Source organism: Cryptomeria japonica, chromosome 11 (genome assembly GCF_030272615.1).
Source record: "Cryptomeria japonica chromosome 11, Sugi_1.0, whole genome shotgun sequence".
NCBI classification, from domain to species: domain Eukaryota; kingdom Viridiplantae; phylum Streptophyta; class Pinopsida; order Cupressales; family Cupressaceae; genus Cryptomeria; species Cryptomeria japonica.
Genome location: NC_081415.1, coordinates 283746996 through 284035353, shown reverse-complemented (window position 1 = coordinate 284035353; position 288358 = coordinate 283746996). Strand labels below are relative to the sequence as shown.

The 288358-nt window shown below is 38.4% G+C and overlaps 2 protein-coding genes across 3 annotated transcripts; one reads left to right on the top strand and one right to left on the bottom strand.

Moving 5' to 3' along the window:
* Nucleotides 1–54748: 54748 nt before the first annotated feature.
* Nucleotides 54749–56223, top strand: LOC131051700 (uncharacterized). The gene has a single exon (XM_057986306.2). The coding sequence runs from the start codon at nucleotides 55030–55032 to the stop codon at nucleotides 55807–55809; it is 780 nt and encodes a 259-aa protein (XP_057842289.2). The 5' UTR covers nucleotides 54749–55029; the 3' UTR covers nucleotides 55810–56223.
* Nucleotides 56224–67234: 11011 nt separating this feature from the next.
* On the bottom strand, nucleotides 67235–279663 carry LOC131051695 (magnesium-chelatase subunit ChlD, chloroplastic). 2 transcript variants are annotated; one of them, XM_059213926.1, is made up of 15 exons: nucleotides 279347–279663; nucleotides 260925–261103; nucleotides 259786–259870; nucleotides 259375–259691; nucleotides 258941–259064; nucleotides 219679–219771; nucleotides 158663–158758; nucleotides 132376–132513; nucleotides 131926–132129; nucleotides 130812–130973; nucleotides 73864–73971; nucleotides 73421–73555; nucleotides 73108–73269; nucleotides 67773–67893; nucleotides 67235–67637 (listed from the first exon to the last, which is right to left on the bottom strand). In XM_059213926.1, exons 1-15 carry the CDS (start codon nucleotides 279572–279574, stop codon nucleotides 67552–67554), a joined length of 2238 nt encoding a protein of 745 aa, XP_059069909.1. In that variant the 5' UTR covers nucleotides 279575–279663; the 3' UTR covers nucleotides 67235–67551. The 2 variants fall into 2 exon arrangements, with proteins under 2 accessions (XP_059069909.1, XP_059069910.1); XM_059213927.1 differs by having other exon boundaries at nucleotides 258941–259006; nucleotides 259416–259691.
* Between the last annotated feature and the right edge of the window lie 8695 nt (nucleotides 279664–288358).

Genomic DNA, 288358 nt, shown 5'->3' with positions numbered 1-288358 from the left:
CTCACTAACTACATAGAAATCCAAACTACAATCTGGAGAAGTGTTGAACTGCAAAAGCTAGCATCTCCTATGCCTAAGTACAATTCTGATTTAAGTTCAATACCAGAGGACTAAATCCTCTTACATAAACCTAATTCGATCTACAATGATCAACCAACTCCTCTTCCTAAATGATATTACATTATTCGCACATTACATTCCTTGACCATGACCTCTAACAATAACCATGATGATCTACAATGACATCTTACATCTATATATATAAACCCTCAACCATAAATAATTAGGTCGGCCACCAGAAAATAAACATATTACATAATTACAAACCATGTTGGCCTAAGACCAAACAAATAATATTCAACACATAAGATATCTCAGAAATACATCGATAGGTCCAATCCACATGTTACATTAATGTCAGTCCATAACCTAGATCAATTGGGGCCTAGTATAGGTCCACACGCTATAGCAATGATCTCCATCTGCCAAGTCTCGAACATGATCACCAACAGCATCCAGAAACTTCACTAGAAGTTGCACCAACACCACTTATGCAATTCATCAAAGATCTCCACCAAAAGCTCTATTGATGAAACCCTTGTCGGAACCAGAAACCAAACTTCTAGGCAAGCAGGATAGCATCCGATCACTAGACCAAAACCAACTGATCAAATATGAGTATGAGTATCATGAACAAGCCAATTCCATTGCCAAACTATATTGGAGCCTACCAGATCATGTCGGACCCAAGTTAACCAAAAACCACTCGACCTACTGGGACCAGAAGGGTGTCGGTAAAGCATCCAAATAGCTAATGTTGGCATTAATGAGAAAACATCAATGCAATACATAATCAATTCCATCAAATGGCCAACAGTCTCCCCCTTTGGCATTGATGGCAACACTAGATGTGAAAAACATCCAAGTAGCAAGAAATGTCAAACAAGTCTCTCCCAATGGAAGACAGTCAACAATCTCCCACACACAGCTCTAAAAAATAAAGACCAAACTCCCCCTATGAATAATATCTCTGTAAAGCTCTCAATTTCTCCCTTTTCAATATCTCTCCCCCTTTCTTTTCTTTTTCACTTTCTTTTTCTTTTTCACATCAACATCACTCCCCCTTTGACATCAATGCCAAAAATCTCACAAAAAATATCAAAGAAAAGACATAAACCATTGAATAAAAAAGCTAACTACTCCCCCTGAGCTATAGCATCCCACATCAGTGTCAAAATGAATAGTATCTTTGATAGTGCATGTCATAGTGATGCCAAACCGCATCAATCAAGTCTCTACCATAGGGGTAGAAACTCCCAATCTCTCTTAGGTACTCAAATGATTCATTGGGCAAAGACTTAGTGAAAATATCTACAATCTACTCTTTAGTGTTCACATAAACCAGTCTAACTTCATTTGCTTCCACCTTTTCTTTCAAAAAGTTATACTTGACACATGTGCTTTGACTTAGAATGAAATATCAGATATTCTCTGATATATCAATAGCAATAGAGTTATCACAATGAATAACTACTAGTGCATCATAATCTGCCTTTACATCCTTCAACATTTGCTTCATCCATAACTCTTGTGTACAATTAGTAGCAGCAACAACATACTTAGCTTCAACAGTAGATAAAGAAGTAAATGACTACTTCTTGTTGATCCATGAAAACAACTTCTTTATAAGAAAGAAAGCTCCACCAGAAGTGTTTTTTCCAGTCATCAACATCTCCAGCCCAATCAACATCTGTATATGCACATAAAGTAAAGTTATCATCCTTAGGGTACCACAAACCATGTTCTGATGTACCTTGCAAGTATCTAAAAATCCTTTTCACTGTCATCTCATGATTTTCTCGAGGATCAATCTGAAATATTGAAACAATACAAATAACATTCATAATGTCAAGCTTAGTTTGAGTCAAATAAAGTAGCCCTCCAATCATAGATTTGTATCTTGTAGGATTTATCAGTGCAGAAACATCTTTTCTTGTCAATTTCTCACTTGTAACCATAGGAGTACTTACTGGTTTAGAATCTCCCATACCAAATTTCTTCAACAATTCCTTAGCATATTTAGTTTGACATATGAAGATACCTTTGTCAGTCTAAGTAATCTACAAACTTAAGATAATTTTCATCTCACCAATCATAGACATCTCAAATTCTTTCTCCATATTCTTAGAAAATTCTATGCATAACTTATCTTCACCTCCAAAAATAATGTCATCAAAAAATACTTCAATAATTAGTATATCATCATCAGTGATCTTATAATATAAATTACTGTCAGCATTGCCCTTAGTAAACCCAAACTTCAAAAGATATTTATCCAACCTTGCATACCAAGCTCTAGGTTCTTGTTTCAATCCATATAAAGATTTCCTTAACCTACAAACCATATCTGTATCATCTGATAGTGAAAAACCATCAGTTTGTTCAATATAAACTTCCTCATCAAGATCCCCATTAAAAAATGCACATTTAACATTTATCTGATAAACCTTGTAGTTTTTATAAGCAACATAGGCAAGAAATAATCTTACAGCTTCAATCCTAGCTATAGGTGCAAAAGTCTCTCCATAATCAATTCCTTCCTTCTGAGAATATCCTTTACAAACCGATCTAGCCTTATTCCTTATGACTTGGCCATCCTCATTCAGTTTATTCCTAAAAACCCATTTAGTTTCAATAATATTTTTATTTTTAGGTCGGGGAACCAAGGTCCATGTGTTATTTTTCTCAATCTAATCTAATTCTTCTTCCATAGATTTCAACCAATATTCATCTTTACATGCCTCAATTACTGATACCAGTTCAACTTATGAAATTAAACATACCTCATTAGTTGCTAGTCTTCTTCTTGTCATCACTCCATTGCTTTTATCCCCAATGATCTGATCTTCTAAATGATTCAATCTCACATACCTAAGAGTCTTTTGTCTTTCTATTCCTCTTCCCTATTCTTCAGTTATTGTACAGTTCTCTGATATTGTCGGAGTAACTGGTTCAACTCTTTGTTCCAGTAAAGGTGTTACTAGTTCAGATATAATCATTTCCACTATCATTTCCTTCTCATAAACTTTGATTTGACTTATGTTTAGCTCATCTACTTTGACACTAGCACTCTCCACAATTCTCTGCAATCTCTTGTTATAACATCTATATGCTTTGCTTTCATTAGAATAACCAAGAAATATGCCTTCATCACATCTATGATCAAATTTCCCAATAATATCATCTCTCCTAATATAACATTTACTACCAAAAATTCTGAAATACTTAATTATAGGTGTATTGTCAAACCATAATTCATAAGGGGTGTAAAGCGGAAAATCGCAATCGAACCCTAGTTGCTCTCCCCTCTTCCAACTCCAAGGAGAGAGAAGGGAGGTTGCTAGGGTTGATGGTTTTCACTTAGGGGAGACTTTACATTCAAATGAGGGGTTGAAACTCACAAGATCCAATCCCACACAATGCAAGATTGGATGCTAAATGAGTTTCAAGGGTCAAGACAACAAGGCTACCCTCTTTTGTAAAGAATGTTGATAGAAGAATTAAGCTAGGTATGCATAGAAAGTGAGAAAGATTCGCTTATAAACTGAGATAGGGATATAGGATGAAGCTGCGGACCTGGAATTAGTAGTAAAATGTCGATACGGCGCTGTCCTGCAAATTTGAGCAAAAGTTGACGGGACGATGGCGCCCGGCGTGCACACGGTCCTCCGAAAAATCCGCGAAACGAAGGGGGATCTGTTCGTCTCTGCACAAGGATTCCAGATCTTCAATTTCAGCCGCATACCTGCAACCTACACACAGAAAAGCAAAGACGATTGGGGGGTTAGGGATTAGGGGTTTGCCTTTAGGTCAAACCTCGGTTTTGGAATTAACCAAGAAATGAGAAATGCTGTAAATGTAAATGTCTGTAATGTAAAACAAGTACTAATACCTTGTTGTAAGGATGTTTGTATCCTTATGTGCGAAGGTATAGATGTTGTTGTTTGTTGTATGTTGTATGTGGCATGTAGTAAGTGATCTCCTCTTCAATGGTTGAATCCTTGTCTTGAATGCAACACTTAGCCTTGAATGGAGACTTGGAATGATCAATTGCTTGAATGCTTGAATGCTTGAGTATAGTTTCCACGTTTTTTTTCATCCTCTCAAATGAGAGAGAAAAATGTAGTTTATATACTTGTCAGTTAGGGTTAAAAGACTGATTTTCCTGACCTTAGGCCGACCAGGAAAGAATAATTTCCAAATTGCAAACAAAAAGACCCGAGACCCCATAGGAGACTGGGCCCAAAATAGGGCTAGGGACCAGGGTGCTAGGCGCCATGGTCCTGGGGGACCAGGGTGCTAGGCGCTCTGGTCCCACCTCCCGAGCCAGCAGGGTGCAAAGGAGGTTCAGGCCAAGGTGCTTGAAAAATGCAGTTTTTGATGTCGTGGACAAGTTTCGGGGTCTCCATTCAGGTTGCGTGTTGCGTCGCCATCGTGAAGACCGAAATGTAGTCGAAATTGCAAGTGTCACAATTTTAGGACGCTACATTTAGCCCCCACTTTAGCGGGAGTATGTATGCTCATACTTTCGGTAAAGTACAAGGAACAACATTGAAAGACTTTCACCACGTCAAGGAGGCGAGATACACCAAGCCCCCAGTGGACTAAGGATCTTACGACTTCGATTGACAAAGTAAAAGGGAAGATCACGAGGGAGAACCATGACTGTCAGTAGTAAGGTTCCCTCACTATGAGTCATGCAAGAGAAATACCAAAAATTTTAAGGGCAAAGCTACGTTCGCCAAGAAATTTTCAAGTATCTTGAAAGGATAGACAGGTTGTATGCCCCCCTACGTTAAAGCGATCGCACATGCCTCAATGGGGGTGATTGTTTTAACGTAGTGATACACATAAGAAATGAGAAGGGAAAGGAGCATGTTATCACAAAGATTTAGCCCCCAAGTGTGAGATAAACCCAAGGATAATAGACACAAAACACAAAGCACGAGGTGACTTCGCTTTCCTCGGGGTCAGTATGCTGTATGATAAGTCATGTATATATATCATATGTATGTATGCATAATTGTTCTTCATTCCCCAATCAAGGAAGGTCACCTAGAAGAAGGGAACACATGTGTCTTTTGAGTCAACATGAGAGAGACCAAAAGAGATCTCAATGCTTTGCATCGTCCTCAAGTAGACAACACTAAGGACAACAAATAGAAGAATGAGAATAACATATAGAAGAAGTAACAAAAGAGAGGAGGGGAGAATCTGCTATGCTAATGTAACTAGTCTAGCACGTCATCTACCCCCCGATCTTGCTGATCAATGTTTCGGGAAGGCAGGCAACACGCTAGAGGAGGAACATCCAACACAGTAGATGGAGCTATCACAAGATCCAAACAAGGGCTATGTTCATGTTCCAAGCCACGTTGTTCTTGTCTAGGAGCTAGGATAAGTGCTTTAGAAAATTCATTAGATAAATGGTTATCAACATCAACAAGTTCATATTCACTATCAGAAGCAAGAGGAGTAACATGTTCATCATGAATAACATTTTTATCTATATCATCATCAAGATTTATAAAAATAGGATCTTTAACTCGCACAGGATCAAGATCATCATGCATCTTATGTTTAGGAGATTTTGGAGAAAATGGAATAATGCTTGTTGAAGGTGTTTTTGGAGATTGTAAAGTTTGAGAAGCAGCTGCTTGAGCTCTAAGACGACGCTTTCGTTGGCGTTCACATGCAGAATGATTTTGTCTAGTCTTAGTAGGAAGTGGAGAAGATTGAGGAGGAGGAATGATCTCATCCTTATCACTTGGGTGTTTAGGTTGTGGTCTCTTAGGCTGGATAATAGGAGAAGAGGAAGGTCTCTTTTCTCTATAAAAGGCAGGAGGAGGAACTGCTCCATATAAAGGAGGAATTTTTGGTTTAGGAAGAAGACCAAGTCCATCATGACGAGGAGGTATAGGTCTACTTTTAGAAGGTTTATTCGGCATAGACATAGTCACATCCATAGGGATGGGTTGGGAATCTTCTTGAGGAAAGACATTAGTTTTATCTTTCAAAGGAAGAACTTCCTTCTCAAGAATGATAGGAATATCAAGTTTAGGTGTTCTAGGTTCACTCAGAGATAGGATCATATCTGTTTTCCACTTTTGATAAGATTTGAAAAGATGATCACTTCACGGAGGAAGAGACTGGAATTGTTTAGGCCAAAAGTAGTCAATAGGAACGCTAGAAGTTCTTTCAGCTGGTTTAAAGGGACTATGATTGACAGTAACAACTTCACCATTATGGGGAAATTTCAAACACTTATGAATAGGAGAAGCAATAGCTTTCATGGAAGATAGCCAAGGATAGCCAAGCTTCACACAAAATTGTTCGGATGAGGGAATAATAGCAAAGTTCACATCAAGGGATTTGTTATGGACTTCAATAGGTAATGTAATAGAACCAATTGCAGGAGAAGAAAATGCATCAAATAATTTCACAACCACATCTGTTTTGTCATAGATCACTTGATTCAATTGCAAAGTAAAAAGAAATTCTTCAATAATAACATTAACCATGCACGAAGGATCAATAAGCACTCCATGGCAAGGTGTATTCTTGACTTTTGCAACTATGTATAAAGGACCATCGGGTGCCCTAATAGTTTCACTAGAATCAAATGTGATGGAAGGTTCTTTAGGGATTTCTTGCTGCTCTACAAAGTTAATCACATTCGGAGTCATAGACACCAGACCATCAGATGTGAGAGAGGAATCATTAGTCTCAATCGCATTAGAGGTATGGGAAGGTAATGGATCAGTAAAAATCTGAAGATTTTGATTAGGAGGAGCTACAGATGTGTTGCCTTTATCATTCACTCCAGAAACAGAGATAGTATTATTATCAATCAAATCTTGAATTTTACCCTTTAAAGAAAAACATTTTTCAGTATCATGTCTAGGCTGACGATGAAATTGACAAAAAGCTTTGTTATCAAAATAAGGTGAAGTAATCTTTGCAGGATCTATTTGCCCTATAGGAGGAAGAGTAAGCACATTTTGTTCCAATAACTTATTCATAATACTATGCAATGATTCATTCAAAGGAGTATACTTTCTTTCTTTCTTGAAAAACTTAGAAATAGGAGGCACACCTGATGCTGCATTCACATTGTTGTTGATGATGTTTTCATTGAATTTGATAGAATCTCTGTTCGGTTTAAACTTTCCAAATGGTTGCTGATTGCTATCACCCTTATCACTCGGAGCCATAGGATGTGATTGTTCCATTTGACTCACAGTCAGTTGATAATTGTGAAGAGTTGCACACAACTGTTGGAAAGAAGTAAACTCAGAAAACAGAAGTTTGTCTCGAATATCTTTTTGTAAATTAGAAATAAAGATTCTTTGAATATCATTTTCAGGCACTGGAAAAGAAATTTGAGCATACAAATGCTTATATCTACCAATGAAATCAGTCACTTTTTCTTTAACACCTTGTTTACAATGCATTAAATCAATCAAAGTAACTTTAGGACTTATATTGTTTTGAAATTGTTGAATGAAAGCATTTGCAAGTTGTTCGAAAGAAGTAATAGAATAAGAAGGCAACGAGCAATACCATTGTAGGGCTTTATCTCTTAATGTTCTAGTAAACAGTTTTGCAAGCAACCTTGGTCATAAGCAAAATCGGTACATATTGTTTGAAAAGTCTTAACATGTGTTAGAGGATCTCCTTTACCATTATAAAGTTCCAAATGCGGGATTTCAACATGTTTAGGAGGGATAGCTCGAACAATGTCAAGAGAAAGTGGGCTTGCAACATCAAATGTGGGCACACTAAACTTAGATTGATTCATAGAGGCAATTTGTTGCTGTAAAGAAGAGACAGTTTGTGCAAGATTGTTAATGGTCGCTTCAATTGAAGAGTTCATATTAGATGTGTTAGATTGAGATGGAGGTGTTATGTTATTGAAAGAAGGTAGAGAGTAAGGTGGTGGGACCCTATGATAGTTAATCATAGGAGATGATTGGACAAGAGGAACACTACAAGGAGGAATGGAATGATTAAATGAATTGCCCCCTTGCGTCATGTTCATTTGTGGAGATGTAATAGGAACACTCATTGAAGGAATGAATGAAGAAGTCGGATTAAATGAAGGAAAAGGGTTAATTGAAGAAGGGAGATTGCCCACATGACTAGTGATCATAGGGGGAATGTCTTGTATAGAAGTAGTCATTATGTTTGATGTAAAGGTAGGTATGCTAGCAATAGAAGTTGTCAAAGGAATAGAATGATTAACCTGAGTAGGAGGTTGTGTATAACCTAAAGATTCGGCACAACTCTTTATAGGCATCACATTCGAATCCACAATGTGTGCAATACCACGCAAAATATCAATTCCATTCTTATCACTTTGAAGCATATGTTTTAGACCCTCAATTAAAGGAAGAGCTTGACTATCGGGATACTCATGAGACATCCATTGGTGAAAATCATCAAATTGATTATCCAATTTCAAAAGTTGTTCTACAGAAACCTCATGGAGAGCTTCTTCATCATTAGGAGGATTAGAGGAATTACCCATGTCCTCGTTAAAAAGGCTATTCAAATTAGGTTCCATCTCCTCGGTAATTAAACCTCGGAAAGACTTAATTCTACGGCTTCGTCTAACGGGAATAGTGTAAGTAGGGCTTATTGTTGTAAAACTCATGCACTAGAGAGGGAGAGAAGATTTTGAATTTAGAGGTAGCAATTTTCAGTAAAATCAGCCAATCTTCTAGATTTAAGCTGTTAAATGCAATCATGACAGTCTCCCGAAATTTCGAAAAAAATGTCCGGGACCATGGCGCTCGGAGTGCACACGGTCCCTGCAACTTTTTTCGAAATTTGCAGGGATGAAAGTTATGATGATTTTCGAGCTAATCTGAAAAAATTGAGTGATTTTACGATCTGTAGATAGGCCAAATTAAAGTTGCAATCTCAAAATTGAACCCTACCAAGATTGTCGAAAAACGCAAAATTTGAATTTTGAAAAAGAGAGGGAAACTGAAATTTTGAATTTTATGATTTTAGAGGGAATTTTAAGAGAAATGCAAATTTTGAAATTTAAAAATTGACTCAATTTCACGCAAAGTTCAATTTTGAAAGCAGAAATCAAAGTTGTTGTAATTAAGCACTTAATTTCAAAAGTCACAAATTGCAAGAATTTGAATAAAGCACTGAAATTTCGAATGAATGCAAACACACTTTTCAAATTTAGGGCAGTAAGAACACAATTTTGACACAAAATTTCAATTTCAACAATTTTTGAATGATTAGAAGCCTTAAACCAAACAATCACAAGACCAACTTTGACTGTAATTTTGAAAGTGTTATAATTGATAAAATCAGCCAAAATTATGGATTTTAGCAGGAAAATACAGTAAGATCTTGCTCCCGAAATTTTGGAAAAAATGTCGGGGATGATGGCGCTCGGAGTGCACACGGTCCTCGCAACTTTTTTCCAAATTTTCAGGGATGAAAGATATTGTGATTTTATCGCGGAATCCAAAATTACAGCTGATTTAGAGATGTTTTGATCAGTGAAATTGTCGGACAAAGGTTGAATCAAGAGGGTTTCAAAAATTAGGGTTTTGACACTTAACCACTTAATTTTCAAAATTAAAGCACAAATATGAATTGATAATTTGTAATAGAAGGGCAGATCTGAAACAAGCATTAACAATTAAACATTTCGCAAGTTCAATTTTCAAAAAAAAAATTTAGGGTTTTTATGCAATCAACCTCTAAAATTTGCAAAAGATCAAACATGGAAATGTAATCAAGGAATCAATTTTCAGATCTAATCATGAATAATCAGAAAGGATGTTCACGTCGGGTTCACCAAAATGTAAAGCAAAAAATCGCAATCGAACCCTAGTTGCTCTCCCCTCTTCCAACTCCAAGGAGAGAGAAGGGAGGTTGCTAGGGTTGATGGTTTTCACTTAGGGGAGACTTTACATTCAAAAGAGGGGTTGAAACCCACAAGAACCAATCCCACACAATGCAAGATTGGATGCTAAATGAGTTTCAAGGGTCAAGACAGCAAGGCTACCCTCTTTTGTAAAGAATGTTGATAGAAGAATTAAGCTAGGTATGCATAGAAAGTGAGAAAGATTCGCTTATAAACTGAGATAGGGATATAGGATGAAGCTGCGGACCTGGAATTAGTAGTAAAATGTCGATACGGCGCTGTCCTGCAAATTTGAGCAAAAGTTGACGGGACGATGGCGCCTGGCGTGCACACGGTCCTCCGAAAAATCCGCGAAACGAAGGGGGATCTGTTCGTCTCTGCACAAGGATTCCAGATCTTCAATTTTAGCTACGTACCTGCAACCTACACACAGAAAAGCGAAGACGATTGGGGGGTTAGGGATTAGGGGTTTGCCTTTAGGTCAAACCCCAGTTTTGGAATTAACCAAGAAATGAGAAATGCTGTAAATGTAAATGTCTGTAATGTAAAACAAGTACTAATACCTTGTTGTAAGGATGTTTGTATCCTTATGTGCGAAGGTATAGATGTTGTTGTTTGTTGTATGTTGTATGTGGCATGTAGTAAGTGATCTCCTCTTCAATGGTTGAATCCTTGTCTTGAATGCAACACTTAGCCTTGAATGGAGACTTGGAATGATCAATTGCTTGAAGGAATGCTTGAATGCGTGAATGCTTGAGTATAGTTTCCACGCTTTTTTTCATCCTCTCAAATGAGAGAGAAAAATGTAGTTTATATACTTGTCAGTTAGGGTTAAAAGACTGATTTTCCCGACCTTAGGCCGACCAGGAAAGAATAATTTCCAAATTGCAAACAAAAAGACCCGAGACCCCATAGGAGACCGGGCCCAAAATAGGGCCAGGGACCAGGGCGCTGGGCGCCATAGTCCTGGGGGACCAGGGCACTGGGCGCCCTGGTCCTGAAGGAGCAGGGCGCTAGGCGCTCTGGTCCCACCTCCCGGGACAGCAGGGTGCAAAGGAGGTTCAGGCCAGGGTGCTTGAAAAATGCAGTTTTTGATGGCGTGGACAAGTTTTGGGGTCTCCATTCAGGTTGCGTGTTGCGTCGCCATCGTGAAGACTGAAATGCAGTCGAAATTGCAAGTGTCACAATTTTAGGACGCTGCAAGGGGTATGTGCACAAAGATGGTGGTCAGAAAAGTGGACACCACCCAAAAAAAACATAGAAAAACAAGCAGCGCGTATGCGCTGCTTTTAGGGAAAGTAGCACGTACACGTTACCTCTAGGAAAATGAGTGCGTACACGCTACTTACTATAAAATGAGCACGTACGTGGTACCTATCAACAAAAGTTTTTAAAAAAAAACCTGGGTCTTATTTTCCTGTGAATAGCGCATAGTGCATTTTAGTTTGTTTTTTCTTCATTTTCTCTCCTAAACCGTGAATGGGGTCCTAGATTTCTCCCCCAGACACTATGGATCAAGGTTATTTTTTGTTTATTTTTGTCTTTCTTTCCCGTTTGTTCAATTTGTTTTACATTTTGAATTTAATTTCATTAATTTTGATTAGGTTTTTTCATTTTTTATTTCAAAAATCAGATTCTTCTAATCCACAACAAGAACAACCAAATGCACCTCCTAAAAACCTACAAGATACACCCCCAATTCCTCCTTTTGATCACACATCTAAAACACAAGAGCAATTAATTAATCAGTTAGGACAAAATATGTCTAAAATCAATAGACTGATTGTTAAATTGAAAACATCCAAACTTGAGCATCATCAATCCCTCACCACTAGCTTAGAAACATTAGCTAGTGGTGTCATATTTGTTTCCACACAAATTACCAAATGGGAAATCTTTAGGGATATGTGTCGTCAATTCTATGCCGATGGGCTATCATACGAGGGAGTTAAAAACAAAAATATTAGTAAGCAACAAATATGTGCCATTTTTTATTGATCCCAAAACTGGTCAGTCATTACCTCTTAATGCGAAGAGGTTTCCCATACATTGATGTACCAATGTACACATGAAGAATATTTTTTGGTAAAGGTGGTGGATGGTCTTTGATGATCCACCTTGTAATATTTATGAGGTGTCATTGTATTTTTTGACAAAACTATATTGTGAGTTTGTTCTCAATGTGTGCCCAAACTATTTTGACATGAGAGAGTTCCATGGTAGAGGTGGTGGCTCTGTCCAAGATAAACTTGGAGCCTATAGGTGATTACCCGCGAAGAGTCACCGCCCCCTAGCACCCAAACCCCAGGTGCATCAGGTTGTCCTAGTAGAGTTGAAAAAGTCGATGGAGCTACAGACTCTTCAAGCGGCCACAACATTGAATGGTGCCATCATCCAACATGGGACGTCATTATCACACCCTATTGTATTGGATGATGAGCCATTATTTGCTCTAGGTGGCGACAAAGAGCCCATCCAACATATGTGTGTCAGTTGCTCAGGGATAGATGATGCAGCCGGTGCAGATGGATCCACATCTCATCCGTGCATGATTTGTGGGAGTAGATGTCAGGCTCGTCTGGCTGAGGATTTCGCATTGACAGATGAGTTGATGGACATGGTGTTTGCCCATGAGCGACAGACACAAGTGTGTTGATTTGAATTCATAGAATTTAATTTACTAGTCACTTTAAATTTGTAATTACATAAATGAATTTTTATTTATACATCGATTTAAATTGAGACAAATAATATGCATTTTAGGATGCAACAGCAGTATCCCATACTCCTCCCCCAGTTACTAGAGCTACAACTTCGATGCCTGAGGTATAAATTTTGTAACATGTTAAAATAGAATAGTACACTTTGAATTCAAAAAATACAAGATATACTAACTATCTTTAATGCTTGGTCCAATTTTTGGTTTGTAGGTGTTGATAGGGGACCAAATGTCCCAGATTGATGACATCATGCTCTCAGCGATCGATTTTGGCCTACAAGGCTATACGATGTCATATTTTGTACAACCCTTTTTATGTATTGTTTTGATGGAATATGCAAGTCATTTCATTTTAGATTTTTAAAATTATGTTTAATTTATTATTTGTACTAATATCTCATGTTAATTTTGTTTGTTTAGGGCACCCCTCTGCATCCTGGGATCGTCCTAAGAAAAAGAATTCTTCAAAGACGCCAAAATGTCAGAAGAAGGTAATTGAACACATTTTTAGTTGTACAATTGTTTGAAAATGTTGAAATCAAGTATTAGTTGGGGTTTGTAGATTGATTAGTGTTTTTTGTCTATTTTACATGTACAGTGACCATTGAGCTATGTAGATTTGTTGAATGCACTTGATTCACCTGTGGAACAAGAGAGGGCAAAGGTATGTATCTCTACTATATTTTCTTGATTTCATGATTATATGCACGCGTACATGTGAACTTGTGATATATTATAATCTTATAATTTTTTCATACAGGAAATATCCATACCTATTTCATCAATGACGCACCCTCCTCTGTGCACTGGAGAAGCATCTCAGGATCTGGTACACTTTTATTTGATATGTAAAATTAGTTTTGTTTAACCTACAATACTTATCATTATATTAATTGTATTTAATCTTTGAACATTTTTTGTATAGGTAATAGTGACAATTTCTCCATCTATGGTGAGCCATCCTTAGTCCATTGGAGAAGCATCTCAGGCACATGTACGTCATTGTTCTCTATATTATAGCTTTTAAGTATTTTTGATATATTTATGTTATTACATTGTATTAATTGTATATTTAATCTACAATAGACCCCTTCGTGGTACGGCCATAACGTGGATCCATTTAAGTATGTCTTCAAGAAAACTCCTAAGAGTGACAAGGAGAGGAGAGCAAAGACATTAGCTCCTAGATCAGCCGGTGAGGTAATCTACATTTCAATTGCAAAGGAATTATAGTTAAATGCATAGTTGTGTTGTTAATTGTGAACTATTTTCTACAAAATAATTTTAACTTGGCTTTTGAATTGTGGTTTTGCAGCCATCTATAGAGTCGTGTACTACATCGAAGAGGCTTTATTTTGATGATCCACCACAAGTTTATGATCATATAGTGTTATTTTTGGTCATAGAATGACCAATACATGTAGATATATTCTATATTTTTATTGTATATCAATTTGGACATGGCATATGCCACATTTTTGTAATACTTGTATTGACTTACCAAACATGTCTTTTTATATATATATAAATGTCAATATTCGATCCAATAAATGTGTATTGAGTTCATTATTTTGTATTCGTTATATTTTGTGGTTGTCCTTTTATAAATTTAATTGATCATTTGCCTATGTAATAAACAATATGAATATAAACAACAAAAACATATGATATAAAACATTGCAATCGTGGAATATGATTTGATAAAATTTCTAAAATGTTGAATTAACCCTACAAAACTCCTTGTATTCAGTTCATTATTGTGTATTCGTTGTATTTGTTGGCTGCCCTTTTATAAATTTAAATGAATATTTGCATATGTAATCAACAATATGAATATAAACAACAAAAATCGACAATATGAATATAAACAATAATATGTGTTTGGTGCGAGAGCACCCTCACGCTCATAATGGTCAAATTTTGTTTGTCATGTGCACAAACCCATGTCGCGAGTGCGTCCGGGCGGGGAATTTTACACTAGGAATGCCCCTAATGTGCATCTCAAAGCGTCAGAATGTCGAGAGTCATACCATATCGGTGCGATCTCTTAAGTGCCCTGAGTCCAAAAAATTATCAAAATTTGATGAACTATTTCTTCAAATCCAAGACACATATGGTCGATCCACTTGAACCCATGGGGTTGTGTGAGGCTCCTCTACAATGGCCTATCTCGGGTTTTGATGACTCAGATCCATTTTCAATTGGTAGCATTTTTTTGCCTGCTGCAAAAACCGTCAGTTGCATGCAATGCAAAGTTGTAGGATTTGCTATAATTGATTCGGCTCGTCGTGTGCACAAACCGATATCGTGAGTGCATCTGGGTGGGCAATTTTATGTTAGGCATTCCCCTTTCATGCATCCCAAAGTGTCAAAACATCGAGAATCATACCATACCGAGGTGATCTCTCAAGTGCCATGAGTCTAAAAAAATGTTAAAATTTGATGGACTATTTCTTCAAATCCAGGACACATATGGTCAATTCGTTTGAACCTGTGGGGTCATGTGAGGCTCCTCTACAATGTCTTATCTTGGTTTTTGATGACTCGAAGCCATTTTCAATTGGTAGCATTTTTTTGCCTGCTGCAAAAACCGTCAGTTGCATGCAATGCAAAGTTGCAGGATTGGTTAGAATTCATTCGGTTTGTCATGTGCACAAACTGACGTCACGAGTGTGTCTGGGTGGGCAGGTTTATGCTAGGAATTCTCCTCTCATGCATCCCAAAGCGTTGAAATGTCAAGAGTTGTACCGTACCGAGGTGATCTCTCAAGTACCATGCATCCGAAAAATTGTCAAAATTTGACGGACTGTTTCTTCAAATCCAGCACACATATGGTCGATCCATTTGAACTTGTGGGGTCGCATGAGGCTCCTCTAAAATTTCCTATCTCATTTTTTGACGACTCAGAGCAATTTTCAATTGGTAGCATTTTTTTGCCTACTGCAAAAATCGTCAATTGCATGTAATGCAAAGTTAAAGGATTGGCTAGAATTGATTCAGTTCGTTGTGTGCACAAACCGACATCATGATCACCTCTGGGTGGGCAATTTTATGCTAGACATGCCCCTGGCATGTATCCCAAAGTGTCGGAACGTCGAGAGTCATACCCTACCGATGCAATGTAGAAGTTGCTTGACAACTTTTTTGACAATTGTTTTGACAACAATGACAATTTTTGCTCAAATTATATCTAGTCTCAATCTATGACCCGATAATGACTAAAATAATTCTCCATGATTATACAAGAATCAATAATGCTCATGATTGACTAAGGACACATCACATATACTCAAAACATAGTCACAAAACATAGTCACAAATCAGCTTATTGCCATTTAAATATACAGAATTATGCCCCTAAACATGTAAAAATCAGCTCATGGGCATTTATATATACAAAAAATGAATATAGAACAATTCGTCAACAATTTATACAAAATTCTCAAAATCATTCTACTCTAAACCGTAGAATCAATCAAGTGAGCCTTCAGGATCGGCTCTAACCCGTATTGTGTCAAGTATTGCCTCGTGGTCAGATTCACGAACTTTCCATAAAATCTTGTTATGAGGTCTACCATGATACTTCAGAAAATGAATATTTGTTGCAACAACAATGTTAGAGAAATGAAGAATATGTCAGTGTGTTTCAAAGTCCTCGAACAACCAAACATCAGAATTCTTGATAGTGTATCTTCAAAGCTATGTTCCTATCATGACAATAGACCCTATTGGGTACTCAATACCCTCTCTGTCAATGATTGTGGTTGTCAATTTTCTTTTTGGCTCAACACAACGACACAAATAGTAATTTGTTCCTTCTTCATTATTCTCTTCTACAACAACTACATACACATGACCTGCATTTTATAGTGTTAATTAATACCAAAAATAAAGTATGATGTACAAAAAATGAACCAAAAAGAATACTTGCAAAAAAATTAACTCAAAAAATCACCTGAATCCACTAGGTTGGATACATGGTCAAAATACACTGATGTCTCCATCTGGCTCAATTGTAGTTCTTTGGGAATTTGATATGAATCAATGGGAACCAACGGTCTACAAGACCATTTGTCAACCCACTCTTGTGATTCACATTCTTCCCACAAACCTTTCATGCATGAAGAGCAAAAACATACCATCTATCTCATATAAATTACTAGTGAACTTGAATTTGAACTCATAAATAAGTGCATGTCACTCGATCCTGCAATTGTACAACAATCTAGATAGTTTTCAATGTTAGATTCAGTGATCAACCAAAAATATCTATGAACCATTGATGTACCTAGATTACTTGAACCCATCATAGACTTGCACCATCGCACAATTGTTTCTGCATCTATCAACTCATCACCACCTTTGTACTTCAATTCTTCTCTAGCTATGGCTCTTTTCACACATGCTCCTCCACCATCGTGCTCTCCCTTACCATGTCCAGCCTCAGTGAAATTCCCAAAATATTGTACACCACTTGTCATATGCATCCTTGTCAACCAATAAAACATCCTTGCATTATTGAATTATGTAGTGCAATTATCTGACAATATTAAGTGTCGGTTGTATCATATATTCCTTTCCCTTAAACTATCATAGAAAACTTTAAAGCATCCTTGTACAAACTCTGATGAATGAGTATGATAATCACTTATGTAGAAGTTATACTCTCTTACAAACTTTCTATTCTCCTCTGTGCTATCATCTGCATGCATGAATGCTATGTGTACAAAAATAGAAACTTGTGTAGAGTGATAATACATAGATTGCACTTTATTTTAAGGTTGTAGTTTATAATTTTCAGCGAAATCAATGATAGAGACAATGGTACCAAGAGGAAATGTGTCCTTACATAACTTGAATTGCTCATCTAACCATCGAGCTCTATGTGTATGCATTATATACTCATAAAATAGTTTCTCTTTAAACATTTTTCATAAATTCAGCTACACATATATCATTTTTCACTAGCTTAGATCTCTTCAAATATTTTCCATCTTGAACTCCATATGTGATTGTCTTGTATTTTCCGAAAGAAACTAGTTTTGTATCAATTTCATGTTTTCTCTCCAAATGTACGCATCTTGGTAAACATTGCAAACCACCACATACAGCACAATAACCTTCCAAACAAGGCATCTTATAATAAATGTAACCATCATGTCTATTACATAGCACACTTGAAATAAATTCTCTTACCGACTTAGGAGGTGCTTGTACATTGTGTTCTTGCAAAACATCATTAGTGTGCAAAGTAAAAAAAATATGAGGAAAAATATCATAGTCTATGGAAAATTCAATATGCATCCAACAACAACACGTGGTGCGTACATGATTAATCTTAATATAAAAAGGTTTTGCCATTTCAAAAAATCTTTGAGAAATTCTTATTTGAGGAAACTTTTGAAGGAATATTTCATAAAATTTAGTTTGAGTCATACCCAAATAGTGTTTGGCACGTGGCTCATTATTTGTAGACCCAATTCGCCTTCTAACAACATCTCTTTGGTTGGGTGAAACTCTTGTGTTGTCATGCCAAAAATTTTCAATTAATGTTCTTAGTGCATCAACAATAACCTTGTCTTTGTGTGGTATTCTACTCGAGAATGCTCAAAGAGAATTATTGTTAGGTTCCTCTATTTTTTCCCACATCTTTAATGCTTTACTAAATGTTGTTCTACTAATGTTTAATGACTTACTTGTTTTGCTTATCAAATGATCTTTTTTTATTTTCTTGCTCATTATGGTTGATGTAATGACACGTCGAGTAGCATTAGAATCTTTAGTAAGTTATTTTGAACCAATAGCTTGATATGCATCAAATAGATTTCTCACAATAGTTCTTTCATTGTTACTTTCAAATGATCTTAGGCCTATAATTTTCATTGTCTCTCTAAAATTCAAATTTTTAATCATTTGAACAATTAATTGACATCTTGCAGTTTGATTTAAGTTTTCAAAATAGTTTTGTCATATTCTTTTAACCATTCTCTTAAAATTTTGTTCATTCATTTTATTGGGCATTGGCTTCAATATATTCTCATCAATGTCAATTAGATACTTTGGTTTCCTACGAATGATTCTAGGAGGTGTTAACATTAGTGCATTATGTACATTCAATTCATCAAATAGAGAAGGTGTATATTCATCATTTAATTGATTATTCAATGTGGTATCTTCTTCAATTGTATTAGGTTCATACGGTAAATCAAATGTCTCTTCTTCAATTGCATTAGGTGCATTATGTTCATTTGGTAAATCGAATTGATATGTTGAGGATGACATACCTTCTTCTCCTATTGTTCTTATGTCACACAATTTCTTCATACGCTACCTTTGTCTTTCCTTTTCAACCTCTCATTGTTCCATTGTTCCTCGCTTGTTCTCTCCCATGGTTGATATCAATTGTCCTAAATAGAATCATATTACATATATATGTAAACAAAAGTTCATAAACAAACAAATAACCATAAATATGCATCTTATCACTATTTTTTGGAGTCAAACTATTTAAAAATCACAATACTACTGACAAAACTAATAAGAACAAAAATTCAATTATTTGAAATCATGTAAAAACAAAAAATTCACTTACTTCTATGTATAAAACAGTGATAGAAGTGAATCTATGTATAAAACAGTGATAGAAGTGAAGACACGGTTCTAGTGGGGCCTTCAATGACCTCAAAAACTTCTTTTGAGGCCTTTGAGGCTCTCGGGAAACTAAAACTATGTCTATGTACTATGTACGTGCTAAATTAATAACAGTGTGTGCACTGTTAGTCTGTAAAATGTTGGCAATCCCAACGGTATTTTTTCCCATTTTATACTAGTAAGGAGTGCATATGTGGTCCTATGCCTTAAAAAAGATATGGCAAGGTAGTGAACTAATAGGTTCAGCACCCCGTACGCACTATTGGTAGTAGAAAAAATGTGAATGAAAAGGGAGGGAGGGAGAGAGAGAGAAGGAGAGGGGGGAGGGAGAGAGGAGGGGGGTGGAAGGGAAGGAGGGAGAGAGGGAGAGAAGGAGGGGGGAGTGAGAGAAGAGGGGGGAGGGAGAGGAAGAGAGAGAGAGGGAAGGAGGGAGAGGGAGAGAGAAAGGAGGGGAGGAGGGAGAGCGAGAGAGAGAGAGAAAGGAGGGGAGGAGGGAGAGCGAGAGAGAGAGAGAGAGAGAGAGAGAGAGAGAGAGAGAGAGAGAAGAGGGGGGCGGGAGGGAGAGAAGAAGGGGTATGGAGGAAGGGAGATGAGGAAGGGAGATGAGGAAGGGAGAGGGAGAGTAGGGGAGAGAGAGAGAGAGAGAGAGGGGGGGGAGGGAGAGGGAGAGGGAGAGGGAGAGGGGGGAGAGAGGGAGAGAAGAGTGGGGAAGGAGGGAGAGAAGGAGTATGGAGGAAGGGAGAGGGAGAGTAGGGGGAGGGAGAGAGAAGGGAAGGAGGGATAGGAGAGGGAGAGAGAGAGGGGGAGGGAGGGAGGGGTAGAGAGAGAGAGAGGAAGAAGGGGTATGGAGGAGGGGAGATGAGGAGAGTAGGGGGAGTGAGAGAGAAGGAGGGGGAGTGAGAGAGAAGGAGGGGGAGAGAGAGAGAGAGAGAGAGAGAGAGAGAGAGAGAGAGAGAAGAAGAAGAAGGAGGGGGAGGGAGAGGAAGAGAGATTGAATCCAGGACACAATATGACCCTTAGAGCACAATATGACCCCTAACAACATCTAAGTGGTCATAGGGTATCCTAAGGGGTCATATGACACTATATTATCCCTTAGCACACCATAGGACCTATAACGACACCAAATAGTGTCCTAAGGGGTCATAGAACACCATATGACCCTTTAGAACACCATATGATGTTGTTATGGGTCATTGGTGTCTTGAGGGGTCATATGGTATCCTATAACCCCTTAGGACACCATATGGTGATGTTATGGATCGTATGGTGTCTTAAGGGGTCATATGGTGTCCTAAGGGGTCACAGGACACCATACGACCTCTTAGGAAACAATACGACCTCTAATGACACCTAAGGGGTCATATGGTAGGCTAATAAAATGATATATTAAATTTAACATTATGAATAGAACATCATACAATTGAACATCAGTAGTTTAGTTTTGATATAGCTAAGTTAGACCATTGTCAGCATAAGAGAGACTCCAAGCAAACAAACAATGAGGCTTCACTAAAAGAAAGTGTAAGAGATTGACCTAACCCTAAGAGTACTGCCTAAGTTCTAAAACATATGATGCTATTAAATTTGCAAGGTTATAGGACTGATCTCGATTGTGACTATAGGAATTACAAAAGAAGAGAAAGAGGGAGGGAGAGAAGAAGAGAAAGAGGGGTGGGGTATGGAGGAAGGGAGAAGGGGAGAGAGCGAGAGAGAGGGATGGGGTGTGGAGGAAGGGGGAGAGAGAGAGAGAGAGAGGGAGAGAAGAAGGAGGGGGGACAGAGAGGAAGAGAGATCGAATCCAGAACACAATATGACCCTTAGAACACAATATGACCCCTAACAATATCTAATGGGTCATAGGGTGTCCTAAGGGGTCATATGAGACTATATTATCCCTTAGCACAACCTAGGACCTATAACGACACCAAATAGTGTCATAAGGGGTCATAGAACACCATATGACCCTTTAGAACACCATATGGTGTTGTTATGGGTCATTGGTGTCCCGAGGGGTCATATGGTGTCCTAAGAGATCACAGGACACCATATGACCTCTTAAGAAACAATATGACCTCTAATGACACCTAAGGGGTCATATGGTGGGCTAATAAAATGATATATTAAATTTAAAGTTATGAATAGAACATCATACAATAGAACATCAATGGTTTAGTTTTGATATAGCTAAGTTAGACCATTGTCAACATAAGAGAGACTCCAAGCGAACAAACAATGAGGCTTTGCTAGAAAGCAAGTGTAAGAGCTTGACCTAACCCTAAGAGTACTGCCTAAGTTGTAAAACATGTGATGCTATTAAATTTGCAAGGTTATAGGACTGATCTTGATTGTGACTATAGGAGTTACACACTTGATTTCTTTCATGGGTATGTACCATTCGAAGCCTTTTGACAAGTGATGATCATCATATACTACCACTGCCATGCATACACCAAACTTTAATTTCTTTAGGTGACAGGTGTTGTGTAACAACATGGGAACTCTCACATACCCACCACTATCATTCTCGAGGACATCATTTGTGTTACTCTCCCTATTTCTCTTCCTACCGGTTGTTTCCTTCTGAAAAACATATTGCAGGTACTCTGACTCATCATGTTTCTTTGTTGACACTATTTTCCATATCTGCTCTTCTCATTAAAAACACATTCAAGAAGAATATTATTGTAGGTTTCCTTGTTTGTCACGGTAATGCACCTATGGTTCAATTTCAAACCCTATTCCTCCTATTCAATATACACACACAAATCCATCAGTCAATTTTGTTAGGAGAGTGTACATGATAAAAATCAAAGAGGAAGTTGCAGACAAGAAATAAATTCACTTACTTCTATAGAAGTGCAAAAATAGTTTCAGTGGGGTATTGAGGGAGGGAGGGAGAGTACAAGAGAAAGAGGGATGGGGTATGGAGGAAAGGAGGAAGGAAGAAGGGGAGAGAGGGAGGGATGGGCTATGGAGGAAGGGAGAAGGGGAGATAGGTAGGGAGAGAGAGAAAGGGATGGGGTATGGAGGAAGGGAGAAGGGGAGAGAGGGATAGGGAGAGAGAGAGAGAGAGAGAGAGAGAGAGAGAGAGAGGAGAGAGAGAGAGAGAGAGAGAGAGAAATAGACAGAGACAGAGACAGAGACAGAGATAAAGACAGAGAGGAACCTTGTATGCATTTGAGAGGGGGAGACAATACACTTATATGTGTATATATATACCAAATATATTATATATTATTATATACATACATACATATATATATATACAAAATCATATTATACATACACCCAAAATTTAAACAATAGCGCATATGCGCTCTTTATAGTAAAAAGAGTGCATACGCATTGTTTATAGTAAAATGAACGCGTACACGCTTCTTACACCATAAGTACCCTGTATGTGCTTTTTATACCATAAGTACCTCGTACGTGCTTTTGACTGTTTGGGCTTGGAAATAGGCCTGGATGACAAAGCTATGGTTTTGAAGTTTGATCTCCCTCCATTTCTCTCATTTTTGACATGTTTCATTTTATCAACTTGGTTTATCGACTTTGTCATCATCAGGTTTATACTTCGTCAAGTGGGTATTTCTAAAATTGCGACCATATTTTCACCCATCTTTTGAGCTTTCTAACCATATAAGTTTTTTTAATTTGAACAACAATAACATATTATTATTGAATTTCTTTTACCAGTGTCTCCATAGTTTTCACAGACATAAGTACACCATTTTTTCTAATAACGTTTGATATACTTATCCAAATTTAAAAAACTTTATTTATTATTGTAGTGCACTTGATTCTTTACAAAAAAATTTTAAAAATTGTATTTTCGATTTGTTTAGTGCAACTTATGCTTCATGCACGAACATGTGCCTAATTTTTTGGATGTGCTTGATTGGAAAAATCATTAAGAAAAAAAAAACTCAACAAAAAATTATAAAAAAATACAAATCTTCTAGTGCTCACTCTTAACTATCTTTCTGCCAAAGTAATTGTCAAAATACTAAATCTAACTATGACTTTTTTGATGCACACGTCAGACACTATGTTATGTTTTTCAGAAAAAATGAGGGTCTATTTTTCGTGCGCGAAGGATTTGACCCTCTTGATCTTATCCAATTTTGAAAAAGTTTAGTAGTTTGGAAACTAGATTCAGAGTACTACAATATTTGATCTTTTATTATCTTCATATCTTGAGTGGATGACTTTCAATTTTTTCCTCCAAGTTCAGGTTCACCTGATTTCAGAAAAAAAAAAAAAGTGTCCACTTATACCCCCCATTTTGACCACCATCTTTGTGCACTTACCCATAAGGTTGAGGGTATTTCCCATATTGATATATTCCTCTCTCTCTTCTCTCTCACCTCTCTCCCCTCTCTAGGTCTCTCCTTCCCTCTCTATCTCCCCCTTATTACCCTCATATATATCTCCCTCCCCCCTACTCTCTCTTATACTCCCTCCCTTTCTGTTCCCTCTCTCCATTGTCTAGGTCATCACCTATCCCTCCTACCCTCTCTCTCTCCCCCCCTCTCCCCTTTCTAGGTTTCTCCATTCTTCCCTCTCCATCTCTATACCTCTCAATCCATGTCTCATTAGACACCTCTCTCTATGCCCTTCAATCTATCTCTCCCATCTAGGTATCTTACCTCTCTCTCACCCTCTTGGTATCTCACCTCTCTATTACCCCTTACCCCTATCCTTTTATGGACTCTCCCCTTCGCTTCTCTCTCCCTTCACCTCTTTATCTCCCCTAAAATCTATACCTATTACTCTCAGTCTCTTCTCTTTCTCCTCTCTCTCTCTCCTCTCTAGGTCTCTCCTATACTCTCTCCCTCTCTCTCACCTTCCCTCCTTTTCTCCATATCTATCCTTCCCTCCCTCCATCTCTCTTCTCCTATTATTGTTTTTCTCCACTCTCTTTTGGTTGTCATTATCACTACCTCTCCATCCCAACCTCTCTCTCAACATCACTATGTATATCCTTCTCCCTATCTTTACCTCTACCTCTTTGTCTCATTACCCACATCTCTCCCCCCTCTATCTATCTCACCTTTATCTCTTCACCCTAGGTCTCTCACCTCTCTCTTACTAGGCTCTACATATCTCACCTCTATATCTCTCTCCTCTCTAATTATTTCCTTTGTACCTCCTTACCCCTCTTTCTCTCTTTGTGAACTTATCTCTCTTATTTTATTCTCTCTCTCCCTCACCTCTCTACCTCTTCCCTCTCTAGGTCTCTCAATCACTCCCTTCCCACCTCTCCCTCTCTCTTTGTCTCTTTATTCTTCCTTCTTTCCTCCTCTCCCTCCCTCCTTTGTATAAGATTTAGATAATAGGTTGTTGGATATAAATTTTAGGGTACATGGGTTGAGGGTAATGGTCATACTGATACTTCCCTATATCTCTCCATCTTCCTCTATCTCTCTCTCTTCTCTCTAACCTCTCTCTTCCCTCTCTATGTCTCTCCCTTAATTTCTTCGTCTCTCCCTCTCCATCCCCTCTCCCTCCTTATCCTCATATCTATTTCCCTACCCACTCTCTCTCTCTCTCTCTCTCTCTCTCTCTCTCTCTCTCCATTTTCTAGGTCATCACCTCTCCCTTCCAACCAAACCCTGCCAACCTCTTTATATTTCTCCCTTCCTCTGTCTCTACCTCCCTCTCTAATTCTCCATCCTTGTATTTATATACAGTAAAAATATAATTTTAAACTATTGTAAAACCAACTAAGATCCAACCACATAAAAGCCTATTTTTAGAATTAAAAATCCACCATACACCAATGAAGAACCTAAAACATGAAAATCACAACAAAATAGAAAGATTATACCATTAACATGCTTAGTAGGGTTTGATCTCCATTGTTTCCCATCTCCAGTGATCTTTCTTTGATACAATTTCTCTCGGGTGTTGTATTGTGCACAAGAGCTCAACAAAGAACAAATTATGATTGTGTAGAAGCTTGATTACTTGATTGCTTGAAAGATTGATTTTCTTGGTGTCATTAGAACTCATAATGGGGCCCTGGTTGCGGCCTATATGGGGAACCTGAATGGTCACTCTAATAATCAAGCCAAAGCCATGGCCTTGGCTTGGGGGGTCCGTTTCGCCCTCTCCATGGGCATAAGGAATATGGACATTGAGGGGGACTAAGCTTATAATTGATGTTGCCACAGGGAAGAACAGACTCAACTGGTCGATTGAAGGAATTGTCAAAGATATTCTTCGACTCATTTTAAGGCTTGACTCCTTCCACATCATGCATATCTATAGAGAAGGAAATGGGGTTGTTGACACTCTTGTAGTACTTGGATTAATGGATTCAGACCTAAAATGCTAGAGGAATCCTCACTCTTTTCCTCCTAATGTTAACTCCCTCTTGAAGGGAGAGTGCACTAAGCTTAGTCCTCATGATTAAGCTCTCCTTTGGTTTCTACTGCATTCTCTTATTGCTCTTCTAGGGCCTTTATAGGAATTATTTTTCAAATTTGAATAAGTGCAACACTTTGATGACTAACACCAACCGTCTACTGAGGTGGACTGCCAGCACAGCTAGAAAGACTAAGGTGTAAGCCACTATTATTTTTTGGTACACTTTCCTTCAATTTTTCCTTATGATGGATCTGAAGTGTGATTGCACGCAAATCAACCGGCTTGGTTGGATGGATTTGATTGGTTGTTGCAGGCAAGTTGTGCCATGTGCTCCTTGAATTCATGATAGTAGATTTTGTATCGATTTTATGATGGTTTTATGCATGCCCAAGGTCATTTTGCAAGAAGTGATTAATGGCTCTCACAAACTTCCTACTCCCAAGGAAAATTATGATAATAATTTTGCTACAAGGATCCTTGATCACCAAATCATTATTAAAATCTCTGACTCATGTGAAAAACTTGTTTATATTTTCATTAAGGGCTCTACTCTTGAAACTTCATGTGTATCATTGCTCATGTCTACTGCTGAAAACACTCTTTTTGCTAATACTATAGGAGGAGATAGAGTGTGTTATGAACCAAATAGCCTAGAGGATTTCAAAAAGGATGTTGTTGTGTGGAACTACTTTGTTGAAGGTGGGGTGGTAGATTTCATGGAAAGCCTTGCCAGCCATGATGAATAGCTCTTGACCCAATTTGTAGCCTCATGGTCTGGTAGAAGGGTACTGTTGGGGGGGTCTCTTTTCATGTCTCTGACCAAACTATTGCTCAAGTGATAGACATTTCCTTGGATGGGAGAAGATGGAAGAGAACTAGTCATGTCACCAATAGTGAGGGACTGAAAAGATTTTTCAAGGGCAAGAAAAAACCGGTGAAAATGCAAGGTGGGTTCGTCAGAGAAGAGTTAAAACATCATTGGAACTAGATTTGTATGATGATTATAAGTATTTCACGCTAGAAGGTCATTACAGGGTATGTGCAGGATCATGGTGTGCCAAAACAGGCCCTTAAGTGGTAATGAAATTTCATAAAATCAGAGTTATGCAACTTGACATGAAAATTTGAATAAGTTGTGAACATTATTTTTAAAATATGTAAGAAGAGAATATATATAAAATTGAATTTAGCTTCTAAGCTACTAGTTTTTTTTTGGAAAAAAAAAATCCTAGTTGATTTCAAATTTCAAATTTCAATGCAGTGGTACTAAAATTTCAGGAAAAAAATAAGAAGTAGACGTATGTCTGACCACCTTAATCACAATCAAATCATAATATTTTTTATAATATTTATAATATAAGTATTAGACTCATGTCTAGATGTGACACATATTTTTTTTAATTTTTTATAAAGTAAATAATTATATATAAATTTTTTACTACAGCTTTTCAGAAATTCAAAAACTCCTACGTCTTACCACCTTAACTTGGTCAAAACCTTATGAAATTTAATTTTTTTTAATTTTTCCCTATAGTAGACAAAGCATAGGATGTGATGCATGTTTTGGATTCAAAAATGTTATACCGTTTGAAAGTTATGAGTGTTTTTCAATCAGTATATCAATCAGGACTATTGTCAGAATTCAATTAGAAAATAAATAATAATTATTTATTAAAGTAGAAATAAGACAAGCCTTATATTGTTGGAAAGCTGGGAACGTCCTTAAAAAACCTTTTTCGTTTTATCAATTTTGGCTACCAAAAAAGTCGTCAGCCACCAGTGTGTAGTCTAGAAAATCAAGGAATACTGAAAAACACGTTTTTTCAGTTGACTTTCCAAGCTTGTCACTTCCAAGCCAAATACCAAAGCATTCCCGAGCCGAAATTTGAAATTTAAAAAATTTGACTACAAAAATCGGATATTCGATTTTAATTAGTAAATTCTCTAACTAGATTTGCCTATAATTAATCTATTGTTTATTAATATATTAATTTATAAATAAATTAGTATATGATATTAGGGAGAGGGAGAGGGAGAGAGAGAGAGAGATAGAGAGAGAGAGAGGGAGAGAGAGAGAGATGGAGAGGGAGGGAGGGGAGGGAAGGGGTAGAGAGAGAGGGGGGGAGGGAAGGGAGAGAGAGATGGAGAGAGAGGGAGGGAGGGGAGGGAAGGGAGAGAGAGATAAAGAGATTAGTAGAGAGAGAGAGATTAGGGGAGACAAACAGATAGACAGAGATAGAGAGAGAGAGATTAGGGGAGACAGACAGACAGATAGAGATAGAGAGACAGAGAGAGAGATGGGGAGGGAGAAGGGAGAGAGATAGATAGAGAGAGATTAGGGGAGAGAGAGATAGATGGGGAGATTAGGGGAGAAGGATAGAGAGAGATTAGGGGAGAGAGAGATAGAAGGAGAGGGAGAGAGAGACTAGTGGGGGGGGAGAGAGAGAGAAGAGATTAAGACACCATAGGACCCAAAGCGACCTAATATGGTGTCATAACAGGTCGTATGGTGTCCTAAGACACCATATGACCCCTATGGACAGCATAGGACCCCTTAAGACACCAAATTGTGTTGTTAGGGCTCATATGGTGTTATAAGGGGTCATATGGTGTCCCATGAACCCTTATGACCTCTTAGGACACCATATGACCCAAAGCAACCCAATATGGTGTCATTAGGGATCATATGGTGTCCTAAGGGGTCATATGATGTGTTAAAGGGGTCATATGACACAATATGACCCACTAGGACACAATATGACCCATAACGACCAAATATGGTGTCTTAAGGGGTCATATGGTGTCCTAAGGGGTAGTAGGACACCATATGACCCCTATGCACACCATACCATATGGTTTCATAAGGGGTAATATGGTGTCTTAAGGGGTCATATGGTGTTATAAGGGGTCTTAGGACATAATATGACCCCTTAGGACATAATATGACACAAAGCAACCCAATATGGTGTCATAACGAGTTGTATGGTGTCCCAAGACACCATATAACCTCTTTGGACACCATAGGACCCCTTAAGACACCAAATTCTTTTGTTAGGGGTCATATGGTGTCCTAAGGGATCATATGGTGTCTCATGAACCCTTATGACCTCTTAGGACACCATATGACCCCTAATGACACCATATTGGGTCGCTTTGGGTCAAATTATGTCGTAAGAGATCATATTGTGTCCTACGACCCCTTAGGACACCATATGACCCTTAAACATGATTTGGTGTCTTAAGGGGTCCTATGGTGTCTTTAGGGGTCATATGGTGTCCATAGGGGGTCATATGGTGTCTTGGGACACCATATGACCCCTAATGACACCATATTGTATCGCTTTGGGTCATATTGTGTTCTAAGGGGTTGTAAGACACAATATGACCCAAAGCGACCCAATATGGTGTCATTAGGGGTCATATGGTGTCCCAAGACACCATAGGAGCCCTATGGACACCATAGGACCCCTAACGACACCATAGGACCCCTTAAGATACCAAATTATGTCGTTAGGGGTCATATGGTGTTCTAAGGGGTCGCAGGACACAATATGACCCAATATGGTGTCATTAGGGGTTATTTGGTGTCCTAAGAGGTCATAAGGGCTCATGGGACACCATATGACCCCTTAAGACACCAAATTGTGTCGTTATGGGTCATATGTTATCCGAAGGGGTCGTAAGACACAATATGACCCAAAGAGACCCAATATGGTGTCATTAGGGATCATATGGTGTCCTAAGGGGTCATATGATGTCTTAAAGGGGTCATATGACACAATATGACCCACTAGGACACAATATGACCCATAACAACCATATATGGTGTCTTAAGGGGTCATATGGTGTCCTAAGGGGTCGTAGGATACCATATGACCCCTATGGACACCATAGGACCCCTTAAGACACCAAATTGTGTCGTTAGGGGTCATATGGTGTCCCATGAACCCTTATGACCTCTTAGGACACCATATGACCCCTAATGACACCATATTGGGTCGCTTTGGGTCATATTATGTCCTAAGGGGTCATATTGTGTCTTACGACCCCTTAGGACAACATATGACCCATAACGACACAATTTGGTGTCTTAAGGGGTTATATGGTGTCCTAAGGGGTCGTAGGACACCATATGACCCCTATGAACACCATAGGACCCCTTAAGACACCAAATTGTGTCGTTAGGGATCATATGGTGTCCTAAGGGGTCATATGGTGTCACATGAACCCTTATGACCTCTTAGGACACCATATGACCCCTAATGACACCATATTGGGTTGCTTTGGGTCATATTGTGTCCTAAGGGGTCATATTGTGTCCTACGACCCCTTAGGACACCATATGACCCCTAACAACACGATTTGGTGTCTTAAGGGGTCCTATGAAGTTGTTAGGGGTCATATGGTTTGGGACACCATATGACCCCTTAAGACACCAAATTGTGTCGTTATGGGTCATATGTTGTCCTAAGGGGTCGTAGGACACAATATGACCCCTTACCACACAATATGACCCAAAGTGACCCAATATGGTGTCATTATGGGTCATATGGTGTCCTAAGGGATCACAAGGGTTCATGGGACACCTATGACCCCTTAGGACACCATATGACCCCTAATGACACAATTTGGTGTCTTAAGGGGTCCTATGGTGTCCATAGGGGTCATATGGTGCCCTACGACCCCTTAGGACACCATATGACCCCTTAAGACACCAAATTGTGTCGTTATGGGTCATATGTTGTCCTAAGGGGTTGTAAGACACAATATGACCCCTTAGGACATAATATGACCCAAAGAAACCCAATATGGTGTCATTAGGGGTCATATGGTGTCCTAAGAGGTCATAAGGGTTCATGGGACACCATATGACCCCTTATGACACCATATGATCCCTAACGACATAATTCGGTGTCTTAAGGGGTCATATAGTGTCCATAGGGGTCATATGGTGTCCTACGACCCCTTAGGACACCATATGACCCCTTAAGACACCAAATTGTGTCATTATGGGTCATATGTTGTCCTAAGGGGTCGTAAGACACAATATGACCCCTTAGGACACAATATGACCCAAAGTGACTCAATATGGTCTCATTAGGGGTCATATGGTGTTCTAAGAGGTCATAAGGGTTAATGGGACACCATATGACCCCTTAGGACACCATATGACCCCTAATGACACCATATTGGGTCGCTTTGGGTCATATTGTGTCCTAAGGGGTCATATTATGTCCTACGACCCCTTAGGACACCATATGACCCCTAACAACATGATTTGGTGTCTTAAGGGGTCCTATGGTGTCGTTAGGGGTCATATGGTGTCCATAGGGGTCATATGGTGTCTTGGGACACCATTTGATCCCTTAAAACACCAAATTGTGTCGTTATGGGTCATATGTTGTCCTAAGGGGTTGTAGGACACAATATGACCCCTTAGGACACAATATGACCCAAAGTGACCCAATATGGTGTCATTAGGTCATATGGTGTCCTAAGAGGTCATAAGGGTTCATGGGACACCATATGACCCCTAACGACATAATTTGGTGTCTTAAAGGGTCCTATGGTGTCCATAGGGGTCCTATGGTATCCATAGGGGTCATATGGTGTCCATAGGGGTCATATGACGTCTTGGGACACCATACAACCTGTTATGACACCATATTGGGTTGCTTTGGATCATATTGTGTTGTACGACCCCTTAGGACAACATATGACCCATAACGACACAATTTGGTGTCTTAAGGGGTCATATGGTATCCCAAGACACCATATGACCCCTAACAAAACCATAGGACCCCTTAAGACACCAAATCATGTTGTTAGGGGTCATATAGTGTCCTAAGGGGTCATAGGACACAATATGACCCCTTAGAACACAATATGACCCAAAGTGACCCAATATGGTGTCATTAGGGGTCATATTGTGTCCTAAGAGGTCATAAGGGTTCATGGGACACCATATGACCCCTAATGGCACAATTTGGTGTCTTAAGGGGTCCTGTGGTGTCCATAGGGGTCATATAGTGTCTTACGACCCCTTAGGACACCATATGACCCCTTAAGACACCAAATTGTGTCGTTATGGGTCATATGTTGTCCTAAGGGGTGGTAAGACACAATATGACCCCTTAGGACATAATATGACCCAAAGCGACCCAATATGGTGTCATTAGGGGTCATATTGTGTCCTAGTGGATCATATTGTGTTATATGGCCCCTTTAAGACATCATATGACCCCTTAGGACACCATATGACCCCTAATGACACCATATTGGGTCGCTTTGGGTCATATTGTGTCCTAAGGGGTCATATTGTGTCTTACAACCCCTTAGGACAACATATGACCCATAACTACACAATTTGGTGTCTTAAGGGGTCATATGACCTATCCCAGAATACCATATGATGCCTATGGACACCATATGACCCCTAACGACACCATATGACACCTATAGACACAAATATGGTGTGTTAAGGGGTCATATGGTGTCCTAAGCGGTCGTAGGATACCATATGACCCCTAATCTCTCTCCCTCTCCCTCTCTCTCTCTCTCTCTCTCTCTCTCTCTCTCTCTCTCTCTCTCCCTTTCCCTCCCTCCCTCTCTCTCTCTCTATCTCTCTCTCTCTAAAATATGACTAATAAAATCCAATATCGGATTTAATCGGATATCAGATTTTTGCCATCGCCATTAATGTGGCAGTACAGTAAATAAAAGGCGGCAACTGGAAAATTTTTGGGGACCACAAATTTATACATTAAAATCGGATATCTGATTTTTGTACGAAAAAAAAGAAAAAAAGCCTTGTGGGCCATTTTGTGGATTCCAACGGCCCACAATCTGCATATTCTATTTTATATCGAGGATCATGGGTTTTCATATAGGTTGAGACAAATTTGTGCTTTTGGGAGATTCTTAAAGTCAAAACTTACATTGTCAATCACGTAGGAGCATATGTGTGGAGGGAAATGGGGAGTAGTAGTCATCAGAAGTCTAAACGCAAAAGAAAACTTTCAAATGACCAAATTCAAGTGTATAGAGAAAGAGATAGAGAATGTCATAGGAGAAGACAAGGTATGTTAAATATTGCTAATGTTACTTCAAGTGAAGAGGAAATTGAATTTGAAAATGTGGCACAAGTTATTGAAAATGAAAATGTAGATTTTGAAAGTGAAAATATTGAAAATTTTGAAAATGTTGTAAGTGATAATGAAAATGCTCAACATGTGGAAAATTTTGACATAGGAGGTGAAAATGTGGAAAACTTTAACATTGAAGGTGGAATTGCTCAACCAAGTGAACCATATGTAACACCTAATTACTTTACAAATGAAGACCCTCTCATGGATGAAAGACAAATTCCAAATCCAAGACCTTCAAGAACCCCAAAATGGTTATTTGAAATCGATGAGAACATTATTGTAAATCTTGAAGGCAAGAGGTCAACAAGAACCGTTTAGTTGTGGGCTACACAGCTTTTCAACCAAAATTTTAGCAATAAGACATTGACTGAGCAATGCCAACTCTTTGTTCAATTGCTAAAGATGATAAAGATGAGACCATTACTAAACAAATTGAAGATTCGTATGAACAAGAAGATGGAGAGAAATTCTATTATTGCAAAAAATCTATTTGACGCTCTCAATTCTATTGGAAATAATACCAAAGAAAGAGATAAGAGAGCCGCTCGAAGAGTGATTACAACCTCCTTAGTAAGCCAACAACTGAGGAAGGCTCATCAAATGAGACAAACTTGTGTTGATTTTAACATAAATCGTAAAACTTTGGATAGAGAACTTGCATGAAGACAAAGACTTGATGATCCACTTCAACAAGATACAATGACTTTATTCTTTTGGCTGGTTGAGGAGGAAATAGTGGGAGATAGATTGGATTGTCAAACAATTAAAGATTCTTCAAAGATGCATTCATTTCTCAGCTCATATGCAAGTACAAGGACCATTTGGACACAAGCATTGGCTTGTTTTTGTCAGAGTTGTGTTCAGTGTGATTGGGATCAGTGTGAGTCAAGTGAGTGGGTTGATACGTGGGTTCCCCACTATCTAACTCCTTTATCTCAAACAAAATCCTTGTCAAACGATGACAAGGAAAGTTCACTTGAGTATGATCATCTATCAGATCTTGTATAGCCAGAACATGTTTTTGCAGTTGTCGCACCGCAAGGGAATGAAGAGAGATTAGAATATTGGTTGGCATGATGTGTATAGGGAAAACAAAAGCTAACACAACCAGTGACAGATGATGACAGGTTCACATATCCTACAGGTTTAGTTGTTGTTGTGGGAACTTGGTTGCGAACATACATGATTGGAAAGAATGGCATACCTGCATTTGAATACTATGAGAGACACAAAACCATTAAAATATATTCACACCTTATTATAGCTACAAATGTCAAGTTTTTGAAGCATCAAGCAAAACCGAAGACCAAAGAGCTATGGACAGTGGCTACTGCTAATCATAAAGCAATACTGGATACTCTTAAGCAAAGAGATGACCCTTCAAGCACACTTGAATAGTAGGTCTTTAATGCCTTATTTTTTTTATCATGCATTTCATTTCAAACAATGATCATTAAACCTTAATGTTCAAGTTTGTTACGTGTATATTAAGGATGTGTTGAAAATGTAGGTTTATTGATGAATGTTTTTTTTGGCAACACAGTTTTTGCATGCACATAGCGGGTACACATGATATAATCAGAAGGGACATATTTTTACAACACGACTTATTATCATGCATTTGATGAGATTTATAATTTTTGTTATTAGAGAACACTATTTGACATTTTTTTATGATATAATTATCGCAAAACCTTTATGCTCATGCAGGTCTTTTTTGATGATATACAATAGTATCACATTATGATTTTTGTGTCAACATGGTGGGTTCTATTGATATAATTTGAAGGGACGTATTTTTGTGGTATATAATCCCACCTTTTCATTTATTATCATGCATTTCAGTTGAAGTGATTATCATGAAGCCTTTATGTTCATCCATACATTTTATGTGTAGACTAACAATTCTTAAAAATACAGGTTCATGCTAGATCATTTGTCATTGACAAGACCCTCTCTTGGTGATGGTACATATTCCTTTGTGTATTAATGAGATAAAATTTTGTGTATAAACATTAAGTCAAGTGAATGTATTGCTATTTAGAAATGACCATATCTACCATCGTCTTCAACCATGTAGAGAAATGTTGTGAGAAAGGCTTTAATCAACATGCGTCTTTCTTCAAAGTTATGCTTGTATACTTTGCAGAGAAACTGGTAAGTTTCATAATTATATAATCTTGTGCGTCTTAAAAATGTTTCAAATGATCTATTTATAATTTACCAAACTAATTTGTATTAAGTGTTATAATTTGTTTCTTGTAGCACATTCATTCCGCATAAAAAGCTTACTTATTTTGGTCTTCATTTATATGCAGGCATTGTTGTACGTAAGCTTTTCTCTTAGGACATGAGGATGTCTGATGCAGATGAAGTGGGATGTTGTATTTGTATATGGATGTGAATCGATGTAACATTGTTATGATGATATACAATGTCCATGAGCAAATTGGTTTAGTTATATTGATGATAATGTTCATGTATCTGTACACAACTACATTGGTGTAGTTGTATTGATAATGAAAAAAAACTCATGTTTACATATCCCTTCATGGATGTCACATGCAAGTGTAATGGTAATTATGTGTATACAATACATGGAAATATTGATGATCATTATGTGTCTACAGTGTAATGCTTGTTTATATATAATTTTAGGACTTAGGGCGCTCAAGGTACGACGCCGGTAGGGTATGAGATTATGTGTTTGATCGAGTGGGGGGTAAAATAGGAGCATGCATAGGGTAATAATGCCTAATTGGACATGTCGGAGCTGATGGTTCATCATCACGATGAGCAGAACGAGAAATTGGTCATGTGACAACATTCGATTGAGTGAGGCTGACGATTTTTTCGCCAACCGAAAAATTGCTACCCTAATAAAACCGTAGGGCAACTTGAAAAACCGAGATAGGATTTTGTAGGGATCCCTCTCATGGCCCTATAGGTTCAAATGGAAAGTTCCTAGATGCCACGGATTTCAAGTTAGGGCCCGTCAGATTTTGATAATTTTGAGCACTTAGGGCGCTAAAGGGACGACGTCGGTAGGGTATGACCCCGAGCGTTCGACCAAGTGAGGGGGAAAAATAGGAGCATGTATAGGGTAATAATTCCTAACTGGACATGTGGAGCCAACGGTTCGTCATCGCGACAAGCTAAATGAGAAATTGGCCATGCGACAACATTCGATTGAGTGAGATTGCCAATTTTTTCGCCAATAGAAAAATTGTTGCCCTAATAAAACCATAGGGTAGCTTGAAAAACTGAGATAGGATTTTGTAGGGACCCCTCTCGTGGCCCTGTAGGTTCAAATGGATCATTTGCAAGTGCCACAGATTCTGAGTTAGGGCTCATCAAAGTTTGATAATTTTGAGCACTTAGGGCGCTCAAGGGACGACGTCGGTAGGGTATGACCCCAAGCATTTGACCGAGTGTGGGGGGGAAATAGGAGCATGCATAGGGTAATGATGCCTAACTAGACATGTTGGAGCCAACAGTTCATCATTGCGACAAGATGAACGAGAAATTGGCCACGCGAAAACATTCGATTGAGTGAGACTGACGATTTTTTCGTCAACCAAAAAATTACTGCCCTAATAAAATCGTAGGGCAACTTGAAAAACCGAGATAGGCTTTTGTAGGAACCCCTCTCATGGCCTCATAAGTTCAAACAGATCGTTTGTAGGTGGTGCAGAAGCACCCTTCCAAACTCCTTCTCTTTCTTTGTTTTGTTGGTGTTATGCTTCTTTAGAAGCCACTGTACATAAAATAATGAGCCATGTGCTCATAGGTCCTAGGTAGGGTCCTAGAGGAGGTCTTAGGGGTCATAAGTCAAGATTGTGATTTTCTTGAAGATGGAAGGTATGTGTGTCCTGGAGGTATTTAGGGGTCCTTCATATCATGGTGGTGTCCTTAGGTTGGCCCATTGTGGGTCTAGGAGTCATGAAGAGCAACATTGGGAAAGTTGCTCAAAAGTTGCAAAAGTTGCATGACAACTTTTCCACCATGATGTCAAAATCCTTAGGTTGGCATGGAAAACCCTAAGTGTGGCACACTGACCAAGGTATAGGTAGTATAAGTACTTGCAAACCCTAAAAACAATGGGTTGGATGTCAGACTTTGTATGGCCCTAATAGAAAGATTAGACTGAGACTGTAAAACTATTACCAGTCAGTTTGAATGAGAAAAACAAGCAAATTAATGGATTGAGATACGTCCAAAAATATGTGGTTTGTCTTTCATGGTGTAAATACTTTCATTTCAAGTAGTTAGTTTAGGTTTCTACTTGTAGATCGAGTAAGTTTGTAAATAGTTTGAAAATTGTCTTCTTACTGTCCAGTTTTGGACAGGATTGTGTAAATGAAGTCTTAACTCTATTCCCCGTTGTGGAACTACCATGAAACCATGGGGAATGGATGTGAAGACCTTGTACTATAGTCCCAAGCAAGCAAGGCCCTTGAAAATGCAGGAAGGCCAAGCAAAGACCCATTCCTAGGCAAGACTGGACAGTGCCCGGTTAGGAATGGTTGTTGGTGCAGAGGTCTTGAAGAGCAAGGTTGGTTAGTGGAGAGAGAATCCTTTGGAGGAAGTGTAGAGGAGTGTTTTAAGAATCATTAATGTGAAGGAGGAGCATCCACCAATCCAAAAAAGGTGGCTAAAACTCAAAGTACTCACTGTGACCCAGGTAGACCCTAGAAACCCTCACAAAACCCTTAAAAACCCCAAAATTCGCCCTAGGCACTATACGACCACTTGGAGGCCCAAAACCTAGAAAATCCTTGAGCCCTTGCCAATTGAATGGTAGTCCATTTTGGGAGTTAGGGTTGTTTGTACATCATTTGTGAGAGGGAGCCCTAGAAGACCGGTTAGGAGGCCTAATTGGTCCTAATCCTTGTAGCCCTATTTGAAGGCAAAAACACAAATTTGTGAAATTGGTAAGGGGTTAGAGTCTTGAAACCTCTTGGGGGCTCATGAATGGGTGGATAGACCATGAAATAGACCTAAAACAACCTTGCTAAGAGCTTGGAAGGTGTGGAACAAGATTAGCCCTTGTTAGCCATAGTAAGGGTTTTTGAGTCTCATGAGTAGGTGAGACCTTAGGAGCAGCATAGCAACTCATTAGTGGGTGGATTGGGCAAGGTTAGGGGATTCCTCAAGCAAAGGAAGACCTAGAGACCCTAGGGTGTGAGGAGAACACTAGGAGATCCAAGGAAATGATCCAAGAGCATAGACTAGGCTAGTCTATCCCAAACCCCATCCCATCAAATTGGTATCAGAGCAATTTAAAGACTTGTTGGATTGTGTATGTCTCTATATACTAGTGAATCAGTAGGGGAGAGAAGAATGGTTACTAATGTAGAGCTGGCTAGAGAGGTGGAAGAATAGAAAGAGAAGAATAGACTCCTCGAAGAAGCTATGAATGAGATAAGGGACAAGCTGCAAGAAGTGGTGGACCAGAGGACATCAGGACCTTGGGGTGAAGACACCAAAGATAAAGGCAAGAAAACTATAGCCTTAGATGACATTATACCTGAACCAGATCCCTTGCTTAATGAAGAACCTTTTGTGAAAGTTATCAAGGCTTTGAACACCAAAGCTTTTGAAGGATTGCCACATTTGAGTGGAAGAATGGACATAAACACTGTTATGGAATGGATTGAGGGCATGGAAAACCACTTTGAGTGTGAAGGAGTGACAGAGGCTCACAAGGTTAAAGTTGCCAAATCAAGATTAAGGGGAGCAACTTTGACATGGTGGAAGTACCTGCAAGAAGAAAGGATTAGCATGGGAAAGCTACCAATTGCAAATTGGAAAGCTATGGTGATTAAGATTAAGGAGAACTACTTACCAGAGGATTATGAAGTCCAACTTCATAAAAAGAGACAAGGATTGAAGCAAAAAGATCTTGATGTAACCTCCTACACCGAAGAATTTCAAAAGCTATGTCTTAGATCTAAAGTTCAAGAAGATGAATCTATTAAGGTGGCCAAGTATCTAAGCGGCCTAAAGTGGAACATTCAGAAGGAGATAAGCCTATTGACTCCTACTACTATTCAGAAATGTCATCAGCTTGCTGTCAAGGTAGAAGAGAGGAAAAAAAGGAAAGGAGACTCCAATAACAGGGGTAGAGGTAGAGGTAGAGATCAAGTGAATCACCGAGGTGGTTACCAAAGCAAGACAAATGAGCAGAGGAACCAAGGAGAAGCCAAGTTGACTGAGCATGGTAGTGAAGACAATCTCAAAGGAGGGCATTCCAAAGAAAGAGGTGCACAAGGTGGTCCAAATAGGGGTAGAGGTACCGGTAGAGGTAACTCCTATTTTGCAACAATGAAGTGTTACAATTGTGGACAATTGGGACACCCGACATATAGATGCCCTGACAAGCCTACCGCATCAAATAATGGAAAGAGGGTTGTTTATGCACAAGAACTCTCTTCAAGTAGCAAGACACCGGATGTGGACCAGATTGAATAAGAATTTGGTGAGAATTTGATGTTCAATAGGATTTTGATCAGACAGTCAGTTAAGGAGGAACCCAAACATAGGAGAGCATTGTTTAGGGTGAGATGCAAAGTTCTTGGTAAAGTGTGCAAGGTGATAGTTGATACAGGCTCAACTGACAACATCATCTCAGAAGAGGCAGTGAGGAAGTTGAAACTCACAAGAATACCCCACACCAACCCTTAAAAGGTGACTTGGTTGAACAAAGGACAGAGTGTGCTAGTCAATGAGCAGACTTGGTTAGAGTTTTCTATTGGAGGATACAAGGATAAGATCCTTTGTGATGTGTTGCCTATGGATGCATGTCACTTATTGCTAGGAAGACCCTGGCAATTTGATAGGAAGGTGATCTATGATGGAGAGGAGAACTCCATATCCTTTAAGAAGGACAGCAAGACCTTCAAGATTCAGTCTTTGACAGAGGATGAAGAGGGCACTTCAAAAACACCTAGTGTCTTAATGGCTACTGGTAAAGAGTTCTTAAATTTGATACATGAGGAGGAGATAGTGAAGTGTGCCATCTTTTTGAAACCAAAAGAGAAAGCAGACAAGTTGTAGGAAGAAATACCCAAGGAGGTGAAGCACATGTTGCAAGAGTATAAGGATATAGTGAGTGATGGAGCACCTGCAACATTCCCACCAAGAAGGTATATAAGTCATCAAATAGACTTTGTTCCTAGTGCATCCTTATCTAACAAGGCTACATATAAGCTCACACCTGATCAGAATAAGGAAGTAGCAAGGCAAGTGCAGGAGTTATTGGAACAAGGACTGATTAAGAAGAGTATCGGCCCATGTGCAGTCCTAGTAGTGCTAGCATCAAAAAAAGGAGGTAAGTGGAGACTATGCACTGACTCAAGAGCAATAAATAGGATTACCATAAGGTATAGGTTTCCTATTCCTAGAATAGAGGATCTAATGGATTGTTTAGGAGGGGCTATGTATTTTACCAAGCTAGACCTTAAAAGTGGTTATCACCAGATAAGAATCAAGGAGGGTGATGAGTGGAAGACTGCTTTTAAAACCACAGATGGATTGTATGAATGCCTTGTGATGCCATTTGGGCTTACTAATGCTCCAAGCACCTTCATGAGGTTGATGAATGAGGTGTTGAAAGACTTCACAAGTAGATTTGTGGTAGTGTACCTAGATGACATTCTCATCTATAGCAGAACCAAGGAAGAGCACCTTGAGCATTTGAGGTTAGTTTTAGAAAGGTTGCATGAGGAGAAGCTATCCATAAACCTTGAGAAGTGTCACTTCTTGAAGCAAGAGCTGGTTTTCTTAGGATTTGTGGTGTCCAAAGGAACCTTGAAGATGGATCCAAGCAAAGTGGAGGCAATCTTGAATTGGCCTGCACCTAAAACAAGGACTGAGGTAAGGAGTTTCCATGGATTAGCTCAATTCTATAGGAAATTTGTGAGGAATTTCAGTCGTATATGTGCACCAGTCCTTGACACCATTAAGGGAGGACTTAAAACTAAGTTTAAATGGACTGAACAGGCAGACAAAGCATTTCAATTGTTGAAACAAGAAGTAGCCACAAAACCCATCCTTCTCCTACCTATGTTTGATAAGCTATTCACCTTGGAGTGTGATGCAAGTGGAGTTGCAGTAGGTGGTGTATTGAGTCAAGAGGGAAGACCTGTGGCATTTTTCAGTGAGAAGCTTAATGAAGCAAAGAAGAAGTACTCAACTTATGACCTAGAGTTATATGCATTAGTGCAGTCTCTAAAAAAATGGAGGCATTACCTACTTCCAAAAGAATTTGTAGTGTTCATAGACAACCAGGCATTGAGTTACATAAAAACTCAAGAGAAGCTAAGAAATAGGCATCTGAAATGGATGGAATACCTCCAATCCTTCACCTTCACCATTAAGCATAAGAAGGGGCAACTTAACAGGGTGGCAGATGCATTGAGCAAGAAGTTGTTGACTGTTCAAGAGTTACAGTTGCAGAGCATAGGAATAGAAGGTTTCAAAGACCTCTATGAAGGAGATGAAGACTTCTCAAAAACTTACAAGGTTTGCAAAGAGTTTGAGAACCATTTCCATGGTGAGTATGCAGATTACACTCTCCAAAATGGTCTCTTGTTCAAAGGTAACCAGTTATGTGTACCTAGAGGATCTATGAGGGAGAACCTCATCCAAGAAAAACATAATGGCAGTTTGAGTGGACACTTTGGGATTAATAAGACCCTAGATTTAGTACAGAGGTACTACTATTGGCCAAAGTTTCCAAGGGATGTGAAAAGATATGTAGAACAATGTGGCGTATGCCAAAGAGCCAAAGGTGGATCAAGCAATGCCAGTTTATATCAACCATTACTGGTCCCCAACAAACCTTGGGAATGTATAAGCATGGACTTTGTAGTAGGACTTCCCAAGACAGAAACAGGTATGGACAACATCTATGTGGTAGTAGATAGATTTTCCAAGATGAGTCATTTTATCCCATGTAAGACCACACATGATGCAAGCTATGTTGCACATCTCTTCTTCAAAGAGATTTTTTGGATTCATGGACTCCCTTTAAGCATTGTTTCAGACAGGGACAATGAATTCATGGGTCATTTTTGGCAAACATTATGGAGGAGACTAGGAACCAACTTGTCATTTAGCTCAGCTTACCATCCACAAACAGATGGTCAGACTAAAGTCATCAATAGGGTGTTAGGTAACTTGTTGAGGTGTTTAACTAAGGAGTATGGCCAAACATGGGACCTAATCATTTCTCAAGTAGAGTATGCATATAATGATAGTGTGAATAGAACCACTGGTAGAAGTCCTTTTGAGGTTGTCTATGGCAGACATCCAAGAGGAGTATGTGAGTTGAGAGACCTTGGTAGTTTGGAAATGAAGAGTGGGAAAGCAGAAGACTTCACTCAAGCCATCAAGGAAATCCAAGAGTAGGTTAAGAAGGCCATCCTTGAATCCACTCAAAAACTAAAAGCCAAAGTGGATGAGAAAAGGAGAGAAGTTTAGTTCAAGGTGGGTGACTATGTGATGGTACATTTGAGCAAAGCTAGGATGCAAGGAGGTAAGCCTACCAAACTATAGATGAGAAGGGTAGGACCTTGTAGAATCTTGTCGCAATATGGTAAGAATTCCTACAAAGTTGAATTGCCTTCAGATTTAGCTATATCACTAGTCTTTAATGTAGCTGACCTGATCATGTACAAGGGTGAGATAGCAAGGCAGACTAAGAACCAAGCCAAGGTACTACAGGACCTTGATGTTAATGTCTTACCACAGGTGAAGAAGCCTAAAGCAAAGGAGATCTTAGAATCAAGGGTGAAGAAGTCAACTAGACATCAGGTCTACATGGATAACTTAGTGAAATGGGCAGATCAACCAGTATCTAAAGCTACATGGGTGCAGGAGAGCAGGTTCAAAGCACTTGGAATAGACCTGGCTCTCATCTCTTCTTCTATTTCTTAACTGTGTGCAGAGGGGGAGTATGGTGCAGGAGCACCCTTCCAAACTCCTTCTCTTTCTTTTTTTTTTTGGTGTTATGCTTCTTTAGAAGCCATTGTACATAAAATAATGAGCCATGTGCTCATAGGTCCTAGGTAGGGTCCTAGAGGAGGTCTTAGGGGTCATAAGTCAAGATTGTGATTTTCTTGAAGATGGAAGGTATGTGTGTCCTAGAGGTGTTTAGGGGTCCTTCATATCATGGTGGTGTCCTTAAGTTGGCCCATTGTGGGTCTAGGAGTCATGAAGAGCAACATTGGGAAAGTTGCTCAAAAGTTGCAAAAGTTGCATGACAACTTTTAAAAGTTGTCAAGCAACTTTTCCACCATGATGTCAAAATTCTTAGGTTGACATGGAAAAACCTAAGTGTGGCACACAAACCAAGGTATAGGTAGTATACATACTTAAAAACCCTAAAAACAATGGGTTGGATGTCAGACTTTGTACGACCCTAGCAGAAAGATCAGACTGAGACTGTAAAACTGTTACCAGTCAGTTTGAATGAGGAAAACAAGCAAATTAATGGATTGAGATACATCCAAAACTATGTGGTTTTTCTTTCATGGTGTAAATACTTTCATTTCAAGCAGTTATTTTAGGTTTTTACTTATAGATTGAGTAAGTTTGTAAATAGTTTGAAAACTGTCTTCTTACTGTCCAGTTTTGGACAAGATTGTGCAAATGAAGTCTTAACTCCATTCCCTATTGTGGAACTACCATGAAACCATGGGGAATGGATGTGAAGACCCTGTACTATAGTCCCAAGCAAGCAGAGCCCTTGAAAATGCAGGAAGGCCAAGCAAAGACCCATTCCTAGGCAAGACTGGACAGTGCCCGGTTAGGAATGGTTGTTGGTGCAGAGGTCTTGAAGAGCAAGGTTGGTTAGTGGAGAGAGAATCCTTTGGAGGAAGTGTAGAGGAGTGTTTGAAGCATAATTGGTGTGAAGGAGGAGCCTCCACCAATCCAAACAAGGTGGCTAAAACTCAAAGTACTCACTGTGACCCAGGTAGACCCTAGAAACCCTCACAAAACCCTTAAAAACCCCAAAATTCACCCTAGGAACTATATAGCCACTTGGAGGCCCAAAACCTAGAAAATCCTTGAGCCCTTGCCAATTGAATGGCAGTCCATTTTGGGAGTTAGGGTTGTTTGTACATCATTTGTGAGAGGGAGCCCTAGAAGACCGGTTAGTAGGCCTAATTGGTCCTAATCCTTTTAGCCCTATTTGAAGGCAAAAACACAAATTTGTGAAATCGGTAAGGGGTTAGAGTCTTGAAACCTCTTGGGGGCTCATGAATGGGTGGATAGACCATGAAATAGACCTAAAACAACCTTGCTAAGAGCTTGGAAGGTGTGGAACAAGATTAGCCCTTGTTAGCCATAGTAAGGGTTTTTGAGTCTCATGAGTAGGTGAGACCTTAGGAGCAACATAGCAACTCATTGGTGGGTGGATTGGGCAAGGTCAGGGGATTCCTCAAGCAAAGGAAGACCTAGAGACCCTAGGGTGTGAGGAGAACACCAGGAGATCTAAGGAAAGGATCCAAGAGCATAGACTAGGCTAGTCTATCCCAAACCCCATCCCATCAGTAGGTGCCATGGATTCTGAGTTAGGGCCCATCAAATTTTGACAATTTTGAGCATTTAGGGTTCTCAAGGGACTACGTCAGTAGGGTATGACCCCGAGCATTCGATTGAGTGGGGGTGGGGGGGACAGGAGAATGCATAGGGTAATAATGCCTAACTGGACATGTCAGAGCCAACGGTTCGTCATCGCGACGAGCTGAACAAGAAATTGGCCATGCGACAACATTTGATTGAGTGAGACTGACGATTTTTTCGCCAACTGAAAAATTTCTGCCCTAATAAAACTGTAGGGCAACTTGAAAAACTAAGATAGGCTTTTGTAGGGACCCCTCTCACGGCCCCATAGGTTCAAATGGATCGTTCATAGGTGCCATAGATTCTGAGTTATAGCCCATCAAATTTTGACAATTTTGAGCACTTAGGGCGCTCAAGGGACGATGTCGGTAGGGTATGAACCCGAGCATTTGACCGAGTGGGGGGGGGGGGGGGAATAAGAGCATGCATAGGGTAATAATTCCTAACTAGACATGTCAAAGCCGACAGTTCGTCATCACGACGAACTGAATGAGAAATTGGCCACATGACAACATTCGATTGAGTGAGACTGACGATTTTTTTGCCAACCGAAAAATTGTTGCCCTAATAAAACCGTAGGGAAACTTGAAAAACCGAGATAGGACTTTGTAGGGACCCCTCTTGTGGCCTCATAGGTTCAAACATATTGTTCACAGGTGCCACAGATTCCGAGTTAGGGTCTGTCAAAGTTTGACAATTTTGAGCACTTAGGGCGCTCAAGGGACGACGACGGTAGGGTATGACCCCGAGCGTTCGACCGAGTGGGAGGGGGGGGGGGGAATAGGAGCATTCATAGGGTAATAATGCCTAACTAGACATGTTGGAGGTGACGGTTCGTCATCATGATGAGATGAACGAGAAATTGGCCACGCAACAACATTCGATTGAGTAAGACTGACGATTTTTTCGCTAATCGAAAAATTGCCAACCTAATAAAACCCCAAGTGTTCGACCAAGGTGGGGGGAAAAATAGGACCATGGATAGGGTAATAATGATTTGCATCAAGTATTGTTCATTAAATGAATTGTATTGTATTGTTGATTAAATGAATTGTATTGTTCATTAAATGAATTATATTGTTCATTATACAAACAACACTTACAATGAAATGAAATGAATTGTATTGTTCATTAAATAACCATTATTAAATATTGGAATGAAGATTAAACATTTCCATGATAACACCATGCACAGATGAGCAACAATTTATATTATCGAATATCAAATTCTGTATATATAAAAATGTTAAATAATTACAAATGTATGTCCATACACAAATATGGCATAAACACCATCTGAAATAAAATGTATGTCTAAATACGTGAATGTATGTCCATATACAAAATATGCATGCCAACTAGACATGTAAGAATCCCAAAACTATCTATAACATCCTAAGCTACTGATGGATCATCAAAATCGATCCTCTTCGCTGCACTGCTCGGCTCTGAAGGATCCTGCACAAGAAAAACAAACCATGATTAATATTAGTTATATTATATAATTCACATTCGAAAAGTTAACATAAAAATGAACTATAATTGAACTATTCATGTTTACCTCGTCTCCATGTTATCTCTTCAGCTTTGCAAGACTCTTGATGTATGTCTTCGGTAGAGGAGGTATGTTTTGAATATTTTCATACACAACCTACATATGTTTAGAAACATGACATTGATACAATTTAGCATATAATTGTCACTAATAATAACAAATTATATCTACTAATCAAAAAATAAAATAAACACACATCTACTCGAGGCATCTCTTCTTCTTCTTCTTCTTCAGGTATACTAGGTGTAGTCATCAAGGATGTGAAGCCAAGAATTCTCTGTATATATACACAACAAGTATACGAAACTATCAATCTATGTCTAGACATGTATAATCATTATAAGTTATTTAAACTATTCATTCAATCATATTTGCATTCAATTACCTTTCCCTTGTCTCCAACTGCACTACAAGATCCTAAATCACACTGCCCCGCACTCGTGTTTCTTGTACCCTACAAGAGTAAAATAAGATATACATGCAAGTTACTACATAATCTAATTAATACCAATATAAATGATGAGCATGTACGTGCAATAAAATACAAAGGACTGGGTGCAATAATATATACCATCAAGCTATCAAGGCGAAATGAAATGGCCGACAAGGTGCCCTCCTGAATCTGTCTCAACTCCTCCTCGGTCATCAACTGTTAAGTAGACCATGTAAATAAAAATTAGTACTTAATATTATCTAGATTATAAATATTTTATTAAAATATAACATGAACTATGAAAATACAAATCTTACCACTACATCATCAATGTATGATGACGGTGCCTCCTCTCCTCTAGCATGTGAGGACTCCCCAGGGTATCCTCCAGTCTATGTAATAATATCTGGTGCATCATGCATCTCATGCACCTCATAATTTGCACTGTCCACAGGAGGATCAATAGGTTGTCCAATTGGACCCAAGCATATGTGCCCACACATGACACAACTATGGGGCACACATATGTGTGGAGCCAAGGATGACGTGTCAATGCCACCGGATGCACCGCTACCATCAGGAGTAGGCTGAGCTACTGACCTAGCTTGAGAAAATAAAAGACTACTCAAAGAGTGAATAGCCAATATGGTCCATGAAGTCGCCTCACAAATGATATCAGGATGTTGCACTGTAGGTGGAGGATCAACAGAAGGAGGGGGGACATATGGGCCCTTGACTACTCTGACTGCCCCAGGTCTATTTTTGGGCATACCTAAACCTACACCTTGGAAAGGTTGGATGTCAAAGTAGTTCACATGTTTGCGTAAAACAAACTCAACATACAATTTTTTTATGAAATAAAAGGGGATGTCAAGATTGTTGTTGGGTGGTTTGTCGAAAACCATCCACCAACGATCCCAAAAGTTTTTCACAATACCATCATTTGTGCACCATTTAATAGAAAGTTTTTTTGGGGGGGGATCTACGGGTTGACCAGTGCAGGGATTGACAAACAATGAGGCGATAGCAACTTTGGATATCTCGAGATCCTTGATATCCTTATATGACAAGCCATCTGCATATTTTTCCCTCATAGAATCTTGCCACAAAAGGGCGGCATTGTGCTTCTCAATCATGGTTTCCATACTCTTTATGATCGACATGAGAGGATCAAACATTGGGTTTAGATGAGGGATCCTACGATATACTTTTGCAGTCCCCCTCAATTCATTCAAATTTTGTGCAATCAAATCCCGAATTGAGGGAGTTTTGGCAAATGAGGGTTTGGTTGTTGCTGTTGTGGTTGGTCAGTGTTTTCATTGTTATCCCCCATTTTTAACCTAATTGAATGTAAACAATTAAATTTAGTTAACAAATTTAAACAATTAGGTATTTGATTTTTAAAAACCTAGTTTTCATGAAAATAACCATATTTTCAATGAAAAATCAAATAAACATTAACAAAAAATACGAAAAAGAATGAAAATGATTGAAAACAATAAAATTCTTACATTTCAATCTATTTTTTAGCAATTTTTTGCCAAAACACCGGATATCGGGTGCACCGGATATCGGATTTTTATACTTAAATTATTTTAAAATAACATATATAATATAATAATATATTATATAATATGTATTGTATTATATTATAAAATATAATTATAATACGTATTATATAATATATAATATAATATTATATTATATATTATATAATATATAATTATAAAACATAATTATATATTATGTAATATATAATATAATATAATATTGTATTATATTATATAATACGTATTATATAATATATAATATTATATTATATTATATTATATATTATATAATATATATAATATAATACATATTATATAATATATTATTATATTATAATAGAATAGAATAGAATAATATATTATATAATACGTATTATATAATATATTATTATATTATAATATAATATTATATAATATATATAATATATTATATAATTATATAATATAATTATATAATATATTTTTATATTATATAATTATATAATATATTATTATATTATTATATTATATAATATATTATTATATTATATAATATATTATTATATTATATAATATATTATTACATTATATATATTATATAATATGTAATATATAATATATTTTTTAAATTAAAATTGCAAATAAAAATCGAATATCCAATTTTCTTGGGTAATAATCAAGCCAAGGTGTATTGACACCCAGGCCAAGCAAAAAGTCAACACGGATTTTTGTGTTTTTAGGTGAGTGAAGAAGGCTATTTTTTTCACATCGCCACTTTTTGGCCCCCCTTGATCTTGCACTAACCCTACAAGGTATTTTATTACTATCACTTGCCCCTTCTTAACCATTTTCACAATAATGATCTACTTAGCTTGTTGTTTTTTCTCCTGCATTCTTTGGAGGTTTCGATTAAGGAAGCCATTGACTCTAAAAATGGGGATAAGTCGCTCATCCCTTTGCATCAGGGCCTCATATACAGGTTATACAACTTTCACCTGTCCCTCTGCCCTCCCAAGAACCTCATGATTTACCAACACTCGTTGGTTGCTTCACACCCTCTTACAGCCTTCTCTAGTGGCCTTACTCTCCCCATAATTTTTCAATTTATGAATGAAGCCTTTTCTTCCCCTCAGTTCCTCTCCTTTGTTTCTATCATAGAGATTTCCTCGCACTTTGTTCCCTCTTCCTTGGCTAGGAAATTTAAAAGCCACACTCCTACCAAGGGCAAAGGGAAATCCCCTTCAAAACGTAAGCGAATTGTCATCAACAATTCTTCCTCTAAAGATTTGGAGGATGAAAACCCTACCCCAGACACTAAAGGAAGGAGGAGGTCCCAGAGACTTTCTTCCAAGGGCTCCTCGGAGAAGAAGATGAAATCCAAAAATGTCTCTTACTTTGAGGAGGATGAATTTCATGGCAAGGAGGGGGGTGTTCTGTATGGGTTGGTGGGTGGTGAGGATAATAAGGTGTCTAGGCATGGAATTAAGGAAGGGATTTTTGGGGGCCCTCCTAGTGCTAGGAATGTTACGTTTGTTGAGGAACCTATGGACTAAATTAACCTTGTGGACCTTGATGAGGTTATGAAGACGGTGGACCTAGACACTAACACTATTGCAGCCTAGACTGTTATTGTCCCTAGGGATGATGTGGCTAAGGTAGTGGTGACTATCGAGGATGACAAGGAGAATTTGGGTGTTGGTAGTTTGATCAATCAAGAGGAGAATAAGGAGAATAATTGGGAGGAGGAAGAGATTCCCGAGGGGATCCCTACCATTGAGCAACTCCAGAACATTAGCAGTGAGGTAAGTGACCTTCTGAAGCGTATTGATAGCTTGGGCCACTCCTGGATGCTAAGGCCATCAAAGATGAGATAAAGGAGATCAAACACATGATGGATGTTTGTTATAATCAAATTGTAAGCATTAACAATTTTTGTTTGTAGGTGCTACATAGCTTGACGTTGACTCTCTCCCTCTTGTGGGAGCGCATTGTTGCTGATGATGCAGATAAGGAGGAGGTCAATTTCTATACAATGATTGGAATAGGGTCATTGAGATAACTGAGATCCGTAATTTGGCCCCTTAGTTCTTTTCTTTCTGGTCTTTGTTTTGGTTGAGGTCCCTCTTGTTTTTTTGTTTCAAACTCTTCGTATGTTTTTTAATCTTTGGATGACTGTTGTTTTAGTGTTGCTAAAGTGTTGTTTTAGTGCTATTATGGTGCTACTTCTATTTCTTGCTATATAAAGGGTCAATGCCCTGGTTAATGTTTCTTTCTTAATAAAAAACATTAGAAGATAAAACATATTGTGTTTGTAAAAATTGAAGACATACAATTACTAGCAATAAACATCTCATGACATACAATTTCATGCATAAAAATTGTATATAAAATTTAGTGTAAATGGTTTGCAACATTCTCACACATGCAAAATTTATGGATATATAACTAAATGGATATAAATTTTCAAACATGCACTTACATAAATGAGTGAAGTTTTGAGATACGATATTGAATTATTGAGATTGATCTAATAAGAATTAGAGTTTATAAATATAAGTGAAAGTCCTGCATATTGTATTTTATACCACCATTATTATAATAAAATCCACTAATGCTAAAATCTACCCTAGTGAAAGTGTATCAAATAAGGAAACATTGTAGTTGTTTAGTCATGTATATAGCTAATGTTTTTAGATAAAATAAGTAAGTGCTAGGAAAATTTATAAAAAAAAGTTTTGCATGTATAGAAAATTTTGTAGACATGTAGTCATATCCATTAAAAAAGTGTACACACACTTGTAGATAAGAGAAACCTATAGACATGAAGCTTGACGTAGGAAAAATGTATGGAAAACTTTCATACATGCACTTGAATGTGTACAATAGTTTAGACATACAATTATGGAAGTGCAAAACTTTAACCAAGCAAATAAGTGTTGAATAATTTTTTAAAGAAAATAAGTGATAACTAAGAACTCTATTTACACATGGATTTAATAAAAAAAAATTAGATATATAGTTTGATATATGCTTTTGCTAATTTGTACATTACAATTCCTGGAAAAAAATATGTCTGCAACATTTTAAGGATACAAGGAGTAAGATTTTAGCATAATCATGCATACAATACATGAACATAAACTTTGTCATAAGAATTTATATGTCACATGCTAAAAATTTAGATTAAGTACATGTATACAAAAAAATAGTAAATTATAAAACTTGATCTATATGCATTAGGTTAATCATACATTTTCTAAAAAAATAATTTTATAACTTAAGAACCATAAAATTGAAACCCTTTGTGAATGATCATAACCAACAAGAGATCACCATACCTAGATCACTTAAAAAAAATAAAAAACGAAATCCTCTAAAAATCATCCTACCCAATTAAAGGAAAATACCAAGTTTATGAATATTTCCTAGTTTTAAAGTTACATACAGATACTTTGATAGAAGCATGTATACAACACATATAGTAAATTTAGAATTGCTTAATCTTACACACTTTAGGCTAATAACATAAATTTGTAGAAACTAAATCATGTTTCACAATAAAAATTAAAAAAAAAAATCATTACTCCAAATTACCAAATAATAACAAAAGTTGAAACCCTAGACTACAAATCACCATACCTGCATAGAGGAAACACCAAGGTTGTGTATTTTTCATTTTTTTATAATTGTAAATTGAAAATATTGCTTACAAAATTAAATTTGTTATTTGTAATGGTTGTCTTAGATGAGGATTTTTTATGCTTCTTTTGGGAAACTAAATTGACCTATTCTATCAAGGTAAAGAGAATATAATGGTAAATGTAGAAACATGTGGGACTAAAAAGTTCCCATAACACTTTTTGGCTCCATAGGAGGCATAACACTAATGTGTTGTAATGTGCTCACCTTATGTTGAACATAAAAAGAAAACATCAAGAGGTGGAGCTTATTTGAACTTGGCCTCCCACTTGCCAAACAACATACTACTACCTCACTAGAGTTCTAACACTTGCATTGTGAAGGTCATTATATCACCACTAATTTATCATCAAATCATCACCAAAATTCCACCACAACATTATGAGATTGAGGAGGTAAGCTTAGATTTCTGGTGTAGAAATTTGATTAAATAACTAGATATCTAAATGGTTTTTGAGTGAATTTTGTTTAATTTAGAACTATGGATTAAATAACCCCCATCAATTGATGAAAAACCTCACTCATCAATTCATCAAAACTCTAGTGAATAAAAACTAAGCAAACTCGTCCAACAATTCCTTGACATCCTCCTAAGATGCAAGAATGTATATTAGAAAAAACAAAAAAACAAGAAAGAAATTGAGACAATAATTAAAAAGTTGGGAGATCCATCAACAATAACCTCCCATTGGTCTACCCTTGCCACTTCATTATAATCTATCATCACTCACATAGACTTTGTGAATGGCCAAATTAACATTTGCCAAACAAGAGGGAAGAAGAAAGATAAATTTATGCCCAAAAATTATCAACTCTTGTGTACATTGTTCACTGACCTAGAAAATAATGCACCTCTACACACCATAACAAACCTTGTCTCTGGTATCGTCAATACAATGAAAAGAGGAAGCTCGGAGTCATTAATGGATTTGATTTTCTGCCAAACCAAAAACGTAGGCTTCATCTAGTCTTTTCCAAACTGATTAGCAACAAAGAAGGGTGCTTCACTACATAATTTGCAGAGAGCTCCATGTTAGTAACTACAAAGTTCATCTTTCCTTGGAGTAGAGGGGCAGCACCAAGTAGTTGTCAGGTCTCTTCTGTCGAGAGTCTGTAGAGTTTGAGATTCTCTATCTTGGCCTCTACTATTTCCACGCAGCCCATAGCCACTATACCTACAATATATTTGAACATTTTGCTCTCTTTGTCAATGCCAATCTTGTGTATAAGATCAACGTGTGATATAGTTTGCGATTTTACTTTAATTCAACTAGTTTGGCTTAATGAAAATTTGCATATCACTATCTACCATTTTTGCATTGATCGACTTTATGACTTTTCTTCTATTGTAAATTGGTTGGCTAACTACCAATATCTTCTAATTTAATTCTATTATCCTCATTCTAATCTTTGTATCTTCTTACATTGTCCACTTTGAGAATTTGGTGATCTGAAAGAGCTAGGATTCGAGTGATTGCAAAATTTTCTTATCTTTTTGACCTAAGACCTTATAAGGGATATTATAGTTGACATTTTAGGTAATGTCTTGTGTCAAATAGAGGATTATCACTATTTTAGGCGGAAAAAATCAAGAATCCATACATTTTAGAAGCTTTACTATTTTTGCAAACTTTTATTGTGTTATCATATCATGTGTTTTTGTATGACCACATTAGGAAAACCTTTATCTCATGGTTGGAAATTGTATAAACCCGTATCATATTTATATGTCACAAAACATTTTTTGTACCACTTTTTAAATAGGTAGAATTCCTTACCCCTTCTCATTTTTTTGTAGTCAATTAAAGGAACTTGTGATTATTGTAATCATGTGGTAGATGCTTCTCATTACACACATTTTTTTTAGTTTGCAAGTTTTAGTGGAGAACTAATTCTAACATATGTAAACAAGAGGAATCAAATTATCCTTTTATGAGTGTCTAAATATTTACTTGTCATGTTGGTTGAGAATGTCTATATACTTTAAAGTGCATGCTCATGTTAGATTCGCATGCACATCAAAGTGGGGACGAAATGTAATGATGAAATTAACATACCTATGTTAGTTCTTATTTAATTTTGTGTTTGTCTTGATGCGAGTATTGTATTGCAATAACAAATTAAAATTGATATACTCTATGTTATACTTAGCTCATAACTTGATCCATATTTATCTCAATTACACCCCATTTCCATTAATTCCTATATATTTGTTTCATACCTCAAGATCAACACTTTAATATGTGAGCTCATTTTTATAGGATACAAAATTGACTCAAAGTCAACACTATACATTATTGCCAAAATCTAAGCCATCGAATTGAAATTTCATCTTCTTGCTCCCTTCCTACTACATATGTCTCATACAACATGGTTACCATCTCATTGTATTTGAAGATATTCTTTATGCACTTAAAATGATGCAGGATGAATTAATAAGAAGAATCATTAAAACATGCATCAATAAAAAAATTGTATCTACAACATCATCATATAAACCATCTACATCTCTAATTATTGTCTTTGATATTTTTCATCAATATTAATTCCACACAATTCACACTTTTTTCAATATTAGTTCCACATGACACAAATCACACTTCCATAGACCATATGATATTTCTAAGACTATGCAAATTCATAGACCATATGATATTTCTAAGACTATGCAAATTCATAGACCATATGATATTTCTAAGACTATGCAAATTCGAAAGAACATAACAAATACACATTTAATTTTCTCTTATCCACTCATATATTTTTCTATACTTTTATTTTAATATTCTCTCCCAATTAAATTAGTTGTTTACTAATTTATCACGTTTATTTAACGAAAAGAATGATAATATCATCTAATATTTTGAAAAAGAAAGTTCAAGAAAGCCCTAGGAACCAATGACTCTGCATGTTTGCCGCTATTGATGTCGATCTTGATAGATTTGAAGAGAAAGGACTGACTTATCCCCATTCCTCGACTGCCTCAAATTTCCCGTCAAACAAAATTGTATCGAATCGGGGATCTGCATTCTAATTTCTATCTAATAGACCCCAAGCTCTCTGGAATGAATCCGCACCTTACATTACATGTTTCAAAACGTGAGCCGATCGAAATTTAGAAATTTGATTCGTGGGACGACAAAACTCTGATTTTACAGTGTGCAGATGAAATGTGGAGGGCGGAGGTAAGGCACGGGCCTCTGCTGTCAGCCACGCGAATGTCCTCTTCTTGCCCTTCCACGTACCATGTTTCTCACAATCCACCCTGCCACGTACTCCCGCGCCTCAACATTAAAAGAAAATCCCCCCTTACAGTCCAATTGCACGAATGGGATCAATGGTGAGGAAAGCAAACACGAACGCTAGCACGGAAAACTGGCACCTCCTATTGCAGGTATTCTCATGCCTCGACGGGCCAAGCCTGGGCAGAGCTACCTGCGCCTGCAAAGCATGGCGGGAGGTGGGAGTCCAGGAAGATCTGTGGCAACAAATCTGCCGGGCAAAATGGCCTTCCTTGGATTCGAACGCAGGATCATGCGTGGTAAAGCAAGCAGGCGGTTACAGGCGGTTGTTCGCCCGCCGCTTTCAGGCCCAGCATGCACAGCACCGCTCTGATGAAGAAAAACCCTGCCTTTCTTTACAAAGCCTCATCTTTCTAGTGGATGTTACAGTCGGCAATGAGGTTTTGTGTTCCTTTGTACGGCGCGGCCATGAGCTGAGCGGCGGCGAGGTGTTTCAATTTACTGTTAGTTTGTGTGATGGGGAAGTGGTGGGGAAGGGAAGGGAAGTTGAGAAGATTGAGGCGCTTCGGAATGTGAAGGTGAGCTGGGCGGTTATGGTGATGGGCAGTGATAGGGTTTTTCAGGTTATGGATTCGATCAAGGCCGGGCAAGTAATTGGAGGCGGTTGTAGTTTTTGGGAAGCGTTGGCGGATCATCGGTGCTGCTGTGCGCCCGGAATGAGCCAGCATTTGGCGGAGGTTGGGCTTGGTTTGGGCGTCAATGGGGGTTTACAGGAGGTCTCGCTTGCGCTTCTGAATACTCTCGATTGGAGATATTTCTCCATTGCTCATGCTCTCACTTATTTCCAGCACCTCTTCTTCGGATGACATTTCAGAACATAAAATTCCCTTTCTTTTCTCCAAGATTTTCATGTTCTTGTAATTAATTGTTCCTTTTTATTGAAATGAAACTATGGAGAACTGATTGTAGCGGCTGCCTCAACCGCCCAGGGATTTTTGAAGGACGTTTTGTATGCATCTGATCTGGTTGCAGACAAGGTTTGGGTTGCAGAATCATCTGGTTTTTGTTATGTTTGCATCAGACATTTTGGATTGATTTTTGAAACGATCGAACTTATATTTCTATGTTCTCTGTCTTCTGTTTGGGGCCCACTTTGACCAAATTATCATTGTGGACCCACGGCCGTAATAAGCAATCTTGGATTCAAGGTGGGCTAACGATCTTAATGAAGTGTTCTTTCATTATCAATAAATTTTAAGAACCAGTTTTGTTGTTTTTGATTTCTTATCTGTTCACTTGTTTGTAAGCACGGGGGCAATTTTGGCCTAGATTGCCTCATGCAATTATTTTGAACTTTTTTCTTCTTTATTTGTGTTTTTTTATTTAACATGTTTTAATTTATTTATGTATCAAGAACATTTACAACATTATTACATACTATTAAAAAATATCATTATTTTATTTTAGTTTTACATTATAAGCATTTATATTCGACCAGTGTTAATTTTATCATTATTGGCGAGTCATTAGACCACCCCACATCTTATACTAAGCCGGTGAGGTACAATTATTTAATGTTATGAGTCAAAGTTTGTTTTTATATGTCAATGTCACTTGTACAAATGTGAAGTTCAATCTTAAGAGGGCTGAATTACTTAAAAGCCTTACCTAGCATAACAAAAGGTGGAAAACATATTAATACTTGAACAAATTATAATACTAAAAACATAATAGTAATACTTGCACAAATTAAAACATAATAGTAATACTTGCACGAATTAAAACATAATAGTAATAAGATGGTTTAGTTGCTATCCCAAAAAAACCTCAAAACCACAATACACATAGGAATATTATTTTTTCATTATAATATTATTTTTTCACTATTTCAAACAAAAAAATTACTAATTTTACTTGTTGATGATATTTTAATTCAAACAAAAAATTATTTATTTATTTTACTTGATGAATTTATATATATGTACTTTTTATATAATACATGTTCTCTTATGTGTATGTTTGTTTTTATGTGTTCAATTACTTGTTGATGATATTTTAATTCAAACAAAAAATTATTTATTTATTTTACTTGATGAATTTATATATATGTACTTTTTATATAATACATGTTCTCTTATGTGTATGTGTGTTTTTATGTGTTCAAGTATAGATATATTTTGATCAACATTTGATTATTTTATAATATAAATTTGTGGTAAGATTAGATATTATAAGCACAATTGCTATAACGATTATTGAACTTTGTACAACTACTGGCCCCTCTCTCCCCTACCTAAGTCTTAACAAATTGGCTTAGTGTACCTACCTAGGTCTTAACAAATTGTCTAGTTTACAAAACATTATCTAATTTTATAAGATAATGGTGCAAACAAAGTGGCACTTGTTCCATAAATCGATTTTTGGAATCCATTTCAAATGATAAAACTACTTGTTCTAGATTATTTAAAGAACAAAGACCTTATTTTAGTGCTAACGATAGCAAGGAAATGTGTTTCTATTTCGGTATGTTTCCAAATATAATATTTGATCACGATCTTGTGTGATGAAAATTTATGGTAACCAACAAATCATCATTCTTTACTTACACCTTTTTCGTGCCCTTGTTTAATTTCCTAGGTTAGCACTTTTTGATCACTTGCTCTCACTTGCTCTTTTGCTCTAATGATAAAAATGTTAAGAATAAATTAATATATTTTACTTTCCACTCGCAATCCATAGCTCTATCAAAATTATAATAACTCTTTTGATGGAAACTCTTATCTAAACCCATAAAATTCATTATGTCCAATTATTATGGACCATCAAAATCATGGAAACTCTTATTTCAACCTATAAATTTATTATGGACAATGAATTTTTTACACACTTGACCTTCCTTTTCAAACAACACACCTCATAACACAAATACTTGTACCTTTCAGTCTTCTTTTGAAATGTCATTTATCTTACTTAATTAGTATTTTGATTTCTTTTTTAGTATTTTATTTCTAAGTGGTTATTCTTTAGAAGTGGTAAAAATGGGTGGCTTTCAAGTACATTGATTCTTTGGGATCTCTTTTTTACAACTTTCCACTTTATCTATTCGATTTTGCTCATTAACATATACCATCACTTGTTTTTGATGGTATAGATACACCACTTTAGGAAAAGTGGTTTATTCATGAAAGTCATACTAATGAACTATCACTTGTTTTTTTATGGTATAGGTACACCACTCTTTAGGGAAATATTTTATGTTTTAGTTCATTAGTGTGACTTGGATAAGCCATAAAAATCACTTGTTTTGATGGCATAGGTACACTACTCTTTAAGGAAAACTTTTATGTTTTATCCATGAAAGCCACACTAATGAACTATCACATGATTGTATGAATTTGAATACTTGACATTACACCCTTTACAAATCCAAATATACCCCTCACAACTTGAAACTAGTATCATATCAACATACTTTCAAAGATAAATTGAATTTTTTAGAGTGGGATTGCCCCACAAAACTAGGATTAGCTACCATTACAGTTCATATGACAAGTTTTGTAAAAACCGAATTTGAAACTAATAAAAAATATATATAAACAAGTTTTTGAAAAATGAAAGCTATATGCATACCTAACTCTTTTATGTTTTAAAGATAATGATACATTCATAGAAAAATGAAAGCAAAACAAGAGAATTCATTTGTAAAACAAGAAATGTAAAAAAGAAACTTCTTTTTCAAAAATCTTTTTTTGTAAAACAAGAAATGTAAAAAAGAAACTTACTTCTTTTTCAAAAATCTTTTATGATATTCCTAGTAGCTAATGAATTCTTCCACACATGTAAGAATAACAATGCAACTAAACTATTTTGAAACCTTCCACCATCAATCTTCAACTCTCTTTATGTAATGACAAGGAAGAATGAAAGTTTTTAAAAAAGAATGGACTTTGTTTTTTTCAATCTATCTTCAACTCTCTTTATATAATAATAAGCAAGAATGAAAGTTTAAAAAAAAATTGAGTTTGTTTTTTTTCAATCAAAATGAGAAAAAATAGATTTGTTTTAGTGTTTCAAAGTGTTTAGATGACATTTTTAGATCTAACGATTAATTTGAAATTAAGAAATTATTAAAAAAATAATTAAAAAAAAAGTGAATGGATTTGCCATGGGTTCATTGCGGTCTTATTGGGGTCCAAGGTCCAACTATAATAATAATTGATTCATCCATTAAGAATCCACAATCCCACGAGCACTTTCACGTATGCCAAATGGTTACGTGGATCCTCTTCCATGAATTACTCCATTAGATTGTCTTAGTTGTCCATGAATTGCAACTATTGCTGCTCAATGCCACCTACCAAATCAATTATTCCAAAGACCCTTATTTATTTATCTCTTTAAATTTGAACTGTAATTTTTTATGAACGTAATATAAGATCATATAGTAGCTTGAGGATTTTGAAAATAATTCAACTAAACTTACAATAAATTTTCTTGTAAGACCACTTGAGTAATTGGATACAATTTGATCCCCCAAAAAATTGAGGGATAGAAGAGTATCCTTAATGATCACTTGAAACAATTCTAATTATAACAATTCATGAACAATGTAAATAGATAATCAGTCACAAAAAGTCTTATATCTTCAACAAACAAAGTAGAAAATTTCAATATTAATGTTGCTTCTAAAGATAGCATTTAATAGAGGTAAAATAATAGGAATGTAAATTCTTAAAAAAAATTGTCTTTTGTCTCGATTTTATTAGCTACGATTTTCAACAATGTTGAATGCTTTCTAAAGGTTTAATTTAAATTTTTTTAATCTCGAGAAACATATTTACTATACCCCAATCCATCGTGAAACCCTAATCACACAAAATGATTATTTAATTAGAGTTTTTTGCTTAAATTTAGCATAAAATTGAGGGCTAGTCATTGGGATGTGGTTCACCATCAAAGATTTGTCAGATTTCATCAGGTTTTTGAGGCAAATCACAAGTATGCGACCTTGAATGGTTGTACATTTCTTGTAGATGTTAAGGACATTAAAATAAAGACACGTTCTTTGATATGCTTCCACATTTAATGTTAAGGACATTAACATGGAATGGTTAAAAGATGTGCTCTTTTTTTTTTGCAATATTCTAACAATTCAAAATAATTTTAACATTTCAATTGTCAACAATAATACCACCAAAGTGGTTGTTTATATTATCAAGGTTATGTTTGGACGAATTTCCTTTTTAGATGCTAACAAAATGTGATAATAATGAGCTTCAATTTGACATTGCCTATCAAGTTTTAATGACAAGTGGGTAGGGTAGTGACAATTATATAGTCAAGTGAGAAGCACGAGCATATAAATACCAATATATAGATAATGTGCAACCAAAAGCAAAATGGTTTCTATCAGATAGATAAAACTCAACTTGTAGTGTTGTAAACAATGAACTATAAATAAGGATTCTTTTGGTTATATTTATATTTCCTATATATTTTGCAAGCTTAATGCTTTGTTAATTGGTGAAACTCATTGCTTAAATGCATGCCTTACAACTGCTAGGAACTGCATTCCATTTAGCCCATCATATACATGAAGGTTCAAAAGGCCTACAAGGAGTACAAAAGCAATACATGAATGTTTCATACATATAACATAGAAAATTCCATGTATGTTAAATAAGTATGGAGAAAACTAATACATGCCTTCAGAGAAGTTGTATATATATATATATAATGCCCATTTAGAGAAAATCCTAATTTTAGGTCTTACAAACAATATTAATTAATATCAAAGGATTTATATCAAGAAACTTGTATACAATTAATCTCTAGTAAAAATGAAATATCCTAAAATCATTCATATATGTTTCATATCTTATTTTCCATAGTACATATATTAGGAATCTAATGGAAAAGCTTGATAGAGCATCAAGAGATTGTCTTCCTCAACCAAGCCCAAGCACACAAAATGAGCCTCCAAGTGGCCCCTTGGCTCACAAGTATGTTAGGACCCTCAGATCATCCATCTTAGGGTGGCATGCTTGATGAGGGAAGATTGGTACTTCCACATCTTTCTATAAAACATATCACATTTATTCCAAACATGATTGTTGATCGAAGCTGGGTAATTAATTACTTGTCCTATATTTCTTGATAGGAATTTAGGAGACTATCTTCCTCAACCAATCCCAAGGGCATGTAATGAATCTTTAAATCATTTAGCTCCCTAGCCCATGAGTATGACAAGACCTTATGTTCTTCCATCTTAGGGTGGCATACTTGATGGGGGAAGACCAATACTACTGCATCTTCCTATCAAATTTATGTTGAGACAAATACAAAAATTGCTTGCATACCAATTACTTTTGTTAATATTATAAGTTGTTCTTAATTTCTAAGGTTTATTTCTGAATTCTTCTCCAATTCAACTCGATTATTCAATTTCACTTGATTGATCGATTGTTGCTGAATGATTGATATTTGTATGAAAGAATGATTGATTGAATGAATTCCCTTGATTATATGATTTAAGGTATTGGTTAGTGATAATTAAGTGATTGTTGATTAGATGATTGATGAGTAATGATTTAATAAATGCTATTTTCTTATATTGGTCAATGATGATTGAATGAATGTTGATTTGATAGAATGATTTGTTGATTAATTGTCTGTTTTATTCGGTAATTGATGATCGCTTTTGTTGACTCATGAGTGATGATTAATAAGTGATCCTTGAATGCTTGGAATGATTTCTCCTTTATACTTTATTGGCGAAAGGTGTCACCACACTCTATTACTGCCTTTTGAGAATAATAAATTATTTTCCAAATAGATCTCCCTTGGATGTCCTTATCAAATGAAACCTTCTTCCCTTTGTATCCTCCAATGTGAGGAAGAGTCACATCTCTTCATTTATTTGCCATTTGCAAGGGTCACAACCTTTCACAATTACCACCCTTTAAAAGAATGTAACCATTCATAATTTCTACCCTTTGAAAGAGTCACAACCTTTCATAATTACCACCCTTTGAAAGAGTGCAACCCTTCATCATTTCTGCCATTTGAAAGAATCACAACCTTTAACAATTACTTTCCTTTGAAAAGAGTTACAACCCTTCATCGTTTTTGCCATTTGAAAGAGTCACAACCTTGTTTTCTTCCCATTCCTTTTTTTCTTCCATTAATCCTTCCTTGATTCCTATACTCCATACTTTCTTCCTTCCTCCATATCCCCTTTCAAATGAAATTTTATCCCTTATATCTCATGTTTGAGAAAGTTGCAACTCTTCATTTCATGCATTTTGACCTTTTATTAAACTTAATCAAATTTTAATTAGATTATATCAATTTTTTAATTATTTTGTTATTATTATTTATTATTAAATCCTATTTCAACTAGGGGACATTACATAATCCCTCTCGAAGCAGGCTTGATATATTTACTCTTTAATGATCAAAATAAAATTTAGTAGCAACTGTCCCACTGAAAGAGAATATTCCTTGTTTTTTGGTTTTTTATTGAAACTTGTGCCTATTATCTCTCAAATTCTCAACTCAAAGATCATCAATGTTTCGTAATTCCATCATCCACTTATACACAAAATCAATGAAAATTCACTTGAATAATAATTGCTAAAATTGCTCTCTTGTTTTGTATTTGCAAGTCTTTTTGTCTAATGAAAAAATATTTAACTCACTTTACCGTTTGTCTACTAAAATCATTATTGATGAGAACATTTCAATATCATTTATGGTTATTTGAGATGTAAGATTCTATTTCAAAAACATTTTCTATTACTTTATCCTGAGCTTTTTGATTCAAAACCTATTAAGTTGAACTTTGCAATTGCTTCCTTTGTCATATAATTTCCCTTTCACCCTCTTAATATAATACTCTTTCACACTGTTCTAGAGATTGCAAGTACTATTAAATCACAAATATGAACTAGTTGATTCCCATTTTGTAATTTATGATGTCTGCTCAACAAAGAAAATTGTATTTTTAATGTCTTTCTTGAGCTTGAGGATTTTGAGATCTTGGAGGCCAACTTGGATAGTCATGAGGTTGAATGACTTATGAGAGGCTTTGAACTAGGAGCTTCATCTATGTAGTAACAAGAGTCATTGGCTACATTTGATTTTTTGAAACTTTGTACTTAGTTTATAGGTTGAATTTGTACAAACTATATTTTACTTGAAATTTTGTCAACTATAACCATTTGGTTATTGTTTATGCCCTATGAATTATGCTTTGTGCAATGCAATGCAATCAACGACACAAATATAATCTACAAAATCCCATTTTGTACAATTCATGAGTTAAACCGGCATGCCCCCCGCCATGATGGCATTTTGTATACAAATGAAGTATTTAAAAATTACATTGGCCAATTGAGTTATCCAAGCTAGCCAATCTGTTAATATTTTAAAAAAATTAAACCCAATTTTGTATAGGGTCAACTCTCCCTTTAAATGAAAACTAAGTGTGCATATTTAAGAAGGGTGTAATTACCTAAGGAGATCATGAAAAAACAATAATATGTTGCAATTATAGAAAACTAGGCCAAAGATCTCCTTATTGATAAACAATGCAACAATTTGAAATATGAAAAAGAATTAAGTAATTAATTAAGACAATGATCCATGATGAGGGGTGAACTAATTATGATGACAAGTAATTAGGGATGGGACACCATTGAGGGGACTCAACCCCTCATAAAAGGACAACCACTCTGAGGCTCACACGTCTTGAGAGAAATGATAGGTATAAAGCCACAATGGGAAGAAGATAGCAAGGACATCAAAGAAGGAGATAAGACATTTGATCAAAAGAAAACTGAGTTTCATAATTAATAAAACTAGACTACAACCTTATAATTGTTCAAGTTGTTGGTATGATGCATAGTACAATTTGATTTGGCTGATTTATTATCTTGTCTTCCATTTGATAGGAAGTAGGAATGTTATCTAGATAATGCATTGCTATTTAAATATATTTATATGTTGCTATTCTTGAAATTACGATGCTTATGCATAATAGAGTATATATATGTAAGATTCTTTAATACTTAAAACAATGAACTATCCCATTATGGAGGGGAGAAGGTGCATATGGGGATGTAAGTAGCAAGAAATCCATTCAGGTATGGACACCCCAAGTGGGGCCAGGGGGCCAAATGGTGGATGTCATTCTGTGCTCCTAGGCCTGATGGAACAACTTGAGGCACCTTGTATGATCTCCCAAGGGGCTCCATAATGTGGGTGGGTCGTAAGGGAAAGTATTATTGGAATACATATGAGGGATGCAAGTAGCACTTAAATTCCATTCAGGTAGAGACACCCCAAGTGGGGTTAGGAGGCCAAATAGCGAGTGCCATTTTGTGCCCCTGGGCTTGATGGATCTACTTGAGGCACCTTATATGATTTTCCAAGGAACTCCATTAATGAACTTAGTTATATCATTTGATTGAGTTAATGTTCCTAACCCTAGTATGACAAGCCTATGCTTTTGATTGAGATAATGTTGTACTAGGAAAGATCTATTTTATGGATTATGCTTCAATGATTACCTAAGATAATTGTAGGGTCTTGACTAGGATCTATCTTGTTCCACAATTGGTAAAAGATATCGCTAACTCCATTCCATTTCTTGTTTGGAATTGTAATTTTAGGACAAAAACTAGGGCATTGGAAAAGGGGACATTGCAAATGGTATCAGAGCTTTGATTCTACCATCCAACACGGTAAAGATGAATCAATGAATCATCCTAGTCAATGAAAAGGAATCTAACAATACGTGTATTCATGTGTTGCTATGTGTTTGCATATATCCATGTGTATACTTTGTGTGATGTTTTTGTCTACTCCATGAGTGCCTATGATTACTATAGACATATTCATATCATCATTAGGTTTCTATATTTGGTTGATCTAGAATATAAGTATAACTAGATTGAACCAAAAGAGATGTATCGATTTAGGAAAGAACATTGCATTTGAGGCATAGATGTGTGTCATGCTTCTAATCCTCTTCTATGTAAATGGGAAGTTAGCCCTTGCCTGGACTCAAAGAGACAACCATAACATCATGCGGGCATTGGGCCAATAAAATCAATTTCTTGTACATATGATTGATGACACTTCAAGGTGACCTTGTTCCTTCTCTTAGAAGATGAGAGAAAACTTGTCTTAATATTACAAACCTTGCAAATCTCAAATCATTGATAACTCACAATGAATTACAAACAGTGATATATGTCTTGAGATAATATCAAAGTTGTGCAACAAAAGCTAATTATATCACAAGGAGGATCTAAGAATTAGTTTAGGGATCCTCACATTGCAAAGATTTGGTTAAAATTGTCATTGCTTGAAGACAAGCAATCTCAAGGAGGGTCAACTGGCATTCTCCTGCCATGATAGTATTTTATATACAAAGGAAGTATTAAAAAATTACATGAGGCTAACTGATTTTATAAAACAAATTAAATCTAATTTTGTATAGGGCCAACTCCCTTTGAATGAAGACTAAGGGTGCATATTTAAAAAGGGTGCGATTACCTAAGGGAATCATGAAAAACCAATAATAAATTGTGATTACAGATTATTAGGGTAGTGATCTCCTTATTTATAAAAAATGCAATGATCTGAATTAAGAAAAATAACTAAGTAATTAATTAAAACTAGGGTAGTGATCTCCTTATTTATAAACAATGCAGCGATTTGAATTAAGAAAAATAACTAAGTAATTAATTAAGGCAATGATCCATGACAAGGTGCAAACTAATTATGATGACTAGTAATTAGCGATGGGACACCAATGAGGAGACCTGACCCCTCATGAAAGGACATCCACTCCAAGGATTACACATCTTGAGGGAAACGATAGGTATAAAACCATGATAAGAAGAAGACAATGAGGGCATTGAAGGAGGAGATAAGATATTTGGTCAAGAAGAAAATTTGAGTGTCATAATTAATAAAACTAGACTACAAACTTATAATTGTTCAAGTCATTGGTATGACACATAGTGCATTCTGATCTGGTTGATTTATTATCTTGTCTTCCATTAAATAGGAAGTAGGAATGCCATGCAAATAACATATTGCTACTAAAATATATTTATATGTTAATATTATTGCCATCATGACGTCTATGCATAATAGAGCATATAAATCTAAGATTCTTTACTACTTAAAACAACAAACTGTCCCATTATGGAGGGGAGAAGGTACATATGAGGGATGCAAGTAGCTAGGGATCCATTCAAGTAGAGACACCCCAAGTGGGGCTGGGAGGGCGAATGGCTAGTGTCATTTTGGACTCTTGGGCCGGATGGAATGGTCGAGGTGCCTTGTATGATCTCCCAAGGGGTTCCATAATGTGGGTGGGTCATTAGGGAAAATATTATTGGAACACATATGAGGGATGCAAGTAGCACCTAAGTTCCATTTAGGTAGAGACACCCCAAGTGGGGTTGGGAGGCCAAATGACGAGTATCATTCCGTGCTCCTGCGCTTGATGGATCGGCTCGAGGTGCCTTATAGGATTTTCCAAGGAACTTCATTAATGAAATTATTTATATCATTTGATTGAGTTAATGTTCCTAACCCTAGTAGGAAAGACGTATGCTTTTGATTGAGATAATGTTCTAGTACGAAATATCTATTTTATAAATTATGCATCAATGATTACCTAACATAATTGTAGGGTCTCAACCAAGATCCACCTTATTCCACAATTGGTAAAAGATATCACTAACTATATTCCATTTCTTGTTTGGAATTGTAATTTTAGGGCAAAAACTAGGGCATTGGAAAAGGTAACATTACATAAACTCTCTATTTTATTTGCTCTATATATCTCTATGCTGTGGAAATGCCTTTAAATTTCAAAAAATGTTGTTTTTATCTTTTTCACTACAGTTTTTTATTAAAATAAATAAATAAATTCGATTTTTTATTTATTTTTTCCCAAATTTTTCAAAAAAATCTTATACTTTTGGTTTGCTGATTTTTTCCCCAAAGGTTTTTTGCTGCTAAGGGTAAAACGTTGTAAATTGTAGAAATTGATGTGCTATGAAAAGTAATCATTTCACAAACATGCACTTTGAGATATAACCTTTCATGCATTACGAAAGCTTCAGGCAAAGCCAATAATGTCTACAACCCAAAGTGTATATTTTATTATAATGTTTTCTATTATGGGTAAAACAAGTTTTAGATTTTATTATAATGTTAATCATATGGTTAATACATAATTATCATAATGCAAAATCTCAAGTAATCTAAAGCAAGAACACATAACTGATTATTGTATATTGCTACTCAGCAATTAGCAGAAAATAGTAGCAGAAACTAATGAAATGCGCAGTCCTACCATCTCGATAGAGCATAAATACAAACACGCATTGAAAATTCCAGGACATTGACATGGGAATCTGTTTATTTTACATAGTAAAAATTATTGTTATACATTTCAAGAAATATTACAAGATAGTAAAGAAGCATTTTGCTTCTTCAAGATAAAGAGAAAATTTGATTGATCTTATTATCACAATAGGAATACCAAGGGTCAAAAATGTTGGGTGCCTGCTAATTTGTCATCAACTGTTCTTGAAGACTGCTAATGCCTCTTTTGTTGCAGCAGATATTACTGCATCGGAGGCATTAGGTAAATAGTAATATTTCCCTGCAATTTCAAGCACATTAAATAAGTTAACAATGGGTCTAGTTTTGGACAGTGGATACTTGTGACAAGCAGATCACTAGATTAAGGAACATGTTTATGCTATTCAAAGCAGTAAGATTCATAGAAGGGCATTACCCTGAGCAACTCTAGCAATTTCCTTTGCAAAGCCCGTAGATATAAATTTATTCTCCGTGTCTATAACAAGAAGGGACATTCCTGCCTTATAAATCTTTCCTGCAATTTCTAATATCTCCTCCTAATTGCAACAACCAACCATTAGATAATTTCATAGGTTAGAACAAAAAAGGATATCAAAAATTAGATTTGAGAAAAAGAAAAAAAAATCAGAAACAAAAACTAAAATGACTTATTACTATGATGTAAACACAATGTATCAAACACGATAACAGCTGTATTTTTTCAATCTTTATCATTCATTTTTAAGTAATTACAAAAAGTTTGGACAAAACTCAGTTCAACTTAGCACTGATCACTATAACTGTTGAAACCATAGTTGAAAAACTCGGACTTCACAGGCCCAAAAATTTTAAAAATTTAGGACTCCGCAAAAAAATCGGGAAAAACTCTAGCAATTTTATCGAACATTTGTATACATAAATGTTAAAAAATATTCTTTAAAACACACATTACTAGATTTGTTGAGCATATTACTAATTTCCATTATATATAAATCAAATTTAGTTAATACATACCGTAGACCAAAAACCAAGTTCAACTCTAAATGAGCTATAATGCCACTTCCACTAGCCATGTCAGATGGAGAAGTTGCTTCATCTAAAGAGATTTTTCGCAATTTGTGTGAAATATGCCAACTAGGAATTTGCACAGCTGATTGGTTTGCTGATTGATTTGTTTGACTGGATTCTTTGACCAGCGAGTATTTGTTTTGGGTTTTGATGTTTTATGATTTTTTTTTGAGTTTATATTGCATTTTAAGGGTTTAAGAGCGTTAGTATGAATGATGCCACTTGGAAATGCAATACAAGAATAAATATAACTACTGAAAATTAAATTTCAGAATTCTGACTTTATTTGCAGCAACTAATAAATTTAGAAAATGGACAAATTTAGACAGTCTGCCAAAAAACCAGCACAGTTCTGGGCAAAAATCAGCATAAGCCCAACAAAACCAACAACATCCAGCCAAAACAGAAAAACAACAAAAGACAAATTACTTAATGTTTTTAAGGGCATTAGCCAAATTTCCGCTAATCCCTTGCAAATCTTTAATATTATCCCTAAGCATAGGGATTTCCTTGGAAGAGGCCAAAGCAGCTTTTTTCATACTTGCCCGAGTTCTTTTTGCCGCTCCACTAGGAGCACTTTCCACTGTCCCTGCCTCAATAGCACCCTCTTCAATATCTAGGTCCACAACAGGTTTGGAAGTGCTGGAGCCATCAAGGAACTTGGTAATTTCCTCTAAATTCTTAGTCACAGAAGTAAGGATATCCGGAATCATTACCAAAAAGTTTTTCATGGCAGTTTTTCCTTCCTCCAGTTTACTAATCTAAGCTTCCAACTTGTCCACTTTTTCCTTCATACCCTTCTTCCACTGCTCCTGGTTACTTTCAGCTTTCTGTCCTTTCTCTTCCTACTTATCAATTTTTTCCAGATTCTTGATTCTTTCATATACCCACCTGTCAAAACCCATTCAAGCCTCGGACTGGTTTTTGAGTTTATCCAGAATAATCCCATCTCCAACTTTATCCTGATCCCTGCTCGATTTCTCCTTATCCTTCTCCTGCTCAGTTTCCAATTCTCTTTCCTCCTTATTACTCTGATTGTCTTGCTCCTCCATTAGCTGGCTGTTAACATTACCTATACTCACACTGTGGGTAGGGCTATTCTGATCAGAAACATCCTCAGCTCCTCCCTCCTCTTCCCCCACTTCCTCTTCTTTCCAGCTCTCCTCTCCATCAGACTCATCGGTCTCCATCTCGCTTCCATCTTTTCCCATGTCCTCAGAATCAACCTCCGTTTCCTTTTGATTACCCACATCCTCTTGAATTTTCTCCACAATAGCTTTTTACCCTTTTTACTCTGAGTCAACTCATCCTTGCTAGGCCCACCTTCCTCCATCTTCCTCTTACCTTTCCCCGGTGACACCGACAATCTCTTGTTTTCCTGGATAGCCAGAATCTTGCAATGCTCATAAATGAGCAAAATAAGGCCGCAATGAAGCACAGGCGAAGAAGGGTTCTTGCTATGCTTATTAAGAGACCGCAACAGAGACCTAAAGAGGTAATAGGGCAAAGAAATCCTCTTCTCATGTCTAAAATGATTTAAAAGCACAAAATGGTATGTGTGGACCATGGTAAAACGACCCTCCATCGTAATATATTCCATAATTGCATTAATCACACAACCCCATATTTTCTTAATATTAGAAGCATCATAATACCCCCCCGTGGCTTTTCCTAGTTTCGCTCTCTCCTTCTCTTTACGCAAAAAAAGCTTAACTGCATTATTAGACACTTTCAGATCTCTAAAGAAGTTAAGACCAGAATGGGGCATACCTATGACCGTCGAAATCAGGTCCACATCCAGCTTAAACCTAACTCCATGAATTTTGAAGGAGCCATTTATCCAATTTTCAGTAACTTTAGTGACCGCTAGGTTAACTCTGCCTTTATCATAGTTGACCAATTTTTCCATGAAATTCGTCATGAGTCCTTTCTCCAGCTTTGCCCAAACCTTAGGCATCTCCTGCCATCTAGAAATATTATCAGGTTCCTCTCTTCTTAGATCCCCCCCCATTTTAGATTTCGTTTTACAATTTCTCTGCTTCTGCAACTTCAGAGCTATCTTCAAAATGACACTCAACTTTTTGAAAATGCATACCCACAAAGCGTGCGGAAAATTAATATTCTTAATTAGGACTCTGCCCTTCTGACGTGTCATCATCACCTTTCTAAAAATTTGAAGATTACTTATTAATGCTTTCTTGATTAACATGCGATCCTTCTTTCCCCATAAATCTGTCATTTCTGATAAGTTCTTTAATATTAAAATCAATATTAATTTTCCCATTCCATATACTTTGAGCTTCGGAAATAACACCGAGGTTCGCTAGACCATCCGCTACAACATTTTTTTCTCTAAAGGCATGTTCAATGATAATAGATTTAAAACTTGAAATAATTTCTCTAGCTTTAAAAATAATATTTTCTATAGTCCATGAAGGCTCAATTTCTCCCTTAAGGCATTTAATGATGTTAAGTGAGTCTCCCGCCAACCATAGATTATCATGATTGAAATTTTTTGCTATAATCAAAGTATTCAAAGCCGCCAAGGATTCAACATAATGACTAGTTTGGTTACCCAAAGGGCCTGCAACAGCCACAAGGCAACTACCAGCAAAATTCCTGACAATGCCCCCATAACCAGCTTTCCCGATGTTCCCCTTAGAAGCCCCATCAAAGTTGGCCTTAATCCATCCCTGTAAAGGAAAGCACCAAAGAAGACCCTCCCTACCCTTATCCTTACTGTTTCTGTTATTGGAGAGGTTCCATCTTTCATTAAAGTCTTCTTTAGCAGCTAAACCATTATCAATTCCATATAAGCATTCAAAGATCCCTCTATAGGTTTTATCCACCACCACTTTAGGGTTCGCACTTTTCTCCCTAAAAATCCTGTTGTTGTGCTCCTTCCAGATGTTCCATATGACATTAGGGAGAGTTAGTTTCCAAAGCTCAACATTCTTAATAAAGTTGCTTTATGGAGTAAGTTTATTTTTTTGAAAAAGTAACTTTATAATGTCACTTTTTAATTAAAGTCACTTTATTAAATGTTTCTATTTTTAGAAAAAGTGACTCATAACGAACTATTATAAAGTTTTCACCTTATAAGCTTCCAAGGCCCAATAAATGGCTAAGTATAGGTTCCCCTTGGTTAGCCAATCATCTCCTAACCTTTGTACTTTACCTACGGAGATGGCTAACAAGTGAATCAAAGCATCTGGATGGTGTCCTAGAAAGTGGGGACATTACATTGTGCAATAATAACGTCGAAGTAGGCACACTCAAGAGTTATATCCCAATTCCCCATCACACCCAAATTGTAATCAAGTTTTTTATTTGAAATATTCCAATAACTAATGAGGATTTTGGAGTAAAGACCCCAATGAGGTTGAGGGGTGCTGCTCCTCATGGGGGTCTAGGGGCAACAACCTCAACAGGGTCAAGGGGCAATGCCTCTTGTGGGGTTTTGGGGGCAACACCCCCAACGGGTTCAAGGGGCAGCAAATTAAAGCCATTGAAACCTTTATCACCAATGAAAATTGTGTTTTCTTAATTGCAAACAAGAAAAAATAAATTATATGAGTTTGGACGAGTTTTTAATACAAAACTCTGGATTTTTTGAATTTACTAGCGAGTTTTATAGGAAAAAATCACTGCAAGTTTTTCAAAAACTTGTTGGAGAGTTTTTGGGCAAGTAACTCACTTGGCATTTTGACTCGGGAGTACTTGCAAATCAAAAGGAGTTTTGGAGAGTTTTTCAACAATGGAAAGCACAAAAATAATTAATACTGATGAATAAAAATGTTTTAGTTATAGAACCTGAAAGCACTAATCACAGAGATCGCCTGGTAAGCTCTGTGAGCTCTCTACAGCCTCACAAGAACATCATGCCACTCAATATAACAATATAATAGTACCAAGCTTAGTTACTGGGAATGTGTTACTTGAGGATCCATACGTGTACAACATTAAAATATGAACTTACACTTACTAAGGGTTATGGCGAGACAAGACAGCTGCTGATGTCTCCTGGGTTATCCTAAACATCTCTTAAAGTTATTGCAGGTTAAAACAGATTGAAAAGAAAAATGATTTTTTAAGATTGATAGAAGTAAATATATGAAATCTCTTTTTCTTACTACCAAGGAGCTCAGCACAAGTGAAATTTGTTCCTCTAAACTTTACATACGAATTATACAAGCTTTAAGAGTTGAAAAGGCTTGGTACTACATGCTATTATTTTGGTTTCATCCCCAAATATTTCCTTAGATCGGACTTTATAGAATTGGAATTCAATCAATAGGAAAATAAATCTCTCTACAGCTTATCTTATACAAGACACTGAGAAACAGATCAGCGCAATGATTAGAAATGATCTTTTGTTCTTGAAGGAGTAGAGGTCAACCTCTAGAATCATTTTTTGCATAGGTCCTATTCCATCCATTGACCCACAATTTAATCTGGAACAGAATTATTTTAATAACTTCCCTTTTTTATCTCACAAGTACATCATTGTTGGAGACAGTATTCTTTTATTAGTGAAATGGATTCATTTTAAAAATTAATTTCGAACAAAGTAACCCTAAATATGTCAGTATAAAAACCATATTTAGTCTTTTGAAATATTGCATGTGGATTCTAACTCTGGGAAGATACACGGTACTCTTGTATTATTGTATATTCCAATTAAACTGTCTTAAATGTGTTACCTTCAACTCCTGTGATGAAGGCTTTGGTGCATCTGTAGTAGCAGTAGAATCTGGATCAGTAGACCTTTTCAAAGAGATGTTGGCCCTTCCATCTGTGACAGCAACTATCATCACACGTCCAACATCTCCACTCTTCTCAGCATTTAGGCCAACTCGAACTGCCTGTAAAATCGCATCTTACTGATCTTAGTATGCAATTCTATTTTAGAAAGATCATTGATACTTATACGAAAATAAATATGCAAATTATATACATCCAATTAAAGAACAAGATCATTTACAACATTATTTCCAAAAAATAGATCATATATACCATGCTGAGGCCATGTGCCAAAGGAGAGCCACCACCACAAGGTAGCCGCTCTAGCCGTTTTCTTGCCATTGCTATTGATCGAGATGGGGGTAGGAGGACTTCTGCCATGTCTCCACGAAACGGTATAATTGAAACCTGCTCATGTATTTCCTTGTGCTTAGAATTCTAGAATGCAACATTGATGTTTGTCTTTTCCCTTTATAGAACTTAGTGCAATGTAATGGAAATCAAGTCTCATATTATGTCAATGATGATTTTATTAATTAAAAAATAGCATTCTGTTTGCTGGAATACTCATCTGAAAATTCCATAGGGACATTCTATAATGTTTTTCTTTTACTACCAGAAAAGAAAGTAAAAGAATGTATCTGTGGAATGCTAACTATATTGATATGCTTGATGAAATACCTTGAATAGATGATTGAAATAAATAACAAAAATACCTGATCTCTGCTCGTGTAGCTTTCAGCAAGAAGTTGCAAGGCGGCACCTTTTGCATTCTGCATGCGATTCAATGCCATACTTCCACTGGCATCAACAACAAATATTACCTGCCAATCATCCACAAACTTGCATCAAGACAGAAGCTGTACTTTAATAAATAGTAAATACACAAAGTGGACAGACAAAAATAGGTGTACATTCAGATTCTGTTATAATTTCACTTTGCTAAATAACTTAGAAGACAGATAATACATATTGATATGACCATACTGGAATTATAAGAGTTGGTTGATATATATTACCTTATAAATCAAGGTTTAATGTACTTAAGAAGCACGGCAAGACCGATGACAAAATCGTGGAATTTCACATCCAAGGTGTTCATCCAAACACTTGTGACATTATTTGCAATGAGGCAAAACATTTGGTCAATGTTGTCTACGGGACACAAAGTTGACATTACTCTAATCAACATAACCTTCGTAACCTCCTAATATGCATAGGTTTCTAATAAACAAAAAGTTGAATCCTAGAGCTTTACATTTATTGGGATGAAAGATATATCTTGCATATAGAAAACAATCAAAATTCTCCGTAATGTTAATTCAAAATTACAATGTTTGGGTTATGATACTTGAAGGAGAAAAGTTATCTATATCCAGAAGACTAGTTCTAATTTTGTATTTAGATGATTGGAAGTTGTCATTGATGTCAAAGGTAAGGACATATTGTCATTGATGTCAAAGTACATGAGCAAGATTGTTGGATTGATTACCAATGATGTCAAAGAGTTCATAGAGTAAAGATTGATAGATGAAATAGTTGCAACCATTATCATTGATGTCAAATGAGATTTATGTCAAAGTACTCTCAAGGAGATCGTAAAAGAAGTAGAATGGATATGATATTATTTAGATTTTCTGATAGTATCTAGGAAAGCAATGTGATTTAAGGTTTATAATTCATGTCTGATTTATCAGCATCATATCAGAACTGATGGCTTTAATCTTTCTATAGTGTCCACTATGCTCGAGGAATCTCCTAAAAGTGTGGAGGATGTATTTTCACAAGCATTCAAACTTGTCTCAAAGAGTCACATAGGACATTGAGTTTATCATTGAAAATGAGAAGACAATTTAATTGGTATAAAAGATATTATCAACAGACATGTTTTATGTTTTTACCGTCAGGCTTTGTATCTTGGGCCAGCACCTAGTTTTTGCTGCTTTTAATATAAAAAACAGACATGTTTCAGTTTTACTGTTTTACATAAGTTGCTTGTATAGGCAACAATTTTTGGGGAAGGCAGACATATGATGTGCATAATAAGGATGCTAGTTTGAATAACTGCATAGTAGAAGCAAATGATGTTTGGAGGCAGTGATTACACATAAGTATACAGCAGAAAGAATAGGTGGAACTAGTATGGAGTGGTAGATTGACTTAATGATATATACTTGACCAGATATAGGAATATCGCGTCAAATGGTTGGTTGTTGAATTGAAACTTGCATTGTTGAAGGAAGAGAAGAGGGTGGTCGTACATTACTTGTTACATCTGGCTCGCTTGGAGTGGTTATCTTTTGGAATTTCTTCTTTCTTTGGAGTGGAGCTACCTCCTCCTTTTCTTCTTCTTGAGTTAGCTCCAAATATATCATTTTGTACACCCTTTTGTTGCCGGGAATAATCATTATGTTATGTTGTTATATTATGTTTATGTTGTCATCGGTAATAATGAGTTACGGCGGTCAGTTAGTTAGCCGTCGGGCAGGTAGTTGGAGTCGCGACGGTTGTGTCGTACCCCTTCAAGTATTATATATTGTGTACCTTTTCTTTGAAGTATGATCATGTTAGTCGTGTCAGATGTAATGTTATAAGCACTTATTGTACATGGACTGTGGAATTAATATAGAGGCTGGTTATTTAATATATTTCCATTATGTTCTGTGCATTTACTTTCTGCATTTAACCGTTTACCCGAGAGGGCAAACATTTGGCGCCGTTGCCTAGACGAACTCGGGAACGGAAGACACGGATGGCGCACGGACACAACAGGCCTACGCGTCGGTGAGATTGACCCAGAGGCCGACGACGCGCAAAGGGAACAATCGTCGTGGGACGCAGAGCGTGATGGCAAGAGGCGAAGGGGAAATTGAACCTTGTAATAATCCCGACACACTGCTGATATAAATTGTGGCCGAAAGGCAAAATAAAAAATAAAAATAATAAAAGTTTTTTTGTGTACATGGCGTGTGTTTGCTGTGTATGGAAGTGACTTATGCCCAATAGACTAAATAAGGACAAAAATAAAAAGATACAGAGTGACGAATGGGAAGTGGCACAAACCGTGTTGAATCTCAGACAGCAGATAGAACGAAGGCGTAGGCTAAGGCAGCTTGCCGAGGGACGACCGGCCGAGGGGTTGCTCGAAGGGAACCCAGGAGGTGTCACGAAGGTTGCGGAGGCAGAGATAGATGGAGAGAACTACACTGTCTACACTGTTGTAGGGCTGCCAGAAGGAGTCACGGAGGGTGCCGAAGGAGAACTCTACAGTTCGCCAGAATACCACCGTAGGGTAAGAAGCCGCGAAGAGTTGGTGGAACAAACAAGGCGAAGTCTAAACCTGATCGACGCTACCAGAGACTTGCTAAAGAATTTGTCCATTTCAGAGGACAACCGGAGGGAGACAACCAACCGGAGGGAGACACCGGAAGGTGACGGTACGACCGAAGGTGCCAAGGGAGCACAAGGGTACCGTACGGGAGGCAATTTGTTTGGTTCGGTGTCAGCAACTTTTTCCGGAGGACCCACAAGTGGAGGTTCAGTTGCAGGAGGCGGAGGATCGCCAAGTACAAGAACACAAGGAATTAGAGGAGCGAGACCCAGCAGTGGGATGGCGAGTAAACAAAAATTGCCAAAGTTCACAGGGGAGGGCAAGGAAGACCCCTTACGGCACTGCCATACATGTGAAACCATTTGGTCCGCCAACGGAGTAACAGACCAGGATGACTGGGTACAGCAGTTCCCAACCACGTTACGAGGAGTTGCCATAGATTGGTACTCCGATGTGGACAAGCAAAAAGTGGCCACGTGGGCCAATCTACAGAAGGAATTCACGGGGGAGTTTCGGTTGCTCAGTGATGACAATGAAATTGTAACGGAGATATACAGTACCAAACAAGGTACCAGGGAGACAGTACGGGCATACAGTCGGAGGCTGAAAGAACTCTTGGGTAAAATGGAAAGCCAACCCGCAGATGGATTGAAGAAACAATGGTTCGTTGAAGGGTTGAAATCCTCCCTACGGAGGAAGATGAAAATTGTACCCCCGACGTCATATGACGACGCTTATAATAGGGCGATGACCCTGGAGAGCGAACACAAAACATCAAAGAAGAAGAAAAGTAATAAATCCTCATCCGAGGACGATGACTCTTCACAGGAAAGCAGCAGCGACGACGAGGCTGGCAAACAGGTGCAAGCGCTCCAAAAAGACGTGGAGCGAATGAGAAAGGAATTCAAAATAATGAGAAGCACTGGTCGAAACGAAGGGGACATATGGTGCACTGAGTGCAAAGAGGAAGGGCACACAAAGGGTACTTGCCAAAAGAAGGCATTCTGCGAGATTTGCCAAGTGATGGGACACTCCACCAAGGAGTGCCCATGCAACATGAAAACCCGAAGTACGCAAATGAACCAGGTGTTGTTCACGGAGCAGGCCAAAACATCCGCACCAGCGGGTACCGGTCAACATACTAACACAACGGCATCATCTGGAGGATACCGGGACAACAAATGCGGCGGCGGAAGGAATAGCAACAATACCAATAACGGAAGCCGTATCCAATATGACACCAAGGGCCGGCCAATTATCCAATGTAGGGCCTATAATCAGTGGGGGCACTTCGCCCATGATTGCACGAAGGAAGCCACCCCTCAGCACCTCTGCCGTTGGTGTGGGCCAGGCGACCATGAGGACGCAAATTGCCCACAGGCAGGGGTTAATCTCCTCAACATTGAGAAGGCTGAGAAGACTGGTGAGAAAGAAGTACTGGCAATCACCCGCGCCCAGACGAAAAAAGCCACTTATCCCGACCCCCGTACGGAGAAGGAGAGATTACGGGAGGCAAAGGCCAATATTGAACGTGAGATGACGACCGAACGACGGGACAACGAGGTGGCAAGTACATCATTCCGTATGGAAGCGGAAAATAACATCATTGGGCAAATCTTGCAGATAGAGGTGCCGATAAAGGTAAAAGACCTTCTAGACTCTATGCCACAATTGAGGACTGCCATCCTCACCAATGTGCAAAGCACTGCATTATCGAGTACACCACAGGTAGGGGTTCCCGCCACCGCATCGTCGAGTGCACCACAGGTTGGGGTTTCCGCCACAGCTTCGAAGAGTACACCACAGGTGGAGGTTTCCGTCAACCCTTCGACTGACCCGATGTTACTAGCCTTGAGCAGTGGTAGACACCCAGCTGTGGTAGAAATGGGTATCCATGGGACCATTCTATTGTCCTCATTTTTTGTTTGCAAAAAATGAAGGACCACTACGGTAAAATTTTATGAAAAATTTGAAATTTTTACTCTATGGCATGCTTCCCGAGGCAAAATTTTGACTAATCCTTGGATTGGCTTGATCCTCAGTCCATTCTCGAACTACGTTTCGAATTTCGTCCAATTCTGGGTTTGTTTGCTATGCCTTTCCTTCAATTTCGGGTTTTAAAACCCAGACTGCAGGTGGAGAATTTTCTTCAAACTGCAAGTTTTAATGATATTCATTGTTATGGTCTTCATAGGGGAATTTTTGATCAATTACATGTGCACTTTTGTTTTAAATATGTCACTTGTAATTTATTTTAAGTTTCCCCTTTAATGTTTTTATCTTTTTATTGTTTTTGGGTCATTTTTAGTTAAAATAGGGGTTTTTTGGCTCAACTGCAAGTTCAAAAAACCCCTACTTTAATGATTTTCACATGTAATAGGGATTTTAAATCCCCATTACATATGTGCAAGTGTTTTTAACTTGTTGTAGGGATTTTATTTCCCTTTTACAAGTATTTTTAAACTTGCAGTTTGTCTTTTAAAACCCGATTTTGACATAAAAGTGCATTTTTGGCAATTTCGAACTTGTCATTTGTCTTTTAAAACCCGATTTTGACATAAAAGTGCATTTTTGACAATTTCGAACTTGCTATATGTCTTTTAAAACCCGATTTTGGCTTATAAATAGAAAAAGTGAAAATAAAACTTGTTATTTTCTCCCCAAAACCCAATTTGCATGTTTTTGGGTAAATCAAACTTGTTATTTGTCCCCCAAAACCCGATTTGCAAGGAAAATGGATTTGTTGAAGATGTCAAAGCGATTTTTTGGGGAGATTTGCTAGAGATGCAAGGCATTTAGGATTCTATCCTATTCTCATGCATTTTCAAACACATTTTTCGCCATTTAGAGTTTATTATTACTGGTTTTTGGAGCTGAATCAGCAAAAACGTGGTTTATCCAATCCACATTTTGGGCGTTTTTTACTCCATGAACCTGCAATCTCCTAAGGCGTTTTGCCCTCTCCCACCTAGGCGTGGAGTATGGGATAAGTTTCAAGACATTTAATGATCCATTGATGGTGCATTGAATACCACGTTTTTTGCAAAAATGTGATTTCCTTTGGCTGCGTTTTTTACCTTTGCCATAACTGCCTCTTCAAATACCTTTGGCGTCATTGCTCCAACAAATACCTTAGGCGTTTTTCTCCAATAAACTTGAAATACACACTTTCATTGGCATGTTACTCCTTCAAGTTTAAGATTGCTGCCATATTTGGGGCATTTCTTACAAAAAACGTGATAAGGGTTTGATATACCGATTTTGCTTCTTCATTCCAAGAATTGTTGCATTATTGGAGAAGCATTGTGCATTTTTAAGAGAGGTATGTTCTCCTTCCTTTCTTCTCTTCATTTTATTATTTTCTTGTTTTCTTTAGTTTTCGTTATTAGTTGCATTTTTGGCATGTGATGTTCTTCCCCTAAAAATTGGTTTTCGTGAAAGAAATCTTCCCCTTTGAAATGCAATTGTTGAATTGCATTGTTCTTCCTAAAATTCCCTCTTAAACTTGTATTCGGAATTTTTAATCTCGATTACAAGTTCGCTGGAAATTCTTGTTCTTCCCCTACGGTTAAGGAATTTAACTATTTTTGGTTAAAATTCCAAGCTTGAAAAGTGTGAAATACCCTTCCCTTGCAAATCCGGGTTTTAAAAACCGGATTACATGTTGAAAAGTTCTCCTCATTTTCATGAAAATGACTTTTCCGAATATTCCCATTTCTATTCATTCGCGTTCCCCATATCCGTACTTTCCATTTACATCACTTCCCGCAAGTCAAAATCCCATTTTTCATCCATTTCTCCATTTTCGAATTTACAAGTGTACTTGTATTCGGGTTTTAAAACCCCGATTGCATGTATGTACTTTCCAACTTGTATACTTGCAAAAATTCTCCCAAGATCCGAAATTGGTCAAAGTCAAGATTTTCCCATTTCTACATATCTCCCCTCTTCCTCTCACAAAACCGTGAAATTCAGAGATCAAAGTTTTACCCATTTGAAGAAGAAAGAATGATATTAGCAGCTGATTATGATGTTGCCTTAACTCTTTTAAGTCTTCATCACAGCATTACAGGTTCACAATCAATGACAGATTTGCCGGCATCGCCAACTCCAAAGAAAATGAAATACAAATATGACAAATACCAGAATGAGGTTACACCTTCCCAGGTATCTTCTCCATTGGATCGTATCAAGGACACAGAAATAGGGCACGTTGATATGGCAGAATTCATTCACAGGGTAGAAGATCCACGAGATAACAACTTGCAGTGGCTGTTGGACAGCCATATCCATCATGCATCTTCTTTCCCAGTGGCTGCCCTAGAACCGGAGTTCGTTCTTGCATGCGCCCATCATTTTGACAAAGAGTCAAGAGTCATCAAAAATGATGATGGTGAAGCTATAATTCAACTTGATGAGGATACAATCGAGAAGGTCTTTAAAATACCTCCTACACCTGTTTATATGGAAATCACCAAAGAAAGTGCAGCAGAGTATTATGTGAAAAGGGAAAAAGATTGCAAGCGGCACATCAATAGATGGATCCAAGAGCCTCGTCCTTCCTTCTCAAGATGGGCAAAGTTGTACCGTTGTGATTTCAAGTGGGAGATAGGAGACACCATCACTCTTCTTAGCAGGATGATGGGTCTTGAGCACTCTAATGTCTTTGAGCCATGGATGTATCAATTCATTATGTTCATACAGCAGTCACATCATATTTCATGGGGTGAAATCATCAGCGATGCTTTGTGCGAACAACTTGCAACAGTTCCTACCACTATGACCTTTTTCATGAATTCTTATTTGGTATATTTAGCAGCATCACTTAGACACTTCCCAGGTCTTTCTACCAAGGGTGATCGCTCGCTTATACCAGTTTGGGAATATTATGACCAGTTGCCATTAAAACCTAGCAGACTGCATTTCAGAAGAGTCCAAGATGCATTCTTTGGATATTTCATGTGTCAATTTGACGTGGATCTCAGAAACAAAAGAGTATCAGATGAGGCATGGGTCAAGGTGTCTGAGTATGGGTGTTTATTCCTGCAATTTCCCACCTTCACCTATATGAGGATTGGATGCTATGATGGACAGCCATACATGCTTCCAAGATACCCAACCGATAAGATAATTCTTATGGAGTTGGGAAGACAGATCATGGCTGTTCATACTTTTCAGTCTGCTAGACACAAGGTTGGAATGGGGATCTCTAGCACAAACCCATTGAAAATTGGTCGATACTCCCTTGTCACATCTGTGAAGGCTAAGGCCATGGAGGTTGAATTGCAGGAAATCAAGCTTAAGAGGTTCAAACCTAGAGCTGATTTTGATTATAGAGGTATGAAGGAGAAGATCAAGAAATCCTTTGTGCATGTTCATCGCATTGAAGACATCTAGGTAGATCTCCGCACAGAAGTCGAAGTTCTGAAGATGGATTACTGCAGGCTCACTGTTGAGCAAATTGTTGACTTGAACTTAGCGGATATCCCACAAGGGATGATCGATGACGGGCATATACTTGATCCTGAATACATTTCAGGAAGGGTTGAGGAAGCTCCACTTCCTTTGATCCAATGGTCACACAAGGAGTGCGTCTCCATCCTTGACAGATTTCAGCCTATCTTGGCCAATACTAACGCATGGCTGAAAAGTAATGCTGTTAGACTTATCAAAATCAAGGTTGGTAAAGAAGATGATTCTACAGGGCCTCTTGGACGAAAGTTTGAGATTCAGATTGATAGCAAGGAGGGTGCTTCATCTTCAGGCACAAGGATCAAGTTACGAGTCAGTCGTGCAGTAGTGCTTCCTCCTGAGGAGACGACTACTCATGGGAAGGAGAAATCACGGTTCCATGTTCGGGTGATCGATCTGGATAATCCAGAAGAGGGGCAGCAATCTGATGATGCGCCTAGGTCTCCAGTTTCAGACTCACCTCACGAGGTCATTCCTCCAGTTTCCATTGAGACGCCTCTTTCTCCTCCTGACTTGCTCATAGATGAGTCTCCTCAGAATGCAGTTCCCATTTCAGCATACGAGCCTTCTCCTGATCAACAACGAGAAAGTGTGTTGGAAGTTCCTGAAGATAATCCCACTTGCATTCAGTTATCAGAAATTGATACTTCCACTTCTGGTTTTGAAGAATTTATGAAGCAATCTTCATGCCCATTGGTAACTGAGCAAACCGTGGTCGCTATTCAAACAGATATTCCTCCCAGGGTGACCACGGTAATTCAAACAGAAACTACTTCTCCTTTGCCTACGGCTGCTACTGGAAGTGAGTTGATGACTTTGCCTCCATGGCTTAGTTCTTTCACCCCGAAAAGAAAGAAGCAGGAGATCTCACCTGATGCCTTTGACTACCAGCAACTCAAACAGTCCAGATCAAAAGTTGCTAAGAAGGCAAAGACTATCGCTAGGGTAACTGTTGATAGTAACAAGATGAAAGTAGCTGAAATTGTGGAACCTATTGCAGATAAACCACTTGATGAAATGTCAGCTGCTGATTATAAGGTTACAAGGGTAGAATTGGGCAAGCAAACACATGAGGTCATTAAACATGATGCTCAGTTTTCTGTTGCTTCACTAGTGCAAAGGTGTGATGATCTTCTTGCAAAGAAAGACAAGCTAGAAGAAGAAAACCGACAGCTCATGGCAGCCATTCATAAAATCACAAAACCTGCTGCTGAAGGGAGTAACTCCATAGGCTCTTCTGGTTCCCAAGAATCGATTCGTGGAGTGGAAAGGGCTGCTCAGAAAGTACAAGCACTTGATTCCTGGGTTGATCAGCTTCATGATCAATGTATTCAAGTGGTAAAAGACTTTTTTCAAATAATGTCTAAGTTGGAAACCATTGAGGAAAAACTGGATCAGACTTCTAACACTTTCAAAAAGAATCTGGAAAGTGTTGAGAAAAGTCTGGCAATCTGGCGTACCATGCCCCAACAACAGCTGAGTATTTTGCAGGAGCACGCCATCATCTCTTCCAGGGTCATGTACTTGGAATTTGAGGAACTCATGGAAAACAAAACCCTTGTTCTTAAATCCCTCATTGAGGAGATCAGTGATGCAAGGAGATTCCGGGATGAAGTCTATCGAGGTATTGTCTCACATTGTGAAAGGGCCTCTTGCAATATAGTAAGTCAGGATGGAGAGCTGATTCCAGAAGAAGAGGTTCTTGCTGATTTACAAATCAGGATTCATAATGAATGGAGGAGTGAACAATTCTCGGCAGCTTCAATTCAAGCATTGATGAAACACCAAGCCTTTTTGCATGAGATCCAGTCTATCCTGGATAAAGACAATTCTGCGCTCCTCCGCTGTCACGACACTATTGTGAAGACTATGGTTGTTGCTAAGAACGCCCATGAACCAAATCCCGAGGAACTACAAGTGAGCATCAGAAAATTTCAAGGATTCGTGTCTTCACAAAAGGCAACTTAAGTGTTTTTCAACACTTAGTTGAATTTTCCCTCTTTTGTAATCTTTAGTTGTAATTTCGTTTTGACAAATTACATGTAAAAGTAATTTTTGTAAAATACAAGTTACACATTACTTGTACTTTTGTAATTACATGTAAGGCAACTACAAGTTGTGTCCGATTAGGACTGTAGTTGGAATAAGTCTTAGTTAGTTAGAATAACTCTTAGTTAATTAATGAAGTCTTAGTTATTTATTGAATGAGTCTTGGTGGTTGAGAGAATCTCTCAAGTTAGTTAGGATCCTCCCACCTTTTTCTCAAGGCTCCTCTTCTATAAATACTTGAGAGGTCCATTGTAAATATATCTTTTGGAAAGCAAACAAAAACTCTACGAAATTTACAGCAAGAAGTCTTTGAGCTTATGTATGTGAATTGAAGGTTTTGAAGAATAAGAAAGAAGGATTACTCAAGTTTTGAGTCTTTGAGCTACATGTTTGAGTTTGAATCTTTTTATTTCTTCTATGCAAAGTGTTTCTAAAGGAGCTTAGTCCAATCTGATTTGAAGTCTTTGAGCTGCAAGTAGAGAAAATTAATTAAAATAAGAAAATCTCTAGAAGGAGCAGCAAGTCTTTGAGCTTGCGTCTATTCTTGAGGAAAAATTACTGTTTGATAAGAAATATCAGCAAGTCTTTGAGCTTGCATTAGTTCTTGTCTTTGTGTTAAAAGAATAGATTATTCCAGTCTTTGAGCTGTTATCTTTTATTCGTTGTAAAATTTAGTATAGCAAAGGGTAGATAGGACTTCCAATAGTCAAGTCTTTGAGCTTGATATTGCTGTCCCGTCCCGAAGGAAGTGACAGAAGTCTTTGCGCTTTCAGGAAACTTCATTTCCTTTCTCTTATTTCACTTTAAAGTGGTTACTGCTGTTATTCAATCGCTATCCTTTTCTGTGAAAAGAAAAGGATATTGTCTTTCTTGAAAAAAAGAAGAAAGATTCCTGTCCCATCCCATTTTACTTTCCAAGTTGTAGTTAGATAGGGGGAGCCTTCCCTTAATTATGAGAGTTTTTACTCGTGTGCTGTGGTTGAAACCACAATTTTGTATATTTCCCCAAGTGTACAAAATTTTCAACCAACACATTCTGAAGGACACCATTGTGGACGGGGGATCTAGGGTGAATGTACTACCAAAAGAAACATGGAAGCGGCTGGGGAAGCCCACCCTATGGCCACCCACATTCAACCTGGTGGGAGCGGACCAACACGGCATTAAGCCACTCGGCCTATTGATGGCCCAGCAAGTGACAATTGGTACGCAACCATTCTTGTTAGATTTCGTGGTTATTCCCTCGAAGAAGAAAGGCTATGACGCCATCTTGGGGAGAGCGTGGTTGATCAACGCGAGGGTAAACCACAACTGGAAGAAAAATACACTTTCCATGGAGAAGGGAGGGCGGAAATATACCATTGACCTACACACCCAAGATGTTGGCGAAGAGCTCGCCTCTTCCGACTCGGACTCAGAGGACTCTAATAAAGGGGAAGGGGGTCCCGATGAAAGCAAGGGCAAGAACGCGATGGAGTCGAATAGTGAAGGGGTGCTCGAATTGGAGGGATGTTCTGAAGATGAAGTATGCTCACTTAACGGGCTCTTCCACTGGCAAATGGAGGATTACGAAATATTCCAAAGCTACAGGCTCGAAGTAGAGGAACCAGAGCAACCAACAGAGGTGTACCTGGAATACAGAGAATATTGGAAGGGACACGCCCCAAACCCTGGCGACGTAAATAATCCGAAGAGTGTCGGCAACGATTGGAACCCTGTGTGGAAGGCCGCAGCCTTCAAAATCTTTATTATCCTTCTTCTTATGTATGAGAAGGAGACCGTGGTCCCTGTAGAAATTGTGGTTCCAGGTCTTCGGATGGCTATTGAAAATAGATTGGCCACCAACGGGCCCAAATTGAAACCCTACCACGCGAAGCGCGCAGGGAACCTGAGAGGCCGGACGGACACCCGAGAGCCCGGACGGACATCGGAGAGGATGGAAGGGGACTTGAGAGGCCAGGCAGGCGACTCAAGAGGCATAGGACCACAGCAGGCAATTCTCGGGCGAGGAAAACCGAGAAGGATTAAGGGCAATCCCAGAGACAGGGGACCCGAGCAGACGACTCTCCAAGGCAACTAAATTAGGAGATGAGAAAAAAAAAAAAAAAACGTACGGTCATATGACAGGTGACCGTACAGTCAAAAATTTATTTAAAAAATGAAAAAACCGTACGGTCGTACGACAGCGACCATACGGTCAAAAAATTATTTTAAAAATATATATATATATATATAAAAAAGGAGGGCCACCCTGGCGGTGGCAACACCGACGACGACCATCGTGCGGTGGGCCACCGACGGTGGTAACACCGTACGGTGGATGCCATCATGCGGTGGTCAACCGCACACCCAGCATAAATCCCCGCACAGCCGTGCAGTCGTCATGGTCCGCCGTATGGTGGAGGGGTGTAGGCCGCACGGGAAGGTGGCCGCACGATCGGAGGTGCCAATGCTGTTGTTAACTGTACAGGGAGGTTGTATGGCCGGGGTGCCATCGGGGACATTACAGTGCCCAAAAAAAAAAAAAAACGACGACCCTGGGGCGCTACCCCAGGACCCCGCGGGGGCGCTGCCCCTCGACCCCGCTGGGGGCGTTGCCCCCAGACCCCCAGTTTATTTTTGAGCTACAAAATACCGCGGGAAGTGTTGTGGTTGTCCGTACTATGAGAAAGAAGCCTGCAGCTAAGCATTGGTGGGGGAGCCATAAGCCGTAGAGGGAGACGGATTTGGAGGTTGGGAACAAACAGAGTTTGAGGGAAGGCATTGCAGGTCCGCGCAGTTGTATGACACCAGGGAGTTATTCAGTTCAGTTTTTAGCCTTTGGGGAGTGTGATGGAGGATTTGAGGTGTCTCCTAGCATTTGTGCCAGCGGATTGTGGCCACCTCTAGGCATGACTGGTACGCTTTGAGGAACTCAAAGTATGTCTTGGCTGGACGTGAGGTTGCCTTGGTGGATGCACAGAGGGCTCGGGACAAGCTGACCCCCTAGTTGGAGGCAATAGTCGCGTGAGACTTAGTTCAGCGTACCCAGGAGTTGGATGCCGGGAGAGCAGCACAGGTGGCTATCGAGGACAAATTGGCTAGGGAGACAATATCATTTGAGTAGCAGTTGGTGGAAGCTGAGACTGAAAAACGTGTTTTGTAGACAAGTTTGGGTTAGGCACAGGAGGACTGTGATGGCAAAGGAAGCAATATTGGTGAAATCCGCACTTGAGCATCGGATGGTAGCAGAAAAGGGTTTTCAGGCGAGGACGCAGCAAGTGTATAAGATCCGGGCCCGACTAGCGTCAGTAGTTCCTGCCGTTCATCTCTATTTTGTATTAAGTTGTCGAAGTTGACTTCTTTTCTTGGGGGGGATGAAGTTGCCAGGAATAATCATTATGTTATGTTGTTATATTATGTTTATGTTGTCGTCGGTAATAATGAATTACAGCGGTCAGTTAGTTAGCCGACGGGTAGGTAGTTGGAGTCGCGACGGTTGTGTTGTACCCCTTCGAGTATTATATATTGTGTACCTTTTCTTCGAAGTATGATCATGTTAGTCGTGTCAGATGTAATGTTATAAGAACTTATTGTACATGGACTGTGGAATTAATATAGAGGCTGGTTATTTAATATATTTCCATTATGTTCTGTGCATTTACTTTCTGCATTTAACCGTTTACCCGAGAGGGCAAACACCTTTTAGGCTCCTAGACTTCATCTATCGTCTTCCCTTTTGCTTTATGCTTCAAAGGTTGCAGTGTTTCTTTTGTTCTCTTTGTTGTTTCCTCCTTTTGGACCAAATATCCTTCACCCTTGTTCTACTTCTTGATTTTCTTCTTTGGCCTTTCTTTGGTGGTCTGATATATTCCCTTTTCTTTCAGTTGTTTAATCTTGACCTTCAAAAAAGTCATACTAAAGTTGAGGAGCTTGGGTTACCTCCTCCAAAGAAGTTACCTCTTCTTTGGCCTGATTCAATGGTAGCATGGGTTTCTGAAAATGTTGTCCTTTTTATATGCTTCATGCAAGACGATTTCATCATCTGACAATTAATCATAAACTTTGTTTATTCCAGAAGCTTCTTTATAAAATGCATTTAATCTACAATAGCTCCTCATCTTGACCTCATGTTCATCATTGCAAATTGGCACAAAAATTCCTCAAGTTGAGGCACATGCTTCATACTGATCCCACATATTTCTCCATTTTGCCATGTTGATCAAATTTAGTCAAGCAATATGAAAATTCAAATTATACCTTTGCATCGTAGCATCCAACTCATTTGCACTTGGAGGGAAGGATAGGCATACACGCCCATCATGATTGGAAATTGGACCCTAGATTTGTGCTTTTCATCCAATTTTTTGTGTTTCATGCAATTGTATTGTCAATTCCAATAATATTATCGTGTAAACAGGGTACTATTGTGACCTAATTCACACATCGCCCCATCACAAATGGGGACCCCCTATTTTTGCTTTCTAGGGTTTTGTCTTAGCTCTGCATTTTCATAAATCTTCATTTTCTAAGAGTTTAAGAGTTCGAGTTTTGAGGTCATTTCGAGTCAAATTGAGAAATCTTGCTTAGAATTGCATTTTAGTGTTACCAAAGTGCTCAGAAGGTATGAAGGACGAGGATCGCAATTGCTTTGGGTCATTTCCAACAACTTGCTATTTTTAGAAATTTCTGCTTTTTTTGCTTTTCTAAAAGTGGCATATGGGTTTTTGTTCCTCGAGTTATTTTATTACTATCCATTTTGTTGGAATTTGAAAATCTTGTCTCTAGATATAAAAAGAAGGGCTTCGAATTTTTTTCTTTTTTTTTTAGATTAGGGTTTTGTTCTTTAGGTCATATTAGTCCTGCCCATGTTTTCAGATTCGAGAAATTTTGCTTCTGAGTATAAAAAGCAAGGGTTTGAAAATTTTTGCTTTTTTTTGAAAATTATGTTTGTAAGGGCAAAAAGCGAAATGTTCCAGAAGATCAGCCATATTATCAATGCCCATGTTCTCAAATTTTGAAAATGAGGTCTCCAAGTGCAAAAAGCAAAGTGGAAATCCAAATTAGGGTTTTTGTTCCAAATGAACCAAAATGGTAAGACATGAACATTGTTGATCAAGTATAGAGGAAGAATTTAGATATGGCACATTGAAAATTTCGCCTAAGTTGGAGAAGTAAAAATGGCAGATGCTTAGACAAGTTCGTCTAGCTCAACGATAGACAAGTGGAATGGTAGATGATCAACCAAATTCACCTAAGGATGTCAAGTATGGAAGATGTTTAGGCAGGATCAAGGTTCGCCTAGAGACAATGAAGTTGTCCAATGAATGGTAAACTCCTAACATTGGTCAACTAACTCATGGCAAGAGTTACTCAAACTCCTACCTAAGGTTGAGCTTATACATATAGAATAATGTCTGACAATCTTCTAAGTTCGCCTTGGTATAATGGCTTCCAAGTTGGCATGGTAAGGAGAGATGAACTCAAGCCAAGGCAACATGTCCAAGTATCGACAAACTCCAACCATCAGTTAACTAACTCCTGGCAAAGGTTAAGCAAACTCCTACATATGTAAAGCCCGCCTTGTCTTAGACATGGCAAAGACTCATCCAAGACCACCCTTCCTAGGGAAAGTTTGGCATGTCAAAGAACCTTCAAAGTCTGCCCTTGGCATAAGCCACTTTAAGTCCGCCTAGGTTAAATTGGAAGGAGGTTGGCAAAGTCCGTCAAGGCTTAAGGAAGAATGTCTAGGCCAATGCAGGGTCCACCTAGGCAAAGTTAAACTTGGCTAACGCACTCTAAAGTCCGCCAAGGAACAAAGCACAAGCAAGATGGCATTATGCCCTCCAACTCCGCCCTATGGGAGGCGTCACAAGACTCTAAAGTCCGCCTAAGCAAGCGTGGAAGGAAATCATCCAAGTCCGCCTAGAAGCCTTCCAAGTAGACAATGACATATTCAAAGCAAGTATGATGACATGGCACATAAAGGATTCGCTAGGCAAAGGAAAGGATGACCAAGTTGGCAATAAAGCAAATTGATGATTTGGCAAAGATGAAAAAGAAAATAAATTCCACTCTCTAGAACAAAGCAAATAAAGCTTTCTCCAATTCACATTCTAGAAGAAAGCAATTAAAACAACAAAACAATGCCAAACCAACACATGAAGATGCAAGATCAAGTTCGCTAAGGTTGAAGGAGTTTTCTAGAAATTCGTATAAAGCAATAAGGCTTCTAGAAACCACCTAGGAAGCTATAAAAAAAGGTTTTGCTTCAATGAAGATTTCACTATTTACCAAGCAGGGTTCGAAGTGATCAAAGCAAGGAGAAGGAGGCAGATTGAAGAAAGCAATGTCAGCAAAGTATTTCAAGGGTTTGGAAGAAGCAATTAAGAAGTTCGACATATCCAAAATCCTCCAAGTTCGCCATAGACAGCAAGGTTTGCTAAGCATGAAAATGAAACAATAGAGCATTCATATCTTATCAGATTCTAAGTTCACCTTGATCATCTCCAAATCCACCTAGAAAGAGAAAAGATTATTCAAGTCTAAGAAATACACGTGTTGACAGTCTTCTTAATGATCTTCAAGCATAAGACAAATTTGTCCAAAGGCATGAAAACTCCGCCTTGCCAAGAAGAAAACATTCAAGCTGAAAATCTGTCTTACAAAACATGGCACATTATCACCCAAGTCCGCCTAGGGTTGGATAGTAAAGTGTCACACAAGATGAAGTAAACCTTGACAAAAGACACGACAGAAAGAAAGACAAACTATCTGATCATCACAGGAATTTGCCATGAACAGCAAGCACAATGACAAGACAACTCTCAAACACACATGCCCATCATGACAAGAAGACATATGACTGTCCAAACTCTTGCCAAATTCGCCAAGACATGGGGAATAATGTCCAAACCCTACTAAACTCTGATCTGCAGTCAATAAAGATGACATGAGTTAACTAAATTCCTACCTTGGGTTCACAAGAGTAACATATTAAAAGTTTGCCTATAAAGGATAAAGATTCACCACTGAAGCTTGCCAAGATGACATGACAAAGAGCAAACAAAAATTGACATGAAGCATGCCAAGACATAGGAGGTGCAGATTGAAATAAATTTGTTCCAAAGACACAAACCCTAAGACATGACATATCCACAATCAAGAAATTGTCCAAACCCTTGTCCAAGCAAGTTGATCAAACACTCACACAAATTGATTCATCTGAGCATAAATGGAATATGCGAAGATGCCTGACTAGAGACCTAAAATTTGATCCATTAAACATGAAAACAATCAAAGATAAAATTTTGATCAAGAATTCACATCAGACCAGCAAGTTGGAAAATAGTTTTGTTAATTATTTTCCAAATTATTTCCTAAAATTAAAATTATTTTCAACACTTAGAAAATTTTCAGAATTCGAGAATTTTGGAAAATTCTAGAAGATTCTTTTGGCTAAGATGAAGTTTTGAGAGAAAATAAAACTTTCCATTTTGGAAAGATTTAAAAAAAGGAGACAAAAAAAAACAATAAAACTTCAAAGTTTAAGAATCCTAAACTCTATATATTCTCAACTAATTCACTCTCACAAATCACTATTCAGGTTTAGAATTCAGAGAGCAACTGAGAAGAAGTTTTCTCTCAAGTTTATGAAATTTTTTATTTTCAAGAAGTGAAAACTTCCAAGTGTTAGAGTTCAAGAAATTAGGTACTTTCTCTGATTTTAAGACAGATTTCAGAATCAGAGGTAAATTTCAGTCATAAAGAGAATTCAAAAAACTCAATCTGGCTGAATTTCTTTCACTTTCTATCTTATCTTCCTTAAATTTTTTTAATTTCTTGACCAAACCCTTCACTTTCAATCTGCTTTTTCACAGAAACTTAACCATTCATCAGGCTGAAAGTGAAACTTTTAGGAAAGGGGTTTGAAAATCAGGATTAAAATCTGAAAGTAATATTAAGTTTTCATGTGTTTTGAAGGGAACACCATTCAGGAAGCATCAATGAAATTTGCTAGCAAAGGGATGCAGATGGAATCCAAGATCAAATCCAAATGGAAGAATGTCACAGACACCGATCTTGGACATGTTGACCTAGAGGAGTTCAAGAAGAGAATGTATGGTCTTGATGGACCCCTGCCAACACCCTTAGCCTGCCGGATGATGAGGAATGGCATCGTCCAAGTAGACGGATTTCCTCTGGCCAAGCAATGTGTTGAGCTAATGGTTGAATGTGCTAGACACTACAATGCACAGTCAAGGGAAATCATTGCACCTGATGGAAGAGTTTTAGCCAACCTTTCAGAGCTATCCATCCAGAAAACATTTGGAGTTCCAAAATACAATAAGACTACCTACAAGACAATAAAGGATACTAAAAGGATTTATCATGCTCAGTCTGAGCTCTGTGCAACCAATGTAAACAAATCTTGGTTGGAAAAGAAGAGACCCCAGGGAAAAGTGCCAAAGGTCCTACTACGTCCATACTTCAAGGAAGAATATGGAGACATTATCCTGCTATTGAATAGGCTAATGGACAGCCCTAAGGGTGCACCATTCAAAACATGGATGTATTACTTCATAGATGAGATCACCTCAGGAGTCAGGATGTTTAATTGGTCTCGCATAATCAGCAATAACCTTCATGAGCAGTTGATAAATTTGGAGAAGACAAAATCATTCTACATGAGTTCTTACATAGTATATCTACTAGCTGCAACCTATTGATATTCTGGATTAATTTGTAAAGGCATAGTTGGCAATGGAGAGAATGAATTCTGGTCCTATGATTGTTACCCGCAGCTGCAGCTTAAGGAGAAGAGCTATCGAGCACATGATGCATTTCTGATGTACATTACAAGGACGTTACAAGGAGGAACTCACCAGAGGTTGTCTCCTGAAGCTAAAAGTTTGACCAGCAGATATCGATCCTGGTTTATCCAGTTTCCAAAATTTACATACATAAGGGTCCAAGGCTTTGAAGGTCATCCTTACAAACCTCCAATTTACCCAACCAACTGGATGGTTCTCCTTGAAATTCTCAGGCAACTTGAGACATATCAGAATTTCAAAAGAATAAGGCAGAAGGCAGCAATCACATTTCCATTCTTTATTGGAAATATGGAAGAGTATTGTCTAACAGTGCAGGCAGCCGAGAGTGCCAGGCTAGAAATGCAGTGGTACCCTTTCACATTCTACCGGTCTCGAGCAAATTATGATCCTCATAACAATATCTGATCAGCAAATGAAGGAAGATTCCGACACAAGGTAGACATATTAGATTTTTGGGCTAATGCTGCAAATGAATTTGATATCAGGAAAAGGTTGTTTTCCAGACTGTCAATAAATTTCATCCGAATGACTGAACCTTTTCTTGTGCCAGATCAGTTGGAAGATGACACAAAACATACTCAGCCCGACTTTGATGAGCATGCACCTTTTCCTCCTATCAAGTGGTCAGAGCCAGAGCATGCAAATTTGACCACTTTGATGCGGCCAGTTATGTAGTATACCAGGTGGTGGGTTGATTAGTAGTGTCACAGGCTAAAGCGGAAAAATATAACTTTGACATATACCCTGATGGCAGCGGCAAAAGGGTACTCCTCAAATGAAGAAGCAACTCAAAGTGTTAGCACTAAAAGAAAGGGGAAAGCAATTGTAAATGAGGAACCTTCTCAGAAGAAGCAAAGGGTAGAACCATCTCGTTCTGCCACATCTAAAAATGAAAAATATATATCAACTATTGATGAGTCTTTGGGCGAAGATAGACATTCCTTCTTCAATTCATGAGGAGAATGCAAAATCAGTCCACCAAGAAGATGAACAACCACCATCTCCCACTGGCACTGAGATTATAGAATCAGAAAATGAAATGGATGTTGAAGAAGGAGAGTTTCCAGAAGGAATGATTTCCGCCCTTTGAGGTATTGGATGTGAAGAAGGCAATCAAGAAATGGAAGGCATTGAGCAACCCACTGTTCCTAATTGGTTGAAAGAAAGATTGAAACTAAGGACACCAGTAATAGAGGATCTAGAAGAGGATGATATGGTAGCTTTCTTAGCCAAACTAGAAAAGGTTGCCGTGAAGAAACCAACTAAAATATTTTCTACCATCCAAAGAGACGAGACAGGCAATCATACAGTGCAAATAGTTGTGCCTAAGGTAAACAAAGCAAAGGGAGACATTGCTCCTCATGAGTATGAGATCACCACCTTTGACTTGGGACCGAGCACGAAGACCCAAGCAAAAGAAGACCTGGACAATTCAGTCGCTTCTAAAAAGGCACAATTGGATGAAGAGACAGAGAAGAAAAGAGATACAAAAGAGAAGTTGAGCGTCTAAAGAACTATATTCGGCACTTAACTAAGCCAATCAATCAAGCCAATCTAGAAGCTCTCCCACTTTTGGATTCACAGTATGTAGTCAAAGGTTTTGAGGAAGATGCAGTGACAACCAAAGAAACTAGAGATTGGATGGAAAGTATAGGAGGAGAAGCAGCCAAGTTTATGGAAGGAATATCATCAACATATGAACAAACTTCTTTACTTTCTAGGATCATGAACATGGCAGAAGTGTGGACTGTTTTCCAGGATATCCAAGATAGAATCATCCCATGCCTTAGAGCGATGAAAGGAGTCTCGCCTCAAGAGTTGGTTGATCAAAATATAATTGAAGCAGGGACTGCCTATGACTTCAACAGTTGGCATTGGACGTTGATTGCACGGAGTGAAGTCTTGGAGAAGGTAAAAGTTGATGCTAATAAAATAGAAGAATAGATAAGGGCAATACAAGACAAGATTTTCCTTATAGTTGCAAAGATGCTTGGGAAGGCGACTATCCAGGAAAGTGATATGCAGTTGGAGAATTTGAAGGTCAAAGTTCAAGAGATCTTCTTTGCCATCACAGGACCAGTCTTGAAAAGCAATTTGGCTAAGGCGTTGAACCTCCTGTCCATCAGAGATGCCTTTCAGAAGCAAGAATTAGACTCGGAAATCCCCTTTTCTCTGTGTGCAGATGACCTAGAAGGGTTAGATTTTAGGATCAACATGTTGCAACATGTCACAATGGAGGAGGTTGACCAGATTGTGTCCAAATTCATTGAATATCACAAGAAAGGGATGCAATCCTTAAAAATAGCATCTTGTGCCACTTGTCTCATTTGAAGTTCATCTTGGATCTTATTTTAGGAAACTCTATCTAGAGTTAGGTTGTCTAGATCTTAGTCGTTGATCTTAGATTGATCTCGGCCATTTATTTTGCTTTCAAAAACTCTATATAAACCCATTCTCTCATTTCATTTCAGTGTGGAGAGATTTATGAAATTGTTGCGTAGAGCGATTTGAGTAAAAAAGTTCATTATCAGTATTGTCTTGAAATCTTTTTATTGCTAAATGGTTGCATGGTTGCATATTCCCTTCAACAAAGATTAAATTTGCTTAAGTTATTTGCTTTGAGGTTAGATGAATGATAGATTTGATAGTATAGATTGGTGAGATTTTTCTCATACTTTCTTTGGATGGATGATTTCTTTTCAATGTGTAAAGTTAGCCTAAGCTTTTAATGTGGATGTTTAACTTATACTTGGAATAATATTGTTCAATTGTTGGTACTATTCCTAAGTATGAAAATCATAAGCACAATCCTAGAAGATTGCAGATACTTTGTGTAGTTGTCCCAAGTGTGGCGAAATAGAGTATTGTTATTAGTCTCACCCTATCTACATCGTCATCTTGAGTTCCTAGAATTAGTTAGAATTCCTGAACCCTATCCTCTTTTATCTTTTTTTGAAGTCCTAAACCAGAAAATCCAAAAATATAGAGCATAAATTGTTAAATCTGCCTAAGTAAAGCTTGAATGATACCAGTTGATAAGCGTAAGTCCCCCTTGAGATTTTCAGCATACACTACCCAAGAAGCTATCACACTAAAGTCGTTGTTTGCACATATAGACCTTGGAATCGCCATATGATCTTCTCGCAATCTTAGCATAAGCGGTGGTTTTTCAGGAGAGGATGCAGTATCCTTGTGGTATTTTAATCTAATGTTTGGTAGATGATAAAACAGACACCAACATAAATTGGTGATAGAAGGAGGGCTGACCATTATCAAGTCGTGAACAGCTGGACTCGAGATCACATCAATTTATACTTGCGAGAAATTGCCCAAAGCTTTTTAACCCTCCTCCCGCGCCCAACATAAATTGGCGCTAGAAGGAGGGCCTGATCGTTGTCAAGTTGAGAGTTATCCAGAAATTTTTCCACACGTGACACAAATTGGCATGAAGATTCTACAATTGATTGTTATTCACAAGCTGAAATAGTAGGCATGAAGTTTGGTAGACAATAAAACAGACACCAATAGGTACTTGGGTAGCCTATATGGAGCTCCAGAAAAAGCTTCCACTCTCACTTATGTGAACTTATGAAATTGGATGAACCAATTACCTTATTAGCTAATAGCTTGAGCAGCATTCAAGGATCATCTTTTATTTCTATCTCCAAAATTCTTACCATATATATCATGAATGCATCATTCACTCTCTTGCAGTGGGCCAACAAATTTATGTATTCAAGTTATTGATAACATTCAAAAAATCTCAATTGGTTTGGACCCATGCCAACTATGCCTTTCTTGGCTAGCGCAAGATATAGTGTTTCCTAGCTAATGAGTATATCAAATAGGACGTTATATAAAATCTCTTGTTATCCTTCACTATAGTTAACTAATCATGTAGATTGTCACCAGTCAACTATGACTAGTGGATTATTTCTAAGTTCAATAAAGCTGTGCCAATGGACAAAAACATCTATGGCATGAAAGTGGAACCAGTGGGCACTCCAATTATTTTGCTCAATAATGGAATCATATCTCCAATTTTAGCATGGAAATCACTTCGAAGGAGCTTCTTTAGTATATCTAAGATTTCTAACCTTGGTATGGGCATTGTTAATTGACTTCAAAGTTCAAACATTTGTCAAAATCTTCATTGTAGTGATCCACAACATTTGTCAATCATATTATTACTATCCCCTCATGGAAGGGAATGTGAAAGGTCTCTGCAATTGCCTCTAGAGTTACATGTAAGATCCTTGAGCCAAATATGTACTGAAAATTTTCTAACCTTTCCAACACTCAGACAGTAATCATTATATCAAATAGTTCACTGGTTTGCGGGGTATAGTTTCACTTTTGCAAATATGACTGTGTAGCAAAATTATGTGTTTAATTATAATATGTGAATATGCTTCCATTTAACAGTCATATTATATATCCTTAGACAATGTTAAAGATGCAACAAGATATCTGTATTCAAAACTTTAATGCAATATTCTTCTGAGGAAAAGAAACTAAATTCTTAGAAATCTGATTGTATCACACCGAAAGATAACGGAACCTTTGAACTTACAGGTAACCGTCCAGCTCAAATGATTGATATAGCAGATTGAAACATGAAACATAAACCAACCTATTTGCAGCAATAATGACTTATGTTTAATTCCTTCCAATCAACCTCCAGTAGAGACTAAGCTATCTGATGTGAACGGCCTTACCACAGTGCCGGTCAGTTACCCCAAATCCAGCGAATGGTTCTTCTTTTCTGCTCCTATTGTGCTGTGTCTAATCCAGGAAGTTTTTGACCCAGTTTTGAATAGTCAACCAACAGTTCCTTCCTGCCTTGTCTTAATCACAATCTTCATGCCTTCTTGCAATGTTCAACACATCCAAAGGACGACAAAAATCAGTCAGGAGGAGTATCAAGATTATTCTTTGCAAATACACCTTTGGTTCAGCATTATGACATGATTCCACCTTAATTGCCAGAAAGCTCAGACCATTGTGACATCCACTTAATCGCCCCCATACATCATTAATATTAGTCTTAGAAATTAATATCAGTAGTGATTCCCATATGAATATTCAACAATTGGCTAGGAAGACAAATGACCAAAAATATATTGCACCCACTAGTTCACAAGTATTGCCCAGCTAATAAAGTCGTATAACCCATGATTTTCCAATATTATCCCTCAAAAATTTTAATCTATCCGCCAACTTCCAAAGGTAAAGTTATCCTTAAAAACATTACTCCATTTGTCAAAACCTCAATATTTTCCCCTTTTTATCCTTTTCTGAACATAGATGATTTCTGAAAATTAAATCAACATTTATTCTACCAGCATTAATAATATTATTAAATCAAATACCTCTGGAATTTGTCTTCAAGGAAGACTTCACAAATTTTGCCATTCAAGTCCGATTGTGAATTCTGAGATAAATCCACCCGATAGGCTGATTGGATTTTCATCCAAACAAACAATCTCCCAAGGGTTTTTGTCCTGGGATGAAGACTGAACTAGGTTCAATCTCTCAATCAAAAGGGTTTCATAAAATATCTAGAATGCCAAGTGACTCGCTTATTCCTCCTTTTATAATCTTTTCTGTAACTTTCCGAAAAGAATATAAATTAAATCCATTTTAATAATGAACTTCCATTAAGTACTTTCTTATAAAGTGACCCTGCTTATAAATTTCTCATTGGCATGTAAAGTCACTTACTAAATAATTGAGGAAGCATTTAATTAACGAAATATAAGTAATCCCAAGAAGCTTAGGAATATTAACAATTTAATTAATTAATTATTTTAATGACCTTTTTAGATAATTTAAACTAGCCATCGTTTAGTTTATTTATTTTTTCAACAACTTAATTTTAATCATATAATTATTTCTAAGGTCAAATAAAAGGGGGCATTACATTATGTCCATCAACACTCAACCTTTTTAAGTGACCACTCTTCTTTGACCTACATTGTTGTCCTTTGCACACGACATAACAAGTTCTAGACATTAGATTGATGTTGGGAATCCACTAACTTGTTCTATTCCATCATGAACCCTCTTTGCTCTGCTACTTGCATTTCTTCACTATCCTCTTCTCTAGGAGGAGTCCACATCTACATGCCCTAGGTCAATGTCCATAATAGAGTTCCATGTCTAATGGATCTTGGAAGGTGGGATAGCTCCTTTGAATCCGTACTTCATTTGTTTGATCATTATCATGAACACCTACAAAACAAGAAGGAAACATGCATTTCATACTAAATCGTCCATTATATCTTCTCATTTAGATATTTCTTGCCTATTGTTTTCATTTGTGGGGATTTTTTAAAAATCCAAACATTAGGACTTCTTTTGACTCTATATTCTCTATGTATCCATTGAAAATAAAACTATAATGTCTTTTTACAAACATTTGGTGGGGATCTAGACCTTTAGGTTTTGCATTGTAAGTCCGACAGTTAAAGGTAACTTTGCAAAGTTATAAATTTTCAATTTAAACGAAAATGTGGGAATTTGCCCAAGGAACTAGACTTTTTATGTATCATAGTGAATATGTTCAATTATCGAGTTAAACTCTATATTATCCTAATGTTTGGTTTCTTAAGTTTTTCATTTGAATTTTGTGGGGATTACGAGGAGGTTAGAAGGTTTGGATATTGTGTTGAAATGTCCTCTAGTTTGTTAAAATTCTAAAACTCCATGGTTTTGGATTTTGTTAATTTTTACTACATTTTCAAGTTCATACAAAAAAAGATGGGAGTACAAGACATTGTATGTAAAAAATTTAAAAGTTCACTTCCACTAATAAATCCTACAATTTAACCATTAAAGTATGCATCCCCAAATATTTCTCATTTGTGGGGATTCCACCTAGATCTAGATTTTCTAACATTTCCTACCAACTCTTTTCACATTTTATGCTACCATTCTTTATGCCATCGTTAACATTTTATGCTAGGGCATCATCAACTATTTCAGACATTTTGAATCAAACTATAAACCCTAATTTCAAATTCAAATTCAATATGAGATTATAAACTAGGGTAAGTCTAGTACTTAGATTCCATGTCCTAGGGTTTGATCTGATGGCCAAGATTCAATCTTCTCATAACCTTAGGTTGAATCTATAGTGAAATTCAAATTTGCAAAGGAAATAAAAAACAGTAAGATTTAATCTTCTCAATTTAATGATTAAGTTCAGGGAAAATTTCCACTTGTTTTGTAAACACTTCATGAAACTAGAAATCTAGAAGATAAAGATCTAATCCCTTTGAAAATTTCAGCTCCAAAGGCATACTCTATAACTAGTTCAAATGGTGAATAGAATTTGCTTTTGTGCATTGTAATGGTGTTCAAATCATTGTGTTTTGTGATTCCAAGTCACTCGGATTGCAGAAATCACTTAAGTTCATGAGATTATGAACACAAGTTGATAATGATGTCGCATAGATAGAGTTGGTTTGTATTGGTTTGGATGACCTTAACCTCAAATAATCTAGCAATTTAAGTGATGAGGATTTTGAAACAAACTTTGGAAATTATTTGAGGCTTTGGACCATTGGTCAACTGTATTAGATTTTTATATACAATCATCATTTTGATATGATATAAATATATTGATATTTAACTTTTTCATTTCCAATGCAATCACAATGTGTTTAGTATTTCAGACTTTCATATATATATATATATATAATCACAATGTGTTTAGTATTTCAGACTTTCATATATATATATATATATATATATATATATGAAAGTCTGAAATACTAAACACATTGTGATTGCTTTGGAAATGAAGAAGTCAAAGTCAAATATCTATATATATATATATATATACATCACAATCCCCCCACCATCCCCAAATCTTGGCCCTTGGACACTCCATACTCAAGACCAATCCCCCCTTTCTGATTCTCCATGGAACTATGCTATCAACTCTACCCCTGTAGTATCCCAGTTATTTTTTTTGTTTTTTAAGGCCAATAATAATCATTCACAAACAGATAACCCGTTAAGGTTAGAAACCATAAACTGAAAAACTTGCTGGAAAATGCAACCCTTCCACTTTCTGATCACCAAGTGCCCAATGTGGGAAGGTGAGAGCATACGGTGTTGAGGGGATCCTTAGCTTCAAATAACTGGAAACAAAACAATGCTTGGGCGGCAAGCCAGCCCCTTCCGCTTATCCAGCGGGAATGCAAGAAACTTGGCAGTGAACCAGCCAAGAGAAACATACAAAGGCATAATCACTCAACCGCGATATTTCAGGGGGAGGGCTGAAATTACAAAACAATCTCAACTCAACCGCTTATGCAGCGGGAGGACCATTACACTCAGACATCACTCGACCACTTATGCAGTGGGAGGACTGAATTAAAATTTACTTAAAAATAGGTAGCAAGCCAACCTCTTCCACTTTTCAGTGGGGTGAGAGTTACGAGCCAAAATTGGTTAGTAGTACTACTACTTAACCTTACAATAATCAAGATAATGTGAGAAGAGAGTAATGCTGAATATCCAAATAAGAACATGAAATTTCTGCTAACATGAAAATCTGCAGGCTGGAATTGCAAAACCAGCAGCCTATGGATTCACTAAAACACTCAAACTCTCTCATTACTCACCCAATTCACCCAAAATCTGTTCTAAACAATTGCTACACCCACTAAAACGGAAAAAAACCCAAGGAAAGCCATCGAAACAGCCATATTTATTTTGCACGCTTCCCAATGCATTCACAAAACCCAACGCCTAACCTGGGAAGTTCGATTTTCAATATAAAAATCCACACTCAAAATAAGATGCTAAAAACTTACAATATGCATCGCCACTGGCAGGAAGGAAGGATGAGCCGGTACCCAAAATGATGGAATTGCCTGGCCAAGTGGTGTGAGCAAAATACACTTTCAGCAGTCCCGCGACCAGCAACCAAAAAACACTCCAATCTCAAATAAAACACTCCACAATCTACAACTCACTCACCAACAGCACTGGGAATACATGGACACAGCTAGGTCCTATCTTGCAAGTACGAAACTGAGACTTAGCTAGGAAGCCACACTTAAAAGCTCAGATTTTCAATCGCCAATTCGGCAACATAACGATGCAAATTCATTTGATATCACAAAATGGAGCCCAAGGCTCTTATTTATAACTTCAACTCCCCAAAACCAAATGCAAATGCACACAAATTCGCCCAAATTCACTTTTTTCATTTGCATTTCCTTTACCCAAGGATGGCGCCATACTTAGACAAGGAATCTGAAATATCCCTAGCCAATTTTTTTTTGAAATTTTTGATCAACTTAATTACAACAACTATATGAGTGATCAATTAGTTCTGAGAAAAAGTATTTGATTTGCTGAAGCAACTCTAACCAGAATGGCACCGTGTGGATGAGCATTGGTCAGAGGATCTTAGTTGCTTATGAAAAGAACTCTAACCAGTATGGCGCCGGGATGGCGAGCATTGGTCAGAGGATCTTAAAACAGATGCTTATGCAGAAAACTCTAACCAGCATGGCGCCGAGATGGCGAGCATTGGTCAGAGGATCCCCTATTCTAAAACTGGAATGGGAACTCTACGCCAAGTATGTGCTACCCACTCCAAACGGACAGGGGCGACCATATGACGGAGTGAAAACTAAAATGCTTGATTGATTAGTAATGCAGAAACTGAAAACACTCAACACCCGGAATGTGCTTTCTGACCCAAGAAGGGAGAGTAGCTACCATAGGGTGGAGGATTAACTTATTACAACAACTTTAAATGAGTTTGAGAACTACAACTAGAAATGAAGCATGGTACCAAGACTGCCAGTACTACTGTCAGCCTTTACAAAGAGTGGATTCTTCTTGTTCAAATCTTGTAGAATTTATAAGGGATCACATTACATTATGGAGAGCCATTATGAACTTAAGTGGCAATACAAAACCCAATAGCTTCAAAGATCAATATACTGGATCTTCCGATTCCTGTTACAAATCTGCACATTAAATTCATAAACAGCAGTCTATAGGACTACTTCACATGCTCATATTCTTCTCATATAACCTCCAAATGATCAGAAATCAGATGCAATAACCCTTATTAATGGAAATGCTTAAGACAAGACAAAGAACCCAACCCAAAAACCATGCATACAACCTGCACTAATTCCAATGCACTCCCAAATGGTACGGTATAGCAGAAAGGTACGATTTGCTCTCAAAAATTAATGCAAGCTTCTAAAATGCTACAAACTTAGGAAATGCAACGCCTAGGACAAACAAATGCAATGGGCTGATACCCAGAATGATATTTTTGGTGTTTTCTGTTTTATGAATGAAAACATGCAGTCGCGGATTCCTGGATGCAGAAGACTGAATACACTACAATGCTTAAATGATTAATAATGCAATATTCTGAAGATAACTACTATCAAATGCAATACATAGAGATTAAATCACCACTAGTTGTTGTCTTTCAAACAAGAAGCGATGCCTGTGCTAGAAGGCCTTCATTCCTTGAAGCAAATCCCAGAGCCAGACGGCAGCCAGACAAAATTCTGCAAAAAGATCCCTCCATGATGCACAAGACTCCAATATATAGATTCCTTGAACTCCACGAAACCCTAAATGCAACTTCACCTCAAACCCTAATCTCACCTTCAACATGGCGTCCCATCTTTCCTAGCGCAAAAGTCAAGGTATTTAATAAAGTCTTCACCTTGGTAAGTCACGCCTTGGTTTTGACTTTGGCTTAGGACAAAAAAAATATTAAATCTACTCCATGAAAGCGCCACCCTTAGAAACCCCCTTTTAAGTTGTCATTAAGTCATTTGACTAGGCCAAGGGGTAAAATAACATTATAATTATAATGTTATTTTAAAATTGCAATTACTTGACTTCTCCACCTTGCATTCTGGAGCTCGAATCTGTCTATGCCCTTTTGAGTCGACTGAACAAGAAAAGGAGATTGTCTGATGTCACCTGGATACTGCCAAAAATAGAACTTACTAAAAATAGTAAATTCTAAGAATTGCCTCGAAAGCAGAGATGAATATACTGTTGCGAAGCTCTCTGAGCAACCAGAAAGAAGCCGCCAAGGAAAACACCCAACATGAACAAAGTCCTCCTCAAAAATAGGAAACCCTAATTATACCTTCCGACTGGCCTCCGAGTTTCCAAACAAAAGACCAACGGTCGCAGAGAAAATCAGGTCCAAGAAGGGGACATTACAGTCCGCCCTCCCCAAGATTGCTTGTCCCCAAGCAATCGCAACCCAGGATGCTGCAATATCTCATCACTTTCCCAAGTTGCATCCTCCAAAGGCAGGTTCTTCCACTTCACTAAATATTCTCTGATGGTTCTTTTCCTCAAAGACCGTTCTCTGACATCAAGTATTTCTTCGGGAATTAGAACCAATTGTCCCTCTTCATCCAGGGGGGGTAATTGTGACGAAGGTACCACATTATGTCCAAGAGCCTTCTTGAGACGAGATACATGGAAGACATTATGGACTCTACTATTAGAAGGTAGCTCCAATTCATAAGCTACTGCCCCAATCTTTCTGATGACCTTGAATGGCCCATAGAAGCGAGGTTTGAGCTTCTCAGCTCCATTTTTTTTGAGAGTAGACTGTCTATAAGGCTGCAATCGCAGATAGACCATATCCCCAACTTCGAATGAGCGCTCACTACGCCTCTGATCAGCATACAACTTCTGCTGATTTTGGGCAATCTGCAAATTTTCTTTCAAAGATTTCATTATGTCTTGATTTTTCTGCAACATATCCTTGGCTAAGGGTGCTTTGCTATCACCAAAAACCAAATCAGCAAAACTAGGCGCTTCATACCCATAAAGTGCCAAGAAAGGAGACATCTTTATCGACATATGGAACGAGGAATTGTAGCAGTACTCCCCTAGGTGCAGCCACTTGACCCATGCTCTTTGCTGTTCTGACACATAGTTTCTTAAGTAGCCTTCCAACCACTTGTTCACTACTTCAGTCTGACCATCTGTTTGGGGGTGATAACTAGTGCTTGGAGTGAGCACAATACCACTCATTCTGAAAACTTCTTGCCAAAAAGTACTTAAGAACTTGCTGTCCCTATCACTTACAATGTTTTTGGGTATCCCATGCAGCCTAAACACTTCCCGAAAGAACAGGTCTGCAACTTGTGCTGCAGAAAAAGTACTGGTAATGGCGAAGAAATGAGCAAATTTGGTAAGCCTATCCACCACTACATAAATACAGTCCTTCCCTTGGGATTTGGGCAACCCGGTGATGAAATCCATCGAGATACTTTCCCATTTTTGATTAGGAATGGGGAGGGGTTGCAGCAACCCGGCAGGTAAAGTATTCTCATTCTTATTTACTTGACAGACAGGACATTCCTGGATGTAGCGTTGTACTTCGCCCTTCAACCCTTTCCAAGAAAACCTTTCTCGGATCTGCCTATATGTCTTGAAAAACCCTTGGTGACCAGCAACCGGAATATCATGAAAAGTCAGAAGAATCTTCTTCTTCAATTTAGAATCAGACACCAAAAAGATCCTTCCCTTGTAATGGATCAATCCCTCAACCACCCGATACTTCTCATCATGGAAGGTACCTTCTAAAATGCTGGTTGCAAACTGATTTTTGGCATAATCAGCAAGCAACATGTCTCTCCAATCTGCAGTAAGCTCACACAATGAGCTAAGATGAGGCCGTCGGGAGAGAGCATCGGCCACGACATTATTTTTCCCTTTGACATATTCAATGTCAAAGTCGTAAGCTTGCAGCTTACTCACCCATTTCTGTTGCCTCTCATTTAAATCCTTCTGGTGCATAAAATGCTTGAGGCTATTGTGGTCTGTTTTTACCACGAACTTGTTTCCCACCAAGTACTGCCTGAACTTGGCTAATGCATGCATAATGGCAAGCATTTCTTTGTCATAAATTGAATAGGATCTCTCCACACCCCTCAATTTTCTGCTCTCAAACACGATAGGGTGTTTGTCTTGCATCAGGACAGCGCCAACTCCTTCACCTGATGCGTCACACTGCAACTCAAATGGTTTGGAAAAGTCTGGAATGGCTAGAACTGGACACGAGCTCATGATTTTCTTAAATTTATCAAACACCTCTTGAGCTCTTTCGGACCAAACAAAGGCCCCCTTTTTGGTGAGATCAGTAAGGGGAGCTGCATTTTGTGAATACCCCTTAACAAACCTCCGGTAAAACCCACACAGACCTAAAAACCCTTTCAATTGAGTTAAATTCTCGGGGGGTGGCCAATCCATGACTGCTTTTATCTTTTCCGGGTCCACCTTCACTCCTCCAGCACTGATTATGTGACCCAGGTACAATAACTCCTCCATTCCAAATTCACATTTGGAAGCTTTAGCGAACAAACTCTCAGACTCCAAGATATTAAGCACTCCTTCCAAGTGCTTGAGATGATCATCCCAAGTCCTGCTGTAAATCAGAATATCATCAAAAAATATCAATACAAATTTCCTTAGCTGATTCTGAAAAACACGGTTCATGCAAGACTGAAAGGTGGCCGGAGCATTAGTCAACCCAAAGGGCATGACTAGGAATTCAAAATGACCATAGTGGCATCTGAAAGCTGTCTTCTCAACGTCAGACCCCCTCATCCGAATCTGATGGTAGCCCGACCTCAGATCGATCTTCGAGAAGAACTTGGCCCCATGTAACTCATCAATAAGTTCATCAATTCTGGGAATGGGGTATCTATTTTTGATGGTGCTTTGATTCAAAGCACGATAGTCCACGCACATGCGCATGGTCCCATCCTTCTTCTTCACCAAAACCACTGCAGAAGCGAAGGGGCTCTTGCTTGGGCGAATGAAACCCATCTCCAAGAGTTCTTGAATATTCCTCTCTATTTCATCTTTCTGCCTCTTCGGATACCGATATGGAGTTGTGATCACCGGTTTAGCTCCTTCCTTAAGCTCTATAATGTGTTCTGAACCCCGTTCAGGTGGAGGTCCAGGAGGCAAGTCGGCAAAAACCGCACTTTTCTTTGTGAGAAGAGACTGGATGTCAGGAGGTTGGTCACGTTTAGTCTCAACCGGACTAGCAGGGAGGATTATACATTCAGCAATCCACTCAGCTTGATCATGACGGATCAGTCTTGCCATTCTCTTGAATGACACCACTCGCGGACCTCCATTAGACATTCCTCTTAGAACTATCTTCTTCCCATCTGATTGAAACTTCAACTCCATAGTCTGCAGATTCAAGGCAATCTCCCCAAGAGAACGCAGCCATTGAATACCAAGGACAGCATCAGTATCCCCAATGTGTACTACGTAGAAGTCATCCTTAACTTCGTAATTTCCCAACTGCATGGTCATGTTTGAAATCTTCTTGGTGCAAGAGATATGGAATCCATCGGCGACCATGACCTTAAACCCTTCAAACTCTTCAGTTTGCAGCCCCTTCTTGGCTACCACAACTTCATCAATGAAGTTATGTGTTGCTCCAGTGTCGATCAAGGCTACAATTCGCTGCCCTTTGATCATCCCACGAACCTTGAATGATTCGTTTCTTTGAAAACTAGAGAGTTGGGCCAAGACTCCCCCACACTCCTTTTCATCTCCAGATTCTTCTGGGGCTCTATCTCCTTCACTTTCTTCAAAATCAGATTGCTGATCGGACAATTCAGAATCACTCTCACCAGCAGAATAATATTCAATCTGATTGAACTTAACCCCCTTTTGGCAAACATGATCTTGAGACCATTTTTCTCTACACCGAAAACATAACCCTTTCCTTCTGAGTTCATTCAGGGTCTCTGGATCCAATCTGGTAACATTTGGATTGCGGTTCTTGAACTCTTGGTGTTGAGGTCTCAAGGGTGGTCTATGCTGAGGCCTTTTTCCCTTATCCCTTTTCTGAAAGGGGGAATTTGACTGAAACTTGGCCTTAGGAGCAGCCCACTCCATGTTCCTTGCCTTTTTCATGGCTTCTTGCAGTGATGGAGGGTCAAAGGCTTTGATCCAACCTTTGAGAGGTTCTGTCAACCCTTCACTAAACAAAATCACCAGTCTCCTTTCCGTGATTCCAGTCACCATGACTGAGAGCCTTTGAAACTCTGCAATGTAGGCCTCGACCGTACTATATTGTCTCAGTTGAGCAAGCTCTCTGAAATGGATTTCAGGATCCTTCTTCTCAAACCTCTCGATGAGCCTAGTGGTGAACTCATCATACGTTGTGATAGATCGATGACCAAGAGTAATGAGGCCATGGTACCACCACTCGTGCGCTACTCCGTCCAGGTGCAGCGTAGCGAACTTAATCGCTTCTTCTTCTGCCATTGGCCTAAGAGCTAGATAGTTATCCAGCTTCTGAATCCAAGCTCGGGCTGAATTAGTCTCACTTCCGTCAAAGTGTGGAAGGATAACTTTGTTGACAGCTTGGTACAAATCCCCTTGATTGAATGATCTCCTTTGGTCATAATACCTCCCTTGTCCTTTGTTTTTCCTTTTATGATCCATAAAATCATTATAGGACATATCCATTTTGATGTCATCAGGCAGAGAATCATACTCTGCTCTACCGAGTCTCAACTGCTCCACAAATGAAGCATTCTCCTCGGGATCTGGCTGGTTGATTGTAGGTGCCAGGAAAGTGGGTTTAAAGGGCCTGGAAGATATGTTGGTATTATTAGGTACTACCCGGCCTGCATGTTCATCTTGGGGTTTGGAGGCACTATATTCTCCTCTATGGCCTGAGTTATTCTGAGGAGTGGTGTTCTGACCCACTCTTCCCATCATGAGGGATACCATGTCCATTAAAGCATCCATCTTCCTTTCAAATCTCTTCCCAGGACTCAGAGATCTTTCTCTTTCCTTTCCACTATCATCTCTGTTGCGGGTGAACCCCTCATTTCCCCCGATTGACCTTTCTCCTTCAGCCATGTTAGATTCCCCGGAAGATTCCCAGTGAGCCCTTAAGACTTCTGAGGCTGTCTGACCCTCAGGAGGTTGATGAAACTGGAATTGTTTCCCAACCTTCTTATCTTCTCTTGCCCAGTATCTTTTTTCTCTGTCACTCATATACAGACTTGCTCACAGGATGGCAGGATCTTGGCTCTGATACCACTGAAATATCCCTAGCCAATTTTTTTTTGAAATTTTTGATCAACTTAATTACAACAACTATATGAGTGATCAATTAGTTCTGAGAAAAAGTATTTGATTTGCTGAAGCAACTCTAACCAGAATGGCACCGTGTGGATGAGCATTGGTCAGAGGATCTTAGTTGCTTATGAAAAGAACTCTAACCAGTATGGCGCCGGGATGGCGAGCATTGGTCAGAGGATCTTAAAACAGATGCTTATGCAGAAAACTCTAACCAGCATGGCGCCGAGATGGCGAGCATTGGTCAGAGGATCCCCTATTCTAAAACTGGAATGGGAACTCTACGCCAAGTATGTGCTACCCACTCCAAACGGACAGGGGCGACCATATGACGGAGTGAAAACTAAAATGCTTGATTGATTAGTAATGCAGAAACTGAAAACACTCAACACCCGGAATGTGCTTTCTGACCCAAGAAGGGAGAGTAGCTACCATAGGGTGGAGGATTAACTTATTACAACAACTTTAAATGAGTTTGAGAACTACAACTAGAAATGAAGCATGGTACCAAGACTGCCAGTACTACTGTCAGCCTTTACAAAGAGTGGATTCTTCTTGTTCAAATCTTGTAGAATTTATAAGGGATCACATTACATTATGGAGAGCCATTATGAACTTAAGTGGCAATACAAAACCCAATAGCTTCAAAGATCAATATACTGGATCTTCCGATTCCTGTTACAAATCTGCACATTAAATTCATAAACAGCAGTCTATAGGACTACTTCACATGCTCATATTCTTCTCATATAACCTCCAAATGATCAGAAATCAGATGCAATAACCCTTATTAATGGAAATGCTTAAGACAAGACAAAGAACCCAACCCAAAAACCATGCATACAACCTGCACTAATTCCAATGCACTCCCAAATGGTACGGTATAGCAGAAAGGTACGATTTGCTCTCAAAAATTAATGCAAGCTTCTAAAATGCTACAAACTTAGGAAATGCAACGCCTAGGACAAACAAATGCAATGGGCTGATACCCAGAATGATATTTTTGGTGTTTTCTGTTTTATGAATGAAAACATGCAGTCGCGGATTCCTGGATGCAGAAGACTGAATACACTACAATGCTTAAATGATTAATAATGCAATATTCTGAAGATAACTACTATCAAATGCAATACATAGAGATTAAATCACCACTAGTTGTTGTCTTTCAAACAAGAAGCGATGCCTGTGCTAGAAGGCCTTCATTCCTTGAAGCAAATCCCAGAGCCAGACGGCAGCCAGACAAAATTCTGCAAAAAGATCCCTCCATGATGCACAAGACTCCAATATATAGATTCCTTGAACTCCACGAAACCCTAAATGCAACTTCACCTCAAACCCTAATCTCACCTTCAACATGGCGTCCCATCTTTCCTAGCGCAAAAGTCAAGGTATTTAATAAAGTCTTCACCTTGGTAAGTCACGCCTTGGTTTTGACTTTGGCTTAGGACAAAAAAAATATTAAATCTACTCCATGAAAGCGCCACCCTTAGAAACCCCCTTTTAAGTTGTCATTAAGTCATTTGACTAGGCCAAGGGGTAAAATAACATTATAATTATAATGTTATTTTAAAATTGCAATTACTTGACTTCTCCACCTTGCATTCTGGAGCTCGAATCTGTCTATGCCCTTTTGAGTCGACTGAACAAGAAAAGGAGATTGTCTGATGTCACCTGGATACTGCCAAAAATAGAACTTACTAAAAATAGTAAATTCTAAGAATTGCCTCGAAAGCAGAGATGAATATACTGTTGCGAAGCTCTCTGAGCAACCAGAAAGAAGCCGCCAAGGAAAACACCCAACATGAACAAAGTCCTCCTCAAAAATAGGAAACCCTAATTATACCTTCCGACTGGCCTCCGAGTTTCCAAACAAAAGACCAACGGTCGCAGAGAAAATCAGGTCCAAGAAGGGGACATTACAGAATCATGCCAAGTAAGTCAAGGAGCACGACTTGACTTAGTAAACATGTGAGGTGAAATAAAATAATATCTCCATTATCAATTTGACGTCCCTTTCTAGACATAAAATTCACCTAGCACTTGGGAGATATTATGCGCCATTTCCAAAGCCAATAAATCAGTAGTAAAAATAATCAAATTAATTAAATATTAAACCTTAGGATAAGGAAATAATATTTAATTATATCACTTATGACTCCAATACTGATTATTGTCAAAACCAGGATGAAGCTGAGCCAAGAAGACCATTGAACTACTGCAAGATCAGGACCCTGTCCACTGCCAAAAATAGAAATATGCCATACTGCCACTTACTAAAAATAGTAAGTCATGAATTACTGCTCCGAAAAGCATGATCTTCATGCTCAGTGACAGAGCATGGAGAGCTCAGTTGGAGAGCTCAGTAGGACAGTATCACAAAAATGGCCAACCCCTGACTTACTAAAAATAGTAAGTTCTCGCCTCATCAATGCTTGACCCTCATTCTTCATTCCATCTAGCCTACGGGTCTCAAGAATAGGCTAATGGACCACTGGAAGGACATCAACGAGAAGGGGACATTACAACCCCGTTCAAACACAAGTTCTTGACATCAAGGGGAGCATATTTCTGAAATCAATTTTTGCATAGATCATAGCCACATGTAGTATTCAGATTTGTGGCACAAAGATTAGTTTTGTAGGCATAAAAGTGAACTAGAACAACAAACATCAATTTTATTAGTCTCAAGGCAATAATTTGGCAGGTTCTAATTTTCTAACACATTGGGAAATTGTTGATGTGTGTTTTATGACTCGTGCAACACAGAATATAATACTAAGTATTCTATCCTCTCTTGAACAAAATCTTCCCAAGTGCTAAACTGCATGATCAAATGGGGTGACTCCAAGGTTCCGAATGTCAGGTCTTGACGTTCTCTTGGATAGACTCAGTGTGTATGATGTGATATTGATGGAATCACAAGGTAGACTTACGTTGAATCTTGAATGCTTGAAATGCTTGAATGTTGCTAGAAGGTGGGATTTTACTTAGGAAAAAAAAGGAAAAAGGAATAGGGTTTCAGAAGCTGCTCTAATCCTAGGAATGTAAGAGCAATGGACAATCTTTGATGAAACTCAACTAAGCTTTTCTTTGACATGCAATGAGCATCTCCACAAGGCTAATACAATCTTCTAGGGATAGCTAACGGTTTTCAAATCACCACTACAAACATAAATACCCTCAAGGTGAAGCATATCAATGAAAAAGTAGCAATTGAAGTTGAGCTTGGCTAAGATGGATCCAGTTGACTATGCAAGACACTTTACAATCAACAAGGTGTTAGTAGTATGGATGTACAAATTTTACCATTGATCATCCACAAAGTTCTTCCATTCATCTAAACAACATAAAAATTAAATGAGAAGTAGAGACCATGCAAATTGTTGAATCAACATATGAATTCCACCATATCTTCAATGAAGTTTACATGCTTCTTACAAGAAAGGCTTGCAACAATCTTTGCCTTCTCTACCTACTCTACTCTAATTGCTAATAATCTGCTACTAAACTATTCACTATTAACTTTTACAAATGAAAGAGTGGAACCTTATAAAGTGCTCTTATTACAATGAAGGGTTAGGATCAAATCCTCATCAAAGGCCAAGATTGAAAGATAGAAAACCCTAATTAGGGTTTGTTACACTCATTACAAAGCATTTAATGCTTGACCAATGATAAAATTACATTGAGTGGGACACATGTCCTTCATTTAATTATTCACCAATAGAGGACGAGGATAGGTGCATCGAACTTTGCGCCCACATATGGTAGTTATCCTCTTTAATGAATGAGTCAGGTACATTGAATCTGGACGCCTTAGCTTGAGATGATGTGATTAGATAGGTGATGACTTGGCGCCATCTCGGCTTGCTTGATCTTTGTTACTCATCACAAAGGTAGATGATAGAGGCATATCTCTTGATACTCAACATTATCCAAGTGCTTGCAGTGAAGAATGGAATGATGGTGGGAGATATTCCCAAATTGCATCGTCTCATAACTTTGATTAACTCTTCTAAAAGTATCTCCTATCTTTGATCACCTTTGCATTCTTGTTGTTTGCTTGTAAAGTAGCATTCTTCTTGATTTGCCTCGAAATGAATCTTTTGATGTCACAGTTGCTTCCTTGAATGTATTGATGAACATGCATTGTTGAATTTCTTTCTCCGTGGTGAGGTCCTCTTTCAATCACCTTTGTGCTTGTAGAGAAATCCTTGTATAGTAATCTATCTCTGCCACCTTCTTGTATACTCCAAGCCCCAGCCTTAAACTTCCCCATATGGCTGATACTTCATGCCACCTTGCATCAAACTTGAAAGGAAACATAATTTGAATCAAGACACTGAAATGAAAATGATATTCCACAAATTTCATACCTCCCAAAATCCTTTCAAATCTAGAATTCTGGAAATTGTTTGAAAATTAGACATTTTTGGGATTAATGTTCTTTTTCAGATCTGGAAATGTCTAATTTATGGCTTCAAACCTACCTATTGTGACCTTTTCACACATCCACCCATTGATAATGGGGACCCCCTCTTTTCTTGCTTTATGCGTTGTTAGGTTAGGGTTTTGGTTGCTTAGTGGGCAATTTTGTGTTTCTCGTGCCCGAGTCTCGAAGTTTTGATCATGCCTAGTGCCATTTAGGGTTTTTGAAGTTATAGGATCAAGCGCGTAAAATTGAGATTTTTTAATGATCCTAGTTTTGTCTAAGTGTTGACCTTTTGGAGCGTCAAAGTGTTTTTTAAATGTCCTCATCAGTGATTTTAAGTGCTAAGGTGTTTTCAAACCTTTTGGAGTTGTTTTCTCGCTCATAAAGACTTATTCAAGTTGATTTCGCACTTGGTCCCGATAGTTTCCCTTGTGTTACGCTCCAATTTTTGATAAATTTGCCTAAGTCCAGTTGAGTTTTATTAGGTTTCGAAGTTTCTAAGTGATTCTGAGTGGAAAACTCATCATTTTCCGGATGAAAATCCATATTCGAAGGATTAAAAGGTCAAAATTCCATACTAGAGGTGCTTCTCCCCTCATATTCCTGACTACCCATGGTATTCCCCTCTAAGAATCCAGACTGGACGTGGATTTCCCATAAAATCCATACTTGCTCCATTTTTCCACCACTGTGAATCCATACTAGGGTCATTTTTCCCCTGGAAGCATTAAATTTGACTAAGCGTCAGGATTTGTCCTCACTACCCACGTTTTTCCACCAAGGAAGTATGGATAGGATTGTAGATGACATTCCACACCTAGGTCGATTTCCCACCAGGTCTTTTGTGACAAGTTTTGAGGATTTTTGTGCAAACGCTCAATCCAAACTCAAGGCGATTTTCCACTGAGAGCACTTTTAATGATTTTGAGTCCCGATTTTCATCCAGACTGGGGTCGTTTTTCCACCAGAGGGGTATTTTTGTGTGATGACTTAATTTTAAGTGGGATTTTTCATTCCACACTTAGATCGATTTTCCCCTAGCCCCATTTTTATGCACGTTTGATGATTTTGAGTTTGGATTTTCTATCCCTACTGGGATCGATTTTCCCCTAAGGGGATATTTGATGATTTTAAGTGATTTTTGTGAGGATTTTTTAATCCTTACTAGGATCGATTTTCCCCAATTGGCCCATTTTGGATTTAAATTGAAATATTTTAATAAAATGAGCCCCATTTAATTGTTTTTTAATAAAAGGCGATTTTAAAATTAAAAAAAAACAATTAAATGATTTGCAATAAGCATTTAATGTTTTCAACCTTGTAGAAGCAAATCAGTTTTACCCAAGCAAGTATAAGAACAAGTGTTTTATCCCACATTGCTTGTGTGGTAAAGTTGGTGATGAAAGCAAGTTTAAAGGGAGGAGTCCAACATTATTTTATTATTGAGTTTGCCAAGTGTGTCTTTGCAAGGGCGATTTTCTCCATAGTTGGTGATTTTGGAGCAAGTGTTCAAGTAAAGTGATTGATTGAAGACTCTTCTTGCTGCCATTTTTTCCCATTGCCATTCCATTTTCCAGCTGGGTGACATGTTTGGTGGCTGCCATTGTTGATTGAGTGCCACGATTTCTTGGTGAGGATAGCAACTTCGTGTAAGGGCGATTGTTGTGTTTGGAGCTTCTATCTCCAACTTGGACGATTTTCATTGATGTTGCCATCCTTGCTTGCTGTTCTCAGACCTAAGTTGGCAGATTTGAATGCCATTGATGACATTTTCAGACTTGTGTGAGGTGACGCCATAGCTGGAATATTTTGATTTTGGTTTGGTGCCATATTTTGGTGGATCCCTTCATGCTTGGTGGCTGCCATTGTTCCAACTTGCTGTGGTTACTGCAGATCTGAATTTTGACGCCATTGCTTCAGCTAGTTTGACCTCCATTGTTGGCTGATCATCAATTTTCAGACCTAACTTTTATTGCCCAGCCAACCACAACTACAGCAATTTGCATTTGGAGACATTTTGGGGACATTTTCAGATCATTGGAGGGCTGTCTCAGGTCTGCAACTTTGTTATTGGCTGCTTGTCCTCAGAAAACTTATCTTTTACCAGCCATACCTATGCTCCCGAGTTTGATTGTTTTCGTCATCAAGAGTGATTTTTATCAAGTTTGTGCATATTTTTAAATGATTGCAACTTGTTTCGAGAGGTTAATTTATTAGTTGCAGGTTGTCTTCAGATTTGTTGACTGCGGAAGGTGTCTTCAGACATAATTTTTTCTGAAAACACAACCTTTCACACCTTTCCCTAGTCACTCTTCATCCGGTATACTCCTTTGCACTATAATTTACGCGAAATTTCCAAGTATAAGGAGGTGCTGATTTCATGAGGGTTTCATACCCTAATCTTGTCACATTTTGTATTTAAAATTGTTAAGATCTACCTAGAGTATGGACTATTTTCCTGATTTCATACCCTAATTAGCCTAAAACATTAAAAGGTCAGGAATTCTATTAAGAATATTATATTTTTCCTAAGTTCTAACTTCAAGCTTCGTATAAGTGTGATGTCGAAGTCTGGATTTAAGGAAAGAAGAGAACAAAAGAAGATACTGGAAACTGGATTCTATCCAGAATCCAAGATGTCATCCAGATGGAAGGAGATTACGGATACAAACATGCATTTCCTGAGCCTGAACTTGATGCGACAACGGATGTTCGGAGTTGGAAATCAGATTCCTTCCCCAGCGTATGCAAACATTATGAAGAGTGGTATTTTTCAAGCCATTGGATTCCCACAATCCATACAATGTAGTGAGCTTATCCTGGAGTGTGCACGATGTTATGATCCTCGCTCGCGAATGATCAAGACTCCTAAGGGCATTGTCATTGCCTACCTTGCTGAGGATGCGATTGCTGAGGTGTTTGGAATCCCACGTGGAGCAGATATGAAGAATGCAACTAAGGATGAATATGAAGATCGGTACACGAAGAAGATGGATGCGTGTAAGAATATAATAAAAAAAGAGTGGATGATCGAGCCTAGGCTTCATCATTCCAAGGCTCCCAAGGCACTCATGTGCACAGACTTCAAAGAGGAATATAGTGACTTGGTATTTCTGCTTAACAGAGTGATGGGGATGTCGCAGGGTGCAATATATGATGGATGTTCTACTTCATCCAGGATTGTCTTAGAGGGACGTTGATAAATTGGTCTAGAATCATAAGTGACAATCTGGACTTTCAGTTGAGGAATTTAGAGCGGTCCAAATCATTCGCCATGACTTCCTACTTGGTATACCTATTTGTACGGTTTGTTACATACAAAGGATTGATATGCAGAGGTGAAGTCGGGAATGGGCAAGGACAATTCATGAGTCATGAGTGCTATCCCCAGCTGAACATGTATAGAATTCAAGACTATAAGAGAGTGAATGACGTATTCACAATGTACATCACGCGGATGCTGCAAGGCGGAATCCACAAGAGGTTGTCCAAGGAGGCAACAGAGCTAATAGAGAAATATGGATCGTGGTATATTCAATTTTCCACTTTCACGTACCTTAGGATTCATGGGTTTCAATCCGAACCCTACATAATTCCTAGGTATCCTTCCGACAAAATGATCTTGTTGGAAGTGGTGAGACAGCTTCTAGAGTTTGATTCCATTCAAAGAGAGAAGCATAGGACAGGCATGACATTCCCTATTTCAGTTGGGAAGACGTTGGAGGTTTGTCAGTCTTCCTTAGCCACCAGCACTGTGAGTGAGGAGCTTGCATTCTATCGATTTGCAACCTTCAAGAAAAGAGAATGATTTGATCCAGATAAGAAAGTTGGAAGGACCAGGGGAGAGAAGTTCATCGACAACAAAGACATAGAGGATTATTGGGCCAACCTGATGGACGAGAAGGTAGTGAAGAGACGAATGTGGTCCAGAATGTCAGTGGATTTCATGAGGAAGCGTGGACTTTTCCTCATTCCTGATAAGGTGTTAGATGACAAGGATCATACGCATCCACAGTATGAAAATAAAATGAAGAAGGCAATCTTATTGCCTAATTGGTCAGAATCAGAAGAGATTGATTTGAATGTATTGATGGGAGAGGTCTTGAGTTTCTCCCGTACATGGGTGGATATTCAGATGAATAAGTTAGTTGATATGGGTGTTTCCTTCACTTATGAAAAGATGAAGCTTGAAGAATCTACTTCCGAAGATGATCAGAGGACTATCAGTGATGTCAGGATTCATATAGATGAAGAGAGTCAAGCTCCCAAGAGAAGGAAAAACACGCCAGGAGGAATCAAGGCCAGAGGGAAGAAGATTGAGGAGGTCAAGAAGAAGAAACAAAAGACTATCATTCCTTCACCACCTCTCAGTGTCTCATCAATTAAGGAAATTGAAATTACAGAACAGAATAAGGAGACCCAACAATGTTCCAACACAATGATACTACCAGAGAATATTCAAGAGTTTCATGCCACAGAGACATCTACTCCACCAAATGAGAATGATGATCAGTTGAGATCCCCTACTGTCCTTTTGGAGGTAAGTTTGGGAAATGAGATATATGATTTGACCAGGAGTAATCCTGATGATGATGATGTTATCTCGGCATTGAGAGGACTTGATTGAGATATGTGTCTCGATGATGGTATGGAGATGGTCGCTATTCCTGATTGGCTGATGAAAAGTATAGAAAAAAGTAAGAAAATTATAGAGGTACAGCCTATTGATAACATTGATGACTACCTAGCTAGGAGCAATAAGGAAAAAGAACCCAAGAGAGCTAAGATTTTGTCGCACATAGCTAGAGATGAGACAGGAATGCGGATTGCGCAGGTGGCTATTCCTATTGGAGGTGTGACAGCGGCCATTGCTACTCCTGTGGATTTCCAGATTACTTCAATTGCCCTTGGCTATACTACAAGAGAGCAAGAGTTTTAGGAGGTTGGTGATAACCTTAAGGCGATCAATGCAAGGTTAGATAGAGAAATTGAAGAGAATGAGAAGTACAAAGAAGAGAATATCAGACTTAGAGAGTATATTGCGGGGATAAGGCGTGAGAATCCCACCCTTATTTCCCCTATTGCGCTTGATCATGGACAGCATTCGCATTATGAGGCAGCGAGAGATACGCTCTCGAAGGTGGAGAAGTGGATTGAGAGTGCAAAAAAAAAAAGTGGATGATTTCCTTACTCAATTTGTCCAGGCATATGATAGGACAACAGGACTCATGTTTAGAATCCAGTATTTGGAGGGAGTTTGGGAAGAATTCCGGCCTATACAGGAGAGGACTATTCCACACTTCAGAGCTTTGAAGAAGATTCCTAAGTCCACATTGATCAACGAGAGCATTGTGCATAGTGGAGACAGGTACGATTTTCATGGCTAGTATTGTTCATTGGCCATGAAGAAATCAACTGATGAGAACGCCCAGTTGAGTTGTACAGAGATGGAAGGATTGATTCAAGACATTCAGTTAAAGATCCTTGCCTCAATTGAGGAATTATTGAGTGTTGATGTCAGTGATGCTAGTGGTTTACACTTAGTCGAACTAAGAGACAAGATGAAACTTATGTATTTTTGTCAGTTGGACTCTTTGAAGAAGAGTCAGATAGATAATTTGGTCTCTTTGTTGATTCATGTTCAAAGTTCGCAGAAGCTCATGCCAAATTGGGAGAACACTTTGGACGCTTGCTCGGATTCATTGGACATGATTGATTTGCAGCAAGATACCTTACCTAGCATTTCCACGGAGTTAGATTTTGTATTGGCTAGATTCTTGGAGTATGCTAGGAGAGAGAGAGAGAGATGCAGGGAGGAATCTTCTAGAAGATTCCCTATTTGATGACTACGTATCTTTTTATTGGGCCATATGTTGGTGGCACCATTTTTTATATAAACCCTAATTAGGGCAATTCGAGGGTTTTGTTGGCATGATCTTGGCCCTTGATTTAGTTTTAATCTTGGCCATCCATTTTGTAAGAGACTCTATATATACCTCCTTGTCTCTCATTTGTAAGAGAGAGTTTTTGTAGAATTGTTGATATATGTCGCAGCTGTTTGAATCTAAATCAGTGCTCTTCAAATGTTGTCTTTGCATTCATGGTTCTCAATTCCTCCAATTTAGATTAGAATTTATTTCCATGTTTATTAGATTGAGTGAAAGATTTGTTGAATATATTTGTGTGGAATCCTTAATCCATACCACTAGCCTCTTGCTGCTAGTAAGTGTGCCTTGTGTGGTCGAGTGGAAATTTGAGTAAGCTTAACTTCAACTATTACACGTCCCTTGACAAGCATCAACTTGGATGGTGTCAACGTTTGATGGTGATAGTCGAAAAATCCTTGAGTATACCTTAGACGATTGCACTAATCTTGTGTCAATACTTGTTTGTGAGACCTTGCCTAGTTTGATTCCACTAAACTTGTTCATCATTTCCTACATTCCTAGGCCTAGAATAGATTTCCTGGACCCTATTCCTTTTGCCCATTTTTTAGTAAGAATTAAGTTTGGAACTACATTGCTAAATCCTAAGTTATCAGCACACCTATTCCGCATATTTCATGATCAAAGAGGATAATCCTAACATTTGTGTAAGTCCCCAAGTGAACACAGCAATTCACATCAACCATTGAGTTACCCACTCGTCAAGACCTAACATGTAGAAACCTTGGAATCATTTTAGTTGATCTTGCCCTTAGCATCTGAGGTGATTTTGTTCAAGAGAGGGTAAATTACTTTGGTATTTTATTCTAAAATGTTATGTGCATAAAACACACATCAATACTACCCAAGACTGGTATATTTTGCATTATATTCCTCTCCCAACTGATATCCTCTTGCAGTTCTGGTCTCCAAGGTCTTTTCGTTCATGAATACATGAATGGATTTTGAACTCCTTGTCGGGAATGATGATCGAATTCAACCTTGTTTTATGTAGGTCAAAATTCGCCTTCTCCTTGATATTCCAGACTTGACAATTGTTGATTGAAGGAGGAAGTTTGCTGCTGATCTGCTTGAAGGATATTGCTGTGACTTGAAGAAGACATGAGTGTGCAAGTGATGAGGATCACTGTTGTTGTTTAATGAAGATTGCTGCCTGATAATGAATTCACTGACTTGGGATCAACTAGCAAACAATTATTGATCAAATGAAATGATCAATACATCTCTTTATAGGAGTTGAAAAGATGTGTCTTTTGATCTAAGGCTGACTTGTTTCATGTAATTAAATTTTGTTATTTCATCTTTCAATGCACAAAAGCCAACTTGTTTTATTCTTTAAAATTTGACATGAAATGTCTCTCGTCCAATGTGGGCGCCTTCTCATATACTGGCACAAAAACTTATGTGTTTCTTCCTTTGCCATGGGTGATAGGAAAGGATCGTTCTTCTTCTTAGGCAAAGGAAGTGGTTTGTGAAAGATCGCGCTTTTGCATAGGTATTGGAAGTAGCAAGGTAAAGTTCATGCTTTGACAAGGGTACTGGAAGTTCACGCATTTGGGTGAGCATTGGAAATGTGAAGGTGAATGTCGCGGTTTGAGGTCCCTAAAGGAAATGCCAAGGTAAAGTTTGCACTTTGGCAAGGGTATTGGAAGTTATTCATCACTTGTTGATTGGCTTGGTACTCCATTTGTTCCCTTTGCTTGCCATTGATTAAGCTTTTGATAACTTCTTAGGAACATTCTAGCAAGGTCAAGATCATCTTCAAGCAAAGGAAATGTGAGGTGAAAGTTCACTGATTTGAGACCCCATAGGAAGTTTGCTGATTTGAGACCCCAACAAGAAGTTTGCTGATTTTGGGAGGCACGGGAAGTGACTCCAAGTGCTCTCACCTTGTTTTCTCAAGTTCATCATCTTCCTGAATCACTAAAAAAGAACATCAAACACTCCACCTTAACCAAAATTAATGGTCTCCAGGCTAGATCGCAACTTTGGGAGGTCAAAGGAAGCGACCTAAAGATGCCAATTTTGCTAACACAATCACCTTACCTTAAGCCTCTTCATGATAATTTGGACCTTGGCCTACCCTTTCTCCAAGCATTCACTCTCTAAAATAATTTTCCTTACCCAAATTTTAGCACTTCATCTCTGATTCAACAAGTAAATGATGATCAAATGGAATGATCATCATGACTCATTCACTTCCTAAGCCTTCAAAACTAACTGACCTCACTTCATCCTAAAGAGAAACTTGACTTGATTACCTCTTGGCCACCAAAGATATTACACCTCTTCCAAGTGAAAGGCTAATAGCTAAAGACTCCACAACTAGCCTAGAAAGCAAAAAAGTGGAGGTCCCCATTTGCAATGGGGCGATGTGTGAAAATGTCACAACATCTAGCGTCACCTTAAATAAATGTTCTTGAACATTTCAAAGACAAAGACTCAATCCACACTCAGAACCTCTGGAAAATTCAACCCAACCTATCAAGAGACTAGGAAACATACTCAAAAAGGAAGAAGAATCCCAAACCAGATCAAGGCAATTCATCTTTGATTACCCATGTGCATGCAAATGTATTCATTCCATCTCACAAGAACAATGTGACTACTAGGATCCGTTGTGAATAACTACGTAGTTATCCAAACTTCATAAATATCCTGGATAGAGCCTCCCTACCAGTAATCCTTTATAGCTCCAATGAGGTTATCGTTGTAATCTCATGAATATCGCTCCATTGCCAATCGGGCGTCCATAGCCCCAATGGAGTTACTCGCATGTTCCCAAAACCAAGCATTCTAATATTTCATTTTCATTTCCATCTTTTCTTGATTTTTCTCTTTTCTTTTTCATTTTCTTCTTTCTCATTATATTGCTTTCTTTTACATATTTTCCACACTTGCAATTTGGCTCGTAAGTAATGAAGCTCACTAGGGTTGAGAATTACAGTGGCGCCAAAGCTAGATTTGAGATTTTTTCACTAGCCATGACTTCACCTAAGAAACCACTATGACTTAGAGCAATATATTAAGCGTGTAAAAATATAGTAATCGAAAGATGTTGGTATCAAGATATAATAAGTGATTTTCTTCCGAATCAAGTTCAAATCCTAACCAAATGATAAAGCCAGAGAGGAACAACCTCAGATTCAAAAGCACTTCATGAATAGATATCTAGGAAATGGATCGAACATAAGATCCAAGTTGTGCTAGCATGTGAGAAAACGACACAAACGCCTTTCTCACAAATGAAAGCTCCCACTTAGGACACCTAAGCTGAGTAAAACAACTAACCAAAGAAAACTAAAACTAGAGCAAACAACTAAATTGCTTGAGCCACCCAGGAATCATGAGTCAAATGACTCAAAGCAAACTAACAATCTAGCTCAACCAAAACAACTAAACTAAAACATGTGAAAAGAAAACCTACTCAGCTATATACAAGGCTCGTAGAACGAACACAACTCAAAAAGGTGACATATATACATGACCTCACATGACTTTTCAGGATATGTAGCAAGAGAATGGCAATAGTGATGGTTCAAAGATGGGCAAATTCATCTTTAAACTCAGAGAAGTAGGCTCTCACAATGCAAGTCTCATATTCTAGCAAAACTTCGCTCAAAATGATCAGTTGTGGCAACTCATTGGAACCGAGATTTATCCAAATGAAAGTTGCCTTCCCAAAATCCCCGTAATCAAAATCATAATAACTTTCAAAACTAGGATTAAGGAAAGAGACAACCTGACGTTATTCAGGGTCGAATAGAAACTCTTGTTCACCATCTATCTGTGCATCGTCTGAAGAGAGACCGTCAACTGTTTCGAGAGGTCGCCATTGGTAATGGATCATTCCACTAGCATCTTTCATATGGAAATTTTCACTCACCAGTTCTTGAATACTCAATACTGGAGCTAGCGCAACCTCGGATTGCTCTTTCTGCACTTTCACAGTGACAATAGGTTCAATAACTTGCATAAACCAGGCATCCTTATGAAACTCCATAAACATATCTTCAAAAATGATAGTCTCTTTAAAAAGTTGATCTTCAAAAATTTCCTCTAGTGGTTGCCCACACGCTGACATTGATGATAGCACCACCTCAAAGTGCCCTCCACTCTCTGGCTCTATTGGTTCATCTTCAAAGATGCTTGAAATTTCTTCCTTTGGGACGGCTTGAAGCTCCTCATTTGACTCTTCTTCTTGTAGCAATAATGAATGCTTACCAAGGACAATTTCCTCTTGAATGGGTGGTGAATGCTCATTTCCTTGTTCTTGGAATGGTGAAGTGTCGAGTGATAGTAAATCATGATGCTCCTCCAAGTCACTTATGCTTTTTGCTACGTTTTCCTTCTCATTCTCTTCATGATCAATGCAAGTGTCCACGGTTGGCGAAATTCCATGCCTTGATGTTTCCAAACATTGATCTTCACTTTCCACCATCTTGCTGGCTTGGATATTTCCCATTTGTTTCTTCCACTTTCTTGGATATAGGGTATGCAAAACTATCACTCACTATAACACATTGGCCATCAAGTTGAACCATAGCACCAGCTGGCCACTCTTCCAATAATGCTTCGGGAGATCGAAGTTGATGATGAATCATGCCTCTTGCAGTGACTCACTTGTCTTGGTACAACGTTGGTAGTGACTCCTCTTGTGCTTCCTACATGAGATCTTTCAGTGCCCCTTCAAATAGCATGATGGTGAGAATATCTTCGAGCGCCCCCTCGAATCATTCTTCATACTTAGGCTCACTTGTGATAGCTTGTTGTTCTTTGTTCAACACGTCCATACAATCGTTGCCTCCTTCAAGGTTGCTACTTGAAACTTCTTGCAATTCATTCTCAAGGATCTCCTTTTGTAAGATGGGTGGGGATTCTTCCAGGAATTCCTCCTCTTGTAATGGATGTGAATTGTTTTCTTCCCTTATTGTTGGATTGACATCTTGATCATCGATTGCTACTACTTTTGTTTCAACTGGCTCACTTACACTATCTTCTTGTGATTCTTCCTCTTGGAATGAATTTGTAGCATACTCCTCTATAGGTGCAAGGTATGGAAAGCTATCCGCTACAATACATTGATCATCAAGTAGACTTGTGCCATCGACTTGCAACTGGATTCCTTCACTGTCAGGTGATGTAGCAACGCCTTGTTCTTCTACTCTTCTATACTCATCAACTGTGAGGTATGCACTCCAAGCTCCATCCATGATATATGCATCCCAAGATAGGATTGGCAATCCGAACTAGCATCTGACTTGATTGATAATATCTTGGCACCATGACCAAGTGAATTCGGAGTTGGGTGCATTGTGAATCCTACACCATGATGGTAGCAATGCTTTTTGTAAGCGCAATTTACCTTTCAGAACAAGCTGATTTTCAATCATCCCTATGAACCGTGAAAGAGGATCATTGCTACGCTGAAATTGTCTGATTCCGCTTTTGGCTCAGGAACATCCCAAAAGATTTTTCCTTGTAATGTTGATTCCATCCTTGACAAGAATGTCAAGCAATGCATTTCATCATGTTCATTCATTTCTTGGATTCTACATTGCCCTGGTGATGCAAATTCTGACAAACGGCGTGGATGAATCTATGCATTCTATCTCCACCAAAGTTGAAGAGCATCCACTTCTTGCTCATCTTGGTGATGTTGTTGCTCCATTGAGAAATCTTTCCTTTTGAATTTTCTGATTTTTTTATTTTTTGGGGATTTTTTATTTTATTTTTTGAATAAGAGAGATTTAGCAAATCTCAAATGTAGCTTGAAAGATCAACCGGTTCCAACTACGTCAACTGCTTCTTTCTTTTGTAAGTCCAATTGACAGCCCAACGTTCTTTCCTTCCTCTTATGATAAATTTGTTGAGTGTAGAGGATGACTCTCCACTGATCTTCTACTCAATTCAATTGTTCATTAGTTTGCATTCATGCATTTGCTGTCAGCTAATTCTGTTGAGTGCGGAGGAGAGTAAAAGGCTTGAGATTATTCCCACAAATATGAATTGATAAGATGTGGAGTTCAGCTGTTCTGGCATTCACAATGATCATGCCCTCCTTCTAATACCAATTTTGTTGATGTGTGTTTTATGACTCATGCAGCACAAAATAAAATACTAGGTACTCTATCCTCTCTTGAACAAAATCTTCCCAAGTGCTAAATTGCATGATCAAATGGGATGACTCCAAGGTTCTGAATGTCAAGTCTTGACGTGCTCTTGGATAGACTCAATATGTATGATGTGGTATTGCTAGAATCACAAGGTGGACTTATGTTGAGTCTTGAATGCTTGAAATGTTGCTGGAACGTGGGATTTTACTTTTTTTTTTTTAAAAGGAAAAAGGAATAGGGTTTAGGAACCTACTCTAATCTTAGGAACATAAGAGCAATAGACAATCTTTGATGAAGCTCAACTAGGCTTTGCTTTGACATGCAACGAACATCTCCACAAGGCTAGTGCGATCTTCTAGGGATAGCTAATGGTTTTCAAATCACCACTACAAACATAGATACCCTCAAGGTGAAACATATCAATGAAGAAGTAGCAATTGAAGTTGAGCTTGGCTAAGATTGATCCAGTTGACTACTCAAGATACTTTACAATCAGCAAGGTGTAGTAGTATGGATGTACGAATTTCACCATTGATCATGCACAAAGTTCTTCCATTCATCTAAACAACATAAAAATTAAACGAGAAGTAGAGACCATGCAAATTGTTGAATCAACATATGAATTTCACCATATCTTTAATGAAGTTTTCATGCTTCTTACAACAAAGCCTTGGTAACAATCTTTGCCTTCTCTTCCTACTCTACTCTAACTACTAATAATCTGCTACTAAAGTATTCACTATTAATTTTACAAATGAAAGAGTGGAGCCTTATATGGTGCTCTCATTACAATGAAGGGCCCAGATCAAATCCTCATCAATGGCCAAGATTGAAAGATAGAAAACCCTAATTAGGGTTTGTTACACCCATTACAAAGCATTTTTGACCAATGATAAAAGTACATTGAGTGGGACACATGTCCTCCATTGAATTATTCACGAATAGATCACGAAGGTTGGTGCATCGAAATTTGTGCCCACATGTGGTAGTTATCCTCTTTGATGGATGAATCAAGTATATTGAATCTGGATGCCTTAGCTTGACGTGATGTGATTGGATAAGTGATGACTTGGCTCCACCTCAGCTTGCTTAATCTTTGTAACTCATCACAAAGGTAGATGATGGAGGCATATCTCTTGATACTCAACATCATCCAAGTTCTTGCAGTGAAGAATGGAATGTTGGTGTGTAATGTCCCTACTAGTTAGAGATCATTGTCTTGCAAAACAAATTGTTAGAACACAACAAAATATAAACATAACTAATCTAATTTGCAATTAAAGTTCAATTACTTAATTAACACTAATTTCAATTCTTAAAAAGGATACGAGTGCAGCACTGGGACATGTCCATAGGCGGCTGTGAAGCTCACCTTCTTGGAACCCATCTTGGTTCCAAGCCATCCAGGAAATCGAAGGTTAATTCAATTCCTATCTTGGATGTAATTTCTTACACCCAAGCCATCCAGGAAATCGAAGGTTAATTCGATTCCTGTCTTGGATGTAATTTCTTACACCCTAGCCATACCAAGGAAGACCATCATATATGATCCATTCCTTGCCTTGGATGATGAATCTCATCATCCAAGTCTACTAGAGAGGACCGGCCAGATCCGTCTCTTCTTGGATGAACTTTGTCAACCAAGCCATACATATATGCATATAGATATTCAGTATATACTGCCTACCAGGAATTATCATAATCCCTCCATTAAGCTAAGGGCATTTCCTCCCTATAGCCTCCATCATATAATCATATTAATATTACATTTTACAATTCATTACTGTTTTTCATTCCATAATTTACATCTGCATTTACATATTCTTTAATCTTTCTAATGATCCTAAATATACATACATACTCTACATAGATACCTATCTTAATTGCTACATTCATATAAGTAATCATTAGAGATATATGTATCCATAAAAATGCATTAATATATATGTGTGTGTGTGGCACACACGTCCACACACATATATACCTTAAGACTTCTTTAAAATAAAATGGTCCAACAAGGATTTGAACCTTGGTGGTCACTTCATCAACAAAGTATTTAAACCGCAACACTACTAGGATTTGGTCTATTTCAACCATAATTAAGAGTCTATATCAACCATAATTAATCTATTCCAAATTACTTATGGCTTAAACTAACTTGGTTAAGAGTCAAGACTACCTTAACACGAATCAAATCTGGAATGTTCTATCTTTCTATAGTCCATCAAGTACTAGCTATCTTACCATACTAAACAGTTAATCTTATTCTGATTTATTCACAGATCATTATGTATTTACTAATTTATATGAACTATTAGCATTTATTATTATCAATATCTATACTTACAATCATTATATTATTCCTTACTCTGATTTGAATATATATATACATAAATAAATAAGTAAATTAAGTAATATTACCACCTATTAGATAAATTACTAATACTACTACTTAAACATTACTTGTTAGTAATATGTTTGGTGGCTGGTAATGGCAGACAGGTCTGACATGTGTCAGATCTGGTCTGCCACTGCATATGGAATTAAGGATGACTGTTATAGTTAATACTAATATTACCATTGCATAAAAACATCATCAGACTTCATATATTAATCATACGTATTAAGCACATCACCATGCAAACCCCCAAGAAAAAGGATGTTATTGCCTGTAACTTAATCATGGTTCTGATCTGATATGATCTATTGTCTGACCTCCTTTTATGAGTACAGACTATACGATAATCCCCCCCATCTATAAGATGATTCCCGATAACCTCTCCTTGAATCTGCATACTCCCCATTTTCCTGATGATCCCGATTAAATGATTTCGATCTGCATTATATACTTTATTCTGTCCTTCCTTTGAGAGTTGTGACTCTTCATTCAGAATAGACACATCCTTCCTAATTCGTGATCCTTCCTCTATGTTAATCACATCTCTTTATATTATTAATAGATGAAGATTCGTTTAAAGGATATCAACTGGTTTACTTGCTATTGATGATTATATTTACTTATTAATTATAATCGATGTTCATAACTAGTCATGCGACGGGCCTTTGGTTCGATAGGGAATATCGATTCGTTGGCTGCCAGCTATCGATACTCGATATTAATCTATACTTTATCGACATCCTATTGATGTCACCAACAACTGTTAACACTCACAATCGATATGTTTGATATCAATATACCAAATTGAAATCCATGGGATGACCATTTATCTGATTTGTACTGGCTATGAAGATGGGTCTTCATATGAGGTCAAATTACTAAATGTTCGCTGACTTTTTATGCATCGGTATTAATTCTATTTAGTCGTTGTTTACTATCCGATAGTGTTAATAGTAATATTGTATAATTTATGTTATTATCTGATAAATATGGAATAAATATAAATTATATATTAAATCTCGTTTATTATTATTATTAAGATTTTATTCAGTTCATTCAGTTTATTTGATTTCATATATATTTTTTATATTTTAATAGTTTTATTATGTATTATTAAATTCTATTTTAAAGCGGGCATTATCATGTTTTGTTTGTTTAGATGTTCCTTGATCATCACTAATATGTATCTTATTTATTATATTATTATATAAGATTTGATTATATCATTCCTTTATATATTATAATTACACTATTCCATTATTATCCTCAGATCCGCTTTCATGGTCTATAGTTACGCCATTACCTCTACTCATGATTCTTCCAAGACATTCTTTTTTTTTATTCTTCATGCCCACGTAATGATATAGCCGAGAGTTGTATTTAACTAATAATCTCGAACTTATTTATATTATATTTTATTATTATATATATATATATATTTTATTTTTTTTCTCTTTTGTATTTTAATTGTATTATTATTTATTATTGAATATATAAATTATGTTGATAATATATAATATTTAAATCATGTTCATAAATAATATTATTTTTAAATAATCATTCATTGGTAATTATTATATTAATTAATAATAATAATTTCTTCATTTAGGGTCTCTCTCTTTCTCTCCATATATATATAACGATCCAGGAGGGGACATGACATGGTGGGAGATATCCCCAAATTGCATTGTCTCATAACTTTGATTAACTCTTCTAAAAGTATCTCCTGTCTTGATCACCTTTGCATTCTTGTTGTTTGCTTGTGAAGTAGAATTCTTCTTGATTTGCCTTGGAATGAATCTTTTGATGTCACAGCTGCTTCCTTGAATGTATTGACAAACTTGTATTGTTGAATTTCTTTCTTCGTGATGAGGTCCTCTTTCAGTCACCTTTGTGCTTGTAGAGAAATCCTTGTATAGTAACCTTCTTTCTCCATACAATAACTAGCATGGGAACATGTATATCCAGGTCTACAACTTCTATCAAGATTGTGAAGATGATCAACAAATACAATGCCATTCCAGGTCATAGGTAGATCTACTTAGATAATATACTGTTCTTACAACTTAATTACAAAAGAAAAAGGGGAATCAACAATACGGACATATAATCTACATATTCCTCTTATTTCTGCTTTATATATAAAAAAATGACAAAGAAAGTCACCAGTGTCTTGGACTTTCTATTCAATTGAACTGATAACAGACAAGAAGTTCCACAAATGGACAACAGTTTTCTATTTAACTTAATCTCGAAAGTTCTGGAATACGCACTTATCAAAGGATTCCCTGTTAGGTTGCAACCACATATCAACGTAGATCATCCTATTTAAATGGGGAATGGATAAATTTTCACTTGTGAAATGCTTCATTGACTGTGAGTCAAAAAAAATTAATGCAGAAGTAATTCTGAGAAAAAATGTGTTAATTAAGCCTTTACAATCTTCTATTGAAGCATGGACTCTACAAATTAAGGCATGAATGGCACGATACAGATGTTTGATGACAAGTGAAACATGGTAAATGATCATATTATATAAGCATCTGCTTTCCCAGAATAATAGCTTGTTTGATATCGACCTAACACAAATTTGTGAAGCAGATGGGAGGTGCAAATTGCAAAATATAATCTACCCAGAAAAAATTAGATTATCTGAGCTATTAACAATTTGCTGGCAATGTGCATTTAACTTACTATTGCTTCAGCCATTTTTACGTGCATTGTGAATGATAGACGAAATATTTTAGAGCAAATCTGGAAAGCCTTTTCTTGTTTTAAGGTTAATTTTAGGAAGGGAAAAGCTGCAATGTGAAACACTTGGAATTGATTCTAAATTACTTAGCAGTGAATGTTCAAACCCCTATGTCGAAAATGAACATATATTAAGATATTTCACACAAATTATGTGTTTTAAAGTATCATCAAGGCTGTCTATATCCCAAAACAGCCAAACAATTACCAGAGCTCCTGCTTTGCGTGCCATTCGCTTGGCTCTCATATCTGTCTTCTCTACATAAACCCGTTTCAATTCTCCCTTTTGAAGAGCTCTCTTCCTCCGCAATTTCTGATATGGTGCTGCAGCCCTTAGGGTTGCATCAACAGCTAGTCTCCATACAGGTCCCTGTTCAAAAGTCATTTACTCAGAATGTGCATTAAGAACTTAGAGAACTAGGCAGGGTTGCAAGAAATAGTGATTTATTACAGATACCTTTGAAGAAATTAAACCTAAGGAAAAGAAAATAAGAAATTAATTAAACCTCTACTTTTTATTCTCATTTGAAGTTTTCATTTAACTCTCTATTATTTGACCAGCCAGAGCACATAGATACATTTTTATATATAAACAGACTACTTTTGTAAGAAGTCAAATTTATAAGTCCTATCTAATTTACCTCATGTCTTCCTTGAGTACAAAAGTTTTCACGAGATAAGAAATTATTACAGAAAAGAAAAATTCCCACAAAAGAAAATTCCCACCTTGATCATTATTGAAATGCGTAGTAAACAATGACTTGCCCTAAGATGGTTCCTGATTCTGAAGTGCCCCACAAGCAAATATTCTCATGAACATGCAAAGTGTAAGGGCCATTATGTCACATGTACGGCCCATTCAAGTATCTTTCTAGCCTTGCAAGCATACCATCGTGTACAATATCATTATACCATTTATCATTTTTAGTTTTCTTCTATTTATTTATATTTTTCAAACAGGAACCCCTGACTTTTTGCTTTCTGCTCCTCCTGTTTCCAACTTGACAAAAACATAGAAATAGCATCCAATGCAAACCACAACTAGATAAAGGAATACAAACCTTTGGAATCATAGCCTTCATGTCTCACTCTTTGTCCTCAACAAAGTAACATTATGGGATACCCAGCTTTGCCCTTGTGCCTCAGTGTTTGTCCCTTGGGTATCTTTATCCTAGAAACCATTTTTATTTTTCTTGTATTTTTTTTTTTTTGAAACAGAAGCCCCTGATATTTTACTCTTCCCTTCCCATCTGTTTCCAACTTGAACTAAACATAGAAGTAGGAACAGAATGCAAATCACAAGTAGATAAAAGAATACAAACCTTTGGAATCATAGGCTTAATGTATCGTCCTCTGTCCTCAGAAAATATAACATTTTTGGCACGTCCAGCTTTGCCCTTGCGCCTCTGTGCTTGTTGTGCAAAGAAAAGTAGTTTTGGATCCACTAAACCACCTTCTGCATCAAAGATGAACTCATCTGGTATTTGATCTTCTTGTTGCTGTTCATCTTCAAGGTCATCTTCTTCCTGGGTTGGAGGCACACAAGAAAGAGTGATGTTAATACAAGCATATGACAACTCTACTTAGTACATTTTTTGTGATGTGAAGAAGTAAAAAAAGTAAAAAAAACTCCATTTAGTACCCACACATAAATAAGCACTTCTTAAATCATCCTGGAAATGGCACAACAGCAGAGCCAATCATATGTAGAAGACAGAACTGGGAAGAACCTGAATAGAACAGTCTTACAAAAAAAATTGGTAGCATCTTACATCTTCTTTCTCTTCCTCACTTTGGTCTTCTGCAGGGTCCTGATTTTGAGGTGGTGGGGGTGGTGGAGGAGGAGGCTGGTTTTGCTTCTCCTGTGGGTTATCATTCACCATGGAACGAGGCAATATCACCAACTCTACCTGCATTAATGAGTATAAATGTGATTAATTGTGTGAAAAAATTCAAGAATCAAGTCTCTTTAAAAACCCGATTCCAATCTGAAAGAAACATCTTCCATCTCCAAGAAAAACAAAGGACAGAGACAGGTGCAAAATGAATATGCCAGAAAAGAATAAACACATTCATCCACCAATATAATCAAGGTAGAGTTAACCCATTCAACTCAAAAAGAAATAAGATCTCATCCTCCAGTTCCTACAAACTAAGCAATTGGCAATTCAATGTGCTCAGACCACTGCTAGTTTTGCAGAAAAAATCAAGAACTATAGTTACCGAGAAGAGTGTTTGGTGCCAAAGTGACAAGCAGCCCTAAACCTACGTTTCCATATAGTCCTACCACAAATTAAAAGATATATCAAGTGTGATATCTCCATAGCAATAAAGCAACATTTTTTATTTACAATTCAGAAAAGCATGCAAAACATATATTCTAGATTACTAAATCGCATGAAACTGCCAAAATGTGACTTCTCTTTTAGGAGATACCTTGAGAAATAAATTTCTTTAAACCACATCTTATGAGACTCAGAAGGCTAATTTTCAGCTTGAATTTTGACTTGGCTAAAAAGCTCAGTACAGACTCGATTTTTAAAAACTTGTGATATATAAACATTTTTAAGGCAGATTTTTCTATGCACTCTTCTTTGAAACATATAAAACTAATTAATTGCACACTAATTTGCTCACATACAAGTATACATCAAACAGATAAGTACAAGGTAGATTTGAGGTGGAGAAAACAAGATTTTTACATATATTAATATTGACAAGTGTTTTTAGTGTACAAAAATCACAAGGATATCCATTGCGTCTAATGCAAAAAGTGCAACATGGACTAAGGTAGAAAGGAGCCTTCACCATTCAACGCACTATCAATAGCTTTATGGTGGCTTCTGCAATAGCATTTCAAAATAGGTCCTGCAGGTTATTGCAATTATGAGACCTACATGGGTGTTTGCAATAACCTTGGGATCTGCTCATGCTCTCTCTCTTGTAGTTATTTAAGTATTAATCTTACAAAGCATCAACCACATATAAAGATACATGGATATAAGGAATTGACAAATATATGTGAGTATTATTTATACCAAGATATTGGATGTAATGGTTAGATTGAAGTCTCTCAACTACTATTTATTGATTGACTGTGTGACCTTGTCTGATCTGATGTCAATTGCTGGATTTGATGCTATTATTGCAGTCTGAGTGATGCTGGAAGTTCGATCTGCCTTGCGATTTGATTGATTGCTGATCTGCTGATATCGCAACTGATGTTTTTCAAGATGTGTTTTTTGGATGACTCCTGATGGCCCTTCTTGGAAGCCGATCTTTGTCCTTTATACCGTCTCACACGTTGAACAGGCATGTCTCTTCCAAAAGGGCAATAACTTGCAACAGATGTTTTTTATGCCCTTTGCCTCTTCACTAATCACACCACTTAACAAATCCTTATCGAACTTGTTAATCCTTCATTCATAGGTTAAGTGTTAGACTTGTGGTTTATCACTAGTATGAAGCTTGCATCAAGTCGACTTCCCTTATGATGCATTTGTTCCTCTTGTGACAATGGAATATTCATATTAAGGTTTGTTGTGTGTTATCTGTGAGTTCCTTTGTTCAGGCAACTTCTAGAGCGGATGCAATTTGCAACCTTCACTCATGGTTTCTTGTATCATCAGTGGCTCTTCCTTTGGCATTGGCAGAAGGTATTCTATCAGTTCGTGGTGCATGAGTTTCCTGAATAGAGGACTTGTTTGGAGTTTGTTGTTCTCCCGACTGAACATGGCTGTGAGCTAAACCCTTGTTTTGTTTGATTGTAAAACATTTTATGATTACTGAAGTTGTGGAGTCTTACAGGTGTAAGACAATTTCATGCTTTGGTCTTTGTTATTCTTTTGACATTAGGTCAGGGTTATGACAAAGAGATTGCAAATTACAGAAATGCTCATTGCATTTATGGTGATGTGCTTCCATTCAACATTGTTAGATCACCTTATAAGCAGGATATGGTGAATATCCTCTGCAATACACCTCATGATTATGTTAGTCTTGGGTATGAAAAGGTGCAAACCACCTTATTGGCGAAGGAGAAATCTTTCGTAGATAAATCATTGAGAGTGGTCAAGCATACATGGCTTGAAAGAGGTGTGTCCATCATTTCTATTGGGTGGAAAGATTGCAAAAATAGACCATTGATCAATGTTATAGTAGTGTCCCCTAAAGGGGGGATGATTTGAAGGTAGTGGATTGTGAGGGGCAAGTAAGAGATGCAAGTTTCATGTGATGTCCCCATCCTTGACCTAATGACAAGAAATCCATAATATACATATGTGGTCAAGGGGTGGCAGACCTTGAGCACCTCAAGATAGTCAATAAATAGAGATTGACAAATTGTACATAGCATTTAGAAGATCAAGTAGGTAGTTTTGCATATTCTCTTCATAAATTCAATAGCATCAAGATGTTATCAAGGAAAAATCTTGAAGTCTTATCAATAAGATGATTTTTCTATCTCGCATCAAGAAAGCACATAAGAGGATACAGTATTGAGACTATTTAAGACTAAGAGATGATCAAGGGATTACAGAGATCAGGTATCTTGGTCCAACATGACACCAAGTATGACAACCTTGTTCAATTCCCACCTTATCAACATGTAAATTGTAATGTCCCCTATCAGTCTAGGTCCGCAAATAGGGACAATTACTTCAATTCTTCACACTTGCACTATCTAATCTTTGTAACTGAATTATGGTTTGGACAATATCACTTGCTATTTCTGTTATGTATAATAATCTATATGCTAAAAGTGGATTTGTATGATATGCAATAGTCCTTGCTAAGTTTGAAATAGCAATGTGACTGAACAATATACAAATTGCTTTATCTCATTTGACAGACTGGAATATGCAATGACCCGTAAAACAATAACTCCTATAGTGATCCAATTTCTTACAATCAGTGGTGTTGTATCTAATGTAGAATTATGTGCTTGCAATCAGTAAGAGACAAATATGCAGATATTCAAAGAGCAGATCCAAATATATGGATAAGAGTTAATAAGTTTCCAATTCCCTGACTGTCTGCCCTTTATATTACAGCAAACTATAAACGTTGCATTCATATACTCATGTTGCATTTCCATCCATAACCTACTAAATTCAGATAGATAATATTAGCTCAAGTTCTGCTCTTATTTGTCTACTTTCCTGATTATCAGATCAATTCCTTAGTTTCCTTTTTATATCTTCAAATAAAATACTTCTATTTCTTATTTATATCTTTATGAGAAAAGGGGTCACAATCCTTCATCCAAACCGTTGCCCTTTAATACCTTATGGTTTATTTTAATTTAATCCTTTTTTTATTTCCAATTGATAGTATGGAACTAGCGTCAACTTTCCTTTATTATTATCTCCATAGGATTATATGATATGATGCTACTTTAAATAATTTCCTTATTAGTTGACTTGGGAGTATTATCATTGTGTAATGCTGGGGGAACAATCTCTGATGCAGGCAGTCTTTCTGACAACGGTAGTCTGTGTCTTCCTTATATTCCTTTAACACTTTATTGAACAGTATCCTCCATCAGTCACACCCCTTAATGTGAATCGGTTCTACCTTTATTCCTTAATCGCACCCTTTCTGTTTGTGTTAACAAAATATTTGTAAATCATTGCTCTTATTTAGATCGCTGTACCTGCTGGTGCTGTACCTGATTTGTATCATGGGTAAATGTGTGACCAGGGCTAATGGCTGTTTGCTCAGGATGATTGAATTCACAGAGGATGAGTGGGGAAAATAAAAGATGTTCGATGCCTCTCCCAAATGATGTTTCAATCTCCTTTAATATCTTCTCATTTCCTTAGGGATACAACTTTTCAAATAGGCACAACCAATCAAAAACATATCTCTCCCTTGATCGCAACCTTTAGAGAATAATTAATCACAAATTGTAGCTATATTTAGACGAGACACTAAATCACGACTCTTAGTATTAATCGATTAGATATCAATCATTGTTTGCCTCCTTGACTAAGTCAAATCTGACTGGTTTTGATTACATTGCTGACTTACTCTAAGGTGGCGATACTTGGTATTTCATAAGTCTTTATCAATTTCTGATTTCATTTATATGATTTAAAGAATATTATTAGATATTAATTAAATAATAATATTACATAAATAAATAAATATTTAATAATTTCAATTAATCATTCATTAATAATTATCATATTAATTTATAATAATAAGTGTCTCATTATGTTATATATAATGATCAAGGAGGGGACATGACAGTCCACCCTTCCCGAAATTGCTTGTCCTCAAGCAATCGACAATTTTTCTCAAACTGAGTCATCCCCTAATAAGACACGAAGCATACATGAAGTATACACACCATACATGTAAGGTCATGAGGCATGAAACCCTGAATACATGTAAAACACATGAATATATAAGACATGAGTCATACACACAAATACACATAAGGAGTGAATCCAGAGTATATAAGGTAAGAAGTATCTACGTAAAGCATGGAGTATACACATGAATATACACAAGGCATGAAGCATATGTGTAATATAAGTGAATGTAATTGAGGCATGCAACATACATGTGGAATGCATGCAGTACATAAAGTATGGAGTATACGCTTTTAAGTTAAGTAACATGAAGTTCACACATGAATTCACTTAAGACATAGAGCATACACAACATGAAATACATAGATAAGCACACATATGAATCATATATGGAAATATATGTGAATCATCCACAAGAATACACTTAAGGCATGAATAAGGAATGCAGACATATATGCACGCAAGGCATGAAGTGCACATGTCAGGTATGAAGCAATAAATACATGGAAGACAAGTAAGCATGAAGCAATATACTTAAATACATATCAGACATGTAGTGCAAGAAAAACATGAAGTATACACAAAGTATGAAGTAGCACACATGTCAACATGTAGTATGCATAAGGCATTGGAGCGTAGAGGAAGTATTCATATAAAGCACGAAGTAATATACCAATACACTGAGGCATGAAGTATGCACATGACATGTAAGGCCTGAAGCAATACACAAATGTATGTAGGGTACAAAGCATATATAAGAAAGGTACTCATGGAGTGAACATGTTGAAGACACATCAGTTATGAGGCACACATGTTGAAAGCATATTAGACATGAATACACGTAGTATATAAGCAAAGAGTACATGAAGCATACATTAGGGAGGGTACATGATGTAATCATGCTGAAAGCATGACAACATTGAGCAATCTCATAAGTATCCATACAAGACATATATAATGGAGCAATCATGTTGAAGACACATCAGGCATATAGTAAACACATAAATGTCTTCAAATATACATGAAACATACATAAGGCACATGAATATACTTAAAGCACGAAGTATACACTTAAGACAATGAGTACACACATAAAACATAAAGTATACACATAAGGCATAGAGAATACGCATGAATATACTTAAGACAAGAAGTATTCACATGAAAACACATGAAGTATAAATTATACATGTAAGGCACATATATACTAGCAAGACATTAGGCATATACGTAGGCATTCATACACATGTAAAACATGAAACATATACAAGGCATGAATATATATACGGCCCGGGTCATACACATGAAAACACTTATGACATAGTCATACATATTGTTGTCCTCATTTTTGGATTCTCAAAAATGTGACAACCCCTACAAATTTTTGCCTTAAAAGTGTCATTTTTGTCTCCAAGGCATGTTTTACGAGGTAAAAAACTCACATTTGATAGGGTCAAATCATTGGGGGGTGTCTTTGCCATCATTGTCCAAGTTTTGGTGAGTTTTGGTCTTCTTTATCCTAGCTTTCTATGCAATTTCGGGTTTTAGAACAGTCACTGCAAGTTGAAGTTTTTACTCTATGGCACACTTCCCAAGGCAGAATTTTGACTAATCCTTGGACAAGCTTAATCCTCAATCCATCCCCAAGCTACGTTTCAAATTTCGTCGCGTTTCGAGTCCGTTTGCTATGTTTTTGCTTCAATGTAAGGGAATTTTTCAATGATTACCAGTAACTGGTAATTTGTTTTTCAAAACCCCCTTGAAGCTTTTAGACTTGTAAGGGAATTTTTCTCCAACTGCAAGTTTTTATAAAACTTGTAATGGGGGGTTTAAAACCCCATTACCAGTAGCTTCACTTTAAGTGTTTAAAAACTTGTAAATGAGATTTTAAAACCCCTTTACATGTTTTTATAGCTTAAAGTTGTTTTTATAATGTTAACATAAAACTTGTAAATAGGATTTTAAAACCCCTTTACATGTTTTAAGTGAAATCACTTGTAAAGGGAATTCTATTTCCCTATTACAAGTAATTTTACTTGTAATTTCTTTTCTAAAACCCGATTTTGCTTATAAAGTGCTTTTTTGAGGATTTTAAACTTGTAATTACATTTTTAAAACCCGATTTTCGTTGTTTCATGCATTTTAAACTTGCTATTTGTTCCAAAAAACCCGAATTGCAAGGAAAAACATGTTTTTTGAGGATTTTTAGCAAATTTTTGTGGAGATTTTTTGGGAGATAGAAGGCATTTTGGATTCCTCCCTATTTTTATGCATTTTCAAACACCTTTCACGCCACATGGAGGTTAAGATTGCTAGTTTTTAGCTTTATAACAGCAAACACGTTTTTGCGAAAAAACCACGTTTTTCTTCATTAAAAATGCCATGAATCAGCAATCTTGTGAATCGTTTTGACTTGGTATGCTAAGGTATTGAGGTTAGAAAGAGTTTTGGTCATTTTCCATGCCATTTCTCATGCATTTGCTGCCACGTTTTTCAGTTTTGGGCATTTTTTCAAAAACGTGGCTAGGGTTTTGGAATACGGTTTATTTCTTTTTAAGAGATATTCTTCTTTATTTCAAAGATTGATCATCTTTTGGAGAGGCATTTTCAGATTGGAGCAAGGTAAGATTTATTTTCTTCTTGTTTCATTTTTCTTGTTTTCTTGTTTTGTTGTTTCTCCTTTCTAGTTGTAAATTTGTAAATGGTTGGTTCTTCCCTAAAATCCCCATTTTACAAATAAATTTGTAAAGTAAAGTTGTTCTTCCCCTTTGGAATTTCTCCTTCTTTACTTGCATTCGGGTTTTAAAAACCCGATTGCAAGAGGAAAATTAGTGTTCTTCCCTTTTTGGACAAAGACTTAATCTTCTTTGGTCCAAAAATCAAGTTTCAAAATAAGAAAGATGTGTTCTTCCCAAATTTGCAAAGAGATTTGCAAGTGTAAAGAGTTCTACCTCTTGATGTGTTCTTCCCAATCATTTGCAAGAGGAATGTTTTGATGTGTTCTTCCCTTTTTGGACAAAGACTTAACCTTCTTTAGTCCAAAAATCAAGCTTCAATGATTAAAAAATCAAGTTCTTCCCATTTTCTTGAAGATGATCTTCTCAAAAAAATTTCATATTCGTTTCCATCATCCGTACATACCATTTCATCCGCTCATTTCACACATTCATTCGTTTTCCCCATTTAAAGTCTACCTGCAGTCAGCCATCCAGAACCCGAAATTGGTCCAAAATGCACTCAAAAAACACTTGAAAATGAGTTTTAAAGGTCCAATTACAAGTGCAAACTTGTAGTTACCCATTACGAATATGAAGTTGCATGTTTGTTCCCACACTTGCAAGTTAATTCTCTTGTTTATCCCACACATGTAATGCAACTTCCAAAACCCAAAATTCACTTGTGAGCCCATTTTTGCATCAATTTATCCCTTCCCTTGTCAGTCCGGTTTGCACACACGATCTACCAAATCAATGGATTAAGGCACGGGCCTTATTTTGCAAGAAGATTTCAAGAATGAAGGATGATACAAAGAAGAGATACAACAACAATTCATGGTTGAGAGCATAGAATGCTTTCAAGACAAAGATGGTCATGACATGAAAAGAGGAAGGCAGCCCGTTCCCTCTTGAAAAGATAGTACTACCCCAAGCAAGAAGACAAGGATGCAAGTTCCCGTTCCGGTTCAAGACGTCTTTACCAATCTATAATACTTCAAGTTCTAGCATCCTGAAGCGACATGAAGATCATCACAGACAAAGGATGATGCAGTTAGAGTCGTGTCTTTAGACACATGGAATAATTTTAGTTATGCATTTGTAATTTCATTTTGACAAGTTACATGTAAAAGTATTTTTGTAAAACGCAAGTTACACATTATTTGCACTTTTGTAATTACATGTAAGGCAACTACAAGTTGTGTCCAATTAGGACTGTAGTTGGAATAAGTCTCAGTTATTTATTGAATGAGTCTTGGTGGTTGAGAGAATCTCTCAAGTTAGTTAGGATCCTCCCACCTTTTTCTCAAAGCTCCTCTTCTATAAATACTGGAGAGGTCCATTGTAAATATATCTTTTGGAAAGCAAGCAAAAACTCTACCAAATTTACAGCAAGAAGTCTTTGAGCTTATGTATGTGAATTGAAGATTTTGAAGAATAAGAAAGAAGGATTACTCAAGTTTTGAGTCTTTGAGCTACATGTTTGAGTTTGAATCTTTTTATTTCTTCTATGCAAAGTGTTTCTAAAGGAGCTTAGTCCAATCTGATTTGAAGTCTTTGAGCTGCAAGTAGAGAAGATTAATTAAAATAGGAAAATCTCTAGAAGGAGCAGCAGCAAGTCTTTGAGCTTGCGTCTATTCTTGAGGAAAAATTACTGTTTGATAAGAAATAGCAGCAAGTCTTTGAGCTTGCATTAGTTCTTGTCTTTGCGTTAAAAGAATAAATTATTCCAGTCTGTGTGCTGTCGTCTTTTATTCATTGTGAAATTTAGTAAAGCAAAGGGTAGATAGGACTTCCAATAGTCAAGTCTTTGAGCTTGATATTGTTGTCCCGTCCCGAAGGAAGTGACGGAAGTCTTTGCGCTTTCAGGAAACTTCATTTCCTTTCTCTCATTTTACTTAAAAGTGGTTATTACTATTCATATTCAATCGCTATCATTTTCTGTGAAGAGAAAAGGATATTGTATTTCTTAAAGAAAGAAGGAAGACTGCTGTACCATCCTGTTTTTATTTCAGTTTTAGTTAAATAGGGGGAGCCTTCCCTTAATTAGGAGAGTTTTTAACTCGTGTGCTGTGGTTGAAACCACAATTTTGTATATTTCCCCAAGTGTACAAAATTTTCAACCAACACATATGAATACACATAGGGTGTGAAACACCTATATGAATACACATAAAGCATTTAGGACATGAAGCATACATACAAATATATGAGCATTCATTCAAGGCATACAAATATTTTTAAAGCATATGAAACGAATGCTCATTGAATAGCTACAAGTCATGAATCACAAATGCACGTAAGGCACGAAGTACATATGTCAAGCATAAGGCAATGAATACACATCAAACACGTCCCTTAATAAAATGACCTTAAAATATCCTAGTTTTGATGTTTCAAATCTCAGTGTAGGGATTAAGAGAAAGTACCTCAACTTTTGTTGTAGTCAAACCTGCAGAATAGAGTTAGAAAATACTACAAACTACATAAAGAAGTGATCATGTAAACAACCATATACAAAAATGACTAAGTGAAGCATATAAAGAGATTCATGTAACAGAATCAAGGATAGAAACATAAACTTATAATTGAGACACCTTCAACACCATGTGCTATTATGTAGGATTGATAAGGTGTCTTGTTTAACTGCTCAAGCATAATCATGTAGGGTGTCTTATACAACAGTTCCCCTACTCATTATGGGCATGTAGGGTGTCTTATATAATAGTTCCCCTACTCATTATGATCATGTAGGGTGTCTTAAATAACAGTTCCCCTACTCATTATGATCGTGTAAGGTGTCTTAAATAACAATTCCCCTACTCATTATGATCACGTAGGGTGTCTTAAACAACAATTCCCCTCCCAATGTAGTCTTGTAGGGTGCCCTATCAGCAGTTCTCCCTGATTTATATTTACAGGGTGCCCTATCAGCAATTCTCCCTGATTTATATTTACATTGGTATCAATGCTTTACGTTAGTTCTTCTTTATATCGGCATTAACCATTATTTGTCAATCACTACGCTAATCATTATATTATTAGCATTATATGAATTCACAATATTATAAATTTATAACAATTTGTGCAGATTGAATTTGATTTGATAAGTAGGAGGTATTTTCCACAGCAAGTCAAACTATGATATTGCTATCAGGGTTGAACTGTGTAGTTTTTGAGTCAAACTCATTGACCCATGTTTCACAAGTAGTGGTTCACAAGAACCCATCTCTCATGAGAATGAATGGTCCACTTAGCACTTATTGCATCTAGGTGATGCTCACAGGGGTGAAGCACTAGGACTTCCCGGGAGGTCACCCATCCCAGTACTACTCCATCTCAAGCGCGCTTAACCATGGAGTTCCCTCCAAGGTTAAACCCACTTAGCTTGCAACCCCATTTGCAAAACCTTCAGCAAGTGTTGTGCCTTATGAACCATTCATTATAGAGCCCCTTTAGCTCATCAATTGATAAGTAGGGGGTATTTTCCACAGCAAGTCAAACTATGATATTGCTATCAGGGTTCAACTATGTAGTTTTTGAGTCAAACTCATTGACCCATGTTTCACGAGTAGTGGTTCACAAGAACCCATCTCTCATGAGAATGAATGGTCCACTTAGCACTCATTGCTTCTAGGTGATGCTCACAGGGGTGAAGCACTGGGACTTCCCGGGAGGTCACCCATCCCAATACTACTCCAGCTCAAGCGCACTTAACCACGGAGTTCCCTCCAAGGTTAAACCCACTTAGCTTGCAACCCCATTTGCAAAACCTTCAACAAGTGTTGTGCCTTATGAACCATTCATTATAGAGCCCCTTTAGCTCATCAATTGATAAGTAAGAGGTATTTTCCACAACAAGTCAAACTATGATATTGCTATCAAGGTTCAACTGTGTATTTTTGAGTCAAACGCATTGACCCATGTTTCACGAGTAGTGGTTCACAAGAACCCATCTCTCATGAGAATGAATGGTCCACTTAGCACCCATTGCATCTAGGTGATGCTCACAGGGGTGAAGCACTGGGACTTCCCGAGAGGTCACCCATCCTAGTACTACTCCATCTCAAGCACGCTTAACCACAGAGTTCCCTCCAAGGTTAAACCCACTTAGCTTGCTTTGCGCCTTATGAATGGTTCATATGGCACAACACTTGCTGAAGGTTAAGCAAGCTAAGTGGGTTTAACCTTGGAGGGAACTTCGTGGTTAAGCGCGCTTGAATTGGAGTAGTACTGGGATGGGTGACCTCCCGAGAAGTCCTAGTGCTTCACCCCTGTGAGCATCACCTAGATGCAATGAGTGCTAAGTGGACCATTCATTCTCATGAGAGATGGGTTCTTGTGAGCCACTACTCATGAAACATGGGTCAATGAGTTTGACTCAAAAACTACACAATTGAACCCTGATAGCAATATCATGAATTTGATTTTCTAATTCATTTCTGGATTTATTAACAGATATATATATGCATAGTGTCTAACAATAATGTAGCCTTAAATGTTTGAACAATTGTATGTTATTTGCCCATCCAATGTCACTAATTTAATTATGATTGTACACAAAAGTTTAATGATATACTAATACTATTTTAATATATATAAATTACTATTGTTATATTTAATACTAACTCATAAATTCACCCCCCATACGTACCTGTCACTGCTTGCTTCTCCTTTAATCCCAGTTGGTAGCCTTTTTCCCCAGGTGAGCAGGAACATGCTCTAATACCACTTGTAATGAACCCTATCAATCTAGGTCTGGAAATAGGGACAATTACTTCAATTCTTCACACTTGCACTATCTAATCTTTGTAACTGAATTATGGTTTGGACAATATCACATGCTATTTCTGTTATGTACAATAATCTATATGCTAAAAGTGGATTTGTATGATACGCAATAGTCCTTGCTAAGTTCGATATAGCAATGTGACTGAACTATATACAAATTGCTTTATCTCATTTGACAGTCTAAAATATGCAATGACCCATAAAACAATAACTCCTATAGTGATCCAATTGCTTACAATTAGTGGTGCTGTATCTAATGTAGAATTATGTGCTTGCCATCAATAAGAGACAAATATGCAGATATTCAAAGAGCAGATCCAAATATATGGATAAGAGTTAATAAGTTTTCAATTCCCTGATTGTCTGCCCTTTATATTACAGCAAACTAAAAATGTTGCATTCATATACTCATGTCGCATTTCCGTCCATAACCTACTAAATTTAGACTGATAATATTAGCTCAAGTTTTGCTCTTATTTGTCTACTTTCCTGATTATCAGATCAATTCCTTGGTTTCCCTTCTATATCTTCAATAAATGACTTCCATTTCTTATTTATATCTTTATGAGAAAAAGGGTCACAATCCTTCATCCAAATCGTTGCCCTTTAATACCTTATGGTTTATTTTAATTTAATCCTTTTTTTAATTTCCAATTGATAGTATGGAACTAGCGTCAACTGAAATGTCCCCCTTAGTTTTTTAAATTTTTAAACACAATAATCTCACCCATTAGCGTTAGCAAGATGAAATACTGAGATCAATACATGTTGGCAGTTAGACCGGCCACTTCCACTTTTTAGCGAGATAATGAAATATTGGAAATTAAACAACTACTTGGCGGTACAACCAGCCAATAACAAAGCCAAGAAGACTGAGATTAAGCAAATGACAATCACTCTACCACTTTTCAGTGGGAGGACTAAGAATAACAAAACTATCACTCAACAACTTTTCAATGGGAGGACTAGAAATAACAATCTATCACTCAACCATTTATTCAGCGGGAGGGCAGGAATACAATATGAAATAGAGATAGGTGGGGAAGCCAACCTCTTCCACTTATGCAGTGGGTAATACAAGAAAGTATAATGTAGTATGAAATGGACTATTTCAGTACTATTGAATACAGCCTTACAATGGACAACTCTGCAAGATATTGTCAATATTTTAAAGCTCCAATCTGAATAGATAGAAGAAGGTACTCTAAGAAGCTAAAAACAAGGAAATTGGAAAATACAAGCCAAAATGAACACTTTACCAAATCTGATACAGCATAACAACATCACCAAAAAGCATACCAGCAACACTGTGAAGTCCATATCTCCTTCAAAACACCTCTGAATGGCTCCAAATTAGTGGTGAATGAGAGCTAGGAAGGGGATGCCCAAGTTCCAAACAACTAACTATGCCAAACAGCCCATAATGTTTTATGCATGCTTCCCAATGTCACTGCAGAAAGGTACACCCTGCCTGGAGAGGGGCGATCTACCTTAAAAATCAGCTTCTTCACTATAAATCATGAAACTCAACAAGAAAGGATGCCTAGCACAGAGGAATCCAATGAGCCATTACCCAAAATGATCAGACAATCAGGCAGAGAGATGTGAATAAATAACTGCTACAGCCATGACACAATCCAGCAACATGAAAAAACACTCCAACTCTCAGAAACTGAAAATGCAACAATAAAATCCATCTTAATATACCTCAATCTATCCCTCTGAATAAGAAATAGTCTCTCCAATCAACTAGGTCCTATCTCTCAAGCACAAAACTAGCACAAGCTAGGAAGCTCTCAACTTCGAAGCACAAGTCTAGCACAAATTCAGCAGCACAAGTTACAAAATATTCATGGATACCAAAACAAGAGCCCAACACTCTTATTTATAACCTTGGTGTCTCCAAATTCAAATGCACATTCCCTCCAAATGGACGCCAAACCCAAATGCACACTAATTTCACCTTAATTTGAAATTTGCATTTCATTTCCCCTCCTTTCCAAGTTGACCTTCACATAGAAGCAAATATACTTTATAAAAATGACAATAAATTAATAATGTGGCGTCCAAGATAGATAAGTGAAATATATTATAAAATTAACTTATTTCTCATAAGGCGTCCATCTTGCCTTATTAATATTATTGATTAGATATTTTCCCTCGGCAATAAAATCGCCCAACCTTATGACAAAATAATACTTTATCACCTAAAGTCGTCCCCTTAGGTCATACATAAGTCATACACCTAAGCCAAGGGGGCATTAAAAAATATTAAAAATACTTTTCCCATGTGCTGAACAACTGCCATGGTGAACTTAAGGCCGTAGTATTGAAAACTGCACTGCTAAAAATAGCCTCTAAACTGGACCACTGAAACCTGCCAAAAATAGCACTTACTAAAAATAGCATATTGCTAAAAATAGTGTGTCCAAATGCATTTTAACCACATTTTGAGCAGTCGTCGCAACTTACTAAAAATAGTAAGTCCGAAAAAGTCTTCAGATTCATTTGCATGTCACACAATCATGAAGCTCTCTAAAAACCCAGAAAAATGAGTTGTCCTCACCCCCACTTACTAAAAATAGTAAATTTACCAAGCTCCATTGATTGTTACGCATGTACCATCATTGCGGAGCTTTCAAAAAATCTACAAGGAATCCAGAATCAAAATTGTAAAACTCCAACATGCAAGCCACCAAAATTGCCAAAACATCCTCCTAGAAAATAGGAAACCCTAATTACTACTCTCGACTAGCCTATAGGCCTCCGGAATAGGCTAATGGCCAACTAAACTGATCACTACTGACAAGGGGATATTACAGTCCACCCTCCCCAAGATTGCTTGTCAAGCAATCACAAGCCTAGATGCTACAAAATCTTCCCATTCTCCCAAGTAGCATCCTCCATAGGCAAATTCTTCCACTTCACCAAATACTCCTTGATTGTCCTCAAAGAGTGTTATCTGAAATCAATGATCTCTTCTAGAATCAAGGCCAACTATCCTTCCTCATCCAAGGGAGGCAAATAAGAAGAGACAAATACATCACGTCCAAGTGCCTTCTTGAGGCGAGACACGTGGAAGACATTGTGAACTTTGCTACTCACTGGTAGCTCCAACTCATAAGCCACTGCACCACCTCTCCTAATGACTCTAAACGGCCCATAAAAACATGGCTTGAGTTTCTCCGCTCCACTCTTCTTGAGAGTGGACTATCTCAAACGCTGAAGCCTAAGATAGACCATGTCTCCAACCTCAAAATGTGTACTCTATACTCTGCTGATCAGCGTACAACTTTTGTTGATTCTGTGCAATTTGGAGGTTATTCTTCAAAGCCTTCAAAATATCTTGACACTACTACACCATATCTTTTGCTCAAGGGGCTTTGCTATCACCAAACATCAAATCAGCAAATCTAGGGACCTCATATCCATAAAGTGCCATGGAAGGAGACATTCTGATGGACATGTGGTAGGATGAATTGTAGCAACACTCTCCTAAGTGTAGCCATCTCACCCAAGCTTTCTGATGCTCCGAGCCATAATTCTAGAGATAGCCCTCCAACCACTTGTTTACGATCTCCGTTTGCCCATCAGTTTGTGGATGATAACTAGTGTTTGTAGTGAGCACTGTACCACACAATTTGAAAACCTCTTGCCAAAAAGTGCTTAGGAACTTCTTGTCCCTATCACTCACAATGTTTTTTGGCAACCCATGCAATCTAAATACCTCGTGAAAGAACACATTTGCAACTTGACTTGTTGTAAAAGAGCTGGTGATTGCAAATAAATAAGAGAACTTGGTTAGTCTATCCACCACAACATAGATACAATCCTTGCCATGAGCTCTTGGCAACCCCGTGATGAAGTCCATCATAATACTTTCGCATTTTTGATTGGGAATCGGTAGAGTCTGCAACAAACCAGTTGGAAGAGTATGCTCATTTTTGTTCATTTGACAAGAGTGACACTCCTTGATATGGCTCAACACATCATTTTTCAACCCCTTCCAAGAGAACCTCTCAAGAATCTGCCTATAGGTCTTGAAATATCCTTGATGACCAGCAAGAGGAATGTCATGGAAAGTTTGCAAAACCCTCTTCTTTAGCTTAGATTCGGGCAACAAGAGGATCCTTCCTTTGTAGTGGATCAACCCATCAACTACCTTGTACCTTTCATCATGAAAAGAACCCTCAATAATGCTAGTTGCAAACTGATTTTTGGAATAATCAGCAAGCAACAAGTCCTTCCAATCAGCAATAAGCTCACACAAAGAGCTCAAGTGGGGCTTTCTTGAAAGTGCATCTGCCACAATGTTGTTTTTGCCCTTGACATACTCAATGTCAAAATCGTAAGCTTGTAGCTTACTCACCCACTTCTGCTGCCTTTAGGTGCATAAAGTGTTTGAGACTATTGTGATCATTTTTTACAACAAATTTGCTCCCCACCAAGTATTGTCTAAACTTGGCCAATGCATGCATGATCGCAAGCATTTCCTTGTCGTAGATAAAGTCCTCTCAACTCCTTGTAGTTTCTTGCTCTCAAACACAATTAGATGCTTCTCTTGCATCAAAACCTTCTCCAAATGCATCACATTGCAGCTCAAAGGACTTGGAGAAATCAGGTATTGCCAAAATAGGGCACGAGCTCATAATCTTCTTGAACTTATCAAAAACACCTTGTGCCTTTTCTGACTAGACAAAAGCTCCCTTTTTAGTGAGATCTGTAAAAGGAGAAGCAATCTAAGAGTAGCCCTCCACAAATCTCTTGTAGAAGCCACAAAGACCCAAGAACCCCTTCAAATGTGTTAAGTTCTCAGGTGGAGGCCAATCAACAATTGCCTTGATCTTTTCAAGATCAACCTTTACTTAGTCTGCATTGATGATATGACCAAGGTAGAGCAGCTCTCTCATTCCAACTCAAACTTGGACTCTTTGGCAAACAATGATTCTGAGCACTTCATCCAAATACTTCAAGTGCTCCTTCCATGATTTGTTGAAGGATATCATCAAAGAAGATAAGCACAAACTTCCTCAACTGCTTTTGAAAGATCTTGTTCATACAAGATTGGAAGGTAGCAGGGCACTAGTCAACCCAAAGGGCATGACTAGGAACTCAAAATGCCCAAAGTGGTATCTGAAAGCTATCTTCTCAATGTCTAATTCCCTCATTCTAATCTGATGGTAGCATGATCTGAGATCAATCTTAGAGAATAAAACAGCTCCATGCAGCTCATCAATGAGCTCATCAATCCTGGGTATGGGGTACCGATTTTTTATTGTATCTGATTTAGAGCTTGGTAGTCCACGCACATGCGCATGGTCTCATCCTTCTTCTTGACTAAAACCACTGTAGAAGCAAAGGGGCTCTTACTTGGCTGGATGTATCCCATATCCAAGATTTCTTTGATGGCTTTTTCTATCTCATCCTTCTGCTTCTTTGGATACCAGTAGGGAGTACTAATAACCAGCTTAACTCCTTCCAGTTGAATAATGTGCTCAGTCCCTCTCTCAGGAGGTATCCCAGGGGGTAGTGTTGACGTGTTTTTTATGACCGCGTCTAACACAGAATAAAGTCAGCAGCGGTCACCTTATCCTCTCTTGATCAAGATTAGTCCGTATGCTAGGATTACTTAAAGTTCAAACGGCTAATTACCAAGGTTCCTTCAGTGCGTGGATGTGACTCAGTTGTTTGATGGGTTTGCTGATAACCCAAGGGGCCTTACGTATGTTGAAGAAAACTTATGCAAGCTCAAAGATTTCTGTACGGGAGATTTGCAGTGAAGGTTCTAATTTTGAATCTTTTGGGTTTTGAATTATGCAGAAAGTAAATAGAAATAGGGCAGAGAAAAACTAGACTAAAAGTAATCTAATCCTACGAACAAGGAGACGGGGTAACTTGCGCAAAATCCAACTACGCTTCGCTTTGCCAGCAACACACAACTACACGAAGGCAGTGCAATCTTCAGAGGGTGTGTTAAAAATTTTCAAATCATCAAGAGAAACCATCAAATCGAACAATCTCTTCTGATAATCTAAGTTAAACATACACATATAACGGAAGCTCAAGCTAACTTTACACGATATGCAACAATCAGCTGCATACCAAAAGTATGAGCACGAAATTTGCCACAAGCGATCCTATCAAATCCAGTTCGTCTAACAACATGAAAGCAAATCTAATCTATGAAGAGAATGAGACCATGCTAGCTCCGAAACAACACAAGGACACACCAACAATTGAACAATGTATTAAGTGTTTGCTTCAAAAACTCTTAGCAACAATCTCTGACGATAGTCTCTCCTCCCTTACAAATGAGGGGGGTCACCCCTTTATATAGGCCTTAGGCCATGATTGCATGCAAAACCCTAATTAGGGTTTGCCCAAAAGATTCTCCACACATGATGCAACAAGGTGGGAATCTCCAATTAATAACCCATCATGCCCATATACAATTAATTCCATCCCATTACAATTAATTACATTCCAGAAGTGCCCACTATGCAATGAATGTACCCTCATGCAAAAATCGCCTGTGATGCCATAAATGCACCATCATCTTCTGAATGTGACGGCTACATGCAGAAGGAATATGTCATAATGCCATAAATGTGACAGCCGCATGCAGAGAGATGCTTCATTAATTCAACGTCCGTTGACTCGACTGCCACTTGGCGAGAAAACCTTGGAGAGAGAAAACTTCAGGAGAGAAGAATTTGATCCATGAAGAATTTTTCTTGAAGTTTCTCGAACTCTCTTTTTTGCTCTAGAGGAGATTTTCAACAATTCTCCACCATCTCCTATTTTTTAGGAATTTCCACAATTTTAGGGTTTTGGTCCAGGAGAGAGAATTCTCTCACGTATCCATATCTTCAAAAATTTCTAAATTTGTAGGTCATTTGAGCCCTGAAATGGATTTTTCCAATTCTTCCCTCGAGGGGAAATTTCTTGTTCAATTCATCCATGATTCCTTCCTTGCCTTAGAAATTTTATCTTCAATTCATCCTTGGGTGTTATTTCTTGTTGTGGAGGAATTCTCCTTTGGAAAGAAATTTGTTCCTTACCCTGAGGAAGGAAATTCTTCATACCTTAGCCAATTTTCATGATTTCCAAGAACTATGTCCTGAAGGAAGAAATTTCAAACACTTAGTCAATTTTTCACCTTTCCTGGAATTTCTTCTTCTTGGGTGCAATTCCCCGATGAAGGAATTCATCTCTTTGTGCACTGTTCACTCTAGCGCCCTCCACAAGGTCGGGGCGGAAATTCCTCCTGAGGAAGGAATTCATTGTTTTGTGAATTGTACATGTCTTCTTTTCAACATCCCTATTTTTTAGGGATCCTCCTAAAATTTATGAGCCAGGTTCATTGGATGGAGAATTCTGCCACGATTCCAAATCTATAACAATTTCCTCATTCCAGCGAGATTCGGTGTCTAAAAATAGCAAAAAATTTGCTCGAGGGGAATTTTACTTTCTATTCCTCCTTGACTCCTTGGATTCTATGCCTTAGGCAAAATTCAACTTCTAGCTTGGGCGGAATTTTCTCTATGTGGAGGATTCATGAAATTTATCCATCTATCCTTGCCTGACCCATTTTGGTGCCCAACTGCATCCTTGGGCGGAATTTTCACTATGCCATGGATTCATGGAATTTTCCATCTGTCCTTGCCTAACCCATTTTGGCGCCCAACTGCATCCTTGGGCGGAATTTTCACTATGCCATGGATTCATGGAATTTTCCATCTGTCCTTGCCTTCCTCATTTTGGCGCCCAACTACATACTTGGGCGGAATTTTCACTATGCCATGGATTCATGGAATTTTCCATCTGTCCTTGCCTTCCTCATTTTGGCGCCCAACTGCATACTTGGGCGCAATTTTCACCATGCCATGGATTCATGGAATTTTCCATCTGTCCTTGCCTTCCTCATTTTGGCGCCCAACTGCACACTTGGGCGCAATTTCGCTTATGCCATGGATTCATGGAATTTTCCATCTGTCCTTGCCTTCCTCATTTTGGCGCCCAATTGCATACTTGGGCGCAATTTTCACTATGCCATGGATTCATGGAATTTTCCATCTATCCTTTTTCAACATCCCTATTTTCTGGGGATCCTCCTAAAGTTTAGGAGTCAGGTTCATTGGAAGGAGAATTTCATCCTGATTCTGAATCTATAAAAATTTTCATACTCCATCGAGATTTGGTGTCTAAAAATAGCAAATTCGAAAATTCGCCCGAGGGGAATTTTGCTTTTTATTCCTCCTTGACTCCTTGGATTCCATGCCTTAGGCAAAATTTCAATTTTTTAGCTTGGGCGGAATTTTCACCATGCCAAGGATTCATGGATTTTTCCCTCTGTCCTTGGCTTCTTCATTTTGGCGCCTGACTGCAAACTTGGGCGCACTTTTGCCTGGGAGAAGGATTCATGGATTTTTCTCCTCTCCTTGGGTTCTTCATTTTGGCACCCCAGTCCAGACTTGGGCGCAATTTTGCCTGGGAGAAGGATTCATGGATTTTCCTTCCCTCCTTGGGAATCCCATTTTGGCGCCCAATTCTAGACTTGGATGGAATTTTGCCAATGCCAGGGATTCATGGATTTTCCTTCTGACCTTGGGAATCCCATTTTGGTGCCCAATTCCAGACTTGGGCAGAATTTCCATTATGCCATGGATTCATGGATTTTTCCATCATTTAATCTCCCAGACTTAGAATATTTTGACCTCCTGTGATTTTGAAGGGTTTTCCTGAGCTTTCCATTTATAGGCATGGATTTCCAGCACTTAACCCATTTCTGGCTTTCTTTGTCTGCTGTTTGACTTTCCGGAATTAGAAATGTCTACGAACGCCTGATCCTTGTCACCTTGTCTAACTGACCCTGCCAGTATTGACTTCCCAAAAATAGAAACTTTCCAAGTGTCAGTGTTAGATCCTTAGACAGGGTGCAGGAATGACTTACTAAAAATAGAAACTTACTAAAAATAGAAATTACTAAAAATAGTAAGTTTGATTTTTGGCAAAATGACGACATTCCGGGACTCGAAAAAATCCCTAAAAAATAGGGACTTTCTAAAAATAGAAAGTTGCTCCGTTTGGGCTCAAATTTTGATGGGAGGTCCCTTGAAGGGTCCTGATTCCAGTCATATGTTCAGTTTTCAAAAACCCTAACAGGAACCCCTAAAATCTAGGACAAAAGGTAGAAACCCTAAAAAGGGACAAAACGTGCCCTAGACTTCACAGAATTCGCTCGACGGAGAAGCAGATTAAACCTAACTGACCCCCGAACATCCGCAAAGCGGAGAGATTAAAGAGACTGCCACCAACACACAAAAAAACCAAGACCAAACGACCAAAAGGGCCTAAAAGCTAGGGGGTCCCTATCTGGGATGGGGTGATGTGTGATTAGGTCACAACAGGTAGGCTATCAAAGACTTTACTCCTCTTGGTGATCAATTCTTGAATATCTGGAGGGTAGTGTCTCTTTTCTACTATAGGATCGGATGGCATGATCATACATTCCGCTGCCTATTCCACTTGATCATGATGGATCAGCCTCTCCATCCTCTTCAATGACACAATACGAAGGCCTCCATTAGACATCTCTCTCAACGCTACTCTCTTCCCTTTTGCCATGAACTTCAATTCCATAGTTTGTAGGTTAAGAGTGATCTCTCCAAGGGATCTTAGCCATTGTATGCCAAGTACTACATCATCAGTCCCTCCAATGCTAACAACATAGAAGTCATCCTTGACTTCATAATTTCCCAACCTCAAAGACATATTGGAGACCATCTGGTTGTGGTGCACAAGCACCTAAGTTGCCATCAAGCCTATATGAGGCAAATTATGAAACCTTTGTGTTTTGAAGAGTGAAAGTGATAAATAAGGTCTTGAAAGACCATAGGTGATGTAATAAGGTCATTAAGACCATTGAGTTTTAGATTAAGTCCTAGCAGGGTCATGTTGTCAATATTGCTCAAAAATTGTCAAATTGTCAAAAGTTGTCAGTTTGTGGGAAATAGGTCTCAATGGGTCAAAATTCTTGTTTTATGGTATGTAAGGGTCTTTGTGGACTATTTGTAACTATTTGGATCAATGTTGAGTCATGGGAGTCCTGGATCAAGTCTAGGTGCAATTTGGAGCAAAATTGTCAAAATTGTCAACAAGTCTAGGTTTCCAAGGTGGTTATAACCGATGGGAGACCTGAAAAGTGTTTAAAAGGCCCTTCCCACGTTGATTTTGGGGTTGGTTGATGATCTCATTGAGGAAAATAATAAAAAGCTTGAAGTTCTCTGCAGTTTTCTTGAAGTTTCTGAATATTACAGTCTGTTCTCACGTGTTTTTCACCATTAATGTTTATTCAACTGCCTTTATTATGCATAGGATATGAAAGAGAAGTGAATCTAGAACATTTCCCTTTTGGTTTTAATTAATTTCGTTTGGTTTTGAGAAAGTTATAGCAATTTTACTAAAAACTGTCCAAACCCTACCTAGGGCTGGTAGAAAGCATAAAAAGATGTAAAACTTTATTTCTATTCAATGTAAGACCCCCAAAATGGGTGGAAAACTGTATTATATTATGTTCTTTCATGTAAATGCTTTTGCAGGGCTCACTACTAGTTTTGGCACGTGCTAAGGGTGACACAAAATCTGATTTGTGGGTTGATATAAATGCAAGATTGGGCTCCCAAAGGTTGGTTGAAGGCTTGGAGAGGTGTGAGGGGTTGTGCAAACCCTAATCAAGTGTTTGTGGCCATTGATTGGCCAAATAATCACCATCTTATGACTGTCCCAAAACTGGGTATGTTGCTGTCCTAAGGAACTAGTGGACTGAGATTTTGAGAATATGATGTAATGAGTGAATTTGATGAGTGGAGGACAGTTGGGGAAGGTGTGTGGGAGTCCTTATTAGCCCTTGGAATGTTATGAATCCGTAGAGAGAGGTGTTGGCTCAGGTTATTATGACTGTCCCTACACTTTGTATGACTGTCCAAAAAATAGTGAATCCACATTAAGCATTGTGATGTTCTCTTAGGTGGTTGGGGGGATAGAGAACCTTGAGGGAGTGTGTTGAGAAGTCCTCATAAAGATTTCAAGAGGGGTATATGTATTTGGGAGTATCCATTGCATGTTGTGAGTGGATTTTGGGAATCCTAGAGAGGGATTGTTGTTGAGTAAGTGATTACCAAAAGGGTGTTGGTAGAAGTGAAGTGTTGAAAAGTTGGGATTGAGATCTGATCATGTTGTTTTTCCCTAGTTGAGTGTATGTCAAGGGTTGGAGGTGTGTTGAGAAGCATGGGTGTGTTGTTGGAGTGTTGAAGCCTTGTGAGTAACGTATAACCTTGTGAGGGGTTTGTGAGTGAGTGAAGAGTTATCACCTAATATGATAGGTGAGTTGGGAGAAAGATCTCCCTTAGTTGATTGGCGTGTGGATGTTCTACATCAGGTTGCAAGAGATAGTAAAACCGCCTGCCATCATTACTTTGAATCCATCAACTTCATCGGTTATAAGGCCTCTCTTTGCAACAATTCTTTCATCTATGAAATTATGAGTTGCTCCAATCTCAATAAGGGCAATGACTCGATGCTCTCCAAGCACTCCCCTAACTCTAATTGATTCATTTTTATGGAGACTAGAAAGTTGAGCAACTACACCCCCACCTTCTTGGTCATCTTCAACCTCTTCTGGAACCTCTTCGTACTCACTTTCCCCCATATCAGTCTGTTGTTCCAAATTTTCACATTCTGATCCATCAACAGAATAGGCTTCCATGTAGCGAGCATTGCCTGTTCCATAGCACTTATGAACTGGGTCCCATGGTTCCTTGCAAGAGTAACACAAATTCTTCCTTCGGAGCTCATCATCCATCCTAGAAGGAAACTTCTTGGTCTGATTTGAAAATTTCTTCTTGTCCTTTCGATAAGGGAAAGGCTTGGACTGAAATTTTGACTTAGGGGCAGCCAACTCCATGCTTCTTGATTTTTTAATGGCTTCATTCAGAGTTGGTGGATCAAAACCCTTCACCCAACCTTTCAAAGGTTCCTCCAATCTCTCCGTAAAAAGGACTACAAGCCTCTTCTCTATGATGTTTGGCACCATCACAGTGAGTCTTTGGAAATCAGTTACGTAGGTGTCCAACGAACCTTGTTGTTTCAACTATACAAGCTCTTGAAACTTCACATCAAGATCCTTTGTGTCGAATCTTTCAATGAGCTTGTTACATTTTTTTGTTACTTTTTTATTTTCTTACTTTCATATTTCCATTTTTTTTTTTACATTTTTTCGTTATTGTTTTATTTTATATTGATGGAAAAAATATGAATGTTGAAACCCTAACTTTGTTTTTTCTTTCTATTATTTATTTTTAAGTTTTAACTTAATTAGAATACGAGACATTATGCTGACTTTTTTCATTTATAAATGTTAATATATTGCAGCATAATGTCTCAGCCTTATCGATAGTGGAAGTGGAGCCCCAGTTAGACAAGATAAGGCTTGGAAACATGGCATCCCTGAATCAAAAAAGGAGAAGTGACATGTTCTTATTGCAAAACAAAATATAATGGGGGAGGTATTAACTGGTTGAAATATCACATTGCACAAATAGAATGCTATGATGCAGACCCTTAGTAAAAAGCACCCCTTGAGGCTATACGTGAAGTGCAAGATCAATTAGAGGAATTTAAAGAGAAAAAAGAATTAAAATGGAAGAAAATGGAAGAAATGTCAGCCATTGGTGGAGAGGCTTCTTCAAATCCTCGGCCTCCATTTCCTGGATCTGGAAGTAGTGGTCTGTGGTAGTGTGAGTGTGAGCATTGGGCCTCGAATTGCAGGGTCGAGTGATCATTGATATTGTCTCCTCTGAGCCTTAGACTTCTACGCTCTAGCTTCTATGTTGATATATGTTTTGAGCTTTTGATGACATGGATTTCATATTCCATGAATTTTGTAGACATTTGACACTATTTGTATCTCTAATGTGTTATTTAGTTTAGCTTATTTCCTTCAGCTCAAGCCTAAATTTTGCATTTATACTTATGTGATGAATGTAAACTTGTGTATGTGTTCAAAGTAGCTTCTATTTGATGAGATTATTGCGTCTTTAAGGTTTATTTATTAAAAAATACATGAAACAAGTTTAAAATCGTTAAAAATCTTTGAATTTCTTGGGTTTTTCAATTTGTTGAGCCTTTGTCAAGTCCAGGTGCCAAGTCCGAGTCCGAGTCAAAAATCAGCTTGCTGAGTCTGAGCCAAGTCTGAGTCTTGTAACTATGCATTCAAAATTGACCATTGAAAATTGAAATCTGAAATTGAGTGCAACACTAAAAAATGAAAATGGTATCGTACATATGAATATCAGATTGTTGTATTATCAATTATCATGAAAAAATAAAATTTCAAAATGCCCCCCACTTTTTGTTATATTTAACAAATTTATTTGTTCCTCCTTTTCAAACAACAGTTGACAAAGGTGATGTTAGAACTCACCCAATACATCTTCTATATATGGGGACTATCCCTTGAAGTCTTGGGGATATCTAGATATTTCCAAGTACTCATAGATGTCAAAAAAATCCTGAAACATAAACCAGATACAAGAAAAAATTATAAAAGAGGGGAGTGAGGGGAATGCTCACTCTGCATCCTTGAAACATCCAGGACCATTGCGATGACTTTATAGGGCAGGGGACATATCCTTGTGCTTCGATACTTTTCTTAATTGTCTGTTCTTTTCATAAGAAGCTGCCCCTTATATCAATTTTTTGTAATTTCTAATCCTAGCTGTTGGTTATAGATGCTGTTAACCTACTACTTCAGTTTTCTATGGACATTTACTTAATATCAATTTCTCTAATACAAGCAATGATGATCTATAATAGCTACCATGTGTTGAATGCATCTTACCTTGATTATGAATAAAAGGATGTGAATATATGCACTCAATCTCATAGATTAAGGTCAATATTGAACTCAGAGTTAGAATTTACAACAAAATAGCCAAATAATTTTATGCAGAATAAGTTTATGCACAAGATACAAACAAGAGCTTTAGGCAATGAATACATAAGTTGAAATTCAGTATATCCCATGATTATTTGGAGACCCATCTCATAAATTGATAGTATGCCTTCTAATACTAAATCAAAGCAATAAAATTATGGATTCTCCTTTTTCCTTAAACATATAGGAAGCATGCTGATGCTGGCAATCACAGTCAGAATCCATTGAAAAGAAAACCTACTGCTTTCTTGAGGTCTTCTACTCCAACTTTGTCACGTCCCTCCAGAGCAGCCAAAGATCTTGCAACTTTAGTAGCATACAACTCGGCCCTATGACCCTATCACATTTCCAAATTGGAAAACCAATTATCCTTCTTTGTGCAAGAAATCTAATGGAACACAGATATTGTGTAACAAATTTGAAATCAAAGACATGTAAATTATCTTAAAGTAAGTATATCCAAACTTTATTTGGGAAAGAAAACATTCTTCCTCCTCAACCAGTTGCCTGAATATTAGCTAAAACTTTATATTCACACCTCCAGGCAACTTAATTGGCATTCCCAGATTATAGTCCTCCTATTAAACAATTAAGTAACGTTACAACATTGACAAACAACTGGTTTCCAGAAACTAAGTTTCTACTATACTATTGCACAACCATGAACCATGAAGTAATGCATTTTCATTAAGCAGTGTTGATGCTTTTTCTAAATCTACAGATGCAATATCCTTTTAAATTTGAATTCATAGAAATTGCTTTTAAATCAGTGTCAAGAAGTTGCATGGTTTGCACACTTTCAAAGTTGAATTCAAAGAAATTGCTTTTAAATTTTTAATGCATCAATTTCTTTTGCAGAGAAAACAAATACTGCATAATGGACAGAATAACTTATAGTAATATAAAATATTCATTCATAAACACAGATAGCTAAAGCAGAGCTCCTTCAAACAAAAATTACATGACGTCAAGTAGACCTTATACAGGGTTGTTTCATTCTTACAGATTGCAATGAAAGGAAACAGACGATGTGTATCAGAACATAAATACACCCAACATTCTTCTTTTAGATCATTTTCAGGGGAGCGGGGAAGTGACAGGGGAACTATTAAATAGAAGTAGTCAACAAAAATTTACTGTAAGTAGATATCACGTACTCACTTATTGTTTAGTGTTTATTCATCCAAGTCTTCATTTATGATTATGGATTCAGCTGTATCATTTCATAGTTCTATTCATGTGCATTTATGTAATTAAAAAGGAGTTAATAGGGGCAAGCATAGTTGTGGACGATTATCAGTTGTTGTACTGTAAGGCACCAAGTGTGCACACTCTCACACAACTCTTCATTCAAATTCTATTCCTCAAGCTGCAAATCCAAGAATTGCAATCAGAAGAGAAACTATCACTGTTTGTCTGCGTGAATGTAAATCTAACCAGCCTAATGGTGTAAGCAATCAAAACAACTATGATGGATAGAAAGAAGTTCATAAACTTGGGGGCACAGGTGAATTTCTTGATTGTAAAACCCAGGCCAATAGTCTAAGTTGTTAAAAATGAACAAGGAAAGAGATTTGTGTCTAGCTGTCTTAATTGGCTATGGCACAGTTTTCAGTTACTGCATTAAAATGATAATATGCTGTATACTTGTTTCAAGTTCATGTAAGATCATCATTCATGGGTTACTTGAAGATTTATTATGACAATTTATTTATCAATGTCTAAATATATTACAAGTTATTTTATTAGGGTATCATTATGAAAATCTTGCATGGTTAGTTCATAGCACAATGTAAATCTTAAGAAAAGTATATTAAACTAATACTTTGATTTTGCACATAACAGAAGCAGTTATATCCACTATGAGTGTACTCAGCCTACTTAACCAACTCTATTAGCACCCATGCCAGGCTCAATATTTCATCTTCATAAAATATTTGTCCAATAAATATACAAATGACATCATATAACATACATGATTAGAATTCATCAAACATCAATAACTTTCCACCAAGAGGTTTACCTCTATTTAGCAATTCAGTTCAAACCTTTTGATATGACACAAAATGGAATAGTCTGTATAGTAAATTATTCTTCAAATTATAATGGGAAGCTCCATTTGGCCTATAACCTACGGATTTTAAAAAGTATACAATACAAACTTAATAAGAACTTGTCATTTTGTTTTCTCAATCTATAGCACAAAACGATTTCAACACATTTGCAATTTTTTATGCATAAATGCTATCTAATGCAAAAACTAATTTAAGACAACTAAAGAACATTTATAACTTCCAACTAAATGCGAAGGTCAAAAATAATAAATGGAACAACATAGGATTGATTGATTGAACATAAATGCACAGACATAAACACATATACCACGACTTACATGAGAAGGATTGTGAACAAATCCCCAATACTTCCTCCAATAACTTCAAAATACAAAGATTGCTTAATTATAGAAAACACTCAACTCCCAACACACATGATTTCAAATATGATAACTCTATGAACAAAAAATTCAGCAATGGGCAGATTTGAAAATCACTAATAGCAAACTTGGTGCATAAAATGTTTACAAAGCTTTGCATGAAAATAAATGAAGGAATAGCTTGCTTGTACGAATGCAAGCTTTACTACAAATTATCCCACCCACTATAAAATAAAACTAAAGCAGGCAACTATCAATTAATCTAAAATTTGAATTATCACTGAAATAAATAATAAAGTTACCCAAAATTCACATCATTAAAATGAAAAGAGATATAAAAAAGAGAATCTTCCTAAAAATAAAATGCTCTTTTCCAAAAGCACATTTAAGCCAAAATAATGACATTTTTACAAGTTCACTGGAATATCCTACCACAACACACTTCTAAAAGCTCTAAGAAATCAATCCACTTTGATTTCCCTTGGTACTAATATTGAATCCATATACACAATCTGAGTTTGAAGACTACACTCAAGTTCTGAAATGGCACTTTCAAAAGTTATTGATTCCTTTTCTCTTTCCTAAACATGAAGAACAATCCCTGCTAAACTATATATATCATCTACCTGCTGATTTTTCCCAAATTCTCCTTGATCAATGCTGACATCGATACCTTCCTCATCAATATACTTACATGAAATTAGGGAAACAAAATTATATACAAACTTCTCTACTGAAAAAAAAAATTCTTTTGTTCAGTAAAAATGGATGAAGCTTCATTTAGAGATGAGAAACGAATACTATCCTTTCCATATTTAAATATTTTCTTCTTGTTTTTTACTCATTTTCAAAACCTCTATTTGCTTGAGTTTTCATGTAATATCTTCATAAGAAGAGAGGACACCCGTCATGCATTTTCAAATATCATCAGTCCATGAAGAATTTTTTTGCCTTTGTCATTGATTCATACAAATCCTTTAATGTCTCTAAATTTCACAAACAAACACCTCCAACCATTTTTCTAAGTTCTTTCCATAGCATCCAGCTGATCTAATCATTTCTAATCCTTAGTAAAATCGAAAAGATGTGGTACAAACAAGGTTCTCTTCGTAGAATGTTGTAAGAGGCAAGTTACGTATTTTTGAAGCTGTCTAATTTCAGCTTTCAACACTACCTTGTCTTCACCATCTTTTATTACCCTTTCATATTTTCTATGTCGACTTCCAACATGTTGATATCTCCTTGATGAGTACTTGGGCTAAAATCTGTCTTTAGCAACTTCCACAACTTGACCACTTTTATCTGGAATAGGATTAGTTTCTTTAGCAATGATACATCCTTTCTAATTTTTCATCTGCTTTATTTTCCTTTTATCCTTCTTTATTTTCTTGAATTTAAAAGTGGACATGGCACTCAAACTAAGAGGTTGTGTTATTATTCTTCTCTTCTTGATCAAAGATGTTTGGATCCACTCAGAAGTAGTGTCAAGCCTTGCAATTCCTATTAGGCTATTTCTATGGCTGTTACTTCACATGGAATTGGTGAAATATTTGAAGTAGGAACAATAGGTACACTAGATACAAAGAAAATTAATAATTGAATTGTGTTGAAAATAAAGAACCCAAGGCCTCTTCACAAGAATCTAGAGAAACAACTTCCAATTGAATTAATATTGGAGATGAAGGAATTGAAGTTTCTGTTGGGAGCTTTCATTTTTTCTTTCCAAGTTTAGTGTCATGAGATTTTTAGGGTTTATAGTTGCAAAAGACTCCTAAACCTTAAAAACCCTAAACCCTAGGCATGTGCTCATTTGCTTATATTCACAGCCTTTTTATAATTTAATGTTGACTGTTTACGTCAAGTTCTCAGTCACTTAAGTCATGAACTAAGCCTATTACATCGTTAAAGTGACTGACCCCTTTGTTAGCCTTGCCGATTCACCCAAGCCTCCACCCTTGTGTTAAATGTCATGCAAATCTTCCCACCTAGATGCCCCCAATTTATGCGTTGTTGTGCGGTTGCTATTATCAAGCAACTTGCTCGATCCCTGCACCCTTTTCACTCTTTTACAACTGACTTATGTTATGTGCAAATCGTGCAAGATCAATGGTTCACATTCTTGCGTGCTTGTGCAATTAGCACAAAGTTGCATCTTTGTCCACCTCCGCAATGGCGCAGTCAATAAGTCAAAGAGAAACTAGGAGCCAAGCACCTTCGCTCGCATCAACAGCTTAGATCATCGCGCGGCTACGCAATTAGACCAAAGTTGCACGGAAATGGAAACGGTATCGGATACGGTTACGGCTATTTTTTGAGACCTCTCATTTGGGAATGAGAGAGGATACGGCATTTATAAAAAACAATTACATATATATTTAACACAAATTTCTAAGTAACTAAAGAAGATTTTCATTACTATGAAGCAATATGGAAACATAATTGGGAAATATAGTTTTATTATTCAAACAAAATTCAAATACATTAATAGTTTCTCGTAGAATCACATGCTATCAAAAATATCATCACTATTCTCCTGAAACTGGAGATCTAGATCATCAAGATTTTCTGAAGAGTAAGAATAGTTGGATTGAGTGCGACCACCAACTAGACTCTCAGAATGCCTAGAAGGTTCATTGGAGGCTCCTCCCATGTCAGAATTATCAATAGTCGGATTGAGATGTGTCGATGCATTTATGGATACATCAATGTCACTCATCTCAGGTTGTACATCCCAAAGTCTATAAGGTCCTTTTATGTAGTCTGTGGAGGAATGCGACAGGAGACGAAGATTGGAATGCACATATACAAGGTCTTCTGCTTTGTTGGCTGCCAACCTATTTCATTTCACAGAATGGATGAAGCCATATGTACTCCAATTCCTTTCGGATGCAGAAGAACTTGAAACCTATAAAAAAGTTTATAGTACAAGTTACAAAGACAAACAATCAAATAAAAATTAAAATAAAAAATAAACCAAATTAGAATATAATTCATATAAACTCAAACCTGTCACAGATGTTTGATAGCTAGCTTTTGCAAATGTCTAGTTGTTGCACCATGGAAGTTCCACCACTTTATAGGGTCCATTTCTTTTTATCAGCCATTGCATCAACATCTACATAGGTTCCATCAGAGGATGCAAACGTCCCAAACTCATCTCGAATCTCCTTAGCAACTCTAGGATCTGTAAACATTTTTTTGAAAGCTTTTCTATACCCATCAACAACCTCAACATCCATATTTGGTGCAGTCCTATTTGGCAATGCTAGCATATCAGCATGGTAGTACTTAGGGTTCAAAGCATATGCCAAAAGTTGCAAAGGAGTTGTCATTTTATCCCACCTTTTCTTGATTATCTCATATATTTGCTGATAAAAAAAATCAGAGGGATCTTGCTCTTTTGCTATAATGATATCTCTAACTTTCTCCACCATTGTCACCCAATATTGGTTGATCAGTATCACAACGACAAATGAGGGTGTATATTGGCTCAGTGAAGGATAGTAAATAATCTATTTGAGCCCACCAATCATCGTCAAGAATTAACCTTCTGATATTAGTTACTCTATTTGTTTGAGATTCCCTCCATATTGCCCAAACATCACTAATCACCATACTTTTTAAGGCTTGTTTGACATCCACGAGCCTTTTGAGAACAATATAGTGTGTGACAAAGCGTGTCTCAACCACCTTCAATTAAAAATTAATAATTTTTAGAAACAAATAAATCATACAAATGTTTCAAAAAATAATTTATTTTTTTTTAAATATTTGAATAATTTGAAATAAATAAAAAAACTTACCTTTAGCAACTCCAACTTGGCGAATTGTCTGTAAATGGCCTGTGACATGTGATGATTACAAATAAACATCTGAATTTCTTTGGCTTCTTCATAAATCTTCTATATCCATTGAATTTTGCCAATTTTTTGGAGCATTAAGTTCAAAGAATGAACTACGCAAGGGGTCCACCAAATGTTTGGATACCTTGCTTCCACAACCAACCCTGCTGCTCTGCATACTTTTGCATTATCAGTGATTACTTGAACAACATTTTCTGAACCCACTGACTCAATCGCCTCAATTAGAATGTTGGCGATAAACTGAGTATCTTTCTCTTTAGCATTGCATTCCACTGCTTTCAAAAAAATTGCCCCCTTTGGGCTCATTGCGACCACATTGATTAGTGGCATGTTTCTAACATCCTTCCATCCATCAGAGATGATAGAAACTCCTGATATTTTCCATGAATCTCGAATCACTTGCAATTTTCTATCAATAATATCTTTCTCTTTAGCCAAAAGCGTTGTACAAACCTTCTCGTACCCTAGACTTTTGTATCCTTTTGGGGCTTCATTAATAGACCTAACCATCTCTTGCCAAAATGGAGAACAAACCACATTGAATGGAATTCCATTTGCAACAAACAACGTGCAATATTCTGATCCGTATCCTCTCGACTTTGCAAATTTTATGCCTTTTCAAGAGGACCTAAATTGCTCCTCTTGTGGCTAGTAGATGTCCCCGAAGTTAGATGCAAAGGAGGTTTGTTTAAACTTAGACTTGGCCTCTGATTCAATGTTTGAACCCGATTAGCGTCATCCTCTTCTTTCTGGTATTTTGCAATCTTCCCGGCTGACAATCCCTTCCCTTTACTATCACCAACATTTGGACCAAGGCATACTTCACATCCTATGCCTTTTATGTGGCAAAAGGTGCCCACGAACCCTAGTATAAGAACCATTACAATCAGTCAAACATTCGTGACACTTCCATTTAAAACCTCCACCACCTTGAAAATTTTTGAGGATGGTGACATATTTCCATAATGGAAACTTAGGGTTTGGTTTGATCCACTTGTCGTTTCCAGATGATGATGATGATTCTGCCATTATTACTATCCTACAAAAAAAAATTAATAAAATTATAAAAAGTAAATAATCATTAACTATACATTGACTTTTTTTTAACATTATAAAAGACAAAGTATAATTTATTATCGAAGAGTGTAACTTAAATAATTTATAATACAGGCTTAATTTTTACTATTTCAAAATTAAATTTACAAAACATACAATATAAAAATCTATAATAATTTATGAATAAATCCTTGATTTATTTTGAAGCAAAAATGACTATGCTCGCGAAAGACAGAATCAAGTCTTCTCTCTACGACCATCCCTTTCCTCTGCGAGATGTTTATCATGGCTATGGGAACCGTTTTGCGATTCTGGCTAATGATGCTAGGGCAAATGAATTGAGTAGAGCAAAATCTCGGATCAACAAGCAAGAAGCTTTCTTTGCTAAAACAAAATACCCACTGGTTGTTTCGGCTAGGGCTCCACTTCCTTCGCTCCAAGGCAGGGATCGAAATTGGCAGCCGGTAAGGTGCCGAAATAAGAAGGCAGAAAGGCAATCAAATCGCTTTAAGCGACACCCCAACCCTGGGTGGAAGGAAGGTTCTGTAAAACCTAACCGGACAAATAGTCCCACGACTTCAGCCACTAAAATGTTTGCTGGCAAATCTTTCAAAGATAGCCCCAATGGGATAATCATTGATATTGATTCCCAAATAGTGGATATGTATCAAATGCATTGCAACAAAAGAATGTTTTTTGCACGATGGAAAGGTTGGGGGATTCCGTCTGAACAAATTGCCAACTGGGTGGCGTCTTCTCTCAATAATCAGGTAAAAATTGACATCCTCCCTGATCAGTTCTTAGCTATTGAATCCGGTAATCAAAATTTTAAAAATTCAGTACTAAAAAAGGGTTTATCTGAGTTCATGGGCTTAGGGTTTGACTGCTGGGAGTGGCATACCCTCTTTCATCCTTCACAATTAAATTCATGTATGGTTAATCGAGCTATATCACAAGAAAGAATCCCAATTGAATTAAGAAATAATGACTTTTTAAGAATTTTAGGGAATAAAATAGGCAAATTTGTAGAAGCTAAAAAATCAGCTTTAAGCTTCTTTAACAATCTTCTAATTGTCAACATGAATATAAACATTAAAACTGTCGAACCAGTAACACTAAGGTATGATAATCTGAGTTTATCTCTTGAATTACCCTTCTACAATGGTCCTTTCGAAATGGATAGACCAAGGAAGTTCCCCTCAAAAAATGTTTTCCCTAAATTAATCACTCAATCGAGAATAGCTCCAATTAGATTTGTGGATGGAGGGGGTTTCACCATCACAGGCTTTAATAACTTCAGCACTAATCTTCCTTCTCCGGTTCTATGTCATCAGAAATCCCTAATTAAGTCCCCATGTTCTCAGCCCCAACCACCTCCATCGTTTGTCCCTCCTATGGGTGACCCTTATAGCGGGATTGGTAATTTGGAAGAAGGGGAAATTTGTGAGGGGCTCCCCCAGATTGAACAATCCGACATGACAACTATGTCACCATTAGGCTCTCTTACCCCACAAGACAGAGAGAACTCCTTAAAAACTTCCCCTCTGCAGGATCTTACTACCCTATCACTTTCAAAAGATAAGGGTAACTCTCCCCAAGATCTAGAAAAGACTTCATAGCAATCCCATCAAATCTTCCCAGTTTCAAATCTGATAACCCCTCTAGAGGAAAAGGCTAGTCTTTCATCCCCAGAGGCTGACCCTGACACAACTATAGCTTCTGAGGCTGACCAAGTATCCAAGGAAGTTGATATCATCGCCAATTTCATAGGGGAAGAAGTAGTAAACGACCTCATGGATCAATTGATTGATGAAATCTGTGATAACGAAGAATTGGAAAGACAAAGGGATCTCCTCGTTAATAATCTAGTAAATAATACTAGAGTTAACTTAGAAACAGAGGATCTCTTCATAGCATCAGAGAATGTGGAAAATCAGCATCCTAACACCTTGGGCATTCTCTGCTCTGTTAAAAGCAAAGATTCCCCAGATTGTGCTAAATTCAGTAAAAGAAGGGGCAGGAGATCCTTAGCCGAATTGAGATTGAAGGATGGAGAAGCTAGGGGTCAATCCAAAATATCTACTCTTTTTAATGTAGGGAAGGGGAAGTACCTCCCCACAGAGCCATGAAAATCATAACATGGAATGTTAGGGGATTGAATGCCCCTAACAAACAACGCATCTTAAAGCGTTGTATCTCTGACTCTAAACTTGACTTAATATTAATTCAAGAAACAAAAATGAATGCATGCGAGATATATATCTTTGGGCAAAAACTACGGGTTAGACAACTTAATCATTCCCCAGCCTCTTGTGCTTCAAGCGGCTTGGCTATCATTTGGGATCCTAGAACCCTTTCGTTCATACCACTAGAGATCGAGCAGAATTGGATAGGAGGAGAGGTTGTAAACTACAAAAATAACCTCAGATTCAAACTAATTAATGTTTATGGCCCCATCCAGAACAATGAAAAGGTGAAAGTATGGAAGGATATTGAGATCTTTCTTAAAAGCTTCCCGAACGACCTTAGTATCATTGGGGGAGATTTTAATTGCATCACTAAAGCCTCAGATAAAAGAGGAGGAAGCAGCAAGCTTCCTCCTTCAGCTATAGACTTCAATCTCTGGATCAACAGGAATTCCCTGCTGGAAATCAAGACGGCAGAGAATGCCTTTACCTGGAACAATAGAAGATCTGGTTTTTGTAATATAGCAGAGAAACTTGATAGGTTCTTTATCTATGGTGGGCTCTCAGAACTGAATTACTCCTTGAAGGCAGAGCCTCTTCCTTTATCAGGATCGGACCATTTCCCACTCCAATTAAATTTATTATCAGACTATACCCCAAAAAAATGTTTCTTCAAATTTGAGAATATGTGGTTTAGAGATGATAACTTTCTAAGCTTACTTGAAAAATGGTGGAGTAGCTCCACTTTCTCAGGTTCGAAGATGTTTATTGTTGCAAGTAAGCTAAAACTTATAAAGAGGAAGCTCTTAGAGTGGAATAGGACCAAATTTGGTAACATCTTTGACAAAAAAACATCAATAGAGAATGATCTCAATAGGGTTAATATTGAGGTCCTAGAGAGAGGGATGGATGAGCATCTTTTCCTTAAGGAGAAGGCCCTTCTCTCGGAATATGGAAAGATCCTATCCTGCGAAGAGATTTTTTCGAAACAAAAGTCCAGAGAGACTTGGCTGAAGGAGGGGGACCGAAATACTAAGTTCTTCCACAATAGCACCAAGCAAAGGAGAGGGGTCAATCGAATTTCTCAAATTATGAACAACCATGGTTCCATCCTGTTTGAACCAGATATGGTAGCATCTGAAGCAGCTAAGTTCTATGAGAATATCCTAAACAATCTTGAAGGCTCTGACCTTAAGGGCCAACTCGACTTCATTAAGAATATCCCGAAACTCATAACCAATGACCACAACCAAATCCTTTTAAAGAAATTCTCTGTGGAGGAGGTTAAATCTGCCCTCTTCAAGATGAATCCAGACAAAGCTCCAGGTCTAGATGGCTTCCCCACTAGCTTTTTTCAAAAATGCTGGGATTTTATGGGAACAGAAATCACGGAGGCCTTGGAAGGGGTAAGGAACTCAGGAAAGATTCTTAAAGAAGTCAACAACACCTTCCTTGCCCTCATTCCAAAAAAAGAAAACCCGGAGAGCTTCAATGACTTTAGACCAATTGCTCTCTGCAACACTTTGTACAAACTTTTAACTAAAACCTTAGCAGCTAGACTCCAAAATCTCCTTCCCTTAATTATCAGTGAAGAACAAACTGGCTTCGTTATGGAAAGATCAATCTATGATGGGGTGATTATCGCCTAGGAAGCTTTGCATTCAGTTCAACTTAACAAATCACCAAGCATGTTAATCAAATTGGACATTAGTAAAGCTTATGACAAAGTTGACTGGTGCTTCCTCTGCAAATGCTTGGAAGCCTTTGGCTTTTCGAAAACTTGGATCAACCTTATCTACGAATGCATATCCACCCCTAGATTCTCGGCTCTAGTTAATGGCTCCCCAGTAGGCTTCTTTAGTAGCTCGAGAGGGCTTAAGCAAGGGGATCCTATATCTCCCTTTCTTTTTATCATTATGGCTGAAGCCCTGGGAAGAGCTATTACGATGGCCAAAAAGAAAGGGAAGATTCAAGGTATTCCCATCACTAGTGGCCTTCCCTCCTTTACCCACCAGCAATTTGTGGATGACACAATGCTCTTCGGACAAGGTGACATAGGGGAGGCCCGCGCTTTTAAAAATATTCTCAATTCCTACATGAGAGCCTCGGGTCAAGAGGTTAATCTAGCTAAATCTGCTATCTTTATGTTCAACATAGACCCCCCTCTAGAAAAAGACATTTGCAGAATCCTGGAAATTAGTATAGGATCCCTTCCTTGCAAATATTTAGGCATTCCCCTTGACAGAGGTAGGAGACCCTCTAATTTATGGAATAACTTAGTGGATAAGATCAAATCTAGAATCAGCACCTGGAAAGGGAAATGGCTATCTTCGGCTAGCAGAGCTACTTTGGTTAAATCAGTTTTATCAGCTATGCCCATTTTCTAGCTTTCCCTTCAGCAGCTATCCTCTTCCAAACTTGTTGAAATCAATAAGCATCTTAGAACTTTCTTCAGGCAGGGAACTGATAACAACCACAAAATCTCACTTATCTCCTGGGACAAGATATGCTCACCCAAAGAGGATGGGGGTATTGGCATCAAAAACCTTCGAGTCCAAGGAAGAGCATTGGGGGCAAAGTTGGTATGGAGATTATTCAAATACCCACATCTTAAATGGGCAAGATTACTTAACCTTAAGTAACTTAATGGAGATGACCCATCCCAAATATTTAGGGAGCCCAACCCCCCCAGAGGCTCCTGCCTTTGGAATTTTATGCTTGAATGTAGGAAGATCATCACGGACAGGCTTACTTGGAACTTAGGCTCAAGGGACAAAGCTCTCTTTTGGTCAGATTCATGGGGAGGTTATAAAGCCATTGAAAACATCCATGACTTCGGGACTACCCGAGTCCTTCTTGAAGCAAAAAGAGGTCCCCTGTTAAACAGTTACCTATCCCCTTCAAAGGAGGGGGTTGGCTGGCAATGGATCGAAAGGGATGATGAAGTCATCCCGATTGGGGACAAGCACAAACTCTTGTCCATTCTCAATTCTAGGAACTTTGTCCTAAGTCATGATAAGGACAAGCTTGTATGGGAAGGCTCCTTAAAAGGAGAATACAATGCCAAGGATGGGTACTCTCACATATCCAAAGCAGTGTTAAGGCCTAAGGTAGAACTTCCACTTAATCTTTGTTGGGATAGGAACTGTTTGCCTAAGGCAGGCATTTTCTCCTGGCTTGCAATCCAAAGCAAACTCCTCACTGCGGACAAATTTAGGCGTATGGGCTATGAGGGTCCTAGTAGATGTCCCCTATGCGAAGCAGAGAAAGAGGACACCAATCATATTCTCCTTAATTGTCCCTATGCTCATCAATGCTGGATGTGGTTTACCAATAAACTTGATTGGTCTGCAGCCCTTCCCAACACCATCTTAGGGATGCTTACGGCTTGGCCTCTTCTTAAGAGAGGCTGTCTCTTCGAAGGATTGTGGAGAGCTCTCCCATCATCCATAATGTGGGAACTTTGGAAAGAAAGAAATAGGCGCATCTTTAAGAATGAAAAACTCGATGTCCTAAGAATCATTAATAAAATAGAGTCAGCTGTCACAGAGCTTGTAAATAACAGGCTTTCCTCGGGTTCACTTAAAAATGCTTCCATATCTTACTGGGATGAAAAGATTAAAAAACGTTGGGAAGGTTTGTCCTTTCCCCCCTTTGTAGGTGTAGGCCCTACGGCCATCCTTCAATCTAGAGCATCATGTAGATGGCATCCCCCTGGTGAAGGGTGGCTGAAGTTAAACTTTGATGGGGCTTCCTGGGGCAACCCAGGGCAAGCAGGGATAGGATGCGTTGTGCACAATTGGGAAGGCAAGGAAGTAGCATCCCTTGCTTCTCCAGCTGGCATTATTACAAACAATTGGGTAGAACTATTGACCCTGGTGGAAGGTTTGCTCTTATGCAGGAAACTTGAAGCGAAGTGCTTAGATATTGAGGGTGATTCGGCTATAATTGTCAATGCTCCTAGAAAAGGTAGCATCCCCAATTGGAAACTTAATACCTTGTTATCAAAGGCTCTGGATCTATGCAAAGGGTTTGATAGGTTTACAGTTAATCACATCTATAGGGAGGGCAATAAAAGGGCAGATGAGCTGGCTAACTTGGGGGCTGATGGCATCAAATTCCTGTCCTTGCCTACCTAAGATAAGTTCTGCCCTTTCTATCTTCACTCCTTGATCTATAATCCATTTTCAATCTACTCCTAGAACCGAGGTGTTCAGAAAATCATCTACCTTACAGATATATCTTAGCATCCATAGTTAGTTCTCACCTCCGTATTTAAATCTAGGAATAGATTCTGGGCGTCCTCAGCTTCCTCCAAAATACATTTGCTGGATATTTGAATATACTAAGTATATATACACAAGTCTGGTTATATATGCATGTGGGTATATATACATAGATACAATTACAAACATACATTCATACATCAATACAAATAGATAGATATATAAACACATATATGTATGGATGTATGGATGTATGCAGGCATATATGTATGTATATATAGATATCCACACATATTTTCCAAATGTGATATATATACTTACATATATCCACATATCCGTGAGAAAGTTATATCTATAAATACAAATCCTCATATATATAAATACATTTCATGTAGAAGTTTTATATATATAATCATATTTATTAAGATCTATAGACTTTTAACCATGTATTTCAAACTTATTTATGCCTCAAAAAGGCTCCGAACCCTTGTAAGTCTACCTTCAGAATCTTCAGAGCCATCGGTTAAATATATATATATAAATACATTTCATGTAGAAGTTTTACATATATAATCATATTTATCAAGATCTATATACATTTAACCAGATATCTCAAACTTATTTATGCCTTAGATAGGCTTCGAGCCCTTGCAAGTCTACCTTTAGAATCTTCAGAGCCATTGGTTAAATATTCACTTTTTTAATTAATCTTTGAGGATTTTCCCCTTTAAACCTTTTTAGACAGGCTCTAAATAAAGGGACACCTTGTGATATAAGTAGTATCTTTCTTCTTTCTTCTCGGGTAATACTTAAAGTTAATCGCGATTTCATAGGCTTTGGGATTAGAAGAAGACTAATCCATACATTAAATAAGTTTAGGATCATAAACATCAGTTCATATCTGAGCTAAAGTATATGAAGCATGAATATAGAGCTGACTCTATTAATGTATAGATAGCCTTCTGCTAAAACCCAAGCTTTTCAAGGTATCCACAGCTTTATTCTCCATTATCCGAACCCTTTAGTTGGAGCACTCTAGTAGCCGTATGAATCATTATTGATGATACCATACGTCAGCTCCTTTCTTGATCAAAGCCTGTTTTGACGGCTAACAGCGAAAGATGAGTAATGCTGCCGCAGTGATGGGACAGTTGAGTTAACCGAGGCTTGGTGGCGACAAGGTAATATTAATGTTCTCTCGTCTTGAAATGCACATTCCTTGCTTGATATTTACTATTTAGTAACTGCTCATTATTAAGTTGGTAGAGTGTGAGACCTTCTTTGGAATGTTGAGTATCTTCCCACTAAGCAACAATGGATACAACACTCAGACTTATGGGGTTGAAACGCCAGATGGCCTTTGTGGGGGAAATTAAAGATGAGAGACTAAAAGGTATCCTTGTTCAACAGAACCCTCTGATTTCTGGAGCGGTTATGAAATTTCTTGGGAAGGATTTCATAATGAACGAGGACCGAACTCAAGCCAACTCAGATATTGCTACCATGTTTCTGGCCTTGGCAATGTATTTCGAGAGGGATAGGGCGGTGGTGGCGAAATTATGTAAGGAAGTCTTCATCAAAGACGTTCTTGGCGAATTGGAACGGGTTCTAGTGAACATAGATGATGAACTTACAGCTCCCAAGCCTCAGGACTATGATGTCTTTTGCAGGAATAACAAACCGGTTCCTCGTTTCCCTATTCTGGTTATTGAAGACCAAATGGCTTTCGAAGCTCTACGCTCTGTAAGGAGGAGGAACTTCCTATTTCTCTCTTGGATCCTCCTAGTAAAGAAACTTTACGTATGACATGACACTTTACATGGATTTGCCTATTCCAGACTCTCGTAGGCAGATGGTTGTGATGAGAGAGTCATTTTGGCGTTTATTTGGTGATTGGATGGCTCATTATGCTCTTGGAGACATTATATTTATTATTACTTTTTATTTGGGGCCAAAATGTTATTGAGGTGCACTTTTTATTTTATGAAGTAACTTTTTATCTAAAAAAGTGCAATGAGGCTTCTAGAAGATTCTATTATGGATACTTCTAGAAAGTCATGGATACTTCTAGAAAGACTAAGAGGCTTCTAGAAGATTCTATTATGGATACTTCTAGAAAGTTATGGATACTTCTAGAAAGACTAAGAGGCTTCTAGAAGATTCTATTATGTGTATAAATAGACCCCATGGGTCTCTCATTTGGCATCGAAGTCTATTTTCTCTAGTGCATCTACTTGAGCATTTGTGGAGCTTGAAGGTCTGCAAATATCATTGATCTTTGGGAACGATAACTCCCTTAGATTAGCATAACTGAGGAAGTGAAACATCTTCTGAAGGGTTGCGTTATTGGAGATGGTACTCAGCCATTTCATGTTGGATTTCAATTGAAGGTTGATTTGAGGGCTTGTATTTGGTGAATAAGGGTTTTGAATTCATCCCAGCTCAAAATTTGGTATTGCAGCCACACAGTACGACCCAGGTACGGCCTGCAGCAGGGACAGTACGGTAGTGACAGCAGGGCATTCTTGGGACAGTCCAGTCCTCCTTTCATCAGCATTTCATAATCGGAGTTCAAGGAGCGATTTCCAGGTTCCATTGCATGGTTTTTGTTGTCAATTTTTATGATAGAAGTGCACAGTTGTAACAGTCATATATGTATTCAGAAAACAGTCCATTGTAATCAGACATTGCTATCTTGTAGTTGGATTGATATAGTAGAGAAGGTGCATTGCAAGGTCATTGTTCATGTGTGATAGTTTATACATTCTCTTGTCATAAATTCAGTGCTCATGTGTAAGAGTTTGTAACAGTCATACATTTTTAGAAAATTAGTCTACTGAACAATGCAATCAGAATTTGGGAAATTCATGATATATTAGCATTGAAGTCCTTGCATGAATATTTAGAGTTTCATTATTGTTTATTGTGTTACATTTCAATATTGGTATTGTTATCTCAATTGTACTTGATGCTCAAAACAACTATCATATTGAAACGCTACATCACAAACAAAACAATTCAGTGCATGCCAAGTGTTTGACAAATTGTCTCAGTTCAGATTTGGGGTTTATTAGTGGCCTTTATAGTAAGGGTCATTACAGGGTCTTTCAATCCCGTTTTCCTGTAGATTTCCTAGGTCTTTTGAGCTTCAGGGATAAATATGAAGGGAAGTATTCATGTTTTAGTGCTTCGACTATAAGGGTTTTCGTTTGGATATATCCCCTTTTATTGGTAGTCCCAATTTCCACTAGTCATTTCTAGCCCTAGGCGAGCTCAATGTCGTCTTCAGATATATACTCAAATACCTACATTCAAATATATATAATCACATATGCTGGTATATATAGACATACTCTCATATGCATATATATATACAGACATACCCTCATATATATATATATATATATATATATATATATATACTCTGTGTTATCTTTCAAGAATTTTATGGACGTTTACCTATATAAATACTTATAAAAAATTTGGTAAATTGTCCATGATCCTTTTTTCCTGTTCATGCCCTCCTCCAAATTTTCAGTCCCCGAAGTATACTTCATTCCTATCCCACCTCGCAATCTTTTTTCATACCTACAGTCTCATTAGGGTATTATTATCGATAGTAGATCGGGGTCATATTTGCAGAAGATTTTCTTGTTTGATTTGATTCAAAGCAGAAGACTCTTTCGAGTAAATAAGACCCTAATCACAGTTATCAGTACTGGATCAAATTAATAGGGGGTATTGAATCCTTAAGACATAGTCTAGGCAGTTATACTTTACCTTTCTGTTCTATAGACCCAGCAATTCTTAATTTGACTTTAGAACGCATGTGAAAGTATGTATTCATTGGCATTTACACTCACTAAAGGAATAATTTTATATATGAATCCAGGAGAGTCTTTGATGACCACCTGCTGAATTTCCATAATTAGCTATCTTGCATGTCATATCTTATAGACTATGGTTTACAGGTGGTTAATAGGCAAATTGAGGGCCGGGACAGCTATTTATATCCAGCCCGGTAGAAACATACCCCATCATCCTCTCTGCTATAATTTCAAAGAAAGGGAGGTGAGATTGATTGAATCCCATTTACCTACCCTTGTTATTGTAGCCTGGATCCCTTCTCTCTCAGGGACCGCATCCAAGAGCATTAACAAGAGTTGGTAAGTGAGAGATTCCTTATATGGCTGGTGTAGCGTCCTAAAATTGCGACACTTGCAATTTCGACCGCATTTGGGTCTTCACGATGGCGACGCAACACTGAACCTGAATGGAGACCCCGAAACTTGTTCATGACACCAAAAACTGCATTTTTCCAGCACCCTGCCTAATCCCTCCTTGCACCCTGCTGTCCCGGGAGGTGGGACTAGAGCGCCCAGCGCCCTGGTCCCTGGCCCTATTTTTGGGCCCGGTCTCCTATGGGACTTCGGGTCTTTTTGTTTGCAATTTGGAAAATAACATTTCCTAGTCGGCCTAAGGTCGGGAAAATCAGTCTATCAACCCTAATTGACAAATATATAAACTACATTTCCTCTCCCATTTTGAGGAAAAAAGGACATATGTGTACAAGACGTGGAAACTCTATTCAAACATTCAAGCACTCAAGCATTCAAGCATTCCTTCAAGCAATTGATCATTCTAAGTCTCCATTCAAGGCTAGGTGTTACATTCAAGACAAGGATTCAACCATTGAAGAGGAGATCACATACTACAACATACAACATACAACATACAACAACATCTATACCTTCGCATATAAGGATACAAACATCCTTACAACAAGGTATTAGTACTTGTTTTACATTACATTTACAGCATTTCTCATTTCTTGGTTAATTCCAAAACCGGGGTTTGACCTAAGGGCAAACCCCTAATCCCTAACCCCCCAATCGTCTTCGTTTTTCTGTGTGTAGGTTGCAGGTACGCGGCTGAAATTGAAGATCTGGAATCCTTGTGCAGAGACGAACAGATCCCCCTTCGTTTCGCGGATTTTTCGGAGGACCGTGTGCACGTCGGGCGCCATCGTCCCGTCAACTTTTGCTCAAATTTCCAGGACAACGCCGTCTCGACATTTTACTGCTAATTCCAGGTCCGCAGCTTCATATCATATCCCTATCTCTATTTATAAGTGAATCTTTCTCACTTTCTATGTATTCCTAGCTTAATCTTTCTATCTACATTCTTTACAAAAGAGGGTATCCTTGCTATCACAACCCTTGAAACTCATATAGAATCCAATCTTGCATTGCGTGGGATTGGATCTTGTGGGTTTCAACCCCTCTTTTGAATGTAAAGTCTCCCCTAAGTGAAAACCATCAACCCTAGTGACTCTCCCTTCTCTCTCCTTGGAGTTGGGGAGGGGAGAACGATTAGGGTTCGATTTTTCCGCTTTACATTTTGGTGAACCCGACGTGAACATCATTTCTGATTATTCATAGTTAGATCTGAAAATTGGATTCCTTGATTACATTTCCATGTTTGATCTTTTGCAAAATTTTAGAGGTTAATTGCATAAAAACCCTAAATTTTTTTTTAAGTAATTAAACTTGTGAAATGTTTAATTGTTAATGCTTGTTTCAGATCTGCCCTTCTATTACAAATTATAAATTCATATTTGTGCTTTAATTTTGAAAATTAAGTGGTTAAATGTCAAAACCCTAATTTTTAAAAACCTTCTTGATTCAACCTTTGACAGATAATTTCACTGATCAAAACATCTCCAAATCGGCTGTAACTTTGGATTCCGCAATAAAATCACAATATCTTTCATCCCTGAAAATTTGGAAAAAAGTTGCGAGCACCGTGTGCACCCCGAGCGCCATCGTCCCCGACATTTTTTCCAAAATTTCGGGAGCTAGATCTTACTATATTTTTCTGCTAAAATCCAGAATTTTGGCTGATTTTATCAATTTTAACACTTTCAAAATTACAATCAAAGTTGGTCTAGCGATTGCTTGGATTGAGGCTTCTAATCATTCAAAAATTGTTGAAATTGAAATTTGTGTCAAAATTGTGTTTCTTACTGTCCTAAATCTGAAAAGTGTGTTAGCATTCATTCGAAATTTCAGTGATTTATTCAAATTTTTGCAATTTGTGACTTTTGAAATTAAGTGCTTAATTACAACAACTTTGATTTCCACTTTCAAAATTGAATTTTGCGTGAAATTGAGTCAACTTTCAAATTTCAAAACTTGCATTGCTTTTGGTATTCCCTCTAAAATCATAAAATTCAAAATTTCAGTTTCCCTCTCTTTTTCAAAATTCAAATTTTGCATTTTTCGACAATCTTGGTAGGGTTCAATTTTGAGATTGCAACTTTAATTTGGCCTATCTATAGATCGTAAAATCACTCAATTTTTTCAGGTTAGCTGTAAAATCATCATAACTTTCATCCCTGCAAATTTCGAAAAAAGTTGCGAGGACCGTGTGCACCCCGAGCGCCACGGTCCCGGACATTTTTTCCGAAATTTCGGGAGATTGTCCTGATTGTATTTAACAGCTTAAATCTAGAAGATTGGCTGGTTTTACTGAAATTTGCTACCTCTAAAATTCAAAATCTTCTCTCTCTTTAGTGCATGAGTTTTACAACAATAAGCCCTACTTACACTATTCCCGTTAGACGAAGCCTTAGAATTAAGTCCTTCCAAGGTTTAATTACTGAGGAGATGGAACCTAATTTGAATGGTCTTTTTAACGAGGACATGGGTAATTCTTCTAATCCTCTTAATGATGAAGAAGCTCTCCATGAGGTTTCTGTAGAACAACTTTCAAAATTGGATAACCAATTTGACGATTTTCGACAGTGGATGTCTCAAGAATACCCCGATAGTCAAGCTCTTCCCTTAATTGAGGGTCTAAAACGTATGCTTCAAAGTGATAAGAATGGAATTGATATTTTGCGTGGTATTGCACACATTGTGGATTCAAATGTGATGCCTATGAAAAGTTGTGCCGAAACCTTAGGTTATACACAACCTCCTACTCAAGACAATCATTCTATTCCTTTGACGACTCCTATTGCTAGTATACCTACTTTTACATCAAACATAATGACTACTTCAACACAAGACATTCCTCCTATGATCACCAGTCATGAGGGCAATCCCTCTTCTTCAATTAACCCTCTTCCTTCATTCAATCCAACTTCTTCATTCATTCCTTCAGTGAGTGTTCCTCTTATATCTCCACAAATGAACATGACGCAAGGGGGCAATTCATTTAACCATTCCATTCCTCCTCGTAGTGTTCCTCCTGTCCAATCATCTCCTATGACTAACTATCATAGTGTCCCACCACCTTACTCTCTACCTTCTTTCAATAACATAACACCTCCATCACAATCTAACACGTCTAATATGAACTCTTCGACTGAAGCGACCATTAACAATCTTGCACAAACTGTCTCTTCTTTACAGCAACAAATTGCCTCTATGAATCAATCTAAGTTTAGTGTGCCCACATTTGATGTTGCGAGCCCACTTTCTCTTGATATTGTTCAAGCTATTCCCCCTAAACATGTTGAAATTCCGCATTTGGAGCTTTATAATGGTAAGGGTGATCCTCTAACACATGTTAAGACCTTTCAAACAATATGTACTGATTTTGCTTATGACCAAAGGTTGCTTGCAAAACTGTTTACTAGAACATTAAGAGACAAAGCCCTACAATGGTATTGCTCGTTGCCTTCCTATTCTATTACTTCTTTCGAACAACTTGCAAATGCTTTCATTCAACAATTTCAAAACAATATAAGTCCTAAAGTTACTTTGATTGATTTAATGCATTGCAAACAAGGTGTTAAAGAAAAAGTGACTAATTTCATTGGTAGATATAAGCATTTGTATGCTCAAATTTCCTTTCCAGTGCCTGACAATGATATTCAAAGAATCTTTATTTCTAATTTACAAAAAGACATTAGAGAAAAACTCCTGTTTTCTGAGTTTACTTCTTTCCAACAGTTGTGCGCAACTCTTCACAATTATCAACTGACTGTGAGTCAAATGGAACAATCACATCCTATGGCTCCGAGTGATAAGGGTGATAGTAGTCAACAACCATTTGGGAAGTTTAAACCGAACAGAGAGTCCATTAAATTCAATGAAAACATCATCAACAACAATGTGAATGCAGCATCAGGTGTGTCTCCTATTTCTAAGTTTTTCAAGAGAGAAAGAAAGTTTACTCCTTTGAATGAATCATTGCATAGTATTATGAATAAGTTATTGGAACAAAATGTGCTTACTCTTCCTCCTATAAGGCAAATTGATCCTGCAAAGATTAATTCACCTTATTTTGATAACAAATCTTTTTGTCAATTTCATCGTCAACCTGGGCATGATACTGAAAAATGTTTTGCTTTAAAGGGTAAAATTCAAGATTTGATTGATAATAATACTATCTCTGTTTCTGGAGTGAATGATAAAGGCAATACATCTGTAGCTCCTCCTAACCAAAATCTTCAGATTTTTACCGATCCATTGCCTTCTCATACCTCTAATGCGATTGATACTACTGATTCCTCTGTCTCACCTGATGATCTCGTGTCTATGACTCCAAATGTGATTAACTTTGTAGAGCAGCAGAAAATCCCTAAAGAACCTTCCATCACCTTTGATTCCAGTGAAACTATCAGGGCACCTGATGGTCCTTTATATATAGCTGCAAAAGTCAAGAATACACCTTGCCGTGGAGTGCTTATTGATCCTTCTTGTATGGTTAATATCATTACTGAAGAATTTCTTTTTACTTTGCAATTGAATCAAGTGATCTATGACGAAACAAATGTGGTTGTGAAACTATTTGATGCATTTTCTTCTCCTGCAATTGGTTCTATTACATTACCTATTGAGGTCCATAACAAATCCCTTGATGTGGACTTTGCTATTATTCCATCATCCGAACAATTTCGTGTGAAGCTAGGCTATCCTTGGCTATCTTCCATGAAAGCTATTGCTTCTCCTATGCACAAGTGTTTGAAATTTCCCCATAATGGTGAAGTTGTTACTGTCAATCATAGTCTCTTTAAACCAACTGAAAGAACTTCTAGCGTTCCTATTGATTACTTTTGGCCTAAACAATTCCAATCTCTTCCACCGCGGAGTGATCATCTTTTCAAATCTTATCAAAAGTGGAAAAAAGATATGATCTTATCTTTAAGTGAACCTAGAACACCCAAACTTGACATTCCTATCGTTCTTGAGAAGGAAGTTCTTTCTTTGAAAGATAAAACTAATGTCTTTCCTCAAGAAGATTCCCAACCCATCCCTATGGATGTGACTATGCCTATATCTAATAAACTTCCTAAAAGTAGACCTATCCCTCCTCGTCATGATGGACTTGGTCTCCTTCCTAAACCGAATATTCCTCCCTTATATAGAGCAGTTCCTCCTCCTTCCTCTTATGGAGAGAAGAGACCTTCCTCTTCTCCTATTATTCAGCCTAAGAGACCACAACCTAAACACCCAAGTGATAAGGATGAGAACATTCCTCCTCCTCAATCTTCGCAACTTCCTACTAAGACTAGACGAAATCGTTCTGCACGTGAACGCCGACGAAAGCGTCGTCTTAGAGCTCAGGCAGCTGCTTCTCAAACTTTGCAATCCCCAAAAACACCTTCAACCAATATTATTCCATTTTCTCCTCAGCCGACGATTGAGCCAAAATCTCCTAAACATAAGATGCATGATGGTCTTGATCCTGTGCGAGTTAAAGATCCTATTTTTATAAATCTTGATGATGACAATGTTATTCATGATGCAAATATTACTCCTGTTCATTCTGATAGTGAATATGAACTTGTTGATATTGATAACCATTTATCTAATGAATTTTCTAAAGCACTTATCCTAGCTCCTAGACAAGAACAACGTGGCTCGGAACATGAACATAGCCCTTGTTTAAATCTTGTGATAGCTCCATCTGCTGTGTTGGATGTTCCTCCTCTAGCATGTTTCCTGCCTTCCCGAAATATTGATCAGCAAGATCGGGGGGTAGATGACGTGCTAGACTAGTTTCATTAGCATAGCAGATTCTCTCCCCCTCTCTTTTGTTACTTCTTCTATATGTTATTCTCATTCTTCTATTTGTTGTCCTTAGTGTTGTCTACTTGAGGACGATGCAAAACATTGAGATCTCTCAATCTCTCTCATGTTGACTCAAAAGACACATGTGTTCCCTTCTTCTAGGTGACCTTCCTTGATTGGGGAATGAAGAACAATTATGCATACATACATATGATACACATGAATTATCATACAGCATACTAACCCCAAGGAAAGCGAAGTCACCTCGTGCTTTGTGTTTTGTGTCTATTATCCTTGGGTTTATCTCACACTTGGGGGCTAAATCCTTGTGATAACGTGCTCCTTTCCCTTCTCATTCTTATATGTATCACTACCTTAAAGCAATCACCCCCGGTGAGGCGTGTGCGATCGCTTTAACATAGGGGGGCATACATCCCGTCCATATCTTTTCAAGATACCTGAAAATTTCTCGGCAAATTTAGCTTTGCCTTGAAAATTTTTGATATCTTTCTTGCATGACTCATAGTGAGGGAACCTTACTACTGACAGTCATGGTTCTCCCTCGTGATCTTCCCTTTTACTTTGTCAATCGAAGTCGTAAGATCCTTAGTCCACTGGGGGCTTGGTGTATCTTGCCTCCTTGACGTGGTGAAAGTTTTTCAATGTTGTTTCCTTGTACTTTACCGGAAGTATGAGCGTACGCTTATACTCCCGCTAAAGTGGGGGCTAAATGTAGCGTCCTAAAATTGCGACACTTGCAATTTCGACCGCATTTGGGTCTTCACGATGGCGACGCAACACTGAACCTGAATGGAGACCCCGAAACTTGTTCATGACACCAAAAACTGCATTTTTCCAGCACCCTGCCTGATCCCTCCTTGCACCTTGCTGTCCCGGGAGGTGGGACCAGAGCGCCCAGCGCCCTGGTCCTTCAGGACCAGGGCGCCCAGTGCCCTGGTCCCCCAGGACCATGGCGCCCAGCGCCCTGGTCCCTGGCCCTATTTTTGGGCCCGGTCTCCTATGGGACTTCGGGTCTTTTTGTTTGCAATTTGGAAAATAACATTTCCTGGTCGGCCTAAGGTCGGGAAAATCAGTCTATCAACCCTAATTGACAAGTATATAAACTACATTTCCTCTCCCATTTTGAGGAAAAAAGGACATATGTGTACAAGACGTGGAAACTCTATTCAAACATTCAAGCACTCAAGCATTCAAGCATTCCTTCAAGCAATTGATCATTCTAAGTCTCCATTCAAGGCTAGGTGTTGCATTCAAGACAGGGATTCAACCATTGAAGAGGAGATCACATACTACAACATACAACATACAACATACAACAACATCTATACCTTCGCATATAAGGATACAAACATCCTTACAACAAGGTATTAGTACTTGTTTTACATTACATTTACAGCATTTCTCATTTCTTGGTTAATTCCAAAACCGGGGTTTGACCTAAGGGCAAACCCCTAATCCCTAACCCCCCAATCGTCTTCGCTTTTCTGTGTGTAGGTTGCAGGTACGCGGCTGAAATTGAAGATCTGGAATCCTTGTGCAGAGACGAAAAGATCCCCCTTCGTTTCGCGGATTTTTCGGAGGACCGTATGCACGTCGGGCGCCATCGTCCCGTCAACTTTTGCTCAAATTTGCAGGACAGCGTCGTCTCGACATTTTACTGCTAATTCCAGGTCCACAGCTTCATATCATATCCCTATCTCTATTTATAAGTGAATCTTTCTCACTTTCTATGTATTCCTAGCTTAATCTTTCTATCTACATTCTTTACAAAAGAGGGTATCCTTGCTATCACAACCCTTGAAACTCATATAGAATCCAATCTTGCATTGCGTGGGATTGGATCTTGTGGGTTTCAACCCCTCTTTTGAATGTAAAGTCTCCCCTAAGTGAAAACCATCAACCCTAGTGACTCTCCCTTCTCTCTCCTTGGAGTTGGGGAGGGGAGAACGATTAGGGTTCGATTTTTCCGCTTTACAGCTGGGTCATGGGTCGATCATGTTGGGGCATTAACGAATTTGATACCTAACTCAGTTTTAAGTTTTATATCTCGTATGAATGTTCTTAGAGGATAGGTTTCACAAGATAAGTTTATTAAGGTATCTTTCCAGTTGGACAATAAAATTTTCATTTATTATAATGGGCTGAGTGATACTAACAACCTGCCTAGTGTTTGAGCAACTAACCATGCAGGCCAAACAGGTAGGCTCCAAGCAATCATGGATACTAAACAATCAAAGATCATCTACAGAGCTATAAAAGATGGATGTTAAGTGACATGTACTTCTTATTTATGAAAGTGGCTAATAAGGGCTTGTAAGGGAGGGGTAAAATAGAAACACCACTCCTGATTACCCTGGCCCGGGGTCTGCTGGTTTTGTTGTAGTAAAATTTGGAATTATTGTATATTATGTAAGTTAAGCTAGACTATGGTCCCGGGCAAGGCCGGAGGTTTTCTCGCTTCCACTCTTTCCTACCGACACCCGCACGAGTGGAGTAATGTACTGTAAACTTTAAAATAATTAATAAAATTCTTGGCCTCGGCCTCTTACCGATCAAAAAAAAAAAAATCTATAATAATATAATTATGTAGACAAATTTAAAATTTATTGATAATTTAAAATAAATTATATACATTAAAAATTTAAAAGTAATACCAAATATAAAGTTATTGTTAAATAAAACTAAAACTAAATATTATTAATAAAGTTACTGATTAATAAATAAAACTAAGTATAAATTAATTTAATTAATGTTAAATAAACTAAAGTAATATTAAATAAAAATAAATAGAACTAAATATTAAATATTTAAATTTTTAATACAGTAAATAGAAATTAATAAAGTTATTGTTAAATAAAACGAACTATTAAAGATTTAAAAAATTAATAAAATTACTATTTTAATTAAATAAAAGTAAATAATAAACTATAAAATATACATAAAAAATTAATTAAAAAAACCTAAATTAAAAATTAAAATGTAAACTAAATAAATGTTAAGTCGAAAGACTCGAAACATTATAACTTTGAACTTTATAATTAAAAAATTCCTCCTACCTGCGGAAGCCAACTACAGAAGCAAGTCGGGAAGAAGTTGCAGAGCCAGACAGAAGTGAAGCTGAAGAGCCTGATGGAAGAAGCCAAAGAGCCAGGCGGGAGCAAGTTGTAGAAAATAACAGAATTGACACAAAGAGCCAAGCGGAATAAGTTGCAGAGCAAAACAAAAGTGATGTCGAAGAGCCAGGTGGGATCAACTTGCAGAGCAGATGGTAAGATAAAAGAGTGAAGCCGCAAAGAAGCAGAGGCTCCAACAAATCTGAAGCCAAAGCATTCCAGAAAAAGAACTCGGGCTGCGTGAAAGAAAACTTTTCAATTTCTGTGCGAATTAGAGAGTTGTTGGTCTGATCATTTATAGGAGAAAAATCTTTAACTCTTTCTAAATTAAATGAATAGTGGTTTGTAGTTCATTTGCAATTTCAGGATTTTTCTTAGATTTTTTACCAAATCGAATCCAAAACGCATTTGGAAAGGGCAAGTTTCTAGAAACGAACAGATACGTTTTGATTGTCGTATCACACCCGTATCATTCCCGTATCAGATACAGAGGGACGGGTATCCGAGCTGAGGGGTTGCCGTTTCCAGTAACTCTGAATTAGACAAACATGCATGGAGTCAACTCCGAAGTCAACATGTCAACAAGCCTAACTACCCGAGCACCTCTGCCTTCATCAACTACTAAGATTCACGCATGATTGCACAATTAGGTAGAACTACACTAAGGACCTAACTCCGAACCTCTGCGGTGCTGACGTAGCATGGTGGCCCACAACTTTACCACTTCATCCAAGCTAGACCAATGACAACGAGTTGTCTGAGGACTCAAGTAGTGGGTAGAGGACCCCACTAATGTCGAGTTGTGTCATAAACATAAACAAGGATTGCGTCTTGAAACATCAATAGTGTGGATTGGCAGCGCACTTGCGCAACTATAAAAAGTTGCTCAATATGCTAATCACACAAGGCCGCTAGTAAGGAAAGCAGTGGACCCTAAACTACAAGAACATGATGCAAGATCAAAGGCCAGGATTAACACGTAATTGTGCGATTGGCCAAAGATGCTCGACCAAGTTAAGCATGCTTGATGAGCAAACTAATTGGCCACTTTATGTGGATCAATTGGCTAGAGAATTCAAGTCACGTGACCGGCTCTATAGAAGTAGGGTTACAGCCTATATGCCAAAACACTTAACTAGAGATGAAAAGGCCTTGACTCCACGAGATCAATCTCCTTACAGTGTTGATTTGTTTGCAAGATACTTCAAGGACACATAGCATGCCTTGTGTCAAGTTTTTTGTGTGGATGTTGAACCTTTCATCCCTAGTTGGATGCTAGTTTTGTGTATGGATGTTCAAAGAAGAGATCATAATAGAGATTTTGACTATGCAAGCCTATTGGCAAAGAAATTGCATATTGCACTTTGTTAGTTCAAGGTAGACCCCTCAGTGCATTTCAGGTATTATTCAATTTTGATGCATATTTTGTTGTTCAATGGTCTCAAGGTCTGGCATGAAGACATTAGGGTTAGACCTAGGTTGAGGGAAAATATCTCCCTAGCGAGGAATGGGAATATTTGTGGGACATGCATTGTAGGTAGAACAATTATATCATGTTTGAAAATCTATTTGTTAGAAAGATGATGGCCCTACTTCAAAGGAGTGTGCCATAGGGTCTGAGTGAGAAAGCAAAGAACTTTTTGAGACCAAAAGGAACTTGACCCGAAGAAGGGTATAGATCATAATTGGGGGTCTTGGTTCTACTTTAAAGACCATACTATCATTAGAGTTTTTGGTAGCCTTGTTCACCAAGGGACCTTCCAATCATAGTGCTTTGCAGGGTTGCTTTCTTGGAGACGATGCATCAGTTTTATGAAGCAGAAAAGTTTGTTATTGGAGGTACTCACAAGAAAGGGTCATTTTTCCCATCACAAGTCCAAGCAGAGGACATCACTTTACCAACAAGAAAGCTTTTGACACCCTAGACAGTATGCTTGGTAAGTATAATCTTCCTTTTGTCAAGCATAGATTTTATGACTTTGAATGGTTTGTGTTGATGGGGAAATTTAGCATTTTCGTCAACACATAATAGAATGCACTGAGTATATCCTATTCTCTCTTGAATAAGGAAATCTTGTAAGACATCTAACTATCCAAACAAGATAACCCAAAGGTTTCTAATGTCAGGTAATAACTAAGATCAGGATAACTCAGGGCCGATGTGATTTGCTAGTAATCATGAGGGGACTTAGGCATCTGATAAGCTGGCTATCTGGTTAATGCTTTCACTTCTCAAACTAGGTAAAATAAAGAGCAAAGGAATAGGGATCAGAGAATCTAGGGACAATGATAGTAATGGTTGGTGTTGTGGATAGACAGATTTCACACAAAACCATTCCTTCTTAGCCAAAGATAAGCTCACAACACCACAAAAACAGTGCAATCTCCGAAGGAAAATAGAAGGATTTTTAGACCATGAACATATATTAAGTACCCAATTCTGGCATAACTTAGATGAACGTACATAATTGAACTAACAATAGTAAAAATCACAGACTAACCATGCACAAAGACTTACAGTTAGCAGATCTCCAATGGTATGAACCAAAAACCAATCAAAAATCCTCACACTTCGCCATTAAAATCACTGAACTTTAGCTAATTTTATGAAAAGAAACCGTGCAAACAAGAGAAAGCAAATGGCAAAACACCATTCTTCAATGTTTTATTCATTTGCTTCAATTGCCATTAAAACATTTTTTTCTCAGCAATTCCTATTTTACTCCTAATTCTAACTTCTACTTGCTAAATCCTACCAATTCTAACTATCTATTTTCTAACCTACTAACCCTTTACAATGAGAGGCACTGGCCTTTTATAGTTTTTACATTTTGAGTCAATGGCCAGGATTCAATCCATTCAATGGCCCAAATTTGGCCCCTAGAAACTCTAACAGCTTTTAGTTAATGGCCTCAACAACTTTTAACCACTTTTCAACTACTTTCCAACAAGAAAATATGACAGCCTTGCACAATAACAACTTTTGTCACAAAAGACAAAATTGGTAGTTGGGTGAGCAACTAACTTTTGCCCTTTTTTGTATTACATTAAATTGGGCCCAAAAGTTGTCATTTTTACAATAAATCAATTGCCATTACAATAAATTCATATTCCTGTCATCTCTTAGTTGTTCTTTCTCTATTTTTTGAATGTTGTCTATAGCACCTTTGTAGTGTGCCAATGTTTTCCAAAAATTTGGAATGGCATTGTTTGACTTTTTGCACTATGGTAATTGTCCTTTGCAACTTCGTGGCGTGTTCATTGACATCTTTAGGGTTTTAACCTTGATTTTGTTCCCTTTTTGACTTAGTAATCTTCTAGCACATTCGGAAATAATATCCTAAAGACATGAATGGTCCAACCTCTTCTACCAACTGCTTCTTTGCCATGATCACATGCTCTAGGTCCTTTGTCTCCAAGCTCCCTTCCAATAGCATTCATCTTGCAACCACAAATAGGTTTAATTACCATTATGAACCCTAAGGATTTTTAGGGTTGGCCTTTCAAACACCCTTCTTCTATTGGATCAACAATCTACCTTTTAAAAATCTTGTCATGAGTCATAAAAGGCAAATTAGGGCCCTCAAAGACCTTAAGGGAACCCTTGACCCTAGAAAGCGTAGACACTTGGCATTTGGAAACTCAAAAACTCGGACCTAGGAAGGAAATTTGGATACTCTGACCAAAGTTCGGCATTAGGAAATCATTTGAGAATTGGAAGCTTGCCCTATGTCAAGTTGTAAACTCAATTCTAGGAGTGAGATTTGAAATATCTGCTCAAACTTTGGTGATAGGACAACCTTTTGGAATGAGACTTAATTTGATTTGGACTGCAGTCATTAAATTTGACGATAAGAAATCAGACCTTGGGCTGAAACTTGGTACTGGGAAGGTCTTTGGGTTGTAATATCCCCTCTCTAGTTGATAGGTAGTTGAGCAGGATTGGCCTATCATTAGGGTTCCCATATGCCAGAAGAGTGGATAGGGAACCCATTCAGAGGTTTGTGGAGCTACACAGGGGCTTTAAAAGTCGTTTTGGGCAATTTGAGACAATCTTCTTTTTTTTTAGGAGGGGTTCCTAATTTTTAGGGATTGACTGGGTGTTGATCGAAACGTATCAGGAGACCTCGGGGATCATTCTAGAGGCTTGGGTCGTAGTTTCTATTTTTTAGGGAGTGTTAGTTCACCTGCTATATTTGGATATCACCGGGATGGCACATGCATCATCAATTTTCAGTTCAGGATGGCCTAGGTAATGTGATTTGAATAAAAAATTAAATATTAAAGTATTGGCTTTAATATTTAATTAAAATAAAATAAAGTGATTAATAATGTCACTTCATAATAGATTATTAAAGTTATAAAAGGACCGCATGTCCTAGTGAGATAAGGTTGTTTTAAAAAGGGGGCCATTGAGGGGTATTAACACATAAATTAAAAAAATGAATTATTAATACATTATGAGCCCAATTTCCAACACACATCTTGAGGAGACATTATTTTATTAAAATTTGCATAAATAAAAAGGTGGAGACGAACAAAGTTTAATAAAATTTATTTAAATAAAGTATTCAAACCTCAAAAGCCATGATAAGGATTGAGGCAATAAAGAACATTGGAGGCAGCCATTATTTAATCATTCAAGCATTTATTATTTGCTCATTCTTGTACGGTGGATTTTGGAGAGCTAATTCTTTCTACAGCATGCCAAGCATCCTTCTAAGGACGAAATCCCTTCGAGCTTTATGAATTGGATGAAAACCCAATTCATTATTGAGGAGAATCTGCATTGGGTTCTCATTTGTGCATCATTGAAATTATTCTTCAGCTTTTTATTTTTTTAGATTTATAACAGCAGACTCAGATCGAGTTATTGGTGCATTTCACAAACAAATCTATCAACATCAGGCCTGCCATACCATCCTTGGGTCAATTGAATCATTCACTCAGCTGGACGCAGGGTTTAGAGAGCATCACCTAGGGTAGATTAGACAACAGAAACGGCTGTTGCAGATCAGCATTCCTCTCAGCAGGATCAGATCCTAAGGCATCGACCCTTACTTGATTTTCATAGTGTTTCATTAATAATAATACAGCCCAGCTGGAGCAACCATCGCTGTGTAGGAATAAGGGCATTTTTCTAGCATTGTAATAAGAGATCTGGACATATTTACATCCATCAGCATTCTGTTCCAGATTGGAAGCATTTCTACTGTAGATTTCATTCGATTGCATCAATAAATTCACCATGGGCTGAACGCTGGAAATTCTGGGTATGAGATCCTTATTGAATGGTGGTTCCAGTATTTGATTTGAATTTATCATTGCTGTTCTCAATTAATCAGAATTTGGATTTTCTATCAGTACCCTATAATTTTGTATTTTGGTTCAAAAGGCATCATTTTCTTGCACATGTTTCATGGTAAAACCCCAAACCATCATTGGCATTGAAAACTAAAACTAAAACCTTACAAACAAACATTAAAACTATAATCAGCAACCCAAAATAAATCAGAGAAATTGGGTCAGATTTGGGTAGAGATCTTTCAGGATAAGACCTTATTCCCATTTTTCATGCAACCACCGAATTCGAAGTCTCTTGTGGAGAAACTCGGCATTAGAAAACATTTTTGGTTAGTGCTTACTTCCACTTTAGGGTGCTACTACCGAATTTATCGACTGTGATACTTGTTTATGCCTTTGAATCCCCTCTTATGTAATGTCCCCTCTTTCTAGTTAGGATCAATGATCAAAAGTTAGTCTATCAACGAGTCCTCGTAGACTAACAAGATGGCTAGAGGAAATTTATGATGGTGTTTTCCTCGGGATTCAGGTACCATTTCAGAGTATTTTGGGATTGAGCCAATTCTTGATTGTGTCACCTTCAAGATGCCAGCTTGAAACTACATTAAACATCATCAAAAAGTGACAAATTCTAGAGAGAGAGTGAGGTGCTTCCCCGCCAGATATCCATGAGAGAGAAAAGAGCAAATTAAAAGAGAATTTAAAGATGCAAAGAACTTCATAATTTCCTCTTTGGGTCACTTAAAACACATTTATATTATAAAGTTTTCACCTTTCCTAAGTACCTATTTCTAGTGAGAGAGTGAAAGGGGAAGAGAGAGATAAAAGGTTGGTTTAAGTGGAAAAGCATATAACATAAAGTGAGCACTCCTAAGCGGAAGAATTGTTATGTAGAAAAAGTAATCATTAATTAATATATTCATAAAATCTTATTGAGGTGTTAGGGTTTCGGCCCTAATTAGGGTGTAGCTTTGGAGATTTCTAAAAAAGGCAAACTTCGACGCTAAGTTATTATGTTGGATATTACTCTCTCTTTCTTGCCTCCCTTAAGGAGCTTGTGTGACCTTAGGGTTTTGTAGACTTTGGAGACGGAAACCTCCATTGTTTTTGCACATCTGCAACTGTGAGAGACCAGCCAAGGGTGTGAGGAGGAACTCCAATATCAGGGGTTTCCATTGGGCGTCAAAGTAAACAAGTTTTGGTATGCGAATTTGAAGCCTCCAACTTGCTTGTGTGTGAGGTCGTACTTTCCTGGTTTGGAAGGTTTCATTGATACGTTTTTGAATCATCTTTGCGCAAAGGATATATTGGCACATGAGAACAAGTTGTGTGAAGACTTAGCGGCAGTTTTGAAGAGTTTTTGTGGACCAATTGAAGAGTCTTCATTAGTGGCTGTACTGAGGTGGCTGCTTGGCAGGCCGACCTACTCTACAACTCCTTGGGTGTTCATATTTGTCGTAAACTTCACATTTCACATTTGGTGGCTGTTCTTCATCGCACTACCATCCCCAACACAACAGATCAGTTCATCAGGGCTGTAGCAGTCAAAAAGAAAATTCAAAACTCAGAAAATCAGACCCTTATCAGGCTGTACCAGTGAACTTCATGTGCTCTTTAAGGCCAGCACATGAAGTTCACTCCATTTCTCATGCACATGAAGTTCACTTCAACTTGCATGCAATTGAAGTGAATTTCAAGTCAGAATTGAACTTGCCCTCAATCACTTCATTGCTTCATCAATTCAAACCTTAGGTTTTTATTCATTCATTCATGAAAACATATCAAATTTACCTCATGAAGGCCTAAAAGGAAGAATTTGCTCCTATTAAAGAGCACATGAAGTGAACCTCACTCCAAAGAAGGAGCACTTGAGGTGACTTCAAATCAAAATCATGTTCATTATCTTTACTCGTGATAACTCAAACGCTTCAATTCGCACTCAAACAAGGCTTCTAAGGCAAATTCGCTCCAAAAGTGATGCTTATGAAGTTCACTCCTAAGGTTATGCACATGAAGTTTGCTCCTGAGGCCATGCACATGAAGTGAATTTCAAATCAAGACTCTAACTCTCCTTTGCTCACTTCAACTCACTCTCTTAGCTCTAATGCGTCATACCATGCTCAACATAAGGTCTTAGGATGAATTTTCACTCTGAGGGAGAGACACATGAAGTTCACTCCACAAGAGTTGCACATGAAGTAAAGTCCGCTCCAAAGTGAATGCACATGAAGTGAAGTCCGCTCAAAAATGAATGCACATGAAGTGAAGTCCTCTCCAAAATGAATGTACGTGAAGTGAAGTCCACTCCAAAGTGAATGCACATGAAGTGAAGTCCGCTCCAAAGCTCATGCACCTGAAGTGGATTGAAACTTGACACTTAGTGTTTTCTTGCTCATTTTGCTTCATTACATCCATTCAAACTTGTCAAAACAAGGCTCATAGAACAACTTCGCTCTCAACTAAGGGCGTTTAAAGTGAATTTCGCTCCTCAAGAGGAGTACTTGAATTTTTTCGCCCTCAGCCATGAGCACTTGAAGTAGCTTGAAAACGTACTCTTAAGTTGCATCTCACTACTTCATGCCTTAGTTTATGCCTATATATACTAGAAGACCTCAAAAACTCACCTTGAATGTGACTTTGCCTTCAACTTGAGGCAACAAGAGTGAAATTCGCTATGGGAGAGGGGCACTTGAAGTGAATTTCGCTCCAGAAGAGGAGCACCTGAAGCATCCCTAACTAGCAATCTCTCATTCATTCTTCATTTGAACTCATGATGAACTTTACTCCTTATGTGATCTAGACGTTACTGGAGGCTAACAAACTCACTCATTTCACACCTCACACAAGACTATCCACTTGACTCCTGGCCTATTAACCAGCTATAGCCCTCAAATGCAAAGGCTAATAGCTAAGGACTCAAACACTATCCTACAAGGTAGAAAAAAGTGGGGGTCCCCATTTGCAATGGGGCGATGTGTGAATACCTTACAACAAGTGGCATTAACACTTCTTTAATAATGAACCTCCTTTTATCCCTTGTGTGTGGGTTTTGGAGTCAAAATAAGGTCAGCCTCACCTTTGAGTGGGCCCCAATTTTCTTCCGTGCTAGCACTAGACTCTTCTTCCATGCCTCCACTTGGTCATTGATAGGAAGTTCGCTCCTAAGAAGGAGCAAAGGAAGTAAGATTCGCTCCAACTAAGGAGGAATAAAAGTGTTGTTCGCTCCTACTAAGAAGCAATGGAAGTCTCTTCAAATCATAGGCAAAGGAAATCAAATTCTAAACTTAGGCAATAAATATCCAATTCGCTCCAAAACATGAAGAATGGAAGTGACTTCAAGTGAAATTCGCTCCAAATGAAGGGCAATAGAAATCGCTTCAAATCATAGGCAAAGGAAGATCGCTTCAAAACTAAGGCAATGGAAGTGAACTTCACTCCTAAGAAGGAGCAATGGAAATGCAATCAAAGGCTCGCTTCAATTCAAGTGCAATGGAAATCAAATTCTAAACTTAGGCAAAGGAAGATCAGAGAATTCTTTCAGGTTCTTCAAAATTCCTTCCTTTTCTTCTAAGGTACAAACTTTCCCAATGAACACATTCTTTGTTTGTCCATCTTTCCCCAGGTTCACAGCTTCACACTCACTATCTTCTGTAGTTTGATTCCTGCTCAACCTATCAGGGTCAAAGAGTCTTTCCAACTCAATCATTCCACAAGGGATAGTATTTGTTTTCAAGTTCATTATCCCAATAACATCAAACTCCGCTTCTTCAAGTTCCTCTTCATCAATTATTCGTGTCGTAAACACATCGGAGTTAGTAAGAAAGTCTAAAATGTGTTTATCATCTTCGAACACTTGTTAATTTGTAACATTGTCTAGCACGAAGGGAACTGAAGTTAATTCAACTGTAAATTTCTTCAAGCCTTCCATGGCGAGGGGCTCCAAGGAACTGGCTACCTGAGCTAATGCATTTGCGGCCTCATTATCACTTATGTGTATCGTCTTGATATTGAATGCATCAAAACTCTCAATCAAGTCCCATACTCTGTTGCGGTAGCGGCACAGCCTTTTGTCATGACAAGCATATAATTTCCTTATTTGCCGCACCACAATTTGTGAATCTCCCAAGACATGCAGGGTCTTCGCCCCCTTCTGGATTGCAAGGAGCAATCCATGGACTAATGATTCATATTCGGACACATTGTTAGTGTAGGGAAATTGTAGTCTGTATGCAGCCAGATAAGCCTCTCCACTTGGGCTAATCAATTCAATTCCAGCGCCACTCCCATTCTTGGATTTGGATCCATTGAACATTAAGGTCCATATTTGATCAGTATTTTGAACTTGGGGTGACTGAACGGCCTCTGCCTTCTTTTCTTCTTCTTGAGAAATTTTCATTTTTTTATCCTTGGGTCTCGGAACTACCTTGGAACAAGCTCTAGCATTACTAGTTTCTGCAATACTTGCCATTGCTAGGTTTGGTGGGACCACCTTCATTACTTGCTCAATAGCAAGTTTGCACATTTCACAAGTAAGCTCTAAGTGAAAGGCATTATGAATTCTGCACCAATTGGGTAGCAACAAATCACGAGTGCCAATGCCTCTACCCAACTGAGTCTCCTACTCTACACTCCTCAGGATGAAATCTCTAAAACTATCAAACATATCCTTGCCTCCACCTGGTTGTTCTTCAGGATCATCCTCAATAAGAATCTCTGTGGAGTTAGGCATCTCTTCCCTCTGCTCAATCTCTGTTGAGCCATGCAGCATCAAAACTTCCTCAACCTTGCACCTATAAGTACCCAAATCGGTCTCCAGAAATAGGATCTCATTGTCTTCTCCATATTCAGTGATTGTCAGGCGTAGTTTGGGCGTGCTATCAATTCTGATTTGGTTGGGAACACCCTTCCATGGAAGCCACATGTGGGATAAGTCAATAGAGATATATCCATTCAACTTCCTTTACCAATCTCTACTTAGCAACATGCAATATCCGTCTGGAATGTCCACGACCGAGATATCAATACAGCTCTATACCCTTGGGTCGGCAGCTAATTGCATGTGAATGTTATTGAGTTCTCCGACAACGGGTACTTCAGTCTTGTCAAGCTAGGTGACCTTCTTGTTTGTATGTAGAGGCATTAATCCCAGATTCTGACACACTGCCAATGGCATTACGTTGCTTGAAGCGCCAGAGTCTATCAGGCAATTGTGTAAGAGCTTGCCAAAAATACTGACAGAGACCAAGAAAGGACCAGGTTCATCCCTTCCTGAATAACAAATTGTGGGCTTCCTTCTCTATTCACCATTATTGTTAAATTCATGATTCCTTGCTTCCTACTATGAATCTTGACCCGTAGCCAGTGCTTGAATGATTTTACTAAAAGTTGGCTTCACAGGTTCACTAACCTCCTGAATTGTTTCTTCTTTCTTCATTGCAGGTGTACTTTGCAGAGACGGTTGAATTGTTGTTGGATTATGCTCTTGTGAGGCATAGGGAGAATTTTGCACCATTCCGATAAAGGTCGAGGGCTGTTGCAGGGTGTCGAATGCATCAAAAAAGACTTGTGGCACATCCTGAACAATGTTTGTGCTTGATGTCAGGTTCAGATTGTTGAGGGTGTTCCTTTGAACATTTGCCACGGCTTATGGGACACTTCTTGATACCGGAGCATCGCTTAGGCTTCACAACAAAGAATCTCTTACTTCAAGAATTTTCATTAGTTCAAACAGAGGCAAGCTTATCTTGATTTTCTTGGACTCTTCCAGAACGTAAGAGCTCAATCTTTTCAACTCCTCCCTAGGAGGATTATCTTGTTGTCTCCTTTTTGCAGGTTGCACGGATGGTTGGACTCGCTCACTCTGAGGAGCAGTTGCTTGCCTATACTCTGGTGAATCCCTCAGAGGACTAGGAAATTATTCAGAGGGATATATGACGTTAGTGGCTCATGGTTCCGATAATTTCTTCGATACGCCCTTCGAGCAACATTTCCATTCGATTATTGAAATGCTTAGACCTCGCCAACTGCTTCCACTAGAACACTATTATTCAGCGGAGGGAAAATGTATCCATCTTTGACTAGAGGTTTGTCGGACGACACTTTTGATGATTCTTGATATATCGGTGCCTCCACAGGGCCATTTGCTAATGCTGGTGGGAATTTGTAAGATCCCTGTGGTGGCATATAATCTTTGAATTCAGGCCGGAATCGAAAATCCTCCAGAATAGGGGCCTGGTCATATCTTTGTGACAGGACTATCTCGTATCCCGTTGTTGGAGGGTTTTTAGGACCCTCGGAATTTTTCATTTCTTGCCGAAAAATATCAGTAGCTACTTGGAATTCATGACATTATAGCTCATAATGCTGACTTGTATTGTGCAGCCTACACCAAGTTGACAGGGCGGCCTCCGCAAGGAATACTTTATCTGTCGGCCTATTGTCGGAGGGTGGCGGATTGTCTAGCGGTGAAGGCACACCCTCGTTATTTGGTGTTGTGTTCCACGCTTTCTTATGGAACCCTTGGTTATTATTATTATTTTGAAAACCATGATTGTTATTTTGATGTCCAGTACCATGTCCTTGATGGTTTTCATGATGATTAGGAGGGTTATTATGATACCCTCTATTGCCTCCTTGGTATGACTGATAATTTCTCTGCATGCTTTGCATCTGGTTATTTTGAGTTCTAAGGTAAGTCACCTTAGTAGACAACCTTTTCACTTGTTATATAAGTTCCTTCATCTCGTCCCTTTCTTCTTGAGTTCTGGATGGAGTGGTTGTGTTTTGTACATAGACTGGCTGCGATGGCGGAGCTTGTGACATTGGGGCCCCTGGGTGAGGCACTAATTGATTTGCCTAAGCAGGAACTCAATTGATAGCAGGGAGATAACTCGTTACGCCGCCTTGTGGATTATAAGGCATTGTTCTTGCAGCAGTCGCAGGTGATCGTAGGCCAATCTTGAAAGCTTCATCATAGGCTGCCTTTAGATCATTTGGGTTGGCTTGCTGGACAAACATAGAGGTGAAACAGTCCAAGGCTGCATAGTATATATTCCTAGCTGCTTCATCATTCACATTGTATGGCGAGCACAGCCTAGAATAGGCTCTCTGGAATCTGTTGTTAAAGGCGCCAATCGGCTCTCGTTCTTGTTTTCTTACTTCAATGAATTGCCGATACACTTTTGCTGGGGAAACAGGCAATCTGAATTTTGCCAAGAATGTGTCTTTCATCTGTTGCCAAGTTCCAATGGAGTCCACAGGCAGATTAATGTACCAATAGAACGCCTCTTCGCCCAATGAATACGGAAATAGCCGACAGGCAACATCCTCGTGCCGGATATCTCTATTCTAGAGAGTATCCTCAAATACTTTAATATGCTCCTCAGCAGTACGATTGACATCATTAATGTAAAACTTGGTGCAGAAATGCTCCGGATTCTTCGGCATGTCATGATATGCAGTAAAAGATGCGAGCGGTGAAGCACTTACAGGATGCCAAGCTACTCCCGGGGCTTCTTCTTGTTGTTCTTGTTGTTGTTGCTGTTGTTGTTGTTGCTGGTGTGCCATTGCAGGTGCTAGTTGTTGCTGAACAACTGGTGGTGTTGGTGATTGAACGAATCCTTGTTGAATACTTGCACCATCTACTCTCGATATCGGCTGCTACGGTGTTGGAGTCTGAAACAAACGAGTAAGATCTTCAACACTTGGTGAACCTTGGCTTGTGGAGGCGGTTTCCTTCTTCCCACGTTTTGGCTTGAATATGAGCTCTTGGAATTCCTTTGCTCCTGGGGTAGATCGCAAAACCCTTTGATGTCTTTCTAGTGAGAATGAATTAATACGCTCCAGCTTCTTGGATCACCGGAGGCACAAAGCACGTGGAGCAAGTGGAAATCTCTAGTTGAGCAAATCTCTTTCAATTTCAACAGCAATCTCAACAACCTTCTCATTCTCCTCGTAACACCAATCGAATTTCGTTGTACTGTTCTTCACTTGTGCTTATTTTTTGAGCAAAATCAACTATGTCAGCAATGATATCCTCCTAGTGATCACGGAATCCCGAACCAGGGTGCAAAATAGGAGGTGAACTTCTAGTGCCAGGCAACACCATCTTGGGTCATAACTTCTTCCTTGAGCAATAAAGTTTCTCCTTCAATGAAATTTTGCCCTTCTTCTAGCGCCAATTTTGTTGACGTGTTTTTTTATGACAGCATCAAACATAGAATAAAGTTACCAATGGTCACCTTATCCTCTCTTGATCAAGATCAGTCCGTATGCTAGGATTGCTTAAAGTTCAAATGGCTAATTCCAAGGTTCCTTCAGTGCGTGGATGTTACTCAGTTGTTTGATGGGTTTGTCGTTAACCCAAGGGGCCTTCCGTGTGTTCAATTGAAGAAAACTCAAGCGAGCTCAAGGATTTTTGTACAGATGATTTGCAATGAAAGCTCTAGTTTTAGATTTTTTTGGATTTTCAAATTATGCGGAAAGTAAATGAGAGTGGGATAGAGAGGACTATACTAAAGCTAATCTAATCCTAAGAACAGGAGACGGGATCACTCATGCAAAATCAAACCACGCTTCGTTTCGCCAGCAGAGCACAACTACACGAAGGCGGTGCAATCTTCAAAGGGTGCGTGGAGGTTTTTCAGCTCACCAATATGGACCATCGGATCGAACAATCTTTACTGATGATCGAAGTTAAGCATACACACATCAGAAGGCTCAGGCTAACTTTGCACAGTATACAACAATTAGCTGCACACCAAAAGTATGAGCTCGGATTCTGCAACAAGTACTCCTATCAAATCCAGTTCTCCTAACAGCATATAAGCAAATCCAATCTAATTGAAGAGAGCAAGATCATGCAGATGCCAAAATAGAACAAGAATACACCATCAAAATCGAACAATGTATTAAGTTGGCTACTTCAACAATCCTGATACAACAATCTCAGATAATAATCTCTCCCCCTTTTACAAATAAGGGGGTTCACCCCTTTATATAGGCCTCAAGCCATGCAAACCCTAATTAGGGTTTCACCCCAGAAGATTCCCCACTCAAGATGCAACAAGGTGGGAATCGGCAATTAATAACCCATCATGCCCATATACAATTAATTCAAAAGCCTAAAATAGCGCCCACTAGTGCATTAAATGCACCCCGTGATACTGGTTATGCCCAAAATATAATAAACACCTCCATGCAAGGAATAAATACCCCATCATTCTTCATGCGACGGCGACATGCACGGAGAATCTATCATAAAACCATAAATGAGGAGGCTGCATGCAAGAAGATTCCTCATCCGACGGCGACATGCATTGACTGGACCCACACTTAGTCAAAATACGCCCAGCAGTAAATACACCACCATTATTCAACTAAAAGATTCTCGTCCAAGAATGGACGACCATTATCCAACTCATTTATGGCGTATGCAATGAATTTGTTGACGACGGCTTCCAGCTCTCCGATGGAGACACTTGGCACATTTTCAATGTCGAATTCCATCAAGGCAATTTCTTCCTCGCTTTTGGAAAAGATGTTCTCCCACTCCATGATTTCCTGTCTTCTTCATTATACCGGAAAATGAAGAAACATTTGCAAAATGTTCCTTAGGGAATGAACCTACGAAGAAGAACTCATGCAACTAAGATTTCAGGGAGTTTACCGTTATTCCACCATCATTGAGTTTCCTTACGAACAATGCCTCAATTGCACTAATGATTTCCTCCTGCACCCCTTTGATGGAATCTTTCAGAGTAAAGGATTCTACGTTGAATTTATCGAAGGTGTTCTTTCCTGAACAAACGGCGTAAAAACATCGGGGAAAGTCATAAGCTTCATTCTCCTGAATTACTTTCGCATCAATCAGAATTTGCCTTGGAATCTTGGTCGGGGCCCTGAGCCGTGGAATAGTTAAGTCCTGGTATATGTACACATCCTCCCATAATCCTTCTATTGTCTCTAATTTGCTCAGGAGGGCCACAAACTTTGAATGCAGCTAAGCCAGGTCCTCAATGAATTTTCCCGCTTCGGTGTAAACATCTTCTATCCATTCCCTGGAATTTTGTGCCATCGCTCTAATAACTTCCGCATCATCAACTTCCCTAGGAAGGGAGGAAGGAGGGGAGAATGAAGGCTCTGCCTCCCTAAGAGGTTTTTTGAAACTTGTGATGTACTCGCATAGGGCTCTATTTTCTTCCCTCGGCTGCTTACATTTCGCCTTTGATTTCAGCACCTTTTCCCTAAGGGATAAGGAAGATTCTTCAAAGTCTTCCATTACTTGACCTATGGAAGCGTGGCCAAAATCAATCTGCCTGATAACATAATCTTCCTGCCTTTATCTACTGCAGGCTCAGCAATGTGTAGGGTCCGGGATCTAGACTCTTCCTTGACAACTTTGGAAAATTTCCAAGGAGCCTTCCTTTCTACTGGCTGATCCATCCTTTTCAATAATTCTTCCAACTCCCGGGCTGGATCAATTTCCCTTTCTAGTTCCTTTCTCAGCCTTCCTACCAACCAATCTGGAGCGGGGATGGAGTGACTATGAACCTCTACGTGCTCCCCTCCCTGTGACTCTTCCTCCATTTCGCCAAGGATAGCTTCCACGAAGCTATCCTGGCGAGCCTCCTCCTGGTGTGAGGGACTTTCTTGTCTTTGACTCCCTAGCCGATGGTGTCCCTGTGAAGTGTTAATGTTGAGTATATCTAGTGCCAGAATGCTCTTTGGAGGTGGCCCTACTGGATGTGGAAACATCTCTACCTCCTGCACACTCGAGGAACTCGTCGATGAATGCTCCCTATCTGTCCTTGCTTTCTTTTGTGGAGGTTCTTCCTTCTGGACTTCTTGTTGAACCTCTTGTGGGACTTCCTGCTGGATATCCTTCTTCCTTGTTGTCCTTGGTCTCTTTGGGGCATTTTTTCCTTTATCTATCCGGACTTCCCCTCCTGCTTGGACTTGTGAAGAGCCTTCGGTCGCCTCACTATGGGAATCTAGACTTCCCATTAGCTGACATGTCAGATGAACACTTCCTTCACCAACTTCCTTATCTGCCGATCAATCCAGTGCTTAGTGAATTTTAGCACTGGTCTAGCCAAGACACTCAAATCATCCATTTCGGGCTCTAACCAATCTAGCAACTGAATGGGCTGATCTTTTACTTTCTCAAATTCAAGTTGCACCAAATCTGAATCCTCCTTCACCCGATCCGGCACTTAATAAATTTCACTTAACCTGATGGTGTCTAGGGGCAATCTGGAATGCATTCTCTTCCAGACCTCATGGTCATCCTCGGCACCTGCCCAATAATCTTCCAAGTGAAACTTGTGTATGAATTTGACGCCATCAACCTTCCTGATTTGGTGGTAAGGATCATACTGGACCCTGGATGTATAAAACGGCAAGCGATAGAATGCCAATTCCCGTGCTACACTTTCAGCGGCTTCCAAGCCTAGGCATATTTCCATGAAGTCACCCAAGACAACTGGGAATTCAATTGATTGCTTCTTCTTCTTCTGCAATTGATCATAGGCAGTTAACTGTCTCATGAGCTCCAGCAATATGAGCTTGTCTAATGGATATCTTGGCAATTTGTATGACTGAAATGAGAATCCTTGCGCCCTGATGTAGGTGAATTTAGGAGATTGCAAGAATGCAGCTCCATACTTCTGGACCAGGGCACTTGCTTGCGGCGACACCCTTACGTGCAACTTCTTCTGCATAAGTCGTGTCAAGTACATAGTGAAGGTGTCATTCGCCAACCTGTAAGAATTAACATTGTGAAGATGCAGTTGGGGATAACACTCATGTACTTTCAGCTGAGCTGGTCCGCAACCCATAATTCCTCTTGCTAGCAGACCATCAAATCCTCCTCTCCGCGCAAGCATATAGAACAGGTAGGAGCTCATGAAAAAGGACTGGGACCTTTTTTCTTTTAAGTTTTTCAACTACTCGTGCAAGTAGTGACTGATCAATCTGGCCCAGTCGATTAGCCCATTTGAATTCATGATCTCGCCTATGTAGAAGAACATCCAGGTTTCAAAGTTCGCAGAATGTGAACACCCCATTACTCTGCTCAGCATCTTTATCAGTTCCACATACTCCTGCTTGAACTCAAAGATAGTGAGAACCTTTGGCATCTTGGAGGCATGCACCTTGGGTTTCAGCAACCACTACTTATTAATCAAATCAGCACACCTGGCAGGACCTACTTCATATACTGCCTTAGCTCCGCTGCTGGTCCTGTATGTCATGGAATAGTGCGAAGGAATTCCAAAAGCCTCACCAATTGACTCCGGAGTCAATGTTGCAAGCAGCTTGCCATCTAGCGTTGAGATTGTCTTCCGCTCCAAATTATAATGTTTTGCACATTCCGGGACCAAGTCTGGACACTGAATAGCAGGAGGAAAACCAGCTGCCGCAACAATTCCGCTTTTACCAATTTTGACAGCTATTGGTGATGGACTATGCCGACCCTTCAAAACGTCCTGCTAAGTTAGGAGGCATCAAATTGGCAATTGCATTCATGATGCGTCATACTTTCCCAATCACTGTGCCATGCAAAAGAAACTTCCCTTGTGAGTGAGTTTGAATTTCGAAGTTTCATTAAATGCACTAAGTCATGCGTCATACTTGGAAGATTCTCCTCGCCACCTCATTAACTTCCATTCTTTCAAATTTCGAAGGGAAATTGAAGGATTTTTTCAAGATTTGCTTGATTTCATTCTAACTTGTTGCCTTCTGCTTCTGAAGGAATTTTCACACCCTTTTCAACATCCCCTATTTTTTATGGATCCCCCTAAAATTTAGGAGCCAAGTTCATTGGATAAGGAAATTCACCACGATTTCGAATCTATAAAATTTTCCATATTCTGATAAGATTCGGTGTCTAAAAATAGAAAATTCAAAAATTTGCCCGAGGGGATTTTTACTTTTGATTCCTCCTTGACCCTTTGACTTTCATGCCTTCGACAAATTTTCAATTTTCAAGCTTGAGCGTGGATTTTCACTGGAGGGGGGATTTCATCAATTTTGTGAATCTTCCATGAATGCTTGATTTTGGTGCCCAGCTAGAGAGTAGGGCGGAATTTTGACTTGGTGGATGATATTCATTCTTTTCATACTTTCCATGGACATCCTTGTTTGGCGCCCTCACCTAGCACTTGGGCGCTATTCCTTCATGAAGGAGGAATTCATCATTTTGTCCATTATCCATGAGCATACCATTTTGGTGCCTTCCTTTGTTCCTGGGCGACATTTTGCACTTGGTGGGGAATCTTAACATCTCCATGGATTCCTTGCATCCCCCAATTTCGTGCTCTTTCCCTCTCTTGGGTGCTATTTCACCCTAAGGAAGGAGTTCAACGTTCTTTTCTCCTTCCATGACTCTTCCACTTTGGCGCCCTCAGCCTTGCCAGGGCACAAATCCACCTAAGGGAAGGAATTCACAACCTTTCCTTCCTTCCACAACCACTCCATTCTAGTGCCCTCATCCTTGCCAGGGCGCAAATCCACCTAAGGGAAGGAATTCACAAGTTTTCCTTCCTTCCACAACCACTCCATTCTAGCACCCATCCTTGGTCTAGGGCACAAATCCACCTAAGGGAAGGAATTCACAACTTTTCCTTCCTTCCACGACCACTCCATTCTAGCGCCCATCCTTGGTCTAGGGCGCAAATTTGCCTTGGAGGAGAAATTTTGATGTTTTTGTGAATTCCAAGGCAACCTAATTTTAGCGCCCAACTCTATTTCATGGCGCTATTTCACCCTTGGCATGGATTCTCGCAATTTTCCACCTCTCCATGCATGCTTCATTTTGGCACCTGCCCTTGGCTGGGGGCGGATTTGACTTGAAGAGGGAATTTCACCCTTTCTTTGCTTCCTCCGAACTTAGGTGGATTTCTGAGCTTCTTTCGGATCAAGAATGGGCTTTCAACAGTTAACCATTTTCGATTGATCCTGTCTGCTTTTGACTTTCCGGAATTGGAAATATTCGTGAATGCCTGATCTTCATAGTTTCCCTGAATGGTCCTGTCAAAACCAACTTTCCAAAAATAGAAAGCTTTTCAAAACGTCAGCGTTAGACCCCTAGACAGGACCAAGGAATGACTTACTATAAATAGAAACTTACTAAAAATAGAAATTACTAAAAATAGTAAGTTTGCTTCTTGGCAAAATGATGACATTCCGGGTCTCAGTAAAATCCCTAAAAAATAGGAACTTTCTATAAATAGAAAGTTGCTCCATTTTGGCTCAAATTTTACTAGGGGGTTCCTTGAAGGGTCCTGATTCCAGTCGTATGCTTAGTTTTTCCAAAACCCTAACAAAAACCCCTAAAATCTAGGACAAAAGGAAGAAACCCTAAAAAGGACAAAACAGACCCTAGACTTCACCAAACTTGCTCAAACACTTGCAAAGCGGAGAGACTGATGAGACTGCCACCAAAACTCACAAAAGACCAAGACCAAACGAACAAAAAGGGCCTAAAAGTTAGGGGGTCCCTATCTGGGATGGGGTGATGTGTGATTAGGTCACAACAGGTAGGAAGTAGGTGTGGTAAAATGGAAGTTGGGAGGTGTAAGTTAGGATGGGATGGAAGTTAGTGAAGGTAGGCTAGGATGTAGGATGGAAGTAGGTTTGGGCTAAATAGAGGGTGGTTTAGGATGGGATGTAGGTTAGGAAAAAGGTAATTAGGAATAAAGGTGGCAAATGGGAATAGTTAGGTGGGTAGGTAGGTAAAGGAAAAGAGTAGGCTAAGTGGAGTATAGGTAGGAGGGTGGAAGATGTAGGTATGGGTGAAAGTGAAGGTATGTGTAGGTGAAGGTATAGGTAGGTGTAAATGTAGGTGAAGGGTAGTGGATGAGTATACTAGGATGGGAAGAGGATTAAGTAGGTGAAGATAGGTGAATTTCTAGGTAGGTGTAAATGAAAGTGACGGGCAGTGGATGAGTATGCTAGGATGGAAAGAGGGTTAAGTTGGTGAAGGTATAGGTGAAGGTAGGGAAGGTAGGGAAATAGAGGAAGTGGAAGGAGATGGAAGTTAAAGGAGGTGGAAGTGGAAAAATGGGGGGAGGGGTAAAGGTAAAGGTAGGAAAGGGGAATGGGAAGGGATCGGGTTTGGGCACCCACTGGCGGTGCTGGGAGAAATGGAAGTGAGAAAACCTTGGCTGGGCAAAGGAAGTGCTATCAATGCCTCGGTTGCTCTTGCAAGAGGGCAAAGGAAATTTTCCTATACTTTGCCAAATTTAGCATTTCATCCCTAGTTCTACAAGCAAAAGACTAACATCATTTCATCCTAAAGAGATAGACTTGATCAGCTCCTGAGCAACTACAGATAACAGGCTAACAGCAAAGACTCGACAACTAACCTAGAAAGCGAAAAAGTGGGGGTCCCCATTTGCAATGGGGCAATGTATGAAAACGTCACAACACCTTGTTCCTGGCCAGCTATGTCTTCACTGACTATATTAGTGATCACCATTTTTTAATGTGGCATAGTTTGTAGAAGGTCTACTACGTTTACAAGTAATGTTGTTTGCAACACTTGTCATACTATATTCTTTTCAAACTCCAACCGCAATAGAGTAGTGGTGTCTTCATTGGAGGCTCTTCTCTCATTCTCCATTGATTTATCTTTTTTTCAAATCAAGTAAAATCATTCCAGCAGCATTCGAACATTTTGGTTAATGTAAGTTCCCCTTGTGATTCCAAAAAATCACATCACAATCACTAAGTCTATCCATGTAAAAGGTCAAGACTTGACCATCGGAACCTTGGAGTCGTCTTGTTTGATCACATTGGTTAGCATCTAAGAGGTCTTTGTTCAATCGAGGATAGAATACTTAATATTTTATTCTATGTTGCATGATGTCATAAAAAACACATCAACAATAAGCATCAGTGTACAAGGATGAAGGTACTACCTTCATTTTCTTTCTCAGGGAGGGAACTAGTCCCTCGATGAACCACCTTTTCTTCAACCCGTCGGCTCGCTAGTTCTCCGTCTTACCCAGCAACTCCTTGAGTATAAGATTGTAAGCTCGCACATTCTCATGCTTCCCCTATTTGGTGTCATAAATTTCAACAACAATCTCACTATCATCCCTTACGCATTTAAACTCTTCATGGATCACCTACTCTAGTCCATCCCACGATTCCATGCGTGTATCTTCTAATTCTGAGAACCAGTCAATGGCTACTCCCTTTAACATTGCGGGCAATGATCTTAACCAATAGTCTTATCAATCTAATTGCTTGCCAACTAGATAATTTCATAATTTCACATCTTACAATGCCTTACAGGATCCTCTGATCCATTCCTCGTGAACTTGGGGAATTTCTGCCTATCAACACTTGGACTCACTGGGGGGTCACCATCACTCTCAATCGTTATGTACCGTGTGCCTAGGACCTGATTGGATTGTTTTTCTCTTGACATTTCGGTGCTACACTTAAACTCTTAGCCATGTGCAATCCCTCTACACATCCACTATCAACATCCTTTTACCTTCCTCATTTCTCGACTCCCTCCTCCACAAGGTCTTTGGCTTAGGCCCCCCTATTCTTGGTTCCTCTGCTATAAATAGGTTCTCAATGCAATGCAAGTTATTCCAAAAGAATTTGGCAACCTCGTTCTCAAGGTTCCTTCTTTCATCCTCTTCGTCACGTATCAACTGTACAAATGGGTTACTTTTTGCAAACTCGGTCCTAGAGTCCTCTTCATCTAATATTGACTGTACGAACTAGTTGTTTGCTTGGTTTGTAAGATCATTTACTTCGTCAAGGAGTGGTAGGTTTCTGGCAATTTCCCCCCACTCACTCCACATATGATGTGTTGTGCCTTCCTCACCAAACGGTTTTTGTCTCTCTCGACTATTGCTTCGACTAACACTTCTAATTTTGCTTCTTGCTAGACTCTACAATTCCTGAATGATTCTCCGTAACCGACATCATTGTTCACTTTCCTGTTTAAGTTGAAGAGATCTTCTCACAAGTCCCTCGCCCTCCTCTCTACTATTTATAGTACATGTTCTATCCTTGTTTCGTTGTAGGGTCATTAATTGCCTAAGGTATGGCATCTACTTGTATCACGATCTTCTTCCTCCCTCTAGTTCCTTTCCTTGTAGCATTGTACTATTTGCTACTAACATTCCTCTTAGTCCCTTTCCTCCCAAAGATCTCGAAGAGCAATGAAGTTGCATGCCAATAACCTTGGCAATCTTCAGAGGAGATGGATGACTACATCGTTCACTATCAAGCTATCTCGGATGGCACTCTCAAGGACCTCTTGCTGGAGAACCTCCCTTCAAACGTACTAGTTGATGGATGCTTCCAACAAGTATACCAAGGCTTGTGTCAATTTTTCCTCAACTATGTTTTTGTCTTCCTCTGATATTTTTGGTTCTTCAATCGCTTGGCCCATTACATTGCCATATTGTTTGTCACCATACTATCTCTCTATGGCTTAGATCTCCAAGCTTCATATTGGCAACGGTGCCAAAATGTTTACTCTCATAGGGTAATTAATATTTAATATATAGAGTAAAGAAAACTATCATCTGCAAAACATAGAATAACAAAGTATGACAATGCCAAGACAATAGAGTTTCAGAAAAATGTATCATTCATTGCCATATGCAATGTGTACAGTAATCCACTAGTCCCCAACACAACAAAATGAGTACAATAAATACTATCCCGCGGTTGGTTAAGGCTACTGACCACCAAGAACTACCAAAACAAAGTACCTATTGTGCACAAATGACAACACTCCATAACAATGCCAACTAATAGTTACATAATTAACAATTAGGCTAACACTATTTAATTCCAAACACTTGTAATAAATTGCCAATTGGAGCTTTTACTATGCACCCATCAATAAATCTACTTTAAAGGCATAATAAACTAATCATATAGAAACTCCTTCGATCAAATACACAAATATGCATCAATCAAATGAGTACAAAGACGGATTTGAGCTTAAGAAAACTACAATTTCAAGGGTTCTAGGTATACAAAACTCATCGATTATGAAAGCCATGGAATCCAAAATACAAATATGCCTGAAGGGAGCCTACATCACTCAACCCAACATCTGATGGCTTCATGGTGGGTCTTACATGCATGTGTAAGATAGATCCTCAACGTTGATGCATCCATGATATCAGCTTATCTGTAGTGACACTAAAATCCAAGGGACTTACCCATGCTCTCTCCTCCACCATAGCTACTACATCTACCTCAATACGAACCCACTCAATCTAGCAAGGTCTTCCTCAGTGAAACAAGATCCTTTGCCTTGGTGATCCATCCTAATTGTAGATAAACCTCCTCTAATGTGATATGAGTCTTCAAATAACTTAAAGCCCAAGATTTGCTTGTGACAAATGCTAAGGTTCTAATGAACATAGACAAGATCATTCAACCTTTGCATCAATAATATGTTGCGCCTCTTGGAGTGTATGTGCTCAAACATACTCCAATTACATTCACATTCTGAGGCACTACATACTCCAATTACATTCACATTCTGAGGCATTACAAACATCCCAATGTTTTTTAAGTTTTTCCCAAACTAGTGAAGGCATAAATATCCCCAAGGACCTTATGGTTATAGGTCTACATGGCATGGGTTGTATTAATTTTGTGACTAATAGACTATGAATAATCTTGATAATTTATTTTATGTTTATTCAGATTAAGGTATATTTGTGATAATGATGTTAAAACTCTAATAAATTGAGACCACAACTTAGACTAATGACAAACGACTAGATTGTTATGTTTAATATTAAAGACTAATGTTGTGTTTATTCGACCTTTAGCTCCCCTAGATTATTTTGTATAATTTGTATATAGATAAGATCTTAGATTATTCATGAAACAAGGTGCCCTGATGAATTCTTTCAGAGTGTGTAGGTGACAATAATGTGGACCATGCCAACCATGTCAGAGAGTATAGTTTCATGAGATTCCAATTGTATAGTTTTCATTAAATTGATGCTGATTAAGAAAGTATTATTGTTGAGAACACTTTTCAATCATATGTAGTATGTACAATTCCCAAACAGCGAAAACAACACCCATGATCCAACAAAGTTGATTTATATTTTTAGAGACCCTCAAGTACAAATTAAACAAGTAAATAGAAGATATGAACTATTATTAGCTAATAAAAATGTGTAACCCACATGTGCAGCCACATAATTAATTATAGATGATGTTGCAACAACATAAACCTTCAAAAATTGACAAGGTACAGCAGAAACAAAAGGTATTACATCAGCAAGAGCTGTTTCAGCCAATAACAATGTCTAGGTACTGAAACAATTGATAATCAGCTCGAGTATCAAAACAAAATGATGTAATTCCACTTACAAATGGGGAGACCCAACTCTATATGGCTGTATGGCAACCCAATCAATGAAGTTCAGTAAAGATGTTGTGTATGGCAGCCTGAATGATGTCAATCAGATTGCAATAATTGCACAACTAAGTAAATAATTGTTGTATGGCTGGTGCTAGGACTAAACAATGGCTCCCAAATGGTGTGGCAGCTGTTGGAACAATATTAGATATTTGGAAACTACTCTGCCGACGCTAAAAAGTCTGAAACTTTCCATAATATAGTAAACCCTAGGATGATTTGACTTACAACAATAAACATCCATTCTAAACCCTAGGCACCATTCACAATATGCTAGCACAGCTAATGTCGACAATGGCTGAAAACCTCAAAGAGCAGATGGTCCAAGGGCTGGAATATCCACAAACAACAAATATAAATTGTTCTAACCCTTTAGAAGCTGAAATCTTTAATAATCCTTCAATAAATCAGTATAGCAATATTGTTGGGACACTATAACAGCAACATATAAACTTGAAACATAGCCGAAAATGTTAATTTGATGTGGTACAATTTTCTTGCAAATATGAATCAAACAACTGCAATCAATAAGCCCAAATGTGAGCCTTGAATTGAATTGCCTCAAAGGATATGAGTATTTTTGTCCACAAATCCTGTTATGGAAAACCAAGAGGGCTTTTGTTTTCCAAATCTCCAACGCCAAGGGCTTTCATCCTCGAATGCTTTATCCTCCAAAATGCAAAGAATAACGAAATAACAAAATCAGATATGATAGAATAGAATGATTTGGAACCTTGAATTCTCTTTAATAGGTGACTACTTTGGGCCCTCTATTTTATTTTATTTTTATATATTTTGTTTTTCTCTTCAAGTATTTAATAATACTTTTAGATTACATGCAAAGGCCTCTTTTAGAATTACATTTTGAATAAATTGTTAAAAACACTTTTTAGTATTACATAGGACCTAAAATAATATTTAAGTTGTCCTTTTGAAAATAAAGTGATGGAGCCCACCTAAAAATATCATTATTCTTATTTCCCTTGCTCTATCCTTTAGCTCATAGTTTGAAAACTTGGACTCAGACTCAACTCAACAGCCTAAAATTTTGACTCAAACTTAGCACTCGATACAGACTTGGCAAAAGAAAACTCATAATTACACAAACAAAAGAAATCAATGCATTTAGAGACCATAAAAGTCTAGTTTGACTATCAAGTTGTCATAATTCAAACATTAAACATGTCATATGATCCTCGAACTCTTAAAATTTGAAATCTTATGTTCACATGCCAAAAGAATCTGAACTTTGGACTTGAGGGTCCTGTTGTGCGTTGCACACGCTCCCTATCACCAACAGGGTCCCCCTCTTTTTTGGTCTTTTCGCCTTCGCGTTGTTGAGTTCTACGCAGGATGTCTCGCGTCCTTTTTTTGAGCATGCCCGTAATCAGTCCAGGAGATGATGATGTCATGAGCGGAAGCCTGGGAATCCGCAAGGTAAGTTTAATGTTCGGGCGTTAAAATTCCAAGAGATTGCTTAAACTTGTAAAAATTGCCCGAGTTAGATGAGAAATGGCAGAAGCTTGCAAAATCCCAAAAAAATGACAAGGCATCTAAAGGTCGCAAAAAGACCCAAAGTGTCGATTTTCGCCAAAAGGATATAGAAGGGAGAAAATTGTTAAAGTGTCAAAACTTTGCAAAGTCCCTAGAAATCCTGAAATTCGCCAGTATTGGATAAAATGCAAGAATTTATAAGTTTGCAAAGTGCCTAGAAACCCCGAAATTCGCATAAATGGGTAAATTGCAAGAAAATGAAAAGTTTTCAAACCTCCCAAAATCGCTGAAATTCGCCATAAGGAGGAAAAATGTCAAAGTTTTTTTAACTTCTCAAAAGTGCCCAAAACTCCGAAATTTGCATTAGAGGGGTGAAGTGCGAAATGTTGAAATTTACGAATTGGCTAGAATCGCCGAAGTTTTTAAAAGGCTAATAAAGCGCTAAAATGTCTAAGTTCGCAAAAACCACAAAAACTCTGAAGTTCACTGTATAAGGTGAAAATGTCAAAAGGTTTTAAAGAGTTTTCAAAATGCTCTATTTTCGCCGAAGTTTGAAAGACCCCCCTCATTCGCCGAAATCGCGCCACAGGGGAGGATCGCAATGTTTTAAAAGATTTCAAAATGGGCAAAATCTCTGAAGTTTCAACTCAAAAGCAAATCGCTATTTTAAAAATTTTAAAGTTTTCAAAAACCACCTAAAGCCCCGATTTTCGCTAACGGAGGGTAAAATGTCAAAAGAGTTTAAGTTTGCAAAGTGGCTGAGATCGCCGAAATTTGGCATCTAGAGGATAAATCACGATCTAGAAGTAAAATCGCCTCCTATTTCCGCGGAAGTTCACGTGAGGGCAGGTCACGGAGTTTGTAAGTTTGCATTAAACCTTTGCAATCGCCTCCTATTTCCGCCGAAGTTCGCATGAGAGCGGGATCGCGGAGTTTGTAAGTTTGTTTATAAGCCTTGCAGTCACTATATGAACGCCAAAGTTCACTGAAGGCAAAATCGCGAAGTCCATAAACCTGGTGAAGTGTAAAACGCTACAAACCCATTTTTTTTTAACGCCATAGTAATTGCGCAGAAGTTTGAAGGTTTGGAAGGAGAGCAAAACGCCCAAGATGCCATAGAGGAGAGAAAACGCATAGGTTAAAGTTTGAAAAACATTCCAAACCCCCGAATTGCAAAGTAAGAGCTTGCAGCAAAAGTAAAATCATCGAAAATTCCAACCAAGGTAAGTTGCTAAATCTAAGTCTTCAAAACTGCATTCTTCTCCAAACTTAGGCGCGAAATAAGAGATAGGGAGTTAACTGTTAAAATTTGAAATTGCAGAAACCCTCCGATTCCAAATTTGCAAGTTGTGCATTTGTCTTTTCAAAAGCATAGGGCATAAGAGGGCCATTTTCAAATTTCGAAGGAAATCATTCCTGCAGGCCAGATTTGTGCGGATTGGCACCATTTATTTTGCCAGGTAAGCTTGTTGCGACTCCCTTGGAATCATTCAAAATGTATGCAAAATTGGATAGATGTGTTTATGCAAAATTGATTAAATGCTTAAGTCATTAAACCGCACATTTTACCGTTTGAAAGGCATCAGGCAAAGCAATTAAAATTAGAGTTTGCTCCTAGAAGTTAACTAGAAATGCATTTTCGAACTTAGGGAATATTTAAACTCATCCATTTTTGAAAATTGATCTTAAAATGTCTAAGTGCAAATTTAGCAGTGAAATCGCCTAAATCCTTAAACCGCAGCCGAATAAGTAAATTTTAATCAAAAAGCTTAGTAATGTTCATGTCTAAATTAATCGAGCTCTTTTGCTGATGTATCATGCTTTTTTCAAAATTCGATTTTCAATTAATCCTTGTGTGCTAGCGTATCCCTTTTATCTAACCCGTTTTGTTTCCTTCATCTCGTCTCGTAATCCGCATCCGGTTGTGCAGGATAGATGCCTAAATTTGCAGTAGAGTCCTCAAGGACACTTGGTGAAGCCGAAACGTCTCGAGCATCCAATTCAAAATATCCCTCGCAGAGTCGAAAAGATGAAATATCAGTATCAGAGAGGAGGACTAAAGGAATCAAACGTTCAGAGCATATGGGAAAATGTAGGTGATACTAACCTAGGCCACATTGATATTCAGGATTTCAGAGACAGAGTTTTCTCCCCTAACGCCTATGGCAGGCCTAGGCGGATGATGGAAAGTGGTATCGCCCAGGCAGCAAGATTTCCCCCATCAATGCAGAATTATGAGCTAGTAGTAGAGGTTGCCCGGCATTACCAACCAAACACCATATTGGTGCTCCTTGAGAATATGGTCCTAGCTGACTTCACTCCTGAGGCCATTGGCGACGCATTTGACATCCCCTTCCCGAACAACCCCATAGCAACAACTATAGATGAAGCGCAAGTGGCATATAATATGAATCCTGCCAAATGCAAGACATTAATAAATGAGGAGTGGTATAAGGAGAGAAGACCACCCAGCATCAGAATTGGGAAAAAGATCCCCAAAAGCGACTTTCACAATGAGCATGGAGATATGGTCACATTGCTCAGCAGAGTTATGGGACTCCCCCAATCTAACTACTTTGAAGAGTAGATGTTCTACTTTACAGAGCAAGTCTTTGCTCGGAAATCCAAGTTCGATTGGGCCCAGATCATAAGTGACAACATCCATACCCAGTTGGTCGAACTTGAAGAGAAAAAATACTTTACCATGACATCCTATCTAGTCTATATGTTCGCTCGAAACCAGCCACTGCCAGGTTTGATCATGAAGGGTGAAATTGAAAATGGGCCCAATCAGGTGAAGGTGTACGATTGTTATCCACAATTACATTATCAGGACATAGCTCAAAGGGAAAAGAACAGCCCTACTTATGCTATTGGCCAGTATGAGTGTGTCAATGACGCCTTCACAATGCGCCTGGTCAGGTTGATGCAAGGAGGACTACACATAAGGTTCTCAGAGCAAGCTACCATTCTGGTACAGAGGTATGGCACCTGGTTCATTCAGTTCCCAAGATTCTCCTGCATCCGAATAGCTGGCTTTGAAGGCGCTCCTTTCCGACTTCCACGATATCCAACTGACAAAATAGTTCTTCTGGAAGTTGCGAGGCAGGCCCGTCCAGCGAACAGTTTACTCAAAGACAAGAAGCAGTCCGGATTCGCTTTCCCTATGATTATAGGTAACCTTGATGTCCATTTAAAGAATCCAGCTCATGCCGAAGAATCCCTTGCTGAGTTAGCCTCCTATGGGCTACAAGAACATTTCCCAAGGAAATGTTTTGATCATGACAATCTGGCGAAGAGAGCCTACGACAGGCGCTACAGAGCAAAGGAGTCAATTGAAGATTATTGGAAAAATTGCTCTGATGACTATGAGGTCCGACAGCGCGAATATTCAAGGCTAAGTGTGCAGCAAAGGCAACTTTATGAATACCGTCGGGTCCCGGATCATTTAACGGATTCTGGAAATTGCTTACCAATCCAAGAATTTGAGGCAGTAAGACATCTCTTGCCAGGCATCGATTGGTCACAGGATCCAATCACTGATTTTGAGGCAGTTATGGCAGCCCCAGGGAGGTACAGTGATCAATGGTTGCACCAGCAGATTGAGCGGTTGATTCATGAGGGAGTCCAGTTCACCTACCATATGATGGGTAGCCTTGATTCTTAGTCCTCTGAAGATGAGGGAACCTCGAGTGCACCGAAAGAAGAGGTTGAAAAGCTCGAAAAAAGGAAGAAGGCCAAAGCCAGCAAAGGGACTCAGACATCTAAAAGAACAAGAAGGGAGAAGATCCCTATTAGAAGACCGGAGGTCACTTCATCATCAAAAGACCCCAGTTCATCTGATGATGTAATTGAACTCGATTATATACCTGCTCCGCCTTCCCAGAGCGATGTTGATGCATTCGGAGCTGATGATCCTCCTAAACAAGACAGGCTAAATACAGAGGTGAGGGTCATTGAGTCTACCGAACTTGAGAATCAAGTTGAGGAAGGAAAATTCCATCCACTCAAGGGCTTGAGGTGCATGAACCCACCCAGGGGAGCCGCCATGAATTGCAACTGCATAGTACTGCCAAGGATGACACCATTGTTGAAGGAGAGCAAAGGACAGATGAGACCCGCGAGCCTGATAGAACTGAAGAACAACCATCACATGAAGATACCAGACAGTTGTTCAGCGAAGTAGGAGAGAATTCAGCTGCAAGCAAAGGACTTGACACTTCCTCCACTCCTCCTGTAACAGATCAGCTACAAATATGCAATGAGCCAGCTGAAAACATTAAAGACCAGAGTGGGAATTTAACCATAGCATCCGGGCAGACCATACCTCAAGATTGGTTAGTTGCTCGAGCTCAGCGAAAGGCAGCCACCAAGCCACCTATCGACTTGGAGGACATTTTCTCGCGCATAGGCGAAGCCAAGTACAAGGGGAAGAAAAAGCCTAAAGCATATTCCCGGATAACCAAGGATGAACAAAGGAACCATACCCTCCATATCGCCACCTCACCTGTCGATAAGCCAGCAGATCAAGTTACACTAGCTGATTATAGCATCACAACCGTCCCAATCGGACGAGCCACCAAGGAATAGGAAAGGGAGGAGTTCAAGGACTCCGTGCAAAACATGCTCAGACAACTCAAAGAGATAACTACTGAGAAAGACATATATCGAGTTCGTGCTGAGCAGGCCAAGGGGTACATTGATCAACTACTGAGACCATTGCATAATGCCCCCGAATCCCATATTCCCCCTACAGCATTGGTGCAAAGAACCACCACAGAATTTGAAGGAGTACGAGATACCGCCAAGGCTGTCAAGGAATGGATGCGAAGCATTAAAGAAAGGGGAGAGCTAATCATTGAAGAGGTAAAGGAAATGGCCCGCCATCAAGAGACCATTTTGGTCAAGCTGCTCGAGGTGAAGCGGGAATGCCTCAAAGTTCATGAGGTAGCTACTACAACTCTTCCTCTTGTGAGGGCTCTTTTCTGGACCCAAGCACAGATTCCCACATTGTCCGCCATCCTGGACCCCCACGACATCAACATTTTAAAGAATGGTACTAGACCATCACCATGAAGAGCGAGACAAGAGAAACCATTGACAAAGAGCAGGCAGAATGCGACCAAATTTTAAAGAACATGGAGGAACTCGACAAGACAATCCTCCGTCAATGGTTTTGGGTTGGAAGAATGATCTGTCCGATGATGTAGTACAACCGGACTGGGAGGAAAGATTGAGAACGGATAAGATCGCCTACTCCACTGAGGACCTAGATTTTGCCAGTAAATTACATTCAGACATTTTGTGTTTTGAGGCTAATCGGTCCAGCTGGCAAGATGGTTTAAAACACGTAGATCGTCATCTGGAGGGCATGCAGTATAAAATACGTCACCCCCCTATGCCTCAATTCACGGTGTTGTTCCAGCTGTGCATCAGGTTTCAAGAGTATGTTCATGAAGAACGTGCAGCAGGTCGGGATCTTTGGAAAGAGTATTTGCATGGTGAGGATCAATTTTAGTAAAGGGATATGCAGCTGGAAAAGAAAAAGTGCTTTCATAAATGCATTTTTCTTTTAAATTTGAAAAAGCACTTTTTGGCCAAAAGTTCATATTTGACTGCCAAGTCAGGAGTAAACTTTAAACTCTGTGCATATGCACTTTTCGAGTTGTTATGGATAGTTTTTAATTACCTTTTTTAGGTAGTTATTGCTCCCCTTTGGGTGGTTGCTGATATTTACCTTCTATTTATGGGTATGGTCACTATTTTGAACAGATGAATCTGGGCCACTTGTTTAGATTAAATCTAGGCCATTCATCTATTTCTAGAAATCTATTTAAAGGGACTGGTTTTCCCTTATTTTTGTAAGAAGTTCAAGATTGTTGCTGAAGCTTTGGCGAAATTTACACAGGATTAATGGAAAATTAAGGTTGTTTCATTTCTTTGTGAGTGCATGGTCCCCTTCTTCATCATTTAAATTATTCTGTTATGTCTTTTATTTTTCAATAGCATTTTTAGGGTAAACATCTAATAGAATCCTCGTTGTTCATACCATTAAGGACTGACTGATTGTCATTCCTTTTGCATGGTTAATTTGAACCCTCTCATATGCTCAGTTCAGTTATTAAACAGTTAGTGAATGAATGTTAAAATTCTGAATTTATGTTTAATAGCATGAAAATCTAGTTTTCCTTGAAGATCGCACTAGATTCTTACAAACATTGTGCTTAAATAGCTGATAATGTTAAATCTGGTTATTTGGAGGTGTCTGTCTGTTTTTCCTGAAAATGTTATCTTAGTTAATTAGTTAGATTTTCTATATCTCTTTTCCCTATCCCTCTTTTTCCCTTTTTTTTTACCAAGAAGACCCCACAGTCCAGCTGAATTAGTATCAATCCAACTGAAATCAATCAATATAAGACTGCTAGAATTTTAGGGAACTCACCCGGAAGTTGTTCATCTCATCGTAAGTCCCCCTTGTGTTTCCAGCAAAACACATCAAACCACTAAGTTATCTTGCCATCAAGACCTGACAAAAGAAACATTGAGGTAATCCCCTTTGATCAAATAAAAAAAAACAGCATTAGGGATTTCCTTATTTCAAGAGAGGATAGGATGCTTAGTATTCTATTCTGCGTTGGCCAGATGGAACCGTAGTGATGCGATTTCAGACACGTCAACAGGTCCCAGCCTAATACTTGGGAGTCTTGGAGCAGGACCTGACCAAGTACTCTCCAAGACTCAGCAAAACTCGACGCAAAAGTCTGGTCAACTCGGCTCAACCAGCTCAGAGAATCAGGAGTTTGGTAAGTCTTGCAAAGTACTTGCAAAGTCTTCAAACTATGCTTTAGCCTATGGGGAATGAAGATAGGCTATAGGTCTTCTTTATATATCTAATCTTGAAAAGTGGACATGACACTATGGACCACATGACACAAAAAAATTCTGTACATGACCATAAAATAAAAATTTTGGTGTGAAATGCCAACTTGGCTTCTCCACAAACCCACATGCACTTAGCCAGAGGATTTCAAGTATGTCTCGTTTGTGTCATGGATGGATCAATCAATGAATAAGAGTTTAGAGTTCCCTATAGTTAGCTTTTGTGCAGGATGGTGCATTAGAAAGTCACAAGTGCCTAGTGTGAATGACATATTGTTGTGCATGGATTGCATTCTCAACCACAAAGGTTGTCTTCAATATATCCTCTTCTAATCTAGTTGTAGCTAGTAAAAGCATCAAGGAAGGCACAATCTCATGCCATTCCACCTCCTACAAAATGGATTTCATAAAAGGAATTAGGATGAAATCCTTCATGGTAACAACATTTAAACTCCCAAATTTTAACACACATGCAATTTGAGTAGACTCCTTCAGACAAATCACATTAACTCTTCACTGATACTGACTTTAAAATTAACGCCACTCCCAAAATCTTCTCTACCTTTGATATACTCAATTAATATTTAGGATTCATTATGTATGGTATTTAAATTACAACTCGTGTGCCTACTACAAAAAAACTCTTGTAAACAAAGGTTTAATAACACCACTTTAGGTCTGTACAGGTCTACGCAAATACAACTTTACAATCTAGAAAAATCTTAAAAATTGCAGCTCTCAAAATAGGATCTCAATTGTCATCTATGTTGATCACTTGTAAATTTCCTTGCCACCCCACATTGACTTTGACAATCGAAAGTCTCTTACACTTGATATATTCTGTATTAGCACCAACAAACTTGTGTGTTGTTTCTTCTTTGATGTTAGCTTCACCATAGTTGCATGATTAGAACCCTTCCTACACATTGCATTGTAGTCTAGATTTGATTTATTATTTAATGAATTCAACAAAGCTTTACATAATTGTCACACATACATCAATAAGTTTCATATCTAATCTATCATAAAAGTGGATTCCACTCTTTCATTTATTCTGAAGTACATTGGACCGACAACAAACAATAAAACATCAACAATGCTATCTGAGCAAAGGAAACTTATTACAAAAACAAAATCAGCATCAATGATGATTGGCTATACGCATACACCCAAGAAAGATATAAACTTAAAGAGATAGCTGGCCACAAAAAGCACTTCCTATCTACTAACCTGACAACCACCACGTAGAGCTTCCGTAACAAGGTACTTTATTTGATCCCTACTAACATTTACATCCTTCAGGTACTCTCTAGCTAGTATGATCTGCATAAGGTCAAAAAATTGATAAAATAATCTTATCTAGCAATTCATGGTTAAGTTAGAGTGCTAAAAATTCAATGATGAAACCTTTTACTTACAGGAATCTATTTTTCCACATGAATTTATCAGTCCACTCATCATATAGAATTATATCAGAAAAAAACTCCAAATAAATATGTCCAACATCCTTAAACTAACCCATATTCTTGCTCAATTGATACATTTTTCTTATTTTCTGGGTGTGATGTCAGCAGGTGCATTTTGTTAACTCTGGAATATGAAACTTGAGAAAAGGTCCAGTGACACTATAGAGCAACAGTTCCTCCCCTGTCGTGAGGGAACCTTCTCTTTATTTATTATTATGAGAGATGAACAGAATTACAAACCCAGATTGATTAGGACATCCACACCATACATTAATGATATTTCAGGCATACAGATTGATTAAGATGTACTCCAAGAAACAAAATAAGAATTCTATGTATTAGTAGAGTAGATTATAGTGAGCATAAAACTGAATGTGAAAGGATAATTTTTTAGCATAATTCAGAATAAAACAATTGTCTCAATTAAGTATTTTATGGTTACCCTTGTATGTTTTATTACCACTTCTGTGGTCTTATTCCACTCCCCTATCTGCAATTCTAACTCAAGGCAACCTATTCTGATCCATTCTCAAGGATCCCCTTCTAGGAGAAGCTGTGGCTTCCTTTTAAGTCAAAATCAAAAACATCAAAATCTTAATTTTAGAACTGCTGTCTCAAATTACAATACTCGTATCTGTGTGGAGGAAGAACAAAATTTCTTGCAATATCATGCCCACCTAACCATGTCAAGATCAATTTTACCCACAAAAAGGAAGATGGCTGCTATCTTCAAATGAAAATGCTACCCAAAATGTCCTCTATTGAAGAAATGGAAAAAGGTTGTAACGCCTAGGAAAAGACGTTAATATGCAGATTCATGAGGATATCCAGGTTTTAGAACCCCTGGATTTGGTAGAGATACTTATGATGTGTAGTGGGTACTATATGGCTATCTTCTCTTCCAGAAAATTATAAAGATCAAGGTCCACAAGGAGGTGCTTGGTTCAGGAAGAAATTATTCCTTTCTATAAAAAATTGGTCTCCTTTCAAATCAACAAAAAATCTTCCAAGCTCAGTCCCAGTATGGGTTTGGATGTCACTTCTTCCATATGAATACTTGTAAAAACATTCTTCACCAAAAATAGAAACACAATAGAAGAATATTTCAGGACCTCTGAATTTATTTTAAAATATGGCATTCCTGAACTAAGGTAGAATATGTCTCAATATAAATGTGGAAAAGTAGTTCCTAGCACAATCATGTGGTCTATGGGAAGCATTAAATGGGAGCAACCACTTGAATATGAGAATATCCGCTTTAGGTGTAGCCTCTGTGATAAATGTGAGCATCTTGGAAGAGTCTCTCACAATAGAATTCCCTGAAACAAATGTTGAAAACCAAAAGGACTAAACACAACATGATAAGAAGGAAATGCAACAGGCAGCCAAGAGAACCAAGAAAAGATAAGTATCTATGGAAAATATCAACCGAACACCACAAATCTTGTTCTATTTACATCTTAACCCCATGATAGAGTTGGAAGCAATTAAGTATATGCCACATTTCACTTAAATAAAGAAGCTTGTGAGTCGTTGTACCATGGGTTAGCGACCTTGGCACATGACAGTATCAATTCCTATACTGATTTCACTTAGAGGTTGATGGACAGATTTGATAGGAAGGATACGGAGCTATGTTTTGAAGAGTTGGCTCAGTTGAGGTAGGTGACATTAGTTGACTAATACATTTCAGAGTTCCAAAAATTTTCAGTTATGGTCTGAAATATCCCCCATCCTTTTGAGGATCGAAACAAGGAGATATTTGCTGTCAAGAACTGTGACTTATGCAAATATTGCGTGTTATGCAGACTGCTGTCTCAGAAGTTTTCAGTTTGATATTGAATTCACACAAGCATCGATTCATGAAAGAACATTCTACAATGATTATTTCTGAAAGTATGAAATTTTAGAATGCATCCACTACCAATTTATGATGTCCTAACACCAAATTGGACTTGAAATCAGAATGTTTAGCTTGCTGACATTATGTCAAACAGTTGGCATGTACCCTCAGAAAAAGTACATACAATGAAAAGTAGACTCAATGCAAACTTCTAGCTCTACTATTGAGACCACAAGACTGATTACAATGCATCAATGTTATCTTGACCCCTGATTACAAACTCAATTACTTTCAGCTAGTCTGAATACATATGACTGCCATGGACATCACAATCAAGAAATAAGACACGAAATGATGATAGAAGAACCTGAGAACAAATCGATTGAAGAAGGAAGCAATATCCACTGTCCAAGACTACTTAATGTGCCCAATCGAATCTTTCATTAAAGGCCGCCCCTGCTGCTACAACATTTGGACTGAGATCACAAGGTATGGTAGCCGAATCTCCACAAATATTCCACCAAAATGATAAGGTGTAGGGATGGATCACCTTGCTATATATGAAATTTGGAAGACAAATACCAAAGCTATGAGCCAAATTGATGGTAAATACAGGCAGGTTTGATTCTGATCAGTGATTATTTATAGGTCGATCCACTCATCAAACTCCCTCCAATTTGTCACCTGATGAATCGCCTTACTCCTTGAGACAAATCACTAACTTCAAAAGTGATATTTGGAGCTTCCTTGATGTGGTATGGGCAAAATGGAAAGTCTGAGCACAGCAGCACAATTACTTCAGGCTTTGCAATATTCAATCAGCTAGTAGATTTCCTCCAACAGCCTCTTAAACTAAAATCGGCTTCTCCTCCTTGAGGTCCTCAATTAGCTATGGAAGCCTTAGTTGGCTATTCTGAAAGTTCTCCATGTTATACACTTTGGCACCAATCAAAACCACAATATGTCCAAAGTGGAAGACTGAAAATATCTTCCACTCTATTGCAACCCCTCGGAAGGTATTTCACTTCCTCAGTTATGCCTATCACTGGGAGTTTCCGTTCCCAAATGATACTCTGCAGACAACCTTCCGGCTCCACAAGTCAATCACACGAGAAGATGCAAACAACTATTGATCAAAAATGAATTACTCTCCTCCTTTTATTTTCAATCCTACCCAATCGTTACATTCCTTCTAGAAGATTGCCTCATGAGGGTAGGTACACTTTATTATTATTTATTACACATTATATTAATTGCACTTTATAAAGTAATATTATAAGATTAAAAGTGCACATGCCTTGTAATATGTGTAATCTCCTAATTTCACCTTTATACTCAAAAAGCATGAAATGTGAAGCCTCGAGTCACTACAACTCAACCCCCAAACACTCCTCTTGGCCTATGAGGGTCGGATGATAGGCCAATACTGACAAATATTGAGGACTAATGTGAAGGGGACATTACAGTCCGCCCTCCCTTAAATTGCTTGTCCTCAAGCAATCGCAATGTTGGATGTTGCAGAATGTCCTCTCACATCCTCTACAAGCATATCCTTCCACTTCACCAAATATTCCCCAATGACTCTATTCCTCAATCTGCGCTCCCTAGAATCAATGATGTCCTGAGGTACTAATATCAATTTCCCCTCTTCATCAAGAGGTGGCAGCACTGTAGAAGGTACAACATGATGTCCTATCGCCTTCTTGAAGCGTGACACATGGACAACTTTTTGTATTCCCGCATCTGCTGGTAGCTCAAGCTCATAGGCCACCTCTCCAACTCTCCTAACAACTCGAAATGGCCCATAACAGCACGGCTTAAGCTTTTTCGCACCACTCTTCTTGAGTGTAGACTGCCTATACGGCTGCAGCATCAAGTACACCATATCACCTACATAAAAAGACCATTCAACTCGCCTGTGGTCTGCGTACTGCTTTTGCTGATTTTGTACCTTTTGAATGTTCTCCTTCAATGATCTCACAATGTCCTGACTCTCCTGAAGAAGATCCTTAGCACTAGGCACCCTGTTGTCACTCAGCAAAAGATCTAAAAAGTTGGGTGCATCATACCCATACAAGGCCATGAATGGTGTCATCTGGATGGACATGTGGTAAGTAGTATTGTAACAACACTCACATAGGTGCAACCACTTAACCCATGTCTGTTGCTGCCCCGCTATGTAATTCCTGAGGTAACCTTCCACCCATTTATTCACATTTTATGTTTGCCCATCAGTCTGTGGGTGGTAGCTCGTACTAGGAGTAAGCTCGATGCCACTGAGTCTGAATAATTCCTACCAAAAGTGACTCGTGAATCTCCTATCCTTGTCACTCACTATAGTCCGAGGCAACTCGTGAAGTCTAAAGATTTCACGAAAAAACAAATCTGCCACCTGTGCTGCTGAATAGGTAGTTGAGATCGGAAAGAAGTGAGCAAACTTCGTAAGTCGATCAACTACCACATAGATGCAATCACTGTTGTGGACTCTAGGCAACCCTGTAATGAAATCCATCAAGAGGCATTCCCACTTCCCATCAGGAATGGGGAGTGGCTGAAGAAGTGTTGTTGGATAAGTATGTTCATGCTTGTTCTGCTAACAAACAGGACACTCCCTCACATACTGAAGCACATCGGACTTGATCCCTTTCTAAGTGAACCATTCCTTGACCTATATGTATGTCTTATAGTAACCTGGATGTTCGGCCATGGGGGAATCGTGCAAGGTTCTCAAAATCCTCCCCTTCATCTCGAATCCTGGTACAAGAAATATTCTACCTTTGTAAATGATTAAATCATTCACAATGGAGTATCTATCATCCTGCACTGTACCATCCATAATGCTAGAGGCCCATGAGTCCTTAGCATATTCTGCAGAAATCAAATGCCTCCAATCCTTAGTAATCTCAATCATGGCATCCAAATGTGATCTGCGTGATAGTGCATCAACGACAACATTATTCTTCCCTTTGACATAAGTTATGTCAAAGTCATATGCCTATAGCTTGCTAACCCACTTCTGTTGGCAATCATTCAAATCCCGCTGCCCAAGGAAGTGCTTCAAACTATTATGATCCATTTTTATACTAAACTTGGAGCCTACCAAGTACCGCCTAAACTTGGCCAACGCATGCATGATGGCCAACATCTCCTTATCATATATGCTATAAGTACGTTCAGGCCCTCTCAATTTCCGGCTCTCAAAGCCAATGGGGTGCTTGTCCTACATGAGAACTGCACCAATACCCTCTCCTGATGCATCACACTAAAGCTCAAAGGGTCTAGAGAAATCTAGGACAGCCAACACTAGGCATGTGGTCATCAACTGTTTGAACTTTTCAAAACACTGTTGTGCCTGATCAGTCCAAACGAAAGCCCCCTTCTTCGTCAAGTCTGTCAATGGTGCTACCTACTGTGAGAAACCCTTGACGAAGCGTCTATAAAAACCCCACAATCCCATGAATCCCCTAAGCTAAGTAAGGTTCTCAGGGGTAGGCCATTCTATAATGGCTCGAACCTTATCAAGATCCATCCACACTCCCTCAACACTAATGATGTGTCCAAGATATAGCAACTCAATCAACCCCAAAGCACACTTGGACTCTTTAGCATATAAAGACTCCTTTCCAAAATGCTCAACACCTCATCCAAATGTGCTAGGTGCTCCTGCCATGTCCTGTTGTAGACCAAAATGTCATCAAAGAATACGAGAACAAACTTCCTCAACTGGCACTAGAAGACCCTATTCATTGTAGACTGAAAAGTAGCTAGAGCATTGGTCAACCCAAAGGAAATGACCAAGAACTCAAAATGTCCACAATGGTATCAGAAAGCGGTCTTCTCTATGTCATGTTCCCTTACTCGAATCTGACGGTATCCTGATCTCAAGTCAATTTTCGAGAAGTAGCAAGCTCCATGCAACTCATCAATAAGCTCATCGATGTGTGGGATAGGATATCTGTTTTTGATGGCCCTCTTATTAAAGCCCTGTTATCTATGCACATCCGTAGAGTACCATGCTTCTTCTTAACCAACACCACTAATGAAGCAAAAGGAGACTTACTCAGACGTATATGGCCCATGTCCAACAACTCCTTGATAGTCTTCTCAATTTCATCTTTCATTTTCTTCGAGTGTCTATATGCTGTGATCATGACGGGTTTTGCACCCTCCTCTAACTCGATGATGTGCTTTATACCCCTATCAGGAGGCCGCCCTGGTGGAATAGCACTAAACACCTTGGGGTGTTTAGTCAACAAACTCTGAATGTCAGGTGGGTACTCTATCTTCTGCTGCTCTGTATGCGTAGGTGCATAGGCATTATACGACATGTTGCTGCCCACTCATGCTGATCATGGCAAATTAACCTCTCCATTCTCATGAAAGAGATCATTTGCAGGTTTGTATCTGTAATTGCTTTGAGCACATGTTTCCTGTCATTAGCCTCAAAATAGATCTCCATGTGTTTGACATTGAGTGTGAGCTCCTCAATGGTATCCAAGTCATTCCAAGAACCACATCCATGTCTCCCATGTTAACTACATAGAAATCAGCTTTGAACTCGTAGTTACTTAGGCGCATAGGGAGATCGGTAATCATTTTGTTGCAAGTGAGAGCAAATCCATTTGCAACTATCACATGCACTCCCTCAAACTCCTATGTCTAGATTCCGTGTCTCGCCACCAACTTCTCATCAATAAAGTTGTGTGTAGCTCCTGTATCGAAGAGAGTGATAACACGCTGCCCTGCTATGACTCCCCTCATTCGGAAAGAACCTTCCCGATGCAAGGAAGTGATGCACATGGTAGTTTTCTTCCCTTCAGACTCAGTTTCTGAAATTTCTGAGGCTTCATGATCAGTTTGTTGGTCTCAAAAGTCAGAATTGTCCTCCTGCTCGTAAACCCATTCCATTTGTTTTGCTTTAGCCTTGGGTCTCATGGGACACTCATGATCAGGTGTGTAGGGTGCCTTACACCAAAAACAAAGTTTCTTCTTTCTTAAATCATTTAAACTCTCCTGAATTCTGCCCATAGGAAACTTGTTTTTAAAATCAGGTTTATCATTCTTCTTATGAGGGAATTTATTATCCTTGTTGGATGAAAATTTATATGGGAACTTACTTTGGGGTGCAGCAAGCTCCATACTACGCGCTTTCTTCATGGCTTCCAACAAAGTAGGTGGGTCGAATGCCTTAACCCATCCTCTTAATGGCTCAAATAGTCCCTCCATAAAAAGTATGACCAGCCTCCTCTCTGATATGCTAGGCACCATTTCCGCAAGCCTCTGAAAATCAGCAATGTATGTCTCCAAACCACCAGATTGTTTTAGCTGAGCCAATTCTCGAAAGCACATCTTAGGATCCTTACGGTCAAATCTTTCTATCAATCTGTCAGTGAACTCTGCATAGGTGGTGATGCGATTGTGACCCAATGTGACTAGTCCATGATACCACCATTCATAAGCAGCACCCTCTAAGTGCAATGTGGCGAATCTAATAGCATCCTCCTTAGGCAGTGGACGAAGTGACAAATAATTGTCTAGTTTCTGCACCCAGGCTCTTGTTGTACTTTTGTCACTGCCATCAAAGTATGGCATAGTAATTTTTCCAAGGGTGTGCTGGTAGTCAGTCCACTGATTGTGGTAGTCATTCCTACCTCTGTTTCTTCAGTTTCTCTGATTCATGAATTGGTCGAAAGACCACATCTCTCTTAAATCGGGAGGCAACGTAGTGTACTCCAGATATGCTTGACGGGCTTCATCTGCATAACTTACGGTGGTAGCACCTTGTGGTAGTTCTTCACGTGGAGTGAAGGTAGGGAAGAGGGGTCTTGTGACTGACCCTCTAGTATATGCATCATGACGAGTAGTAGACATGTCACTTGATCTGTCTCTGGTCCTGTCTCTCCCATCCACTTCATTGCGGGGACCACTTCCACTGCCTTCCCCAGAGTTATTTGTTCTATTTTGCTCAAGTTGCCGATTCATCTTACCAAGCAATTGCGACATAATATCAGGGTGTCAAATTTCCACTCCATCCTTGCATCTTTATCTTCTTTTGCCATCTTTTCTTTGTCTTTCTCTCTTAATGCCTCTATAAGGGTATCAACTTCGGGTACTTGTGGAATATGAAATTTCTGCCTTCGCTGCTCCCTGTTGTAATACCTTATTTCTCTATCACTCAACAATCACAAGATGGCAGGATATTGGATCAAATACCACTGAAATATCCCCCATCCTTTTGAGGATCGAAACAAGGAGATATTTGCTGTCAAGAACTGTGACTTATGCAAATGTTGCGTGTTATGCAGACTGCTGTCTCAGAAGTTTTCAGTTTAATATTGAATTCACACAAGCATAGATTCATGAAAGAACATTCTACAATGATTATTTCTGAAAGTATGAAATTTTAGAATGCATCCACTACCAATTTATTATGTCCTAACACCAAATTGGACTTGAAATCAGAATGTTTAGCTTGCTGACATTATGTCAAACAGTTGGCATGAGTCCTCAGAAAAAGTACATACAATGAAAAGTAGACTCATTGCAAACTTCTAGCTCTACTATTGAGACCACAAGCCTTATTACAATGCATCAATGTTATCTTCACCACTGATTACAAACTCACTTACTTTCAGCTAGTCTGAATCCATATGACTGCCATGGACATCACAATCAAGAAATATGACACGAAATGATGATAGAAGAACCTGAGAACAAATCGATTGAAGAAGGAAGCAATATCCACTGTCCAAGACTCCTTAATGTGCCCAATCGAATCTTTCATTAAAGGCCACCCGTGCTGCTACAATGTTCAGACTCAGATCACAAGGTATGGTAGCCGAATCTCCACGAATATTCCACCAAAATGATCGCCTAAGGTGTAGGGATGGATCACCTTGCTATATATGAAATTTGGAAGACAAATACCAAAGCTATGAGCCAAATTGATGGTAAATACAGTCAGGTTTGATTCTGATCAGTGATTATTTATAGGTCGATCCACTCATCAAACTCCCTCCAATTTGTCACCTGATGAATCCCCTTACTCCTCGAGACAAATCGCTAACTTCAAAAGTGATATTTGGAGCTTCCTTGATGTGGTATGGGCAAAATGGAAAGTCTGAGCACAGCAGCACAATTACTTCAGACTTTGCAATATTCGATCAGCTAGTAAATTTCCTCCAACAGCCTTTTAAACTAAAATCGGCTTCTCCTCCTTGAGGTCCTCAATTAACTATGGAAGCCTTAATCGGCTATTCTGAAAGTTCTCCATGTTATAAACTTTGGCACCAATCAAAACCACGATATGTCCAAATTGGAAGACTGAAAATATCTTCCACCCTATTGCAACCCCTCGGAAGGTATTTCACTTCCTCAATTATGCCTATCACCAGGAGTTTCCGTTCCCAAATGATACTCTGCAGACAACCTTCCGGCTCCACAAGTCAATCACACAAGAGAAGATGCAAACAACTGATGATCAAAAATGAATTACTCTCCTCCTTTTATTTTCAATCCTACCCAATCGTTACATTCCTTCTAGATGATCGCCTAATGAGGGTAGGTACACTTTATTATTATTTATTACACATTATATTAATTGCACTTTATAAACTAATATTATAAATTAAAAGTGCACATGCCTCGTAATACGTGTAATCTCCTAATTTCACCTTTATACTTAAAAAGCATGAAATGTGAAGCCTCAAGTCACTACAACTCGACCCCCAAACACTCCTCTTGGCCTACGAGGGTCGGATGATAGGCCAATCCTGACAAATATTGAGGACTAAAGTCAAAGGGGACATTACATGGTCACAGATGTTTCCAAGCACAAACTAATTGTTTTGTTCATGGAGGGATTGTTAAGACCACTTCGCAATTAGATCAAAGCATTTGATCATAATACCTTTTAGGATGCCATTAAGAGGGCTAAAATGTAATGTCCCCATCTTTCGGTCACTTCAACATTGTAGTTAGCTTCGGCTTCCTCGGTGACCATCAATCAAGCGAAGAGTGGATGTTTGATTTTGACAATAAGCTCAGATGGTCTAAATGATGCTTATGACACTCTACAAAGTGATTTTTGGCTTCTAGTGTGTTCTCGAAGATCCTTGGAAAGGGTGTCTATTTAGAGTAAGTCACTCTGTCAAATCTCATTGTCAATATTCATCATTGGTATCACTCCAATGCAATCAGATTTCAATTTCAATGCTTTTTGACAGTTTCTGCAACTCGACTATATAATTGGCTTTAATTTAATTATTTTACTAAGGTTTCTTAATTTTATTTAAATAATTTAACAGGCATTGTTGTCATTTTTATGACACCCTTGGTCCATCAATGAGAACCAATCAGAGATATGTTCCATGGACCAGTGATGCCCCAATTGATCAAGGATAAAAGCAGTGAAATCATGGTTTGAAGTGTTGCCTTGTCGGAAGTTCCTTGGCCCTCTCTTTCTCTTCTCCGGAACCCCGAGGTTCCGAGTTTCTTTGCCTTAGCCGCTTTCTTTCCTGCTCCGGAACTCCAAGGTTCTGAAGTTCCCTTCCTTCCCTTAGCTTTTCTTATGTTCTCCTCCTCCGGAACCCCGAAGTTCCCAAGTTCCTTCCCTTTGCCGCCTCTCCTTCTCCCTCGGAACTCCGGAACCCCCAGGTTCCCAAGTTCCTAATTTTCCAACCCCGGAACTCCGGAACCCCCAAGTTCCCAAGTTCCTTGTTCTTCTACCCCGGAACTCCAAACCCCCCAGGTTCCCCAGTTCCTTGTACCCTGGAACCCCAGAACCCCGAGGTACCCAGGTCTCCGGAGTTCCCCAACTACGGTGACCCAGGTCTCTGAACTTTTCCAAACTACTTCTGGCTTGCAACACTTCCGGATGGCGTGATCGACACTGAGAGCTTTAAATGCTCCGACAACTTTGGTGACTTATGCACCTTCTTTTGTGAAGCCACAGGGGTGCATTTAATGTTTTTGGTAGGATTTCCATCAAGGGAGGTACGAGGCCATGCTTGGTGACTTGTGTCATGACTACATACTCTAACTTTGGAAGGTCAATCAATCCACCTTCTTAGGGTTTCCCTTTGTGGGTATGACTAGGTTGCTTGCATGTACAGGCCAGGTGCATGCACTTCCAGGCTGACATGCAGTGGTCATGATCACCCTTGTGACCATTTTCTATATAATGACTTTTAAGCCTCATTGTAAAGGGTTCTCTACCTGCTGCCTTGAGCTTTCTTATGCTTTTCTCTTTTCTTGAAGACTTGTAATTATTTTGCATTTCTGCAACTGTAAGGTTGGCCATTGGCCTTATAATTAATTGAAATCACCATTCTTGCCTACCTTCAACTTATGCATGTTGTGTATGTGTTCTTACCTCCATTATAAGTGTATGTTTGTGATTTTCTTTCACATGTATGCTATGTTAGCTTGTTTTCTAAGTGTGACTTGTGTGAATCCTTCTCCCCTCTTGACACTTAGCAAATTCTAACCTCCACACATGTATTGGGATCATTCATACAATTGAAGTTTGTGCATTACCTAGGTGTTTCAGTTAATTATTTGTGTCATTTCGGTAGGGAGAGGAACAATCTCTTCTTGGTGCATCACCTCCCTTTATTTTAAGCATTTCTCTATTCCCTTTCCCTCTGCAAGTTGTTAGAATAGGCTTAGGAGTTAGTTTTTTAAGTGTTGAGTTGGTTCAACACTTGCACCTGGATTGAGAAGGAAGTCGGCCTTCTCCGGAAATTCAACCCCCTTGCGCAAGGTCCCACACTTCGGGGTTGTTTCAATGTTTCACAAGGTTGTTGAGTTGATAGCTCAGCGAGGGTGCAAGCCTTTGTGATAACAATTTTTGGCACGCCCGGTGGGACCTCATTCAATTTACATGCTAAGGATTCAGTGTTGTTCTTGGTATCTCAGTCTTTAGAGGCAGACATCTTCAAGCACTTGGCGACTTTGCTCAAGGACCAGTTCTTGTTCACACAAAGTTCGCAGCTCTACTTACTCCAGATCCCCGGGACCCCTAGGTTCAGAAGTCAGTGAAGCCGTCTTACTCTGAAACCCCGGAACCCCTAGGTTCCGAGGTGCTTAGACCCAGACACTCGGAACCTGGGTACTCCAGACCTCCGAACTTCCGATGTCAGTTGCGGATTTCATGCCCATAATTCATACAAGGGCATCCTCTAGAGGCAGTTTCCAATTCGTAGCTCCCATCTGCAGGTTCTAGAAGGCGGAAAGGTAGACCTTCATTGTCACCAGTCAGGGTTCTCAAGGTTGTAAACACTCCATCTCCCAGGTCTCGTTCTACTCCTCCATTTGCAAGGCCATTGCTATCAAGGGCTCCCACCACTCACATCAATAGACCATTGTTTCACATGGCAAGAAATCAAGTCTTTGTTACTTCCAATGGGGGGAGTCCCCTTGTTTTGACTCAATGGAATGACATACCAGTGGCTGAAGAGTATACCATACTTCACTAGTGAAACAGCTACTACACCCATTAAGCACATTCAAGACATTGCAAACATTTGTTCCGTCCATAATATCACTCAGGATGATGTTGCTGTCAGACTCTTAGCCACATCTTTGAGAGGCAAAGCTTTGCAGTGGTATAGACGGTTGTCGTCTAACTCCATTCACAATTGGGATGAATTGGGGGAGAGGTTGTGCAACCATTTCGAAGACAAGAGTGATCACCTATCACTTGTGGAGCAGTTGACTGCAATCAAGAGGGCACCCCACGAGTTCATGGGAGATTTCAATTTCAGATTCCATAAGACATGGAATAGAATTCCCGCTCTAGTGAAGCCATCTCCAAATCATGCCTTCTTGTATTATCTTAGAGCTCTCAACAGCAATATAGTTGTCATGATCCAATCAATGGGTGGAGCCTCTCTATCGGGTGCGTACGACATAGCTATAAGAGCAAAAAATTGTTTGATTCAGGCTGGGAAGATAGCTCCAAGGCCTCCAATGCCTCTCTTCCCAGAAGCTCCTACTCAACAACCAACCTTGGCTCCTATTCCCATGGCACCTGCAAGTCAACCATCCACACCATCTACGTCCTCTAATGAGCTCCATGAGGTCAAGGCTCTATTACAAACTTTTGGAAATGAGTTGGTAACACTAAAAACGCAACAAACTCAGTATAGCAGACCTTACCAAGCACAAGGTCAGAATTATCAGCAAAATAGACCAACCTTCCAAGGGCAAAACCAATGGAGCAATGTCAGGCCATTGAATAGTGTGAACCCCACAACCGCAAGCAGCTCAAAGGCGATAGTTCCAATGCAAAATAACCTTGCCCAAGAGCAAGATTGGTGTCAACCATGCAATCAGCCACACAACCAAGGTGCATGCCAAAATGGAGGGTTTGTCCAAACCTTAGTGGTGCAGGATGAGCCGACCACTTCTGGCCAACAATATGACCCAAATCAGCCTGGTGTTGGCACTCAGGCTTACTTACAAGGGGATTCTACCTTTGTCAATTGGCAGGAGGCAGAATTTTGTGGTTTGAACCAAACAAATGGTGAGTCTATGCTGCAGTATACAAGGTCAAAGAAGAGAGCCATGGAGGTTGCCTCACCTTCAACATCAGCCCAAGCTCCAACACCCAATGTAGCCGCCCATGATACAAACCAGAGTTCCATGCAAGGGAGCAAGAGGCAGGAAGAGGCCCAAGTCGTCCAAAGAGCAAAAGCAGACCTTGTAGCCTCAAAGGGTCCTCTAAAATCAACTGGTGTCCCTTTCAACATAGTTGATCAGATGAAGAAGGCCAAACTCAACATCACTATGTGGGAGGCCCTTTCAATCCCATCTCAAAGGGATTTGCTTAAAGAGGCATTAAAGGATGTAAATTAGTCAGGTAGTGAGGCAGCAGTCAACGGAAAGGTAGCCTCCACCAGTTTGGTGCAACCCAAGGAGGAAGAAGATTCAAACAAAAAAAAAAGCCTCCCCGCTTCTATCTCTCCTGAATCATAGGAGATAACTTGGTTCACAATCGTATGATAGATTCAAGAGCTAGTAGCTCAGTCATGCCTAAGAAGGTAGCTGACCTTCTTGGCATAAAATACAAACCTGTGACCAAAGGGGTTGTCCAATTAGATGGCACTTCTATTAAGACAATAGGGGTGGTAAAAAATTTGAAGTTAACCTTGCATGCATGCCCTGGTTGCACTGTTTTGCAAGACATATCAATCATCGACCTCCCTGCCTTCTTTGCCATCTGCCTATCTAGAGACTTTACAGCCAAGGTAGTGGGTACCTGTCTTCTGACTGGTCCCATATGCTATTTCGAACAAGGTATGGTACCAAGGTCACCATAAGGGCAGAGCCCATTGCCCAAAACCGCATTGAACCCTACACCCCCAGCCCTATAAACATGAATTGCACTTTGCATGAAGAAGGGGAGGAGTATGCTGTCTGTGAGCCTACTACTCTTTTGCAGGAGGTCCCTGATTGTTTGCTGGACGAATGGGCCAATGCTTTTCAACTTGATCCATTAGTTGAGACCGAAGAGACTGGGCTTGGCACCTATTGTATCCATGAAGAGGATACTCCTATTCCTAACCTCATCAAGACACAAGGAGATTCAGAGGGGTTATGGAACATGTTTTTTGATGGTTCAAGAAACAAGAATGGTGTCGGTGTCGAGGTGATGCTTGTTTCTCCTAAGCAGGAGAAATATTTCTTCTCTTTTAGGCTTCAATTTGGTTGCACTAACAATGTTGCCAAATATGAAGCCTTGATCCAAGGTCTCCAACTTGCGCAAAGCAGGAAGATCAGATCTCTGCAAGTATTTGGGGATAGTGAGTTGGTTGTTAAACACATCCAAGCCCAAAGTGTAGCAAAAAACAACCTACTCAAATCATACAAACACAGGGTTTGGGACTTGATCGAAGGATTCGAGGCCTTCAATATCCAAAGCATTCCTAGGGGTCACAACAAACATGTTGATAGGCTTGCATCAGTTGGTGCTTAATTCGACATACCAACACATGTTGCAAGTGAGAGGGAGCAATACATCAAGCTTCTTGTGAGACCTGCTGTCCCAAACAATCAAGTGAATTGGCAAGTGTTTGAAAGCGATAAGCAGATCGTCAATTTCTTGCAAAATGAAGCAGAATTTTCTGCTCAAAATCAGTCTAGGCTGCAAGACCAGTATGGAGATCAAATCATGCAGCTCAACTCCAACAAGTTGCCTAAAGGTCTAGTTACCTTGGAAGGCATTTTCAACTCGGATGATCAGTTGAAGAAGAAGATGAACTTGGCTGCAAAGAGGGGTGATTACAAGCCAGTTGTTGTCGCCGAAGGTAGGTCCTTAAACTTGGGTAAGGTGTGCTCCTCAACCGAGGAAGAGGCCTTTGTTGAGCTTTGCCAAGAGTATGATGACATAGTTGCTTGGACCTATGAAGACTTGAAGGGTTTTGACCCTAGCTTAGCCCAGCATACCATAGAGATAAACCCGGATGCAAAGCCAGTTAGGCAAAAGCAAAGGCCAATAAATCCCAAAATTGAGCCACTAATGAGGAAGGAGTTGACCAAGCTCATAGAAGCCAATATCATCTTCCCTGTCAAGCACTCCTCCTGGGCAGCCAACCTTGTCCATGTAAGGAAGAAGAATGGGGAGATCAGACTATGTGTAGACTTTAGGGATCTCAATAGAGCCTCCCTTAAAGATCACTATCCCCTTCCCTCTATGGAGCAGATTCTCCAAAAGGTCAGTGGCTCAGAAAGATTTTCATTCTTGGATGGGTATTCAGGCTTCAATCAGATCTCGATCCAAGAATCAGACCAATACAAGACTGCGTTTACTACTAAGTGGGGTACCTATGCTTATTGTAAAATGCCCTTTGGGCTAACCAATGCAGATGCCACATTCCAAAGAGTGATGGACATGGCTTTCAAGGTTGTATTAGCAAAGTTTGTGCTTGTATACCTTGATGACATAACTATTTATTCGAAGCATGCAGCTGACCATCTTGGTCACCTTGAGCAGGTGTTCATGAAATGCAGGGAGTATGGTGTGTCTTTGAACCCTGGCAAGTGCATATTTTCTATTGATCAAGGAAGATTGCTAGGACACATTGTATCCAAGGAGGGTTTGACCATCGATCCAGAGCAAGTGGAGGCTAATATTTCTCTTCCACTCCCTAGTCACAAGAAAGGATTGCAAAGTTTCCTTGGTAGGATCAACTTTGTGAGGAGGTCCACTGCCAACCTTGCCACCATGGTAAAACCCCTCAATTCCATGTTGAAGAAAAACTTAGCTTTCAGTTGGACCAAGGAGGGAAGGGCCGGTTTCAAAGAGATCAAACAAGCAATTGCTCAGGCCCCTACCCTTGTCAATCCTAATCACGAAAGGGATTTTATCCTCTATACCTTCGGAGGAGAATCTAGCATCTCAGCTGTCCTAACACAGCTGAACGATGACAATTTGGAGCAACCTATTGCTTTCTTTAGTGAGGGGCTAAAGGACTATGAGCTTAAATATAGCTATGTAGAGAAGCAAGTCCTCACTGTTGTAAGGGCATTAAAAAAATTTAGACACATGTTGTCCAACAACAGGATCCAACTCTTAGTTCCGCATGCAAGTGTCAAAGATTTCCTTCTAAACAAGGACATCAGTGAGAAGAGGGCTGAGTGGATAACCAAGGTCATGGAGTATGACATCAACATCAAGATCACCAAGCTTGTAAGAGGCAGGGGCCTATGTGAACAGCTTGTCTCATCTTCTGAGACTACTTCAGAGGTCGCCCTTGTGTTACAAGAGGATCAACCATCTGGCAACAACACTCAATTCAGTTGGGTAAGTGATATGACCACCTTCTTAATGGAGGGTAGATACCCACAAGGTCTAGACCGGACCAAAAGAAGACACTTCAGGTTGCAGTCCATTTCCTATACCTTAGTGAATGACATTCTTTTCCCAAAAGACTCTAATGGAGTCTTACTTAGATGCATCAAGCAGAGCCAAGTCAACAGATTGCTAGAGGAATTTCATGATGGCTCTTCAGGAGCCACTTCTCTGCAAGGACTGCGGCTATCAAAATAATGAGGGTTGGTTATTACTGGGCATCCTTATTCAGTGACTCACATAGATGGGTGAAGAATTGCAAGAAATGTGCTCTCTTCTCTGGGAAGCGAAGACTAGCTGCCCTACCTCTTCATCCCATCCAAGCAGATCAACCATTCACCCAATGGGGTTTAGACTTCATTGGCATGATAAACCCACCTTCTAGTGCTGGCCATAAGTGGATCTTGGCCGCAACAGATTACTTCACTAGGTGGACAGAGGCAATTGCATTGAGGGATGCCACTGAGGCCTCAATGTTGGAATTCCTTGAGGGAATTGTGACAAGATTCGGTGTTCACTCCACCATCATATCGGACAATGCCAGGGCAATTGTTCGAACCCAAATCAGTTCTTGGGCAGTTAAGCATGGTGTATACTTGAAGACATCATCCAACTATTACCCTCAGGGTAACGGCTTAGCTGAATCTTCCAACAAGAACCTCATTAGGATAATTAAAAGGACAATTGAAGACAATCAGAGGGCATGGCACACTAAGTTGAGGACAGCCTTATGGACTGACAGAATCACACCCAAGAGGGCGATTGGTAACTCCCCTTTCATGCTAGTATATGGGAAGGAAGCAAGACCCCAACTTCCTAGACTTACCCTCTCTTGAAGTAGCACATCAGCTGGAATTAATAGACAATGATGCCATGACAGTAAGGCTAGCAGAGTTGATGGAGCTAGAGGAGGTTAGGAGTAAGGCTATGCATACACTTGAGACTCGTCGAGGGCAAGTCAAGAAGGTTTTTGACAAAAAGGCTCCTAATAGGGTCTTCAAAGAGGGAGATCTAGTTCTCAAGTGGGATGCAAACAGAGCCAAAACTGGGCGACACTCCAAATTTGATGCTATCTAGAGTGGTCCATATGTCATCACTAGTTGCAAGGAGGCAAATGCATTTCATCTCTCCAAGCTTGATGGCGATTTTCTTCCAATTCCAATGAATGGGATTCATCTCAAGCCTTGCTTCTAAAGAGGGTGTTGATGACTATGTAAATATTAGACTAGAGATTGTTTTGCTTTCATAAGTGCTTATGCACATGCCGCATTCTCCTTAAGAGGGTGTATGCTCTAGTTTTCAGTTTTCCTCCAAGTGATGGCACACACATGTTTTGGGTCTTTTCAATGACTCAGTGCCCAATGGATGCTTAACACTTCTGGACTTCATGCTTAGCAGGCAAGCAACCCGCAGAAATCGCAAAAAATGTTGTCATTTTTATGACACCCTTGGTCCATCAATGAGAACCGATCAGAGATATGTCCCATGGACCAGCGATGCCCCAGTTGATCAAGGATAAAAGCAGTGAAATCATGGTTTGAAGTGTTGCCTTGTCGGAAGTTCCTTGGCCCTCTCTTTCTCTTCTCCGTAACCCCTAGGTTCCGAGTTTCTTTGCCTTAGCTGCTTTCTTTCCTGCTCCGGAACTCCAAGGTTCTGAAGTTCCCTTCCTTCCCTTAGCTTTTCTTATGTTCTCCTCCTCTGGAACTCCGGAACCCCAAGGTTCCGAAGTTCCTTCCCTTTGCCGCTTCTCCTTCTCCCCCGGAACTCCGAAACCCCCAGGTTCCCAAGTTCCTAGTTTTCCAACCCCGGAAATCCGGAACCCCCAAGTTCTCAAGTTCCTTGTTCTTCTACCCCGGAACCCCGAGGTACCCAGGTCTCCGAAGTTCCCCAACTACGGTGACCCAGGTCTCCGAAGTTTCCCCAACTACGGTGACCCAAGTCTCCGAAGTTTTCCAAACTACTTTCGAATGGCGTGATCGACACTCAAAGCTTTAAATGCTCTGAGAGCTTTGGTGACTTATGCACCTTCTTTTATGAAGCCACAGGGGTGCATTTAATGTTTTTGGCAGGATTTCTATCAAGGGAGGTACGGGGTCATGCTTGGTGACTTGTATCATGACTGCATACTCTGACTTTGGAAGGTCAATCAATCCACCTTCTTAGGGTTTCCCTTTGTGGGTATGGCTAGGTTGCTTGCATGTACAAGCCAGGTGCATGCACTTCCAGGCTGACATGCAGGGGTCATGATCACCCTCGTGACCATTTTCTATATAATGGCTTTTAAGCCTCATCGTAAAGGGTTCTTTCCCTGCTGCCTTGAGCTTCTTATGCTTTTCTCTTTTCTTGAAGACTTGTAATTATTTTGCATTTCTGCAATTGTAAGTTTGGCCATTGGCCTTATAATTAATTGAAATCACCATTCTTGCCTACCTTCAACTTATGCATGCTGTGTATGTGTTCTTACCTCCATTATAAGTGTATGTTTGTGATTTTCTTTCACATGTATGTTGTGTTAGCTTGTTTTCTGAGTGTGACTTGTGGGAATCCTTCTCCCCTCTTGACACTTAGCAAATTCTAACCTCCACACATGTATTGGGATCATTCATACAACTGAAGTTTGTGCATTACCTGGGTGTTTCAGTTAATTCTTTGTGTCATTTCGGTAGGGAGAGGAACAATCTATTCTTGGTGCATCACCTCCCTTTATTTTAAGCATTTCTCTCTTCCCTTTCCCTCTGCAAGTTGTTAGGATAGGCTTAGGAGTTAGTTTTTTAAGTGTTGAGTTGGTTCAACGCTTGCACCTGGATTGAGAAGGAAGTCGGACTTCTCTAGAGATTCAACCCCCTTGCGCAAGGTCCTACACTTCGGGGTTGTTTCAATGTTTCACAAGGTTGTTGAGTTGATAACTCAGCAAGGGTGCAAGCTTTTGTGATAACAGGCACCATAGTATAATAACTCATCCAAAAAAGGATGAAAATTTTTAAATCATGGATGCATCATAATAGGACCTTGCATATCAAATATCATCATTATTTTTATAACAAGGTCTTTTGGAGCCAAAAGGACTTTTTAATTAAAAGGCGAATTTTAAATTATGCTTCCCGAAAAGTTTGGTGGGAAAAGTATATAAGGAAATTCGGGAGCTCATTTGGATTATGTAGATTATTTGTTCTCTCTAGTGAAACCCTTGTGGTACTGTGGGATTGAAAGTGGTTCATCTAAGTCAAAGATGTAAAAATTGGCAAAAAATTGTTAAAATCTCAATTAATCCAGAGTATTTTAGCATGCCGAATTAATCGGCTAGAAAATCGAGGTTGGTTTTTTTGTAAAAAATCGCGACTTTCAGAGGTAAAAAATCGTGAATTAAACTTTAAAAATCGCGTTAGAAAAAGCAATATGCCTCTTTCTAACACAACCCTAAAAATGCACGAGAAATATAAGATACCCTTTTGGTTTTTTTAAACGCGGGAGCAGTTTTCGAGGGCTGCATTTTCTATTTTTCCTAAACGCGCGACACGACGGTGACGGGGGCATTTTCTTCCATGTTTCCTAAATGCGCGAGCAGACCTACAGAACAGGGTTTTAATATTTTCACAGGGAATGGGGCAATGAAAATGTAGTAGCAATTACATTTTCTTTCTTCTACTAAAATGAAAATGTAGGTTTTTAATATGCAAAAAATGTAGTAGATCAAAGTTATCTACCAATATAAAGTGTACACTAAAAAAATTTAAAATAAAATTAGTAAATCATATACCTGAGTTCCTGCCACACAGTAGACAGTGTGAGGAAATTCAATGCGGATCAATCCCAATGTATCACATATTATATCAAAATTGTGCCAAATACATAATTTAAGCAACTAATTATCATACATCAAGATTTTTACAATAAGAAATAAAAGTAATATGGTATGTATTTGACTCAAACTATGATATACATATATTGGAAACCAATAATATGTTATTGTGTTCTATAAATTTAGTGTATATATGTGGTTTTTTAGAATATTTTAAGAAATTATATATTTTCAAATGTTCGATAATTTTGCCAATTTTTTCCCCATTTTTTGCTGATTCCCGATTTTTTAAAATTTTCGGCCAAAAGATTTATTGCCGATTAAGAGTTTTTCATCTTTGATCTAAGCATTTTGGAGGACAAAAACCCTCTTGGAGAAGTTCAGTTTCAGTGGTGAAAGATTCCTCCCTAGCTGGTTGTAAGAGAAATCACTCGGGTTTCTCATTTGGATTCATGATTAAAGATTGCAAAATTTGTGAAGCCTTATTCTAAGACAAATTTCAGAGTTGTGATTCGTTTGGTTAGATTTACTAGATATCAGCATTTGATGTGTAGATTGTCTATCATGTGTTGACATTTTGATATCCTTGTTGGGCCAATTGTTTGAAGGGTTCAATTCATCTTGTTTGAGGAGGGACATAGCCCTTTCTTCTATCACTGCTCTCTTTTATAGGAATCAGTAAAGGGGGGTTTTGAAAAAGGACAAAATGTATTCACTTTCTAGCACCACATCAAACTCAGAAAAGAGAAACCATCAGCTCATGTTAAAGGTATGAGGTAATAGAAAAGGGGGTCACAAGTTTGTCATTTCTTGTGGGAAATTTCAATATATTTGGAGCGATTGATAAAGTCTATCCTATAGCTGTCAAGTTTCAACCTTTTTGTTGGGCAATAAGCATTTTCATTATGGTGTGGGTTTTAGTCATTGGTGGAGGCATGAATACATACTTCTGGCTGCCAATCCTTGAGGACCATAGGAATTGATACTTGTGAATAGACACAACTTTGTGCTATGTCAAGCATATCAGTAGCTGAAAGGACAAGGTTTGATTCATGCTAAGTGAGTATTGGCATTCCCTGGAGTGGCATGAATGAAAACTAGAGGTTGTTGGCAGTAAAGGGCACTTGCATGTGAGAGTTTGAAGACCCCAAACCAGCCTTTGACCGGCACATTATTTCCTGTTCAAATCTGAAGCATTTAATCTACAGAATATTGTTGCTACAATCATTCCAGGAGTGATCTATGGGTCTCTGATAATTAAGTCAGAATATCATTGTATCTTTAATTTTTGTTACAAAAAACAACAATAGTTGATTATTAAAATAGCAGTCTACTGTGTAATATGTATTTAACCAGTGAAAGTATAATTGTAGTTTCTTTTCAAATATATTATGTTCTATCAATGTGAAATGAAATCATGTCAAACTTAAACACGCAAACCTGCAACCAACTTAATCATTGTCAAAGGCATGCCAAAGAATAAATTCCAGCCAAAACCATTTCCGCTCGAGAAAGATAAGACACTTTCCCAAAAGGAGTGGCCCGAGAAGAACAACATGGATGATGAGGTTCGAAATGAACTACACAGAAAAAAGCTATGTTTCAATTGCAAAGAACCTTGGGAGCCAAGCCATAGATGTTTGGGAAAAGGTTCATTATATTGAGGTGGTTCCAAATGGTGAGGAGGAAGAGAAGGTAGGAGCTTCTGGTTGTGTGCAGGATAATTCAAATGGGGAATTGGCAATAATAGAGAAAGAGAAGGGAGGAACCATCACCACCCTTTCTGGTACTCCTAGATATGATTCATTTAGGGTAAGAGGAGTTTTACAGGGACAGCAAGTTATAGTTCCGATCGAGAGAGGGCAACTCACATTTTTATTGATTCAGCCTGGTGACTAAGAGGGGCATATAAGCAGAGGGCTTTAATGGCTTCAATGTAGTGGTATCAAATGGCTTCAACATGTCTTGTACCAAATGGGTCTGTAATATCCCGGATAATTTTTATTTTTTTTTAAGACCAATAATAATCATCAACCAACAAATAACCCGTTAAGGTTAGAAAGCATAAACTCAAAGCTTGCTGAAAAATGCAACCCTTCCACTTTCTGATCACCAAGTGCCAAATGTGGGAAGGTGAGAGCATACGGTGAATAGGGGATCGTTAGATCTCAAATCTGCTGAAAAGATAAAGTGAATACAATACTGGGCGGCAAGCCAGCCCCTTCCGCTTATCCAGCGAGAAAGTAAGAAACTTGGCGATGAACCAGCCAAGAGAAGCATACAACAAACACAAATCGCTCAACCACGATATTTCAACGAGAGGACTGAATTACAGAAAACTCAACTCGACCACTTATGCAGCAGGAGGACCATTACAACCAACCATCACTCGACCGCTTATGCAGTGGGAGGACTGAATTACAATATAACTAATATAGGCGACAAGCCAACCTCTTCCACTTTTCAGCGGGATGAGAGTTTACAAGCCAGAATGGGTTAGTAGTACTACTACTTAACCTTACAATAACAGAGAGAGTGAGAGTAGAATAGTAATGCTGAACATAAAAGATAATAAACATGAAACTCTACTAACATCAAATCTGCAGGCTGGAAATGCAAAACCAGTAGCCTATGAACTCACTAAAACACTCATATCTCTCTCAATTCACACCCAATTCACCCCAAAACAGTTCTAAACCAACACTATACCAGCAACGATGAAAAAAAACCCAAGGCGAGCCATCAAAACACCCTCATTTATTTGGCACGCATCCCAATGCACATCCTAAACCCCACGCCTAACTAGAGAATTTCGATTTACTCTAATAAATTCAATGCTCAACAAAACGGGCCACAAACTTACAAAATGTATCACCAGTAGCAGGAAAGATGAATGAGCCGGTACCCAGAATGATAGAATCGCCAGGCCAAGAGGTATGAGCAAAATACAGTTTCAACAACTCCGCAACCAGCGACCAGAAAACACTCCAATCCCACACTAAACACTCCACAATCTGCAAAACACACTCACCAACAGCACTGGAAACACCAGAACACAGCTAGGTACTATCTTCTAAGTACGAAACTGAGACTTAGCTAGGAAGCCACACTTCGAAGCTCAGATTTTCAGTCGCCAAACCGGCAGCATAACGATGCAATTTTCCTAAGATCCAAAATGAGAGCCCAAGGCTCTTATTTATAACTTCTAACTCCACCAAATTCAAATGCAAATGCTCACAAATTCATCTTTCCCATTTGCATTTCATTTACCCAAGTGGACCCAAAGATGGTGCCATACTTCAAGTCAAAAATCACGCCTAGCTAGCAAGGACCACGATTTTATGACAACAAAAACTTTTTGAATAAAATAATATCTCCCATTTTAATATTGGCGTCCCTTTCCAAACATAAACAATTCGCCTAGCACTTAGGAGACATCATGTTATGCAGAATTTCCAAAGTCATTAATCAGTAGTAAAAATAATAAAATTAATTAAATATTAAACCTTAGGATAAGGAAATAATATTTAATTAAATCACTTATGACTACAATACTGATTATTAACAACAACCAGGATGAAGTTGAGCAAGGAAGACCACTGAACTGCTGCAGGATCAAGACCCTATCCACTGCCAAAAATAGAAACACTCCATACTGCCACTTACTAAAAATAGTAAGTCATGAACTACTGCTCCGAAAAGAATGATCTTCGCACCCAGTGACAGAGCATGGAAAGCTCAGTAGGACAGTATCACCAAAACAGCCAACCCCTGACTTACTAAAAATAGTAAGTTCTCGCCTCATCAATGTTTGACCCTAATTCTTCATTCCACATAGCCTACGGGTCTCAGGAATAGGCCAATGGACCACTGGAAGTACATCAACGAGAAGGGGACATTACAAGGTCCCACAACTGAATATTGCACTAGGCAATTATACTATTATAGATGATTTTTACGTGGTGGATCTTGGGGATACTAATGCTATTTTTGGTATCAAGTGGCGCCACTCATTAGAAAAGTACTCACAAAATTTTCAGACTATGGAGTTGAAGTTTAGAGTGGATGGTAAGAAGGTAGTCTTAAGAGGTATGTCCAATGGTGCACGCAGGATCGTAATCATAAAGAGGATGGAGAGCATTTCCAGACATGGAGATGTGGTTGGGCAACCCAATGTTTGATTTTGACCAAAATTCCTAATGATAATGGTAAGCAATATCATGTGGATATTCAACTTGTGTTGAATAAGCACAATGTAGTTTTTAGTGAGATTCCTCCAAGGAGGCCACCTGATAGGGGTTTTGAGCATGTGATTGAGCTAGAGGAGAGCTACAAGCCCATGATCGCTACTCCTTCTCGACATCCTAAGAGGTTCAAAGAGAAGATCAAAAAAGTAATTAAGGAGGAGTTAGATATTCGACATATTAGACCTACCTCGAGTCCCTTTGCTTCTTCAGTTGTCTTGGTCAAGAAGAAAGATGGGACCATGTAGATGTGCATTGACCATGCACTTAACAAAAAGAACCAAAAACAAGTATCTATACCCAGGATTGATAAGTTGTTGGATGAGCTACATGGTGCAATACATTTTTCAAAGATTGATCTTCGCTTAGGGTAACATCAAATAAGAGACAAGGAGAAGGATATATACAATACAGCATTCAAGTGTCATTACGGGCACAATGAGTTTCTAGTCATGCCATTTGGCTTGACAATGCTCCCGCCACCTTCCAATCTTGCATGAACCACATTTTCAATAAACAATTGCGAAAGTTTCTAGTGTTCTTTGGTGATATTCTTATATACAAGAAGACTTGGGAGGATCACCTTAAACATCTTGATGAGGTGTTGGGCATCATGGAGGCACAATCCCTATTTGCTAGGCTTCCAAGTGTTAGTTTGGGATGTCAAAGATTTTGTACTTGGGGCATGCAATCAGTGCTAATAGTGTCAAGGTTCATTAGGAGAAGATACAAGACATTCTAGATTGGCCACCACTGAAGACATTGACAGAACCACAGGGATTCTTTGGCTTATGCAGTTATTGTAGGAGGGTTTTCTCAACTTGGTGCACATCTTACGAATCTCACTAAAAAGGGAGCTTTCAAGTGGACAAAGGAGGCTTAGTGCACATTTGACAAACTCAAGGAGGTAATGAGTACTTGTCCTATTTTGGCTTTACTGAACTTCTCTCAGCCATTTGTTTTGGAGTATGATGCTTCAAGTGAGGGAATAGGAGTAGTATTGATGCACAATAGGCATCCCATTGCCTATGAGAGTTGTAAGATCCAAGATGCAGAGAGATTATATTCCATCTACGATAAGGATATGCTTGTCATCATGCATGAGTTAGAAAAGTTTAGATAGCACTTGGTATGTGGAAAATGTGTTGTCAAAATAGATCATAACACCTAAAATACTTATTAGAGCAAAAGGATTTAAATGAGACGCAACAAAAGTGCATAAGTAAAATCTAGGCATAATGAGTACATGTCCTATTTTGGCTTTACTGAACTTCTCTCAGCCATTTGTTTTGGAGTACGATGCTTCTAGTGAGGGAATAGGAGTAGTATTGATGCAAAATAGACATCCCATTGCCTATGAGAGTTGTAAGATCCAAGATGCAGAGAGATTATATTCCATCTATGATAAGGATATGCTTGTCATCGTGCATGAGTTAGAAAAGTTTAGATAGCACTTGGTATGTGGAAAATGTGTTGTCAAAATAGATCATAACACCTAAAATACTTATTAGAGCAAAGGATTTAAATGAGACGCAACAAAAGTGCATAAGTAAAATCTAGGCATATGATTTTGACATAGAGAATGGGAAGGCTCATCTTTTGGTTGAGTATTCCAAAAACACTTTTGCACGTGAGATTATGAATGGTAAGATTCAAGATGATAGGTACAAGGTGGTAGATGATGTCATCTACTACAAGGACAATTTTCTTGGTGCCTAAGTCAAAATTGAAGGAGAAAATATTGAGGTCCATTCATGATACACCACTTGCAAGACAACTAGGGTACTTCAAAACCTATAGGCAAGTTAGAGAGATATTCTCTTGGAAGGGTCTCAAGGATAATGTCTTGTAGCACATTCGTGTGTGACTTGTCAGGAGAACGAATCAGAGCATACTATCCCAACAAGTTTCTTGTATCCATTACCTATTCTGAAGTAGAAGTGGGAAAGTATATCCATGGATTTTATTGCAAGTTTTCCTAAGGTGCAAGGTAGGGATTGTATCTATGCAATAGTTGACTAGTTAACCAAATATGCACATTTCATTGCCACTTCATCAAAGTACAAGGCACCTTAGATTGCAAAGTTGTTCTTCAAGGAGCTGTTAAAACTCCATAGATTACTGAAGAACATTCTCAATGATCAAGATAGTGGGTTCCTCAGTGCTTGTTGGCAGAAGCTGTTGTTGTCCTCATTTTTGTTTTCAAGAATGATGGACCATTACATAAAATTTTGGTCAAAAAATGAAAATTTTACTCTATGGAACGCTTCTTGAGGCATATTTTCGCATTACCCTTGGACTGGAGTAATCCTCAATCCATCCACAAACCACGTTTTAATTTTCGTCACATTTTGGTTTCGTTTGCTATGTTTTTCCTTCAATTTCGGGGTTTTTCTCCCTGACTGCAGGTTGGAAATTTTCCTTAAGTTGCAAGTTTTAATTTTTTCCTTTGTTTTAGTCTTTGTAGGGAAATATTTAGTTAATTACAAGTTCACTTTATGTAAAAAGAACTTGTAACTTACTTTTTATTTCCCCCTTGATGCTTTTTGGCTTTTTAAGTCAATATAGGAGCTTTTTGGATAAGTTACAAGTTAATTTTAAATTATAAATTAAAAAGTCACTTGTAATTCTTTTATAAAGTTCTTATTTAAGTGATTTTACTTGTAATAGGAATTTTATTTCCCTATTACATGCTTTATTTCAAGTCACTTGTAAAGGGAATTTTATTTCCCCATTACTAGTTCTTTTTACAAGTTAAGTTATTAAAACTTGTTAAGGGATTTTTTTTTTTCCTTACAAGTTATTATGACTTGTAAATCTCTCTCAAAAACCCGATTTTGCCTTGTGCATGAAAAAGTAAACATATTAAACTTGTAAATAAGTTCCTAAAACCCAATTTGCTCTAGAATGGAGATAAAGTCATTTTTAAACTTGTAATATGGAGAAAGAAACCCGATTTTTATGTTATTGGCAAAATTCGAATTTGTTGTTCTCCCTCAAGAACCCGACCAGCTTTTGGGAGCAAATTTGTTGAAAGTTTCAATCGATTTTTGTGGAGATTTTCTAGGAGGAAGAAGGCATTTTGAATTCTTAGCCATTTTCATGCATCTTGAAACTCTTTCCATGCCATTTGGTGGATTTATTTGCTGGTTTAAAGGCATTATAACAGCAACACATGTTCTTCAAATGCCACGATTTGCTCCTCCAAAATGCCACGAATCTTTCATCTCCTAAGTCGTTTTTCCCTTCCTTGCCTAGGCGTTGGGGTTTGATGAGGTTTTCACCTCTTCTTATGCCATTTTGTTAGGCATTTTTGCTGCTTAAGATGTTTTTGAAAAACGTGGCTAGGGTTTTGGGAGTTCGATTTGTTGCTTATTAAAGGTTTTAAGTCTTCATCACAAGGATTGTTGCATTTCCTTGGAAGAGCATTTGGATTGAAGCAAGGTATGATTTTTTTTCATTTTGTTTTTATTTCATGTCTTGTTGTTTTTATTTCCTTGCTTAATCATGTTTATTTTGATATTTCTTGCCTAAAACGGTTTTGTGAGAGAGATTTTCCCCTTTGCAAAGCAATTTGTAAATTGCATTGATCTTCCCCATTTTCCCTCTTTACTTGCAATCGGGATTTTAAATCCCGATTGCAAGTAAGATGAAAATAATTGATCTAACCCTTTGGTTGGAAAATTTTAACCATCTTTTGGTGAAATTCCAAATTTCTAAGTTGGAAAATACTCATTCTTTCAAAATCGGGTTTTTAAAACCGGATTAAATGTTGAAAAGTTCTTTCCATTTTCTTGAAAGTGATCTTCCCAAAATCCTTCCATTTTTGTTCATACTCATTGCCTTTATCCGTACATACCATTCACTCCATTTCCCACATGTCAAAATCTCATTTTTCACCCATTTCTCCATTTTCCTTTTTACAAGTATAATTGCATTCGGGTTTCAAAAACCTGATTGCATGTTTGTCCTTCCCCACTTGTATACTTGTAAAACGTTCCCCAAGATCCGAAATTGGTCAAAGTCAAGTTTCAAAAATTCCCATTTCTTTCCCATCTTTCTCTCACAAAGTTGTGAAGTGCAAGGGTTGGAGTTATTCCCATTTGAAGAAGAAAAAATGTTAGTTGCAGCAGATCTTGATGTTGCTTTAACACTTTTAAGTCTTCATCGCAGCATACCAGGTTGTTCTTCAATGTCAGATTTACCATCATCTTCCATTCCAAAGAAGATGAAGTATAAATATGACAAGTACCAGAATGAAGTTTCCCCTTCACAAGTTTCCTCTCCTTTGGATCATATCAAGGATACGGAGATAGGGCATGTTGACATGTCAGAATTCATCAAAAGGGTGGAGGATCCGCAGGATATTAATATGCAGCGGTTGTTGGACAGCCACATTCATCATGCATCTTCTTTTCTAGTGGCTGCCCTAAAACCTAAATTTGTTCTCACTTGCGCTCACCACTTCGACAGGGAGATGAGAACCATTAGAAATGATGATGGTGAGGCAATAATCCGCCTTGATGCGGATACTATTGAGAAAGTCTTCAGAATACCATTAGCACCTCTGTATATGGAGATTTCAAAGGATAGTGCAGCTGAGTACTATGTCAAGAGAGAAAAGGACTGCAAACGCCACATTAATAGATGGATTCATGAGCCACGAGCTGCTTTCACAAGGTGGGTCAAGTTGTATCGTTGTGACTTCAAGTGGGAAATTGGAGACATCATTACTCTCCTCAGCAGGATGTTGGGGTCTTGAGCATTCTAATGTTTTTGAGCCTTGGATGTATCAGTTTATCATGTTCGTAAGGCAATCCCATCACATCTCATGGGGAGAAATTATCAATCATGCTTTGTGTGAACAACTTGCAGTAGTCCCTACCACTATAGCATTTTACATGAACTCATACTTAATGTATTTGGCAGTGTCACTTAGACATTTCCCTAGTCTTTCTACCAAGGGTGATCGCTCGCTCATACCCATGTGGAAATACTATGATCAGCTGCTCTTGAGACCCAGCAGATTACATTTCAGGAGAGTTCAAGATGCATTCTTTGGTTACTTGATGTGCCAGTTTGACAAGACTCTAAAGAACAGAAGGGTGTCAGATGAAGCATGGGAAAGAGTGAATGAGTATGGTTGCTTGTTCCTTCAATTCCCGAATTTCACTTATATGAGAGTCAGATGCTACAGTGGGCAGCCATACATGCTTCCTAGATACTCAACTGATAAGATTATTCTTATGAAGTTGGGAAGACAGATCATGGTTGTTCATGCGCATCAATCTGTCAAACATAAGGTTGGGATGGGGATTTCTACAACTAACCCATTGAAGATTGGTCGGTACTCCCTTATCACATCCACTAAAGCCAAAGCTATGGAAACCAAGATGCGGGAGATTAAACTCAAAAGGTTTAAGTCAAGGGCGGATTTTGACTACCGAGGTATGAAGGAAAGGATCAAAAAGTCCTTCATACATGTGCATCGCATTAAGGATATTTGGGTGGATCTCCATACAGAAAAGGAGGTTCTCAAGATGGACTACTGCAAGCTCACCCTTGAGCAAGTTATTGATTTGAACTTGGTGGACATTCCACAAGGGATGATTGATGATGGGAATGTGCTTGATCCAGAATACGTCTCACGAAGAGTTGATGAAGCCCCACTTCCTTTAATCCAGTGGTCACATAAAGAATGCACTTCCATTCTTGAGAGATTTCAGCCTATCCTGGCTAACACCAACACTTGGCTCAAAGGTAATGCTGTTAGACTCATCAAGATCAAGGTTGGAAAAGAAGATGATTCTACGGGGCCTCTTGGATGTAAATCTGATATTCAGATTGACAACAAGGAAGGTGCAACATCTTCAGGCACAAGGATCAAATTGAGGGTTAGTCGGGCAATAGTGCTTCCTCCTGAGGAGGCGACAATTCGTGGGAAAGAAAAGTCCCAGATTCACATTCATGTGATGGATCCTGATGATCCAGAGGAAGGACAACAATCAAATTATGCTCCTAAGTCACTGGCTTTGGAGTCACCTCATGAGATTCCCTCCTCAATTTCCATAGAGCTGCCTCTATCTCCTCCTGACACAGTAGTGGATGAGTCTCCTCAAAATGTCGTTCCCATTTCAACAGTTGAGCCACCTCTTGATCATCAACAAGAGAGTTTGCTGGAAATCTTCGAGGATACTCCTACATGCATTCATTTGTCAAAGATTGATACCTCTACTTCCGGCTTTGAAGAGTTTATGAGACAATCTTCATGCCCTTTGGTTACCGCGCAAACCATAGTTGCCATCCAGACAGATACTTCTCCCAGGGTGACCACAGCTATTCAAACAGAAACTGCTTCTCCTTTGCTTTCAGTTGCTACTGAAGGGGAATTGACGACTTTACCTCCATGGCTTAGTTCTTTTACACCTAAAAGAAAGAAGAAAGAAATCTCTCCTGACATCTTTGATTTCCAGCATCTCAAACAATCAAGGCCCAAAGTTGCTAAAAAAGCCAAGACAATCTCAAGGGTAACAATTGATAGTAATAAGATGAAGGTGGTTGAAATTGTTGAGCCTCTTGCAGATAAGCCACATGAAGAAATGTCAACTGCTGATTATAAGGTCACAAGAGTAGAATTGGGTAAGCAAACTCATGAAGTGGTAAAGCATGATGCCCAGTATTCTGTACCTTCACTTGTACAACGGTATGATGTGCTTCTAGCAAAGAAAGACAAGCTAAAAGAGGAGAATAGGCAACTTGTTGCAGTTGTTCATAAGATCACAAAACCTGTTGGTGAAGTGAGTAATCCTGCAAGTTCTACTGAGACACAAGAATCAATTCGGGGAGTTGAAAGAGTTGTTCCGAAGGTACAAGCGTTGGACTCTTGGGTAGATCAACTTCATGATCTATGTGCGCAAGTGCCAAAAGACATATCCCAAATTATGGTTAAGTTGGAGACCATTGAAGAAAAATTGAATGATACCTCTAAGACTTTCAAATAGAACTTGGAAAGGGTTGAAGGTAGCTAGATGGTTTGGCGCAAGCTGCCTCGACAACAGTTAAGTGTTCTTCAGGGTCATGCCATTATTCCTTCCAGGATCATGTATTTGGAATTTGAAGAGCTTCTAGAGAACAAAGCCCTCGTTCTCAAATCCCTCATTGAAGAGATTGATGACACAATAAGATTGCGAGTTGAATTATTCCAAGGTGTTGTTTCTCACTATGAGAAGGCCTCTTGCAATATCATGGGTCAGAATGGGGAGTTGATACCAGAAGAAGAAGTGCTCGCAGATCTATAGATGATTCATAATGAGTGGAGGAGTGAGCAATTTTCAGCTGCCTCACTTCAAGTTTTGATGAAACATCAAATCTTCTTGCATGAAATCCAGTCCACTTTGGAGAAGAACAACTCTATGCTTCTTCAATGCCAGGATACCATTGTGAAGACCATGATTGTTGCCAAGAACACCCACGTGCCGAATCCTGCTGCGCTACGAATGATCATCCAAAAGTTCGAAAGATTCATGTCTTCACATGCTGCAACCTAAGTTTTTTTTTTTAAAATTAGTTGCATTTTTCAGAATTGTAATTTCATAGTTGTAATTTCCTTTTTGACATGTTTACTTGTAAAAGCATTTTTGTAAGATGCAAGTCATCACTTGCACTTTTGTAATTACAAGTTGGCTAGTTACAAGTCGATTTAGAATAGGACTTGTAACTTTGAATAAGTCATAGTTAGTTATTGAATAAGTCTTGGTGGTTGAGAGAATTTCTCAAGTTAGTTAGGATCCTCCCACCTTTTTCTCAAGACTCCTCTCCTATAAATACTTGAGGGGGTTTATTGTAATCTTTATCTTTTTTAAAGCAAGCAAAAACTCTGCCAAATTTGCAGCAAAGAAGTTTTTGAGCTTTTATGTGTTAATTGAAGAATTGAAAGGAATAGAAGAAAATTACTCAAGTGTTGAGACTTTGTGCTATATTCTTGAGTTTATGTTCAGTATTACCTTTCTTGCAAATGTTTCTTAAAGGGCTTAATCAAATTTGATTTACAGACTTTGTGCTGCAAGTATTGGAGATTAATTTAGTTAAAATAGAAGTTCTATTGAGAAAAGTTGTAAGACTTTGTGCTTACACTCATTCTTGATAGAGATTAGAAGTAGATTTTATAAATAAGAAATAGTTGTGAAACTTTGAGCTCACACTAGTTCTTGATGTCTTGTGTAGAAAGAAATAAGTTATTTCAGACTTTGTGCTGTCATAATTTGTTCTTGATATTATTAAAATAGAAAAGGGTAGATGGGACTTTACATAGTCAAAACTTTGAGTTTGATATTGTTGTCCCGTCCCGAAGGAAGTGACGAAAGTCTTTGAACTTTCAAGAAACTTCATTTCCTTTCTCTCATTTCATTTCAAAAAGTTGTTATTGTTGTTTTATGTTAAATTGCTATCACTTTTCTGTGAATGAAAAAGGATATTGGCTTTCTTGAAAAAAGAAGAAAGACTGTTGTTCCATCCTATTTTAGTTTTAGTATTAGATAGATAGGGGGAGCCTTCCCTTAATTAGGAGAGTTTTACTCACACACTGTGGTTGAAGCCACAATTTTGTATATTTCCCCAAGTGTACAAAATTTTCAACCAATAGCTATTTAGATTGGCTAGCATAGAGTTAACCTTGACCACCAATTATTACCCTCAAACAAATCATCAAATGAAAATTGTAAACAAATGTGTGGAGGGGCATTTGCGTAATTATATTGTAGGGCAGCAAAAGGCTTGGATTAGGTGGTTGCACCTAGGTGAGCATTGTTACAACACCTATCATATGTCAATTGGGATGACTCCTTTCAAAGTGTTGTATGGATATGATGCTACATCTTTCATAGACTTGGCATTTGGAGATAGCAAGGCTCCTAAGGCTGATTGGATTCAAGAGAGCCAAAATATCCTTAATTCCCTTAAGGATAATCTTTAGAGTGCCCAAAATCAGCATAAGACTTATGCAAATAGGCACAAAGTTGGGAGAAGCTTTGAGGTGGGTGACTTAATTTTCTTGCGCCTTCAGCCTTAAAGGTAGTCTTCCTTGAAGAAGAGCGGTGTGGAGAAGTTGAAACCTCATTTCTATGGCCTTTAATAAATAGAAATTGCTCTAAATCTACAATGTAACTCTTCAATCTTCCCATTTGTAGTGTCCTAAATTGTGCTGGCCTACAATTTTATCCTCACCTAGGCCTCACTTGGGCGTTCCGGTTTCCAAGGCCTAATTGCAATGCTGATTCTACTCACACAACCCATCTAACCTGCATTTTCATCATCTTCCCGATTCTCCCCACATTCTAGAGTCCTGATTTCCAAAACCAAGGTGTACCACGCACTGGTCCTAAATCAGGACCAAGGCGTACCCTACCCTAGGCCTCTTAAGTAGGCCCCAAATTAAAGCCTCATAACGGTCATCACTAATGAGTGGGAATTTGGATCCTATGTCGGCCTACTCTAGAAATTTAATTGAATTTTCAAGTAGACAAGTATAAAAGGAGGTCTACCCCTCTCATTTGAAATCTAATTGAAATCAAGATCTCAATTACACTCTAGCAAATTTAAGTGAGCAAGCAATCAATCATTCATCAAGCATTAGAGCAGAAGTGAAGTCAAGTTCAAGCATTGAAGATGGCATTCATGATCAATATTTTATGAAGACATCCTACATGGAACCCTAAAAGCTTTGTGTGAAGACAAACAAAACTTCATCAAGGTAAACATTGTGGTTTCAAGCATTACATTTCAGATTCAGTCGTTACCTCAAAAGGAAAGTAATTTACTATAGTCCTTCATTACATTTGTCAATTCAATTTCATGGTTAATTCCAAAACCAAGGTTTGACCTAAGGTAAACCCCTATTCCCAATACATTTCCCTTTCTTTCTATGTGCTAGAAACAGGTGCGGAGCTATACTCGAGAATTTCAGCAGAGTCGACAATGACAAATAGGTTCAACTTTCGACGGTAGAAAATTCGAAGGACCAAGGCAGATATGTGCTACCTGGCCCCAAAAAATCAAGCCAAACTTCTAAGAACAAGTTCTAGACATCTCCTTTTGCCCAAATCCAAGTTTGTGGCTTAGTGGGATATCTGTAGCTTACTATTTATGTCAATTTACTTCAATAATTCATGGTTTTACGGTTACCTAATTTCACAATTACATTACAAATTCAATTAAGAAAGAGGCTAATCATTACCAACTACTTGAATCCAATCAAAATCTTAGTCTCTTTCCCGTAGGAATTGAGCCTAGATTGGGTTCAACCCTCTTTCAATATAATTTGGATAATCAGGCTATTTTGTGGATTTACTTAGTGAAACCTTAACTCCTAATTTTCCATCCATTACACCTTCTTGATATTCCTCAAGTCAGCTCTAAAGATTTATTCTCAAAAATTGAAGTTTCAAGTCACTATTAAAGCCCAACTATGATTCCTAAGTGAAACCACCAATAAATCGTCGAGGTTAGATCTTTCACTAATGAAGAGAATGTCCTCTACAAGGATTTTCATCCTCACAAAGCAAAGGAATGAACATGTTCAATCAAGACAATTTCTTAGTTCAATATCAAATCCCAACATATGCAAATTCCTAATTTTCCATCCATTACACCTTCTTGATATTCCTCAAGTCAGCTCTAACGATTTATTCTCAAAAATTGAAGTTTCAAGTCACTGTTAAAGCCCAACTATGATTCCTAAGTGAAACCACCAATAAATCGTCGAGGTTAGATCTTTCACTAATGAAGAGAATGTCCTCTACAAGGATTTTCATCCTCACAAAGCAAAGGAATGAACATGTTCAATCAAGACAATTTCTTAGTTCAATATCAAATCCCAACATATGCAAAATGGCCTCCAAAATGCCTTTATAAAGGCCTCCAAAATCCACACCCACTTTAGGGATGCAATATTTTAATTCAACTTAAAAATCACCTTATGACTCCCAATATTGGCACCCACATCCCAAAGTTCACTTTATTAAATATATTAAAATACCCCTTATAATTCCTTGGGCACCCACTTAATTACCTATTAAATTAAATAGCACTAAGTTAAAATCTTTACTTAATATTTTAACGTTATTTAAATTAAGTGCATTGGACTACATTAACTAGCAAGATATCAACATCAGATACATTTATTGACATTCCCAAAATAGAAACACTATCAACTAACCAAGTTGGTGTCCAACCTAACACTTACTAAAAACAGTAATCCTAAAATGAGTAAAAGAAAACAACCTGCCCAAATCCACTGCGTAAATAGTCATAATGCAAATCTCAACTAGCTAAGCCTAATGAAACACTTGAATCACCAAATAAATTGGATCGTATGGTCATCATGAGTCCCCTAACCCTAACTCATTAGCCTACAAGAACCCACTAAATATACTAACGGACGCCATGTTGAAAGTGCTTAGGAAGGGGACATTACAATATATGAGGTGGTAATCATTCCTAAAGATGTGTTGTGATAGGATGCCTTTGCAAGATACCTTCAAAAGGAAGTAGAGTCACACCACCAAATTAAGTTAAATTTTAATGAGAAAGAAGACTAAGCAAAACCACCATACGTTGATGAGTTTGTACTTGAATTTTCCCTAGAATATTATTTTATCACATCAAACCATGCATCTAGATGGATATTTTGCAAAGGTTTCAAGTATGCAAGCTACCACAATTTGACTTCCAGCTCAAATGAGGGGGTTATAGCTTTTCCCAACATATAAATGGTTTCAACTAGCTAGTTTGTTTCCCTATGCCCATTTGTAGGTAAGTAATGTGTGGAATATCCACCCTATTTATAGATCAACCTTTGATGCCATGACTGCAACAGACAACACAAGTTTACTCCTTAATTGATAATTGCACTATCAATCAAATGAGAAACCATAATTCCCTGATAACTAGAGCTCCTACACATCTAACTTCAACCCTAGTTGTGTTGTATACTCTACATGTTCTACCCCAGCATACCTAGTGGGGATGGGGGTGCACCTCAGCAAGGGAATATGAGGCATCATATATGGGTTTTGAAAAAAAAAATTAGCTATTTTAGGTGGTTTTTCAGCCAATGGTTAATATACGTTATTTTGTAATATCATGCAGTGGTTTCATATAGTGATGTGTCTATAAATACTTGCACGTGGCTTAGGTTAAGAATGAGCAAGAAATATCTTATTGTATTGTTAGAGGTAGTTAAAACAGTTTGTGAATGCTATTTTTTCTGGTTTTATCCCCAAAAGGTTTCCCAAGGTAAATAATCATGTTATAGTGTGTATGTGCGAAAGATGCAGAAAGATAAAAAAAAAAAAAAAATTCATTTTTTAATTAAATCGTATCTGCAATGTCCGTCCGGGCGGGGGGGAATTTTTCCAACTCAAAAAGATGAGCTCCGATTTGAACAAATTGAAAGCGATCTTGAAATTTTTGGGCGTTATGAGCGCAATGGCGATGATGGATTTGGTCAAAAATGCTCCAAAATTGTAGATCGTTGTTGGGACAAGTCACCACCCTCCAACTTCAAACGGCTCTAGATTTGGCCTTGGATGTCGGATTTGGACGAAACAAAAGGTGATTCTGACTTTCTCGAACCTCCTCAATCCAATGGTGACCTCAAATTTGACCCAACAAACTCCAATAATAACCTGCAATAGAAAGCTCCAATATGCAAAACCCCAAATTTCTCTCAATAGGCAAACCAATGGCACTCCAATGGCTCTGATACCATGTGAGATTTTGCCAAGATCTAGAGGCAATGGAAAGCACAAATAAGAGAGAACAAAATAGATGATAAGGAATAAACTGTATTCTATCAAGAAAATACTGATCAACTAGATCATCAATCGTTACATACAATGAATATGAGTCTGCTTATATAGGCAAGGCTATATGGATATGTGAGCACACAAACATGACATGTGGCTCAATAAGAAACAAGGGTAGGTAGGGATAAGTAGGGGTAGGTAGGAGAAACAATATAATATTCCACATGAGGTGGATCACCCACTGAAGGTGGAATGTAACTATCCCAATGTGGCACAAACACCCAAGTGACTCATATCCAAACTACTATGAAATGCATCATCCTAAGTAAACTTACGTAAGGTGTAATAATATCCAACATGAATAAATAATTACACCAACACTGAGCAAGGGCTAAAGAAGCATTAAAAAGGAGTTTCTACCCCAAGGAGCACTCTGCTCACCTCAGAGCTCTGCAGGGTATTACCAAAAATATCTAGTGTAAGGGAAAATATATATGAAAAGGAGGTTCGGTTACCCATCACATAAGAGATAGTAAAACTGCTAGCCTATGAACCTACCAAGAGGAGGCTTTTCAGAATTCCTCAGTAGCATTGTGCCCAACAGATTTCTGTGAAAAGACAGAAGACTAAGCCTGACAGCTCAGTGGAAGCAAGCTGAATGGAATTCCCCTATTTATAGGCCCCAAGAAAGAAAGCTGTCCCTAATTGGAAGCCTAACAGACCAAACGATGTCCCAGTTGAGGAAAAAAATCCTCAGCACCTAAGGGCTTCAAAGTCCTAAAAGAGAGGCAAATTAGCAAAGATAAATGATAAGTTTCTGTGAAGTCAAAAATAGTGTATTGTTATATTTCACAAAGGCAATTTTGTAAAAGAATCACGTGAGAAACCCCAGGTTGGAACTACCTAGTTAGATTAATTCAAGATATACTTCCATTCAGGTTCCCAAAGTATGCATGTACAGAGATAAGTTCTAATTATGAACACCCAGTAGTAGCAGTAGCTATGCCTTGCTTGAAGTTGAAGAAGGTGAAGACAGGTTCAAAGCCTCTGTTCTTAACTCTTATAGATCTTTTAAAGGTTCTTCCCAAGGCGACTATACATACTCCTTCCTACTTAATAGAATTTTCTGTTTTATAACAAAAAAGAGGTGCTATTAAGTCTAGATGTAAATGCAAAGGAAAAATTAAGCAAGTAACACAATTCATCCAGAATAAATGCAAGCCATACTGTTGACAAGAAAACATGAATCTCTTTTTCAACAATCAATTAGTTATAAATTGGTAGATTTGTCACTTATTTCATCAAATGGTCTTCATTCAAAGACCACATTAATTTGTTAAGGTCATTTTAAAATGCCTACTATCTGAGCATATTTTATTATGTCTAATCAGTACTTCAATTATTTTTGAAAGCCTCACTGAAGAGTTCTTTACATTGCCAAATCCAGATTAAAAAAAACCATTAAAAAAAACACCATATTTACCTGAGTCTTTACTGAATCTGTTGCCTCTTCTACTGATTTAAACACTTTCTTGGAGCTTTCCTGAAACTGTGTTGCAATATCAACAGCCGACACACGATCATCAAAATCCATAGGAACATCAGCACTGCCAAGTTAAACCAGGTTTGTAACAAAGTCTATAAAGAATCACAAGGAAATTGGTAAAGATTGTATTCCACCACCAAAACATCCAATATTAACTTTCCAGACTTTTGTGTCCAAGATAGTAAACTTCGATGTGTATTTGATTTATTGATACTATAAAATTATTGAACAGGTAATGAAAGACAAGCCAGACTATTGATAAAAGCCAGATCTAAGAATAACCTAAACCTGGGATTTGTCCCACACCTCACGTAAAATAGGTAGCTGAATAGACTACTTTTGTTGATCAAATTAAAATAAAATAAAAAAACCTGAGGTTAATTGCAATCCGATCAAGTAAATGTTCCCGTACAGTGCCTTCTTCAGGATTGTAAGTAGCAATCAGAAGTGGCCTGCAGGGATGCCGGAAACTAATTCCTTCTCTTTCCACAGTATTCACCCCTTCTGTGAGAACATTGAGAAGCAAGTTGCATATACCTTCCTCAAGCAGATTTATCTCATCAAAATATATAACTCCTCTGTGAGCTTCAGCAAGAAGACCTGGCTGAAATACTGTTGTTCCAGATTTAACAGACTCCTCAACATCAACTGATCCTAGAAGCCTATCTTCTGTTACCCCAAGTGGGATCTGTATTTCAAATAAGTAATAACTTGACCAGTAAGAGAGTTCACTGGAAGATCAAAAGACAATTCAAAGCTTAAAAAACCCAAAAGCAAGCTACCTGCACAAAGGGTGCTTTAATAATCTTTGTCTTCAATGTACCATCACTATTATATTTCAATTGATTAGCTAGTCCTTCTTCCCACCTGTAGATGAATCATAAAATTCTACTTGATGATAAGAAATTAAGTATATATGGGCTAGAAAAACAAATCAAGACAATTCATTTTACAGATATAGATTAAATGTCAAAGAAACCCATTCACTAAAACTAAGGATCTCCATATGGTTGGCTTGCACTTAGCTATATTGTACTTCCATTAAGTTTACGAGATGATTATGGTAAAAAAGTGCCATGTTAAACACAAGTCTAAGGGATTATGAGATTACAAAATGCAAAAGAACTCAGCAGTAATTTTAATGATTTAAGTAAAGAAATATTGCATATGACAATAAACAAAGTGAGTGTGAAATTTCTCCGCAACAAGATCAAGTGTTTTAGCCAGGTTAAGGAGGTAAATGCTAAGAAAGGGGAGATGAAAGGGATAAAAAAAATTATCACAGGGCAGTCTTAACAAACAAAGTCTGAGTGTGAAATTTGTCTTCAACAAGATCTCACATCTTAGCCAAGTTTTGGAGGTTGAAACTATGAAAAGGGCTATGTAGTATGGACACCCACCCTCCCTCTCCCTCTAGAATATTATATACCATAATAATACAAAATACTATGAAAAGGGAGATGAACTCCGACCATTCCTCCCCAGCCCCCCACCCACTCTCTCTCTCTCAAGTATGATTTAGTTAGTTGAAATAACTACAAATTCTTGATATAAATGTGTTTTAACAAGAGAAGACACATAACCTCATAAAATTTTAAAATCATTTGAAGGAAGGCTAAAATCTGCATTAACCATGTTAATCAGAATAATTTTTGGTGGCAAATCACTAGCAGAAAATTAATAAATCAGCTCATGGTATAACAGCCTCTGGAAGAATGTCAAAATTTGCATGGCCTTTGGCATAAGGAATGGACTCAACTTAAAATTACAAGAAAATAGGTTCTTGACAAAACTCAAGGCATAACTTCCTCCTACGTCCAATAACTCCCTTCACGTGATCAAATTATTTAATTTTATATTTTGTGCAAAAGGTTTCCTAGGACCACTTGCCATAAAATAGTGATTTAATCAAGCAGCTTACTCTTCAGGACACAATGGGTCCGCATTAGCAACAGATCCTTCAACAACTTCGATAGGTGGAAGTATATCATGCAATCCGCGTGCCATTACTGTCTTTGCTGTCCCTCTTTTCCCTGAAATGGCAATGCCACCAATGGCATTGTCCACAGCTCCCAGTAGCAATGCAGTCTTAATGGCATCCTATACATACACAATAACAAAAATCAGAGAGGGTAATTTAGTAGTAATCTCAGTCAAGCACAAGTTAACAACCCAACAAACAACAGAAATGATAATTTCCCATGGTAAAGACTAATGAGAATGCTCTATTCTCCCATTCATACACAGATTCAGTTAGCTAAAAAGCGCAGTAAAAAAATGAGAAGACTAAAAAGAAGACCACTAAAACAATTTAAATGCACCTTAACTTAGATCTAAAACATTTAACAAACACAAAAGTGACAAAACACACAGTCTAAGCAAATACGCAAAGCAAAAAACAAAAGCACACAACTGATTTTGGAACAGCAACACAGCAAACACTTAACAGAAAAGTGCATTTGATGAATTGGGAGCAGCCCATGGTGCATTCAGTGAAGGCCATGATGCATCTGTGCTTGAAGAAGAAATTATAAAAAGGTATATCTATTTCTTTTCTTTTTTTTATCTTTTACCATTGTCTACTCCAAATTTTCATTTTGTCCACTTTTGATTATGGAACAAGAGAAACTGACAAGAGAGAAAAATGATGATTAACTCCTAAATCAGGTTATCTATCCATTTTTCTCAACAAGAACAATGCAATAGCATGTAACATTGCAGAGTCTTGCAGAAAATCTTGGTTTACATCTTTAGAAACCTCTTAATCTTCTGAAAAAGAAAGGTGCCAACTGTACACAACACCCTTGAAAAAGTTGTCCCTTTACTTCACCAGCTAGGTCAGAATATCTAAGAAATGAGAAAAGAAACTCCACTTGTGAAGGTTTAGATTAGCATTTCTTAGACATCGATTTCATGACAAAAGATGGCCTCTCACTCCTATGAGATTAGGGTGAAAGGCCAATTTTCTCAATTTCATCCATAACATTTGTTTCTCAAGTCTTATTGTTTCCTACTTCACCACATTACCATCCATTTGCACCCAAAATGCCTTATAGAAGTCACTGAATTAAACAGAAATTTTATTAAAGACTACTGTTAATTCCATTCCTTTGGAAACGTTGCACAAAATTTGTGTTAGTAGTTGCAAACCATGGTGAACTGTGGAAGTACTAGAAATGGTATCCTAATATACCATTTCGTGATTACCAACCTCATAAAGGTTATGCTTGGCTCTCACCCCATTTGCATATGGTGCAAAAACTTAATGACAAATGAGCTCTTCAATCTTTAGCTAGTACTTGGCAGAAAATATTCCAGACTATTTGCCAAGTTATAATTGAGCCAAAGCTTGCCTACTTTGCTTTGTGTATTCTTTATTAGGGCCTTCCTATTGGCTCCAAGTTGATTCATTTGGGTGTTTCCAACCCTCACTGTCCTTTCTATGGGTATTTGGAAACTCTCAAACGCTTTTTCTAGTTTTGTCCTAGAGCTCAAATAGCTTGGCATTGGATTGATGGTTTTTTCAAGCCCTTTAGACCTAAGCCTTTTTCTTGGCACACAATACTTCTATGAGAGTGACCCAAAATAAATGCTAAGAATACCCAAATCTAGCATCCTTTCCAAATGGAAATCTCATTTAGTATTTGAAAAAATAGAAACTCCACTATTTTGTTGATTATAATGTTGACATTCATTTCTTATTGCATTCTAAAGATATGATATGTTCCAATGTGTTAATCCAAAATTTCAAATACTAGTGCTAGCAAATAAAGTTGCCTTGAAGTGGCCCACTAATAACTTCTCCTAGACCACTAGGGCAATGCTCCTTGTACAGTTGCCAAATTGCCACCAACCTACCCTCCTTCCAATGGGTGTGATGATTCTCATATTTCTCATCATAGAGCCCATGGTCATAGTGCATATGGTTTGTCTCACTCCTACCAACATTCACCTTCTCCTCAATGGCATTCTAGAGGAGCTCCAAGTTGCCCAGATAGTTGCAAAGTCCCTCAACTCACCCTAGCCATTCTGCTTCTCAACCTCTTGAGGAACGCAAACTAATGAAGTTAATCTAGATGGTGCCCCTACTAGCTGGGATCCTATTCCTAATGGACAAGAAAATATATATGTGTGGACACCAGATAATCATGACTAAACTCCTACTATTAATGATATAGCTCTTGCTGCTTAGAAGCCGTGTTTCTCTCTTTGGATATGTATAAGGCTTCCTGTTCACTAAACTTAGTGGTGTGACTATCTCCACCCACCCATTTTTATGATATAGTGTATTTTTATAAATAGTTAATATAATTGCCTATTTCATCAAAAAAAGACTTTCTTAGTGGTCCCTGCCACTATTACATTGGACTCCCAACGTCATGATTATAATTTTTTTACCATCTCATCCAAGTAGCTTTGGAAAGTACTCAGAGAAAATTCCAAGTCCTTTAAGTAGAATCATATCATCTAGTTGGACCTACATTTAACATATTGATGATTGATTTGACTTTAAATTTTGGGAGTGGATCACCTAAGAACTTTGGTTCTAGTTATAAGTAGTACACAAACAAAGATTCATTATTTTTATAGTGAAGACTTCATTTAGTAGTTAGACTTTTGTTTTGTTTCCAAAAAAAAAGTATATTTCATGAAGAAAAAAATTTGAGATTTCAATTTGCTTCATTTCATTCATACCAGAGCAATTAGGCTAATTTCAAGTGGATTCCCCCATCCCCTTAAATTGATGCAAAATACACACAATTGAGGCTTCTACAATAACAACCAAGCCTCACAAGAACCAGGAGGATTCTAAGAGAAAATAAAATGGACCAACATTTGGGCATACAAAGAGTTTATGGAGTAAAACTAGTACTTTGTCAAAGGGTTTAGTTATCAAATTTGGGATACAAGAATGAAATATAAGTGAGCTCAAAACTACCATCCTGCACAGTAACTCACAATTTTTGGCTTCGTGTTTGACTAAGGACAATCCAAAAGACCCTAGTAATATAGAACAGCCAATGTTGTGAAGAAGATTAGAGCAATGAGATTAAAGGTAAAGTTGAAAATCATGGAGAATGAGCTAGTGTTTTTAACTTTCTAGCCTTTGCTGACCCTCTATTTCAAGTTCTCCAATCTAGATCCATTGTGTTTCTATACTTATTGCTCCAAATATCTTAAAGATGAGCATTTCACTAGGCAAATCCTCCCACCCTACAATGTTTATTTCAGAGGCTCTAAACCCTTGATTTTAGAGAAAGAGATTGAGGTGGCCATTGTTGTTTCAAGCAAGCATAAGATAACTCCTTAGTACCAATGTTCAACAACTGCATGTCCATCATTAGTCTGAATATCATGGAAGTTTAAAAAGAAGTTTTTCTTTGCATGGACAAAATTTGATTTGCAGATATTTGGGAGCCTAACTCCCCCTAGAAAATTTGTAGTCTTGGGCTAGGAACAACTAGAAAACAAATGGAGGGTATGAGAGAAAACCTTGTGCTAAAGGTTATTTCATAACTATTTTGTAAGATGAATTGGACAGATACAAGATTTTTGGAGGAGTGCTTATTTCTTCAAGGAATGCAAGCCTCATCATGAAGCATAGGCGCCTAGATTTCAAACCATAGAGGAAAGCCCTATCACGACCCAATATGGATTTGATAATATGTATAGACACAAAAAAAATTGTCCAAATATGTCTTTGATTCTATAGCTAACTCTTTGGGAAGAGAAATTGACACATCAAGACCCTACCATGGGAAGGGCCTTTCCAACTATGCCAGAATTTGTATGAATTTGGATCTGACAAAATTGCTCCCCAAATCTATCACCCTAGAAGCCAATGAAACGGAATGGGAGCAAAGTTTGGACTACTAAAGCATTCAATTCAAGTGTAGGAGATGCCACACATACGACCACTTAATCAAAGAAGGCCCTTTGTTGCAAAATACCAACATACAACCAAAGGTACACAAAAAAGGAGAAAGAGACAAAGATGGCTTCATCAAGCCAAAAAGGAGGAAAATCATCAAAACCAAAAATGAGAGAAATGAAACCCATGGGAAATAAGAAAGAAACAAAGGAAATGGAGAAACTAGGAAAAGTCATGGAAGAGGTGGACTTTGTAATGTCCACGCCTGATTTTGTTTTGGTCTTCACTAATGTGAATTTTAGCATGCAATGGTTTACCAATACAAAAGAATTGCAAGTAATAATCTGATTTGATTATTTCCAAAGCATTCAAAACGAACATACATATATAAAAAGCAACATAAACCTCATCAACACTGAAATATAAGAGCTACAAGTACTGCTGATCATAAAATCAGAATTCTTTGTCTTTCAACTTTGTATTACAGGTAAACACTTGACAAGAAAGACTCAGCATAAAATTGTTGATATATTGTCATTGATGTCAAAAACACTCAGTCGACTGATGGAGCAAGCGAATTGAAAAAGCAGATTGTTTGAGACTTCCATTAAATCTGATTAATGAAACTGATTCAAGATATAGTAAATGCTTCATTGTTGAAACCCAAAGTCAACAGAACTCTATGTAGAAGGAAATGCAGGTATATTCTAAGGCAACGAATTTCTAATGATCATACGAGATAAGTAATAAACAAACAAGCAAATCACCCAGATGTCTATCTTAAACTGAAGGAGATTTAACTATATTTTGGATTAGTATAAATCTACATGGAATTCAATCAGACCTCTTTTATAGAGATGAGTGTACGGAGAACTCAAACAAATTATAAATAATATAACCATAATGATATTGCTATCAGGATTCAACTGTGTAGTTTTTGAGTCAAACTCATTGACCTATGATTCATGAGTAGTGGTTCACAAGAACCCACCATGAGTTTGACTCAAAAACTACACAGTTGAATCCTGATAGCAATATTATTATTTGACTTGTGGAAAATATCTCCTACTTATTAATTAAAGATTATGGAGAACCATCAAAGGGTGTGATTAAGATAATTATTTGAAGAGGTGCAATTTAATTTAAGACATGATATGTTTATTATCATGCAGTGATCATTTAAGAAGGACATAAATTAATATTAAAATAAAAAATAAAGATGAAGTGGTACGAATGGTTGTGACCACTTGATGAAGAAAGATGTCTTCTCTGAATTGGTCCTCTTGAGGCAGATATAAGATCATAACGAAAATAGGAGTTAGGAGTGTGTGGTGTGTAAGAGAATAAGGAGGAGACATACCAGATACATATACCAGATTGAGAAGAGAAAGAATTAAAAGAAGATTGTTTCAGATTTGAGGAAGAAGTGGATAAAGAACCTGATTTTTAAAAGAGGTGATTGCAGTTTTCTTGTGAAAGATCTAAAATCAGATCATAGAAGAAATATATAGCAGATTTACAATTGCAGAGACTTGTGATCAGTCCTAGAACTGATTCAAGGAGTTCATAGAGAAAAGATTGTAATCTCTTTATAGCAGATTGGTGATCATGCTTATAGCAGACTTGTGTGAGAATTATTTCAGATTGACAAGGGAGTTGTAACTCTTGTGATTATAATTTGAATGAGGAGTTGGGCCTCTAGTGAATTGGTTCTCATGAATCGAATGAGGGGTTGGTGCCACTAAAGTTGTAAAGAAACTATTATTTACATAAAGCAATCTTATTGCAATGGCTTTTAGGGTTTCCATGTATACATTGCATACAAGAACCAAGGATCACAATACTCAGGAAGTCTGCAACAGCAAGCTATAGGAAGAATTTGCAGACTACAATGCTCAGAAATTCCCAGAATCAGCTCCCACGTGCCGAGGCAAGATTGAAGCTTTTCCCTAGGAGAGCGATTTGCAATAATAAATCAGTTCTTCACCAAAGAGGCATATGATACCTTGAAGAGAGGCACCCAGCTATGAAGAATGTAATGAAATGATACCCAGAATGAAACTAAGTAGACCCACTAAGTTATGAACATAAATCTGATTTCCAGCTACTCAGAAATTGCACTCTAGCATACTGAATTTGCTTCAAAAACTTCATTGAACTCGAACCACACTCAAAATAAGCACAAACCACACCAAAATCATAATACCCATATCAAAAAACTGCATTAATCTTCATCTTCAAACTCAAAACCACCCACAAAGCCAAAATCTTTGAAAATCTTAAACCATGAACAACAACCAGCTAGGGTGGGTCTCTCACCACCGAAACCAGCAAGAGAAGAAGAGGGTTTTCATCCTCAACCAGCAAAAGAAGAACTCAAGGAGTTCATTCCAGCAGAATTTCATTAAGTTGTCAAAAGCATGTCAAATGAAAGCTCAAAAACATGAATACATAGAATGAAAAGGAAATCATGGCAACCATCCTACAATTTGAAACCTTTTCCCTCCAAAACCAAAACTTGAAAGCAATTTAAAACCTCATAAAAGTTTGAACCTTTTTGAGTTCTCAAATACAACATTTAAAATTTACTTTATGTTTTATTATTCCTCCTCGATGTCCCCTTTGGAAGCATAATATAAGCTCAATAAAATAAATATTTATCCTCTTCCTTTGCAATCCATTTTGGATGTCAAATGGCCCCTCTTTTAAAAACTCCATGTTACTAGGCCAAGAGGGGATATTTTTAAAGAGCACTTTATACAGACAATGAATGAAATAAAATAAATCTCTTCTAAAAGCAAAATAACTCACCAAGTCCAACTGAAACCTATTGTACAGAACTGAGAGAGGAATTGAAACCATGACCAAGTGCTAAAAATAGCACTTACTAAAAACAGCCTTTTGCTAAAAATAGCAAAGAGTACCCAAACCCTAAAACTAAAGATGCTGCAAACTAAAGCTGAAAGGAGACAAAAGCTATGACCAACTGCCAAAAATAGTGGTTAATATAGAAAGTAATTGCTAAAAATAGTAAGTCAGCCAAAACTCTCAACTGACCAATCAGTGTCCAAACTGATACTTACTAAAAATAGTAAGTCTTGGACAAATCCAAAATCACTCCAGAAAGTGTCGTTCATCTCCATTAATACGTAGGAACACACTGGCGACATCAAGATACTCCTCTGATCCTGTTGATACCAACTCAGACAGCTAGCACTAGATGCACTACAAGATAACTTGAAAATTGAGACATGACAAAATTAGTGCCATGAACCCAATTTTGAGGAATTATAAAGGAAAACAAGAAGAAGAATCTCCTAGAGTACCATTTCAAAGGAGATCTGTTTAAAAACATCATGGAAGAATCTAGCTTCATCTTGAAAGTAAATAAGAACAACAATGATAAGAAAGAAAGCTAAAATCAAAGTTCCAATCTCTAGTAGGGGACAAAAAAGGAGATCTAGAGAGAATTTACATAATCATGGAGGACTCAAGCTCAAATCAAGAAGGAAAGGACCCCCTTCAAGACACAAAAGAAAAGAAGAAAGGAAAGAAAACTTCAGAAACATCAAAGTGAGTGGACCTAACAAACACGATCTCAACCAAAATGTGGCTATGGCACAAACATTGCCAAAGGAAACCAAACTCTCAACTAGAGGATATCTTGGCGAGCATCAAGAGAACCAAACCTTCCCAATAAAGTTGGTCACTAAAGTACTAGCTAATGAACTCCATACCTCATCTTAGCTAAAGCATGAAATGCGCAAGGAATCTTGAGGGGCTTAGCATTTCTTTGGACCATGAAGGTAGTGATAATTTTAGTACTTCAATCTATAGAAAAATTAGTTAGCCTATCATGTCCAATGGAATTAGGGATTTTTCCCTCATTTATGTCTCTAGTCCACAAAGCAACTTAGATAAGGAATAATGTTGGGTCAAATATAGCATATCATTAAGATCCAAATGTTACCAACTAGATTTATGCTATATATTTCAATACTAGACTAGATTCCTCAAAAAAGAAATAAGTCACGAAAATCTCAAGTAACATTAGCTCTAGTTACCTCATAGATGAATACGACCTTTGGGATGTGATACCTATTGTAACCTTTTCACACATTGCCCCATAACAAATGGGGACCCCCACTTTTTTCGCTTTTTAGGGCAGATGTTTTCCTTAGGTTGTATTAGTTTAGCAATAATTTCCTAGTGTTTGCCTTTGCTTATGAGAGGGTATCGCAAAAGGGAGTTAAAATTGCAAGCAAATGATCCTAAGTGTCAAGTTGCCTTAGCTTGTCAGTTTATTTTTCTAAGTGTTGGCTTTCAATTTGCCTTAAGATTTGAGCAAAAAATGATGAAAATATTGCAAACTGATGCAAATTTTGTGTGAAAATGCTAAAAGTCCCTATAGGAGTCGTTTTCCTATTGTTGTGTAGCTAGGTCAGATCCCTTCTAGGGCCGACCTAGAGCACAAAATGCCAAGTGGCCTGTCGGCCTTGGCATTTGGATATCTCAATTGTATGAATCTAGTTTGGGGCAGGCCCTATTTGGGCGAACTACTTGTGTGTAACTTGTAATTAAGTTAACTGTAACTTGTAACTAAGGGAGACTCATATGTAACTTGTAATATATAGGTCTGACCCTATCCTCGACGCCAAAAGTATATGGCCGACTTGAGGTCTATTAGGAGGTATTGATTCATATATATGCAAGGTCATGATTGCATCAATAGATATGAATTCAATAACATGAAGGACATGTAGTGTGCTCGGGGGTGATGATAAGAGCTTATCGTCTATGGTTGGGAAGGCAACAGATCTGATGTTTGCCTGTGGTTAACGAGCACTACCATAAAATCAACATGGTATCAGAGCGGGTTCCTTCTATAGAGCCTAACCGCTTGAAGGTAGATCCTGTGCTTTCAAGGGAAATTCAATCAGAAATAATTGCAAATTTAAGATCTATTCCAGATCGAAAGGCGGCTACAGAGGATAATGCAGCAATTACACTCGCTGACCTTCGCCCTTCACAGTGGCGTCGGTCAAGCGTCTAATCAAATCAAGAATTTCCGACATGATTTGAGAAGTACTGAAGAGTCATCGATTGCACAAGGAGATTGGCTTAAAAGGTAGAAATGAAGTTCCGAGCCTTAGCCGTTATTCACCGAATTGGCATTCCTTAGCATATATATAAAATTATGGGAGTTTTGTCAAGTGCTGCCATTAAGTCAGATTGGTATTGAGATTTAGAAAGGAGTCATTCATTGTTTTGAAGTATATTCGTATTGCTTTAAGAGCTCGACCACTTCTTCAGAATCATGGAAGTTCGAGAAAGTGTGTTGATTCAAGTCTGGGTGTACTCATGTTCCTGAATTATTCTTGTGAACGTTATACAGCTATTCTTGACGTCACCATTATTGCAAGAGTCGGTAAGTCTTCTATGGTGATATTTTCCGCATCATATCTATCTTGTGGTTCGAATATTTGCTATTGCCATCCCTCAACTTTTAGCCAAGTCATGGACATTGGAGGCAGTTGTCAAACCTTGTATGTGGCCAGCCTTGCACAATTGATATAGCCGCAGCCCTTGTCTAATGTTACAGGTCTGCAAGTGTGTGGCGTGAGGATCTTTGGGGCAACTCACCCAACCGCTGGCACCAAGACTTGTTTAGGGAAGCCATGTAGTTTATGCTAGGCATATAAACCCTTGTTGTGTGAGGTTTTCAACTGCTGACATATCCATTATGCTATCATGGCTTCCATTGCCAGCCGTAAGACTTCATCAGTTGTTGCCATTGCTTGAGAGTTGCACATTGCATTCGTGGACATGTTGTGTCTTCACTTGGAGTTTGAGCATTGTTATGGGGATGAGATATATGTGGACTTCCTTCAGAGTTTCTACCACTTCTAAAGACATTCACAGTTAGGAGGCCTGAGATTATCATCGGCACCTTGTTACTATTTCAACTCCAGTCAGGTGTCATTACCAGGGGATGGATTGTGGATGCCCAAGATGATGGAGATGACTTTGTTATTGATAGTGATGCGACTGTCAGTCAGAGCTAAAAGCTTGGCCTGATCGCTCCAATTGTGTCCCTACTATAGTGAAAATAGACTAAGGTTCTGAGATCCATTAAATAAGAGAAATATTCCATGCTTGATTAATGCATATGAAAAAAAAATTATCTAGTTATTAATTTATGCTATAACTTTGATAGTGAATCATGTATGCTTCATTTGCATTAGATAATCTCTTTGAAATGCTTTCAGGACGGACCAAGAAGCATAAGAGATTGCATTCAAGGAAGGAAGAACTTGATAATTGTTGCTATGAGACTGAGATGATGGCCGGAAGCGTTTCTTCAAGGAAGGAAGACTTTGAGGCATCCTGTGAGGAAGCATCACAGGCTGAAGTCTAGAGACAGCTTGCTGCCATAAAGCTGAGTTGATGATACACAACTAGAGGTAACCTTGGACAAGGAGGTCAGAAGATTGATTTCCGCTTCAGAGGGAGCTTGACGCTTCAGCTTCAAAGGAAGCATGACATTTCAGCTTCAGAGGGAGCCTAACATTTCAGCTTCAGAGGGAGCTTCATCGTCATGAAGACTTGGTTAATGAGTTCTTCTCTATGAGGGAGAAGTTCGAGGTGCAATCCCTTGTTAATGAGTTATTCGCTGTGAGGGAGAAGTTTGAGGTGCAATCCCTTGTTAATGCATTCTTCTCTGGGAGAAGTTTGAGGTGAAAGTCCTCGTTCCACCCTCTACGAGTAGGTATGGTGGATCCACCCTCTGCGAGTAGGCATGGTGGAGATGCATTCTTCTCTGGGAGAAGTCTGAGGTTAGAGCCCGCGTTCCACCCTCTACAACTAGGCATGGTGGAGCCACCCTCTGCAAGTAGGCACAGTGGTAATGCACCCTTCTCTTGGAGAAGGTTGAGGTGAAAGACCTCTTCCACCCTCTGCGAGTATGCATAGTGAGCCCACCCTCTGCAAGTAGGTATGGTGGGTATCATGGAAGAAATTCCATGATGTGCTTGTTCAACCTCTGGGAGTAGCTATGGTGAACATATTATTCATGGGAGTAGCCATGGTGGTAGTCATAGATGACACACTCGCCGAAAACTCGGCGAGTGACAAAAACTCGCCGAGTTTTTGGGCCTGGCGAGTAGTAACGACTTCTACTCGCCAGGAAAACTCGCCGAGTTTTTGGCGAGTTTTTGCCAAAAACTCGGCAAGTTTTTGAAAAAAACTCGCCTGCGTTTCCTTTACAGCCAAAAACGGCTTAAAAATTCATTTATTTTTTGTTTTCCAATTATGTTTTGGGCTGAGAAGGGGGAAACTCATTTGGAAGGCTTGGAAGGTGATTTGGGGTGGTTATTGAGTGATTCCAAGTGGATTTGAAGGGGATTTGATGGGAAAATCAAATTCCAGGTAAGTTTTTTAATTTTTTTTTCTATGCTTTTTTAAAACAATTTGTTTATTTTTTGTTGCATTTAGATTGATTACAAATGATTCCTAGGTAGTCTAAATCATTTCTAAGTTATTTACACAAGATTTAACACAAGTCTTGTTGAATTTTCACAATTTTTTTGAAGAATCTAGTTTTCAAAAAAAAAATTCAAACCCTACCTTTTTTTAAAAAAAACTTCGAATGATGTCTAAATTTATTTAAACTAATGTAGATAGTTTGCTTAGTGCTAAATTGTTTAACTAAAATGTTAATTTTTTTTTGCACTTTGTATGTGTAGGTTAAGTAAGCATTAATCATGGCAAGGGAGCAATGGCCACTAGATCCATGCCCATCTGGATTTATAGGCACCCGTCCTAGAGGTGCTAGAGATGGGGCATGAAGGTATGCCTATGAGGGACCCGATCCTGGGTCAATTATATGCATAAAGTGTGAGAGAATACTTCATGGAGGCATCAACCGCCTCAAATACCACCTTGCAGGAATAGATAGGCATGATGCTAGAGCATGCCCTGGGACCAATGAAGAAATAAAAAGACAAATGAATGCCCTACTTGCAGCTGGGGAAGAGAAGAAATTGCAAAGGGAGAGGGCAAAGCTAGCCATGAGATCAGCCATAGCTGAATCTCAAGGTGTTTCTATTGACCTTGAAGAGGAAAAAGAAGCACTTGAGGGCATAGTGGGCTCTCGGTGTGGCCCACGTATCCGCAAACCCACCATCAACTCACCCATTGCTTCTGCTTCCTCTAGTAGAGTACCTGGCCCTATTCCACTTCCATCACAACGATCAGGGTCGATAGGTGATTATTTTGTGCCCAGAAACACACCTGGAGCACAACCATCATTAGAGGCTAGTGGATGGATTAAGGAGGTACATGAGAAAACTGACATTGCAGTTGCTGATTTTTGGTACTTCAACAACATTGCATTCAATGTGGCGGAGAATGCTTATTGGCTGAATTTGGTGACTACTATGACAGTTTCAGGAAAGGGGTACAAGGCCCCTTCTCGCAGGGATTTGAGTGGGAGGTTAGTAAATTACTACATAGTCCACTTGATTTCATTTTTAATTATTTTTTAGATTTCTTGTTTATTAAATCAAAATTGTGTACTAATACCTAATTTCACTTTGCACTTACAGGTTGCTCACAAATGCAGTTGCTAGGGCAAGAGAAGTGATGGAGGATCAAAAAATTGATTGGGCAAATTATGGCTGCACCATTCTTTCTGATGGGTGGACAGATGGTAAGAACCGCACCATCATCAATTTTTTGGTCGCTTGCAACGACAATGTAGTATTCTTGAAATCTGTTGATGCCTCCAACAAGGTGAAAAATGTAGAAACATTGGCTGGAATGTTGGAGCGTGTCATCATGGAGGTGGGGGTAGAGAATGTGGTGCAAATCATCACAGATAATGCAGCAGCATATGTGTCAGCAGGTAGAATCCTTTTGAATTATCACCTTTAGGCATTAGCAATATTCTCATTTGTTGTGGGCTTTGTTTTACTTGGTTGCATATTTCTTAAGAATAAATTCTTCTTTTACAGGAAGAATCCTCCAAGAGAGGCACCCCACTCTTTTTTGGACACCTTGTGCAGCACATGTCCTTGACCTTCTTTTGGAGGACATAGTAAAACTTGAGTGGGTGACTCTAGTTGTGGAAGATGCAAGGAGGATCACCAAATATATCTACAATCACCCTTGGGTCCTAAATTTGATAATACAACACACGCAAGGGAAAGATTTGGTGAGAGCTGGTGTCACAAGGTTTGCAACGATTTTCTTGACGTTGCAAAGCATTCTTGCTGCATTGACTTCTTTGAAACAAATGTTTGTGAGTGGAGAATGGCTTAAACTCACCTTATTCAAAGAAGCCTGAAGGAGAGGCTGTCGCATGCATAGTCTTCGACAACCAATTTGCACAAAGGGCTGCAGAGATTGTGAAGGTTGTTACTTCAAAACTTTAATTTTTAAATTTTAGTTATTCTTGATTCAAGTCTCTCATTACTAATTTGTAACTTCATTATTTAAATTTTGATCTTTTTGTAATTTGTATTTTTCAATTGTAGGTGTCAAAGCCCTTGGTTCGAGTTCTTCGCTTGGTGGATGGGGATAAAACCCCAATGGGATATCTTTATGAGGCCATGGATAGGGCCAAAGAGTCTATCAAAAATTACTACAAGGGAGATAGGCTCAAATTTGATCCCATTTGGGAAATTGTTGATAGGAGGTGGAACAATCAGCTCCACCAACCCATTCATGCAGCAGGGTACTTCCTCAACCCTCGTTTTAGGTTCGGGGGTTCTTACTCAGATTCGAATGGAGAAGTCATGGAGGGCCTTAGTACATGCATTGAGAGGATGGTACCTGATGTTGAGGAGAGAGACCTCATTGTGAGTGAGCTCCAAAATTATGAGGGAGGAAGGGGTAAGCTATTCTCTTCAGAGCTGGCTAGGAGAGGAAGAACCACTCAAACCCCAGGTATAACATTTGCCATTTGGATTTTGGGATCTAAAGACTAAAATGATTGATAAATTATGTTTTCTCTTTTCTCTTTGCTTTCTAACTTTTCCATTTTATTTATTTTGCAGATGCTTGGTGGCAAAATTGGGGTGGAAACACCCCACATCTCAAAAAATTTGACCTCAGAGTCTTATGTCAACCTTGCAGTTCATCCAATTGTGAGCGCAATTGGAGCTTGTTTGAAGCAATCCACATGAAGAAGAGGAGCAAGTTAGCGCAAAAACGGCTCAATGACCTTGTCTACGTGCAATATAATCTTCGATTGCACGTAAAGAAGGTAGAGGAACTAGAAGGTGGTCCAATTGACTTGGATGATATAGATCCTTACAGTGATTGGACATCACAGGAGCAGCCTCCATTGTTGTCCGACACTGACATCACTGATTTGAGAGGCAGGCTATGGAGGAGGGGGGTGGATTTGGTTTCAGGCTGGATGACATTGAGGAGGATGAGGATGAGGATGAGGATTCATTGCCAGTGCCAAAGGCAGGTGGAGACATAGCTTCATCCAGGATGGAGGATGAGTCTCAATCAACCATACTGAGCGAGGAGGCACAGTCACGCCCAGTCCCACAGCAGACTTATACGACTAGACAGTCTAGACCCTCTAGTTCTACCTCTCCCCATGTTTTTGCTAGAGCTGGGAAGAGGAAGTTGTAATTGTAATTTGTAATGATGTATTTACTTTTGGTTTTACAAAAACTATTTAGTAATTTACTATTTTGCTTCAGGCTTCCACCCATCAGCATTCCTCATGAGGATGCGATTTTGTAGACACTTTGCATTTAAATATATCTAGAATCAGTTTGTTTCTTTTGTGTTATCATTTATTGACTCATTGGATGCATCTTCTCATTAAAAATTGCAAAAAAAATGCGTTTTTTACTAAGTTTAAGCGTGTTTTTAAGTTGCCAAGTTTTTCGCCGAGTTTTTCCGAGTTTTTCCCGAGTTTTCGCCTAGTTTTTTTCCCAGGGGCTTGGCGAGTCGAGCCGAGTCGCGAGTAGTTCAACTATGGTGGTAGTCACTATGTGAGTTGGTTATTCAGAAGGAATCCTCCCTAGCTAAGAGAGAGTGTTGTAGTGTAGCTAGGTCGGATCCCTTCTAGGGCCAACCTAGTGCACAAAATGCCAAGTGGCCTGTCGGCCTTGGCATTTGGATATCTCAGTTGTATGAGTCTAATTTGGGGCAGGCCCTATTTGGGCGAACCACTTGTGTGTAACTTGTGATTAAGTTAACTGTAACTTGCAACTAAGGGAGACTCATATGTAATTTGTAATATATAGGTCTGACCCTATCCTTGGCGCCAAAAGTATATGGCCAACTTGAGGTCTATTAGGAGGTATTGATTCATATATGTGCAAGTTCATGATTGCATCAATAGATATGAATTCAATAACATGAAGGACATGTAGTGTGGTCGGGGGTGACAATAAGAGCTTATCGTCTATGGTTGGAAAGGCAACAGATCTAATGTTTGCCTGTAGTTAACAAGCACTACCATAAAATCAACATTTCCCACTCCTAAGAGGTGAGATGAACCCAAAAATGCACAAAGTCCAATGGAATTAGATTTTCCACCCTTGAAAACTTGGGAAAATCCACAAAGTCCCAATGAGAATAGAATTTCCAGCATGGATTGATGAAATTGGAGGAATCTACAGGCTGACAATGACAGATCTTGCTCATGGAGGTGGTGCCTAGGGTTTGTGGAGAAAAGGATCAAATGAATGTCAAAAATCATTTCTCATATGGGCGATCTGTATCGGGCATTTTTTGGAATTGTTTGGCATTGATTTCAGAACTTCTGGAGGTGATTGTGATTTTCTATGCATTACCCTGCCTGGGGCGTAGGTTTTGGTGAAGAAAAATCAGAATTTGCTTAACATAATTGGGTGCCACCTGGGGGAACGATTTCTACAGGTTTGGCAATGCCTTGGCAAGTTTTCAATAAGGGTTTGAATACAGATCAAAATCCATCTTGCAGATTCAGATTGGAAGATTTCAATATGAGTTGATTTGCAAATTCTTCCACATATAAATCAACCTAGCTGGAGCAGCTATTGCACCTTTGGAGCTAGGATATTTTTTGGCATTTGTAATAAGCAATTTGGTATATTTCCATATTCAGAATTCTATATCAGGTTGGACGCCACTTTCATTGTAATCTCTTTGGTTTCTTCAATAAAATTGTCAAATGGAGGAGCGCTGATTTCTGGGCATGAAATTCTTGTCATCTGGTGTTTCAAATCTTTAATTTGAAACTGTATGTTGCTGTTATAAATATTCAATATATCAGATCTCAGAATTTTATTTCAGCCCTCTTAAAATTTGCCAATTGGGTTCAAAAGCATTATTTTATTGCATATATTTCATGGTTAAACCTCATTATATCATTAGCGTTGAAAACCAAAACCAAAACATTTTGCAAACAAAAAACAGAACCCCAATCAGCAGTCATAAACAAATCAAAAAAAAATTCGATCAGATTTGGTTGGGATCTTTCATTAAGCCTCATGGGTCGAGAGGCACATGTGTGCTCCCGGGCTTGGTGGAGGGAGGTAGTCTTCATACCTTTATCAAACATGCCACTCATCAAGGGTTAAGCCTCGTGGGCTGGGTGGCTGATTAGTGCTCCTAGGCTTGATCAAGGAGGATGGAGAGCCTCCAAGGTGGACTAAGGAATGGAGTGGACCATTTTCCACCCATCCTCTTGCAATACAAGGATAACTATCATTGAGATTGTGGTTTGCAAATTTTCTATCTGATTCCTCATATGGTTACTATAGGAATATGCTTTAGATGATTATTAATGCTATCGATTATGTATGCATTTATATGTTATTAGATTCCTAAACCTTGTGAAAATACTTGGCATCATGGATTACATTTCAAATGTTGACTAACATGATTGCAGGACCTAAACCAGGATTTATATTGTTAAAGACATTTCAATTGGTAAATTTATACTCTTAACTAGGTTACATTTCTTATTTTAAAAGAATATCCCCTAAAGGGACATTACACAGATTGGATACTAGAAATGTATTGAATATTCTAATTGTGGTGGTGGAGGTGCGGGCAATGGACTGGTGACCAGTGGACAGCATAGGATTTATGGAGCTTACAAATTACGTTAAGAAAAACAACATTGCGAACTTGCACCATGTCAGGGAAATGGGAGAGCTGTGGTCAAGGAGGTCAGCAATGAAAATGCAACATTTCTTCTCTCATAAAAGGAATGGGTAAAGAAATGGGAGAACATCAGTGACTGGATGAAACAATCAAATCCCAAACCTTATCGAGTCCATACAGTATGCGTTAATGAAAATCTGTTTCAAATCCGACAAGGAGACATTCGAGCAGTATCTGAGGTGAATCATTGCGTTATTTGTTGAGAATAACCATGTGTATGCTCCTGGTGAAACTAATGATGCCAATGAAAGGCCACTTTGATGCTTCGTATACCCAGGTTTAAGCTCTGGCTGCTGGTTTTTCTTTGATGGTTGTATTTGCTGTTTTTTATCTATTATGGAAATGCAAACAAGACATCCGTAATCTATGACCCTTTTAATCATCTTGGAGGGCTTCCAGTGGTCCCTAACTGCCGACTCAATCAATTCAGGTTTTATTAGGCTGACAATGTTCGTTTGAAGTTGGGCAATTTCTTTGACTCCTACAAATATCGTGATAATAATTTTCAGCTTAGGAACCCTTTAGTTCTCTATGCAATGGCATTAACGTTTACTTCCAGGCAAGGCCTTTTCTCCTTCTACCACCTATGGAAATCACCATTATATCATTCTTTTGTTGTTTTAGTTTCAGACTCATTGGGTGTAGAGTTAGATCGTGTAGCCATGGTGGATAGGAAATTTGAGTCTCTTTTCTGTTGTTAATTTTATTAGTAGTCGTGATAATACTGATGAGATTGATGTCTGCAACAATGGTGGCATTGCTGGGTGATGTTTTGTGGCCACATTGCTTCGTATGGCTAGAAGACCGGTGAATTTGAATCTGGACTCAAATGGTTTTATGTAATTTTAACCAAATTTAATTTATTTATTTATTTTGTGTTTTTATTTCTTCCCTTCTTAGAATCAAGCAGGCTAGAAATCCCTTAAAAGGTTCAGCAACTCGCGGAATAGGCTGAGATTTATTTCAACGAAACAAATTTGTTTAAAAAAACTGTCAAAATGAAAGTTTCTACTAAAAATATTACATTGGCCTACGGCAGTGCAGAAAACGTGAAAAACGAAAACTGACATCATTATTTAACTTGAATTGTCCTTTCACTCGAAGAAATCCTATATTTTGCTCTGTTTTGCATACAATTTTAAGTCCCTCCCGATTCACAACAATTATTATTTTTCACGCAATCAAACAAATTACACGGCACTTTAGTGGATATAATTTTCCAATCTCTAACAACATTAATTGAAGAAAGAGTAATCTCGATCGAAGTATGGCACTGTTTAAGCAAAGACCTGTCCAACAACAGCAGCAAGAGGGAAATATTGACGCCCATAGTAGTTCTTTTCGATTTCGTTTGGAGAATGAACAACAGTGGCTCCATTGGTGGCATTGGTGATGACAACGCCGAGACGCCGAGAACGAAAACTAAGTGTGCGTCGGCTCAATGAAAGCCTTTGTCCAGCAAACATGAATGGCCATTCTCTCAGAGGTACCGGAGGTAATTGCAAGGCTGCTTCCATGTCCGCCACTCGATCAATTCACTTCAATGCAGCTCATCAGTTATCCACTTCAGAAGTTCTTTAATGTTTCAAATTGCTTTCAACAGTTTAAACCTCCTATAAGACTTGTAATGATGAAATTTGCATTCCCATTCAGCTTTAGCATGGACAAGTGGCACCCTCCTAGCGGAAGTTTTGATTATTCAATCACAATTTATTTCTAGTATTTGTTTCACATTATTAGTATTCAATTATATATCATGTATTGTATTAATATTTTTATTTTTTTATTTTAAGATTATTTATTTTGCATCTTAGGTATCCAAGTGATTTAGGATTAATTTTAATTTTCAAATTTGTAAGTTTGTCTTTTTTATTATCTATTTTAGACCAATTTTATATAAGTTTGTGTAAATGTTTTTGATTAACATAAACAGTAAAATAAGGGTGTTGGCTTTTTATACAAATAGTTCGTAGGCGGTGAAAAAGAAAGGCAACAAAACAAGGGTGCTAATCCATAACAATCTTAGATTGAACAGGCCTTTAACAGCAAGCTAGAAGACTACTATTAAAAACTTGACAAACCCAAAACACAACTCAAGAGTGAGGAGAAACATTTAGAGAATTTTTTTTATTTTATTTTATTTTGGTTGGGGGTGGGGGGAGGGGTAGGGAGGAGGGCATGGGGGGAGGTGGAAGACTTCCCTTTTTGCCTACAACAAACAACAGTCCAAGCAATACTATTATTGGGAACATCAAAAGAAGGATCAAGCGGGGAGATCCCCACAGAGTTTCTATCCACAACGAGAGCAAACTGTTGTTGTAGAATAGCATCAAGAGCATATTCATGAGGAGCAGATTGATGTTGCAGAATAGGAGCAACACGTGTAGAAGTCTCGGGGCTAGAGGAGGCCACATCAATAGCAACAAGGAGGCTAAGAGAGACTTCAATAGCGGTAAGAGGCACAACCTCATCCTAGGAGGGGTCATCATTGTGAGGAGTCATTAGAAACATCAGAATCAGTAGCCTTGACAATCAAGTGATCATCAATAACATTTTTCCACCAAGTAGCAGCACCTCTTTGGCATGATAGAAAACAATCTAAAGCTTAAGTGACTGTTGAGAAGCATCTCCAATAGCGAAAAGGGAGGGCCCCATAATCCAATGATTGAGTCCATGGCCTATCCCCAACCATAAGAACCACATCCCTAGGGAGAGGCATAGAGATGTCAATGTCAATTAAAATGTGGGCAAAGGTAGAATGACCCATGGTAGACATGGAATCATCAACCTTCAAAAATTAGCCTATAGAGTTAACTACCAATGGCCTCGTAACAAGAATGCTCCCAGAAATTGAAGGTGAAGAATAGTAAGGTAAACCCATATTGGACACACATTGAGTGGTTATGTCTTGTATTTTAAGACATTAAGTGTGCAATTATTTCATATATGATTACAAGAAGAAATCATTTTAGAAACATTTTGAATCAAAGTTGAATACGAATGCAAATACATCACAATCAAATTCACATCTATACCATCTACATACTTGATGTTATTGTCTTTGAACATTCCACCCAAGGCAACACAGTTAATTTAGCAATAGATTTCCCCAAATAGAATTAAGATATTTTCAAATTTTATGTCTTTATGCATCTTCAAATACCAAAGATTGAAGCAAAGCAAGTTAGAAAATTCCATAATCTACTAGTTCAAATATGTGAGACACATAGAAGGTTAGATTCATGGCACTTGGAATTTAACCCATGTCATACTCAAGATCGCTCAATCAAAGTCTAATAAAAACATTTAGAAGCTATAATTCAAAAGTTATGATGCAAACAACTATTTATTGATTGTCAAAATTAACTAACTATTTTTATTTTTTTTATTTCCACATTTCAAAATTGTATGGGTTGAACCCACAATAGTAGGTTACACTTTTTTGCCAACTTTGACACTGCAATATTCATTTTCAGAAAAAATTTCAGATTCAGACACCTATTACTTCTAAACTGTAAGGAATTTGTAGATGATGTGAACCAGTGATTTGTGTCATTTTGTATGTAGATTATAAAAATATTTTTTTGATAATTTTTGGAATCAATTTGCTTCCATTTTTCTATCTCCCTCAAAAACTAGTTTTTTTTCAAAACCCAACATTTTTAAAGAGTAATATTCACTCTATATAGCATAACTTTTTTTCTAAAATAGATATGAACGTGATTCTTTCGAATTTGGTTTTTTAACATCCATATGTATTCTTTGCAATTGACTTTGTAATATTATATTAAATATTTTATTTATTAATATTTCAAGTCAAGTTAACTGTAATTTTGACATATGTCTATTTGATATTACATAACTTTTTGTATATGTAACGAAAATCAATTATTTTTTTTGTTGGAAAGAGGACTTCAATACCTAGTGCATAAATATTTTTCAAAAAAATTTGGGTGACATTTACTATTTTTCTATAAGCATTGAACAAAGAATTTCATGTTCGATGAAAACCCTACATTCATAAGAAATAAAATAAAAATATATTAATAAAATTAAATATATTAAAAATTATATTATTTGGAAAGCTTATAATAAGGGCTAAATACTTAAAAAAACAAAACCTCAAAATGAATTCACTTGACCCTCCAAAAGCTAACTTAAAATTGGTTTTTTATCAGCATTTGATAGATGCAAAGGAGACTCCATTGCAAGTATGATTTAGAAGTAGAGAGATTCTATCCAAGAAATTTTGATCTAAGAGCCTTTGATCTAACTCTCTTCAATTAATTACTTCAAATGAGACCTCTTAAAGCTTAATTCATTATATTTTCTAAAAATTGTATGATTTCAGCAAAAATTAGGATGTATGAAAAAGTGGGAACCAGCATTGTGAGTTCACCCTATGACAAGGTATACCTATAATATCAAAAATCTCACCCCTTGCGATTAATGTGACAAATGGCGCCTTCCTCCATGTCATTGGAGGTCGAGCTTTGTTACCTTTGTCATTTTGTCCACTTGGATTATCCCTGTCAGCTTCAAGCGAAAGCATTACCAACTCCACCAACTTGTCACCTTCGAGGACTAAGGTGCAACGCAAAGACATCCGAGCAGCGTGCCAGCGTCCCAAGAATCTGACAATCCACAGGTGGTCATTTGAGCGTTACGTCTGCGCTTGAAAGGAATTGTAATGTCTCTGCATGCACCCACCAACGTCTAGTTTCCTTCTAGGGCCTTTATCTTTCATTTTCAAAGGCATTTTGAGGGATTCTCTTGGCAAGTTGATGATCTTTTGCAGGTTGGTGCTCCTGGTGATCTCTTGGACAATTTTTACAGCATTTGACATCAAGAAAACCATTGTTACAACTCTTCAAGCTACTTACACCATCATTACCGTAAGTGTTGTGAAAGGGGATTTCGCTTATTCCCTCTCTCTTTCACTCACCATAACATTTTCCAATTATCTTTATCTTTTTCACTATTCTCATGGCTTCTTGGGTTGTCTGTGGAGGTGGAAACACCAAAATGGGGGTCTGACTTAAGCAAATTCAAAAACACAACCCTAACATTTTCCCTTCTTTCTTGTGTGAAGGTTGATGGTGGTGAGAGAATTACCATTTAACGAGAGGCTAGAATTGGGGACCGCTTGTGAGTGCATTTATCCTTCTCTCTTCATTTTGTTTTATCTCAATTATTTCACATTATGCATCTTTAGTTTGGTTCACTCATTTTATGTGCTTTATCGAATTACCCTTGCATTCAGAGCTTTTTGTACGCACTTTGTACTTCATTCATACAAGGCGACAATGTATCATGTTGGTGTCCCATCTTTGCATGCTTGTCCTTGGGATAGAGGCTTGACAAAGTCGTTCGTGAATTCTAGGTTGTAGGTAGTTTCTCTTGTTTATTATTTGTATCCCCTAGCTCATCTTAGCGCCAGTTCGAGGAGGTATTGAAGGGATAGTTTGTTCTCAAGGATACATCATCCTTGAGGTAGAAAATTTCCTTCGTTACATTTTGGTGAACCCAACGTGAAAGCAACTTTCTTTTTATATTCCAGCATTTTTCATTTAGATCATTGCATTAATTTAGTTAAAAACCAAACTTAATTTTTAAAAAAAAAAATCAATCAAAAATATTTGTTTTAGCATTTACATATAGTCTAGCTTATTTGCATTTATCCTAGCTTCATCTTTAAACTTTTCCCGAAATCACAACATCTCGTGTCCCTGTGGTGTTATCTTAGTATCAAGAATTTGGTCTATGAGCTTTACGACCCAGAATACCACGAGAGCCATAGTTAGGAGGTCGTCTAGGCGGAGTTTCCCACTTGATCGTTACAGTCCTCCTCTACCTGGCATGATGAACAAGGATCCTTTTTCTGACCCAAATGAGTTTCTTACTTCCCATGCTCTTAGGATCCCTTTCATGGGTGGCTCTTTAGCTACTAGTTCTCAGAATAATTTCCCAATGAACTCTTTGTCACCTTCTCCTCCCACTATTGACCACAATTTCATTGTCACTATTGACTTTGACTGGATCCAATCTTTAGAGGAGAACCTAAGAGACTTCAAAGGGTTCCTTAATCGAGAGAATGTTCTCCCCCAAGTGGGGAATGTAGTTAATACCCTAAGAGATATTCTTATCTCAGATAAGAGAGGTCTAGAGATGCTAAGAGCGTTGTCCATGATTGTGAAGAGTCATGTACCCTTAGCAGATGCCCCTCCTTAGGATGCCCAGTCCAATGTTTGTGGCTCTCAGCTAAGTTTTGGCATACCCGGTTTGACAATGCATATGGTCGACCATGGACCCTCTATTCATGGCATCAATACCTCTACTACTCCACTGGGTTATACGAGTATGTCTAGTGGCTCAACCTTTGCTTCCGCTACAGCTCAAATATCTACAGTTAGCACTAGCACTACATCTTTCAGTGGCACTAGTCCTTTTGGAGGTTCTGGTGGAGGTGGCGGTGGATCTGGCCCACCTCGACCTCCTTCACCTTCTAATCTTGTCTTGAATACAATCTTCTAGAACATGGGGCAATTGCAGTTGTAGCTAACAAACTTAGCCACTGGTTCTGGTCAATCATTTGTATGCATATTACACGAAGAATCCCCTTGATATTACCATCCTGAACACTATCCTTCCCATCGCACCTGAATCGTTGAAGTTTGATAGGTTCAATTGTGATAGGGACCCAAATGTGCATATAGATTCCTTCATGACTATGTGTAGTGATTACCATAGTCTAGATTTCATTCTGGTCAAGTTTTTCTTGTGTTCCCTCAAGGGGATAACGTTAGAATAATATAGCTCTTTGCCTGATCATTCCATCTGTACCTTCGATCAACTTATGGATTTGTTCCTTAAGAGGTTCCAGGAGAACATTGGTAGCAGGGTCACTATTGTTGACCTTGTTCATTGTAAACAGAAGCCTAATGAGAAGGTCATAGATTTCATCTCAAGGTACCATGCAATCTCCACTAGGATCCCCTTTGCTCGACCAAATAGCGACCTGTAGAGAATATTCATTGGCAATTTGCACCAGACATTGAGGGAGAAATTATCCCTTAACCAATATTATAACTTTGCAAACATGTTCTCTACTCTTACAGATTACCAGCACACTGTGTCACAGTTCACAGATGCCACTTCGACCCTCGTGGTGGGTCCTTTATAGGTGCATCAACGGAGGGTTCTAAAAAAGAATAAAGCAGTGGCTAATGCCGTGGTTGTTCCTCCAATAGCTACTGGATAAAGCTCACAACAGAATAGAGTTTTCACTAAGTTGAATGACTCTTACCTAAGCATAATACAACAGTTGTTGAAAGACAACCTTATCACCCTTTCAGAGATTAAATCAATGTTTGATAGTCGACCCTACCCTCGCTGGTATGATGGATCAAAGTTCTGGCATTATCATTGTGTGCCTTGTCAAAACACTGAGTGGTGTTATCATCTTTGACGTGTTGTTCAAGACCACATTGACAGTGGTGCAATCAAGATGGATGCGTAGAAGCACAAATAAAACAAGTTTGTTGATAAAACCAACATTAACTTGCAGATTTTATACTGGCCCCTTTCCCTCACACTCAGCAAACTTTATCTCTACATTGGATCCTTCCTCGGATGATTGTCCATATGTGAATATGGTCACCATCACCCCCATTAGCTCATACCTGGCCCAAAAGGGGAAGGTATTTTATTGGTCCTTATCATTTAGCCCTTTGGATGCCCCGTATTGTGGAGAGCCTACTTCTCTTTACGTCCCTGCCAAGCTAAACGGTCAAACTCATACAAGTGTGATGGTTGACCCATCGAGCAGAGTTGACGTTATCACATAGGAAACTCTCTTTGTGAATGGTTGGCATAGGTTGGCATATGATGAGTTTCATGCAACTTTGAGGATGCATGATGGGTTCTCCATCTGCCCCTTGGGTAGTATCACCTTGAGGGTCCTCGTAGGGCCTAGGGCGGTGCCCTCCGTGTTCATAATCATTCCCGAATCGAATCTCTTTCGGGTTAAGCTCAACATTCCTTGGTTGATCGCTATGGAGGCGGTCCCTTTGGTTGTCCACAAATGTCTTAAATTCTCCCATGAGGGCACGGTGCATGTCATCCAGGATACTATATATCAACCCTTGATTTCCCGTGGGGATTTTTTGTTGGACCATTTTTGGCCTGCTCTGGTGGGGCCCATGCTTCCCCATGGTGATTTGATGCACCACACTTACTATCAGTATAAGATGAGGGAGTCAACCCCTAAATTTGTACAACCTACTATTTCATTTCCATCCCCTACATCGACCCCCCCTCCATCGATTTCGGTCTTGGAGCAGGTAGTGCCTTATGTCTCCTTGTCATCGAGGGTCGAGGCTAAGCCTGCTCCCTCGAATAGACCTTTTTGTTTTCCTAGGACCGCACAGCCTCTAGCGGTGTTTATTGTTCCTATGACTATGCCCAATGCAACCAAGGGAAAGGCGTCCATGTTGTTGATGTCTGCGACTCGTCCTCCCTTCAAGCTTCTAACCATGGCCGCTATCTCTCAGCCCTCTTGTTATGAGAAAGGGAGGCCCTCTTCTCATGTTCATTCGTCACCACTTGCTCTTGCTTCCCATCCTATGTCTGCACCCTCTATTTCCTTGATCGCTCCTTGAGAAAAGTGGGGTAGGGCACTCGCTTTTGTGAATGTTGTGCTTCTCCAGGATGCACCTCTTGTTTCATTAGTTGGGCCTTCTCTTGTGCCTAACACGGTTTTGGAGGCCTCTCCTATGGAGCATGATGCTCCTGAATCCTTTCGACCTTTGGTCGGTAGTCCTCACCTCCGTCGAAATCAACATGCACATGAGCATAAACGCTTTTGACGAGCCAGAACTCGAGAGCGTGATGCTGCCTTGTCCTTCGTTGGGGCCTCCACAACACCCAACGTTGTTGTCTCGGAGCCCGCCTCTACGGCTGCTTCTGTCTTCGCATCTTCTTCAGTTTTTCTTCTTTGTTGGACATGCCTCCTTTGTCTTGGTCACTTGATATGTTGCACATACAAGTGATGCCTAGTGCAGCTTTGTTTGCCTCACCTATTTCACCATCGCTCCAGCATCCAAGTTTCCCTGGGGTCCTTTAGCCTGCTACGGTTGATAGGAGGCCTAACACTCCTATCTCGTCTAAGCGCAAATTTGAGCATGACCCTATCTTGAAATTTCAACAACATAAATCCTCGCATGTATGCTCCCCATCCCTTCCTCTGCCTTCCTTAGTGCCATTTGGTTTGCCTGTTTTTGTATGCATGATCGAGAAGGCCTCACCTTCTCTTGAGTGTGTCACTACCCCTCTTCCAAAGGTCAACAGTCTTGTTCTTGTTTTATCTTCCCCAAGTGAGTCACTTGCTTCCTCCACAAAGGCCAACATGTTCGACTCCTTGGAGGACATCCCGACCTTGTCTACAATCTTCACACGATCATTGACCCTTGGCTCCTTTGAGCCTATAGATGAAGACGTCACTGTTGCTTCATCTCTTTCTCTCGTGTTGGTGAGGCACTTGGTGCAGCCCTTGTGATATTCCCTCTCTAAGCTCGTCTCCCTTCAAACTATGACCTAGATTGGGAGCATGGCGATCTATTACGGGACGACCTTTAGATAGTTGTCTTTTTTCTCTACATTTGTTTGCATATGTGTGTGATTGTGTTCCCCGTGCTTTCTTTATCTATTTGTTCCCTCCTGAAGGACCCAGGTTACTCTGAAGGTACTTTGATATGAGAGGTTGACTGTCTTTTTAGTTGTGCTCTCTTGAAGGACCCGGGTTACTATGTAGGTGCTCAAATACAGGGGATTTTATGTCGTACACATTCCTCTATTTGTTTCTCTACTTCTTCTATCTATCGTATCTTGCTTTTCGATATTCAGGAATGATGCAAAGAGTTGGGGGCATTCTTTTCCTTCTTCCATGTTAACCCGAATCTTTATTTTATCTTTGTCTTCATGTGCTCTTCTTCAAATATGAGAACTTTGGCGCTATGATGATATACCCATCTCGTAGTTGCGTTACATACCTTTTGTCACTATTTTGGGTTCTGATGCCAGACTATCGGATCCTCCTATCCTCTTGTATTTCATTGTCGATGTTGTGTACATTCATGTGTCACCCTCTAATGGTGATATTCCATGGAAACATATTGCTATGTTGACATGCCACAACTGCTCTTCTCCTTAGAATGACATGCCTTCCATGCATATCATTGATGGCATTTATCTTTTTAGCCTATTGCATTGGTATCTTTTATCAGCTGCTTTTTTATGTTTGC

Bases quoted from the DNA above. Each gene is read 5' to 3' on its own strand.
- LOC131051700 (XM_057986306.2), top strand. From the start codon at position 55,030: ATGGGATCAATGGTGAGGAAAGCAAACACGAACGCTAGCACGGAAAAC.
- LOC131051695 (XM_059213926.1), bottom strand. From the start codon at position 279,574: ATGGAAGCAGCCTTGCAATTACCTCCGGTACCTCTGAGAGAATGGCCA. The intron at 73,972-130,811 runs GTAATTGTTTGG...GATGATTGGCAG, and splicing joins CACGCAAAGCAGGAGCTCTG to GTAATATTTGTTGTTGATGC. The intron at 73,556-73,863 runs GTATTTTTGTTA...ATACATGAGCAG, and splicing joins GCTACACGAGCAGAGATCAG to GTTTCAATTATACCGTTTCG.